The following is a 243,793-nucleotide window of genomic DNA, read 5'->3' on the forward strand; positions in this document are numbered from 1 at the left end:
ATTTGCCATGTTGGCCAGGCTGGTCTCAAACTCCTGACCTCAAGTAATCCATCTGTCTCAGGCTCCCAAAATGCTGTGATTACAGGTGTGAGTCACCACACCAGGCCCTGAACAAACAGCTTTCTAATTGGCCTTCACATATCCATACTAAAGCCCTCCAGCTAATCTTCCATATTGCGGTCATCTGATCTTAGCACTCTCCTGCCTCAAAAGTTTTACTAGCTTTGATTTTTATCTGTGACGGTTCATTTGCAGACAACTTACTTATGACTCTTCCCAGCAAAAAGGAGTTTGATACAGGGAATTAAGTGCTTATGAAACTTTTGGGAGAACTAAGGGGAGTGGGTTCCAGGTCGGGTCCCCAGGAATGACTTTCAGAATACAATAGAACTGGACTATTAAGGGAGCTGTTATCTTCATCCCAAATGGAGAAACTGGGAGCTGCCACTGGAACTGTGGGCTCCATAGCACGCGATCTTATCCAGGGATGAGGGCATTACTACTGCTATACATGTTGGCTCCAGGGTAATGCTGCCTCTCCTAGATCTGCAATGGCCAAATGAATAAATGAATTTAAAAGACCCCCCACATGTTCTTAGAACACTGGATCCCTTGACCCCAGAGCACTTCCTAACTATGCTCTGGACCGTGCTCACCAGCAGAAACTGCAGAAACAGTGAAGCATGGACTTGCCTCATCTCCACCTTCTAGGCCTCATGTGAGTGAATCTGATTGGCTGAATCTAGACACCTCCAGTTCCCTAGTTGCAAGGTGTTTGTGAATGTAGTTTTTAGCTTTCCAGCCCCTGCAGTCACACCAAAGGGTAGAATGGATGGGCACCAATCTGTCGCACTCTTGCTCTTGGGATGGAAACCGTTCTTCATATAGTTTGTAAGGCTTTTTGTGGTCTAGCCTCTATCTCCCTCTTGGCCTTATCTTTCCCGTGCTCCCTTTGTGCTGTTCACTCTCTGCCTGTCAGTCTTTCATATGAGCCATCCTCCCACTACAGGGCTTTGCACATACTGTTTTTCTTCCTGAAGTACTCTTCATCTCCACCTGCTCCTCTTGACCTAGTTAATTCCTATCTCCCCTTTCAACTCAAGTGTCACTTCATTCTGGAAACCTTTGCAGCCTCCCCATCTCCTGGCCACGTACCCCAGCTACAGGCTCTCATGGCACCTAATAGCTTTCCTTGGTAGGCACTTGCTACAATTGCAATGTTGTAATTGTCTGATTATTTCATTAATAATTGGCTCCTCTACAAGGGTATAGGTTCCAAGAGGTTAGGGACCTCATCTGATCCTAATCCCCATATTTTAGAAGTATAGAGAAGAAACTTAAGTTCCTTTAGGGGGAAAAACTGGAGTCGAAGGGGAAGGAAGGCTCTTATGCTTCATTTTATATCTTTCTGAGCTTTTTAATGATTCGTGTACATGTATTTTAACCTTAAAATGTGTAATAGAGGCCGGGCACAGTGGCTCAATGCCTGTAGTCCCAACACTTTGGGAGGCCAAGGTGGGTGGATCACCTGAGGTCAAGAATTCAAGACCAGCCTGGCCAACATGGTGAAACCCCCTCTCCACTAAAAATACAAAAATTAGTGTGGTGTGGTGGCGCATGCCTGTAGTCCCAGCTACTCAGGAGGCTGAGGCATGAGTATCGCTTGAACCAGGGAAGCAGAGGTTGCAGTGAGCTGAGATTGCACCACTGCACTCCAGCCTGGGCACAGAGTGAGACTCTGTCTGAAAAAAACAAAAATTTGTAATAGAATTGGGGTGGAGTATTTTCCCAGAGTGATTCGATTTCAGGGCCAGAATTAGGGACTTTGAAATCTTCAGAAGTTGAATTTCAAAAACCTATTAATTTCTAGTTTACTTACTGGAATTGCCTTTTTAAAAAGCCTAGAATAGTTATAATTTTCATGGAAATCCTCCTCAATAAAACAGAAACTTTTCTAGGGATAAGATCCTTCAAAAAAGAAGGAATCCCAGTTAGAGAAAAATGTTAAAGGATGCCACCCCCAGCCCTGGACCCATGAAACTCAAATTCTGCTAGTATAACAACAAAAACAGCCTTCCACATAAAGTGCTACTGTTATTTTTCTCTTTACTATACTTTCTAATTACTCTGTAATAAACACACTAAAAATCATAAAAGTTAAAGTAAAAAAGAATTAATTTAATTACAACTATTCTAACATTTTTCTCTATTGAACCCTTTGAAAAACAGTTCACATAGATACTAGTACATGAAGGATGGCTCCAAAAGACAATAATGAAACTGCATCATTTACATAATAATCTTGCAAGTAGAAGCATGTGTTTTACTGCATTCTGGTGCTACCAGTCATGTTAAATCACAATTCCAAGGAACAGCGGGGAAGGATTTAGAACTTACACTCAATAATGGGGTTGAAATGTGAACACTTCCTTTCATGAAAAGGAATTATTACTGTTAAAGCACCCCTCTGGCCTAAGACCAGTAGCTTTGGTTAGAGGCAGCAAAATAAAAGGACCTGAGAACACCCCAGCATACCCAGAGCTGTATTCTAAATGCCAAGGGCTATGAGAGAGGAAAGTCCCTAGACTGTTCTAGAACCAAGGATTTTGTTGAATCTTGATGTTAGGAGAAAACTTGGGCGTCATCATTCTAGTCTAAACTCTGTCCCAGTTCAGAAACTTCTTCCTAACATCCTAGCCAGATACTTGTTTAGTACTAGTGTAAACACTTAAAGAAAGCAAGTTAAATGATTAGACATTAGCAATTAACACTTAAACCTTTTAACAAGTTAATACCAAGGGATCATTAAAAATAAGAAGTTGAAGGACCACCTGATTGAAGTTGAAGGAGCATTCAATCGAGAGTAAGGGCCTCCAAGAATCCAGTGAAAGTATTTCTTCTCTTTCTTCTCCTATTGTGCTGAATTTCATCAACATTGCTTGAATATGTGGTCTCTGGAGGAAAAATGAATTTATACTCCTCTTGCTTTTGTTTATATCTTTTCTTCATCAAAATTTCCTCCCAATTAGCCTATCTCACGACCTATCTTTGTTTCTTAAATGTAAAACATTTTATATACTAATTAGTCCTAAATTGCTTTAAGGCTTAAAAATAAAACAACCTTTGGTGGCTCATGCCTGTAATCCCAGCACTTTGGGAGGCCGAGGTGGGGCGGATCACCTGAGGTCAGGAGTTTGAGACCAGCCTGACCAACATGGAGAAACCCCTTCTCTACTAAAAATACAAAATTAGCTGGGCATGGTGGCGCATGCCTGTAATCCCAGCTACTCAGGAGCCTGAGGCAGCAGAATTGCTTGAACCTGGGAGGTGGAGGTTGTGGTGAGCCGAGTTCAGGCCATTGCACTCCAGCCTGGGCTACAAGAGAGAAACTCCGTCTCAAAAAACAAACAAGCAAGAACAAAAAACCCTTAACTTGAATTCAGGAGGTCTCTGAAATGCAAATCAGGTTGGTTAATACACTTTCACAGCTAGCGAACTAAACCATTTGGGCACCATCTTTGATTTCCCAAGTCACACTATTCAGCCTTGCTCCATTAACTTCTTTTCTTTCTTGACAACTCTATACTCTATACCTCCCATTACCCAATTTTGTTCTCTTAATTTAGAAATCGTAGCAGTTGCAGTTTAGGAATTTTGCTAAATTTTGCTTCATTTTGATAAATGAAGAGACGATGACTGTGCTCAAGATCTAGTTTTTTAAAACTGCTATAATAAACCAGTCCTATAAGTAAGGAGAAGGAAATTTGGAGATATGTTAATGAATTAATCATACATGCTGTTGCTACAACTCTTCCCAAGCATCTTGAGAGAGAAAGCCAAAGAAATCAGGTTGTTGTCATCATCACAGACAATTAGGCCAGCAGAAGGATGTTCTCAGGCACAAAACAACTGGTTTTGCTGGTGGCAGCTTCTGTTGAATCATCAGTAAAATTTAAATAACATGTCAGAGTAAATGGCAAGAGTCAAAACAGGAGAAACCCAGAGAAATAAGTTGGTCCTATCTTCTGCTTATCAGCAGAACAGTCCATAGTTATTTTAAAGTAATTTGAAAGTTCAGACAAACAGAATAAGTCCTTTAAAGGAATTGCAGGTGTGGCAGCTTAGGTAGGAAGTCTGGGAAAGCCAGAAGCTTAGGAATAAAACACATGGAGGCAAAGAAAATGCTTTTGTGAGTTAAGGAGAAAAAAATGGACATGAACTCACAAGAACTGTGAAATATTCTCATTTTTTGCCATTTGAGAAGGATCTGTGGCAAGGATGTCTGTTACTAAGGGTGTCACTTAATAATGGAAAACAAAGTCTATGAAAAACACTTAAACATGTGAGGGTGTGACAGCTAATGAGAAGGAGGCCTTCTCTTCCCGCTTCCGAAGCATGACCTCATTTCGCCCTAGGGTGGCTGAAGTGTACCCATCAAAGCAGAGAACCATCTGAACATGGGAGCACACCCACTAACACTGCTGTTAATTAACTCTGGACCTGTGAAAACAAAGCCACATCCTCACTCTGAATATGGAAAAGCTGAAGACAGTGAGTGCTTGCTTAGGTTTCTGGATTCCATCCTTGCAATAGCAAGACATGGTACCATTGGGGGAGGCCCACTATGTGCCAGGCATTGCTAGGCCATCATACTCACTGTGGCACAGCATCCCCTGAACAATTCAGAGAGATTGATATTATCCCCACCCCGTTTTTTACATGAGGGAACTGACTCTCAGAGAGCTCAAATGACTTGCCCAAGACCACAGGGAGTAGAAAGCAGAGTAGAAGACAGCCTTTTCTGACTCAAAATCCCAAGCTCTTTGCTGCTAAGAGATGTCTGGAAAAATGGAGAGTTGTTTGCTGCTTCTCAGAGCTGCAGAAAGATGTCCGTAGCCTGTCCCTTCCCTTCCTTACTACTTAGTAGCATTTCCTTGCTAAGTGTGTGTGTATGTGTGTGTATACACACACACATACACACACACAGCAGTATACAGCAGATCCTCGAATAATAGCAGTTCTTTCTTTCCTTTCTTCTTTCTCTCTCTTCTTTCTTTCTTTCTCTCTTTCGTTCTTTGTTTCTTTCTTTTCTTTCTTTCTCTTTCCCTCCTTCCTTCTTTCCTTCCTTCCCTCCCTTCCTTCCTTCCTTCTTCCCTCCCTTCCCCTCTCCTCTCTTCATTTTTTTTTTTTTTTTTTGAGATGGAGTCTCACTCTGTTACCTAGGCTGGAGTGCAGTGGCAAGATCTTAGCCTCCTGCGTTCAAGCAATTCTCCTGCCTCAGCCTCCCGAATAGCTGGGACTACAGGCGAGTGCCACCACGCCCAGCTCATTTTTGTATTTTTAGTAGAGATAGGGTTTCACCCTGTTGGCCAGGCTGGTCTCAAACTCCTGACCTCAAGTGATCCACCCGCCTCAACCTTCCAGAGTGCTAGGATTACAGGTGTGAGCCAATGTGCCTGGCCCTTTCCTTCTTTCTCCTTCCTTCCTTCCTTCCTTCCTTCCTTCCTTCCTTCCCTCCCTCCCTCCCTCCCTCCCTCCTTCCTTCCTTCCTTCCTCCCTCTTTTCTTTTAACTAGGAATTAAATTATCAGTTTTATTGGTCAAGAATTCACAACATAATGATTAATTGTATGTTGACAATGTTGAACTTTACCAGAGTCTGTGATTCTGGAAAGAAGGGCCCTGACCCCCCGACCTCTGTATTATGGGAAATGGCTTGCTGCAAAGGGATGACCACTCTTTTGATTTTTTTTTTTTTTTTTGAGACGGAGTTTCGCTCTTGCTGCACAGGTTGGAGTGCAATGGTGCGATCTCGGCTCACCGCAACCTCCACCCCCCAGGTTCAAGCAATTCTCCTGCCTCAGCCTCCCGAGTAGCTGGGATTACAGGCATGCACCATCATGCCCGGCTAATTTTGTAGTTTTAGTAGAGACGGGGTTTCTCCATGTTGAGGCTGGTCTCAAACTCCTGACCTCAAGTGATCTGCCCACCTCAGCCTCCCAAAGTGCTGGGATTACAGGCGTGAGCCACCGCGCCCGGCCCATTCTTTTGATTTATAAGACCTGGAGCAGCCCACTTTATTTGATTTGGTAGCGCTGTTTCCTGCATGTAGCTCATCCTAAATTCACCTGGTAATTGAGGTTGTCATTTGTGTTAGCTAATTGCCTTTATCCAGAGGAAAAATTAAACTTCTTATATCTCTTGAATATAGAGATATAGCAGGTAGTTTCGGCTTGGAAGCAAGTGCGTAGGCTGAGACAGGGAGATAGAAGTGTGCTACTGATGCAAGCAAGTGCTATCACTGGGGCTTCACCCAGGAAATAATTCAACTGGTGAGGTTAAACAAGAATCTTTCACTGAGGCCGGGTGCAGTGGTTCATGCCTGTAATCCCAGCACTTTGGGAGGCTGAGGTGGGTGGATTGCCTGAGGTCAGGAGTTTGAGACCAGCCTGGCCAACATGATGAAACCCCGTCTCTATTAAAAATACAAAAAATTATCCAGGCATGGTGGCAGGTGCCTGTAATCCCATCTACTCGGGAGGCTGAGGCAGTAGAATCCCATGAACCTGGGAGCTGGAGGTTCCAGTGAGCCGAGATGGTGCCATTGCACTCCAGTCTGGGCAACAAGAGTGAAACTTTGTCTCAAAAAAAGAAAATAATCTTTCATTGAACCAGAGCTGCTCCTTCCAGAGCAGGGCTAACTCCTAGGTGTGCCCAGAGTCAGCCCCTCCCTCCTTCCCTCCCTTCCTTCCTTTTTTTCTTCCTTCCTTCCTTCCCTCTCTCTCTTCTCAGCCTCCCAAGTAGCTAGAACTACAAGCACAATCTACCACATCCATCTATTAAAACTTTTTTTTTTTTGTAGACACAGGGTCTTGCTATGTTACCCAGGTTGGTCTCAAACTCCTGGCCTCAAGCAATTTTCCTGCCTCAGCCTCCCAAAGTGCTGGGATAACAGGTGGGAGCCACTGCACCCAGCCAATAACGTCGTTTCATTCAACATCATTTCATTATAATGTTGATGAGAAAAAAAATTCATTCCTGGCCAGTGCCACTGTCCGTGTGGAGTTTGCACATTCTTCCTATGTCTGCATGGGTTTCCCCCAGTACTCTGAGTTCCTCCTGAATCCCAAAGATGTGCACATTAGGTGAATTGGTGTGTCTAAATGGTCACAGTCTGGTGAGTGTGCATGGGCATACGAGTGTGCCCTGCAATGGAATGGGTCTTGTCCACCGCTGGTTCCTGCCCTGCCCCTGAACTGCTGGGATAAGCTCCTGCCACTGCAACCCTGTACTTGAATAAGCAGGTTGGAAAATGAATGGATAAATACACATTATTATAAAATAAAAATTTGTAAAGTATCTGATAATCATACAAATGCACCACAATAAACAATGTGGGACAAAAGCACTTTTTGAGCCCTCCCTATGTGTGAGTGTTTATGAGCCCTATGGTCACAGGAGGTGTTCCTTACAATTTTCACTCTGCAAACATTGATTCCTTGATTTATTCCACAGCCACTATAATCACCATCACTCACTGATTCCCCAAAAACTGGGTAAATGATTATTTTACTTATTTTTATTAATTTTTCTTAAGTGTATGAATAACTCATATTTATTTCAATGTTAATATTGTAAGTGTTTATTTAGAAGTTCGCTAATGTTTTTGTGACCAGAAATATGCCATAGAAATTTAAGTCTTGTTTGTATCATCTAGCCTATGGTAGAATTGGTTTTGTTATACATTGTTTCACTTAAAACCTACCGATGACATTAAGTGAGGACTTCCCATGTGTGCGTACATCTGTGTGTGTATATGTTATAAAGGTATGTATCCTATTGGTTCTGTTTCTCTGGAGAACCCTGACTAGTACACGAAATGTGGTTCCCAGACCACCAGCAGCAGTGTTTCCTGAAAGCTTCTCAGACATCCAGAAACTCAGGACCCGCCCCAGACCTACTGGACCAGAATCGATTCTTTCAAGCTTGAGAAACACCAATCACCTTCCTCACTGTTACATTAAATATGAGCCTTTAATAAAGTGCTAATTATCCTGCAGCAGATAGCGACTCTGAGAAATAGTTCCTGTGCCCTTCATTAAATATTTGACTTTCAAAGGAACAGTCATTTCTACCCACCCCTTGCCAGCCCCAGAATCCCCATCAAGGAAGCAGGGGGAAGAAAAACAAGGAAGCATTTTTAAAGGGTTTGCTGATAAGGCTTCAAGCAGCTGCCCTGACTGGCACCTGGGTAGTACAAGGTAATGCTAAATATTAACACCTAAGAAGATTAGCACAGATTGCAGGAGGATTCTAATTGGGTTAAAGGTCGCTTGCTTACACATCCCTTCAGTTTGAGGGAGCCTCGAACCGTGTGGGGGAAGGGGCCTCAGAGTGGACATGGCAAGGCAGGAGGCCAGGAGGAAGAGCCCAGGCAGAATTCTCGTGACCTCCTGTGGGGTGTGAGCTCTGCTTTCTTCCAGCCTCAGTGGGGACCAGTTATGGGGACTCTTCCAGAGAAGAAGGTGGATAAACACGGGAAGGGCTTCTTGAGGCTCCAGGTTTTGAGCTAGAACAAGAGGTTACTTGGCAGACAAAATTATTCAGTAAGAGATAAGAAGAAAAAGAGTAAACTTAAAATAGAGGCAAGACATTGCTAAAGAGAAGAAAAAAGTCAAGATGGAGAAAAAAAGAAAAACTTCTGCACTCCTGCAACCATATAATATTATCTATTTTTTTCACTGGGATCATTTTTTTGTTTGAGATTTAAACGCTGTTGCCTCCAACTTCTGATTCCTTGGAAGTCTGAAGCTCTCCCAAAGATTTTTTTCAGGTTGCGAGGAGCTTGTGTTCTCATGGCCCCATCAGGTTTACAGTCTACATGTCTTTGTAATGCTTGAGTCTCTTCTATGAAATCTCATGCAGCGAAGGTTCCAGGCACAATGCATAATTGAATGCACACAATGATTCTGCCCGGGAGAAATGATGTCCTAATTATTTTACAGATAAGAAAGGAAATGGTGGCTCAGAGAAGTGAAGAAATCAAGCCAAGGCAATGTAGCCCATAAACTGAGGAGACCGGATCTGGATTCCAGTCCATCTGATGCGTGGTAGTCGGATATATTGGTGGCCCCCTGCGTCCCATGCCTCCTGGTGTTTGTACCCTGTGTGCTTCTTTCCTCTGAACTCTGGGCTGGACCTGTGACTTGCTTTAGCCAATGGAATGCCATCACAGTTCAAGGCCTAAGCTCTTGGGAGCCCCAAGCTGCCTTGTAAGAAGGCAGACTGCCCTGCTGGAGAGACCACACCAGCACTTAGATGACAGTGTGAGCAAAGCCCCAGACACATGACCTCAATTTAAGGGGTCCCATTTGCCCTTGGCCTTTCCAGTGATCCTAGTTGAGACTTCAGATGTGTTGGGCGTTAAGCTGCAGCAGACAGCATATGGAATAGATATGATGGAGCTGTGCCTGTTCAAATTCCTGACCCAAAGAATTTTGAAAAATTGTACAATCCTTGTTGTTTTAAACCACTGTGTTTTGGGTAGTTTGTTATGTGGCCATAGCTTAAAAAGACACACACTGCTGTCCTGTGGCTGAGGAGAACGAGATAATGATGGGCTCAAGCAGTCCCTGAACAAGGGGAAGAGAGCAGGGTTAAGAGTGGGTTAAGCAGGATTGTGCGGGTGGACTGCAAGGGTGGAGAGAGGAAAAGAAAAAGGTATAATTATGCGGTCCTCCAGCAGGAGAAACAAGAACTAACAGAATTTTTAACCTTAGGTCAAATATCTTTGTCAGGCAGCATTTCTGGCCCAGTGCAAATCCTCATAACAGAATTAATGAGTATGACTCTTAGCACTAGATCAAAAAGAGAATTAATGAATGGAAAAGGGAAAGGCAAGACACAGAACTGTCTATTTTAATTTTGACAAGAAGATAATAGACCAAACTGTTTACAGTGGCTCTTTCTAGGTGGAAGGATTACAAATAATACTGTATTCCTTTGTATTCTCTTCTAGCTTTTCCACATTTTCTACAATCACCTTTTTAAAAATTTAATCTTTTCAAATTTTCTTTTTTTTCATAGTCACTTCTTTATTTTTGATACAAATGTATATGACACATATCTTGACAATCAGCCCACCCACCACCACACAGGTAGGGTCTGGTCCCCCAGGGAAGAGGTGGGACGGGGAGAGGAGCTGGTGGGTGCCGCCATCTGCTTCTCCAGCCTTCCCAGGCTGCAGCCAGGTTCCCAGGTCTCCAGAGGGTGGGAACGCAGCAGGTGCAGGTAGCAAATTTTCAATATCTAAGAAATATAAGTACATGGATTTTTAAAACTGTCATACAGGCCAGGCATGGTGTTGGGTGTTAAGCTGCATCAGACAGCAGCTTTGGGACTTGGGGAGGCCAAGGTGGGCGGATCACTTTGAGTCCAAGAGTTCAAGACCAGCTGGGGCAACATGGCAAGACCCCATCTCTACAAACGTGGCAAGATCCCATCTCTACAAAAGATAAAAAAAAAATTAGCCACAAGTGGTGGCACGTGCCTGAAGTCCCAGCTACTCAAGGAGGCTGAAGTGGGAGGATCACTTGCTTCAGCCCGGGAGGCAGAAGTTGCAGTGGGCCGAGATTGCGCCACTGCACTCCAGCCTAAGTGACAGAGCGAGACCCTGTCTCAAAAACAAAACAAAACAAATTGTCATACGTACACATGCCACAGAAAGGCACTAACCCTCTGCCCTATCTTTCCTCTTCCCATCTTGTACCCTACAGGCAACTCCTTAAAACTAATTCTGGTTTTAGTTCTTTGGCGGTTAGGTCCACATGTCTAAAAATATTCTTATAGTTCTAGTAATTGGTTTATTGACCAGAGGCATCTACTTGTTCCCTGATACAAAATTCTTACTTTTTTTTTTTTTTTTTTTTTTGAGATGGAGTTTCACTCTTGTTGCCCATGCTGGAGTGCAATGGTATGATCTCGGCTCACTGCAAGCTCCACCTCCCAGGTTCAAGCGGTTCTCTTGCCTCAGCCTCCTGAGTAGCTGGGATTATAGACACCTGCCACTACGCCCAGCTAATTTTTGTATTTTTAGTAGAGACGGGGTTTCGTCATGTTGGCCAGGCAGGTCTCAAACCCCTGACCTCAGATGATCCATCCGCCTTGGCCTCCCAAAGTGCTGGGATTACAGGTGTGAGTCATGGTGCCTGGCTAAAATTCTTACTATTTAATCAACATATTTATTGCCTACTATGTACAAGCACCTTCAAGTACTGGTGAGAGGGTAGAGAATAACAGAGTTTTTGCCATTTCAGAGCATATATTCCAGTAAAGGGAGGTGGTTCACTAAACACAATAAATAAATAAGACAATATCCAATAGGAAAAAGGACAACGGAGAAAAACAGTTGGGTGTGGGACAGAATGGTTGAGTGTATTTTTCCAAAATTGGCTGCAAAATATCTCCCACATGCTCATCTAGCATATTGCCACTCACCTACCAAAAGGTAGATTTTATTTTCCTTACCCTTGAATCTGGGTGTGTTGGTGACTTACTTGTAAAAAAGAGAACACAGCAGAAGCAATGCTGCGTGACTTTCAAGGCTAGGACATGCAGCTGTGGTGAAGTTCCCCTCCCTTGCTGGAATAGTTGTTCTTGAAACTCCCCAATGCTGACCAGGCATGGTGGCTCATGCCTATAATTTCAGCACTTTGGAGTCTGAGGTGGGCAGATCGCTTGAGCTTACGAGTTTGAGACCCGCATGGACAACATGGCAAAACCCAGTTTCTAGACTGGTCATATGATGGAATACCACACTACAATAAAAAGAATAAACTACTGAGGTAGCAGCAATAGAAATAATTTTCGTTATGTTTGGTGAAAAAAGACGAACACAAGAAAATATTCTTTTTGATTTATCTGAAGATCAAGAACAGGCAAAACAGATCAATGGTGATAGAAGTTAGAATAGGGATTATTTCTAGGAAGAGGTGGATTGATGGGGAAGGAGCATGAGGAAATGTTTTGGGGTGCTGGTGACGTTCCATGCCTCCGTCTGAGTGATAGCTGCTCTAGTATACACACATGTAAAGAGTCAGTGAGCTGTTCACTGAAGATCAGTGCACTTCAAGCACTCATTGTATGTGCAGTTGGCCCTCTGTATCCATGGGTTCAACCATCCATGTTATTCCTAAATGCTGAAATTCAAGAAACAGAGTTTACATTATTATGCAAATATTACTCCTGGCTGAGTCAAGTGGGATGACAGAAGTACATTTCCTTCACAACAGGGCCAATCAATGTCATGACCTCTGTAATCACTTGAATATTCTTTTTTTTTTTTTTTTTTTTGAGATGGTGTCTTGCTCTGTAGCCCAGGCTGGAGTGCAGTGGCGCAATCTCGGCTCACTGCAAGCTCCACCTCCCAGGTTCACACCATTCTCCTGCCTTAGCCTCCTGAGTAGCTGGGACTACAGGCGCCTGCCACCATGCCCGGCTAATTTTTTTGTATTTTTAGTACAGACGGGGTTTCACCATGTTAGCCAGGATGGTCTCCATCTCCTGACCTTGTGATCCACCCGCCTTGGCCTCCCAAAGTGCTGGGATTACAGGCGTGAGCCACCACAACGGGCCACTTTTTTTTTTTTTAAGACAGAGTCTTGCTCTGTCATGCAAGCTGGAGTGCAGTGGTGCCATCTCAGCTCACTGCAGCCTCCACCTCCCGGGTTCAAGTGATTCTTCTACTTCAGACTCTCGAGTGGCTGGGATTACAGCATGCACCATGACACCCTGCTAATTTTTTGTATTTTTAAAAGAGACGGGGTTTCACTATGTTGGTCAGGCTGGTCTCTAACTCCTGGGCTCAAGCAATCCTCCCATCTCAGCCTCCCTAGTAGCTGGGACTACACGTGTATGCCACCACACATGGCTAATTTTTGTATTTTTTGTAGAAACGGGGTTTCGTCATGTTGCTCAGGCTGGTCTTGAACTCCTGGCCTCAAGCAATCCTCCCACCGTGGCCTCCCAAAGTGTATTATTTTCTATTGCTCGAAATTTATTCCATGCTTCTTGAAAGCATTCTTGTGGGAGCTCCCTGAGGTTTTGATCGAATGTGAACTGGATGTGTTTAGGCTGCTTAAATAGCTGATATCTTAGAGTCTCTTTTCATAGCTCTCCTCAGGAAGTTCCACTGTTTCTGATATACTACATCTTTCTTCTGCAGAAAGAGGAGACAAAATTTCTAAGACTTCTCATGATGATAATAAATGTGATGCTAGTATAAATCTTATTCCTTTATTGGTGATCTTTTTTTTGTTCCTTTATTGTTTCTTACCCTCCCCTTCAGCTTTGCGCTGTAAAATTTATTTTACATGAGAGAGGAATAATCTCTCTTGTTTAAGCTACTACTAATTTTTCTTCCTGTTTTATGTACCTGACCCTAATTGTAACAATTATAATTTGGCTTCTGCCTGTCAGCCTGGCATCCTGCTCCACCGCAGCCATTGCCTGAATTTTTTCTGAGTTGCTTCCCTTTCTCTGTTTCATCTGGAGAAATTCCACTGGGCTTTTAAAATATCTTCCATGTCTTCTTCACATGGTCAATCTTCCCTCTAGTTTTTCGAACACATGGAAAACAGTTAGAGTAGTGGTTTGAATGTGCTTGTCTGCTGAATCTAACATCTGTAACAATGGTCATCTGCTGCACTAACTGGTTTCTCTTATCAGGGTTTCCTGCAATTACTCTCAAAGGGCTAGATTGTCTTCGGTTGGGTTTCCCAAGAAGCAGACCTTAACACAAGGATGTGAGTTGGGGCTGATGCCAGAATTGGTAGAGGAGAGCCTATGGGCCTGACCAAGACTCCTGAAGTTAGAGAAAGCTCTTAGATAAAACTTCTCAGGTGCGTGCGGTAGAAGCGGTTGATGCTTTTGGAGATATAAGTACGGCTGTGACAATGTCTGCAAAATATATCCTATATCTGAGAGTCCAAGTCCCCATTTAATAAATAAGGAAAGAACTAGCCAATCTCATGAAAGCGCTTTGCCCTTGGCCAGGCGCAGTGGCTCACGCCTGTAATCCCAGCACTTTGGGAGGCCGAGGTGGGCGAATCACCTGGGGTCAGGAGTTCGAGACCAGCCTGACCAACATGGAGAAACCCCATCTCTACTAAAAATGCAAAATTAGCCAGGCGTGGTGGCGCATGCCTGTAATCCCAGCTACTCAGAGGCTGAGGCAGGAGAATCGCTTTAACCCAGGAGGCGGAGGTTGCGGTGAGCTGAGATCGCGCTCTTGCACTCCAGCCTGAGCAAGAAGAGCAAAACTCTGTCTCAGAAAAAAAAAAAAGCACTTTGCCCTTTCCAGTGTGGGTTTTATTGACTCAGTCTGACCCAGTGGACTGTTTCTCCTGAAGGTTTATTTTTGCTCCAAGGCAGTCCACCAAATCTCGTGGTTCTTCCAAATGTAGGAAGAGATAGTTTATCTTATTATGTGTAGTCAGCTGATGAAGGAGGTACCCTTTCAGTCTCCTGAGAACCAGAAGAGCATATCCTCCCTTCTGGCAGGGAAGCCAGCTGTCTAGCCATTTTATCTTCTGTGTCATGATGTAATTTAATATCTAAAAACAACCCAAGTCCAGAGTCTGATGGCCTGGCCAAGTCTGGTCCATTTGTGCTCTCTCAGAGAGGCTTGTCAAGGGCTTACATGTGTGTCCAAAAGAAATGGTAGATAATAGCCAAAAATTGCAAATGACTTAGCCTCTTTGAAATTCAGTTCCTTTATCAGAAAAACAAAGAGGGTGTGGGGGGAGATAATCTCCAGGGTTTCTACAACCTTGAGGTCTCTGATTCTATATGGTGGCAGATCTGGCCTGCGACTCCACAGCCAAGGGGAGGCATCTCTGTATGTCACAGATTTCCACTGAAGACCACTGGTAGGAGATGGTCCCTTACAACTCAGTCCCAGACTTTCGGCCTTCTTACCTTTTGACTCTGTAATCTCACATCTGAGAGTACATCCCAACTAAATACTCAGATGCCAAGTGGTCAGTACAAAAGTGTTCACCACAGTTACTGTAAGTGGAAATTCACAGAAGAATCACCAAATGATTTATGGAACATCCATCTGATTAAATATGATTCGGACAATAGAAATATTTCAAAGAATGTTCGGTGGCATACAGAATTAATTATACAGCCTATTGTATACCATATGAAAAACAGGATACGGGCCAGGCATGCGGTGGTTCGTGCCTGTAATCCCAGCACTTTCAGAGTCTGAGGCAGGCGGGTCACCTGAGGTCAGGAGTTCAAGACCAACCTGGCCAACATGGTGAAACCCCATCTCTACTAAAAATACAAAAATTAGCTGGGCGCAGTGGTGCATGCCTGTAACCCCAGCTCTTCACAGGGGCTGAGGCAGGAGAATCGCTTGAACCCAGGAGATAGAGGTTGCAGTGAGCCAGAAGCCAGGATCATGACACTGCACTCCAGCCCAGGCGACAAGAGCAAAACTCCATGCCAAAAAACAAAAACAAAAACAAAAAAAAACCAGGAAATAACACCACATGCTGTATGTAGAAAGATCCAACTGGTTCCAGTATACAATTATATTATAAAAGAGCTGAAATTTATATATTTAAACTTTTATATATATAAATTTGTTTATCAAAGATCATAAGATGGAATTCTAGTTTTCCCCTTATTTAAACTTTTATATATATAAATTTGTTTATCAAAGATCATAAGATGGAATTCTATTTTCCCCTTTATCTTTTTCTGTATTTTCTACATTTTCTACAAATACCAGAAATATGTATTATTTTTATAAACAGGAAAAAAAAAACAAGTGTTTTTTTCTTTCCAGAAGAATTAAAACAGTACATATTTGGGCCTTCGTATTTGTCTGCAAGAGTCCTAATATGGGCACCAGGCGCTATTCTGGACATCTTTTACTCACTGGATTTAATTGTCATGGCTATCATAGGTAATTAGCATTGCTACTTGCATTGTCTAGATATAATGATGGAGTCTGAGCCCCTATTATTTCCTGTATCTCGCAAATGCTGCTGTCTCAGTTTTTGAGTGTCAGTGGTGTCATCTTCTGCCCAGACTTGTGCTGACACTAAAGAGAGAGGGTGATCTCATTTACTCTTAGTGCCACTGGAGTTGGGGGCTGGGAATTGCAAATGATGAGGCCTTTCATTCCACATTGTGCTTGCTCCACAGCTAGTACATACAGCTGGATTTTCTGCTACTTTATTAAAGGCAAACAGACTTTGCAAGGCAAAAATGGTTTTCCAAATGACCATACTGTATGTCTTAAGTGAGGAATACATGGTTCATTTATGAACCCAACTTTGACCCTTGTAGCAGATGCTGTCAGTGCCCCACCCATATGTTCTTTGCCTACCTGGAGGACTTCCTATGTCTCTCTGTTCTAGCACACTCCCTGTCCTTGGAGTAGGAGTTGTTCAGTCCACTTCAGAGTAGTTCACAAGTGTCAGGTAGTTAATGTTCCAGGAGCAGCTCTCAATCACTGAGGGATGGGCATTGGAATATAAATACCTCAACTCTCTCACCCCACAGTGGGAGAGTTTTGAGGCATGTTCCAGTAGACTCTCAGCAGGATTAAAACCCATTTGCCAGCCAGGCACGTGGCTTATGCCTGTAATCCCAGCACTTTGGAAGGCCAAGGTGGGCGGATCACTTGAGGTGGAGTTCAAGACCAGTCTGACCAACATGGCGAAACACCATCTCTACTAAAAATTCAAAAATTAGCTGGGCATGGTGGCACGTGCCTGTAATCCCAGGTACTCAGGAGACTGAGGCAGGAGAATCGCTTGAACCAGGGAGGGCAGAGGTTGCAGTGAGCCGAGATCGTGCCACTGCACTCCAGCCTGGGCCACAGAGCAAGACTTAGTCTCAAAAAGAACAACAACAGCAACAAGAACAAAATTTGCCTACAACAGAAGTATTCTTATTTTTTTATTATGCAATTATTTTATTAACTATGAGAGAAGGAAATGAATTGAGTATTTTTAAAAAATTGTTTAGTTAGTTAGTTTTTTGAGATGAGGTCTCTCTGTCGCCCAGGCTGGAGTGCAGTGGCACCATCATTATAAACAATGTCTTGTTTATAAGTTTGGGCAAATTATTTCTCTATTAACCAGGACACACTTGAGAAGTATTTTTTTCTGGTAGTAATTTGAAGTGCTACGTTATCCCATTCTTGTCTCTTTTGCATATGTAAACTGCTGCTGATGTCCATGGATACAGCTTGTTGCCCTCCCAGACAGGGCGGCTGGGCAGAGACGCTCCCCACATCGCAGACGGGGCGGCTGGGCAGAGGCGCTCCTCACATCCCAGAGAAGGGGTGGCCAGGCAGAGGCGCACCTCACTCCCTAGATGGGGCGGCCGGGCAGAGGCGCTCCTCACTTCCCAGACGGGGCGGCCCAGCAGAGGCGCTCCTCACTTCCCAGACGATGGGTGGCCGGGCAGAGGCGCTCCTCACATCCCAGACGATGGGCGGCTGGGCAGAGGCGCTCCTCACTTCCCAGACGGGGCAGCCCAGCAGAGGCGCTCCTCACATCCCAGACGATGGGCAGCCGGGCAGAGGCACTCCTCACTTCCCAGACGGGGCGGCCAGGCAGAGGCGCTCCGCACCTCCCAGACGGGGTGGCCAGGCAGAGGCGCTCCTCACATCCCAGAAGATGGGCGGCCAGGCAGAGGCGCACCTCATTCCCCAGATGGGGCGGCCAGGCAGAGGGGCTCCTCACATCCCAGACGATGGGCGGCCAGGCAGAGACGCTCCTCACTTCTTAGACAGGGCGGCAGCCGGGCAGAGGCACTCCTCACCTCCAAGATGGGGCGGCCGGGCAGAGGTGCTCCTCACATCCCAGACGATGGGCGGCCAGGCAGAGATGCTCCCCATCTCCCAGACGGGGTGGCGGCCGGGCAGAGGCTGCAATCCTAGCACCCTGGGAGGCCAAGGCAGGCGGCTGGGAGGCAGAGGCTGCAGCGAGCCGAGACCACGCCACCGCACTCCAGCCCAGGCAACACCGAGCACCGAGTGAGTGAGACTCCGTCTGCGATCCCAGCACCTCGGGAGGCCGAGGCGGGCAGATCACTGGAGGTCAGGAGTTGGAGACCAGCCTGGCCAACGTGGCAAAACCCCGCCTCCACCCAGAATAGAAAAACCAGCCAGGCGTGGTGGTGCACGCCCGCAATCCCAGCCACCCGGCAGGCCAAGGCAGGAGAATCATGGGAGCCCGAGGCAGGGAGGCTGCAGCGAGCCGAGACCATGCCACTACACTCCAGCCTGGGCAACAGAGGGAGAGCATCCCGGAAGGAAGAAAGGAAGGAAGGAAGGAAGGACGGAAGGAAGGAGGGAGGGAGGGAGGGAGGGAGGGAAGGAAGGAAGGAGGGAAGCAGTATTCTTATTAATATATGCTTTATTAGCTTTCCTTCCTTCCTTGTCTCCCTTACACACTGTCTCACTTTGGTCTTGAATAAACTATTTGCCCCCAAATCCTTGCTTCACGGTCTGCTTTGGGGAAATACAAACTAAGAGAACCTCATTCCTTATGTATCTGACAGTACTCAAAGGGTATCACTTTTACTTCCAAAAAATCAAGGTGAAATTAGGGGACATTAAGTTTATTTTGATAAATGAAGACCATGAAGCTGGAAGGTGTCCTAAATTCCAATGGTCTGAAACTTTCTAAGTTGGGTATTTTTAGCACCAGTTTTTGAAACCCTCAGTGCAAGTAAGCAGCGAATCATTTCATGTCACTACAGAGAAAAAACTCTTTCTGGACACTGGCAGGAAAAGAAAAGACAAGAACCCACTTCATTTCTCTAAAGGGTTGAAGATATTTCCCCCTAGGCCAGCAAGAGCTTTTAAATTATTGTGCCCTAAAAATAGTATTCTTACCTGAATGGGTTATAAAAACTGAAATGATGGGTTATTTTCATCCACCTCCAGAGCAGCTGCTCAGGAACTCCGAATGTGAGAGGAGATTATGCAATGACTTGGTACTGTCTTTGCCTTGCCAAAGCAAATCATTGTTCTCCTGTGACTAGCTTTTGAGGTAATGCAATAGGACATTTCAGGACCCAAGCCAGGAGGGAAAGAAATGGGTGAAGAGTGGGAAAGACAAAGAGAGGATTTGAAGGTCTGGAAGGATGTAAGATGAACAAGTCTAGATAGCTAATGTATAATGTGAGGATATAGTTAATAAAATTGTGTTGTGTTAGGAATTTTTGTTAAACAAGTAGATTTTGGCAGCTCTTGTTACAAAACAGAAGTATCTGTGAGATGACAGATATGTTAATCTGCTTCACTGAAGTAACCATTTTGCTATTAATATATGTATCCCATAACATCATGCTGTAAACTTCAAATATGTCCAGTAAAATTAATTCAGGCCGGTTGCAGTGGGATTAAGCCTGTAATCCCAGCACTTTGGGAGGCTGAGGCAGGCAGATCCCTTGAAGCCAGAAGTTTGAGACCAGCCTGGGCAACACAGAGAGATCCCCGTCTCTACAGAAAGAAAAAAAAATTAGCCAGCAGTGGTGGCATGCAACTGTGGCCCCAGCTATTCAAGGAGGCTGAGGTGGGAGAATCGCTTGAACCCGAGAGGCGGAGGTTACCGTGAGCAGAGACTGCACCACTGCACTCCAGCCTGGGCCACAGAGAGAGACTCTGTCTAAAAAACAAAACAAAAACAAACAAGCACACACAAAAACAGATAAACTGATAAAATGGTGACTTTCTTTTTCTAAACACAATAGGTGGCCAGGCAGCTCACTCGGGGGCAGCTGGAAGCAGTGGAGGGGCGACCTAGTGGGGAGGCAGTGGTCCCACAGCCCCAAGCCCCGATGAGAGTGCTTGGGGCTCGTCCCTCAAGGCTGCCTCCGGCGCCAGCGAAGGCCTTGGCGAAGGCTGACCCCGACGAGACATAGACGGGACAGAGAACAGCCATTCTGGCCTGAGCCGGGGAACTGTGTGTGGAGACCATTGCAAAAGATGCCTGCTGCTGTGCTCAACAGGGAAACAGCAAAATCCACCAGAGGAGAGACTGGGATAATGCAATAGAAGCTGTGGATGAATCTGCTTTTCTGGAAGGTACTTCAGGTCAATTGCTCAGCGGTGCAGGTTCCTGGCCTTCATCTGCGTCCTTCAGCTCGCCCCTCTCTGCAGGCTTCAGCGTTGAAGAACAGTCTTGGCACTCGCATACATACTCTTCCTGTTCCACCCTCACTCACACCGGGATAAGCCTCAATCTCAACCGTTGGCTTTTCCCTACAAGATCTTCCACAACGTGTGTCCATCTTCCAGTTAGGCCTGGATGCAGCCGCTGCTGCTTGGAGCAGAGATGAAGAAAGTGTTCTGCTTAAGCGGCTTACTGCATGATGAGGACCAGAATAAAGGTCTTTGATCAGAAAAGGAAGGGAAGGGAAGGGAGGGGAGGGTAGGGGAGGAGAGGGGAGGGGAGGGGAGGAGAGGGGAGGGGAGGGGAGGGGAGGGGAGGGGAGGGGAGGGGAGGGGAGGGGAGGGGAGGGGGAGTTAAATGGTAACATATGAACACAAAGAAGGAAACAACAGACACTGGGGTCTACTTGATGGGGGCGTGGAGGGAGAAAAGATAACTATTGGGTACTGGGCTTAATACCTGAATGACGAAATGATCTGCACAACAAACCCCCATGACACATGTTTACCTATGTAACAAACCTTCACATGTACCCTCAAACAAAAGTTAAAAAAAAAGAAAAAGAAAATCTGGAAGGAACTAGGGCTTTGTGGGGCCCTAAGAATAGGGCCTCCAGGATTGTCCCAGTTTATGCCTGTCATCCTGGTGTAGCTATTAATAACCTCCTCTTTCACTCTCAAAAATGCTTTGGTTTGGAATAAATTATGTGGTCACTCAACCAGTTTAAGGAGGCAATTGACTTGCTTAGCACTGTCTTTATGTCTCCCTATGGGGTGGCTTTTACTGTCCATTGTTTGCCCAACTCTGAGCACATCCAGCTATCACTCAACCTTCTATTCCTGGTGTCTTGCAAATGATGGGTATATAAATGTGTTGGTTGAAGTAATGAAAGAATGGGAAGAGGCATTACTTGATGGTAATAGGGACCTGGAATCATAGAGTTAATTTGGGAAGAGATCTTCAAACTCATCTGTTTGTAGGTGTGGAAACTCAGTCTCAGAAATGTGAAGTAGCTTGCTCAAGGCCATATCGTTAGTGGCAAATCCAGGGCTTAATGTTTCAAAACTATTACTACTCAAAAAGTGGTCCCTGGATGAGTAGTACCAGAAGTACCTGGTGGTTTGTTAGAAAGGTGGAATCTCAGGTCCCACCCCAAGAACTATGTCAGTGTCTATGAAGGATCTGATATTTTATCTTAATTCCAGGTTAATAAGTTAGCCTGTTACTGTTTCATGGATGCTGACAGAGTGCACGAGCCCTGGGTCAGAGATAAAGGATTTTATTACTCACATCACAACTGGCATCATGAGCATAACGTTGTTTTTCATCAGTTCCCCATGTCTCCCAGGTCTCATAGGGGAGATGTGGAGAGGCCCAGATGATGCTGGGTTTGTGCCACAGCTGAGACACACTGAGATTAGGGAATTCACTGTTTTTATATTGAGCAGTAAGCAAGCCTGCTCTTTGTTTTTTGTTTAGGGTTGGGGGTGCTGGGGAGGGAAATTAATTCATTCCACGAAGTTACTGTCTGCAAGAACAACCCTAAGAATTGATCCTGGTAATAAGCAGCCAGAGTCTTGCATTCTCGTCATACAGAGCAAGGACATGTAGGGGCATTCAGGGTCCATGGTGCACTGCCTCTCCCAAGAAACTACGGAATCAAAATCTGCATTTCTCTTTTTCTTTTTTTTTGAGACGGAGTTTCGCTCTTGTTGCCCAGGCTGGAGTGCAGTGGCACGATCTCGGCTCACTGAAACCTCCGCCTCCTGGGTTCAAGCAATTCTCCTGCCTCAGCCTCACAAGTAGCTGGGATTATAGGCATGTGCCACCATGCCCAGCTAATTTTGTATTTTTAGTAGAGATGGGGTTTCTCCATGTTGGTCAGGCTGGTCTCAAACTCCCAACCTCAGGTGATCTGCCTGCCTCGGCCTCCCAAAGTGCTGGGATTACAGGTGTGAGCCACCATGCCTGGCCAAAATCTGCATTTTAAACAAGATCCCTTAGTGATTTGTTTGTACATTAAAGTGTGAGAAGTGCTGTTCTAGACTGCATGTCCAGGGCATCTGCTGTTTACAAATTAAGCCATTCATATATATGGAATCAACCTAGGACTCATATCATTACCACATGATATGGTTTAACTGTATCCCCATCCAAATCTCATCTTGAATTGTAGCTCCCATAATTCCCACATGTTGTGGGAGGGACCTGGTGGGAGGTAATTGAATCATGGGGCTGGTTTCCCCAATACTGTTCTCATGGTAATAAATAAATCTGATGAGATCTGATGGTTTTATAAGGGGTTTCCCCTTTAGCTTGGCTCTCATTCTCTCTTGCCTGCTGCCTTTTGCCTTCTGCCATGATTGTAAGGCCTTCCCAGCCATGTGGAACTGTGAGTCCATTAAAACTTTTTCTTCATAAATTACCCAGTCTTGGATATGTCTTTATCAGCAGTGTGAAAGTGGACTAATACACCAGAATTCGTGTTGTGGGAAATCAGGGACCCCGAATGGAGGGACTGGCTGGAGCCGCGGCAGAGGAACACAAATTGTGAAGATTTCATGGACATATATCAGTCCCCCAAATTAATACTTTTATAATTTCTTATGCCTGTCTTTATTGCAATCTCTGAACATAAATTGTGATGATTTCATGGACATTTATCGCTTCCCTAATATTACTCTTATAATTTCTTATGTCTGTCTTTACTTTAATCTCTTAATCCCATTATCTTCGTAAGCTGAGAATGTACGTCACCTCAGGACCACTACTGTATAAATTGATTGTAAAACATATGTGTTTGAACAATATGAAATCAGTGCAACTTGGAGGGAACAAGGGAAGATAACCATAAGGTCTGACTGCCTGTGGGGTCAGGCAGAATAGAGCCATATTTTTCTTCTTGCAGACAGCCTATAAATAGACGTGCAAGTAGGAGAGATATCACTGAATTCTTTTCCCAGCAAGGAATACCCTGGGGAAGGAATGCATTCCTGGGGGGAGGCCTATAAATAGTCACTCTGGAAGTGTCTGTCTTATGTGGTTGAGATAAGGACTGAAATACGCCCTGGTCTCCTGTAGTACCCTCAGGCTTACTAGGATTGGGAAATTCCAGCCTGGTAAATTTTGGTCAGACCAGTTCTCTGCTCTAGAACCCTGTTTTCTGTTAAGATGTTTATCAAGGCTGGGTGTGGTGGATCACGCCTGTAATCCCAGCACTTTGGGAGGCCGAGGCGGGCAGATCACAAGGTCAGGAGATCGAGACCATCCTGGCTAACACAGTGAAACCCCACCTCTACTAATAATACAAAAAATTAGCCGGGCGTGGCGGCGGGCCCCTGTAGTCCCAGCTACTCGGGAGGCTGAGGCAGGAGAATGGCGTGAACCCAGGAGGCGGAGGTTGCAGTGAGCCAAGATCATGCCACTCCAGCCTGGGTGACAGAGCAAGACTCTGTGTCAAAAAAAAAAAACAAAAAAAAACACAGATGTTTATCAAGACAATGTGTGCACAGCGGGACATAGACTCTCATCAGCAATCCTAATCTTGCCCTTTGCCCTGTGATCTTTATTGCCCTTTGAAGCATGTGGTCTTTGTGACCTACTCCCTGTTCATACACCCCCTCCCCTTTTAAAATCCCTAATAAAAACTTGCTGGTTTTGTGGCTCAAGGGACGTCATGGACCTACTGATATGTGATGTCATCCCTAGTGGCCCAGCTGTAAAATTCCTCTCTTTGTACTCTTTCTCTTTCTCAGACTGGCCAACACTTAGGGAAAATAGAAAGAACCTACGTTGAAATATTGGGGGCGGGTTTCCCCGATAAATTTGCATCTCTTCCTCTCATACCCCTATTCGTTTTCACTGGCCCTGACTTCACAGTATAACAATGCTGGAGAAGGGAGGGGGAAAAGAGCCAAGAGTAGAGAAGAAAAAGAGGAGCTCTTACAGTAAGTTCCAAACAGGGAATTATTTTTCTCATATAACAAATCCAGAGGTAGTAGTTCAAGACTAATATGCTAAATCCACAATGTCATTAGCAATCCATATTGTTTTCATTTTTGTGCTTTTTCATCCTTAGCATTTGGCTTTCATCCTCATGATTACAAAATAACTATTGCACCTCCAGCCATCACGCCTTTATTCAAAGCAGAAAGGCAGAAGAGAAAAATCCATGTCAGATGAGCAGTCCCTTTCTATTATTAAAATAATGATTTTGCTGAAGCCCCATCCAGTGGACTTTTGTCCAAATCCCATTGTCCAGGAATGGGTCACATAGCCCACACCAAGCTATAAGGGAGACTGGGAGACTATATATTTTATGTGGCCCGTTGCCCCTGAAATAAAGTTGCAGTTGGCTTGGAAAGGAAGATAAGAATGGTGGATATTAGATAGACAATTAGTAGCTCATGCCATAGAGCTCACCCAAGCACACTGGGAATGGGGAGGGAGCAAGGGAATGTCTGGTCCCAAAGTTTATCATAAGGAGTAAAAAGGGCCATTGGCCTTGGCCTTGCAGTCACAAAGGGCCTCAGATATAGTCTTTTGGCTTTATATATATTCAATCATTGCATCTTGTATATACATTAAAACTATAAATGTATTTGAAGTAAATACTTATAATATGCAGTGCATTTAAAGTAATTCTCTTTTGGCTTTTTTTTGTTGTTGTTGAGACGAAGTCTCACTCTTGTCTCCCAGGCTGGAGTGCAATGGCTCAATCTCAGCTCACTGCAACTTCCACTTCCCGGGTTCAAGTGATTCTCCTGCCTCAGCCTCCTGAGTAGCTGGGATTACAGATGCCTGCCACCACACTTGGCTAATTTTTGTATTTTTAGTAGAGATAGGGTTTCCCATGTTGGCCAGGCTGGTCTCGAACTCCTGACCTCAGGTGATCCACCCACCTCGGCCTCCCAAAGTGCTGGGATTACAGGTGTGAGCCACCACACCCAGCCTTTTTTTTTTGAGATGGAGTCTCGCTCTGTTACCCAGGCTGGAGGGCAGTGGTGTCATCTTGGCCCACTACCCTCCACCTCCTGTGTTCAAGCAATTCTCCGGAGTAGCTGGGACTACAGGCGTGCACCACCACACCCAACTAAGTTTTGTATTTTTAGTAGAGATGGAGTTTCGCCATTTTGGCCAGGCTGGTCTCAAACGGATCTTACATTGATCTGCCCACCTTGATCTCACATTGATCTGCCTACAGGCATGAGCCACTGTACCCAGCCTCTTTTGGCTTTTCTTTACAAAAAAAAAAACAAAAAAACCATCCAGGAGTTTAAAATATAGTAGTAACCTATGTCTCTCTTATTATGTGACCCTTTTGCAATGGCATAACTAGTAAGAATGGGCAGTTGATGGAGTCCCACATATATCAAAAAGAATTATCTTCTGCAATCTGGAAAAGTCTATTGGGCTAAGTAGGAGCAAAGCAAAGCAAGAGACATTTGGTGTTGTAGTTTTGTCTTTTTCCATGGGTGGTAGATGGTGGATATCTTGGGTCTGGGAGCCATCTCGATGGCCTTACGTCCTACCCAAGGCACTTCTCAAGGCAGGGCAAAAATAAAATTCCTGCCTCAGTGTAACCAAAGTCTGTTCTCTTAAGCAGAACAGTAGACTGAATTCTGAGTCAAGATCATGATGCCCAGAGTGGCTACTTTCCCCTGTTTCTCATTCCTCCCTCTTTCTTAACTCACTCCTTGAAGGAATTTCAGTCAGTATGCATGTAGGGCAGACGCTGTGAAAGGGAAAGTTGCTATAGTAGGTTCAGTTAGAGCAAGTTGTAGCATTGAACTTTAGCTAGTGAGCACTTACTCCAAATCCAGGCACCCAAAGCACCCCTAGCCCATGGTTTCCCATGCAGTACTCTGGCTGCATTACCTGCTTCTCCCTGATTGTTAGAGAAAATACCAATAATGTTGGGAATGATGCCTTAAGTCCTTCTACTCAAAATGTGATCCACAGACCAGCATTATCTGGGAGCTTGTTAGAAATGCAGAATCTCAGTCCCAACCTCTGATATTCTGAACCAGTATCTGCATTTTAACAAGATCCCTGGTGATTCGTGTGCACACTGAAGTTTGAGAAGTTCAGCCTTAGCTGTGTTTGAGCCAAACTGTGTTTGAAGTTTGAGAAGCTCAGCCTAACAATGTGGTCTTTAAATCACATATCTAACTCTTTGCTCATGCAGCCACCTTATGATTGTAATTGGGTAGCTGCAGCAGAAATGCCTACCTCAACATCCTTTCATTCCCTTCTTAATAATAGAACCTCCACTTTATTTGGGGTAACAATGTGCCTGGCTAAAAGACTACATTTCCCAACTGCCCTTGTAGCTAGATGGGGCTATAAGACTAGATCTTTATCAATGAAGTGTAAGTGGAAATATTTATGGGACTAATGGAAAGTCTTTTGAAACTCAGGGGATATATCCTCCTTTCTTCTTTCCTCCTTATTGCTGCCTGGGACATGGACATCATGAGTGACTTCTAGCAGTCATCTTGGACCATGGAGTGACCTTGAGAAAGGAAGTTACAGGTTGAGGATGACAGAGCAGAAGAATAAAAGCTTATATTTCAGATGACACATTGAAATTACTATATCGGTTTGGACTTGCATATGCCCAGAATTCCTTTATGGGAAAGAGAAATGTCTGTCTTGTTTAAACCACCATAATTTGGCTTTTCTGTTTCTATAACTGTTATTTGTGTGTCTAGAACTTACTGGCAAAAATAATGCAGATGTTCAGCTCCTCAGCAAGGTGTCTCCTCGTAAATCAATAAAATATAATTCTAGTTTATACATCAGCCTCTCTGAACTCCACTAATGTGAATCTGTCCCTGAGAGATGACCTGGTGACTAAGTGCTGGGGGGAAGGCAATAAGGGTGCCGGCTGGGGAGGAACACTTGGTGGCCAGCTGGTCCCTCTCAGGCAGCACACCTTCTTGCTTTTCATTTTCTTCTAACCTTAATGTGTACAATTAGCAAGAGATAGAGGGAGAACAAAACGCCTACCTAATTTCAGACTGAATAATCTGAATAATCCATTGTTCAATCTCTAAGAATCAACTTATTTATGAACTATTTCCTGAGTTAGGAAGTTAAGTGGTCTTTGTTGATGGTATGTCTTTGAATGTTCTAAGTAGAACATTCTTCTCTTATGAAGGCTTTTGTTCTATTCTTATTATTAAGCATGCAGAATTTCACTGTAATTCTGACATCTTAAATCACTTCCCACACTACAGGGATGAGTGTTAATAATTAATATTTGTATTATGCTATCTTACGAAGCCCTTTCGAATACTCAGTTTACTTAATCCTCAACAGCCCCGTGAGTAGGTATTCAACCCATTCATCTATAGATGAGGAAACTAAGACCGGAGAGATTAAGTAATGTACCCAAAGATACACAGCTCAGAAGCAGCATTCTTCCAGTCTCCTTGCTACCATGCCACACTGCTCTAATTCTATGCAGAGACTCACATTATGAGGCCAGAGTATACATGGACGGGACATACTGGAGATGTGGCACATAGAAACTTTTTCAATCACACCATGTAGACATTGCATATTTACACATGCAACTGTTTATTTATGGCTGCAATTTACACACTGGCTGCAAGCTGGTTTAGTTTTTCTTTTCTGAAGAGCTAGAAGGCACAAGAGATTATCCACATTACCCCCTCATCCCTCAGACTCCAAAGCCTAGAGAAGTGAAATGATTTATCCAAGATCTTAATTAGGTACAAGTCCTAGACTGTACATCCCAAGTCCCTTAACTCCATGAGAATGAATATTCCTTCTAAAACATCATCATGATTCTCAGTAAATTCTGAGTAGATCATGGATATTGCAGCAATGTTTTGGCCAAAATGAAAAAGTACCCTGGCTTGATAGTTGTATCAAGATACAATCCTGGTCCCTAGTTAAATCTGGCCCTGACTTCCAGTCATTAACACCAAAATGAATCATTGGCTTTTCCGGGACCTGCACATTAGCATAGGAATTAGTTCACTTAGAAGCCACAGCCTGCACAGCAGCTCTTGTCTTAAAACAGCACATAATTATCTTTGAAATACTTTGGATTTTTTGTTTTGTTTCATTTTTGAGACAGTGTCTCACTCTGTCACCCAGGAGTGCAGTGGTACAATCTTGGCTCGTTGCAGCCTCAACCTCCTGGGCTCAAGCCATCCTCCCACCTCAGCCTCCTAAGTAGTTGGGATTACAGGCATGCACCACTGCAGCTGGCTATTTTTTGTACTTTTTGTAGAAATGGGGTTTCACCACATTGCTCAGGCTAATCTCAAACTCCTGGACTCAAGCGATCTGCCTGCCTCAGCCTCCCAAAGTGCTAGGATTACAGGCATAAGCCATCGTGCTTGGACAATACTTTGAATATATATTTGAAAAGAGCCTGAAATCAATCACAAGGTAGCTTAAGACATAAATATTACTCTGTGGAGCTACAGACACGAAATTGGCCTTCTATGTAAGCTCCAAACCGTCAACTTGTCTTCTGATGTAGGAAGAGCTAGCTGTTCTTTTGAGCACCAGATGAAGTAGTTAGACTTCATGTTGTAGTTACAGTTAGACTTCATGTTGTATGAAAAACTCCATATATGTATATACTAAAAGCATATTCAATATGGTCAAGATGTCCCCACCACAAGAGGTAGGTGAGCAGTAATGTGCTGGTAGGCTGACTCCCTGAAATAAAGTATCCTCATTTGCAGCGTTTGCTGATACCCATGGTGTAAATTTCCCCTGTGGCCAGATTGAAGCTCCCAACATAATGTAAGTGAACATAGCATTGAGAAGAGATGCACTCTTTAGCTCCAGCACTTCACTGAGAGTCCAGAACTGAGACTGACTTAGGAGTCTGTAGATTCATATCTCCCACATCTCTCTCATTCCAGGACATATGCTTCTTTTCCAGAATATAAGTCTGAACTACTTCATTTTTTTTGTTCTTTTTTTGTGTTTTGTTTTATGGACCAATGCATTCAATTGAGTCAATCCAAATGAACTGCATATGTGATTCTTCTCTCCCTTATTTGGGAACTGGCAAAATTCGTTGCATCTTAAAGAAGATCCAGCGATATTCACCCAGGTCATTTGGGAACCATCTGTTTTTGTAACATCCAGGTTGAATTTATGAAACACAGAAGAATATGCTCTCCCATTTCCACCTCTGCAATGCTCCCAGTTTCCTTACTGCCTTGGTCTCTCTGGGTAAACAGAATGAAGAGCTAAGTTCATACTGGCTGCAGTTTTAATATCCCCTAGCTGTACAAATGTATGGATGTTAAAGCCTTATTTTTTTGTTACTTAGTATGACATTGATGGATATTATTTATGCAGGCAATAAAAAAATTATATTAGCTGTGTCACACTAAAAATAAAAATTAGAATATCCAGACATTTTAATTCCACTTTTGGCAAGAAGCTTTTTAAAAATATTTTTATTGAAGTTCACATACATGTGTTAAATTATATAATGTACATTAATCTTAAATGCACAGCTTGATAAATTTTTACCTAGGTACACACATATAACAACCATCCAGATCAAGAACTAGAACATTTCCATCCCAGAAGTCTCTTCCTCATGCCCCTCCCCAGTCAATGCATGCCCCTCACCAAGGTATTTTACTATGTTTGTTTGAAGATAGTTCTTAATCATAGACTCATATAATAGTAGAACTGGTCCAAAATGCTTATTGTACTGATGAGGCAATGGAAACTCAGAGGTTAAGTGGCCCATTCGCACTAGTTTGTTGTCTGGGCTAAGTCTAGGATTCAGTATCTAACCCTAGCCCAATGGCTCTTAAAGGGTGCCCCCAGACCAGCAGCATCAGTATCACATGTGAATTCATTAGAAATGAAAAATCTTACCCACCCACCCCAATTTAATGAATTAGAAACTCTGGGGTGGGACTCAACGATCTGTGTTGGAACAAACCCTCCAGTTGTTTCTGATGCTCTTTCAAGTTGAAGAACCACTGGACTACACCAAAGTCTATAGATCAAATATTAGAGTTAGTAGAGTTCTGTTTAATTGTGAGATTTTACTTAATACCAGGCATGAAATAGTTTTAAGGGGGTGCTTAGGAAGCACGGGTGTCCGTCTATATCATTCAGTCAGTTAAAAAGTACCCATTATTAGCATGATGTGGAAAAAGAATATAGTCTTAGTCTGCCATTCATTAGCTGTGTGGCTTGAGCAAGGCACTTAATCTCTTTGAGCTTCAGTTTTTTTCAACTATAAAATAATTACTCTAGTACGAGAGTACCTGGATTGGGTCTAGACTGCACTTGTATTTTGTTTGATCTGCTCAGAGATTTTGCTGGTTTGTCTGTTTGTTTTGAATTAATTGCTATGGTAGTAAAAATTAGTGGTCATCAAATGTCCAACTGCTCCCGTTCATTTCCCTGCATTCTTTGGAATCAAGCAACTCCATCTGACTGATAGACTGTGAATTTAAATGATGTGTGTCATTTCCGGGCCAAAGTACTTAAGAGCTGGTGTGCATCTTCTACCTCTTTCTTCCTGTGGTGATGACCATGGAAACCATGTGTTGAGATCGCAGCATCACATAATAAAGGAATCCTGATTTCCTGAGTTGCCCACTGGAGCAGAGTGTTGTTGACCTGCATCATGCTTTGTATCATGTGCAGAACCAATGATACGTTACACAACAGAGCCTAATTAGTCTGTCCTGACATTTAAATGTTGGTGACATTTAAAAATTAGGAAATTTTACATGAATAAAACCTGGATTCCTGGCTTGTCTTGGGAAAGAGAAGATCTAGCAATGCTGGGCTTGAATTCCTAACTGGCAATAACTGTCTGGAACTGAGTGATGCTTCCCCGTCTAGGGTGGGTATGTATTCTCTACTTCATCATGGTGCCCACTATTCCCAGTATAAACCCCTGACAATATAGCTGAGTGTCAGTTGCCATTTGTCATCACTCCTGTGTAGTTGTTTTCTCATAATCAAGAGGAAAGTGAACTATCTCTGTATGCATATCTCTAACAAAAGTGGGAAATTTAAATACAGAAAAGGAGGGATGTATACCTAAAGAAAATTATGAGACAGCAGTGTTCTTTAAGGACTAGAATATTTCTAAGTGTTTAACTAGCAGAGTGAGTCTATATCAAAAAAGACAATGTAACATGCTATTCTGAAGTGGTCCACAGGAAGAGCTGTGATAGACAAAAGGTGCCTGCTGAAAAATTATTAACTGAAAAATGGGGCTTACATTTCAATGACGATTCCTTTCTATTGTGAATAGTGGTACTGCTGTGAAATGCAGTGATGTATGAAGTGAGAAAATTATATCCCACTCACTCACTCATTTGTCTGCCTAGTTCCTAGATGCATTTGAGTTTATAAGGATTGAAAGAGACTGTGCATGAAGGATGCCTAACATGGTATAAAGAATACCTGGCATGATGCTTGGCATGCAACTAACTCCAGAAATGTTGGTTTCCTTTCACTTCGTTTATTCATCTTGATCCCAGAAAAGGATAATGGAATCTATTTCCAACTTTACCCTGAAGCCCAATAGTTTAATATGGACATATAAGCAAGAAGGTCAACAAAAGGGGTCACATCTAACATGGTAAGGAGACCAGAGAGAAAAGCCAAGCAGGAATGGGAAGAAGAAAGAGACTGGAATTTTTCATTCTAAAAAAGTAAAGGAAACATGATCAAAACTATAAAAGTCATAGACAGAAATTATAGAAAGTGAGCTTTTTGTTCAGTATATATTCTCTCTTTCCTACCTGACCTCCATGGGAAAATAGTACTTCCTTCTCCCACAGATGTTGGGCTTGGCCATGTGGCCTGCTGTGGCCAATGGAAGGTGGATGGAGTTGAAAGTGTGGCAGTTCTGCACCCAGGCCTCTGGGAGCTTCTGACCTCCACCAGGAGAAAAACGTGTCCTAGGCAGTCATTGGCCCTCATCCTGGACCACAGAACAAATCCCATGGAGCAGATCCATAGTCTGGAGTCCATTCCAGCTGACCTGCAGATGCACAGCAATAAATACATGCTCAGTGTTGTATGCCACCAAGTTTTGGGGCACGTTGTTATGCAGCACTATTGCAGCAAGTGCTATGGAAGCTGCATGAAGAGCTTCTCTAACATATGATAAAGAACTTCTTTAATTTCCCAAATGCCAGGACTAGGCATGTAGACGTTGTTCTATGCAAAACTTCAAAAGAGAAAACATTTGCATCTGCCACCTCTTTTTTTTTTCTTCTTTCTTTTGAGACAGAGTCTCACTCCATCACCCAGGCTGGAATGCAGTGGTGCAATCTCGGCTCACTGCAACCTCTGCCTCCCAGGTTCAAGCAATTCTCTTGCCTCAGCCTCCTGTGTAGCTGGAATTATGGGTGTGCGCCACCACATCTAGCTAATTTTTGTATTGTTAGTAGAGATGGGGATTCACCATGTTGGCCAGGCTGGTCTTGAACTCCTGACCTCAAGTGATCCACCTGCCTCAGCCTCCTAAAGTGCTGGGATTACAGGTGTAAGACACCGCACCTGGCCTTCCTCTTTTAAGCCCCCATTCTGATTCTAGATGTGCCTTCCCTCCACTGCCTCCATTGTTTGGTTTCAGTCATACACTGTGTGAAGCTTTTCCCTATCTCATTATTCCCTAAAATAAGCTGTCTTTTGGGCTATTCCTTTAGGATTTTGCCTTCTCTTTAATGTTAATAATAATGAAGGTTAACGGTAAATAACAATTTCTCCAGGCATGGTGGCTCGCACCTATAATCCCAGCTACTTAGGAGGCTGACGCAGGAAGATCACTAGAGCCCAAGAGTTCCAGGCTGCAGTGAGCTATGATCATGCCACTGCATTCTAGCCTGGGTGACAGAGTGAGACCTCATCTCTAAAATAATAAATAAATAACACTTTTTACATGGCGGGCACTGTTCTAAGGGTTTGACAAAGTTTTACTCAATTATCTTCATAGCTTCCCCATGTGGTAAATACCTTACCATTAGTGTCTCCATTTTACGGATAATAAATTGAGGCACACAGAAGTCCAGTCATGGCCTCAAAGCACGTAGAATTGGAAAGTGGTGGAGTGCGGATTTAACCCACGTAGTTTGCCCCTAGACTCCAAGCTGTTCCCCTACTCTCTTCTCCTTGATAGCAGTGGGTTAAAAGGATAAACTAATCTACGTTATCATCTATTTATTATCCGGTACATATATTAATTTATTATTCATTTAGATAACATATGGCTATAATTCATTAAATGTGTAGAGGGCCCACAGGATATGAATCTAGTAACACCATTTTGCCTTTATGACAAACCACAGAGGAGACAATTCGAAGATGATATTTCTTTTCATACTTCTCTGATTACAAACACTACAATTTCACAGAACGCCAAAGAATTAACAAAGTCAAAATTTGAAATAATATATATATTTTTAAATAGTGAAGGGCAGGCACAGTGGCTCACACCTGTAATCCCAACACTTTGGGAGGCCGAGGCAGAAGGAGCACTTGAAGCCAGGAGTTCAAGACCAGCTGGGCAACAAAGCAAGATCCTGTCTCTACCAAAAAAAAAAAAAAAAAATTAGCCAGATGTGGTGGCATGGGCCTGTAATACTGGCTACTTGGGAGGCTGAGGTGGGAGGATTGCTTGGGCCTAGGATTTGGAGGCTACAGGAAGCTATGACTGTGCCACTGCACTCCAGCAGAGTCTCCAGCAAGACTCTGTCTCCAAAAACAAAACAAAACGGAACCTTGTCTTTTTACATTGTATACTCCACATGGGAAGCATACAAATCAGATGGCTGTTGATGGAAATCCAAGTATCATTTGGGAGATTTCCTGCCCTTAAAGTTTAGGAAACTTGGTTTGAATCCCATTTCCCAAGCCTGAGCAGTTCCAGTCCCTCTCCAAGATTTCAGAATCCACTTTCTTAGGCTTGTTTGGATCCTGGCCTTGGTGGTCACAAGGCTATTGCAGTTCTATGGTCCCTGCATCATGTACATTATATACAGAGCCACATCTCCTTATAGTTCCTGAAAAAAGATCATTGAGACCAAGCATGTGACCATCTTCCATTTTTACTAAAAATGTGAAGACACAGAGGAGGGGGTCACATTACAGATTATGCAGCCATCTGCCATCTCATGGGGCCCCCAGCTAGTTCCTCATGTTACTCCATTTCAAAAGCCCTTATGTTCTCTGTACATGAAGGTTTCGGAGAGCAGTTCCCCAGCTCTGGCTGCTTCTTTCAAGAGGAACAGTCCCATCAGCTTCCCTATTACTCTAGCTTTCAAGTCACCCCTTCTCCTAGAATTCTAATAAATCCAAATTTCTCCATCTTATTATAATAAAAGATATTAAGAAAATGGTGAGCTCAGTAAATTGATCACCATTCCCCCATAAGAAAATCTACTGAGAGATAAGCTATTGGAATGAATAAAATACTTCAGCAAAATAAACAGATACAAGATCAATATACAAATATCAATAGCACATTGGTTGCACCAGCAATCAACAATTTTAAGTATGTGGTATTTGCAAAGATGCCATTTAGCCTAGTTGCAAAAAGTCCAGGGTACCTAGTGATAAGTGTAACAGAATTGTCTAAAAGAACAACCTAATTATTCCTATAGAAGGAGAGTAGATGAAATAAACTGCGGGTTATTCATGCTGTAGAATTCTACATAGCAATTACAATGAATGATCTACGATTCACCTATGTATCTATATGGCTCAGTCTTGAAAACATAATATAGAGTGAAAAAGGCAATTTGTAAAATGCACGTACAGTGTATCCTACATGTAAAAATTAAAAACATGCAAAACAATTGAATGTATAAACATACTTCTGCATGAGAATGAAATTCATCTATTTTTAAGGTAAAGACTACCTCTAAGGAAGAAGGGATTGGAAAAGAATGGGAGTAGAATGAGTTTTCTTTAAAAAATTTTAAGAGGTGGCAGATTAGTGTCCTCAATTAAAAAAAAAAATCAAGAGGAAAAGATTTTCTATGGTGATATTATATTTATTTTGTATAATGTGTATTAATATATTAACAGGTGTATATTACCTTATTTTTAGTAGCCGTATATGTGAAATAGTTTATAAATAAAAATTGAGGCGGGACACAGTGGGTTATAACTGTAATCCAAGCACTTTGGGAGGCTGAGGGGTGGATAGCTTGAGCTCAGGAGTTCGAGACCAGCCTGGGCAACATGGTAAAACCCTGTCTCTACTAAAAATACATAAATTGGCTGGGCGTGGTGGTGCGTGCCTGTAGTCCCAGCTACTTGGGAGGCTGAGGTAGGAGGATGGCTTGAGCCCAGGAGGCAGAGGTTGCAGCGAGCCAAGATCACACCACTGCACTCTGGCCTGGGCAACACAGCAAAACCCTGTCTCAATCAGTCAATCAACCAATCAATAAAATAAAAATTGGAATGGAAATTTTATGTGGGTTCAAGAAGGATTTCAGTGAGATAACTCAAGAAAGAATAACCAAATACTGTAAAGTAATAGAAGAAATTCCTTGAAATTTTACCACACAGAAGGGTCAGGTTAGACACATAATAATTTGCCTTTATTTTGAGAGGCTTTTAGGTAATTAAGAGGCAAAGCAAGCTATTTAACACTCTTGCCCCTTGGTTTTTTTCTAGTAGCTTAACTATGAAGTCCCTTCCAGCTCTAGTATTTTATATCCTAGAACTCTAAGCATTTTTGGAGAGCCTGGAATTCAGATCAGCTTGCCAGGGGTGCCCTGCTCCTGGCAAAAAGAGATAATTAAGCTGGGAGGGCTCAGAATGCAGGGGACAATTTTAAAGATGTAATCGAGACCTAGAGCTGGCAGACCAATTAGGAACCAGCTGGAGCAGTAACAGGAGGAATGCCATGAATGTCATTGCTGCTGATAAGACAATGACTGTTCTGCCTTCCTTGATAACAGCAATGTTCAGGGAACAAGTGTATTTACCTTGTAATTAAGTGTTGGGTTATTTTGAATTCTACTTTAATAGTTATCTCATTGCCTAGTAAAATTGGATGACAATTAAAATATATACTATAAATTCAATGTTACTTTTGAATGAATTATTATAACAGTATTATGGTTATGTTTTTTAAAGGAAGAGTCCTTTTTTAAAATTTTATTTATTTACTTACTTATTTTTTGAGACAGAGTCTTACTCTGTCACCCAGGCTGGAGTGCAGTGTTGCAATCTCGGCTCACTGCAACCTCTGCCTCCTGGGTTCTAGTGATTTTCCTGCCTCAGCCTCCTGTGTAGCTGGGATTATAGGCCAGCGCTACCACGCCCAGCTAATTTTTGTATTTTTAGTAGAGACAGGGTTTTACAGTGTTAGTCAGGCTGGTCTCAAACTCCTGACCTCTTGATCCACCCACCTTGGCCTCCTAAAGTGCTGGGATTACAGGCGTGAGCCACTGCACCCGGCCAAGAGTCCTTGTTTTTTTAAAGATATGCATTGCAATATTTATAGATCAAATACTATGTCTTGAATTTGCTTTAAAATAATTCAGAGATGGAGGAAGAGGGAGGAAGGCAAACTAAAGATTGGCCATGTGCTGATAACTACCAAAGCTGAATGATGGGTATGTGGGGTTCATTATATCACCCTCTGTACATTTATGTTTGAAATTTTCCATAATAAAAAGGGTAGAAGAAAATAATAGTAAAATAAAAAGCTTCAGAATTAGCTCCTTTTCTCAGTTATCCATTCCTGCAGAAATCCCTCTGAGTCCAAGTCCCATTGCTTGCCTGCGGCATTTTCCCAGTCTGTTTGCACGCCATCTGGTATGAAATGATTTGCTTGCTATGCAGTGACAAACTTTTAAACCAATGTTGATGTTGATTTCATCAAGTTAGAATTCTAAGAAGTTTTCAAAGGAAACTGGAATTTTCCATTCTTTTAGGAAGGGAAACTATCACAACCCCATACTGGACAGACCAATAAAGCATTTCTTATAGAAAAACTGAACACACACACACGTATATACATATATATATATATATATTTTTTTTTTTTTTTTTTTTTGAGGACTCTCACTCTGTCACCTAGGCTGGAGTGCAGTGATGCGATCTCGGCTCATTACAACCTCCACCTCCTGGGTTCAAGCGATTCTCCTGCCTCCTTCTCCCCAGTAGTTGGGATTACATGTGCCGGCCACCACACCCAGTTAATTTTTTCTGTATTTTTAGTAGAGATGGGGTTTCACCATGTTGGCCAGGCTGGTCTCGAACTCCTGACCTCAGATGATCCACCCGCCTTGGCCTCCCAAAGGGCTGGGATTACAGGTGTGGGCCACCACGCCTGGCCTGAACTTATATTTGTTAAGCACCTACAGTATGCCAGGTACTATTTTGGTATACTATTTTTTATTTGATGAAAATTGATTTACTTAGAAATAGATATTATCATCTCCCTCTTAGAGAGGAGGAAGTTTGACCTTGACAAGGTCACATAGCTCACCAGGATTCCAGTTCATAGAAGGATAAATCCAAAGCTTATGTTCTTTCTATTGTGTAATCGTGTTCTGCATTCAGTGATACGAATGTCCACCTGGAGGCTTGTTAGAGATGAAGAACCTCAGACCCCACCCCAGTCCAACTGAATCAGAATCTGCACTTTTTTTGTTTGTTTGTTTTGTTTTTTTGAGACAGTCTTGCTGTCTTAAAAAACTGGAGTGCAGTGGCAGGATCTTGGCTCACTGCAACCAACCTCCCCCTCCCAGGTTCAAGCAATTCTTGCCTCAGCCTCCTGAGTAGCAAGGACTACAGGTGTCTGCCACTGGGCTGGGCTAATTTTTGTATTTTTAGTAAAGATGGGATTTTGCTGTGTTGGCCAGGCTGGTCTCCAACTCCTGGCCTCAAGTGATCCACCCACCTCAGCCTGCCAAAGTGCTGGGATTACAGGCATGAGCCACCACACCCAGTCCATATCTGCATTTTAACGAGGATCCCAGGGTATCTGTGTGCACATTTAAACCACTTAAAATTGATAAACTGTGCACTAAAAAATAGCCTTATACATTTATCTCAAATAAAAATAACAGTAAACATTTCTGCTAACATCTATTGAGTTCCCGCTATGTGTCAGATTTGTGTGGTTGTTTATTCCTCAGAAGAACTCTATTAGAGTTGAGGAAACATGCTTTAGCATTTAAGCAGCTCCAATGACACAGAGCTAGTAAGTGGCAGGAGTCTAAATTTGAACTCACCTTCATCTGATTCTGGAGCATGGACTGTATAACCCATTACCCTTACCACAAACATTAAATCCAAACATTCTGTATCATCTAAATAATGCAAATTAACTGCCGTGTTCCTCAATTTAACATTAACATAATTTGATTCAAGACTTACCTACAGGCATGGTAGCTCACGCCTGTAATCCCAGCACTTTGCGGGGCTGAGGCTGGCAGATCGCCTGAGGTCAGGAGTTCGAGACCAGCCTGGCCAACATGGTGAAACCCTGTTTCTACTAAAAATACGAAAATTAGCCGGGCGTTGTGGTGGAAGCCTGTAATCCCAGCTACTAGGGAGGCTGAGGCAGGAGAATCACTTGAACCCAGGAGGTGGAGGCTACAGTGAGCCGAGATTACACCACTGCACTCCAGCCTGGACGAGAGCAAAACTCTGTCTCAAAAAAAATCTATCTCTATATATCTATATATAGAGATAGATATTTACATATATTTATATGTATTTCTATATCTATCTATATCTATATATAGATATTTACATATATTTATATGTATTTCAGATATATTTTTATCTATATATTATATTGATATATTTTTACATACATACTATATCTATATTATATTGATATATGTTTTTATATATGTATATCAGGGTGAAAATTTTACATATATATGTATATATCAGACTGAAAATTCCAGTAGTTTATCTGGATAGTCCTCATTTACCAATAGGTGAACTGAATATAGGATGAAGCTGACCCCTCAAAACAATACTGGGATTTACTAAGGAAGGATCATAAAAGACGAAGTGCTTCTGGATTCCACTTTCACATTACTAGGCAACTTTAACTTTTTGTTGCCAGTAGCAGAAAGTTTAGGATCCTTAGAATCTCCTTAAATATCTTCAAATAAACAACTTAGTAACATTGTATGGTGTAAAAGAATGGATTTATTTTGCTTATAAAAAATTCCCACTGGGCAGCTCTTTCATTCTCTTTCCCGTGTGGGAAAAAAGAAACATACATAATGTTTTGGTTGGTGGAGAATATAATAGACTATAATTCTAGGTTTACTTTTAGTAAGAGCACCAAGAAGTCATAATTAGCTCTAAAGTAGACTAAATTGGTATGAATATGAAATCACCTACAGCTACAAAAGATAGCACATTTCTAAAAATACCAGAGAATTACATTTTTTCCCATTTTTGCCTAACACAGAGCCTCCAAAGAAGAAAAACTTAATTACCTTTGTGACCTAGTGTTGGCAGATCTCAATCTATAAAATTAGTTATTAAATATCTTTTCCTTTAGGAAGCAAAGAGGGCAGTAGAGTGTAACACTGGAAATCTGAGAACTAAGCGGCATTAAAATCACTAAATAAAGGTAATGGACTTGAACTTCGGAGTATTTGATTACAAGAAAATTAGATCCTCCAAAAATATGTATAATAAATATACAATTTACATTGGTCAGTGGACCTTTTTCTTTCCTCTTTTCAGTGGCAAAGAATAGATTAAAACAATGATAACTAAGCACCCTAAAATTCCTATCTGTTTAGTATTGAAAAATGTGTAAGTAGATAATTAAAACACTTAGATGAAGAATGCTTCCAGCCTAAAAGACAAGTGTCTTTGTTTTCCCTGTGCATCTCACTTATTGCCCACTCAAGCTGCTGTATGAGTTGATTTTATAGGTTACTATCCTTCCCTTCATCATCCATTTTCCAAGAATGAATATGGATATTGTGGTGAGAAGTTCAGTCTGAAATGAAAGGCAATTCTACTATTACCTTATCCTGGAATTAAAATATATATATTCAGAGAGGGTTATTTCTCAATGATACATATCTAAGCCAATGAGAAACAATTTCTTGGACAGGCACGGTGGCTCACGCCTGTAATCCCAGCACTTTGGGATGCTGAGGTAGGCATATCACCTGAGGTCAGGAGTTCGAGACCAACCTGGCCAACATGGTGAAACCCCGTCTTTACTAAAAATACAAAAAAATTAGCTGGCACGGTGGTGCACTCCTGTAATCCCAGCTATTTGCGAGCTGAAGCAGGAGAATTGCTTGAATTTGGGAAGCGGAGTCTGCAGTCAGCTGAGATCGAGCCGTTGCACTCCAGCCTGGATGACAAGAGTGAAACTCCATCTCAAAAAAACAAACCACAACAAAACAAAAATTTCTTCATAAAATTTTGTCCTGAAGTATACTTGGATGCACACATGCACCACCAGAACTTTTTTTTTTAAGAAAGGAGGGATTTCACATTAGATGTAAAAATAAAAGGGCTTTTTTTTTTTAGAGGTGGAGTCTTGCTTTGTCGCCCAGGCTGGAGTGCACTGGTTTGATCTTCGCTCACTGCAGCCTCCACCTCCCAGGCTCAAGCGATTCTCCTGCCTCAGCCTCCTGAGTAGCTGGGATTACAGGCATGCCCCACTATGTCTGGCTAACTTTTGTATTGTTTGTAGAAATGGGGTTTTGCAGTGTTGGCTAAGCTGGCCTTTAACTCCTGGCCATAAGTGATCTACCCTCTTCTGCTTCCCAAAGTGCTGGAATTACAGGTGACAGCCACTGCACCTGGCACTTTCTGGGGGTTTCTATGAAAAAACAAACACATCAAGAAAGTCTATTTCTACTTTCTCTTAGGTATTTCTCCACCTCTTTGTGCTAATGTGTCCAGAATTGGTGGGTACTTGGTCTCACTGACTTCAGAAATGAAGCTGCGGACCCTCGCAGTGAGCGTTACAGTTCTTTTTTTTTTTTTGAGACAGAGTCTTGCTCTGTCGCCCAGGCTGGAGTGCAGTGGCGCAATCTCGGCTCACTGCAAGCTCCACCTCCTGGGTTCATGCCATTCTCCTGCCTCAGCCTCTCTGAGTAGCTGGGACTACAGGAGCCTGCCAAAATGCCTGGCTAATTTTTTTTGTATTTTTAGTAGAGACGGGGTTTCACCGTGGTCTCGATCTCCTGACCTCGTGATCCGCCCACCTCGGCCTCCCAAAGTGCTGGGATTACAAGCGTGAGCCACCGCGCCCGGCCAGCGTTACAGTTCTTAAAGGTGGCACATCTGAAGTCGTTCGTTCTGATATTCGGATGTGTTCAGAGTTTCTTCCTTCTGGTGGGTTCCAGGTCTGGCTGGCTTCAGGAGTGAAGCTGCAGACCTTCCTGGTGAGCGTTACAGCTCACAAACGCAATGTAGACCCAAACAATGAGCAACAGCAAGATTTGTTGCAAAGAGCAAAAGAACAAAGCTACCACAGTGGGGAAGAGGACCCCCGCAGCTTGCCACGGCTGGCTCAGCAGCCTGCTTTTATTCTCTTATCTGGCCCCACCCACATCCTGCTGATTGGTCCATTTTACAGAGAGCCGATTGGTCTGTTTTACAGCGAGCTGATTGGTCTGTTTTGACAGGTTGCTGATTGGTGCATTTACAATCCCTGAGCTGGATACCAAAGTTCTTCATGTCCCCACTAGATTAGCTAGATACAGAGTGTGAGTTGGTGCATTCACAAACCCTGAGCTAGACACAGGGTGCTGATTGGTGTGTTTACAAACCTTGAGCTAGATACAGAATGCTGATTGGTGTATTTACAATCCCTTAGCTAGACATAAAGGTTCTCCAAGTCCCCACCAGGCTCAGGAGCCCAGCTGGCTGTACCCAGTGGATCCCCCATCAGGGCCGCAGGTGGAGCTGCCTGCCAGTCCTGCCCCGTGCGCCCGCACTCCTCAGCCCTTGGGTGCTTGATGGGACTGGGCGCCGTGGAGCAGGGGGCGGCGCTCGTCGGGGAGGCTCTGGCCGCACAGGAGCCCACGGAGGGAGGGGCAGGCTCAGGCATGGCGGGCTGCAGGTCTCAAGCCCTGCCCCGAGGGAAGGCAGCTAAGGCCCAGCGAGAAATGGAGCACAGTGCCATTTCCCCCATTTCCCCCAGGGCTGGCACTGCTGGGGGACCCAGCACACCCTGTGCAGCTGCTGGCCCAGGTGCTAAGCCCCTCATTTCCTGGGCCGGCAGGGCAGGCCTGCCGCTCGGAGTGCGGGGCCCGCCAAGCCCATGCCCACCCGGAACTCCAACTGGCCCGCAAGCGCTGCGCAGCCCGGGTTCCAGCTCACGCCTCTCCCACCACACCTCCCTGCAAGCTGAGGGAGCCAGCTCTGGCCTTGGCCAGCCCAGAAAGGGGCTCCCGCAGTGCAGCAGTGGGATGAAGGGCTCCTCAAGTGCCGCCAAAGTGAGAGCCCAGGTAGAGGAGGCGCCGAGAGCGAGCGAGGGCTGCCAGCATGCTGTCACCTCTCTCTAAGATATGATGTTCTGTGAGGGTTCACTTGATAAAAATCCCTAGGTGAGAAGCAGGAGGAAGGATAGGTCTGTAATTAGAGGGGCTGGTGACTGTGAAATGAATTAGATACCCATCATTTCATTCATTCTAAGGAGGTACTTAGAATGAGAAAAACATGACTCAAAGGAAAACAAATATAAGCAACCGTGGGTGTTTGCTCTCTCTTTAATGGGATCCCTGGTTGGGTCTGCTGGGAGAGACGGCTAGCAAGGACTCTGAAAATTCTAGCATTACCAGTTTGTCTCAAATGTCAGGAATGTTACCAAAAAAAAAAAAAAGATTCATATATTATGTAGAGGATGGGACTATTTAAACTCTGAAGTCCTTTTCAACGCTATCATTTGAATTGCTCAGAGTGAAACTTTAAGGGTCCACTCGTCTTGCTTACTTCCTTTTTCTTTTGATTTTGGCTTTTCAGCCAGCATTTATATCAACTGCGACTGCCAGCATTTGGCACCACGGGTGAAGCAGGTTTTATTTGAAAATCTGCTGGTGGCAGCCTGTGGAACTGATATAATAGGAAGCAGCCCAAGTTGTAGCTGCCTTGTTTTGGTTCCCAGAGAAGGAGGCATCCCCAAAAGAAAGAGGAAGTGGTTCTACAGTACCCGCCTCCAGACCTACGGAAAGTTCCCCTCCCAGTCAAACTAGTTTTCTGCAGAGCTCTTGTGTCTGTCCAGTGATCACTTTTCTTGAGATAGAGAAATACCCAATGTGACCTTGAGAAAGCTGATGAGTTTGCAGAGGACGCTGGTCGACAGAGAGAGAGGAGAGAAGAGAAGCAAGCAGAGAGGAGAGACGTGTAGCTCTTGGGAGACAGGAAGCTGTAGAGAGGAGGAGCTGTCTCTCTTTTGGCTAGTGTTCCATTTCCCACTTACAGGCCCTGAGGCTCAGCTGAATTAGAAACCAAACTAAAAGGCAGAGCCATCTGGGATACAGCCGGGGAATCCCAGTAGGACCTAAGCACTTCCCAGATTTAACACGGTAGTATTACTGATGAGCCTAAGGAAGTCAAGGGCCTTCAGGAAAACATAAATCTATATTTATATAACTTGTTAAAACAGGAAAGGAGTGGGGTGTGTAATATACTTTTAAGTGATTTATATTTTTAAAATGGTTAAGGCTGGGTGTGATGGCTCATGTCTGTAATCCCAGTGCTTTGAGAGGCTAAGGCAGGAAGATGGCTTGGGTCCAGGAGTTTGAGACCAGCCTGGGTAACATAGTGAGAACTTGTCTCTACCAAAAAAAAAAAAAAAAATCAACCTGGGTAACAAAGCAAAACCCTGTCTCTATAAAAACTTAAAAAATTAGCTGGTTGGCCAGGCGCGGTGGCTCACGCTTGTAATCCCAGCACTTTGGGAGGCCGAGGCGGGCGGATCACGAGGTCAGGAGATCGAGACCACGGTGAAACTCCGTCTCTACTAAAAAATACAAAAAATTAGCCGGGCGTGGTGGCGGGCGCCTGTAGTCCCAGCTACTCGGAGAGGCTGAGGCAGGAGAATGGCGTGAACCCGGGAGGCGGAGTTTGCAGTGAGCCGAGATTGAGCCACTGCACTCCAGCCTGGGCGACAGAGCAATACTCCGTCTCAAAAAAAAAAAAAAAAAAAAATTAGTTGGTCGTGGTGGCATGCACCTGTAGTCCCAGTTACTCAGGAGGCTGAGGTGGGAGGATCACTTGAGTCCAGGAGGTCGAGGTTGCAGTGAGCTGAGATCAGGTCACTGCATTCCAGCCTGGATGATAGTGTGACCTTGTCTAAAAAAAAAAAAAAAGAGCTGGAACATGGTGGCACACAGGTATAGTCCTAGCTACTCAGGAGGCTGAGGCAGGAGATTCACTTAAGCCCCAGGGCTCGAAATTACAGTGAGCCATGATTGTCCCACAGCACTCCAGCCTGAGCAACAGAGAAAGACCCTGTCTCTAAATAAATTAATTTAATGGTTAAAATATCATAAAAGAGAGCTCCTGCTTTCAGGTGTTGGAATGAAGAATTTTTATCTTCTTCTCTTAAACACACACACACAAGCACGTGCACACGCGCCCACACACACACCCCCCATTCTGAAATTTTGGAACATTGGTAACAAGTAGGTTCATTCATTTATTCGTATCTTCAGCAAATTTTTACAGAAGGCCTGCTATGTTCCAGGTACTAAGTGCTTGGGATACATTACTGAAGAAGATAAAGATCCTTGCCCTCACAGAGCTTGAGTTCTACTAAACAAGTAAATCCTATACTATGTTAGACGATAATAAGTGCTATGGAGAACAAAAAGGACAGCAAGGTAAGGAGAACCTGGAATTTCAGAGGTGAAGGGCCAGAGTGCAATGTTAAATGGAGTGGTCAGGATAGACCTCACTGAGAAGTTGAGAACGGAGCACACTCACTGCAGAAGAGGGAGTTGGCCAACTGGCTACCTGGGGGAAGACACTGGGATGGACAGCTCCTCACCTCCTTCAAGACAGAAGGAACAGTTAGAACGACGGCCTCAAAGCAAAGAGACACACAACATATTCAAGAAACAGCAGCTGGGCTGATGCGGCTGAAAGGGGGAAATGTAAGGGAAGAGGAACGGAGAAAGTCAGGCGGTGGGGCCAGATCCTGCATGGCGTTATGGGTCATTGTAACATCTTTGTCTTTTCCTCCGACTGAGATGAGGAGCCACTGTTGGGTTTTGAGCATAGAAGTGACGTGGTCTCACTTACATTCTTAAAGGATCACTCTAGATGTTATGTTGAAGAGCCTTTTACAGTATTTAGGCAAGAAATGATAGCTCAGGTCAAAAAGTATCAGGGGAAGTGCGGTAAGAAGTTGGAGTGTGGGTATATTTTGAAGGTAGAGACAACAGGATTATTCCTCATGGATTCAATGTGTGGTGTGAGAGAAATAGAGAAGTCAAGCATGACTCAGGTTTTGGGCCTAAGCAACAAAGCAACAAGGAGTTGCTACCCAATGGGGAAAGCCATAGGTAGAAGATACTTTGTTCCCATAGGACAGAAGTTCAGTTTGGGGCATGTTGAGTTTGAGATATCTATTAGATATTGAAGTGGAGATGTGGAATAGGCAGTTGGCTATATTAACTTGGAGTTCCAGATGGAGCTTTGGGCTGGAGCAATAAATTTAGAAGTCTTTATCATATAGATGGAATTTAAAGTAGTTAGACTGGATGACATAACCAAGGGAGTGAGTGTAGAGAGAGAAAAGGAACAAAGACTGAGTCCTGGCCGGGCACGGTGGCTCAAGCCTGTAATCCCGGCACTTTGGGAGGCCAAGGCGGGTGGATCACGAGGTCAGGAGATCAAGACCATCCTGGCTAACACAGCGAAACCTCGTCTCTACTAAATATACAAAAAATTGGGCGGGCGTTGTGGCGGGCGCCTGTAGTCCCAGATACTTGGGAGGCTGAGACAGGAAAATGGCGCGAACCCAGGGGGCAGAGCTTGCAGTGAGCGGAGATCGCGCCATTGCACTCTAGCCTGGGGGACAGAGCGAGACTCCGTCTCAAAAAAAAAAAAAAAAGACTGAGTCCTGGGGTCCTTGAACACTAGCAGTCAGAAAAATGAGTAAAGAAAAGCAGAATGGGAAGGAACAGGTACCAAGGGAGGAAAAACACAAAGAGAACATGGTGACCTGGCAGCGACATGAAGGATATCCAGAAGGAACGAGCAACTGTATCCTATGTTGTTGATAGGTCAAGAAAGACAAGGATAAAGAGTGTACCATTGTATTAAGCAACAAGGGGGTCACTGACAAGGGTTAGAGCAGTTTCTGTAGAGTCATAGGCGTAAAAGCCTGATTGAAGTGAGCCATAAGGGCAAGGGGGAAGAGGAATTTAAGATAGCATAAAGAGACAATTCTTTTAAAGAGTTTTGCTGTCAAAGAAAGGAAAGAGGCACGGCGTGGTAGCTCACACTTGCAATCCCAGCACTTTGGGAGGTCGAGGAGGGCAGATCTCTTGTGGTGACGAGTTCAAGACCTGCCTGGCCAACATGGTGAAACTGTCTCTAATACAAAAATTAGCCAGGTGTGGTGGTGTGCACCTGTAATCCCAGCTACCCAGAAGGCTGAGGCAGGAGAATCGCTTGAATCCGGGAGGCAGTGGTTGCAGTGAGCCCAGATTGCACCACTGCACTCCAGCCTGGGAGACAGAGGGAGACCCTGTCTCAAATAAAAGGAAAGATATGTAGTAGTAGCTGGTGAAGGAGTGGGGTTCAGGGAAATTTTTCTTTCTTTTTTTAAAATTAGAGAATCAGGGCCGGGCGCGGTGGCTCACGCTTGTAATCCCACCACTTCGGGAGGCCGAGGCGGGTGGATCACGAGGTCAGGAGATTGAGACCACGGTGAAACCCCGTCTCTACTAAAAATACAAAAAAATTAGCCGGCGTGGCAGCGGGCGCCTGTAGTCCCAGCTACTCGGAGAGGCTGAGGCAGGAGAATGGGGTGAACCCGGGAGGCGGAGCTTGCAGTGAGCCGAGATAGCGCCACTGCACTCCAGCCTGGGTGACAGAGCGCGATTCCGTCTCAAAAAAAAAAAAAAGAGAATCAATAGTATGTTTGTATATTAATGGCAATAATCTAGTGGAAATCAAAAACGATTATGTAGAGAAAGAAAGGGAATAATTTTTGGAACAATGTCCTTGAGTTGAGGGTAGGAGATGGGTTCTAGTGCATAGAGAATGCTTTAGTATAAGACTATGGATTATTCTTTCGATACTTAGCAGGAGGGAAGAGTATGAAAGTGCAAATAATGGAAGGGGGATAGATGTGTTAGTGGGAATTTGTGGAAGTTGCAAAGGATTCCAATAAGGAGAGAAAAGAACACATAACAAAGATTTAGAAATCAGAATGGCTTTGGATTTCTCAATGGCAACACTAGAATCCAACAGATAAGGGGGCCAAGGCTTTAAAAACCTAAGGGAAGATAGCTTGTAACTCAAGAATTCTACACTTAGCCAAACTATTATCAAGTGAGGGTAGATTAAATGCATTTTCAAACACGGGAGGTGTGCTAGATATCGTTTGCCCCTTGAGATCCTTCTCTATTCCCACTTTGTGCTCAGGGAGGTAGACCTGCATGGATTGCTTCACTTGGGTTTCTTGCCCTCTGGCTTCTGGTTGAGTTTGGTCAAAGGGTGACACTGGTGGGAGACCAGGGGGCAGAAAGAAAGAGATGGATACTGTGTTCCTTTACTGAAGACTATAAATCTTGGTGGGCAACTCTTTCCTATAAGCTGCATCTCTCTCTGGATTCTAGTAAACACTCCTTCCTCTACCCCTTTCAGGCCTAAGGCTTCCTGCTGTTGCTAGTCCTATCTCTTCACACTGTTCACACCTTTGTAAACAGTCCCTTCATTAAGCTTTCCTCTAGCACCCCCTTAAGAATGCCATTTTTCCTCTGGTTGACCTTGACTGGATACACTGGTCTCCAAAGACTTGCCAGTGAGCCTTTTTATCAAAAAACTATTGGGGGAACTTCTCCACTAAAACAAGAAGACACAAGATTGAGGCAAAGGGAATCTCCTGAACAATGGTGAAAGATCACAGGATGACAGCTGTGTATTCAGTTTCAGAATAACCAACTCAGATTGGAGCAGGCCAGGTTCTTAAAGGTGTCTTTAAGAGGGTAAAATTGTTAAAATACCTAACAAGGAGTTTTACACAGCTGGGACGGGAATTTGAAACTGAATTAAAGACATGGAAATCTAAGCAAATGAAAAAGAAGATGGTTGGCCGGGCGCGGTGGCTCATGCCTATAATCCCAGCACTTTGGGAGGCCAAGGCGGGTGGATCACCTGAGGTCAGGAGTTCGAGACTAGCCTGACGAACAAGGTGAAACTCCGTTTCTACTAAAAATACAAAAATTAGCCAGGTGTGTTGGCAGGCACCTGTAGTCCCAGCTACTCGGGAAGCTGAGACAGGAGAATTGCTTGAACCCAGGAGGCAGAGGTTGCAGTGAGCCAAGATTGCACCAATGCACTCCAGCCTAGGCAATGGAGCAAGACTCCATTTCAAAAAAAAAAAAAAAAAAGAAAAACAAGTTGGTTATTAATTTTAGATGTAAGAAAACATTGGGCAATAAAGAAAAAGCAATCATAGTATAGAAAACAGGTGAATTATAAAACAGCATTTATGCAACAAAAATTCCAAGGGACTGATGAATTATTTCCTTTTATAGACTTCCTCATAATATATAGCTTCCCTATTTTTGTAATGTAGAGGTTTTCACAGAAGGTATTTACCAGAACAGCATCTAAAATTACCAGGACATTTATTTCAACATGATTTGGCCTAGGTCATTTTACAGACTAGATAGTAAAAAATCTCAGCTTATCTATCAACTTCTGATCTGTGTGACCTGGGGTAGGTTACTTAATTTTGCTGACCCTTACAAAGTATGAGGATTGCAAATACAACACACAGAATGCCTGGCACATAGTAGGCATTCATAAATGACTACTTTTGTCAGCCACCTTAATGGAAGAATGCTGGATAGGGATATTATAAAACCACAAGGAATACAACTTTGACCTCAATTTAGGTGGGTAGTTGAGCATCTGGAAGTCATGAGGTGTTAGAAGCCTGACACTATTATAAAAGTAAACACTTCTCAGACTAAGCAAATATGATATGGAACTGACAACAAAATTGACGGGAAAATGCTCTGAGGAAGATGACTGAAAGAATAAAGTACAGAGTAAATTGGCTTTCAGAGGGGCCAAGAGCAGTATACAGCTCTCCTTTAGAACAGAGACATAAAGACTCAGCTTATCCTGGGGGTCACCATCCTGCTTTGTGCCACAGAAAGTGTAGGACTACTGGGGAGGATTCTGGTTCCTTTCCTAAGTATATAAACAACAAAATCAAAAGTTTTATTTTATTTATTTCTTTATTTATTTAGTGACAGGGTCTTGCTCTGTCATCCAGGCTGGATTGCAATGGCATGATCGCAGTTCACTGCAGCCTCGATCTCCTGGACTCAGGTGATCCTCCCACCTCAGCCTCCTAAATAGCTGGGACTATAGGCACACACCACCACGCTTGGCTAATTTTTTGTAGAGCCGGGGTTTCGCCATGTTGCCCAGGCTGATCAAGAACTCCTGGGCTTAAGCAATCTGCCCGCCTTGGCCTCCCAAAGCGCTGGCATTACGGATGACAAAGAATTTTAGCTCCAAGTGTTCTTTAGGCCCATCACTTCTAGAGGTTGGTCAGATATTAATGGTGTGAAATGTAAAGAAAGTCATTGATAACAATTAATATGTGGTGAGCGCTTAAGATTTGCCAGTCGTTATTCTAAGCCATTTTACATGAATCATCTCATTTAATCTTCACAACAACTCTAGGTCCTTTTATCCTCATTTGACAGATAAGGAAACTGAGACTCACGGAGGTTAAGTAAATTGCCTAAGGTTACACAGCCAGTAAACTCGAAGGGTTAGACCTGAACTCAGATTTGCCAGCCTCCAAAGGCTTTCAGACTCCTAACCGTAACGCTAATATACAGCAAATAGTCTTTAGTTGTGGATTTTCTCACTAGCATAACAGCATTGATCAGGCCATATTCTAGCAAGTGATTTTCAAATATGAAGTGATAGAGATAACATACAAAGGCCAGGCAATTTTAAGCAAATGCTCTTACAGGTGTACTAGGACAGAGCCTTAAAACCATTGACTCCTTCTAAACATGGAGTTCAGACATTCAAATACATTTACCTAGTAAAGTTCTAATAGGAAAGGAGTTATTTTAGGGCTAGTATAAGTCCATCCATGTATTCCCAGTGTCAACTGTGCTCGACGTAGTAAGTGTGGAATCAACGTCTAGTGACCGGTTAGATGACCCGCATAGTGGATCTTTTCAAATCTCACATGGAGGATCTCATACAAAAACATCAAGAACATTACAGCAAGCCCTGACAATAATTTTTTTAAAATAACAGTCTATTTCCAGGGTAAACAATTACTTTGTCACGCCGCTGCTTAGGGGCTCGGAGAACCTGCTTCTGATGTGAGTCCAGGTTGAGGAACACTTCGCCACTTGAGAACCCAAGTCAAGTCCAGAAATCCAGGACCACAGCAATACTCCAGCCCAGGGTTGCAGGGCAGCCTCTTTACCAGCCGGGCGACCCATTTCTATCTTGGCGCCGGCGAAGCGCCGGTTTGGGCGGGCGACCGCTCTCAGCCTGAACAGTGGGTGGGCCGGCAATGACAATGCAGGAATTCCGCGTAGGCTGCAGGGTTTGGGGACCTGTCTGAAGGGTGGGAGGGAGCACTTTTCACCTGACACACCCAACCCCCCTGCTGCAGCCCAGGACCGCGGATGAGCGGAAGGAAAGCGCTTCAGTACTGTCAGATCACTGGACTTCAGCTGCAGCATAGCGGCCCACGCCGCCGCCAGCGTACGCTCAGCCCCTCCGCGCCGGCCAGGCAGCCACGCACGCGCAGTCCGTTCTCGCTAGCTCCTTCAGTCCCGGCCCGGCCCCGGGGCCCCGCCCCCGCAGGCCCCGCCCCGCTCCCGTGCGCTGAACGCCCCATATCCGGGTTCCCGCCGCCTCCACCGCCGCCGCCTCAGCCGCCTCGCACATTTAGTCTTGCCGGGAGTGGTGTGATTCCCGACCAAGATGGCGGCCGTGGGGCGAGTCGGCTCCTTCGGTTCTTCTCCGCCGGGATTATCCTCGACTTACACTGGCGGCCCCCTGGGCAACGAGATAGCGTCGGGCAACGGTGGCGCCGCGGCAGGCGACGACGAGGACGGGCAGAACCTTTGGTAACGACTCCACCCCTCCCTCAGCCCCCGCTGGCTCCCCCGGCCTTGCGCGGACGCCTCGGGATCCCGTGCCCGCTGGAGCTCGGCGCCGGGCCTGGCCACTGCGTTCCCGGCAGCCCCATCCCCGGCGCGCTGAGGCCGGGTCCGTCCCTCCCGCGCTGCGGCTGCGGCCTCCGGCCTCACCGTACGCCTTGCTTCCCGTTAGGTCCTGCATCCTCAGCGAGGTCTCCACCCGCTCGCGCTCCAAGCTCCCTGCGGGGAAGAACGTGCTACTGCTGGGTAAGAGTTCCCTGCCTCGCCCCGCCCCGCCCGGCCCCCAGCGGCCCGGGGTACCTGGTCCGCGGGGCTAGCTCGCTGGCTCTCTTTGTGCGGACAGCCGGCCCAGCCCCGCCCCGCCTCGCCTCCCGACCTGTCGCGGACGGCTGGGAGAGAAGGGGAACACGAGACCCTTGACCCAGGACCTGCGGGGACCCGCCCTCCCTCAGGTTCCTCCTCCTCCTCGGGATATGGGGGTGGCCCTGACAGCCTCCCCTGGGAAGGACAGAATTCGATCGCCCATCTGAGGGATTCTGGTGGCCTGGGGTTTATCTAGAAAATGACAGGTTTTCTTTCATCACAAAAATTGGTAGCAGGAGGCTCTTCGCGAGAGCTCCAGCGCAAATGGCATGCCATTAATATTTAATAGCTGACTCTTTGTATAATTGACAGAAGCTAGAACTAAGACCTGGCGATAAATGTTCTTGATTCAGCGTTCTCTCTGGTACAATGTGCTCGTGTTGCAGCTACCTTAACTGTCACATATAATTCTGAAATTTGTAAAGGGCAGTAGAACACAACTTTCTAGTTAAGTCTCTTCAGGCAAATGGATGTAATAAGGAGAAACGGTCCAGTGTCAGTTCTCCTGATTGTTCTGTTATCTCCTTGGCTCTCTGGAAGTTGTGTATTCTGTTTCTTTAGTGACTCTGGAGGTGGGGATAGAGGACTGAAGGAGAATAGTTCGCAGGTTCGCATTTTTGTAGGCTTAGCTCCTGAATCATTTATAGGAGAAATTTCTCTATATAGTTCTTTACATGCGAGATAACTGAAGTTTGGCTTATACGATGATCCAATTTAAAAACTTAGGTGTTTGGTATCGGCTGAATACCAGAGTGTTTTTTGTTGTTGTTGTTGTTGTTTTGGTTATGTCCATCTAAAAACAGGAAACAAGAAGTCAAGTACTACTTGATAGGCTGCATGGTTAAATACGAATGTTTACATAGAAAAAATTACTTTTTTAATAGACTGCTGCCAAGCAAGAATATATGATTACTGATATTCTTTAAAGCTACATGGAGCTAGTTGAAAAATTAGTTTTTACCCTTGTTTTTAAATGTGATTGAAAGCACCTACTGCAGATTAGCCTGGATTGAGTCACTGCCCTATCACATATAAGCCCTAAGATCTTAAGCAAGTTGCTTGACATCTATAAACCTCCGTTTCTTCATCTTTAAAATGGTTGTTATAGAAATAATAATACCCGCCTGTAGGGTTGTAGGGGGAATCAAATGAGTTAATGTTTGTATAGTGGTAATATTTGCACGTGATACTTTGTCGTGGATTTATCTTAAACTGAATTAGAAAATATTTGTGATCAGAACTTTTAAAAAATTGAATTAGTGCCTACATAAGTGATATTAATAGAGCAAAAATAAATTAGGATCCAAAAGCAAAAAAAATTGTAGAATGTATTTTTAATTTACTAACTTAAACAGATTACTACTCATTACTAAGCTAAAATGAATTTATGTTCATATGACCTCATTGAAATTGATTCTATTTTAATTAAGTAAGACTTACTTGGAAACACTGCCATGGTAAAGGTAAGATTCAGTAGTTTTATTCCTATTTTATACATTTTCTCCAGTTATTTCTGCACATTAGATATTGTATAGATGATTCTGTTTATGGTAAAACAAAAGTGGCAGTTTTGTTCATTTTTTGGTATACCTAATTTGCACTGAGGTTGTGCCATTTTTTTTTTTTTAACCCCGCTTTGACACTGGGTCTGTTCATGGGACTGAGTGTTCTTAGAGGCCCCAGCCTCCTTCACTCCACCATATAAGAATAGATTAAATTTCCTTTTTTATGAACTTAATAGTTCATAAAGTTCCATCTAATATCAGGTAATATGAGCTTGAAATTTAATATTTTTCTTTCAGTACTATTGGGATTTTCATCAGCGAGTCCTTTTCAGCTTTGGAAGGAGCTAATAACTGATTTGTATACTGGTTACAAAAATAGAGTTAAGTTTCTAAAATACCCCTGAAGATTTCTTACAGACATTTCACCATCACGTATGGCAGCATTCACTCTGTGCTGGTGGAGGAAAGAAATATCAAATAGGGATTGTGGTTTTCTTTGTTATGAGTTTGAAGGTGCTAGGCAGGAGGATGCTTGGCCCTAATAAATCTTTCATGAATGCAAGTGGTCTCTGGAGTCTCTTATTTAAAAAAACAAGTCTAAGGCCAGGCACAGTGGCCCACGCCTGTAATCCCAGCATTTTGGGAGGCCGAGGGGTGGATCGTTTGAGCTCAGGAGTTGGAGACCAGCCTGGGTAATATGGTGAAACCCCATCTCTACAAAAAATAAAAAAATTGGCCTGGCACGGCAGCTCCTGCCTGTAATCCCAGACTTTAGGAGGCCGAGGTGGGTGGATCACCTGAAGTCAGGAGTTACAGACCAGCCTGGCCAACATGGTGAAACCCCATCTCTACTACAAATACAAAAATTAGCCGGGCATGGTGGCACACACCTGTAATCCCAGTTACTCGGGAGGCTGAGGCAGGAGAATTGCTTGAGCCCGGGAGGCAGAGGTTGCAGTGAGCCAAGATCGTGCCACTGCACTCCAGCCTGGGTGACAGAGCAGAGCAAGACTCTGTCTCAAAAAAAAGCTGGGTATGATGGTGCATGCCTGTAGTCTCAGCTACTCAGGAGGCTAAGGTGGAGGGACAACTTGAGCCCTGGAGGCAGAGGTTGCAGTGAGCTGAGATCGCGCCATTGCACTCCAGCCTGGTCAACAGAGTGAGACCCTGTCTCATAATAATAATAATAATAATAAATAAATAAAATAAAAAAACAAATCTGAGCCTATGACAAGGCTTTACATTTCAGAAACAACCTAGAATAGGGACAGTGATATAGACCTAAGTACTCCCCTCACAACACACACAAATTGCAGTTTAGCTTGCCACATGCTCTCTCCTACTACCTGATGGGAGTTAAGGGTCATAACTAGTAATGTGTGTATGTGTAAGAGCCATTCTCAAAGGATTTTCATACAAATCTCATTTCACCTCTCTCCTCCCTGATCAGGGCATCAATTTATAGATGGGGTAATGAATTGTAGAGACCTGTTAAGTGGATTTTCCAAGGTCACACAACATAAGGGCCCTGTTCTGTGACTCTGGCATGGATTTCTAACTTGATAGAAGTTCCTGCAAGGGAGAGAGTGCCAGGTACAAAACTCTTTCTACTCAAAGGCTGTCTTTGAACGAAAGTACTGGTAATTATTTTAAAGGAAAATCCAAATATTTATTGGATTCTGGGATGCAGCTGTCGCCATGGCACTTGTGTTTAAGTAATCATTTAATCTGCCTAGGCCTGACTTCTAATGAAATCCAGAATGTCTATGATATTGACTCTTCTTTCTTGAAAGGTTTTGAGAATGGATTTCATTAAGATTTGTTTTTAATAAAGGTAGGACTTCTCGTGCATGTATTTTAAGTAGGTTCTAACCTCTAAATTGTTCTTTTAAGAACTGCGTTTTCATTTTTACCTTTTATATTCAATTACTTTTAATACAATTGATGATATTTGGTTTTTTGTTTGTTTATTTGTTTTTGAGATGGAGTTTCACTCTTGTTGCCCAGGCTGGAGTGCAATGGCAAGATTTTGGCTCACTGCAACCTCCGCCTCCTAGGTTCAAGCGATTCTCCTGCCTCAGCCTCCTGCGTAGCTGGGATTACAGGCATGTGCCACCACACCTGGCTAATTTTGTATTTTTAGTAGAGACAGTTTCTCCATGTTGGTCAGGCTGGTCTTGAACTCCCGACCTCAGGTGATCTGCCCGCCTTGGCCTCCCAAAGTGCCGGGATTGCAGTCATGAGCGACCGCGCTGGGCATATTTGTATTTTAATGGCTGCCTTTAAAGGCAGTTTCTCCATATTGATTACTTTCCCATGTTTTGATAAGAAAAGTCCCTAAGGAAAATAATAATAATAATACCTAACATAGAGCACTTACAGGTACTAGTCATGTAAGGATTGTTTACGTACTCTATCCCCTTAAAGATCAGGAAACAGACACATAATTTTTGTTTTGTTTTTGAGGCAGGGTCTTACTCTGTCACCCTGGCTGGAGCATGGTGGCGTAATCTGGGCTCACTGCAACCTCTGCCTCCTGGGCTCAAACCATCCTCCTACCTTAGCCTCCTAAGTAGCTGGGACTACAGGTGTGTGTCACCACTCCTAGCCAATTTTTGTACTTTTTGGAGAGATGAGGTCTCACGATTTTGCCCAGGCTGGTCTTGAACTCCTGGGCTCAAGCAGTCCTCCTCTCACCTCAGTCTCCCGAAGTATTGGGATTACAGGGATGAGCTACCACACCTGGCCAGAAACAGAAATGTTAAGTAAATTGTCCTAGGGTTACATAGCCAGGAGGCAAAATCAGTATTCAAAATTTTGCAGCCTGAGGCCGGCCCTGTGGCTCCTGTCTGTAATCCCAGCACTTTAGGAGGCCGAGGGGGGTGGATCACCTGAGGTCAACAGTTCGAGACCAGCCTGGCCAATATGGTGAAACCCAGTCTCTACTAAAAATACAAAAATTAGCCAGACATAGTGGTGGGCTCCTGTAGTCCCAGCTACTCAGGAGGCTGAGGCAGGAGACTTGCTTGAACCAGGGAGGCAGAGGTTGCAGTGAGCCAAGATCGCACCATTGCGCTCCAGCCTGGGTGACAAGAGTGAAACTCTGTCTCCAAAAAAAAAAAAAAAAAATTGTGCAGCCCGGCTCCCAGAGCTAGTACACTTATCTATACAGTCTCCCTAAAGGAAAAGAGCTTTCCTTGTAAGAGGATGCTTAGCAGTTATTAAGGAATTTTATCTGATTCTTCTGAGTGTGTATCTTTTAGTGCAAACAGTATCACTTCTTTAGATTAATTGAATTCATTGTCAACACAGGTACATCTGTAATCCTGGTCCTGAGCACAGTGCCTGGTTTTTAGATAGGACTTCAGTGTAACTTTTTGATTTGCCGTCAGTGTGAATTAATGAAAACTAGCTGGTCCTTTGTCAAGTCATGTAAGCCTCATCTTTCTCATCTGTAAATTAGGCTATTTGAATTTAATGATCTCCAAAGCCTTATTTGATCTGACATTTTGTAAATTTTCTTATTTTAATCATGTGAGTTATTGAATATTTTTAAAGAAATGTTTTAAGGCATATTGAAATTGGGTTTTAATTAATTAATATAGATGTAGGCCATTTAATTCCACCCAGGAAAGAAATGTAAAGTCACTATATTGTTCCCTGAAGGTATTAGTCCACGGTAATATGCAGCCAAAAGAGTCCCACAAAATGCTGAACATCATCAATAAGTATATGTGAAAGTCTTTTTTTCCCCCACTTCAGGAATAAAATTATTATGCTTGAGCTATTGTAGGAAACCTTAAGATATACACAGTGGAATTCAGAGATCTGTTCAGAGAAGTAACTTGTAACTGGCAAGGGAGTGTATGGTTTTCTATATGAGGACTGATTATAAAAATAATGAGAGTGTTCAGTCTAAAACTATTGATTTGGTGAGAGCTGGGATTAAAGATCATCAAGGTTCCATGATCATGGAACCTTGCTGTTTTCTGGCATGATTGGTTATGGGAATATGATGCAAGGAATAGACTGTTACCATATATGATATTGAATTTTTTCAAAGAATTAGCATGAAATTATTTATTACATGTTTATTATATGTTACTACTACTAAAAATACACCAAATATAAAGTGTTTTGAGAGTAAGATGGCATATTGGCATCTTATAATAGGGTCAGCAAACTCTTCTGTCAAGGGCCAGATTGTAGATAGTTTAGGCTTTGTAAGTCATACGGTCTCTGTTGCAACAACTCAGTTCTGCTCTTTTAGTTCCAAAACAGCCATGGATAATATGTAAATGAATGGGTACAGCCTTGTTTCAATAAAACTTTATTTACAAAAACAGGCAGCAGGCCAGTTTTGGCTTGTGGCCTGAAGTTTGTGAACCTCTGTGTGTGTTTGTTTGTTTATTTATTTATTTAGAGACGGGGTCTTGCCCTGTCACCTAGGCTGTAGTACACTGGCACGATCATAACTTATTGCAGTCTCAAACTCCTGGGCTCAAGAGATCTTCCTGCCTCAGCCTCTCAAGTAACTGGGAATATAGGCATGTATTCCCACCACGATGGCTAATTTTAAAAATTTGTTATATTTTTCTAGAGACAGGGATTTACTATGTTGCCCAGGCTGGTCCCCAACTCCTGGGCTAAAGTGATCCTTCCACCTCAGTCTCCTGAATCACTGGGGTTGTAGGTCTGACCCACAGCGCATGGCTGTGTTAGGTGATTATTGGCGTCAGTTTTATCAGTAAGCACAAATGCCATTTAATAGAGATTTCTGGTTAATGGGATATGGTGTGTGGCACATAATAGGGGCCTAGTGAATATCTGTTGAACAAATGATGAACAGTCTTTACTTAAAGTATCATTGTTATTCCAGTTAGGTATAGTTTGAGCACAGGTTTAAGAATTGTTAAGAGGACTTCATATAATATTTCCCCCAGTGCTACTGTCAAAAGCAGAAAACAGAACTGGCAAATCACAGATACAGGCTGGTAGAGCAGTAATTCAGCTGGTGTGAAATCCATGTGAGAGAGAATGCCAGTAAAAGCACTTAGAAAATATAAAACAGGAAGGAGTCTTGAAATAGGAAAAGAAAAGTCCAAAATTCAGCATGGGACTCTGTCACTAACAAGTCTAAGTGGCCAGGCTTGGTGGCTCAGGCCTGTAATTCCAGCACTTTGGGAGGCCAAAACAGGCAGATTACTTCAAGTCATGAGTTTGAGACCAGCCTGGCCAACATGATGAAACCCCATTTCTACTAAAAATAGAAAAATTAGCCAGGTGTGGTGGTGGGCGCCTGTAATCCCAGCCACTCGAGAGGTGGAGGCAGGGAGAATTGCTTGAACTCAGGAGATGGAGGTTGCAGTGAGCCGAGATCACGCCACTGCACTCCAGCCTGGGTGACCAAGCAAGAATCCATCTCAAAAAAAAAAAAAAAAAAAAAGTAAGTGACCATGGACTAACCTTTTTGGGCCTTATTTGCTTTATTTGTAAAATCAGGACAGTGGCTATTAGAAAGACCCCACAGATTACCATTTTATTCTTTTTTTTCACCAAACATTTATTAGAGACATGTCATGTATAAAATGCTTTGCTGAATCATCTGGGGTAAACAGGATGACTAAGACTCAGCTCCTGCCCTCCAGGAGCTTATAAACTCCTGTGGGGAAGAGACTCAAAGTAGTAAAGATCAAGTATGTCGGTATGAAATAATTGCTAAATAGGTCACGAAATATTTTGTGGAAAAGGTAGTATCTGAGTACAATTTTGCTAAGAAGGGTGGGGAGGAGAACAACCGGTGAAAAGGGCCTAAAACCCAGAGTAAAGGGGCGAGGCAGTTTAGGTATGGTGGAAGGAGTCCTGACAAAAGCCACAAGATCTTAGAGTCAGCCTCCCTATCCTTTGAAGCGGTGGAGTTGTGGACAAATTAGAACCTCCTGACCTGTAAACTGAGATTATTTCGTACATCATGGGATTAAAAGAACCAAAAGAAATTATGTCTAAAACACTTTCCCCTCAAAATTGGAAATCATTATTTTAAATTATGAAAGTAATGCATGTTTCTTGCCAGAGAAAGAAAAAAAAAGATAAGAAGATAAAGTGAAAATAGCCATGCTCAGTGGCTCCCGCCTGCAATCTCAGCACTTTGGGAGGCCCAGGTGGGGGCATGGCTTGAGACCAGCCTGGGTAATACAGCAAGACTCTGCCTCTACAAAAAAAATTTTTTAAATAGCTGGTGTGGTGGCACATGTCTTTTGTCCCAGCTACTTGGGAGGCTGAGGCAGAAGGTTCATTTGAGCCTGGGAGTCCAAGGTTGTAGTGAGCTGTGATCACACCACTGCACTCCAGCCTGGGTGACAGAGCCGGACCGTGTCCCAAAAGAAGGAAAGAAAGAACATGAAAATAATGCATGATCCTACCACCTAGAGGTAAGTGTTCATTTTTTCTTATTTATTTATTTTTTATTTTTTAGAGAGAAAGTCTTGCTCTGTTCCTCAGGCTGGAGTGTGATAGTGTAATCATAGCTTACCGCATCCTCCAATTGCTGAGCTCAAGTGATTTTCCTGCCTCAGCCTCCTGAGTAACTGGGACTACAGGACACCATATCTGGCTAATTATTTTTTGGAGAGATGGGAGTCTCAGTATGTTGCCCAGTCTGGTCTCAAACTCCTGTGCTCAAATGATCCTCTGGTCTTGGCCTCAAAGTGCTAGGGTTATAGGTACGAGCATCTATTAACACACCAGGTCGTGTTCATTTTCTCTATGTGAATATTTTTTTCTTAAAAATAAACTCATGATTTATATTGTTTGCAATCAGATTTTTTTTTAATGTCGTGTACCATGGTTCACTTCGTGTAACATGGTTTTTTTTTTCATGTTAATAGATACGGCTTTATCTTGTTTATTGACTGAATAGTATATATAGCTATACCATAATTATAATGGATTGGTAGACAGATTATTATTGTTATACTTCACTTTCCACTTGCCCAGTATTTTCTTTGGGATAAGTTCCCAGAAGTGCAATTGTTAGGTCTTTTAAATTTTTCTACGTAAGTATTGTCAGTCTTCTAGGAAAGTTGTACTATTTTACTATTTTACTTTTTTTTTTTTTTTTTGAGATGAAGTCTTGCTCTGTCACACAGGCTGGAGTGCAGTGGTGCCATCTTGGCTCACTGCAGCCTCCACCTCCTGGGTTCAAGCAATTCTCCTGCCTCAGCCTCCCGAATAGCTGGGACTACCGGCGTGTGCCACCACGCCTGGCTAATTTTTTGTATTTTTTAGTAGAGACGGGGTTTCGCCATGTTAGCCAGGATGGTCTCGATCTCCTGACCTCGTGATCCGCCTACCTCAGCCTCCCAAAGTGCTGGGGTTACAGGTGTGAGCCACCATGCCCGGCCACATTTTTACCATCAGTATGTGAGAATACTTGTTTGTTTTGCACCATTGCCAATACTAAATATTATTCATTTTAATCTTTGGCTGTCTAGTAGGTTAAAAATTTGCATCTTAATGTAAAGATGATTTAATTGTAGAATACATACCATATTTGATTAAGAACCATTGCTTTAGTGTGACTTTGACCTCCTAGGGCATGGGAACTATTAATAGCCATTATAATCAACTACTGTGGTTAGCATTTACTGATCTTGGTAGATAGTTATTGGATTAAACTAAATGTTTTCTTTGGTGTTTTTTTTTTTTTTTTTTTTTTTTTTTTTTTTTTTTTTTTTTTTTTTGAGACGGAGTTTTGCTCTTGTTGTCCAGGCTGAAGTGCAGTGGTGCAGTCTTGGCTCACTGCAATCTCCACCTCCTCAGTTCAAGCGATTCTCCTGCCTCAGCCTCCCGAGTAGCTGGGATTATAGGCATGAGCCACGATACCTGGCTAATTTTGTATTTTTAGTAGACGGGGGTTTCTCCGTGTTGGTCAGGCTGGTCTTGAACTCCCGACCTTAGGTGATCTGCCCGCCTTATCCTCCCAAAGTGCTGGGATTACAGGCGTGAGCCACTGTGCCCGGCCAACTAAATGTTATTTTAAATTCATATCTAGACAGCCTGTGGGAGTAAGGAAAATGATTAAGGATAAGTTCTGTTTTTTTTAATGTAATGTGAATTGCTGAATGATCAATCCAAAGGTAGGGCTTTGGCCAGCTGCAGGGATGGGAACTATCATGTATTGTGTCTGTTACTTGTGTTGGGTGTTCTGCTAGGTGCCGCGTTATGTAGCATGTTTACTGTTTTACAGGAAAGGGTTTTAAGCCCCAGGTTACACAACTGAGCTGGAATTCATTTTATTTATTTATTTTTTGAGACGGAGTCTTACTCTGTTGCCCAGGCTGGAGTGCAGTGGCACGATCTCGGCTCACTGCAACTTCTGTCTCCCTAGTTCAAGTGATTCTCCTGCCTCAGCCTCTGGAGCAGCTGGGACTACAGGCATGCCACCATACTTGGCTAATTTTTCTATTTTTAGTAGAGATGGGGTTTCACATTGTTGGCCAGGCTGGTCTTGAACTCCTGACCTCAGTTGATACACCTGCCTCGGCCTCCATAAGTGTTGGGATTACAGCTGTGAGCCACCACGCCTGGCCTTCAGCTGGAATTCAAAATTGGGTTTGTCTTTTTGCTCTACAGGCACCCCTTGACATGTTGGAGGGATGTAGTCATGAATAGGCATGCATAAATGTTTACTTACAGTCACTTTGTGTCCTGCGTTTGGTTAATAGTCTCTCCCTACTCTTACCTACCAATGTGAGGGAGGACGATGCCCTCTAGGAGATGGGGAGCACACCAAAAGTCCCTCACCCTACCTGGGTCCTCCAGATAACCTGTGGAAGGCCATGCAGAAGATATACACCACAGGTAGTTTAGTGAAGACCCCTCATGGCTCTTGTCACCAGAGCTTTCAGATAAAATAGGATAATTTATGTCATATAAGGCTAAATCAAAAATGTCAGCTTTACAATATTGATATCTCAATTGGATAAGGAAGGTATATAGCACATTAGAATTCCCTGTCTCCTGATGTTCATGATGCTGGGGACCATGTCAAACAGTGGCATGCATACTTGGGAAGTGTTCAAGATAGCTATTATCATTAAAGTATTATGTGTTCTTAATTTTTTGCTTTGACTACTCATTTTTCACAATTCTTGTTTTTATTGTTATATTTTTTAAACTGCTGATGTAAGTTACAAAGGAGTTGGGCTGGGCATGGTGGCACACGCCTATAATCTCAGCATTTTGGGAGGCCAGGGTGGGCAGATCGCTTGAACTCAGGACTTTGAAACCATCCTGGGCAGCATGGTGAAATCTTGCTCTACAAAAAATACAAAAATCAACCAGGCATGGTGGATGCACCTGTAGTCTCAGCTACTCAGGAGGCTGAGGTGGGAGGATCACCTGAGCCTAGGAGATCGAGGCTGCAGTGAGCTGAGATCTTGCCACTGCACTCCAGCCTGGGCAACAGAGTTGCCCTATCTCACACACACACACAAAACCTATATATATATATGAGTTTTATTTCTAGTGTATGACTGATCAAGAAGTAATGGATGAAGCTGGGCACAGTGGCACACACCTGTAGTGCAAGTTACTCGGGAAATTCAAATGGGAGGATTGCTGGAGCCCCGAAGTTCAAGACTAGCCTGGGCAACATAGCGAGACCCTGTCTTTAAAAAAAAAAAGAAGTAGTAGTAATGGGTGATAATAGTAAAGCATTTTAAACCCATCACTATAGAGATGGTCTGATCTTACTCTTCTCCATTTAGAAGTTGGGGAACAAATGGAATTATTTAACTGGTTTACACAATCAATAATGACAGTGTTGCAGTTAGAAATCACATTTCTAAGTCTTCATAGTTCTAATCTGTTAATTGTTATTATTATTATTTTTTGAGATGGAGTTTTGCTCTTATTGCCCAGGCTAGAGTGCAGTGGTGTGATCTTGGCTCACCGCAGCCTCTGCCTCCTGGGTTCAAGCAATTCTCCTGCCTCAGCCTTCCTGAGTAGCTGGGACTACAGGCATGCGCCACCACACCCGGCTAATTTTGTATTTTTAGTAGAGACGGGATTTCTCCATGTTGGTCAGGCTGGTCTCGAACTCCCAACCTCAGGTGATCGGCCCGCCTCGGCCTCCCAAAGTGCTGGGATTACAGGCATGAGCCACCGCGCCCGGCCCCCTGTTAATTGTTATTATAAAGTTGATGGAGATTACATTCTATTGTTGAGTTAGAGATCTATCAGGGAGATAAAGCAGTATCACCCTGTACTGTTTTGGTGACCATGTGTGGAATTTGAGATTTTCTTTTTCTTTTCTTTTTTTTTACATTTTTAAAGAGTTGGGGGAATAAAACAAAAATGTGTGACAGAGACCTATGTGGCCTGAGAAGCTTAAAATATTTGCTGTCTAGTCCTTTACAGACAAAGTTTTGTAGCACCTGCATGTAGACATGAAAATTAATAGTATTGCTTTTATGAAATTTTTGTTGTTGTTTGACACAGGGTCTTGCTCTGTTGCCCAGGCTGGAGAGCAGTGGTGCAATCACAGTTCACTACAGCCTCAGCCTCCTGGGCTCAGGTGATCCTCCCACCTCAGCCTCCTGAGTAGCTGGGGCTACAGACGTGTGCCACCATGCCCGCCTAATTTTTATATTTTTTTGTAGAGATGGGGTTTTGCCATGTTGCTCAGGCTGTAATGAAATGATTTTTTTTAAATATGCCCTCTTTAAGAAAATCTAGTATATAAACATGCAAATTTAGATAAAATATTCAGAAAATAATTTTAGCCTCATTACCTAAAGGGTTCTTTATGGAAGGGCTTTCATCCAGTCTGTTTGAACTGGAACTCTCTACTTGTGTAATTATATGTTTACAGATCGTTAACTATTTGGCTGCCAGTCTTAAAGCTGATGTGTCTGTTTCACTGCCAGCTGAAGGCCAAGGAACTGAAGATAGGTAGCTGGATTATTTCAAGCATTGTTTGAAACCCCTTTTCTGTACTTACTTGCCACTTTAAAGGTATATTAATTGTGTAGAATAAAGTAAATTTTTTTGTTTTATTTTACTGGAACTATTAGGTGTGTTGTGTTTTCCAAACAATAACTTATAATTTAGTGACTTAATTTTTTAAATTGTTTGCCATTAAGCATTATTTTTATATTTATTTCTATTATTTATTTATTTTATTTTTATTTATTTACTTTTTTTGAGACAGAGTCTTGCTGTCGTTGCCCAGGCTGGAGTGCAGTGGCGTGATCTCGACTCACTGCAACCTCCGCCTCCTGGATTCAAGTGTTTCTCCTGCCTCAGCCTCCCGAGTAGCTGGGATTACAAAGTGCCTGCCACCATGCCTGGCTAATTTTTTTTTTTTGTATTTTTAGTAGAGATAGGGTTTCGCCATGTTGGCCAGGCTGGTCTCAAACTCTTGACCTCAGGTGATCCACCTGCCTCGGCCTCCCAGAGTGTTGGGATTACAGGCCTAAGCCACCGTGCCCATCCAAGCATGATTTTTAAACGTATCAGTGTCAAAGGACAGGCATCCTGAACTTTAACATTTTTTATCCTTCTAATTGTATAGGTGAATAAAGAGAAGAGGGTTCATGATGGAGTTTTTATTATCTTCAAACATTGTCCAGCTTGGTTGTGGCAAGGCAGCTAAGGACCAACCCTTGGTCCAATGGCTAGAAAAAGTTCTCCTAAGTTTAGTGAAGGAGGAATGTATTATGAGCTTACACTATTAATTGATCTGTTATTGATGAGAGGTGGCCATTCGAGTTTTATATATATGAGTAATGAATGATTTTAATAGATTGTGGTAAATGGCCAGAACAAGCAGTTACAGATGAAGTATATTATGAAAATAGAGATTGTGGTCGGAATCAAGAAATAGGAAAGTTTGGGCCAGATGTCCTGGCTCATGACTGTAATCATAACATTTTAGGAGACTGAAGTGGGAGGATTGCTTGAGTTCAAGACCAGCCTGGTTAACACAGGGAGACCCCATCTCTACAAAAAATTAAAAAATTAGCCAGGCATGGTGGCACACCCCTGTAGTCCCAATTACTCAAGCTGAGGTGGGGGGATTGCTTGAGCCCAGGAGGTTGAGGCTTCAGTGAGCCATAATTGCACACTGTACCCCAGCTTGGGTGACAGAATGAGACCCTGTCTCAAAACAAAACAGAGAAACAAGAAGGAAACCCACAAAGCAACAAAAAGAATATGAAGGTTGGTTAAAGATCTATACATAAGACGTGGTTTCTCTATTTGGTAAGCAAGCAATCTCCTTAAAAGCAAAGACTTTATGTCTAGCTGACTGTTAGGAGAACCTGCCTGAAGAGTATTCGTTGAATGCTGGGGACAGACCTGACACACTTATAGACTGCTGGAAGAAACACACGTGTAAGATGACCTTCTGCAGTACAGTGTGCTATTCAGTCTGCAGTGTGCTATTGAGAGCACAAAGAGGGCACTTAACCAAACATGGGGAGTCAAAGAAAGCTTCCTAGAGACCAGAAGAAGATAGCGTTCTCCCAGGTGAGGGGAAGGGAAGAGTATTCCAGAGAGAAGTGATGGCATATGGGAAGGTGTAGAGTTGGGAGAGAACGAGGCGTCTGACCAGAAGTTCCTGAAAGAAATTATGTGTCTAGAGCCTAGCATGTTGGTGGTGGACATGGTGAGAGATGGGCAGGAAAGGTAAGGGAGCTTTACATTTTGCCCTTTACCTGTAAGAACAGCAGGAAGACCCTGACGGGTTTTTTTCTCACATCTTACGAAAATTCCAAACAAACAGAAAAGTTGAAGGGATTTTACAGTTAATACTCATATCACAACCTAGATTCTACCATTAACATTTAATTACATTTGCTTTATCACATGTGTCCTGCTCTATTACCCATTTTTTAAAAATGCATTTCAGAGTAAGTTGCAGATATCAGTACACTTTCCTCTAAATACTTCAGCAAGTGTTATCATTAACTAGAATGCCCTGATGAAGGATCTTAAGAGAGAGAGTGGCATAATGAGATCGGTTCAGGAAGATCACTCAGCTGCAGGATGGAAATGGATTGGGGGTGGTATATACTTAGTGAATGCTCGCCTTTAAGTGGTGTATTAATAGAGTGAGGAGAAGAGAACTGGGAGGAGGCCACATGTTAAGTTTTGTGCCTAAAGACATAAAAAGAGAAAAATAGTTTAACAAATAATATGATTGGAAGATGTGTATAACCCTAGAACAAGACTGCATCTTTGCAGATACCTCAGATCAGATTCCTGGAAAATAGGAGATAAAAAGTGGGATTTTGTTTACAGAATCTTTGTTTTCATTAGCTTTTTAGACCTTTTATGAAACAGATCTGTTTTCAGATGTTGCATTTGCCATCAAGACACATCATGTCAGACTGCATTTACGTGTAAAGAAAGTGAAAGCTGCATAATCCCCTGAGGGGTCTTAAGAGGATTTTGAATTGAAGCTTAAGATGTATGAAAAGAAGAAATGGGCTCAAAATGTTTATAAAATATGAATGTTCAATTTTCAATTACCAGGGTCTGATGAGGTGGCTCATGCCATAATTCCAGCACTTTGGGAGGCTGAGGCGGGCAGATGACTTGAGGCCAGGAGTTTGAGACTAGCCTGGGCAACATGGTGAAACCCCGTCTCTACTAAAACCACAAAAACTAGCCGGGCATGGTGGCATGCGCCTGTAGTCCCAGCTCTCGAGAGTCTGAGGCAGGAGAATCAGGATGCGGAGATTGCAGTGAGCCAAGATTGCGCCATTGCACTCCATCCTGGGTGACAAAGTGAGAGTCTGTCTCAAAAAAAAAAAAAAAAAAAATTCAAAAATTTCAATTACCAGATGTTATTAAAGTTGATAAATGAGAGAGGAGGAAGAGTGGTTGATAGAAATTTCGCTCCCAGAAAGATTTTGTTTCAATAAATAAAATGCTTCCTGAAACATTTTAAGAACCTTCTTCCTGCCAAAGCAGTGTGTGAGGTGGTCAGAATATTCTTGGGAATAAGTTTTTGTTTTTTCCTTATTCTGTTTACCCTAAGATCTAAAGGGAGTTGTATCCTTGCAGAGGTTGACTTGGATTCTCTTGGGAGGCATGGATTATTCTATGCTACCACCAATCTTCGTGACTGTAGCCTTGGCCTCAGTTTCCCCATTTGTAAGAAGAGGGGATTTATTACAGTTCCTTGTAGCCCCAAAATGCTGTGTTTATAAAATGTTATTTATTCTCAATGTGACCATTTCTAACTTGTTACAAGAAGTGAGAAATTTTGAAATCACAGGGTGGGGAAATAATCTGAAACTACCATGTTTAACATACTACATTTATTTGACCATATGCTCCTTCCTTTTTCAAATTTCATGTTGTAAAGTTTACTTAAAACACATCTACAAAGTACTGAATGTTAAGAGGAATAGCTGTCATCATTTAAAATTCTAGCAGAGAAAAAATTATCAGCATAGTAAAACAAACTTCTGGTACTTCAAGTTAGATTCAGAAGACTAGGAACATACCCACCTGTCACTCAGACGAAGTCCACAGAGAAGAATGCATTAATTCATTTTTCTTTCTCTTCTGAAAATAGGAGTGATTCTTGGAAGTGGAGATAACTTTTTTCTTCAGAGAGTCATAATACAAAAAATAAACAGTCTTTTTGTTGTTGCTGTTACATAGATTAGAGGTTTCTATGTTGCCCAGGCTGGCCTCAGGTGCCTAGCCTCGCCTCCTCATGCACCAGGACAACAGCCCTGAGCCACCACGGCTCCCAAACAGTCTTGCTTTAGTGGTCTCTAAAGACACCAGCACTGTTGAGTATTAGGAAGAGTGTGCCTTGGCATTAAATTCCTATGAATTCAGACCTGGCTCTGTCATTTCCTACCTGTGTGAACTTGGATAAGGTACTTAACTGAGCCTCAGTATCCTACCTGCCAAATGGGAGATAATCACGCCCTTCAGAGTTGTTGTGTTAGTTACAGTTGGCAGGATACTCTTGCAGGCAGGCACTCTGTAAGTGTTCACTGCTGTATGCTGCTTGCTGCTTCCATAGAGAGGGAAGTGGGAACCACTAGTGGCTCCATTTGACTAAGGTATGGGCGAAAGGACATAATTCTAGTCTTTAATTTTTATTGTATGGAAACATGTTGACTTCATCCTTTTTCTGTCCTAGTTTTTTAGGCCTTTGCATTTCAAACTCATTAATATACAATATAGTTTTAAAATACTCTCAAAGTAGGTAAGGGGACAAAATTTGTATCCTGCATTTAGGGATTTGTGAAACTTAGATCAATTTTTGGCTGCAACTGAATTGATAGCACTTTTCTATGGTTTGGTTTGGGTTTTTGGTTTTTGTTTTTGGGATAGTGTCTCACTCTGCTTTCTGGGCTGGAATGCAGTGGCATGATCACAGCTTACTGCAGCCTTGATTCTCCCATGCCTGAGCTGTCCTCCCACCTCAGCTTCCTGAGTAGCTGGGACCACAGGTGTGCACCACCACACCTGGCCAATTTTTCTATTTTTTTTGTAGATAGAGGATCTCCCTGTCTTGACCAGACTGGCCTTCAACTCCTGGGTTCAAGTGATCCTCTTGCCTTGGCCTCCCAAAACGCTGAGGTCCATGCGCAGCCGATAGCACTTTTTGTTGTTTGAGACAAGATGTGTCAGTGGCTGCTCTGTAGGAGGCTTAGAAGTATACATTTTAGGCCGGTTGCGGTGGCTCACGCCTGTAATCCCAACACTTTGGGAGGCCGAGGCGGGCAGATCACGAGGTCAAGAGATCCTGGCCAACATGGTGAAACCCCATCTCTACTAAAAATTAAAAAATTAGCTGGGTGTGGTGGCGTGTGCCTATAGTCCCAGCTATTCGGGAGGCTGAGGCAGGAGAATTACTTGAACCTGGGAGGTGGAGGTTGCAGTGAGCCAAGATCGCACCCTGCACTCCAGCCTGGCGAAAGAGGGAGACTCCGTCTCAAGAACAACAACAACGAAAGTATACATTTTGCTGTGAAAGGAGCAGAGATAATAGGCACATTTGTCACATGTGCTTTTTAGGTACTAGGGATGCCAGCAGTGAACAAAATAGAAATGCCTGTTTTTCTGGAGCTTGCTTTTGAGGTTGGGGGAGACTAAGTAAAATACATAGTATCTTAGTATGTTCACTGGAAAAAAAAAAAAAGAATGTTGGGAGGTTGTAATTCTAAATGAGATGGGGGAAGAAAAGGTGGGGGTCTCAGTGACTCATCCTTGTAATCCCAGTGCTTGGGAGGCTAAGCGGAAGGAATGCTTGAGGCCAGGAGTTTGAGACCAGCCTGGGCAACATAGTAAGACCCTGTTTTAAAAATGAATGAATGAATGAATGAAGAAAGATAACAGAGTGAGACCTGTCTTTAAAGTGAATGAATGAATGAATGAATAGTAAATACTTGTTTGTAAGAAGGAATGAATGAATGAGGTGGTCAGGGAGGCCTACCTGAGGAGGTAATGTTTGAGGGAAGGCAAAAAGGAGGTTAGGCAACATGCAGATATGTGAAGGAACTTTGTTCTAGGTAGAGGGAATAGTGGATATAAAGGCTTTGAGGTTGAAATCTTATATTAATTATGTAAGTCAATGTTTTGGGGGAAGTGGCAAGATGATGATAATGCTTTGTGCATATTGAAATGTGAGGTATTCATGGGACATCCAGTAGTAATGACTAGTAAGTAGTTTGGGAGAAGCTGAGCCTTGAAGGAAGTCTGTGGGTCACCAGATTTTAGGTGGAATTGAAGTCGTGGATTTGCAGTCTCTGGGAATTACATATACAGTGAGAAGAGCAGAGGACTGAGGAAGGAACCCTAGGTAACACATGTTGGGTAGGGATAGAAGAGCAGTCTGCAAAAAGACTTAGGACCAAACACTTCAGAGGCAGCTGGTAAAGAGGTGGTGTTTCTGAACTTATAGCCAGGCAGTCTTCTCTGACTTCTCTGTCTGCCTCTTCTCTCTGCCAACTCCCAACCAAAACAGCCTTTGAGTATAATTGTCCCTGCCTCCATACCTTGGTTCAGAACTACCTCATTTTTTGCTAGGACTCCATTAATAGCCTATTGTCTACTCTCTTTACTCCTAAACTTATTCTTGTCAGTCATTCTTCCACACTTTTCCATAGCACTCTTTCTAAAGTACCTAAACTGTGCTAGTGGTTCCTCATCTTCAGAATAGTCTGACCTTCTCAGCCTGGCATAAGATGCCCTTCATGATCTGGCCTCCTCTGTTTGTTTTCACCTTTTGCTTCCTTTACCCTTCACATCCTAAATTTCATGCATTCAAATTATTTGTCCTTCCTAGAAGGACACCTCTTTGCTTCTGGGTTTCTGTACCTGCTTTTCTCATGTGTTCTTACTTCCTGGAATGACAGACTCTCCATGGTTCATTAACTGTACAAGATTTGGCTAAAGTGTTACCTTTTCTGCAAAGACTTCTGACTTCCAAGTAAATCCAGGCTCTTCTCTCTGGGCTGACTTCCTGATTTGTTGCATATCTCTGGTGTAGTTGTAATGACAATATCTTGAAACTGTTTCCTATTTGTTATCCCCTTCCAATTTATGAGCTCTTAGAGGACAACAATTTTGGTGTAAGGATCTTCATATTCTTAGTGTTTGGCTTAGTTTAATAAATGTCTAATGCAGTGGTTTTCTTTTTTTTTTTTAATTTGCTGTTAAAATTTTTTTTTTAATTTAAAAACTATAAATAGAGATGGGATCTCACTTGATTACCCAGGCCAGTCTTGAACTCCTGGGCTCAAGTGATCCTCCTGCCTCGGCTCCCAAAGTGCTGGGTTTGCAGGCATGAGCCACCACATTCAGCCATGGAGTGGTTTTCAGTGTGGCTTCCGTACCAGAAGTATCAGCATCTCTGGAAACTTGTTAGAAATGCAGATTCTTAGGCCCCACTCAATATTTACTGGATTAGAAACTAAGGGGGTGGGTCCCAGTAATCTGTGTTTTAACAAACTTCTCAGGTGATTCTGATACCTTATAACAAATCCTGCAGGTGATTCTGGTAGTTCTAATAGTTAGAAAATTATTAATTCGTCCATTCAAACGAATGATTGACAACATTCACAGAGAGGAATAAACTCTGATCTCATGGTAAGTGGAGGAGAACCCTGTTCAGTCTTTAGAAAAAGGAAACAACCATGCTCTAGTGATGGCTGCAAAAACTTAAAATAGTGAGCATAAATAGTTAGATTGACAGTTTTGTTTGTTTGTTTGTTTTGAGACGGAGTTTCGCTCTTGTTGCGTAGGCTGGAGTGCAATGGCGCAATCTCAGCTCACTGCAACTTCCGCCTCCCAGGTTCAAGCGATTCTCCTGCCTCAGCCTCCCAAGTAGCTGGGATTACAGTCATGCACCACCACACCTGGCTAATTTTGTATTTTTAGTAGAGACAGGGTTTCTCCATGTTGGTCAGGCTGGTCTCTAACTCCCGACTTAAGGTGATCCACCTGCCTCGGCCTCCCAAAGTGCTGGGATTACAAGCATGAGCCACTGTGCCCAGCCAATAGTATTTTTGATGTCATGAATTCAGGCTCAAAATCTGTTCTGAATCTACTAACTTAAACCTTTAGAGATCAGTTAAACTAAAAGGAAGACACAAGCTTGTTATTGAAAAAATTACCCATAATATTGCCATCAGAGATAACCAAATTATCAATGATTATTTCTAGATAATATGGTTTCTATTCTTTTGCTTATGTGTGAGATTTTCTGCAGCTACGTATTTTTTATTTGGAAGCCTTTATATTTAAGTAATTTCAAATATTAATATTTTAAGAAATAAGTTGAAATAAACTCATCTGAAGTTTTTACCCTTATGAAGGTGTCTTTTCACTTTTTAAAAATTGATAAAAATTGTGTATATTGTGTACAATATGTTTTGAAATGTGTGTACATTGTGGAATGGCTCAATCAAGCTAGTGTCCCTTCCTTCTTTCCTTCCTTCCTTCCTTCCTTCCTTCCTTCCTTCCTTCCTTCCTTGCGTGCGTCCGTCCGTCCTTCCTTCCTTCCTTCCTTCCTTCCTTCCTTCCTTCCTTCCTTCCTTCCTTCCTTCTTTTCTTCCCTCTGTTGCCTGGGCTGCAGTATAGTTGGCACGCTGCAGACTCCCTGCCTCCGGCTCCCGTGATTCTCCTGCCTCGGCCTGCGGGCTGCCTGGGATTGCGGGCACGCGCCACCACCCCTGCCTGGTTTTTGTCCTTTGCCTGGAGGCGCGGTTTCGCCATGTTGGCCAGGCTGGTCTCCAGCTCCTGACCTCGAGGGGTCTGCCCGCCTCGGCCTCCTGAGGTGCTGGGACTGCAGACGGAGTCTTGCTCACTAGGTGCTCGGTGTTGCCTGGGCTGGAGTGCGGTGGCGTGGTCTTGGCTGGCTGCGGCCTCCGCCTCCCAGCCGCCTGCCTTGGCCTCCCAGGGTGCTAGGATTGCAGCCTCTGCCCGGCCGCCCATCGTCTGGGAAGTGAGGAGCGCCTCTGCCCGGCGGCCCCGTCTGGGGTGTGAGGAGCGCCTCTGCCCGGCCGCCCTGTCTGGGGTGTGAGGAGCGCCTCTGCCCGGCTGCCCATCGTCTGGGATGTGAGGAGCACCTCTGCCCGGCCGCCCCGTCTGGGAAGTGAGGAGCGCCTCTGCCCGGCCGCCCATCGTCTGGGAAGTGAGGAGCGCCTCTGCCCGGCGGCCCCGTCTGGGGTGTGAGGAGCGCCTCTGCCCGGCCGCCCTGTCTGGGGTGTGAGGAGCGCCTCTGCCCGGCCGCCCATCGTCTGGGATGTGAGGAGCACCTCTGCCCGGCCGCCCCGTCTGGGAAGTGAGGAGCGCCTTTGCCCGGCCGCCCATCGTCTGGGAAGTGAGGAGCGCCTCTGCCCGGCCGCCCATCGTCTGGGAAGTGAGGAGCGCCTCTGCCCGGCTGCCCCATCTGGGAAGTGAGGAGCGCCTCTGCCCGGCCGCCCATCGTCTGGGGTGTGAGAAGCGCCTCTGCCCGGCCGCCCCGTCTGGGGTGTGAGGAGCGCCTCTGTCCGGCCTCCCCGTCCGGGAAGTGAGGAGCGCCTCTGCCCGGCCGCCCCGTCTGGGGTGTGAGGAGCGCCTCTGTCCGGCCTCCCCGTCCGGGAAGTGAGGAGCGCCTCTGCCCGGCCTCCCCGTCTGGGAAGTGAGGAGCGCCTCTGCCCGGCCGCCCATTGTCTGGGATGTGAGGAGCGCCTCTGCCCGGCCTCCCCATCTGGGAAGTGAGGAGCGCCTCTGCCCGGCCGCCCATTGTCTGGGATGTGAGGAGCGCCTCTGCCCCGCCGCCCCGTCTGGGAAGTGAGGAGCGCCTCTGCCCGGCCGCCCATCGTCTGGGATGTGAGGAGTGCCTCTGCCCCGCCGCCCCGTCTGGGAAGTGAGGAGCGCCTCTGCCCGGCCGCCCATTGTCTGGGGTGTGAGGAGCGCCTCTGCCCGGCCACCCCGTCTGGGAAGTGAGGAGCGCCTCTGCCTGGCCGCCCCATCTGGGAAGTGAGGAGCGCCTCTGCCTGGCCGCCACCCCGTCTAGGAAGTGAGGAGCGTCTCTGCCCGGCCACCCCGTCTGGGAAGTGAGGAGCGCCTCTGTCCGGCCGCCCCGTCTGGGATGTGGGGAGCGCCTCTGCCCGGCCGCCCCGTCTGGGAGATCTACCACAGAGGCCAGACGCAATGTGGGTACTGGACGTGGTGGCTCACGCCTGTAGTCCCAGCACTCTGGGAGGCCGAGGCGGGTTGATCACTTGAGGCTGGGAGTTCGAGACCAGCCTGGCCAACATGGCGAAACATATGAAAAATACAACAGAACAAACCAACCAACCAACCCAGCGACAACAAAACAGGTCTACCCTGGAGTCATGCTCTAATTTTTTCTATTTTCCTCCCTTTCTGATCCTTTATCCCACTTTCTTTTTCTTCCTCTTCCTTCTCCTTCTTCTTTGTCAAATAGAGGATAGAGTTATTATCATTGATCCATACAAAGTCCCTCTCTCATTTATTTTCTTTAATTCCCACCCCCCATTTCTATTCCCCGTCTTCCCATGTGCAACCTTCCTAATATGTTGGATATGCATCTTTTTGTTTGTATGTATTTTTAGAAAATGTTTATTGTTTTGTGTGCAAAAAAAAATTAATAAAAAAGAAAAAAAAATCAAGCTAGTGTCTTTTCATTTTCTAACATTTAAAGTGGGAATTAAAGAAATAAGATAAGTCCTGGGTCATATTGTATGTAGTTTTACTTAACTAATTACTGCTTATTTTTATGGATCTGCGTATGCTTTACAAAATACTTATTGAACATTGTGTTGTTCAATAAGCTTCTGTTATAAGGCTGGGCACTAGGTTTTTACTTACAGTGCAAAACATTGTTTTTGTGGGATAATCCAAATTAAGTTGATATCATTTCAACTTAGAGGATTTCTTTTAGGAAAGTAGCCTGTCATAAGAGTAAAAACCCTAAGAAATCTTGATTCTTTTCCTAGTTCTAGAACAGATTCGGGCTCCTTTTAAAAGAAGATATTCATAGATCTCTTCACATGGTGATTTAAATTATTTTTATTATATAAAGTCTAATGCTTGTGTCTGCTGAGGCAACTAGATATACTTTTTTTCTTTTTGGCTTATAGTTCCCAAATAACTCCAGACCCCAAAATTATAAATTAAATGTACTTATAAATTAAATGCCATAGAAACTATACTGATTTATAAGTACTTATAAATTAAATGCCATAGAAACTATAGAACTTGGTAAAATTCAAATTAGCAACATCAGTGTAACAACTGATGTTTTGCTCAAATTAAATGCCAGTGTTGGGTTTAGTAATAGAAATATTATTATATTTTATTTTTTACTGGTTATTTCCATTTTAAGCATTTTAAACATGATCATTATGGGAATCATTGTCATCATAGATATTACTATTTTTAAACCTAATCTCTTTTTTTGATGAGCCAGTTTAATGGTACATTGTAAAAATAGTACTGAAAAATACAAATTTAATGTCAAATTCTTTTTTTAAATTAGGTAAAATTGTATATATTTACAGTACATGAAGTTTGGGAATATATATATGCGTTATGGAATGGCTAAATCAAGCTAATTAACATGTATTACCTCACATAGTTGTCATTGTTGTGAGAACACTTAAAATCTAATCTCTTGGCATTTTTCAGTACAGTGTATTTTTAATAACTATAGTCATCAAGTTGTACAATAGGTCTCTTGAAGGTATTCCTCCTAACTGAAATTCTGTAACCTTTGACCAACATCTATTTCCCCAACTCCCTCCCCCACCATGGCCCCAGTCCTTGGTAACTACTGTTGTGTTCTCAACTTCTGTAAGATCAACTTTTTAAGGCTGCATGTATGAGTGAGATCATGGAGTGTTTGCTTTTCGGTGCCTGGCTTGTTTCATTTAACACAGCAGTCCCCAGTCTTTTTGCGCACCAGAGACCGACTTCATGGAAGACAGTTTTTCCATGGACCAGGTGGGGACGTTTCAGGATGAAACTCTTTCACCTCAGATCATCAGGCATTACTTAGATTCTCCTAAGGAGCATGCAGCCTTGATCCCCAGGCGTGCGCAGTTCACATTAGGGTTTGGGCTCCTATGAGAATCTAATGCCGGCATTGCTGATCTGACAGGAGGTGGAGCTCAGGGGTAATGCTGTCGGCTCACCTCCTGCTGTGTGGCCTGGTTCCTAACAGGCCATAGACTGGTACCGGTCCACAGCCCGGCGGGTTGGGGACCCCTGATTTAACATAATGATAAACCTTCCAGGTTCATTCATATTGTTGTATATGATGGGAATTCCTTCCTTCTTTGAGGCTAAATAGTATTGCATTGCGGGTATGTGTGTGTATAATATATGTGTGTGTATGTGTATACATATAACATATACACACACATATATGTTATACATACACATACCCGCAATGCAATACTATTATGTACATATGTACATATACACATATACACATACCAGATTTTCCTTATCTATTCATTTGTTGATGGAGTTGATGGACAATTAGGTTGATACCATATCTTGGCTATTGTGAATAATGCCACAATGAACATCGGATGGGAGTACAGATATCTCTTTAATGTATTTACTTCCTTTGGATTTCTTACTGTCACCTTTTTTATTGCCTATTTAAGGTTACACATTGCTATGAAGTATTGGAAAATGTTTCATAAAAAGAACCAGTCTGCCCAGTGCAGTTGAATATGGAATTGACTGCTCTGGGATACTTTGAATTTGGCGTGCCTGTGTGTTGACTCTCTTTTCTGTTCTGTCTGCATCACTTGGCTTCACCTTGGCCCCAGCAGGATTATAAACACCATTGCAGAGGTGGGCACTGCAATCTTGTGGCAGCATTCAGATATAAAGACTTAAGACGTATTTTTTTTTTTAGCTTAACATGAAAATGAAGACAATTTTTAAATTCTCAGAGAACTCATAGATCTCCAGGAATAAGTCCTTAGATTCAAGCAACTCCAGTTTCATATCTATAAATACTATTACTGTGATTCTAATAAGTCCATGAACAGTAACATGTAAGTAGCATTTAAATACTCACAATACTAAAAAGCCCTCACCAAAACGTTGAACAGCTAGTCTAGTTTTGTTTTGTTTTGTTTTGTTTTGAGACAGAGCCTCACTCTGTCGCCCAAGCTGGAGTGCAGTGGCGCGATCTTGACTCACTGCAACCTCTACCTCCCGGATTCAAGCAGTTCTCCTGCCTCAGCCTCCCGAGTAGCTGGGATTACAGATGCGCACCACTGTGCCCAGCTAATTTTTTGTATTTTTGGTAGAGATGGGGTTTCACCATGCTGGCCAGGCTGGTCTCGAACTCCTGACCTTGTGATCTATCTGCCTTGGCCTCCCAAAGTGCTAGGATTACAGGTGTGAGCCACCGTGCCCGGGCTAGTTAGCCTAGTTTTAAACCTTTTTAAAAAATACTTGTGTCAAATTTAAATCACTTGATTTTCTGTCATTAATACTTTTAAGTCTATTTTTAATTTTTGTCTGTTGTACATCCCCCCTACACTTTTTCTTGCCCAACTTGTTATCCCCATTTTCTCACCATCTCTCCTGCTACGTATTTATTATGGCTTCATGGTTCTGGTAAAGGTCACAGTTCCCTGTCTTAATGTACAGGGAACTGATTGATGTGCCATCCATCCCCCTTGATTGGCCCTTAGGTGGACATATAACTCAAACTGGGCCAATTAAGAGTCTTTTACCTGAGGTTCTTCAGACTGAAAGCTAAGAGTAAGAGTCTTTTATTCCTTGTAGATTAAACTGGGATGACATGAGAGTGGAAATTCCTGAAACCTAAGGTGTTTCACTTTACCTTCTCATCTCCTGAAAATTATCCATAGAGGAAGTCATTTGCAATAGGATAGGACAAGATTTAGCAAGACTGGGAGAGAGATTCCTGGTCGTGATGGAGTCTGCATCTTTTCTATCTTTTTTTTTCCTTCAGACGGAGTCTTGCTTTGTTACCCAGACTGGAGTACAGTGGCACAATCTTGGCTCACTGCAACCTCCACCTCACAGGTCCAAGCGATTCTTCTGCCTCAGCCTCCTGAGCAGCTGGGATTACAGGCATGCACCACCACGCCTAATTTTTCTACTTATAGTAGAGACGGGGTTTCACCATGTTGGCCAGGCTGGTCTTGAACTCCTGACCTCAAGTGATCTGCCTGCCTCGGCCTCCCAAAGTGCTGGGATTACACGTGTGAGCCACCACGCCCAGCCAAGTCTTCATCTTTGATACTGTAGCTGCTCTATTATATTTCATCAAATTGCCTTTTTGGTTGAAGCTAGTTCCATTTGGGTTTTTCACTTGGTACTAGAAAGCATCCTTAAATAATCGGTGTTATAATTTATAAGATTTATCCTTTTTTTGTATATCTAGGTGAAGATGGAGCTGGAAAAACAAGCTTAATAAGAAAAATTCAGGGAATAGAGGAGTATAAGAAAGGAAGAGGACTGGAATATTTGTACTTAAATGTGCATGATGAAGACAGGGATGGTGAGTGTCATTTGTAACATAAATTTCTGAAGTCTATTCTGAGGTGCACTGGCATTCACATTAGTCTTGATTTTTTTTTAGTGTGTAATTTTTTACTAGAAGTTCCGTGATGTCATGCTGGTTAAGAAATAGCTATGTTTAGGCATACTTTTATTAATTTGGGATTGGGATTCATATATGATACTTTTAAGCATCTTAAGGTATCCTGGTGTGCAGATACTTCTTTCCTGCCATACTTGAAGAATCTCAGTTTTTCAGCTCATCTTCCCTCAGATAATGATTGTTTTGTTGACTCCCATTTCACCTTCTAATTTTCTGATAAAAATATTATCTACTCAGCTTTTTTTATCTATCAGCTATTTTTTCTTCTATAGATCACTTGCCTCCTCATTTTTGTGTATGATATCTTGAGTATGCATATCTCTATCTGCTGATGGTAAAAACATAAACAAGTTATGCATCCTCTGGTTTTGGATTAAGAAATATGAAGTAGAGGATGCTACAGTTAAATCATTTTAAGCCTTTACATAAATTAGCAGATGGCCCAAACAGTTGAACTTTACTGGCAGTTAAGTCATTTTAAGCCTTTAAATAAATTGGTAGATGGCCTAAATTGTTGAACTTGGTCAAAGCCAATAGCACATCTCCTGTGGAGATGCACTAAAATACCAAGTGGTACTGTTAGTTGGATGATGAAATGACTTAATCTTGTTGCCTTGGTTACTTTGTTTTGTCTGTTGTAGATCAAACAAGATGTAATGTATGGATCTTAGATGGAGACCTATATCACAAAGGCCTCCTTAAATTTTCACTGGATGCCATATCTCTGAAGGATACTCTAGTTATGCTGGTTGTTGACATGTCAAAGCCTTGGACTGCTTTGGATTCTTTACAGAAATGGGCAAGTGTTGTTAGAGAACATGTTGACAAACTGAAAATCCCTCCTGAAGAAATGAAACAAATGGAACAAAAGTGTAAGTAGTCTAGAAATAGCAATGTAGGTTTCAAATACAAAATGTCTTGGCGGACTTTAATCATTAGGAATTTTTGACTATAAAGAAGGTTTAATGAAGTAAGCATATTGTAAGTACTTTTTTTTTCTTTTTTTTTTGGAGACAGTCTTGTTCTGTCACCCAGGCTGGAGTGCAGTGGCGCAATCTTGGCTCACTGCAACCTCTGCCTCCTGGGTTCAAGTAGCTGGTATTACAGGCGCCTGCCACCATGCTCTGCTAATTTTTGTATTTTTAGTAGAGACGGGGTTTCACCATATTGGCCAGGCTGGTCTCGCACTCCTGACGGCATGATCCACCCCACTCGGCCTCCCAGAGTGCTGGGATTACAGGCGTGAGCCACCGGCCCGGCCTATAACTACTGTTTTTAAAATTCTATTTAGATGATGTGCTGGGTTTTAATATAGTTTCAAATTAGAAACATAAGACACAATGGTAAACTGTTTAGTAGAGATGCCTTTTCTCCTTGCCAAAAAGCTGTGTGTGTTCATTTTGGAAAGTAGCTTTGCAGGGTGAAAAGATTGAATCTTTCTTCAGCTGCTCATTTTCAGCAGTTTCATTTTTTGATTAGTAATCTTACTGACCTTGTCAAAATGAAATGTGCCTAGAAAGATGTTGACAGTATACATATAAAGATATTAAAATGGTTTTATGATTTACAAAGTACATATTTTGTACATGCCCATGTGAATTGGAGATTTTTATGGGAATTATGAAAATTGTATGAGTCATTTCTAACAGGTTGTAAGCCAGTAACATTTTTTATTTTTTTATTTTTGTTTTTGAGTCAGGGTCCCACACTGTTGCCCAGGCTGAAGTACAGTGGCACAGTCTTGGCTCACTGCAACCTCTGCCACCCCGGCTCAAGCCATCCTCCCACCTCAGCCTCCTTAGTAGCTGGGACTACAGGCACGTACCACCATGCCTGACTAATTTTTTTATTTTTTGTAGACATAGGGTTTTGCCATGTTGCCCAGGCTGGTCTTGAACTCCTGAGCTCAAGCGATCCACCTTGCTCAGACTCCCAAAGTGCTGGGATTACAGGCATGAGCCACCACGCCCGGCTGCCTGTAACATTTTTTAATGTCACTTAGATTTCTTCATTTGCCAATATTGTGCTTTGCATAAGAAAATACATAGGTAGGCCAGGCGTGGTGGCTCACGCCTGTAATCCCAGCACTTTGGGAGGCTAAAGCAGGTGGATCACGAGGTTAGGAGTTCCAGACCAGCCTGTCCAAGATGGTGAAACCCTGTCTCTACTAAAAATACAAAAAAAAAAAAAAAATTAGCCCAGCATGGTGGTGGGTGCCTGTAATCCCAGCTACTTGGGAGGCTGAGGCAGAGAATTGCTTGAACCCAGGAGGCAGAGATTGTCGTGAGCTGAGATTGCACCACTGCACTCCAGCCTGGGTGACAGAGCAAGACTCTGTCTCAAAAAAAAAAAAAAAGAAAGGAAATACATAGATGAACTCCTTTGTTATTATTCACTGACAGTAACTTTTAAAGAAAAATTGACAGCTTGCTGGAATTTATGTGTAAGAAAACAGTAAAAATTTAAAATGTATGTACCAAATCATTGAAAGAGATGTCTAAATGCTTTTAATTTTTTTTTCTGTTTACTATTGCCTGTGGAGTTTTTGTTGTTATTGTTCTTCCCTAAGTCTAGATTTATCCTAGAGTAGTAGTTGTCAAACTGTGGTTCCCTGGACCAGCAGCACCAGTATGAGTATAGCTGGGAACATATCAAAAGTACACATTTTTCACTCCCCGTCCTGGACCACTGAATTAGAAACTCTTGAGGGTGGAAACAGTAATCTGTGATGTAACAAGCCTTTGAAGTGATTCTGGTGCATCATAAAATTTGAGAGCCACTATTAGATTACAGCCTCTGATCTTATGGGTGGTAGTCACCAGGGCTGCTAAGGGTATATACAGACCCGTGTTTCTGGAGGAACGGTGCCCAGCTGTTCGGGATTCCCTATTCCTTGACCCCATGTAAATTCAGAACAGTGTTCCTCCATATGAGTCAGTCTTCATGATCCAAAGATCTGGCTCATAATTACTTTAAGAGAAAACACACATTTTTTTCTAAGTAAGTAATAATGTACATTCTTTGTTTTTTGAAAATTGAAAATAGGGCTGCACGCAGTGGCTCACGCCTGTAATCTCAACACTTTGGGAGGCCAAGGCAGGTGGATCACAAGGTCAGGAATTCAAGACTAGCCTGGCCGATATGATGAAACCCCATCTTTTCTAAAAATACAAAAATTAGCCAGGCGTGGTGGTGGGCGCCTGTAGTCCCAGCCCCTTGGGAGGCTGAGGCAGGAGAATCACTTGAACGCAGGAGGCGGGGGTTGCAGTGAGTGAGATTGCACCACTGCACTCCAGCCTGGTGACACAGTGAGCCTCCATCTCAAAAAAAAAAAAAAAAAGAAAAATTGAAAATAGCCAGTCACAGTGGCTCATCCCTGTTATCCCAACACTTTGGGATGCTGAGGTGGGAGGATTGCTTGAGCCCAGAGTTCAAGACCAGCCTGGGCAACATAGTGAGACCCCATCTCTACAAAAATAAAATAAAAAGTTATCCAGGTGTGGTGGCACATGCCTGTAGCTACTCACTCGGGAGGTTGAGCCAGAAAATCACTTGGGTCGGGGCTATAATGAGCCATGATTGCACCGCTGCACTCCAGCATGGGTGACAGAGCAAGACCCTGTCTCAGAATAAATAAATAAATAAATAAATAAATAATTCTTTTGTGTATTTTTCCCAGTATTTTTATTTCTAAGCTGGAATCATACGTTGGCCTTCTTTTATTTATGTATCTTTTAATGTTACTATTTCCTACAACGTTAAATATTCTTTGAAAACTTGACATCTTATGGTTGTGTATAATTTTTTCTCATATACTATTTTAATCCTATGCTATAGACAGTTTGTTTCCAAATTTGTTTTGCTTTTATACATGAAGAAAAGAGTTATATGGAAATCCCTATGTATGTGCATCACTGATTGTGCACTTGAGAATTCCTAGGAGAGTAATTACTGAGTCAAAACATATATTTTCAAGTCTCTTGATACATTCACATTTACTTTATATTTTTTAGTGACAGTTTTGACAACCTTGCAAATAACTCCTAAAAACTGATCAGCACTGGTAATATTTAATTAAGTTGTACCAGAGTTAGGTAAAAAAGGAGAGAGCTGAGTAAAGGGTTTAGTGAAAGGAAGTTAGTATTAGAAAATCATCTAGACTATCTTTTAAGTTGTGGGATTTTTTTCTCCCACATTTATTTTTCTTTCATCCATACAGTGCCCTTTGTGAATTAGAGAAGGTAGAGAGACAAAACTAATTGTAACTTGACCAAAATGTTTTGCATAAATTGAGCCAGGTCTAGATAGAACCCTACTTTGTAGAGCCATCCCATGCAGTAGTAGTATTCTGCCTCCTAATTATTAATGTGGGTCCAGTGTTTGTATATTCTCTTTGAAATAGGTTTCTCAAACCCTTTTCGTTTCTTCTCTTACACAAGACTAAGTATAAATTTGAGTAAATTTTATCTTTAGATTATGGCAAGAAAAGTTACCTGCTGAAATAAAGCAATTTCTAAATTGTGTTTACTTTGATTTTCAGTGATTAGAGACTTCCAAGAATATGTAGAGCCAGGAGAAGACTTCCCGGCTTCTCCCCAGAGAAGAAATACTGCGTCACAAGAAGACAAAGATGACAGCGTAGTTTTACCTCTGGGTGCGGATACACTTACACATAACTTGGGCATTCCAGTACTAGTAGTTTGCACAAAGGTTAGTTTGCTTCCTAGGGATTCTGCAACTGATATTCACTGAGGATGAACAACTGTTTTGTTTTCCAGGTTTTTTGGAGTTAACACATTAGTTCTCCTAGATGATTTTTTGTTAACAAACAAATAATAGTTTAAAGTATTTAATGATATTAATATGTTGCTTTTGTGGTCTTAATTATAATTTCTTTGAAAGAAAATGTTATTTCAAATACTTGTAATTGAATTTCATTTTCATAATTCCAGTTGGACTTCATTGTATGATCAATCAGTTTAGTAGAAATAATTACAGGTAAAATGATAGTTTATTGGTTTTTATAAAATTATTTTTCAACATTAATTTTTTTTTTTTTTTTGAGACGGAGTTTTGCTCTTGTTGCCCAGGCTGGAGTACAATGGCACAATCTTGGCTCACTGCAACCTCTGCTTCCCAGGTTAAAGCAATTCTCCTGCCTCAGCCTCCCTAGTAACTGGGATTACAGGTGCCCACCACCACTCCCACCTAATTTTTTGTATTTTTAGTAGAGACGGGCTTTCACCATTTTGGCCAGGCTGGTCTCAAACTCTTGACCTCAGGTGATCCACCCGCCTTGGCCTCCCAAAGTGCTGGGATTGCAGGTGTGAGCCACTGCGCCCAGCCTCAACATTAAGTTTTTATATATTCTCTAATATCAGAGGATTATATACTTAAAATAGACTTTTAAATATGTAGCAGCGCTCATTATATAAAGTTGACATGCAGTCATGAAGGGTTTCTGTTTTTTAAAGAGGTTCTGATAGGATCACTATTATCAAAATTATATTATTGGTTATTTCACTGTATATATTTTGTAATAAAATTAAGTTTCCTTTAAAGATAATTAATAGAAGGCCAGGCGTGGTGGCTTACACCTGTAATCCCAGCACTTTGGGAGGCTGAGGCGGGTGGATCACGAGGTCAGGAGATCGAGACCATCCTGGCTAAAATGGTGAAACCTTTCCTCTACCAAAAAAAATACAAAAAAATTAGCCAGGCATGGTGGCAGGCACCTTTAGTCCCAGCTACTCAGGAGACTGAAGCAGGAGAATGGTGTGAACCCAGGAGGTGGAGCTTGTAGTGAGCTGAGATCACGCCACTGCACCCCAACCTGGGCTACAGAGCGAGACTCCATCTCAAAAATAAATAAATAAATATATAAATAAAAATAATAGATCAGCTGGGCATGGTGGCTCACGCCTGTAATCCCGGCACTTTGGGAGGCTGAGGTGGGTGGATCATGAGGTCAGGAGCTCGAGACCATCCTGGCTAACATGGTGAAACCCCATCTCTACTAAAAATAAAAAAAATTAGCCAGGCATGGTGGCGGGCGCCTGTAGTCCCAGCTACTCGGGAGGCTGAGGCAGGAGAATGGCGTGAACCCGGGAGGCAGAGCTTGCAGTGAGCCGAGATCGCGCCACTGCACTCCAGTCTGGGTGACAGAGTGAGACTCTGTCTCAAAAAAAAAAAAATAATAATAATAATAATAATATATCAAGTTCATGTTCTCCCCACTTGGTCCTAAGTGTGTGTTTTTACTGTTTCTAAGCCATGGAATAGTTAAGAAAATGACAGAACATAAGTCCTTTTGAGACCTGAAATTAATGCTTTTTATTATGTAAAATTTGCGCATATAAAATTAAAGGAGGGTATAGAATTTATTCATTGTTGGAGTAAAATTGATTAAAAAATCTAAAACCTAGCTTAGGTTTTACTTTGGTACAAAAATTATCCATAACAAAGGAATGGAGTGACAGCACTTAAAATAATTAAGTTAAAGTCTGCCATCTGCTTTCAAATGGTGGTTCTGGTATAGTTAATTGTTACATACACCTTTTCTGTAAAACACTATCTTAAAATCTCACACCGAAATCCTTCTGTGTGCTTTGTTTTTTATTTTGTTTTGGTTGGTGAAGAGCTGTTTGTTTATTGGAAGTTGGTTCCATTGGTTCCGTCAGCACTACTTGCCTTATGAAAAGCAGTCTTGTTTTCCAAAAGAAAAATGTTAAGCTTAAAGAGTCTGGAATCAGTATCAAACGAGTCATAGAGTCATAACATTTTCAAACCAGAATAGATCATCTACTATATTTCATAAAATCTAAGACACTATCACATGTATTTCAGTTTATGAACTTTTAAAATGTGTAGGGGTATGGGGAAATGTGCGTTTCCAAAGAGAGAGAAGTATGGTGGTTCAACGCCGTCAGTTTAAAGACTCCAGAAATGGAGATTTCTCTTAGTCTTAGAAACTTAGTCTCTCTAAGTTTCTTGTCTTAAGTCCAGATCCTCTGATTTCAGTTAAAAAAAACATTTTTTTTTTTTTTTTTTTGATATGGAGTATTGCTCTGTCACCCAGGCTAGAGTGCAGTGGCGCAATCTTGGCTCACAGCGAGCTCCACCTCCCAGGTTCACGCCATTCTCCTGCCTCAGCCTCCCGAGTAGGTGGGACTGCAGGCGCTTGCCACCATGGCTGGCTAATTTTTTTGTATTTTTAGTAGAGACGGGGTTTCACCGTGTTAGCCAGGATGGTCTCAAACTCCTGACCTTGTGATCCGCCCGCCTCGGCCTCCCAAAGTGCTGGGATTACAGGTGTGAGCCACCGCACCCGGCCTTAAAATATTTTTATTTAATACTAAACCACCATGCCTTTCCAAAAGTGTCATTAAGTCAAAGTGTAATAATTATTTTTAATCATTTGAAATCACTGTCAGTATTTCATAAAATGGGCAATGAAATGCTCATCATAATTATATAATGAGACTCTGTTCTGTGCTGTATATGATTTTATTTTTGTTTTTGTGGAAAGTTTTGCTGTATTGCCCAGCTAGCCTTGAACTCCTAGGCTCAATCCTCCCACCTCACCCTCCAAAGTAATACAGGCGCATACCACTGCACCCTGTCAGGTTTTTTTTTTTGCATATATATATATATATATATACACACAACAAATATATATATATGCAACATATATATATTTGTTGTATATATATATATATATGCAACATATATATATGTGGTGTGTATATATATATATATATGTAACAAAAAATTACATAGCAGATTTAACCCCAAACTAATATTAGGTGTAATGACCATTATTAAATGTTTATTTTTATATTTTACACCTGCAATTCAGAAGGGTTTTGGTGAAATTATTTGGATGTCGTGATGTTTGAACATGCCATCTTTGTATTTGTCTTAGCATTTTTCTGTAGCAAGCAGAATTCAGAATTGTTTCATTGATTGTACAGGCGACATTTCAAAAATCAGTTGTTTCCTTATTTTGTCATTAGTGAGATTGTAATAAGAGTGAATAAAAGCACCAGAAAAGAAATTAAGGTCACTTGAGAATTATCAGATAAACACAGGAACAAAGAAGAAATGGTGAGAAGTAGAGACTCCCTGGATATGCAGAAGTGTTTTATAAAACTAAAATAGATGTTAGATCTTTTAAAACTTTGTTCCAGGTTATAAGTAGTTGAGTTAGCAAGTATGATTTCTTAGAACAAGCTAGGCTTGTTATTCTTCCTTCCCTTATGTACTAAAACTTTGTCTTTGGTGTTCTGACCAGATTTAACATTAACGTTGAAGTTAATACTTTTTAAAAAGATGAAATTATCCATTAGTCCCTCCAACTAAAGTTCATAGAGTACTTGATATTCTGTGTCCTGCTGTTTATTCACCATATCAGAGTGGTACTTTTATGATGTTCCCCTATCCAGAATTGAACTGTTTAAATTACTGTATTTAGTTTTGATTATTTTAAATGTATTATTTTTAATTATTTTAACTTAACAGTGTGATGCCATTAGTGTATTGGAGAAAGAACATGACTACAGAGATGAACATTTTGATTTTATTCAGTCACATATCCGGAAGTTTTGTTTACAGTGTATCCTTTTAAATACATTTATTGATTCAGTGTACTACTTTACCTGTTTTTGTTTTTTAAAGTTAAAAGAATTAAATTGATGGACTTGAGAAATTCTGTAAACATTTCTCCTTCTGCCTCTGGTTGGAAATTTCATTTTAGTTCCCAAATTATTTATATTTGGATATTTTGAGATAGAAAAGCAAATATTGAAGTATATTACTTTGATTTGCTGTTTAAAGTATGCTTAAGAAAAATAATTATCAATTGTATGTGGAAAAGTCTAGTAAGCTGTATGTAGTTATGAACATATCTGATTTAAAAACTGTATTTATTGGTGAGTGGTAGGGCAAGGTCAATATTGTGTTTTTTGTGTTTTCATTTTTAATTTGTTTAGTGTGTTGTTATCTTCTCCACATATAGCCTAACAGTGGTTTCAAAATCTGGCTCTGCCTATCTAGACATGTTGGATTGGAGTATTCCAAAGTGAGGCTGGAGAATCATCTAAACTTTAGAAACCTTCCTGGAAAATCTACCATGGAAAGTCTTGTTAATCTAGATTGCAAGGATTAGGCGAGCCAGTGAGTAATAATTACAGCTAAAATAGGGAGAAAATGAAGGTTAAAAGTGAATACTGTTTAGAGACTTTACTGTTGAAAACTTAGTTACACCTTGAATGCACTGAAGAGTAAATTCACCAACCGACTTGGATCAGATATTTTGCAGTTGCATTCCCCAGCCAAAGTTTTTGAGTCTGAAACGTAATGAAATGATTATTAGGAATAGATAGTAATGAGTAATACACATGTTTATAGCGTCTACAAATTATAAATCATTTTCATTAGTGGGTGTTTAATTTAAGGACCACTTAAAGAAAGCCTATTAAGATCACTTGACACTGATAGTTTCCCTTTCCCCTTTTCTCTTCAGTTCTTTCTCTTTATGGGCCTTTTTCTTCTCATGTCACCAAATGGCTGAGTTGGTTGAGTTAAAGGGTACTAGTCTACCATAATGTCTTCAGAAATAAAATAAAAAGTGGGAGTAATTGTAGTGTAGGTATCTATAGCCTTTTTTTATGTTATCTTTGGGGATTAGAAAATTTGAGAATAAACAGTCTCTTTAATCATATATTTAATGCTATACTTAAAAATGTAAATACAGAAATGTAATCAGAAAGGAAGCTTTCTACCAAAATAATTAGAGACCGTTAGAGCCAGTTGATTTTAAAAGAATACAGAATGTGGAAGTCATTTCAAGATAATGAGGTATGTATTTATCAGTGACAGACAGTGACAGTTCAAAATCACCTTTATTTTATTAAATTTTTAATTGCAATGTAAGTTTTTCAGTTACAGAAATCTTCCAAATTATCATAATTTGGTTTTCATTGTGGGGAAGAGCATTAATGCAAAGTTAATACGGTTAAACTTTTGCCTAAGATTATGTTTGTCTCTACCATGTTACAGTTTCATATCAAAGTAAGTTTAGTAAGTTGTATTTAGCAATACCGCTTTTAGGTTCATAAGCCTCAGGTCATGTCCCAGAAAATATGAGTATCCCGGTTAAGAAGTTAGACTGTACTCCCAGCATTTCCCCCTTGGCCTAGGTCACCATCTCCCTTGGAGAAACAAGGGCCAGTGCTAGAATGTGGGTGGTCATAGAATTTCTGATAGCCACTCTGAGTCCATCGTCTGTCAGTGGTCACATTGTCCATGGATGTCTTAATATTTACATCCGCTGTGTCTTTTGGATAAAAGGTCAAAGTTAGGCTCTGCTTTAATACATCTTCATGTGAGGTTGTGTTATTTCAAGTTTTGTCATGAAATGTGCTTTTGCCTTGGGTTATTCCTGAAAGCTTCCTAATTGGTACCTGCTGACTCACCTTTCAACATTGGGTTTCTTTTGCCCTCTCCAGTGAGTCTCCTGAGCCTTATCCCTGAAGTCTTTAATTCCTGGGTTTTGTAAAAACTACAAAGAGACACTGTTACACACCATTTTTGTTGAAAAGGCAAACAAAACAGCTGTTGATAAATAATATCCCCTCTATGAAGTTTAGGAAAGTTAAAATCATAAAAATTGTCCTTTAATGTGCTTTAAATATAGAAGTAGTAGTGGTGTCAGTATTTCTAGATTTACCTTTACTTCTTGCCTTAATGAGACTTCTACCTTCCTAAGTTAAATTGATTATGCAAAAATTCTTTTATTAATTGTAGCCCATATGAAGGTAGTATTTTTTACTTTTGAAGTCCTTGATTACCATATAATATACCTTTGGAGTTATTTCTGAAACTAAAATGCATAGAAATAAAAGTTAAGCTGAAAACACAGAATTTTATGGTATTTGCTCATGACATTTGTCCAGAATTTTCTTTAACCATATTATTCAGATGGTGCAGCACTTATTTACACTTCAGTAAAAGAAAACAAAAATATAGACTTAGTATATAAATACATCGTTCAGAAACTGTATGGATTTCCCTATAAGATTCCTGCTGTTGTTGTGGAAAAGGATGCAGTATTTATGTAAGTGGACTCTTAAAGATATAATTTTATCATGTATTATTGCTACTATTTGATGGTGAATCATTATTTTCAGTTTTGAGGTGGGACCAATAGACCTTTCCATGATGAGAAAGTGAGAATCTATCTGTTCCTAGATTGTTTTTTGTTTATAACCTGTCTTGATTTATCTATTATTGCCTTTTAGATTTACTGCTGGCCTGAGCCCTTTTTCAAAGGTTTTTGAGCTAAACTGTCTACTGGGTGCCTATATTAGTGTATTGTATCTGCTTATTCTTTAATTGATTATGATACATAAATGACCAAATATGAGATCTAGATATGCTTTTAAAAAGTTACCTGGCTGAGCATGGTGGCTCACGCTTCTAATCCCAGCACTTTGGGAGGCCAAGAGTGGATCACCTGATGTCAGGAGTTTGAGACAAGCCTGGCCAACATGGCGAAACCCCCTCTCTAATGAAAAATACAAAAATTAGCCCGGGTGTGGTGGTGCACACCTGTAGTCCCAGCTACTTGGGAGGCTGAGGCATGAGAATTACTTGAACCTGGGAGGCGGAAGTTGCAGTGAACCGAAATCGCACCACTTCACTCCAGCTTAGGTGACAGAGCGAGACTCTGTTTCAAAAAAAAAAAAAAAAGTTACCTGAATAGTCCAGGTGCAGTGGCTCATGCCTGAAATCCCAGCACTTTGGGAGGCTGAGGTGGAAGGATTATTTGAGCCCAAGAGCCCAAGACTAGCTTGAGCAACATCATGAGACCCCATCTCTACCAAAAATTTAAAAATCAGCCAGATGTGGTGGTACACACCTGTGGTTCAGCTACTTGGGAGGCTGAGGTGGGAGGATCACTTGAGCCTGGGAGATGGAGGCTGCAGTGAGCCATGGTTGAGCCACTGTACTCCAACCTGGGCAACAAAGCAAGACTCTTGTCTCAAAAAAAAAAAAAGGTACCGTATAAAATTGGGAGGTAATAATTACTGCCCCCTTCCCCCAAGTTAACACTAACGACATTTTTAATGTAGGTAATCTTTTTTGAGACAGAGTCTCACTCCCGTTGCCCATCCTGGAATGCAATGGCGCGATCTTGCCTCACTTCAGCCCCTGCCCCCCAGGCTCAAGCGATTCTCCTGTCTCAACCTCCTAAGTAGCTGGGACTACAGGTGCATGCCATGCATGCCCAGCTAATTTTTTTTCTTTTGTATTTTTTGTAGAGACGGTGTTTTGGCATGTTGCCCAGGCTTTCATTTTAAGTAGAAATTAGTAAAACGTGGACATCATAATAAAAAGCTAATTCGTTTTCCATAATTGTTCAAATTGACTTCATAAAAGTGTTCCTTTTACATGATCTTGGACTGAATGAAAGAATGACTATATAAATGCTTGAGAATTTATCATATGTATTTCTTTCCAGTCCAGCAGGGTGGGATAATGATAAGAAAATAGGAATATTACATGAAAATTTTCAAACATTAAAAGCAGAAGATAATTTTGAAGACATCATAACTAAACCACCTGTTCGAAAGGTAACCATTTTAGTAAATAATCTCAATATTTAGACTTTAGACTAACCTGAGGGGAAGTCCATACTTTAAAATTGAATGTAGAAAGGCAAAAATGTCCTTTTCCATCTGGAGGGTTTCTAAGTATAATTTGGTGTGTTTCTAATGTACAGTTTACATAAGGATTTGTTTTAGCAAAATAGAAATCAGCTATTCAGCTAATTAAATCTTCGCCCTTGGCATGTTTATATTAGCAATTGTTAGTGCAGAATCCACATTCTAATATAGTGCTTTGGAAATCAGAGATTGGCATGAGTGAATATGTGGATCTTACAGAATTTGAATAGGTAGAAGCTGTGAACTTTCCAACCTAGAGCTTGGTCAAGAGTCAAGAAAACATTGCTAGAATAATTCTGTTGGTTCTATCTATTGAGGCAGGTCTTGGATCTTCTCTCCAGTTAGTTACCCACATTAGCTCACAGCTATCCAAGAACTTCCAATTTTCTCTCTCTCTCTCTCTCTCTCTCTCTCTCTCTCTCTCTCTCTATATATATATATATATATATATATATATTTTTTTTTTTTTTTTTGAGATGGAGTCTCGCTCTGTCACCCAGCCTGGAGTAAAATGGCGCGATCTCAGCTCACTGCAACCTCTGCCTCCTGGGTTCAAGCAATTCTCTCGCCTCAGCCTCCCGAGTAGCTGGGATTACAGGCACCCACCATCATGCCTGGCTAATTTTTTTTGTATTTTTGTAGAGATGGGTTTCACCATGTTGGCCTGGCTGGTCTTGAACTCCTGACCTCAAGTGGTCTGCTCACCTCGGCCTCCTAAAGTGCTGGGATTACAGGTGTGAGCCACTGCACCCGGCCCATTTTTAGTCTTGACTCTAATGTATCAATCTATCAAATCACATCCCAGAAGATACACTGCTTTCCCATATCTTGATTTCATGCACTGTATAATGTTCTATAGATAGAGATGTTTCTGAAAGCTCTATAAAAATGAGTATTTGCATAAATAAATTGACTATCCCTAATCTGAAAATCCAAAATGCTCAAAAATCTGAAACACTTTGAGCTCCAACATGACTCTCAAAAGGAAATGCTTATTGAAACATTTTGGATTTTCAGATTATGGATGCTGAACTGATAAGTATTAATGCAAATATTCAGCAATCTGAAACACTTCCACTTCTGGTCGCAAGCATTTCGGATGAAGGAGACTCAACTTGTAGTACTTCTCACTGACTGACTTTAATCTTGACTTATATATGAAGAAAAAATAATTTTGATTTAGCATATAAGAATCTTCAGAATCCAAACACTCATAATATAAAGCATCCATCTTCTGTTTGTGGGTTATTGTTAGTAATAAGAAAAGGTCAAATGAAAAGTCAGTTGGTGTGGTATTTGGTTTGGATGTCTATTAAAAGAAATGCATGCATAAAAATAAAATAGCAAAAATATTTCGCATTCTTTTACCAACAGATTATGCTTTTTTTAAGTTGTCTTTTTCTTTTATTCATTCCACAAATATTTATTAAGCATCACCTCAGGCCCTGTTTAGGTTCTAAGTGCTAAATGGGAAGGAGAGTGATACCTATAGTAAACCAATACATAGACATCTATCAAGTAGTGATAAGTGCTACAGAAATAAAGCAGGATGTAGGGAGAGTGAGCGAGGGGACTGGGCTGTGAGGGATGCTGTTTATGAATGATGGGGGAAGGTCTTTGATAAAGGGGGGAGAATGCTGAAGGCAGAGAGAACTAAAAGTGTACATGCCCTGAGTCAGAAATGTATGAGGAAGACAGAGGCAGGAAAGAGCTGTGGGGAAGGTGAAGCTAGTTGATGAGAGCAGAATTAAGTTACTGTGGGTCTTTATCATTAAGCTACAGTAAGGACTTTAGGTTTCATTCTGAGTTAGATGGAAAGCGATTGAGAGGTTGAGCAGAGGAGTGATGTAATCTGATTTAACCTTTTAAAAGAATCACTGGCTCCTGGGAAGAAAATAGATTGGGTATGTGTTATACAGCAAGAATAGAAGCAGGAGACTTTGCAATTACTTTTCCTAATTATTCAGCTCATAGAAGAGCCATTATATTTTTATTTCAGAGAAACAAGGGAGAAGTTGCATTTCACTTAACTAGGATATTACTGGCCCTTTTAAAACACCCTAACTGCTGTTTAGCAAATTTTATAAGCATGATTAATATGCTTGTGACGCTAGGGTTATGCTGTTCAACACAGTAGCCACTTGCCTCGTATGCCTTTTAAACGTAAAATTAGATAAAAATCAGTTCCTTAGTCACACTAGCCACATTTCAAGTGCTCAATAGCCACTGGTGGCTAGTGACTGCCATATTGAACAGCACAGATATAGAACATTTCCAAAACTGTAGCTAGTTACTGGACACCTCTGCTGGAGGCCTTGGGTAGGGCAGTTCACGCATGTGAATATAAATATAGTATAGGTAATGTTCAAATTCTTGACCTGTTTTTTAATTAGTCTAATCTGGAGAATAAATTATTGTGTTAGCATAATATATTAAATTTGCTCATTTGTGCATTGCTCATTTCAGTTTGTACATGAGAAGGAAATTATGGCAGAAGATGATCAGGTGTTTCTTATGAAGCTACAGGTATGAAATTCTATCAGAAGCAGACTTAGTATGGTTAATGAGTAAACCGTTCTTGTGTGTATTTTCTTTAAAAATACACCAGTATATGCTATGAATGTCTAAACTAGGATTCTTTTGGTTTTTTTTTTTTTTTTTTCAGTCCCTTTTAGCAAAGCAACCACCAACTGCAGCTGGAAGGCCTGTGGTCAGTATTACAAATTTTGACAAAATGATTAAAATGCAGTACATATTATTTTAGTTCTTTTTTCTTAATTATGTACATATTTCATATGGGTGTACTTTGATATAAACTTGAATTCAGAATTCTTCTGTAATTTGTGAGATTTTAAAAGTGTAAAGATCTATTTGTAACGTTTGTTGTGTGTCAATACTCAGTCATTTATATGTCATTTTACAAATTCTCACAACCGCCTTATGAGGCAGGACTGTTATTAGCCCCATTTTGCAGATGAGGAAATGGGAACCTTAGGGAGGACGTTGTGGCTTGCCTGAGATTATAAAGCTAGTAGAATACAAGTCCAGATTGGAAACCAAATCTGACTCCCAAGCTTCTAACTATACATCATCACTCAATATGTTCTTTATTTTCTATGAGAGGAAAAATTAGTATGTTAAAATGTTATGGGCCTCTGTCTGGCATTCTCTAATAATGAGGACAGGATTGCTAACAATTTTGTCAATGGCTTGCAGTGTAAAAGTACCAGTAGAACAGGGGATAGTTGCAAAGTAATTTCTTTTTACAATAATAACTTTTGTGAAAATGAAAGTTTCAGGTTTTTATAATTGTATTTTCCTATTTTTACATAGGATGCCTCACCAAGAGTCCCAGGAGGCTCCCCGCGAACACCAAATAGATCTGTATCATCTAATGTTGCCAGCGTGTCACCCATTCCTGCTGGGTCAAAAAAAATTGATCCAAACATGAAAGGTACATCTCTTTCTAGGAAATAACAAGACAATACATTTTACAAGAGAAATAAATCTATCTAAAATTCCACCTTTTGCCATAACTATTTTCATTCTTGTGTAATACCTTTTAGGCTTTGTCTCTGTGGGTATATAATCTCATAGTTAGCCAGATTGTAAACCATTTTACAGTGTATTTGTGATGTATCATCATTTCCATGATAAAAGTTTTGTTATATTTAATCAATTTCCTGGTAGATCATTGAAGAAATTCACATTTACACTATAATAGGTAATCTGCAATTAACATAAAGAAAAAAACTATTTGCATAATAGTTATTTCTGTAGGAATAATTGCCATAAGTGGGATTACTAGGTCAAAGAGTTTATGTTTTTATGCCTTTGGATAATATTTTTTCAAATGGATTATTCAACTTTGCATATCATCAACATTGAGTGTTGCAATTTTACCACAACCTAATTAACATGCTTTAAATACCACCTAATAAGAGTTTTTCCTCTAGTATTTTCCTTCTGTTTGTGTTTCTCTTCTGTGAATTGTTTATTGCTATCATTTGCCCATTTATCTCTGGGAACTTCTACCGGTTTTCATATAGGATTCTGTAACTTTTCCTAATATTTGAGGCAGTTTCTCAACAGTTCTATTTTTAAAGAATCCTTTTCAAAAGGGAGATATATATTAGTATATAACATCTTTTTGTTTAAAATACCTTTGGCCTTTTAAAACATTCTAATTTTTAAATAATTATTTTACACTTAAAGTTTACTCATTAGAGAAATTACTCAGCATCAAAAGATCAAACGACTTGAATTTGGAATATAAAACTCTTAAATTTTAAGTTTATTCATTTTCTATGTGTGATTAATAATAATTTAAGGAAGAATCTTATGTTTTGGCTAAAGCTTTTTGTTTTTTGATTTTTTTATAGCTGGAGCTACAAGTGAAGGCGTTCTGGCAAATTTCTTCAACAGTTTGTTGAGTAAAAAGACTGGCTCTCCAGGAGGCCCTGGTGTGAGTGGTGGTAGCCCTGCAGGTGGGGCTGGAGGTGGAAGCAGTGGTTTACCACCATCCGCCAAAAAGTCAGGTATGCTTATGGGGAGCAAGTCACTTTTTAAAAATAACAGCTTTTTTGAGATAGAATGAAGTTCACTCATATAAAGTGTATAATTCTGTGGTTTTGGTATCTTTGCTAAGTTGGGCAGGCCATCACCATAATCTGATTTTAGAACATTTTTATCTCCCCAAAAGAAACCTTAAACCTTCTCTCTTTCCTCTGTGGATTTGTCTATCTGGACATTTCATGTAAATGGAGTCATACAATGTATGGCTTTAACAAATGTTTTTGAAGATCATACATGTTGTAATATGTATCAATACTTCATTTCTCTCTTTTTTTTTTTTTTTTTGAGACAGAGTCTCATTCTGTTGCCCAGGCTGGAGTGCAGTGGCACGATACTGCAGACTCCGCCTCCAGGGTTCAAGTGAGTCTCCTGCCCCAGCCTCCCGAGTAGCTGGGATCACAGGCACCTGCCACCATGCCTGGTTAATTTTTGTATTTTTAGTAGAGATGGCGTTTCACCATGTTGGCCAGGCTGGTCTCGAATTCTTGGCCTCAAGTGATCCACCCACCTCAGCCTCCCGAAGTGCTGGGATTACAGGCATGAGCCACCACGCCCAGCCTTCATTCCTTTTTAATTGCTGAATAATATTTCATTATATGGGTATACCACATTTCATTTATCCATTTACTGGGTGATGGACATCTGAGTTTCATCTACTTTTTGACATCTGAGTTTCATCTACTTTTTTGACTATTATCAATATGGTCCTGCTTTGAACATCCATTTTTGTGTGGATATTTGTTTGTAATTCTGTTGGGTAAATACCTAAGTGGAATTATTGGGTTGTGTAGTAACTCGGTTTAAACAAAGGTTTTGAAGAACTGCCAAAATGTTTTCCAAAGTGCTGTATCATTTTAAGTTGTCATCAGCAGGTTAGGAAAGTTCGTTTCTCCATATCCTTGCCAAATTTTTATTGTCATCTGTTGTTACCACTCATTCATCTTCTCTAGATGCTAAATTTTTGTTGCTATTTTCTGTTTTACCGTTCTTATTGTCCTATGCCTTAAAAAGAAAAAAAAACCTTTATGAGATTAAATGATAGGTGCCAGTTATACCTCCATTTGGTAACAGATCCACAATTTAAAATGAGGGAATTTGTTTTTTCTTGAAATTTATATTATTTTTATTTTTATTTTTTAGACAGAGTCTCACTCTGTTGCCTAGGTTGGAGTGCAGTGGTGTGATCTCAGCTCACTGCAACCTCCACCTCCCGGGTTCAAGCAGTTCTCCTGCCTCAGCCTCCCAGGTAGCTGGGATTACTTTCACCATGTTGGCTGGGCTGGTCTCGAACTCCTGATTTAAAGTGATCCTTCCGCCTTGACCTCCCAAAGTGCTGAGATTACAGGCGTGAGCCACTATGCCCAGCTTGAAATTTTTAAATTAAAGGTTGTTTATGTAACTTAGTGTGCTAAAGTTAATGAAAGTGTTAGCACTTTTTAAATGAAGAGATATTGGTGAAAACGATGCTTTCACTTATATCTAAATCTTGTTTTTTTTTCTTTTTCTTCAATGTAGGCCAGAAGCCTGTCTTAGATGTTCATGCGGAACTAGACAGAATTACACGAAAACCAGTTACAGTTTCTCCCACAACACCTACATCTCCTACGGAAGGAGAAGCTTCTTGAAGATACCAAATAAAGCCATTTATTCAGTTTTCTGGGATAATGTAAACATGCCTCTGCCTTTTCCTTCAAAAGTGGAATTAGAAAGCTGGAGTGCTTCTTCAGATGGACTAAATTTATGTCGTGTGTGTGTGTGTGTGTGTGTGTGGTTACCCATTTTTTAGAAGGAGCTATACAGAAGAAAAATTATTCTACATTATGTAGGATTGCTGTTTGCATTGCCATTTTGCATAAGAAAGTAATTTTTGATTTTGAAAATCTCAAAACTTTTAGATCTGAAATACAACCATGTGATCGATCATATTCTAAAGGCTATTTAAAATATGTAAAAGGATTTAGGGGAAGGGCAGAAAACATGCAATTTGGGCATTTGACTGACTTGGAAGTCTAAGCTTATTTTAGTTACAACTATTAAAATCATTTTTCAAAATTTGTTAGTTTTGCTGACAGAGAAAAATCATCAGTTGTCAGATTTTGCACACCAAAATAAATGTACCACCACACACGGAATATGCTAAGAAAACTATCAGATAGCGTTTGATACAGTAGTCATTGTCTCAATCACTGATCCTGTAAGTTGTCATCAAAATATTATTTAGAAATATTGGCCAAGGTGTTTAACTGAGAAGAAAAGAAAGCACACTGCCTAAATGTGTAAAAGAAAAATGCAGAGGTTATTAAAATGTAAAGAGGTAACAATCTTTGGATTTGTCTATACATATATATATATATATGGCTTTGCCTTAATATACCCCCTTTTTTGTTTGTGACTTTCAACTGTAATCAGTTAATAAAGTATTTATTCTCTGCATTCAGGTTCAAATAACTTGTTGCATTCTCTTATGTTTAAATTTACATGTGTCAGCTAATAAATGAGATTCATTAGTACAGTCATCCCTTGGTATCCATGAGGTATTGGTTCCAGGACCTACCTCAGGTACCAAAATCTACAGATGCCCAAGTCCCAGATATAAAATGGTTTAGTATTTGCATATAACATTCACATCCTCCTGTTTACTTTAAATCATCTCTAGATGATAATACCTAATTCACTGTAAATGCTATGTATATACTTATACTGTATTGTTCAGAAGAAAATAACAAAGTGCCTGTTTAGATGCAATTTTTTTTTTCAAATATTTTCCTTCTGCAATTGGTTCAATCCGTGGATATGGAACCCACAGATACAGAGGGCTGACTAATTTAAAATGTTTGACCTAATTAATAATTACTAAGCTTTCTGACCTTCTAAGAGATAAATGAATACACACGTGTATGTATATGAGGATAAAATGGTGTTCATTGGCATACAAAAATTTATGAAAACATTTTGTCTGATAAAATATTTGAGATAAACAATGCCAGTGATAAAATCTTTAGTCCAGAAAGGGTTCTACAAAAGGATGGTGTAGATTCTCTCTAAATCAGTACTTAATGAAGTAAGTGGAACTAATGAAAAAAGGAAAACTGCAGACAGTATTTGGTGTACTTGGATATATCTGCTACCTTGTTTGCATGCATAAACCAACTCATTCTGTGTGTGTGAGGCATTGAACATGTACTAGAAAATCCTTGAAATTAATTGAGTTGTTACTTCAATTTACTGCAATTGTTCACTCTGGGATTTAGTTTAATCTTAAGACCTTGCATAGATCGTGTTTAAATCTGAAAACTTCACGCCTGTAATCCCAGCACTTTGGGAGACCGAGGCGGGTGAATCACGAGGGTCGGTTCAAGACCAGCCTGGCCAACATGGTGAAACCCCGTCTCTCCTAAAAATACAAAAAATTAGCTGGGCGTAGTGGTGGGCGTCTGTAATCCCAGCTACTTGGGAGGCTGAGGCGGGAGAATCCCTTGAAGCTGGGAGGTGGAGGTTGCAGTGAGCCGAGAGCTCACCACTGCACTTCGGCCCCAGTGACAGAGTGAGACTACGTCTCAAAAAAAAAAAAAAAAAATCTGAAACCTATTTTTGTACAATTTTTTGCAAGGAAATTTGTTTTAAAGCTATTTGTTTTTAAGCAAACTTTATTGAAGTATACAATACAGAAAAAATGTACAAGTGTATGGTTTGAAGTATCACAAAGTGACCACATATAACCAGCACCAAAATAAGCAACAGAACATTACTCAGCACTTACAGAAGCTTCCAGTGTACTCCCTGAATCAGTATCCCCACCCACCAAGTAACCACTGCCTAACTTACAAATACGCAGATAAGTTTGGCTTATTTTTAAGCTTTATAAAAATTGAATCTTATAGCGTTAATATTATTTTAGTGCCAGCTATCTTTCAATATCAGGTTTGTGGTTCATCCATTTTGTTGCATGTATCAATAGTTATTGCAGTATGTTATTCCATTGTGCAAATATAGTGTCTATTATGCTATAGATGGGTATGTATTAGTTTCCTGTTACTGCAGGAAATTACCACAAATTTGGTTGCTTAAAACCATACAAATTTATTATTTTACCATGCTGGAGGTTAAAATTCCAAAATAAGCCTCACCTGGTTGAAGTTAAGTGTCAGCAGATCTGGCTTTTTTTTTTTTTTTTTTTTTTTTTTTTTTTTTTTGAGGCTCTAGAAGAGTATCTGTTGTCTTTTTTGTTGTTTTTTTTGAGACGGAGTCTTGCCATGGTGCCCAGGCTCGAGTGCAGTGGCGCTATCTCAGCTCACTGCAAGCTCTGCCTCCCGGGTTCACGCCATTCTCCTGCCTCAACCTCCCAAGTAGCTGGGACTACAGGTGCCTGCCACCACGCCCGGCTAACTTTTTGTATTTTTAGTAGATACAGGGTTTCACCATGTCAGCCAGGATGGTCTTGATCTCCTGACCTCATGATCCGCCCACCTTGGCCTCCCAAAGTGTTGGGATTACAGGCGTGAGCCACTGCACCCTTCCAAGTATCTGTTGTCTTTCTTTCTGGCATCTAGAAGCTGCCTGCATTCTTTGGCTCTTGGCGCCTTCTCCAAAGCCAGCAGCCTAGCATCTTCAACTCTGCATCCATCACATCACTTTCATTCTGACCTCCCTGCCTCCCTCTTGTAAGGACTGAAGTGATTAAATTGGCCCCCCCTGAATAATTCCGTATACTCTCCCTCCACACTTTAAATATTTCACTGCACACTCTTGCTTGCATTGTTTCTGAAAAGGAACCAGATGAAATTCTTATCTTTGCTCCTCTAGAGGATCTTTTTTCCTCTGACTTCTTTCAAGACTTTCTTTAATTTTCTGTAATTTGAATATGATATGCCTAGGTGTAGGGTTTTTTTTTCATTTTTCATTTTATTTTATTATTTTATTAATTTTATTTTATTTTTTGAGATAAGGTCTCACTCTGTCGCTCAGGCTGGAGTGCAGTGACTCAATCAGGGCTCGCCACAACCTTTGCCTCCCAGGCTCAAGCAATCCTCCCAGCTCAGCCTCCCTAGTAGCTGGGGCTACAGGCATGCGCCACCACACCTAGCTAATTTTTATATTGTTTGTGGAGACAGGGTTTCACCATGTTGTCCAGGCTGGTCGCAGACTCCTGGGCTCAAGCAATTCTCTTGCCTCGACCTCCCGAAGTGTTGGGATTACAGGTGTGAGCCACTGCACCCAGCCCATTTATCTTTCTTAATGCTTCCTGAACTTCATGGATCTGTAGTTTGGTGTAACATTAATCTGGAGAAATTCTCAGTCATTGCTTCAAATATTTATTTTGTTCCTTTCTTCTCTTGGTATACCTATTATCTACATGTTACACCGTTTGGAGTTGCCCCACAGTTCTTGCACATTTCGTTCCTTCGTGTGCGTGTGTGTCTGTTTTCTCTTTGCTTTTCAGTTTTGGAAGTTGCTATTGACATGTCCTCCAGCTCAGCAATTCTTTCCTCAGCTCAGCAATTCTTCAATCCAGTCTACTAGTGAGCGCATCAAAGGCATTCTTTGTTAGCTTTTTCTTAATCTCTAGCATTTATTTTTGATACGCTCTTAGACTTCACCTCTCTGCTTACATTACCCATCTGTTATTGCATGTTGTCTACTTTTTCCACTAGAGTCGTTAGCGTATTAGTCATAGTTGTTTTAAATTCATGGTCTGATAATTCCAACATCGCTGCTATATCCCAGGCTGGTTCTGATGCTTGCTCTGTCTTCAAACTGTTTTTTGTATGCTTCGCACTTTTTTTATTAACAGCTGGATATGATGTACAGTAAAAGGAACTCTGGTAAGTAGTCCTTTAGTGGTGTGGGGGGAGAGGAAGCTTTCTATATTCGTATGATAAGGTCTCAGTTTTAGCAAGCCTGTGCCTCTGGGATGTAAACTTCACAAGTGCTTTTCAGTACCCCCACCCCCTTTAGGTGGGGCAGGATGTCTAGAAGGGGCTGGAGTTAGGTGTTTCCCTTCCACCAGGTTGATTTAGCTCTGATAAAACCTCAACAGGTAAGGCTGTGGCAGAATCATTTTTCTTGAGGACAGGCCTTGTTAAGAACAGAATGCTCTGGCATATTTCAAAATGGTTACTTTCCCCCTCCCCTGCCAGAAGCACGAGAGATCTTCGTGGTGAGATCTTCACTCTGATCTTCACAGTGAGAACCTGGGAGAGCTCCTAGAGGTAAAACTTACAAAGTGTGGGGACCCTCTTATGACTGGGTCTTTGTAGAATTATTAACTCACACACTTACCCAAACTGAACCTCTGGGCAATTCATCAATTACAATTCAGATTCCTCTGTCCCAGTACTGGTTCCCATGGAGGTGTATGCCCAGTGATTTCTGCTCCGGTAAGTTGTGATTCTGTGTCACCTGTCTGTCTCCAATTTGGGAGGCAGTGGTTTGCCCTGTGACCATTTTTCCGACAGCTCTACTTCTTTTTCTTTTTCCTTTTTTTTTTCCAGACAAAGTTTTGCTCTTGTTGCCCAGGCTGGAGCGCAATGGCATCATCTTAGCTCACTGCAACCTCCGCCTCCCAGGTTCAAGCGATTCTCCTGCCTCAGCCTCCCGAGTAGCTGGGACTACAGGCGCCCGCCAACATGCCCGGCTAATATTTGTATATTTAGTAGAGATGGGGTTTCACCATGTTGGCCAGGCCGGTCTTGAACTCCTGACCTCAGGTGATCCACCTGCCTTGGCCTCTCAAAGTGCTGGGATTACAGGCGTGAGCCACCGTGCCCTGACAGCTCTACTTAGGACAAAGTGATGACCTCAAAACTCCTTACATGCTGAACTGGAAATCTTATTTACCCCCGTCAAGATCCTCAGTCATATCTGCAAAGTCTCTTTGCCAAGTCAGGTAACATTTGCAGGATCCAGGGATTTGCATGTGGACATTTTTGGGGGCACTGTTACTCAGCCTAACCACAGGATGTCTGGGTGATTTTCAGTCTTTCAATTGTTATTATGAATGATGCTGTTGTAAACACTGTTGAATATGTCTGATGGAAAACATGTTTTCATTTCTGTTGAGTGTTTATGCAGGAGTGGATTATTGGGTCCATAGGTTATATACGTTTTCAGCCTTAACAGATAAAGCCAAAGTTTTTCCAAAGTGGTTTTAAGAATTCCCATTCTTGGGAGGAAATATTTGCAATCATAGATCTGAGAAAGGCCCAGTATCCAGAATACAGAAAGAACTCTTACAATTCAATAACAAGATAGCCCAGTTTAAAGATGGGCAAGGGATTTGAAGAGGCACTTCTCCAAAGAAGATATAAAAATGTAAAATAAGCGTATGAAAAGATACTTAACGTCTTTAGTTATTGGGAATATGCAAATCAAAACCACAATAAGATACCACTTCACAACCACTAGGATGGCTAAAATAGTAAGTGTTGGTGAGGACTTGAAGAAACTGGAACCCCCATCCATTGCTGGTGGGAATGTAAAGTGGTACAACTGCTTTGGGAAACAGTTTAGTGGTTCTTCATAAGGTTAAATGTTACCATACGACCCAGCCATTCCATGTCAAGGTTTATATCAATCACAAATGAGAACAAAGGTCCTCACAGAAACTTGTATATAAATGTGTACAGCAGCATTATTCATAATACCCGAAAGGCAGAAGCAACCCAAGCATCCATCAACAGACAGATGGATAAATGAAATGACATATCCATACAATAAAATATTACTCAGCCATGAAAAGAAATGGAGTGTTGATGTATGCTACAACATGAATGAACCCTGAAAACATGTTAAGTCAAAGAAGCTAGTCACAAAAAGCCATATTGTGTGATTTCATTTATGTGAAATATCTAGAACAGCAAATCTGCTGAGACAGAAAGTAGATTAGTGGGTTGCTAGAAGGTAGAGGAGCGAGGAAATGAGGAGTGGCTGCTAGTGGGGTTTATTTGGAGGATAAGGAAAGTACTCTAGAATTATATAGTGGTGGTAGTCGCACAATCTTGTGAATATACTAAAAACTACTGACTTGTACACTTCAAAAGGGTGAATTTTGGGCCAGGCGCCATGGCTCACGCCTGTAATCCCAGCACTTTGGGAGGCTGAGGCGGGTGAATCACGAGGTCAGGAGATCAAGACCATCCTGGCTAACACAGTAAAACCCCGTCTCTACTAAAAATACAAAAAATTAGCTGGGTGTGGTGGCACGCACCTGTAGTCCCAGCTACTCGGGAGGCTGAAGCAGGAGAATCTCTTGAACCCAGGAGGCGGAGGTTGCAGTGAGCTGAGATCATGCCACTGCACTCCAGCCTCGGCAACAGAGTGAGACTCCATCTCAAAAAAAAAAAGTGAATTTTATGTGAATTATATATAATTTTTTAAAAAAGAATTTCCATGACTTACCAGCAACATGAGAGTTGCAGTTGCTCCACATCCTTGTCTACACAAACTATTGACTGTCTGCAGTTTTAGACATTCTGCAGATGTATGGTAGGATCTTGTGGTTTAAATTGTATTTCCTTGATAACTAATGAAGTAAAGCATATTTCATGTTTACTGGCCTTTGGATATCCTCTTTTGTAAAGTACTTGTTTAAGAGTCTTGTCCTTTTTGGAGGTGGAGGGGGCGGCTGTATGACTTTTTCTTATTTATTTATTTTTTTGAGATGGAGTTTCGCTCTTGTTGCCCAGGCTGGAATGCAATGGCGTGATTTCGGCTCACCACAACCTCTGCCTCCCGGGTTCAAGTGATTCTCCTGCTTCAGCCTCCCAAGTAGCTGGGATTACAGGCATGCACCACCATGTCCGGCTATTTTGTATTTTTAGTAGAGACTGGGTTTCTCCGTGTTGGTCAGGCTGGTCTCGAACTCCTAACCTCAGGTGATCCGCCTGCCTCAGCCTCCCAAAGTGCTGGGATTACAGGTGTGAGCCACTGCGCCTGCCCTGACTTTTTCTTATTGTCTCATTCTCTTTTCTTTTCTTTTTTTTTTCTTTTCTTTCTTGCTTTCCTTCTTTCTTTCTTTCTTTCTTTCTTTCTTTCTTTCTTTCTTTCTTTCTCTCTCTTTCTTTCTTTCTTTCCTTTTTTTTTTTTTTTTTTTTTTTTTTCAGAGTCTCACTTTGTTGCCCAGGCTGGAGTGCAGTGGTGTGGTCTCAGCTCACTGCAACCTCCCCTTCCCAGGTTCAAGCGATTTTTGTGCCTCAGCCTCCTGAGTAGCTGGGATTGCAGGCATGCACCACCACACCTGGCTAATTTTTGTATTATTAGTAGAAATGGGGTTTCGCCATGTTGGCCAGGCTGGTCTCGAACTCCTGACCTCAGGTGATCTGCCCACTTCAGCCTCCCAAAGGGCTGGAATTGCAGGCGTGAGCCACCACACCCAGCCTTGTCTCATTCTTTACATATTCAGTACACTGGTTCCAGTCAGGTATGTATTGCAAATATCTTTTTCTACTCTGTGGTTTCCCTTTTCACTCTTATTGGTGTATTTTGATGAATACAAGCTACCGATTTTAATATAGCTCAATTTATCAGCTTTTCTTTATGGTTATTGCTTTCATAACCTGTTTTTAAGAAGCCTTTGCCAGCTGGGCATGGTGGCTTGCACCATAATCCCAGCACTTTGGGAGGCCAAGGTGGGAGGATCACCTGAGCCAAGGAGTTTGAGACCAGCCTGGGCAATACAGTGAGACCTCATCTCTACCAAAAATTTAAAAATTAACTGGGCATGGTGGCATGATCCTGTAGTCCCAGCTACTCTGGAGGCTACAAGGAGGATCACTTGAGCTCAGGAAGCAGAGGTTGCAGTGAGCCATGTTTACACCACTGCAGTGCAGCCAGGACAACAGAGTGAGATCCTGTCAAAAAAAAAAAAAAAAAAAAAAAGACTTTGCTAGCCCCAAAGTCATAAAGATATTCTATGATTTCATTTTTCTATAAGCTTTATTGTTTCAGATTTCTACAATCCCCCTGGAATTGATTTCTATGCATAGTGTGAAATAGGGGACAACATTCATTTTTAAAATGCAAATGTTCAATTAATCCAATACCACTGTTAGAAAAAAAAAACATCCTTTCTTTACTATTCTGCAGCACTATCTTTGTCACAATTTGACTGTTTATTTATGCAAACATCTATTTCTGGGCTTTTGAACCAATTAGTCAATTGCCACGGAAATTCTGGCATTTTTATTGGGATTGCATTGAGGATAACAATTTGGGGATAAATGTTACTTCTTTTTCTTTTTTTTTGAGATGGAGTCTCGCCCTATCGCCCAGGCCGGAGTACAATGGTGTGATCTCGGCTCGTTGCAACCTCCGCCTCCTGGATTCAAGCAATTCTTCTGTGTCAGCCACATGAGTAGCTGGGATTACAGGTGCCAGCCACCACGCCCAGCTAATTTTTGTATTTTTAGTAGAGACAGGGTTTCACCATGTTGGCCAGGCTGGTCTCAAACTCCTGACCTCGTGATCTGCCCACCTCAGCCTCCCAAAGTGCTGGGATTACAGGTGTGAGCCACTGTGCCCTGCTGATAACTGTTATCTTTACAACATCGCCAAACTATGCGCAGAATAGTCTTCCATTTATTATATATAGGTTTTTTTTAAGTTTCTCTTAGCAATGTTTGTAGTTTTCAGTGTGCACTCTTGTATCTCCTTTTCGTCGCTTTTTGGGAGAGTATTTGCTTTTGATGGTATTATAAAATAAGATCCTTTTAAGATTTTTTTTTTTTTTTTTTGAGACGGAGTTTGCCTGTTGTCACCCAGCCTGGAGTGCAATGGTGCAATCTTGGCTCACTGCAACCTCCGCCTCCTGGGTTCAAGCAATTCTCCTGCCTCAGCCACCCGAGTAGCTGGGATTACAGGTTCCTGCCACCATTCCTGGCTAATTTTTGTATTTTTAGTAGAGACGGGTTTCACCAGGTTGGCCAGGCTGGTCTCGAACTCCTGACCTCAGGTGATCCACACTCCTTGGCCTCCCAAAGTGCTGGGATTACAGGCGTGAGCCACCACACACGGCCTAAGATTTCATTTTACTTTGTTGCTTATATATGTAAATACAGTTTTCATGTTGATTTCATCTAGCAACCTTACCTCCATTTATTTTATTTTATTTTTATTTTTTTGAGATGTAGTCTCCCTGTATTGCCCAGGCTGGAGTGCAATGGTGTGATCTCAGCTCACTGCAACCTCCACTTCCCTGGTTCAAGCGATTCTCCCACCTCGACCTCCCGAGTAGCTGGGATTACAGGTGTCCGCCATCATGCCTGGCTAATTTTTGTATTTTTAGTAGAGACCGGGTTTTGCCATGTTGGTCCGGCTGGTCTTGAACTCCTGACCTCAAGTGATCCACCCGCCTCAGCCTCCCAAATTGCTGGGATTAGCTACTCAGGAAGCTGAGGCAGAAGAATCGCTTGAACCCAGGAGGCGGAGGTTGCAGTGAGCTGAGAGATCACGGCACTGCACTCCAGCCTGGGCAACAGAGTGAGACTCTGTCTCCAAAAACAAACAAAAAAACAAACAAAGTGCTAGGATTACAGGCGTGAGCCACCGCACCCAGCCACCTCTTCATTTATTAATGTAATGGTTCGCCTGTAATTTATTTTGGATTTTTCTACATATAGTTATGTAATCTGCAAATAATGACTTTTATCTCTTCCTTTGTAATGTCTTCTTGTTTATTACACCTATACTTCAATACAGATTATTATAGAACTGGTGAGAGGAAACATCTTTAATCGCTCCCCATCCCAGAGTAAAAACTTTCAATATTTCACCATTAAGTATATTTGCTGCATGCTTTCTGTAAAGACACTATCAAAAAAGGAAGTACTCTCAGATGAGAACATGTCCTGGCAAAAAAAAAAAAAAAAAAGGAAGTGCCCTTTTTCTGTTGTTGTTTGTCTGAGATGGATTTTCACTCTTGTTGCCCAGGCTGGAGTGCAGTGGCGCAATCTCGGCTCACTGCAACCTCTGCCTCCCGGGTTCAAGCAATTCTCCTGCCTCAGCCTCCCGAGTAGCTGGGACTACAGGCATGTGCCACCACGCCAGGCCAATTTTGTATTTTTAGTGGAGATGAGGTTTTTCCATGTTGTTCAGGCTGGTCTCCAACTCCCAACGTCAGGTGATCCGCCCACTTCGGCTTCCCAAAGTGCTGGGATTACAGGCATGAGCCACTGCACCCCACCTGGAGGTGCTTTTTTTCTAGTCAGTTTATGCTATGAGTTTTATCATGAATGGGTGTTTAATTTTATCAAATGCTGTCTTCGTCTGTAGAGATGATTTTCTTTTTTTCTATTAATGGTATGAGTACATTACTTTTTTTTTTTTTTTTTTGAGATGGAGTCTCGCTCTGTCGCCCAGACTGGAGTGCAGTGGCGCTATCTCGGCTCACTGCAAGCTCCGCCTCCCGGGTTCACACCATTCTCCTGCCTCAGCCTCCCAGCAGCTGGGACCACAGGCACCCGCCCCCACGCCCGGCTAATTTTTTGTATTTTTACTAGAGACCAGGTTTCACCGTGTTAGCCAGGATGGTCTCGATCTCCTGACCTCGTGATCCACCTGCCTCGGCCTCCCAAAATGCTGGGATTACAGGCGTGAGCCACCGCTCCCGGCCTACATTACCTTTTAAAATATTAAGCCAGCCAGGCGCGGTGGCTCACGCCTGTAATCCCAGCACTTTGGGAGGTCGAGACAGGCGGATCATGAGGTCAGGAGATCGAGACCATCCTGGCCAACACGGTGAAACCCCATCTCTACTATAAATAGAAAAATTAGCCGGGCATGGTGGCGGATGCCTGTAGTTCCAGCTACTCAGAAGGCTGAGGCAGGGGAATCATTTGAACCTGGGAGACAGAGGTTACAGTGAGCTGAGATGGTGCCACTGCATTCCAGCCTGGGCAACAGAGCGAGACTCCATCTCAAAAAAAAAAAAATTATTCCAACTTTGTATTCCTGGAAAAATCCCTATGCTGATCTTGATATATTAGTTGTATTGTATTCCTGATTTTGATTTGCTAACTTTTTTTAGAATTTTGCATTATGCTCCTGAGAAAGCCTAACCTGTAATTTTCATTTCCTCTAATGTTGTTGTCAGTGTTTTATATCAAGATTATGTTGACCTCATAAAAAATTCTGTTTGTGTTCTTTGTAAAGAGTTCATATAAGATTGCTGTAGTACCTGTCAAATTTGTTTCTGTAGAATGATCAAATGTCACTTTATAAGTCCCCTCACGGAACTGAATAATGAACCAAATGGTAATATCCACTATAGTTTTCTTACTTGGGGGCTTTCATTTAGACAGAAATTACTAGCTGTTTACACTGGCAGAATCCCAGAATATGGGAGTTCTTCCTTCACGTAGCAGTTACTAATGTTTTTACTAAATAGATGTTCCCCATGCTGAAATAAGATTGTAGAAAATGATGCCAGCCAATTCCTGCTGAATGTATAAGACTTATCCTGTGATCATTATCATTTTATAAAATTATAGGAAAAATGAGTGAATATTTCATTATAATAGGTTAAACTTTAATAAACCCTAGGGAGAAATTCAAGCTATGTATAATATAGGATAATTTGCTAGAATTCTCACCTCTTCTTTCTTGAGCCACGTGGCCTAGAAAATGGCTAAGACATATGAATACCTCATTTGGAAACATCCTGAAGTATAATTCTTAACTGATTATAGGGGTTTGGTTTGGTTGAGGAAAATCATGACTATTATGTTAAGAAACTTCATTTATCATAGTTTAAGCCAACAGATAGCAAAATTGGCTTATATGAGGAATTATTTAAAACATTTGGATGACTCATGTCAAATAGGAACAATGTTTAAAAGAAAAATGAAAAAGTGTTTATGTCCATTGCCTAGTAATTTCTTGGGCATCTTATACCAGGAAATGTCAGGAATAGCTGGCATTATATTCTCTTAAGTAACAGGGACATGGCAGGAATGAACACCAGCAACTTTCGGTTTTACTGATTTACCAAATTGTAATCCATACATATAATTAAAAATATGTAGTTATTAATGTGAAGAGGTGCTTGGAATTCAAGGATATTTTAAAAGATATCTCTATTTTACTTGGCTAGACTTAAAAAATTTTTTTAACGTATTTCTCAATCAGCTGAAGATAATTAGAGAGTAGATGGCAGTAGTCATACTTTGAGAAATTGCGGATACACACACACACAAAATACTTTGAGAAATTAGGGATACACACACACAGAGCATGAGAGAGAGAGAGACAGAGAGGGAGAGAATTATAAACACATATACACATTTGGTCGCACTATATCACCACAGTCTTTTCAGAATTAGTTGGTAACAACTCTTTTCCATCTTATCTTGGGTTAGGAATATTTTCTAAAACTTAAATACAGTAATTCTCAAATGTTTTGGTCACAGGATTTCTTTGCACTCCTACTTATTAAGGACCCCAAAGAGCTTTTGAAAATGTTTGTAATATTCATCTATATTTACCATATTGGAATAAAACAAACATTTTAAATATTCATTTATAAATAACAAATTTTTTACGGGTTAACATAAATAACATTTTTAATGGAATATAACTTTCCCCAAACAAAAAAAGTATTGAAAATAGTGTCATTGTTTTATATTTTTGTAAATCTCTTTAATGTCTTGTGTGATAGAAGAACAGCTGAATTCTCATATTTGCTGCATTCAATTTGATGTGTTACATTGTTTTGGTTGAATTCTGTAAAGAAAATCCAGCTTCACAGATATGTAGGTGGAAAAGATAGGAATATTTTAATAGCTTTTCCAAATAACTGTGAATTTTCTTTTTTGAGGCTAAAATTTGACAAGTGTTAGATTTTTAAGGATTAAATGCAGTGTGGAATCCATTGGTCTATCCTACTCTTTCTAAAAATTTTTTTTAATTTTAATTTTTTTTTTTTGAGACAGCTCTGTCACCCAGGCTGGAGTGCAGTGGCTCCATCTCAGCTCACTGCAACCTCCACCTCCTGGGCTCAAGCGATCTTCCCACCCCAGCCTCCAGAGTTGCTGGGACTTCAAGGGTGCATCATCACACCCAGCTATTTTTTTTTTTGTATTTTTTGTAGAGATGGGGTTTCACAATGTTGCCCAGGCTTGCCTTGAACTCCTGGACTCAAGTGATCCACCTGCCTTGGCCTCACAAAGTGTTGGGATTACAGGCGTCAGCCACCGCACCTGGTCCTATCCTACACTTTGAATAGATTGTTACCCCTATGTGAATTTGTAACATCAATTTATTGGTCTTTTAGAAAATATCAGTTTACTGAGTTTCAAGGATCTTCCAAGTATTGATATTTCATCAAAAAAATCACACAAAAAAGGATCTTCCAAGTATTGATATTTCTTAAAAAAATCACACTGTAGCCTGACATGGTGGTGCACACCTGTAGTCCCAGCTACTCAGGAGGCTGAGATGTGAGGACCACTTGAGCCTAGGAGTTTGAGACCAGCCTGGGCAACATAGGGAGACTCTGTCTCAAAAAAAAAAAAAAAAAAAAAAAAAGTCCCATTTGTTAATATTACTACTAATCTCACTAGAAAAGTCTAAGTGTTGGGAAGCTATCAAGCTCACTGGTACATACAAGTGTTCCAAAATGCTAATTTGATTGGAAAGTTCAAATGTTATGAATGGCAACAAATGCTGTCAGTTGTATTCCTTGTATTGACAGGCTTATTTTGTTATTTTTGAGAAAATGTCTGCCAAATACCTAAATCTGGAAACCTGTTCTTTCAAGTAAGGTGGTGAAAAAAGTGGCTAGTTTTGCTTACTTATAACTCAATAGCACGAGTTCTTCTCCTAGAGCTGCCATTGTCACTCAGCGTGCAGCAAAAATGCTATAGGTGTACTTCCTATCTTATCACATAGAATCGTAAAAGGACTGGTACCAAATGACTGCAATGTAACACAATTAATCATTTACTTGTTCATAAAGGGAGTTTTTAAGTGAAACTGGCTTTATTTTTTCCCATGTAGTGGTGAAGAATACAATGACTACAAATAGAGTTTGACACCACTGCCTTGTTTTGTGCTACGGTGCTGGCAGTTTTACTCCACTAGCAGTGCAAACAAATGTCCTCACAGTGAAAAAGGCAAAGTGACCTCTTAGTAGTCGTTTGAAAATAGTCTACCTTACAGAACCCCTGTAAGGAACCCCTGGTGGTCTACAAAAACATACAAAAATTAGCTGGGTGTGCGTGCCTACAGTCCCAGCTACTCAGGAGGCTGAGGCAGGAGGATGGCTTGAGCCCAGGTGTAGGAGGTTGCAGTAAGCTGAGATCAAGCCATTGTACTCCATCCAGCTCTGGGCGACAAAGCAAAACCCTGTCTTGGCTGGGCGCGGTGGCTCATGCCTGTAATCCCAGCACTTTAGGAGGCTGAGGCAGGCAGATCACAAGGTCAGGAGATCGAGACCATCCTGGCCAACATGGTGAAACTCCATCTCTACTAAAATACAAAAAATTAGCCGGGTGTGGTGGCACGTGCCTGTAGTCCCAGCTACTCGGGAGGCTGAGGCAGGAGAATCGCTTGAACCTGGGAGGCAGAGATTGCAGTGAGCCGAGATTGTGTCCCTACACTCCAGCCTGGCAACAGAGCAAGACTCTGTCTCAAAAAAAAAAAAAAAAAAAAGACATGAACAGACAAATCAAAAATAACATAAAAAAGACCCTTGATAGGAAAATATGTTCAACTTTCCTCATGGGAGAAGTACGCATTAAAACTACACTGAGGCCCAGTGCGTTGGCTCACGCCTGTAATCTCAGCACTTTGGGAGGTCAATGCTAGTGGATCAGTTCAGGTCAGGAGTTCCAGACCAGCCTGGCCAACATGGTGAAACCCTGTCTCTACTAAAAATGCAAAAATTAGTCGGGCGTGGTAGTGCATGCCTGTAGTCGCAGCTACTTAGGAGGCTGAGGCAGGAGAGTTGCTTGAGCTGGGAAGGCAGAGGTTGCAGTGAGCCAAGATCATGCCATTGCACTCCAGACTGGGTGACAGAGTGAAACTCTGTCTCAAACAAAGAAAAAAAAACTACATTGAAATATTATTTCTCCCTATCAGAATGAAAAAATTCAAAGGCTTGACCACACTGTTGGAGAGGCAATGGAGAAATACATGCACTCCTTCACTGCTCGTGGGAGTGCCAAATAGTATAACCCCTAGTGAATGAAATTTGCAGTTTAACAAAATTGCATATGCCTACTCAATAATCACATGCCTAGGAACTGACCCTAAAGATACAAAAGTAATACAAAAGTATTATTCACAATACAAAAGTAGTATTCACACATTTATTCACCATTTGTAATTGCAAAATAGTGGGAACAACCTAAATGTGTATGGATAGAAAACTGGCTAAATAAACTGTGACATAGCTATATGATGGAGTAACTACAATTTTTTTCAAATGAAATTGATTTCTATGAACTGACATAGAGTAACTTCTAGGATGTATTGATAAATGAAAATAAAAAGTACTAATATATATGTAACACACATACCCATCTGTATCTGTCCCTTTCCACTAAAGAAACACAGGAAAGATAACCAGAAACTAACAAAATTTGTTACTTACAGTGGAGGGGTGGGTGGGAATCAGGTGGAAGGCATAGAGACTGAGTGACATTTCTCTAAGTGAACCTTTTCGTATGTTTCTACTTTTGAAACCTTTATCAATGTTTCATATTTTCAAAAAATAAAATTTAATCAATAATGAAGACAAAACCTGTAAGATTGATTCTATGGCCTGCAATGGCACTCATTATGAGGTTAGACTTTGTGTTAGGGCTGCCTGGGGATGACAGGGTCTCCCTGCAATCCAAATTCCAAATTGGACCCCACCCTTTCCCTTCCCCAGGCACTCAGAAGCTTCTTCCTTTATCACATCCCTCACTCACGTGGTCAAACTGTCCTGGACTAAAATACCCAAATAATGACGGAAGCAAGGAGGTTAAGTGACACACCATCTTTTCCCCTAATGACACCTAAGAACTAACCCTGTACTAGTGAGTGCAGAAGCCTTAGCATTCCTTTGCCTTTGCGGCCCTCTGCTGGTGTAAAGAAAATGTGGCGGTTGATGATGTTACTTGCTTATTCTCTAGTTTAGTTTTGTTGGGAGAGGAGCTTTGATAAGCTGTCTCTCCTAGGAGATCTCTGATCCAAAGTTCTTGCTTATCTGGCATTCTTGGACACTTTGTGGAATTTGGAAATATTCATACAATTTAAGACTCTTCCTTTGCCTTTCACCTCACTGCTCTTGTCTCCTCCCACTCTTTAACCACTGCTTTATTTCCTTGGCTCTTCTTCACCTTCTTTCCTACTCCTTCCAAAGTTCTGGCCTAAATCCTCTTCTTCCTCTAAGTTCATCCTTTTAGCACTTTTATGGCTGTAACTATTCAGTTCTATGAGTATTTCCCAAATGCTTTATTTCCTCCAATGCTCCAGGTCCTTTTTTTTTTTTTTTTTTTTTTTTTAAACAGATCTGGTGCCTCAGCCTCCCGAGTAGCTGGGATTACAGTCATGCACCACTACGCCTGACTAATTTTTGTATTTTTAGTAGAGACAGGTTTTCACCATGTTGGCCGGGCTGGTCTTGAACTCCTAGCCTCAAGTGGTTGGCCCATATCGGACTCCCAAAGTGCCCACATTACAGGTGTGAGCCACCGCGCCCAGCCTCCAGATCCAAATTTGAAACTATTTACCACAAACTCTGCTTGATGCCCTCTGGCACCTCAATCTCAGTGTGCCCTAATCTGGGTTCTTCATCTTCCCTTTGTTGGAACAAATGACCCAAAACCTGGAAATAAGGATTACCAAGTGCCCTTTCAATGTCATACTAGCACAGTAGTTCTCAAAGTGTGGTCCCTGGACCAGCAGCATCATCATCACCTGGGAACTTGTTAGGAGTGCAAATTTTCAGGTTCCACCCAAGATCTACTGAGTCTGAAACTCTGGAGGTTGGACCCAGCAATCTGTGGTTTAACAAGCCTTTCAGGGGATTCTCATAATCACTTAAGTTTGAGAACTGCTGAACTAGAGCAGGGGCTAGCAAACTATGGTTTGGAGGCCAAATCCAGCCTACTGCCTGCTTTTATTATTTTTTAATTTTAATTTTTAATTTAATTTTATTTTTTTGAGACAGAGTGTCTCCTAGGCTGGAGTGCAGTGGCACGATCTCGGCTCACTGAAACCACCATCTCCTAGGTTCAAGCGATTCTCCCATCTCAGCCTCCTGAGTAGCTGGGATTACAGGCACCTGCCATTATGCCCGGCTAATTTTTGTATTTTAGATGGGGTTTCACCATGTTGGCCAGGCTGCTCTTGAACTCCTGACTTCAGGTGATCCGCCTGCCTTGCCTTCCCAAAGTTCTAGGATTACAGGCGTGAGCCACTGCGCTCAGCCTATTGCCTGCTATTATAAAAGTTGTATTGGAACACAGCCACACCCATTTGTTACTATATCATCCACAGCTGCTTTTATTTTACAACAACAGTTGAGGTGAGTAGTTGCAACAGAGACCACATGGCTCTCATAGCCTAAAATAGTTACTATCCGATTCTTTAAAGAAAAAGTTTGCAGACCCCTAGACTAGAGCACTGTCTACAAAACCCTCCTAAGGGTCATCTGATCGTCTAGGGAAAGACAATTTTCTTTGAGTTAGTATTTGTTACTGAGTTGGGCCCAGATTCCGTAATTAAGGTATTAATTATAGAAAATTGGTAAATTGCAAATTATTTTTGTTAGAGGGAGATAAAAATGATTTCTCTGTGTTAGAGTTCATCACAAAGCTAACAATTTTATTGTCCGGTAAACCATAAACCAGTTTTGGATTTAACCTAGCAATCTTATTCTAGCATTATTTTTTTTCTTTCACTGAATACACACACACACACACACGCACACACACATACGCACACACACACACACACGCACACACCTCTCATATCTTCCTATAAACCAGTTTTACATTCTTCTGATTACTTGACTAATACATTAGGTAATTTTTTTGCAATTTTATAACTTTGATGTATTTGACCATCAGCAGTTAGTTCTCATCCACATTGACTGTCTGTAGATTTTTGAAAGTTACAACAGGTACATAGGTAACCAAAGTATAGAGTTTATTTGGTGAATCTTCATCCTCATTCTGGATAATCGCACACGGATTCGGTATGAGACATTCCTTATTCCTTTGGCCCAGACAGCTTTGTTGAGCCTGGTAGCAATGCACACGTCTGGAGCTACCATCTCCTTCATGGCAAATTTCCGAATCTCTTTGAGTGCCCAAGGGGCACACTTCTTGAAGCACACTCCATGGATGCGCTTGTGAATGTTGATGGTGTATTCTTGGGTCACCACCTTGTTGATGGCAGAACGGCCCTTTTTCTTTTGGCCACCCTTCTTTGCGGGAGGCATTCTGCCGTGTCCAAGCTGGCAAGGCAATTTTTTTTTATTTTTTTATGACAAGGTCTCACTCTGTCACCTGGGCTGAAGTGCAGTGGCACAATGGCACGATCAAGGCTCACTGTAGCCTCAACTTCCTGGGCTCAAGCAATCCTTCTACTTCAACCTCCCAAGTAGCTGGGACTACAGCTATATGCCTCCACACTCAGCTAATTTTTTTTTTTTTTTTTAGAGTTGGGATCCAGTCTGGTCTCGAACTCCTGGACACAAGGAATCCTCTTGCCTGGATTACAGGCATGAGCCCAGCCTATTAATAAGTTAGATAAATCTTTGAAGCATGCTTACTATATGCTTGTATGAAAGTTATCTTTTTAATTTTTTGAAATTTGTACTTTGACACCAATAGGAGTTACTGCCTCCTATATTACCTCTCTGTTATTATTCTCCCTCAATCTCCTCGTTACCCAGACTTGAAGTATTGGCACCTGCTCCAGTGCCTTTCTTACTCTCTAAACAAATCAGTCCTCAAATCTCACTGGTTTTACCTCCAAGGTTCTCTTGGTGCCATCCCCATGATTAACGTCAGAGTTTAAGCTTCTATTCCCTCTCTCCTGAACTTTTACAATAGCCCTTACTTGGATCTCTGTAACCACTGCGCTCAAGGCTGCTAGAAAAATATCCCCAAGGAAAAGCTCCTATCGTTTCACTCTCCTTCCTAAAACTCGTTGGGGGTTCTTCATTACCCAACAATAATGGAAAGGCCCAGTTCCTTAGCTTGATTTTCAAAGCGTTCCAAAATTTGATCTCGAGCTTATATTCCTTAGCTACTCTGTCCTTCCCTGCTCCCTTCATTCACTGTGCCTATGCACACTTTCTTTGCCTTCCTTCATACCGCCCTACTGCCTGAATACTTTCTGCCCTGTATCTGTATGTCCAAACTGAAGTATAGTTTAACCCCAACTTGAAGCTCCACTGTAGTGATCCTTTTAACTGAAAGTTATTTCTCTCTGCTCCGAATCAGCAACATATTTAATTTGTATCTCTTCTATAACACATATCTCTTTCTATTTTGTAACATAGTCCTTTGTGGACATTACTGTGGTATCATTGTAGGATAGTGTCTATAATCTAACTTTGTATCCACATTATTGCCTAACTGTGCTAATACCGGTAAGAGGGCCAGCTGAAAAAATTAAACTCTGAACCGAAAAAGTAGTACTGAGGCAGAATAGGCAGTCAAGGAAGTGCCCATATCCTCAGGATGCAGCAACTGTGGTGACCCCAACAGTCAACACAATAAGCCTCAGCATTTGAATTGTGATTGAACTCAGTCGAGCAAAGCTATCTTCAGTAGGAAATTTCTTCTGCAGAGAGCATAAGCACTTTGATTTTGCCTGTCCTCAAACTGACCTTTTGCTCATTATAATAGCAAAAAACATGCCCCTGGGTGGAGATTTACGATGCCAATGGGACACCTAAGGGATGAACATGCGTGCACAGCTACTGCACATGTGCAGCCAGAGGACCAACCAGAAGATGCTTACTACTAGGTTGGTGCAAAAGTAATTGTGGTTTTTGCATTTAAAGTAATGGCCAAAACCGCGATTACTCTTGCACGAACCTAATGGTAACACTTCTTCCCACCTCCTTATGAATAATCATGCAAATAATACATGATTAGCAATAACCTCCAGCAATAATCAACGTTTTCTCATCCTTATGAGCAGCCTGCCCTGAATTCTCTCTCTCTCAGGGTGTGACATCTATTCTGTTCTTAGCTTTCAAAATTTTTTTTCTTTTGCAAAAAATTATGCTACATCTCTTTTGCTGTGTGTCTTTTATTTAAATTCTTTTAAACTAAGAAGACAAGAACCAAGGTCTCGCAACAGCCTCCAACACTAACACATTATTTTTTGAATGTCTGAAATCCCATCAAATTATGTTTCCCAATCTCTCTCTTCTTGTGAATGTTTTTCTTTCTTTTTTAAAAAATTAAATATCTAATTTTAAAGGAGAACAGTGAATATTCTTTAAAGCCTAAATTTAGTGTATCTTCCTTTCTTCTTTTTGTTGTATTTTTTTCACCATAAGTAAGATTTCTCATTTCAACATAGTGAGTCCCACCATTTGACTATTGCAAGTTGTTTTATTCATTAATGAGGGTGACAGTTTTCTGTGTGAATATGCCCATCAAAAGAATTTCCTATGCAAGTATTTGCTCATGAAGCACTAACATGTTTATTTGGTCTTTCAATTTACAAAGAAAATGGGAGGGATGCCCATTTCTTTACCTGGGTGAAATATTAGTCTGTAAATCCCAGGCACCCCCAAATCAATCAGAGCAAAGAAAATACAGCACCTCTACTGTCTACTACACAATGGCTTTCACTTTTATCACATTATAAAACAGTGTTTCTCTATGTGGATGGATTTCTTCCCAGATTCACATGAAGAGCTTGTTACAAAAGTATATTCCTAAGCCCCATCCACATTCAGAATCTTTGGGGCTAGATCTCCAAGAATCTTCGTTTTTAATTAACCTCACAGATGATTCTTCGCCATGTTTGAGTTTATGAATCACAGGCTAAATTTGTGTCTTCTAAAAATGCAAAGAGAAGCAGAGACCTCTAGAGAATTGCCTAAGTGTGCCCTAAACAAACCAAGAGGGTTGACGAAGTCTGTTTCATCGTCTCTCTTGTCTCAAAGTATTCTTGTTTCTTTGTAACTTCCTCCCAATACTTTACTTTGAAAATGCTCAAAGATACAGAAATGCTGAAATAATTGTACAGTGGACACCCATATACTTCACCTAGATATTACCATTAATATGTTACTGCAGTTTCTTTATTAGAGATCTTTGTTGTTGTTGTTTTTTTTTTCTTTTTCGGGAGAACGGGGTCTCGCTATATTGCCCAGGCAGGTCTCGAACTCCTGGGCTCAAGCTATCCTCCCGCCTCTTGCCTCCCTGAGAGCTGGGATTACAGGCGTGAGCCACCGCGCCCGGCCTGTTGTTGTTTTTTTAACAATGTTTTTTTTTTTTTTTTTTTTTGAGATGGAGTCTCGCTCTGTCACCCAGGCTGGAGTGCAGTGGCGCGATCTCGGCTCACTGCAGGTTCCGCCTCCCAGGTTCACGCCATTCTCCTGCCTCAGCTTCCCGAGTACAGGCGCCCGCCACCATGCCCGGCTAATTTTTTGTATTTTTAGTAGAGACGGAGCTTCACCGTGTTAGCCAGGATGGTCTTGATTTCCTGACCTCGTGATCCGTCCGCCTTGGCTTCCCAGAGTGCTGCGATTACAGGCGTGAGCTACCGCGCCCGGCCTGTTTTTTTTTTTTTTTTTTTTTTTTTTTGAGACGGAGTCTCACTCTGTCGCCCAGACCAGAGTGCCGTGGCTCAATCTCAGCTCACTGCCACCTCCGCCTCCCGGGTTTGAGTGATTCTCCTGCCTCAGCCTCCCAAGTAGCTGGGATTACAGGCACACGCCACCATGCCCGGCTAATTTTTGTATTTTTAGTAGAGACGGGGTTTCACCATGTTGGTCAGTCTGGTTTCGAACCCCTGACTTCAGGTGATCCACCTGCCTCGGCCTCCCAAAGTGCTGGAATTACGGGCGTGAGCCACTGCGCCTGGCCTATCACAAATCTTTTCTCCATCTCTCTAGTCATCAACTCATCTTAATTTTGGATGAATTTCCAAGGAAATTTTAGACATCAGTAGTGTCCAATTTGGGATGATAGTGACTTGAGGAATAATGGGGCAATGAATCCTTGGAGCCCTGGTGAAAATACAGTGGTCTTCTTTGTTGGACAGAATTGGTGGCATCTTGGCCTTGGGAGGACATTCAGAATGTATGTAATCAAAGACAGAAGGGTAGTTCTGGCTGGTTGTAGGTGGACCCTGCAGGGCAGTATCTACTTGTCTCTATTCATTTGAATGGGAGCTTTTGTTTGTTACTGGAAGAAGAAAAGGAGGTTTGGGGCCACGGAGAAGATGTAGCAGCTGATGGCAGTAGAAACCCCTTCTCTCTTCCATGGGTTTTGAGACTCCAATGGAGAGATGAGTTAGAAGCTGACGTTTTCTGGGTTAGTGTTTAGCAGCAAGGTTTCGAGTTAGACTGCTTAGGCCTGCATTCCAGCTGCTCCTGGCTGTTTGACTTTGGATATGATTTCAGTCTCTTGGCCTCAGTTTTCTCATTTGAAAATGAATGTAACCGACTTTATACTGTCGAACCTACTTTATATTGTTGTGAACATCCTGTAACTCAATCAACTTCAGTTGCTAAAACATAATTATATTCCTTGACAAGTTCACACAAAATTAACATATGTGACTGTAGCAGTTGGTGACCAAGAAAGAGACAAAGGAAATGATTTTGAAAAGTGAGACTAAATGGAATTTGGGGAGACGCGGGAGGGAGCGATTCTGAAAGTCCTTACAGACAACTCATTGTACTTAAAATGAAATCCGAATTCTTCCCTTGCTCTGCAAGGCCTCCACATTATCTGGCCTTTGCCTACATCTCCAACATCTCCTTTCCTCCCTACTTATTCCTAACGACACAGGCCTTTGGGCTTCAGATTGAGTCAAACTCATTTGGTCCTCGGGACCATTTGCAAAACTCATTTGCACTTGCATGAAAGGCTCTCCCCAGAACTTTACAAGCCTGGCTTCTCATACTTAGATTCTCATTCAATTCAAAGATCATGGTCCTCAGAGAGTCCTTTCCTGACCACTCAGTTTAGTAGTGGCCACTTAAGTAGAGCACCCCATTCTCCATCCTTTTTTCCTTCTCTTTCCCTCCTCTTTTTTTTTTAAACAAATTTGTCAAGCCCCCAGAAGAGTTGAATCTATTGTTTTTGTATCATATTTTCACGTTACTTATCACTATCTGAAATATGGCGTTCATCTGTTTTCTTACTTATTGTCTGTCTTTGTTATTAGCGATCCTGCGATTTTGAGCGGTACTTGGCTGTCACCCAAGCACCTAGAACCGGGTTCACTGTACACTGAAAGTACGCAAAAATATTAAGTGAATGAATGAATGTCAGGAAGATGAAAGATGGAGGGAGGTGAGAAATCCATCAAAGGCTCACAGAAAGAACTCAATTCTTGGATGAAAGTCGGAGGAATCCCAAGAGCTAACAAGCAAATTTGCTGAGAGAGGGGGCGGGGCGGGCCAAGGGCGGGGGCGGGAAGGGGCGGAGTCGGGCGGAAGCCAGGGAGAAGGCCCAGGAAGTGACGGCCGCTTCCCCGCTACCGGGGACTTCTGGAGTAAGAGAAGTCAGCGGTGCGGTTGCTGCGGCCGCTGCGCTCCCCGGCCCAAGGCGATGGAGAACGGAGCGGTGTACAGCCCCACTACGGAGGAGGACCCGGGCCCCGCCAGAGGCCCCCGGAGCGGCCTCGCTGCCTACTTTTTCCTGGGCCGGCTCCCATTGCTCCGGCGCGTTCTCAAGGGCTTGCAGCTGGTGAGTCCGCGGTCAGGGAGGGCGAGCCCGGGCTGGGGAGCGGGGTCTGGCCCGGGCTTGGGAGGCCGCCGAGCTGGTTCGTTTCAGCTTGGTTGTTCAGTAAGAGGAGGTTTCCACACTTCTAGTTCCTTCCCTCTCGGCCTGGGGAAGGGGGCGTCACCCTCCGCCCTCCCGCCGGGCGGCCCCTCAGTCCCAAGGCTCTCCCCATCGGGATCCCAAGAACTGGGGCCACCCAGCCTGTTAGGCGGGCTCAGGAAATGCGTCGGAGACCCAAGTCAGCCACTTCAACATCTTTCACTCATCCTCTATGGCGACTTTCCTCTCTTCTCCCTGCTGCTACCCTGCATTATCGCCTACAGTGCCTGTATTTAGACTGTGAAGCGCTGTTTATCTTTCTCTGGCTCTTGCGGTTTCCTGCTGCGAGCCCATGGGGGCAGTTAACTTGCTGGACAAAATCCTGCGATACCACGCGTGGCATTGACGTGTGTGTGGGTGTGTGTGTGTCCGGTAAATTGTCTTCTAAAAGTTTTATATTGACTGGAAAAGAATTATTTCAAAATTGAGCAATATGGGTTCTACGTGGAAAGTCAAAAGGACAGTTTTTTGTGAGTATGTGCGGATAGCAGAACTAGGACATGGTATGCATCTTTCCATTTTATTGAGTTTATTTTAAGCAGTTAAAGTACCATAAACCTATTCGTGAAAACATCAAAGCATCTTTGAAATTTAAATTACTCACTTTACAGTCGTATTGAGCTCCTATGTACTGTTTCAACCACTGAGGGTTGAACCAGTTTAGGAAAAATAGAACCAGTTTAGGTTCTATTTCTGCAATAGAACCAGTTTAGGAAAAATCTGAATGCTTATAATGTTTATGAGTTTTGTCTTACTTTGTTTCGTTTTCTAACCATTCTAAGTAAAAATTAGCTCATTGGTTTCCTTGGAAAGAACTTAAATCCTTACAACTCAAATGACCAGAAGTTAAATTCTTAAAACTCAGGTGACCTACTTTTATTGAATAGAAAAACAGAAGTCGGAAAATCGGCACTGCTGTTTAGCGATCAAAATGATCACATCTGCTGATGACTGGGAAATCATTTGAAAGCAAGTGATAATGTGGCCTATGGAACCCAGTAGGATCTGGCCTTATCTTTCTCTCCAGTCTCCCTCTAGGTGGTTCCACACTGGCCACCTTTAATTTATTACGAGGCATCAGGGGCTCCTTCCTGCCACTGTTCCTTTGCATAAGCTGTTCCTTCTACCTTCTTCCTTCTTCCTTCTGCTCTTGTCAGCTGTCACATGATGATTTTTAGGTATTGGCTGTATTTCTCTGCAGTAAAGCTAAAATTTTCTAAGTGAATAGTAGAACTCTTTAGAACAGAAAAGAATATTCATCTGAAGCTTTGTTTTTTTTTTTTTTGAGACCGAGTCTTGCTCGGTCTGAGGGCGGGGCAGTGGCGCAATCCCGGCTCACTGAAACCTCCGCCTCCCAGGTTCAGGCAATTCTCCTGCCGAGTAGTTGGGACTACACGCACGCAGCACCATGCCCGGCTGATTTTTTTTTTTTTTTTTTCATAGAGACGGGGTTTCGCCATGTTGACCAGGCTGGTCTCAAACTCCTGACTTAGGTGATTTTCGCCCTCCAGCTCTCCCAAAGTGCTGGGATTACGGGCGTAAGCCACTGCGCCCAGCCCATCTGAAGCATTCTTGCTGCTCAAAAAAATAATCTGTATTGGTTTGCTGCCCACAAAATCTCCTGTTTTCAGTTGCGTTTATTTTTTTCTTTCTAATAAAAAGTGGCAAAGCTAAAGTAAATTTTCTGATTACCTTCTTATAGTTTAGTAAATTGTATCTTTGGAATAGAACATAACCAGTTTCCTTGCTTATTGCTATTATAGAAGAAAAAAAACATGGAACACAACCAGCAATTTTTGTGGTAAATGTTTTTTTTTTTGTTTTTTTTTTTTGTTTTTTTTTTTGAGACAGTTTCGCTGTTGCCCAGGCTGGAGTGCAATGGCGCGATCTCGACTCACTGCAGGCTCAGCGCCTCCCGTGTTCACGCCATTCTCCTGCCTCAGCCTCTCCGAGTAGCTGGGACTACAGGCACCCGCCACCTCGCCCGGCTAATTTTTTGTATTTTTAGTAGAGACGGGGTTTCACTGTGTTAGCCAGGATGGTCTCGATCTCCTGACCTCGTGATCCGCCCGCCTCGGCCTCCCAAAGTGCTGGGATTACAGGCGTGAGCCACCGCGCCCGGCCTTGTGGTAAATGTTATACTTGGACACAGAGAAGATGAATTTGCCTTAAAAGATCGTTAGACTATTATTTGTTCTCCATCATTCATAAGAAGAAATGGAGAAAAAATAAAAACTAATATCTCTTTATGAAATCCATTTATTTGTTTATGGGGAAATTGTCATGTTACAAGAATGCTTTCTTTAATATGGAGATTTAAAAGTACTTTTTCATTACTGCCTTTCACTTTGATGGTTGTCTTTTTGTTCCTGCTTTGTTTTGATAATGTCTTACCTCTTCACAGTAACAGCATATTACAGGAATTATCCAGCAAGTCCCAAGAAGGTTACATATGAAGTCAGTAAAAGTTGTCCTCCAGCCTGGGGCTATAGGCAAGGTCTTTGCCTTAACTCAAATTCTTCCTTTAGATAGATTGGTTGTTTTACTTTAGATGTTTAATTTTTTTAAAAAACTAAACAGAATTGGGAGCTCCAGTAAGGAAACAACTGTAATGGAGAAACCCATAATCAGAAGAGGAGGTGTTTTAACAAGGGACCTGCAAACCCTGTGAAATTTTATTCAAAATATTGTACACTTACATGTTTGAGTATATTATTCTGGACCCATAAATCTTAACAGAATCTCAAAGATCCTACAAGAGAAAAGAAGCCTGTTCTAAAACTTTGTTTTTTTTTTTTGAGACGGAGTCTTGCTCTGTCACCCAGGCTGGAGTGCAGTGGCGCGACCTTGGCTCACTGCAAGCTCCGCCTCCCGGGTTCACGCCGTTCTCCTGCCTCAGCCTCTAAGAGTAGCTGGGACTACAGGCGCCCGCCACCGCTCCCGGCTAATTTTTTGTATTTTTAGTAGAGACGGGGTTTCACCGTGGTCTCGATCTCCTGACCTCGTGATCCAGCCGCCTCAGCCTCCCAAAGTGCTGGGATTACAGGCGTGAGCCACAGCGCCCGGCTAAAACTTAAAAACCAGACATTGTGTATATACTTAGGAAATTCTTACATTAGAGTCTTCGGAGGTTGAATTGGATTACCTCTGAGGTTCTTTGCACTCTTAAGATTTTTTTTTTTTTCAAACCTCTGATGCTCCATGGGGTTTGCTATTATAGAACTGAATTGAACATTGAAGGGATAGAGAGTGGAGCCTGTACACAGAGATTAGAGATAAAAGAACGTAACTTCTCTATCTCTTGAAGTTAACATAGCTGTGTCTACCATTTAGATATGACCTAAGTTTTGTTAAAACCCTAAGCATCCCCCAACTACCATCCACCCTTTCAGAGCTTAAGAAGAAATAGTTGAGAATTCAGTGTAAGGAGTTACTGGAGTCCTAAGTTTATGCAGTTTTTCAGTTTATACTATCCTTAGATTTGTCCATATGTTCATGTTTTATTTTGTGAATGTTTTTGAGGGTTTTTTTTTTTTTTTTTTTTTTTTTTTTTTTTTTTTTTTTGAGACGGAGTCTCGCTCTTTCACCCAGGCTGGAGTGCAGTGGCGCGATCTCGGCTCACTGAAAGCGCCGCCTCCCGGGTTCACGCCATTCTCCTGCCTCAGCCTCCCTAGTAGCTGGGACTACAGGCACCCGCCACTGCAACCGGCCAATCTTTTTGTAGTTTTAGTAGAGACGGGGTTTCACCGTATGTTAGTCAGGATGGTCTCGATCTCCTGACCTCGTGATCCACCCGCCTCGGCCTCCCAAAGTGCTGGGATTACAAGCGTGAGCCACCGCACCCGGCCTGGGAGTTTTTGTTTTAAGGGGAGAATTGACGTTTGGTAACCTAATTGCTTGCTAATATGCTGGTGCAGTGACCTAAATATGTGTAATTTTCTGTGCAACAAGCTGCACATTGTGTCTGTGCTGTCAGTTGACTGTCCTGATAGCTGCACAGTACTGGGATTCTAGTCGCTCATCTGGCAAGCAGTTTTAGAAATCGCCAGTGATTTTTCAATATATTACATTATAAATAATGTTACCTTATAAGTACCAAGAAACAAATTACTTGGAAGCATTTCTTATATTGATACTCTTTTCATTATTTAAATATGAAAACTGATGTGTAGTAAATTGAAATGTTCTATTTTTACCTTGAGGAAGATCCGTAATATCAGCAAGTTATATCTGAACCTTTGTAAGAGTAAGTATTTGCCTAAGGCAAGGGAGGCCTGGCCTGTTTCTTCAGACTAATGGATTTGTAAATTTGAACTTATAACTACAAAGTTTTTAGTAGTAAAGTTCATTAATTTATAATTCATATCATTTTGTAGATGGAGCTTTATAATTAATGGCAAACATTTAAAAGTTCTTTTTATAAAATATAAGTAGACTTAAATTAATGGAGAATTCGTATTTAATATAGTGACCGTTTTAAGGAACACTTGAAATTTCAGAAAAGGTAGTGAAACAGGCATGAGCCACCGCACCCAGCCTGGCAACAGAGTGAGACTCCATCTCAAAAAAAAAAAAAAAAAAAAAAAAAAAGAAGGGGTAGTGAAACTGAAATGGAGAGATAGATGCAGGATAGTAATTATCCAGTGTTTAAATCACCAGAGCTGTAAGATCATCTTTTAGTCACTGAGACTTCCCAAATCTGTTGATGCTAGCAAATTGTTTTTATTGTATGATTTAATACATTAAAGGAAATATACAGAACTGTGGGATTAACTTCAAAAAGCCAGTCTTACAGGGAAAACCTACACAAACATACATACTCATAAAAGGAATTTAACAAACAGTATTTCATGGGGAGAGGAAGTACAGAGTGGGAGTCAGAGACTTGGGTTCTTGTCTGTGCCAAGCTAACTTGGGGGCTTAACCTGTCAGTAGCTTAATTCCATCTTTGTAAACATGAGGGTGGGAGACTATGTCCTCTAAGGGCCCTCCTGACATTAAAAGCTTGATAATTACCTTAATTATATTTGGGTAAAAATTTATGTCATTAGAAGGAGTTACATTGGGTATACAGTTGTTAGGTACTTAGCTTAATATTCAGTAAGCAATATTTAGTATGATGACTTCATGCTATTGAGAACAAAACTGTTTACCAAAAAATAATAATTGAGCCTTTTTACTTATGGGTTACATTTACCATGAATTTCTTAGCTAATTCAGCGACATTTTTTCTCTCTTCCTATTTTTTTTTCTTTTTTTTAATTAATTTTTTTTTGCACACAAAACAATACACATTTTCTAAAAATACATACAAACAAAAAGATGCATATCAAACATATTAGGAAGGTTGCACATGGGAAGATGGGGAATAGAAATGGGGGGTGGGAATTAAAGAAAATAAATGAGAGAGGGACTTTGTATGGATCAATGATAATAACTCAATCCTCTGTTTGACAAAGAAGAAGGAGAAGGAAGAGGAAGAAAAAGTGAGATAAAGGATCAGAAAGGGAGGAAAATAGAAAAAATTAGAGTATGACTCCAGGGTAGACCTGTTTTGTTGTCGCTGGGTTGGTTGGTTGGTTGGTCTGTTGTATTTTTCATAGGTTTCGCCATGTTGGGCAGGCTGGTGTCAAACTCCCAGCCTCAAGTGATCAACCCGCCTCGGCCTCCCAGAGTGCCGGGACTACAGGCGTGAGCCACCACGTCGAGCCCCCACATTGCTTCTGGCCTCCGTGGTAGACCTCCCAGACGGGGCGGCCGGGCAGAGGCGCTCCCCACATCCCAGACGGGGTGGCCGGGCAGAGGCGCTCCTCACTTCCCAGACGGGGTGGCCGGGCAGAGGCGCTCCCCACTTCCCAGACGGGGCGGCCGGGCAGAGGTGCTCCCGACTTCCCAGACGGGGTGGCCAGGCAGAGGCGCTCCCGACTTCCCAGACGGGGTGGCCGGGCAGAGGCGCCCCCCACTTCCCAGACGATGGGCGGCCGGGCAGAGGCGCCCCCCACTTCCCAGACGATGGGCGGCTGGGCAGAGGCGCTCCTCACTTCTTCCCAGACGGGGCGGCCGGGCAGAGGCGCTCCTCACTTCTTCCCAGACGGGGCGGCCGGGCAGAGGCGCTCCTCACTTCTTCCCAGACGGGGCGGCCGGACAGAGGCGCTCCTCACTTCTTCCCAGACGGGGCGGCCGGGCAGAGGCGCTCCTCACTTCTTCCCAGACAGGGCGGCCGGGCAGAGGCGCTCCTCACTTCCCAGATGGGACTCTCTCTCTCTCTTCCTATTCTTGACCACTTTGGCATTTAATGCTGGTGACTACTCATTTCTCGAAATTCTTCCTTCAACTTTTACACTTTTTTTTGTTTTTTTTGAGACGAAGCCTCACTCTGTCACCCAAGCTGGAGTGCAGTGATGCAGTCTTGGCTCATTGCAACCTCTGCCTCCCAGGTTCAAGGGATTCTCTTGCCTCAGCCTCCTGAGTAGCTGGGACTACAGGCGTGCACCACCATGCCCGGCTAATTTTTATATTTTTGGTAGGGACGGGGTTTCATTACGTTGGCCAGGCTGGTCTCAAATTCCTGACCTCATGATTCACCCGCCTTGGCCTCCCAAAGTGCTGGGATTACAGGCGTGAGCCACCGCGCCTGGCCAACTTTTACACTTTTTTCTTTTTAATACAAGAAAGTGCTTACCAAAAAAAAAAAAATCAACTAAAAATATTAAAATAAAACCACTTTCCCACCCCTCACACTGCCAGGTGTCACAGTATGATTAATAGTTTGGAGTATGTTTACTTGCTGCTTTTTTTTTTTTTTGAGATGGAGTCTTGCTCTGTCGCCCAGGCTGGAATGCAGTGGCACGATCTCGGCTCACTGCAAGCTCTGCCTCTCGGGTTCACGCCATTCTCCTGCCTCAGCCTCCCGAGTGGCTGGGACTACAGGCGCCTGGCACCACGCCTGGCTAATTTTTTTTGTATTTTTTTTAGTAGAGACGGGGTTTCACCGTGTTAGCCAGGATGGTCTCAATCTCCTGACCTCGTGATCCGCCCGCCTCGGCCTCCCAAAGTGCTGGGATTACAGGCTTGAGCCACCGCGCCCGGCCCTTACTTGCTGCTTTTTAAGGAGTTTTCTTTTTTTAAAAACACTTCCTGTGGCTTGCTGGTAAGCAAGTTGCTCTTTTCCCTTCTACACTCGAACTGTAGAATTCCTTTAGGCCCCACCCAATCCTTTGTTGCTCCTGTTTTCTAACCTACTAAACCAGGCAGGTGTTCCCTGCTGCCTTCATCTAGACATCCATATTCCCTTGCATGATCATCACACAACCACACCTAACTCCTAAACCATTTTTTTCTTCATCCCCATCCAGTTAGGTCAGTTGCCTTATTATCATTTTTGGATTTACTATGCAAATTCTTGCCCTTATGAATATGTTCTTTTTCATCCTCCACCTAGAATTAGAATGTCATGTGTCTATCCAGGTTCTGTGTGTGTCTCTACCTGGTTTGAGTCCTGCTTTTCCACTCATCCTTCTCCAGCTCCTTCGAACATTTTCTTGAGATTTTCTAATCTACATATAATGAATGCTCAGTTAATGTGGTATAAAATATATTGTTATTATTGTTTCTTGTACATTGAGCTTATTACTCCATCATTTATATCTTCCTATACGTAGAACAGTGTTGGAGTGTTGCTAGTTCACATACACTTTGAGCTAGCAATTGCATAATGCTGTGGGATCTTACAAAAGAAGGTTAGTAGCCTCAGAGATGGGTAGGCAGAGAATTTTTTTTCTTTATTTTTTTTGGTAGAGATGGGTTTCACCATGTTGCCCAGCCTGGTCTCAAACTCCTGAGTCCAAGCAGTCCTCCTGCCTTGGCTTCCTAAAGTGCTGGGATTACAGATGTGAGCCATCGCACCTGGCTGACAGAATTTCATATTGACTATAGCTTGTAGTGCCAATTTCTTGGCCTTTAACTTGAGATGGGAACTAGTAAATGTCCAAACTTTTTTTTTTTTTTTTGAGATAGTCTCGCTTTGTCACCCAGGCTGGAGTGCAGTAGCTTGGCTCACTGGAACCTCTGCCTCCTGGGTTCAAGCAATTCTCATGCTTCAGCCACTCAAGTAGCTGGGATTACAGGCATGCGCCACCATGCCCAGCTAATTTTTCTATTTTTAGTAGAGATGGGGTTTTGCCAGGCTGGTCTTGAACCAGGTTGGGCAGAAGGCCTCGAGTGATCTGCCCACCTTGGCCTCCCAAAGTGCTGAGATTACAGGTGTGAGCCACTGTGCCCTGCCAGATATCCATACTTAATATTGTTCTCCTTGATTCTCTTAAGATGTCCAGGCAGAACCTGCCTCCTACTATTGCTCTGAGGCAATAGGTCAGTAAGGTCTGTAGGAATGCCACCTGTTAATACATTTGGAATAGGACTTGTAATGACTTGAGACTGACTGCTTCTGGACAAGCTGGATCCTGTCTTTCTTTTTTTACTGAGAATAGACAAGCAGCCTATGTCTGTCCTACAGATAACCTTTTATTGCCATATAGCCTTCACACATGAGTGTGCCTAATAGTCTAGTTGTAACATGAGTGCTTCAGCTATTCCCAGACCCTAATTAGAGTTTTAGGCTGGTATCTTCTCTCAGTTAATTGACTTTTATACAACCTAGGTATATTTTGTAAATTTCTCAGAAACTTTTAAAACTTGGACAAGATTTAACATAGAGGCAAGAAAAAGGCAAGTGAAGTGTTAGATATTTAGTATTTTATTAGACTGTAGTCATGTTAGAACTCATCCTGGGCCGGGCGCGGTGGCTCACGCTTGTAATCCCAGCACTTTGGGAGGCCAGGAGATCGAGACCACGGTGAAACCCCGTCTCTACTAAAAATACAAAAAAATTAGCCAGGCCTGGTGGCGGGCGCCTGTAGTCCCAGCTACTCGGAGAGGCTGAGGCAGGAGAATGGCGTGAACCCGGGAGGCGGAGCTTGCAGTGAGCCGAGATTGTGCCACTGCACTCCAGCCTGGGCGACAGAGCGAGACTCCGTCTCAAAAAAAAAATAAAAAATAAAAAACAAGAACTCATCCTGTAAGTATGATTATAGGAGACTAAGGAAGTATGTTTACACAGTGGCCTTCTGGGATTTGTCTTGGCGTTGTCACTTTATATCCTGTGGTATAATGATTGGGAACACCTTACTACCTAACAGCTGTCTGAAGGAAGTTGTTTGGGACATGCTGGGCTATTTCATGCTTCACTAACTTACAGGAAATCAGAGAATGTAACCATTCATGTTACAATTAGACTATTTTTTTCTTTTATATAAATTATTTTCAGTTGTGGGGATATATACATTTTTGTATAGCCAGTAGGAGGGAGAGGAAATCCCTTAAAGGTTTGGATACCAGTATAGATTTGAATTATTATTTTTTAACTTTTTATTTTGAAATAATTATAGATTCACAGGAAATTGCAAAAAAAAAAAAAAGTACAGGGAGGTCCCATGCACTCATTTGTATGTGCATGTGTGTGTAATTCTGTGTAATTTTACCATGTGGATAGCTTTCTATAATCACCACCACAATCAAGATACACAACTGTGCCATCAGCAGAGGCTTCCCTGTGCTACCCCTTTGTAGCCACACCTTTCCCCTTTCTCTTGGCTGCCACTAATTTGTTAGCCATCATTATTATTTTTATTATTCTAAGAATGGGCTATGAATGGAATCATACAATATGTAAGCTTTTGAGATTGGATTTTTTTTTTTTTTTTTTTACTTTGAGTAATTCTCTGGAGATTCATCTAAGACATTACATATATCAAGTTTGCTCCTTTTTATTGCTAATTTGGGGCTACTATGAATAAAATTGTTATAAACATTCACATACCGGTTTTTGTACAAATGTTTTCATTTCTCTGAGATAGTTGCCCAAGAGTTCTGTTCCTGGGTCATATGGTAGATACATGCTTAGTTTTTAAAGAAACCACTGAACTGTTGTTTGTCTCTTTTTAATGAAAATGTTTTGAAGGATAAGATATTTACTATTACTATGAAATGTATCTGTTGATTTTGGTAGCAATCTTGTTGCCATTAACCTGTCTGGTTGCTTCTTCTGGCCTGACTGGGGTGAGAAGGGAATTCCCTTTAGCCTCTGACTTAGGTCATCAGTCATTTTGATGGTTTTGGCCCTCAGCAGGAAATTCCCTCAGCTTCTACAAAACCCACACAAACTGCCCAAGCAAAATACTCTTCTTCACGCTCATCCCTTCTATTTCTAGAGAAGAGTTAGTCCCAAACCTGAGCCCTGAATCCTGTCTTTAGAGAGCCATTTTTCTATCTATGTCTTTAGACCCACCCATCTTACTGGTTTCTGCCTAAGTATTTAAACATGCTCAGTTCTCTCCCATGTTGAAATTCCCTTCTCTTTGACCTCATCCACTACTGCCCTATCTGGCCATTCTTTCCCAGCCACACTTACTGCCTATGCTGTCTCTCTTTCACTGCCTTACCCTCCCCTTACTTCCCAATACACAGTATTGTAATCAAGCTTCTCTCCCTGACTACCCTGGAACTTTTCTTGGCTAATGTCACTGGCAGTCTTCTTATAGCTCAGTCTAAGGTAGGTGTTTCAGTGTTGTTCTTACTTGACCTCTAAGTAGCATTTAGCACTCTTGTTTACTTGTGTGTTTGTGCATGTGTGTGTAAATACTTTTTTCTTGTTTACTACCCCTTTGATTGCTGCTCCTAGTTGTTCTTTGCTGATTTCTTCCCCTCTGCATATCCCATAAGTCTTCAGATTCCTCAGACTTCCACATAAGGCTATCTTTCCTCATTTGAGTCATCTCACCCTCCCACTTTGCTGCCTGCCACATCTTTATCTGCATCTTAGACCTCTCCTTTGAGCTCCAGACCATATATTCATTTGGTTTCCAACTACATCTTCACCAAACTCTTCCACAGACCTCCTCAATCACAGCACATTTAAAATTGAATTTATTATCTCCCCAGCACCCTTGCCTTTTAAAAAGAAAAAAACCTGACTCTTTTTTCAGTGAGGACCAGTATGTTAGTACCACATATACAGCAGTTGGAAGTAGTTAAAACCCACTTGCGTGTAATTGAGTTGCCAATTTAACCAGAGTTAACATTCTCCACTCACCATACCAAGCATCCTGACCTCACACCGGTCACCCACAGCCTGCCATGGCCAGTAGGCGTCTCATTAGCACTCTGGAACTCTTGCTTCTGTCATCAGTTGAGTTGTGTTGTTCCCATTACTGGTTTATGCTAACTATACTTTTATGGCCAAACAGTTAAATATTACAAAGCTGAAACTGAGTGTTAAAATGAATTGTTTCTTTAAAACTAAATTGAATGCTTTGGAAAGACTGAAAGATAAGTTACTAAAAGATTTATCTGCCACGGAATTAAGGAAGAGCAAGGCAACTGTAAAAGGCTGGTAAAATAGTCTGAATCTAGAAAGATTCTGAACTGTGTTTTTCAAGTGTTTAAGATCTCACTTCACTTCAGATAGCATCAGTCTGGAAGTAGTAGTCCATAGATGATGAAAGTGATTAATGCAGAAAACATGTGGAATTCCAGTCAGTAGACCCATAAAGACTCACTTCAGCAGATTGTTAATAAATGTGCGTTTTTAAGTTAAAATCTTTAAGGTACATATGTGTTATCTTGTGTTCCATATTATTTGTACACATCTTGTCTGATACGAGCTTTTGCATCTTGTCTGATAAGAGCTTCTGCTGCATCTCTCAGTGATTGCCACTCTTCTCGATTGCTGCTCCCTGGTCGCTATTATTTGCCCTGATTTCCTACATCAGCTTCCCAGTTGGATGTCCGCCCCAAGGTTTGCCTTACCTCTGGTCCCTTCTCCATATTTTAGCCAGCGAGAACTACTGAAAGCATAAACCTGATCATTGTCAACCTTTACTTTAAAATCCAGACTCTTTAATTAATGAGGACATTTAGATCTGGCCTCAGCTTACCTCTCTAGCCTCATATAATAATTTTTGTGCTGCCATTCTCTTCCCTTAAACTCTATACTTAAGCCATGTTGATTTGACTCACTTTGACAGTTAAGTTGGAGGTCGGGGTGTGTGTTGTCTGTATGTTGGGTCAGGGGGCAGATGCCATCCTCTCTCATTTCTGGGCCTTTCTATGTACTGCTTCTCTGCTGGGAATTTCTTTCCTTAATCTTTCATCCCCCAAACTGACTCTGTTTTTCAGGTCTCAGCTTTCTCTTTCAGGAAGCCTTTCCTGACCCCGAAGTTGAGCGTCTCTCCTGTCTGCTTTTATAACAATATTATATATTTCCCCTGTTCTGGCATTAGTACACGATAGGTTAATTAATTCTTTATTTACCTGTATTTCCTTCAAGGTGGCCAAACTGTAAGTTCTGTGTAGATGAGGTTTATTCATTAATCTTGTTTGCCATAGTCTCCTCATTGTAAATATTTGAGTAAACGTATTATTCAGAAACAGCTTTCTAAATACTGTAGATTCTCTGAAAAAACACTTAAGTAAAATGTTTTGCTTCATTTGTAGTTGCTGTCTCTGCTGGCCTTCATCTGTGAAGAAGTTGTATCACAATGTACTTTATGTGGAGGACTTTATTTTTTTGAGTTTGTAAGCTGCAGTGCCTTTCTTCTGAGTCTCCTTATACTGATTGTGTATTGCACTCCATTTTATGAGAGAGTTGATACCAGAAAAGTAAAATCATCGGTAAGCATGAGAAAATATCATCCCTATATTAATAGCTATTTTGTAATCTGGCATAGTTTTATTGTTCAAAGCAGTAATGTTTTCAAAACTCAGCAACATGAAAAGACAGTATCCCTTGTTCCAACTCGCTCTGCTTCTAAGCACCTCGTTTTTTCCTACCAAGGGGATGATAGAGAAGGAAAGTGAGATTAGAATGAGAGTGACAGACACTGCCAATAGTTTGCAGTTATTGGTGGTTTAATGTAATTCACATTAGACTTAAAAAAGCCTAGGATTTTGTCACTTCTGGTTTCTCACTTTTGAGTGTCACTCATTGGTTCTACAATTATTAATTGTGTGCCTTTATTATATGCCAGGCATTTATATGCTAGACATTGGAGATAGAGTAATGAACTAATGTGAAATATTTCTGGAGCTTTAAAATAACATTTAAAGCTTAAAGCTTCAGTGATCAGGGAAAATAAAACAACATGTAATTCTTCCTATATTTTGCTTTAATGGCTTTATGAAAAGTTGTCTACAAGTGAATTAAGAATGCATTTGTTCCTGTGTTAGTTTGCTAGGAGCAGAATCCTGTTAGAACCAGTGCCCTACCATCTTGAGGTGCTGTCATGGCTAATGCCATCACTATAGGAATCTCTGTGACAATGACAACAGGACTCATTTGTTTTATGAAATATATATTAAAAGGATACAGATAATCCTTAGAATTTTTTAAATTATATTTGTAGTCTTTGGACATTTTTTTTACAGATGAATATGCCGTAAGATTTGGACAAGGGAAAAGTTCTCAAGTGTCTGAGCTGGTTGATTTATAGTTTGAATGTGTAAAAAAAAATATGTATATATTCCAAATTCTGGCTGGAAAAATTTATATAAAAAAATTAAAGATTGAAATCATTTTGTCATTTCTTAACAGTGAAACAATATCACCATAAAAATATTTTTAGAAATGTTTAATTTTTATTTTAATGCTGCATCTGTAGTGTTTAAAGCACACTGATCATTTTGACAAGAAACGGTATTATAATATTGTCCAGTTTAGTATCATTTTGACAAGAAACAACATTATAATATTGACCAGTATAGTATAATGGTGTAACCTAAAAAAAGTAAAACATTTATTATATCAAACTTGAGCATTTAAAAAGTCATTTTGAGTAAATACTGGTTTAAAAAATACTGAGAAAAAAGAAAAATTAGTCCGTCCTAAAATAGCTTTTGTATTATTTTGCTGTATTCCTTTTAAGTCTTTTTTTTCCATTCATAGTTTTAAAATTTAAAATATTTGTAATCATAGAACATATATTGTACTTTTTACCTAATATCATAAAGATTTCATGTTTGTTTGCATGGTTTAAAAATCACTTTTTACTGTCTGCATATTAATACACTTAGATTTTAAATATTTTTTCATGCAAGAGAGGTTTTCTATTTTAGAGGAATGTGTTTTGAGTGTGTGGTACTGGTGGTGCCTAGAGAAGAATAACTTTTTTTTTTTTTTTTTTTTTTTTTTTTTTTTTTTTTTTGAGAAGAAGTCTTGCTCTGTTACCCAGGCTGGAGTGCAGTGGCGCAATAGCAGCTCACTGCATCCTCCACTCCCGGATTCAAACGATTCTCCCAGCCTCCCAAATAGCTGGGATTACAGGTGTGTGCCACCACACCTGGCTAATTTTTGTACTTTTAGTAGAGACGGGGTTTTGCCATATTGGCCAGGCTGGTCTCAAACTCCTGACCTCAGGTGATCCACCCACCTTGGCCTCCCAAAGGAATAATATTTTTTAAGAGAGAATGTTTTCTATCCCATGTTATTGCAGTCAGAGTCTATTAAGAACAACAGTAGCCAACATTTTTGGGACATTTACATTTACTAGTGGTATAGCTTGGATTTGAACTCAGGTAGACTGACTCTAGAACCCATGTTTATTGAACACTACATTATGGTCTCAAAATGATTGTCTTGTTTCAATTAACTTGAATGTATTCCAAATATTAGTAAATAGAATTTTATATTTATATGTAATAAATTTGAAATAATCAAAGGGATTAAAAAATAAAGTACTACAGGGAAACATGTTCTAGAAGCAGAGAAAACCTCTTTTTTTCTTTTTTTGAGATAGAGTTTCGTTCTTGTCGCCCAGGCTGGAGTTCAATGGCACAATCTCAGCTCACTGCAACCTCTGCCTCCCGGGTTTAAGCGATTCTCCTGCCTCAGCCTTCCAAGTAGCTGGGATTACGGGTGCCCGCCACCACACCCAGCTAATTTTTGTATTTTTAATAGAGATGGGGTTTCACCATGTTGGCCATGGTGTTCTTGAACTCCTGACCTCAGGTGATCCACCCGCCTCGGCCTCCCAAAGTGCTGGGATTACAGGCGTGAACCACCGTGCCCGGCGAAAAAACCTCTTACATTTTATATAAATGTTAAGCGAATGATTGACAATTTAGGAATTCTGTGTTAAATAGTTTTATTGATTTTTTTTTTTTTTTTTTGAGATGGAGTCTTGCTCTGTCGCCCAGGCTGGAGTGCAGTGGTATGACCTCGGCTCACTGCAACCTCTGCCTCCTGGGTTCAAGTGATTCTCCTGCCTCAGCCTCCAGAATAGCTGGGACTACAGGCGCCCACCACCACGCCCAGCTAATTTTTTTGTATTTTTAGTAGAGACAGGGTTTCACCATGTTGGTCAGGCTGGTCTCGAACTCCTGACCTCAGGTGATACGCCCACCTCAGCCTCCCAAAGTGCTGAGATTACAGGCATGAGCCACCGTGCCCAGCCAGTTTTATTGATACTAGGTTTAGTGGAGTTTGCAGTTCAGAAAACTCAAAAAGTATGAGACTTAAAACCCTTTGGAGTGGCTATCATTTTACCAAGTTTCCCTTTCTGAATCAAGTGTATATGTCATTACTGCTTTCAGTTGGCATATGAGAGCCTTGCGAGGTAATGCCTGAGAGAGCACTTGGAAACCCATGAAACGTCTCATGATTGTAAGCTGCATTATGATGAGATATGGAAACTTTTATGTAGTAGATAAGCTCATCATATAAGCTCACTGTGGATTACCCACTTGGAACAGTTGAAGGCAATGTTATTCCAGAAAGCTTACATGTCTAAAAAATACACTATTGGCATATGTCTATTTAATAATGGGTGGTTTTTAAAATTCTTTCTTTTAGAAAGTGCTTTCAAAGCATTGGAGTGCTCTCAGAGATGTCATCCTACGATAAAATACTTTGAAAGGAAAGAAAAATGCTTTTTTGCTGGAAGTAAGATGGAATTGTAATAAATGCTTTGGCTTAGATAATTTTAATATGTCCCAGAGAAAAAGAGGACACACACAAACACTTGCACACATACACACTAGATCTTTTCCGGGACTGTTTTTTGTTTTTTGTTTTTCTTTTTTTTTGAGACTGGATAATAAAAAACGTCCCAATTAGCTGGGACTACAGGCTCATGCCACCTCTCCTGGCACAGGGGATTGTTGTTATTAAAAGATTATCTTGTAATGTGTTCTCTTAATATGCCCAGCCCCGTGTGGGTACTGTTTTTTTACAGGGTATTTATTGAATGCCAGGCTTATTGAAAAGTTAGAAGTTTGGGTATGTAAGTTTGGGTTGTATTAAAAACAAGTAGCCAGAGCTTTGTAAAGTTAAAAATGAAAAAGTTCATTTCCATGAATCTAACTGTATTGTATTCCTTTTGTGTTTTGTATGTATGCATAGGATTTTTATATTACTTTGGGAACAGGATGTGTGTTTTTGTTGGCATCCATCATTTTTGTTTCCACACATGACAGGACTTCAGCTGAAATTGCTGCAATTGTAAGTACCTTGTATTTTTAACATTGCTTATTTTTGTTTCCTTAGAAATACGGAATTTGGAGAGTACTTGACAAGTTATACAGCATGTTAGAGTTGTTTTTCTTTTAGTTTACTTTTTAGTGTAATTTTGAATAGAAGACCTACAAGCAAATCAATATGATAGCCTTTAAAACCTAGAGCCTATAGAATTTGACTGAATTTCGTTTAAAAAAAACCCACTTACTCCACATATCAGTGTGTTATTGCTAATGGAAATGGTAAAATTGATTTTATTATTTTATATTTCTCCACTTTCAGTTCAATAAATGCACACCTACATGCCAGGTGCTATTCTAGATATGGAGAATATATGGGAGAAATGATTCAGAGGCTCAGTCTAGAAAAGGAGACGGAAAAGTAAAATTGTAATGGAGTTTGTTAAATGAACCAATAGAAGTTGTTCTGAGACTGGGTGCCGTGGCTCAGGCTTGTAATCCCAGCACTTTGGGAGGCCAAGGTGAGAGAATCACTTGAAGCCAGGAGTTCAGGACCAGGCTGGGCAAGCAACATAGGGAGACGTCATCTCTACAAGAAGAAAAAAAATAATAGAAAAAAAAGTTGGTCTAGACAGCAGTTTTCAGTGGGTTGTACATATCCTCAAAGTTTCATCAGACTTTTCAAGGAGTACGAGGCAGAGATAGTGTTGAGGAAATTAATTTCCAGCTTTTAAACCTCCATATGTAATCTTTTTTAAAACTAGTATGTCTGAGAATTTATCTCTGGTGAAGGAGTCTCACCAGCTCTTTTCCACCTTCCCATTCACAGTCGCCACCCACCTTGCCCCTCAAAAAGAAAAAAAACTTGCTTGTCCTGAATCTTGCTGCATTAGTTCCTTCTCGCACTGCTATATAGAAATACCTGACACTGGGTAACTTATGAAGAAAAGAGGTTTAATTGCCTCATGGTTCTGACAGCTCTGTAGGAAGCATAGCAGGGGAGGCCTCAGGAAACTTACAGTCATGTCAGAAGGCAAGGCAGAAGCAGGCCCATCTTACATGGCCAGAGCAGGAGGGAGAGAGAGAGTGGGGAGGTGCTACACACTTCTAAACAAGCAGATCTTGCAGTAACTCACTATTACAGAACAGCGCCAAAGCACCATGATCCTGTCACTTCCAACTAGGCTCCACCCCCAACATTGGGGATTACAATTTGACATGAGAATTGGGTGGGGACACAGACCCAAGCCATATCACTTATTATGGTGGATTACCCTGAATTGTAAAACAAACCCTTGAGTACAACAAAGAGACAGTTGAAAATAAAGATGCAATTTTTGGCTGGGCGCGGTGGCTCACACTTGTAATCCCAGCACTTTGGGAGGCCGAGGCGGGCGGATCACGAGGTCAGGAGATCGAGACCACGGTGAAACCCCGTCTCTACTAAAAATACAAAAAAATTAGCCGGGCGTGGTGGCGGGCGCCTGTAGTCCCAGCTACTCGGAGAGGCTGAGGCAGGAGAATGGCGTGAACCCAGGAGGCGGAGCTTGCAGCGAGCCGAGATGGCGCCACTGCACTCCAGCCTGGGCAACAGAGCGAGACTCTGTCTCAAAAAAAAAAAAAAAAAAAAGATCCAATTTTTATCTGAAATTCTTGGGGCCAGAATTTTTTTTGGATTCAGAATATTCTGGATTTTAGAAAGGTAGTGCTGTACATATGTTATATTACACAACACCACTTGAGGTCCTGGGACAGTACCCTGTAATCTAACATTGGTGTATCTGAAGTAAAACATAAGAATATTTATAGTAAAAGGGATAAGAAAAGACTGTAAATAGTCTTACTCCATGTAAACAGTCTTGCTTCGTGTCAATTTTTAGCCAAATGAATCACGAAAACCTGGAGTTAATGTAGTTCTTTGGGTTTCGGAATTGTAAATCAAGGATCATCGCCTTGGACTGGTAGCAGTGCTGTGAACTTGAATGACTGGCAACTGGACAACAAATCGTCGTGCAAGTCAGCTGGTTTCCAATTAATACTTTGTTTTTTTTTTTTTTTTTTTTTTTTTTTTTGAGACGGAGTCTTGCTCTGTCGCCCAGGCTGGAGTGCAGTGGCGCGATCTCGGCTCACTGCAAGCTCTGCCTCCCGGGTTCACGCCATTCTCCTGCCTCAGCCTCTCCAAGTAGCTGGGACTACAGGCGCCCGCCACCACGCCCGGCTAATTTTTTGTATTTTTAGTAGAGACAGGGTTTCACCGTGGTCTCGATCTCCTGACCTCGTGATCCGCCCGCCTCGGCCTCCCAAAGTGCTGGGATTACAAGCGTGAGCCACCGCGCCCGGCCAATACTTTGTTTTTAACAAAATTGAAGTTAGGCCGGGCGTGGGGGGCTCATGCCTGTAATCCCAGCACTTTGGGAGGCCAAGGCGGGTGGATCAGGAGGTCAGAAGTTTGAGACCAGCTTGGCCAACATTGTGAAACCTTGTCTCTACTAAAAATGCAAAACTTAGCCAGGCATGGTGGTGGGCGCCTGTAGTCCCAGCTACTCGAGAGGCTAAGGCAGGAGAATCGCTTGAACCTGGGAGGCGAACCTGGGAGGCAGAGGTTGCAGTGAGCCAAGATTGTGCCACTGCACTCCAGCGTAAGTAACAGAGTGAGACTCCATCTCAAAAAACAAAAAAACAAAACAAAATTGAAGTTGTAATTAATAGAGTTGTCAGCTAATACATCATTAAAACTGCTTTTTATGATAGAAAACTCAAAAAGAGTTCAGAGAATTGCATGGCTATATTTATCTATTCATATGACAACAGTTTCTTAGCACTTACACGTATAAAAACAAAACAGAAATAAAATTAACATTGAATCTTGATTCATTCTAGCAATAAGCAATATTTATTCATGGGTACATAAACCAATAGAAGAGAAAAATCAAAGTTTTAATAGGACTTTATGGTTAATTTCAGTTTAGAAACATTTTTGTTGCAGAGGAGTATGAGATGGTGATCAATAAAATAATGAGTTTTTTAACTCATTTTTAACTTTAAAAGCTCTGGCTACTTATTTGTATAAAAATACATTACTATAAAATTCTATGGGGAAAGTGAAATGAAGTTGAGGAATATTTGAGTTCCAGGGAAAAAATTTACAGCTATAAAAAAAATTTTTGTATTTTAATTAGACTGTCCCAGTATTTATATTTCATTGGATATATTTAATAGTGACAGGTAATTTAAAAAGCCGATATTTATAATATGCTGGAAATTACCTTTTGTAACTATTTAAATTATGAAAAGTTTTATAGACTTAAATGCATGAGGAAGTTTTTTTTTTTTTTTAATTCAGAAGTGTGTGAAAAGAGCTAGAAGATCACTTGTGGTGATCAGAGACAGCTTCAAAAACAAGGGTGACATTTGGTCTGAGTTCGATGTATTTAAGAAGGTTGCCAGGAAAATAAGGGGATAAATGCCATGAAGTCAAAAATAAAGATTCCAGAGGGAAAAAGACTTGGCTTTTGTGGCGGGGGATGGGAGGGTGGGAGGCGTTGATAATTAAATTTAGATTGGATATGTTGGGGATATCTGGGGGACTTAATGAATTTGGAGCTCAGTTTACTTTGTGGTAAAATGAGGTGGAATGCATATTCTTTATAGGGGGGAGGAGAGGTCAGGAGACTGCAACAGACTGTAAGAGAATGTTATTAATAAAAATCGTGGAGATAGGGAGTATTAGATTTGGAAGAGACTTTAGCCGTCACCTACATCAATTTTCTCTTTTTTACAGAGAACTTACCTGGCCCCCCTATCCTTAAGGGTTTTGCTAGTGGAGAAGCTAAATTTGAAGCAGACGCATGGTCTTCTGTCTCTTGATAGAATTCTCAGAACGTTTGATCATATTTTAGAAGAGAACAATTAAGGAAGTGATTTAAGGAAGAGGAAGTAGGTAGTGGCGTCATGTCACTGTGTCATTGCAGTGTGACAACTGGAACATTAATTTAACCTAATAGTATCTTCAAAATGGAATTTCTGTTTTGATATTAATAACTTTTTTCATTCTCACCTAGGCTGAGTTGCCTAGTCACATATTTTCCTTATCACATCTGTGGGTCAATCTAACCATGCACATATTTTTGTTTTGTATCATTTTATAGGATTTAATGTTTATCTGTTAACCCTACTTTCATATATTAGCCCTCCACATATAAACATGCACACATAAGGCAGAACATTAATATTTTGTGAGACTCTGACTAATAGCCATTATTCTGGAAGTTTTTCTTTTATAACTTCTTTCCATTTTTTGATGACTTAAACATTTTTTTACCATTAAAGAGTAGTCGTGTATAAAATTCATGAACATTTTGTTTACATGAAACATTCTGCAAGCCAAGTAGGAAATGTAAGATTATATTCCAAAATTCTCATATAACCTTTCCTCATTTTTTTCCTCAGGTGTTTGGATTTATAGCAAGTTTTATGTTCCTACTTGACTTTGTCACTATGCTGTATGAAAAACGACTGGAGTCCCAGCTGAGAAAACCTGAAAATACCACTAGGGCTGAAGCCCTCACTGAACCACTTAATGCCTAAAGACTCTGGGGAGCAGATGTTACCTAAGGTAGTGACCCTGCATTGTGGTGTCTGAGCCCTGGCAGAAGCTCTTGTAAAATTTGTGTAATTGTTTAAACCACTTCTTTTGGAGAGCAAGGGGAAGGTCAAGAAGGCAGTTTTATCAATATTGTGTCAGTCACCACAAAGTAGGCCAGATACGTTAAAAAAATTTTTTTTAAATAATAGTTGAAACTTATCTCAAATGGAGATTTTGGTGAGAGGAAGAGAAAACAATTGTTTTTTAAATCACACAGCTCAACGATTGATAAATGATTCTGTCATTCTGTTACAGGTCATTCTTTTACTAGGCTTAGCTTCCAAATTATGCTTTATAGCTGTATAAACATCGTGATTATATTCATCTACTTAGAAATTGTTTTATTTTTAAATTAATTTGCTTAGCTGTTTGTTTTGGTGCTTAGATTATATTGTTAATGGGAATTTAACATATTTAAGAAACCAATATTTAAAATGTTGGTCTAGGTTTTTTTCCTTAACATATATTACCAGGCTTTACTGTATTTCAGCCGTAAATGTTATAATATTTTTGGATAACTGTTATTAATTCTTTGAGACCTTCGTATAGCCTATAAAATGTATGGGAGATGTTGGTATTTTATGTGTATAAAAGCAACAATATCAGCAACTTCGTGTTTATACTGCACCTTGTTGTTACTTGTTGATGTCAAGTAAAAAAAAGATTGTTTTGTAACACATAAAAAAATGGAAGAAACTGATACCACACCTAAGGACCAAAGATAAGAAAGACTTTTTGCCCAAGACAGTGAAAGTAATTATAAAAACAAGCTTTGACCACTTACCAAGTATCTGAAGAGATGAGTTCATACTATGATTTAGAAAGTGGTTCAATTCCCCTGTTGGCATGTGATTATTTTTACTAAAATTAATACAGCTCTGTGGGTCTTCCTTAGTGTTTTCTTTGAAGCCAGTCTGTTTTTTTTAGGACCCCAGCCTTTGGTTTTTCATCTGTTCGAGATGCCTCTTTTCTGTCTCCTTATCAGATAGAAATGGAGTCATGTGCTGCTGCTTCATCTAGCAGAGGTTGGCCTCTGGCTCTGACGCTTACTTTTTGTCAGTTGTCTTCAGGTGGTCCTGAATCTTGGGCCCTTTTAATTGTGAATACTGTGTAGCAGGATCTTGAGAGTCCTTGTTCTTACATAGGCATTGTTCTAGTTTGTCTTTGGCAAAAAAAAAAAAAAAAAAAAAAAAAAAGTAAATATCCACGGAACCCTGCCCAGACTAATACTATTGGTGGCATAAGAGAATCAAGCCATTCTCAAGAGAGAACTTCATAACCAGAATTGTCTGTTGGCTAGCAGCTGTCACAGATAGGCAGGGCACTTGGGATACGACCTTTCTGTCCAGGTGGTTCACAGACTAGACCTTTCTTATCCTCATTCTAGAGTTTTGACCTAGGACTCTAGTGTGAAGATGATGAGCCCATACATCAGGTCCTTCTGCACTTTGGTGGAAGTCTCCCAGGGTAGGTTTCCTATTTGAAACAGTGGAATCATGTTTCCAGTGATAAAGTTTAATGACCTCATCTTTTTTTTTTTTTTTTTTTTCTCATCTGCCATTTGTGTGTCGTAGATGGGTTTTAGTTGCATGAATGTGGCTAATGTGGTTCTCAGAAATTGGTCAGTATGGGCCGACATAGCTTCTGCTCTTACTGACTCAATACCTTTAGGATTTGTATCAGAGTTTGGATACTAGTGTTTGTTAGTGGTGATGTCACCACTACTTAACTGGGAGATAATGAAACCAATCATGGATGCTGTTTTTATTGGGCATGTCATCTAAGAGAGGAGAAATAGCTGGGTTTTGGGTCTAATTATTAATAAGGACTGATTCAGAAAATGAGTTTATGGTAGGTAAAGTTTCACATCAAACCGTACCATTGTGATTTTTAATGTCATCTAGACCTATCTATCTAAAATTCAGAGCATATCATCTGGGCTACCTCAGGGTCACCACCCATGCATTGGGCTTAGTCAAGATTGACAGATACATTCTCAGCTGGCCTGTCATATAACACATTGTCATTGAGCCTAAGCTCTGCTTGTTCTGAGGTTTAACCTCCATGTGTTTCATTGGTGCAAAAGTGGATCTCTTAGTTGCTCACTTAATTCTTTTTCAGAAAGATAGTATGTTCACTGGTACATTTGGTCACTCTTAGAACCTTCCTTCACATTGTTTTTTATGGGACCCATGAATGGTTAGCCTTTCTTTTCTATTGTAGAAGGAAATAGGAGTAAAAATACCATTGTAGTAAGTAATTTCAAGGGGAACTTGGAACCAGAAACCACTGTTACGTACAAAAAATGGCAAACTCAATAAACTCAAATTTAAAATAACTTTTAAATTAATGTTATGATTAATTTAATTTTATATTTTATACAAATAGATTGCTTAGAATGGTTCTCAAGAATTATAAGGGAAATGAACTCACAAAAATTTTATAATTACTATACTTAAATTATGTTTTGTTTGGGGGCTGGGAAATGTATTTTTACATTGTTTGTAGCCAATCATTTTTATATTTGTCAATTTAAATCTTATGGGTCTTTTTTATCTCTCGATGTCAAATTTTATAGTCTTTTAAAATAAATCCATTTAATTAAAATGTTCATACCTTTGTGTTTATTACAGAAGTGTGACGTTTAAATGAAAAGCTGTCTCTGTAGTTGTGGGAGTTGGCTGCACAATCTTGTTGAGTGCCTGTGTAGAATACTAGATTTTTGATATATCTAGGATAGAAAAGAAACAAATCCATTTCCCATCCATAAGCTGTCTCTCTTGTTGTAAAGTTAGAATACACATTTAAACGACATTTTTCGGGAACCACAGAGGAAGACTTACAAATGCCTTTAAATACTTCCAAAGAAGCAATTTAGACTCTCTGTCACATTTCTAGATGTGGTTAACAATGCTAAAAACAAAATAGGCACATTCTCTTAGGAACTGTTCAATGATTGGGAAAGTGTGAAGCAAAACTAGAGTGGTGCTGGTAAAACTACAGCTATTTGTGTAGTTTGCGAAATTCCTGCCTCCACCCTGTGTGAGAATAACAGGGTCTTTATAGTCATCAAGAACTCACTGGAATTTGTACATTCTTCAGAGTTTAGAGTTTTGTTTTGATAAAGACCATTGTATCAATATGCAATAAGCTGCAAGAAGCAGAAAATCTAATTAAATGTGTCTTAAACAATAAGAAAAACTTATTTCATAAGACATCTGGGTACATTGGTGAATTCAGTGGCCAAATTTTTCTACAACTACAGTAATGTGTGTCATAGAAATTGATATAACAAAGAGGGAGGCTGGGCACAGTGACTCACGCCTGTAATCCCAGCACTTTGGGAGGCCGAGGCAGGTGGATCACCTAAGGTCAGGAGTTCAAAACCAGCCAGGCCAACATGGTGAAACGCCGTCTCTAGTAAAAATACAAAATTTAGCCGGGTGTGGTGGCACATGACTGTAACCCCAGCTATTTTGGAGGCTGAGGCAGGAGAATCACTCAAACCCCGGAGGTGGAGGTTGCAGTGAGCCGAGGTCATGCCATTGCACTCCAGCCTGGGCAACAAGTGCAAAACTCCATCTCAAAAAAAAAAAAAAAAAAAAAAAGGCGGGGGGGAGAAGTATTGTCTTTTCTGTAACATTTTTATATTTAGCTACTTTTTAAATTTTTTGAATTTGTTTGTTTTGGAGACAGAGTCTTGCTCTATCCTTCAGGCTAGAGTGTAGTGGCACCATCTTGGCTTACTGCAACCTTGGCCTCCCGGGTTCAAGCGATTCTCCTGCTTCAGCCTCCTGAGTAGCTGGGATTACAGGCACACGCCACCACACCCTGCTAATTAGTGTTTTTAGTAGAGACATGGTTTCACCATGTTGGTCAGGCTGGTCTCGAACTCCCGACCTCAGGTGATCCGCCTGCCTTGGCCTCCCAAAGTGCTGGGATTACAGGCATGAGCCACTGAGCCCGGCCTGAAATATTTCAAGCACTGGAAGCACAGAGGATAATACCTGTTATAGACTCCACTCACCTTTAACAGATTATAACATTTTGCCATATTTGCTTCAAGGTTCATTCATGAACTCTGGTTCATTCATTTTAAATGCTGTTTGGTATTTCATTGTATGAATATGTCACAATTTACTTATTCTCCTACTGATAGAAAAATTCTAACAGCATTTTCAGCTTTTGACCATCTTAACATTACAATGAACAAATGTATTTGAACATCTCTTCTTGTGCACATGTGAGAATTTACATGGTGGGTAACTACTTAGAAGTTAAATTGGTAGGTGGGTCAGAAGGTATGTTATGACTTCAGCATGGCCAAATATTTCCAAATGGATCTCCAAAGGGTAGACCCAGTTTATATTTCCCTCAGCAGTGAATGAGGATGCTGGTTTCCCCACTCTTGTCCTGCACTTAATGTTAGTTCAACTTAACATTTTTGCTTGTCTGGTACTGAAATGGTGCCTGTTTTTTTTTTTTTTTTTGTATTCTTCCTGTTTCTGGTGAACCTGATTGTCTTTTCACTTGTTTGTTGACCTTTATTTCTCAGAAATAGAAAAAATAATCTGAAAATTCATATGGAAATGCGAAAGACTCTGGATTGCCAAAGCAATCTTGAGGAAAAAAAACAGACCTGAAATTAGCCAGGCGCAGTGGCCTGCACCTGTGGTCCAATCCACTTAGGAGGCTAAAGTGGGAGGATCGCTAGAGGATCCTAACAGCAGTTTCTCCCAGGAGTGTGAGGCTGAAATGAGCTGTGATTGTGCCACTGCACTCCAGAGTGGGTGACACAGTGAGACCCCATCTTAAAAAAAAAAAGCCAAGCATAAAACAATTTTGAAATCGCACTATCAGAAATTAAGATTTGATCAAGTCTGTGTTATTAACATAGGTATTAAAAAATAGCCCAAGAAAGCCAGCAACAGACCTATACATATATATCCACTTAAACAGAAGCAACATTGTATGTCAGAGAAGGGGCCACCCATTGAAACAATAAACTAGATGGTGTGAGGCATTCACACAATACACCAAAACCAAAGTAGCATCAAGTACTAAATATAAGATGTAAACCTTTAAACATTTTAGAAAGTATAGAATATTCCTTGTTTAAATTATTTATAATTGACAATTATACATATTTCTGGGGTACAGTGTGATGTTTCAATATATGTGTACATTGTATCAAATCAGGGTTTATCATATCCATCACTTTAAACATTTATTATTTCTTAGTAGTGATAACATTCGAAGTCTTCTAGCTATCTCGAAATATACACTACATTGTTGTTGTTTGAGACAGGGTTGTTTTGTCGCCCAGGCTGGAGCACAGTGCAGCCTTGACCGTCTGGGTTCAAGCGTTCCTCCCACCTCAGCGCCCCCAAGTAGCTAATTTTTGTAGTTTTTGTAGAGACGAGTTTTGCCATGTTGCCCCAGCTGGTCTTGAATTGCTGGGCTCAAGCAATCCTCCCAAGTGTTGGAATTACAAGGGTGAGCCACCACTGGCCCGCCTACATTATTCATTTCTCTAGTCACTCTGCTGTATAATAGAACACCAGAATTTATTCTTCCTAACTGTAACTTTGTATCCATTGACCAACCTCTCCCATTCCCCACTCCTGCAAACTCACCACCCTCCCCAGACTCGTAACCATTATTCTACTCTCTAATTCTATGAAGTCAACTTTTTTAGATTCCACAGATGAATGAGATCATGTGGTGTTTGTCTTTCTGTGCCTGGCTTATTTCACTTAACATAATGTCCTCCAGGTTCATCCATGTTGCTGCAAAAAAAAGCAGGATTTCATTGTTCTATGATTGAACAGTATTCTATTGTGTATATATATGCACACATGCCACATTTTCTTTATCCAGTCATCTGTAGATGGACATTTGGGTTGATTTTGTATCTTGGCTATTATGAATAGCACTGCAATAAATATGGGAGTGTAGCTAGCTCTCTGACATACTGATTTCATCACCATTGAATATATTCTCAGTAATTAGACTGCTGGATCATATGGTAGTTCTGTTTCTAATTTTTGAGGAACCTCCATACTGTTTTTCATAATGGCTGTACTAATTTACATTTCCACCCACAGTGCATAAGAGTTTCCCTTTCTCTAAATCCTTGCCAACATTTGATTTTTTTTTTTTTTTTGAGATGGAGTCTCGCTCTGTCACCCAGGCTGGAGTGCAGTGGCGCGATCTTGGCTCACTGCAAGCTCCGCCTCCCGGGTTCACGCCATTCTCCTGCCTCAGCCTCTCCGAGTAGCTGGGACTACAGGCACCCGCCACCATGCCCGGCTAATTTTTTGTATTTTTAGTAGAGACGGGGTTTCACCATGGTCTCGATCTCCTGACCTCGTGATCCGCCCGCCTCAGCCTCCCAAAGTGCTGGGATTACAAGCGTGAGCCACCGCACCCAGCAACATTTGATTTTTTTTTTTTTTTTTTTTTTTTGAGACAGAGTCTTGCACTGTCGCCCAGGCTGGAGTGCAGTGGTGTGATCTCGGCTCACTGCAACCTCCGCCTCCCGGGTTCAAGCGATTCTCCTGCCTCAGTCTCCCGAGTAGCTGGGACTACAGGCACGTGCCACCACGCCCAGCTAATTTTTGTATTTTTAGTAGAGATGGGGTTTCACAGTGTTGGCCAGGATGATCTCGATCTCTTGACCTTGTGATCCACCTGCCTCGGCCTCCCAAAATGCTGGGATTACAGGCGTGAGCCATCGGTGCCTGGCCCTATTTTTTGTCTTTTTAGTAGTCGCCAATGAGATCATAGTTCATTGTGGTTTGATTTGCATTTCTCTGATGATTGGTGATATTGAACATTTTTTTCATGTATCTGTTGGCCATTTGTATGTCTTTTTTTTTGAGAAATGTCTATTTAGGTGTTTTGGGCATTCGTTTTTTTTTGTGGTGGGGGAGGCTATTGAGCTGTTTGTTTCTTGTATATTCTGGATATTAACATCTTTTCAGATGGATAGTTTGCAAATACTTTTCTCCCATTCTATAGATTGTGTCTTTATTGATTGTTTCCTTTGCTGGGCCACAGCCTTTTGGTTTAATGTAATTCCATCTGTCTATTTTTGCTTTCATTGCCTGTGCTTTTGAGGTCTTATTAAAAAAATCCTTGCCCAGTCCAATTTCATGAAGCATTTCCCGTTTTCTTGTAGTTTCAGATCTTTTAAGTCTACAATCCATTTTGAGTTGATTTTCATATATGGTGAGAGAGAGGGGTCCATTTCATTTTTCTGCATATGGATATCTAGTTTTCCCAGCACTATATTCATTTCCCAAGTTACCATTAACCAGCACCATTTATTTAAGAGATTGTCTTTTCCCCAACGTATGTTCTTGGTACCTTTCTCAAATATCAGTTGGCAGTAAATGCATGGATTTATTTCTGGGTTCTCTGTTCTATTTCCTTGGTTTATGTACCAACCTCCAAATTTGTCCTTCCTTCCCTCCTTCCTTCCTCCCTCTCTCCCTCCCTCCCTGTCTCCCTTGCCCCCTCTCTCCCTCCCCTTCCTCTCAACAGGGTATTACTCTGTTGCCCATGCTGGAGTGCAGTGGTGTGCTCTAGCTCACTGCATCACTGCAGCCTTCAACTCCTGGGCTCAAGCGATCCTCCCACCTCAGTCTCCCAAGTAGCTGGGACTACCGGTACACACCACCATACCTGGCTGCCTTTTAAAATTTTTTTGTAGCGATAGACCTCACCTATCTCTTGCTTTTTTCTTGGAATTGCATTGAATTGGAAGATTAATTTTGGGGGAAATGGCATCTTACTGGTTGAACTTCACATTCATGAACATAGAATCTCCATTGATTTAGGTCTTATTATTGTTTTTCAGTAATTTCCTTTTGTTTTCATAAAGGTCTTACATATCTTTAGTCAGATTTATCCTAGATACCTTATTTTTATAGTTACCCAGAATGGGATATTTATAAGAAATTACATATTCTGATTAGCAAGTTACATATTCTGATATACATAGTAGCATATTACTAGTAGAAGTAACAGAATACATCAGCAAGTTTGCTGAATATAAGATCAATAATCAAAAATCAATTGCATTCCTAATACTCTACACACCTCTACTAGTTTGTCTATGGATTTCTGTCAGATATCTCACATTCTGGAATTATTAATTTCTGTTATGTTATTTAACTTATTCCTTTATTTCCAGTATTTCCTGTAAACTGAAAGCCCTAAAGACATGCTTAAATTCAGATTAAACTTTTTTTTTTTTGTAGGTGGTGCTGTATTCTCTGGTAATACCACATTCAGTGCACACTTAGTGGGTTCAGGTGCTGACCATGTGTTCCCCACTCACGGTGAAGTTTCCCATCAACTTTTTAGCTAAAAGGTTTCATCCATTGATCTTTACCTAAATCAGTTACTTTGTTAGCAGTTGCAAAATAGCAGCTTTATAATTCTGTCATTCCCGCCACTTTGCTAGAATTCCTCAGAATCTAGGAATATGCATCAAATTTTTAGCATGCATATTTGATTTTATAAAGATTTGTAATATTAATCAGAACTCCTACTCATCTCCTGAATGATACTAAGAGACATTAGAATTAATGGCCATCCAGGAGAATGGCGTGAACCTGGGAGGCAGAGCTTGCAGTGAGCTGAGATAGTGCCACTGCACTCCAGCCTGGGCGATAGAGCAAGACTCCGTCTCAAGAAAAAAAAAAAAAAAAAAAGAATTAATGGCCATCAATTCTTCTCATGTGCTATGTTGTTATTGCCTAGTATTTTACATTTATCTTAACAACTTCCTAAATTAACTATTAATGTTGTTTTATGCAGTCATTGCTTATTTAGATTTACCAACATATTTTAGTCTTTGAGTCCCACCTTATTTTTGGTTACTATTTTCTGACTCTAGAGTTGGGTGTCCTTTCTGCAAGAGTGAAATTTTATTTTACCCTTACTCTTAAAAATAGCTAAGATGGGTATAGAATTCTAGATTGATATTTTTTCTCATTACTTCAAAGATACTATTTTATTCCATTGTCATGTGGCCCCTGATGTTGCAAAAAACATGATGTCAGTCTGCATTCATACTAGGTAATCTTTGGTTCTTTTAAGATTGTATCTTTGAATTTGGTATTGAGTTTCACTAGAGATGTCTGTGGATTTATTTTTATTTAACTTGCTGGGGATGTGTTGTGCTTCTTTAATTTGAGGAATGAAATTGAATTTCTGGAAAATTCTGATCTATTTTCACTTTGAAATTACTTTTCTTATTTTCTCTCTTGTTCTAGATTCCTTATGAGATGTATGTGGGACTTTCTCATTCAGTCCTCTAATATTTAACCTTCCTATAATTTTTTCTACTTTTTTTATCTCTTTGTGCTACAGATGTTTGAGGCTGGATGGTAGCCTCAAACGCTAATTCTTTTCTTAAGCTGTTTTTAACTTATTCATTGAATTTTAGCTAATTTGCTATTTAGCAAGTCCATTGAGCTTTTGACTTCATATACTACATTTTCTTTGAAACCATTCTGTTAAGATCTTAAGTTCTTTTGGTGCTAATTCTCCTGTTTGTTGGATTTATGGAGTCTTCCTCCTCATATTGGTTCCATTTTATCATTTGGGAGTGTGACTCTAGGTTTCCAGTGGCTCAGCCCTTTTTATTTGATCCTCAGGTACTTAATCACCTCTGCACTTGGTATAGCCTCTGGATACCTTGCCTAGCCATCTGTTGCCCTCTTTCTCTCATCTGAAGTCAGAGCATTTAATGCCCAGAAAGATTGTTCCACTAGAAGCAGAATGGGACCTGCTGTTGGCACTGGACAAACCCATGTCAACCCATTGCTTTCCCCTTGGAATCCTCTAAAGTCAAGTTAAATCTCAGGTTTATGTGGGCAACAGAGAAAGAAACCAGCTGTTAATAAAACCAGCCTCTGTGGGTAGGTGGCATGGATGGAGACCCTGAAGTTTTAAATCACCCTTGGGTCCAGGCACAGTGACTCACGCCTGTAATCCCAGCACTTTGGGAGGCCAAGGCAGGCAGAGCACTTGAACTCAGGAGTTTGAGACCAGCGTGGGCAACATGGCGAAACCCCATCTCTATCAAAGATACAAAAAACTAGCTGGATGTGGCGGTGCACACCTGTAGTCCCAGCTGCTTGGGAGGTGGAGGTTGCAGTGAACCAAGATTGTGCCACTGCACTCCAGCCTGGGTGACAGTGAGACACCATCTCAAAAACAAACAAACAAAAAAACAACAAAAAAAACACCCTTGGCACCTCCTGTATCTGTCACCACAAAAAATGATGAATACTGTCACCCCAAAACTCAATGGCTTAAAACAAAAACTAGTTCATGGGTCTATGGTCATGGTTTAGGCCACAGGGCTCTTTTGGTCTTGGAAGGTCTCGCTTACATATCTGGGTGCAGGCTTACTGGTGAGGGGAAGCTCACGCTTCTGGGTCAGCTTATTGTCAGCTGGGGAAACTGGCCCCTCCATGTGTCTCTCATATCCCTTCAGCAGGCGAGCCTGGGAATATTCACATGGCAGTGGCACAGGGGCAACAGGGACAAGCCCCCAAAGGTAAGTGGTTTTCAGGCCACTTTTATCACATTCATTAGCATTCCCAAGCCCAGGGTCAGACGGAGGAGGTACTACAGAGTGAGGGGGCGAAGGGCATGGTAAAGGGAGGGATGGAGGATGGGGCCATTCTTCAGCAGGCACTTATTCCTTATATCCTACCCATCTGTCTATTTCCTTGAACTTGTGCCCTCAAAATCAAGAGCAGTCGCTCCTGCCATCAATGAGCATTCTCTGATTAAAGAATATTTTTACTGAACAAGGGAATACATTCACACCGTGAAATACAGAAATTCTCTACTGACAGGGGTCTAGCTTAATATGACACTGTGCTTCGTGGTACAGATAAAATTAACATGCTGGGGGAAATGAGCAGAGTAGAAGTTGAGTATGCAGCCTAGGCAGCATGGCAAAACCCTGTCTCTACAAAAAATATTTAAAAATTAGCCAGGTATGGTGGCATGCGCCTGTAGACCTCGCTACTTGGGAGACTGAGGTGGGAGGATCACCTGAGCCTGGGAGTTTGAGGCTGCAATGAGCCGAGATCACGCCACTGCACACCAGCCTGGGTGACAGTGTGAGACCTTATCTCAAAAAAAAAAAAAAAATGTTGAGTACACACGGTTCCCCAAGCTTTCATTATCCCACAGTTTATGCTGGACATAAAGAGACTACATGCAGAGAGGGACCTGCCCCATGGTGTTCCACATGTTTATAGGGAAGTTGGAGGGGGCAACAGTGATTATGCAATTTTATAAGAATGAAAGTCCCTGGTATAGTAAGTGGCTTTATTCAAAAAGGGGCTCTTCAAAGGTTCAGGGGCTAGACTCAGTATGTTAGTCCACTGTGCTGATTTGGACCTTTTGAGCCATCTCTCCAATAAGCTACTAAAATGAGGGAGGAAACAAACCTTCATGCCATCCAAATTTGTCTTAACCCCTGACCCTTGGGGTTCTACAGCTGGGCTGGGCCAGGGGTGACATAGTTAACAACATGAGAACTAGAAGGGTAGTAGAAGGACATTTGGGACTGTTGTTTATGCCTGTAATAGAAAAAGAGAGAGTGATACACAGACTGGCAAATTGGATAGAGTCAAGACCCATCAGTGTGCTGTATTCAGGAAACCCATCTCACGTGCAGAGACACACATAGACTCAAAATAAAAGGATGGAGGAAGATCTACCAAGCAAATGGAAAGCAAAAAAAGGCAGGGGTTGCAATCCTAGTCTCTGATAAAACAGACTTTAAACCAACAAAGATCAAAAGAGACAAAGAAGGCCATTACATAATGGTAAAGGCATCAATTCAACAAGAAGAGCTAACTATCCTAAATATATATGTACCCAATACAGGAGCACCCAGATTCATAAAGCAAGTCCTGAGTGACCTACAAAGAGACTTAGACTCCCACACAGTAATAATGGGAGACTTCAACACCCCACTGTCAACATTAGACAGATCAACGAGACAGAAAGTTAACAAGGATACCCAGGAATTGAACTCAGCTCTGCACCAAGTGGACCCAATAGACATCTACAGAACTTTCCACCCCAAATCAACAGAATATACATTTTTTTCAGCACCACACTACACCTATTCCAAAATTGACCACATAGTTGGAAGTAAAGCTCTCCTCAGCAAATGTAAAAGAACAGAAATTATAACAAACTGTCTCTCAGACCACAGTGCAATCAAACTAGAACTCAGGATTAAGAAACTCACTCAAAACCGCTCAACTACATGGAAACTGAACAACCTGCTCCTGAATGACTACTGGGTACATAACAAAATGAAGACAGAAATAAAGATGATCTTTGAAACCAACGAGAACAAAGACACAACATACCAGAATCTCTGGGACACATTCAAAGCAGTGTGTAGAGGGAAATTTATAGCACTAAATGCCCACAAGAGAAAGCAGGAAAGATCCAAAATTGACACCCTAACATCACAATTAAAAGAACTAGAAAAGCAAGAGCAAACACATTCAAAAGCTAGCAGAAGGCAAGAAATAACTAAAATCAGAGCAGAACTGAAGGAAATAGAGACACAACCCTTCAAAAAATTAATGAATCCAGGAGCTGGTTTTTTGAAAAGATCAACAAAATTGATAGACTGCTAGCAAGACTAATAAAGAAGAAAAGAGAGAAGAATCAAATAGACGCAATAAAAAATGATAAAGGGGATATCACCACCTATCCCACAGAAATACAAACTACCATCAGAAAATGCTACAAACACCTCTATGCAAATAAACTAGAAAATCTAGAAGAAATGGATAAATTCCTCGACACATACACCCTCCCAAGACTAAACCAGGAAGAAGTTGAATCTCTGAATAGACCAATAACAGGCTCTGAAATTGTGGCAATAATCAATAGCTTACCAACCAAAAAGAGACCAGGCCAGATGGATTCACAGCCAAATTCTACCAGAGGTACAAGGAGGAACTGGTACCATTCCTTCTGAAACTATTCCAATCAATAGAAAAAGAGGGAATCCTCCCTAACTCATTTTATGAGGCCACCATCATCCTGATACCAAAGCCGGGCAGAGACACAACGAAAAAAGAGAATTTCAGATCAATATCCTTGATGAACATTGATGCAAAAATCCTCAATACAATACTGGCAAACCGAATCCAGCAGCACATCAAAAAGCTTATCCACCATGATCAAGTGGGCTTCATCCCTAGGATGCAAGGCTGGTTGAACATATGCAAATCAATAAATGTAATCCAGCATATAAACAGAACCAAAGACAAAAACCACAGGATTATCTCAATAGATGCAGAAAAGGCCTTTGACAAAATTCAACAACCCTTCATGCTAAAAACTGTCAATAAATTAGGTACTAACGGGACGTGTCTCAAAATAATAAGAGTTATCTATGACAAACCCACAGTCAATATCAAACTGAATGGGCAAAAACTGGAGGCATTCCCTTTGAAAACTGGCACAAGACAGGGTGCCCTCTCTCACCACTCCTATTCAACATAGTGTTGGAAGTTCTGGCCAGGGCAATTAGGCAGGAGAAGGAAATAAAGGGTATTGAATTAGGAAAAGAATAAGTCAAATTGTCCCTGTCTGCAGATGACATGATTGTATATCTAGAAAACCCCATTGTCTCGCCCAAAATCTCCTTATGCTGATAAGCAACTTCAGCAAAGTCTCAGGATACAAAATCAATTTACAAAAATCACAAGCATTCTTATACACCAATAAGAGACAAACAGACAGCCAAATCATGAGTGAACTCCCATTCATAATTGCTTCAAGGAGAATAAAATACCTAGGAATCCAACTCACAAGTTGGAGGACCTCTTCAAGGAGAAATACAAACCACTGTACAATGAAATAAAAGAGGATACAAACAAATGGAAGAACATTCCATGCTCATGGATAGGAAGAATCAATATCGTGAAAATGGCCATACTGCCCAAGGTAATTTATAGATTCAATGCCATCCCCATCAAGCTACCAATGACTTTCTTCACAGAATTGAAAAAAACTACTTTAAAGTTCATATGGAACCAAAAAAGACCTTGCATTGCCAAGTCATTCCTAAACCAAAAGAACAAAGCTGGAGGCATCACGCTACCTAACTTCAAACTATACTACAAGGCTACAGTAACCAAAAGAGCATGGTACTGGTACCAAAACAGAGACATAGATCAATGGAACAGAACAGAGCCCTCAGAAATAATGCCGAATATCTACAACTATCTCATCTTTGACAAACCTGACAAAAACAAGCAATGGGGAAAGGATTCCCTATTAATAAATGGTGCTGGGAAAACTGGCTAGCCATATGTAGAAAGCTGAAACTGGATCCCTTCCTTACACCTTATACAAAAATTAATTCCAGATGGATTAAAGACTTACATGTTAGACCTAAAACCATAAAAACCCTAGAAGAAAACCTAGGCATTACCATTCAGGACATAGGCGTGGGCAAGGACTTCATGTCTAAAACACCAAAAGCAATGGCAACAAAAGCCAAAATTGACAAATGGGATCTAATTAAACTAAAGAGCTTCTGCACAGCAAAAGAAACTACCATCAGAGTGAACAGGCAACCTACAGAATGGGAGAAAATTTTTGCAACCTACTCATCTGACAAAGGGCTGATATCCAGAATCTACAATGAACTCAAACAAATTTACAAGAGACAAACAAACAACCCCATCAAAAAGTGGGCGAAGGACATGAACAGACACTTCTCAAAGGAAGACATTTATGCAGCCAAAAAACACTTGAAAAAATGCTCATCCTCACTGGCCATCAGAGAAATGCAAATCAAAACCACAACGAGATACCATCTCACACCAGTTAGAATGGCCATCATTAAAAAGTCAGGAAAAAACAGGTGCTGGAGAGGATGTGGAGAAATAGGAACACTTTTACACTGTTGGTGGGACTGTAAACTAGTTCAAGCATTGTGGAAGTCAGTGTGGCAATTCCTCAGGGATCTAGAACTAGAAATACCATTTGACCCAGCCATCCCATTACTGGGTATATACCTAAAGGACTATAAATCATGCTGCTATAAAGACACATGCACACGTATGTTTATTGCGGCACTATTCACAATAGCAAAGACTTGGAACCAACCCAAATATCCAACAACGATAGACTGGATTAAGAAAATGTGGCACATATACACTATGGAATACTATGCAGCCATAAAAAATGATGAGTTCATGTCCTTTGTAGGGACATGGATGAAACTGGAAAACATCATTCTCAGTAAACTGTCGCAAGGGCAAAAAACCAAACACCGCATGTTCTCACTCATAGGTGGTAATTGAACAATGAGAACTCATGGACACAGGAAGGGGAACATCACACTCCGGGGACTGTTGTGGGGTGCGGGGAGGGGGAAGGGACAGCATTAGGAGATATACCTAATGCTAAATGACGAGTTAATGGGTGCAGGAAATCAACATGGCACATGGATACATATGTAACACACCTGCACGTTGTGCACATGTACCCTAAAACCTAAAGTAGAATAATAAGATAAAAGAAAAAAAAGAAAATATTCAGGAAAAAAATGCAACACAAAATAATACAAATAGTAAACAATGCAGTATAACAACTATTTAAATAGTATTTACGTTGCATTGTAAGTAGTCTAGAGGAGTTTTAGAGTACATAGGAGGATATGTGTAGGTTATATGCGAATACTGCACCATTTTACATAATGGACTTGTGTATTCAAAGATTTTGGTATCTGCGTGAGTCCTGGAACCAATCTGCCAGAGATACTGATGGGTGACTATACTCTAATAGGGCTTATCTGACCACAAATTCCACACCCCAGTAAGTAACCTTTTTAGATTTTCAATGAACATCACTAAATATCCATTCGATGTAACCCATGTATAGGGCATTGTAAGGCTACAGTATACTCTTGGACCTCAGTTAAGAAAGGCAAAGATAGAAACTATACATGATAATTTAAAAAATAGGAGGCACCACAAGATGTGTCAAATAAGATATACTTTTTAACTGAAGGGATTAGGAAGGAGTTTAAAAAAAAAATCACAAGCATTCTTATACACCAATAAGAGACAGAGAGCCAAATCATGAGTGAACTCCCATTGATAATTGCTTCAAAGAGAATAAAATACCTAGGAATCCAACTTACAAGGGACGTGAAGGACCTCTTCAAGGAGAACTACAAACCACTGCTCAATGAAATAAAAGGGGATACAAACAAATGGAAGAACATTCCATGCTCATGGGTTGGAATAATCAATATCGTGAAAATGGCCACACTGCCCAAGGTAATTTATAGATTCAATGCCATCCCCATCAAGCTACCAATGACTTTCTTCACAGAATTGGCAAAAACTACTTTAAAGTTCATATGGAACCAAAAAAGAGCTTGCATCGCCAGGTCAATCCTAAGCCAAAAGAACAAAGCTGGAGGCATCACGCTACCAGACTTCAAACTATACTACAAGGCTACAGTAACCAAAAGAGCATGGTACTGGTACCAAAACAGAGATAGAGATCAATGGAACAGAACAGAGCCCTCAGAAATAATGCCGAATATCTACAACTATCTCATCTTTGACAAACCTGACAAAAACAAGCAATGGGGAAAGGATTCCCTATTTAATAAATGGTGCTGGGAAAACTGGCTAGCCATATGCAGAAAGCTGAAACTGGATCCCTTCCTTACACCTTATACAAAAATTAATTCCAGATGGATTAAAGACTTACATGTTAGACCTAAAACCATAAGAACCCTAGAAGAAAACCTAGGCAATACCATTCAGGACATAGGCGTGGGCAAGGACTTCATGTCTAAAACACCAAAAGCAATGGCAACAAAAGCCAAAATTGACAAATGGGATCTAATTAAACTAAAGAGCTTCTGCACAGCAAAAGAAACTACCATCAGAGTGAACAGGCAACCTACAGAATGGGAGAAAATTTTTGCAACCTACTCATCTGACAAAGGGCTGATATCCAGAATCTACAATGAACTCAAACAAATTTACAAGAGACAAACAAACAACCCCATCAAAAACTGGGCAAAGGACATGAACAGACACTTCTCAAAAGAAGACATTTATGCAGCCAAAAAACACTTGAAAAAATGCTCATCCTCACTGGCCATCAGAGAAATGCAAATCAAAACCACAATGAGATACCATCTCACACCAGTTAGAATGGCCATCATTAAAAAGTCAGGAAAAAACAGGTGCTGGAGAGGATGTGGAGAAATAGGAACACTTTTTCACTGTTGGTGGGACTGTAAACTAGTTCAAGCATTGTGGAAGTCAGTGTGGCGATTCCTCAGGGATCTAGAACTAGAAATACCATTTGACCAGCCATCCCATTACTGGGTATATACCCAAAGGACTATAAATCATGCTGCTATAAAGACACATGCACACGTATGTTTATTGCGGCACTATTCACAATAGCAAAGACTTGGAACCAACCCAAATGTCCAACAACGATAGACTGGATTAAGAAAATGTGGCACATATACACCATGGAATACTATGCAGCCATAAAAAATGATGAGTTCATGTCCTTTGTAGGGACATGGATGAAACTGGAAATCATCATTCTCAGTAAACTATCACAAGGACAAAAAACCAAACATCGCATGTTCTCACTTATAGGTGGGAATTGAACAATGAGAACACGTGGACACAGGAAAGGGAACATCACACTCCGAGAACTGTTGTGGGGTGGGGGGAGGGCGGAGGGATAGCATTAGGAGATATACCTAGTGCTAAATGACGAGTTAATGGGTACAGCACACCAACATGGCACATAGATATATATGTAACAAACCTGCACATTGTGCACATGTACCCTAAAACCTAAAGTATAATAATAATAAAATTAAATTAAAAAAAGAAAAAAAGAAAAAGAAAAAGAGAGAGTGATTCACTTCCACTTGGCCTCCATGCACTTCTAGGGTCAAGACATTTACACCAGATCATTTGGGATCTGTCATCCTGTCTTAGGGATGACCCAAGTTGTCCTTTTTCTGGACCCACGAGTTGCCATTTTGTTGTCATAAGTACATAGCAGGCAGAGGAAGGTGGTCATAGAACACCTGATACAGAGTATCCAAGTTTTAGTCTATCCACAGAGATCTGAACAAAATGAACCATTCATCTATTTATCCATTGAAGGGAGCTCATGTAAGCAGAGAGGATTATCAGCTTGTGCAACTTGTAAATAGATGAATGTAGACCAGCTGTCCCTGTAGAAGTCAGCATTGAAGGGTCCGGTATAGTCGGCAAATAATACAGTCTTTGCAGTTAAACGTGGCCCCCGGCCAAGCACGGTGGCTCACGCCTGTAATCCCAGCACTTTGGGAGGCCAAGGTGCACGGATCATGAGGTCAGGGGATCAAGACCATCCTGGCTAACACGGTGAAACCCCATCTCTACTAAAAAAAAAAAATACAAAAAATTAGCCGGGTGTGGTGGTGGGCACCTGTAGTCCAGTTACTCAGGAGGCTGAAGCAGGAGAATGGCATGAACCCGGGAGGCAGAAGTTGCAGTGAGCTGAGGTTGCACCACTGCACTCCAGCCTGGGTGACAAAGCGAGACTGTCTTAAAAAAAAACATGGCCTCCATAATTGATCACTGGGCATCAATCCTTTATGGTAGTTCCGTGCATATGGTGGATTTGAGCACAGGTTGATTGGTCTGTAGTGGAGGTGATGGCCACATGTGTTTGACTTTTTCCACTCTAAATGCTTTTCACTAGATGTGGTTGATTCATACAACCATATAGATAAATACCGAGTTTGTAATTAAATAGTTACATGTCCTCAAGGTAGGGGCCACCCAATATACGGTATGTCTTTTCTGGTCCAGTGCTGGTTGGCCCAAAGATCTGACCTTACAAATAGGCCATTAGTGACAGCCCATGTGGCATGTTTAATCTTAGGGCAGTACTCTCTGTGGCCAGAAGTCCCATCTGGAGTTCAGCCCATTGCACAGAGTGCCCACAGCTGTGGGCCATCACCCTTGCGCCATCACTAGATAGCTGTAGCATTCCAAAAGCCCTGCTCACTCAGAGGTGGGTGGGCTCTTTCTTCAGTGATGCTTTCTGGTCAGTGGCCTATTTCATAGGTGGCACCTTCATTAAACCAGCAGTTTTGGTAAAACAGTAGGAAAGACACTATTTCTGTTTCCTGGGTGGGCCACCACCTGTATGGCCTACCCTGAAGATGGCTAAAGGCTGTGGAGCTGGATTTGGCCCTTAATTGGAAGATCCATTTTCTTCTCATGATGGGATGTTCTGGAGCTTGTCCCACCCATTTATGAAACTTACTTCAGAATTGCAGGATGAGAATGTCAAGTTGAAGACTGTTTTAGGTAGGTAGGGCTCAGTGATGCTGGCAGTTGTTTCTCAGCAGCAAGAAGAAGTCCTCAAGTTCAAAAGGTCAAAGTCTAGAAGAAGAACCAGAGAAGTCTGGTTTGCCAAAGGCTCTAATCAACTGTGCAGTTAGTCCCAGACCCCTGTAGTTCCTTGACCCAAAGGAAATAGATGCTCTAGGGCAAGGCTTCTTTTACTGCTGTCTGGGCTGATTCTTAGACTCTTTGTTGTTCAGGCTCTCATGCAAATGTGGCCACATGTCTGATGACTTGGGGGATGGAAGCTGTAGGAATATTCCTAGGTTTGGGATGTACTGTCCAGCGGCCAATTTTGCTGTAGGGCCACTTTTCTTCTTTCTTCTTTTCTTACCTTTCCTCCTCCTCCCCCTCCCCCTCCTCGTTCTTCTTCTTTTGTAGTTGGTGGCTACTACAAAGTTTTCCTTATTTAATTGTGAAATATCTATTTGAGCTGTGACACAGCCCCCAAGATGGCCACTTGAAAGGCAGAGTGCTTGGGTTTTGTCCTTGCTCAGGGCCCACCTGTCTTTCGTCAGTGGTGCTTGGCTGGCATGTAACACCCTGAAAGCAGTTTTCTTTTTGCAGACATGATGGAAATGCCTGCCCATACACCAACAGTTCACACTGTACTGGGTTTGTCCAACCCACTGATGCCATATCACTGGGAAATTCAGGGCAATAAAAGTGTGCCATATGCTGTGCTCGTGAAAGCAAACTGACATTCCCCACAGGGGGATCTAAAATAATGCATTAGCAATACCCTAGGTTGCAAACCAAGTACCAGGTAGGATGGCAGCAAAACATTCATTCACTTTGATTATGTCAGCACAATTGAAACAAAAGGTGGCCACACTCTTTTTGAAGCTTCCCTAATCCACAGTAGAGTTCCCAGCATCCATTCGACAGACAGGGATGTTCAGCTTAAAGAAAGCTCTATATAGGCCGGGTGCGGTGGCTCCTTTGGGAGGCTGAAGCGGGTGGATCACCTGAGGTCGGGAGTTCAAGACCAGCCTGACCAACATGAAGAAACCCTGTCTCTAGTAAAAATACAAAAAATTAGCCAGATGTGGTGGCTCATGCCTGTAATCCCAGCTACTCAGGAAGCTGAGGCAGGAGAATCGCTTGAACCTGGGAGGCAGAGGCTGTGGTGAGCTGAGATCATGCCATTGCACTCCAGCCTGGGCAATAAAAGCGGAACTCCATCTCAAAAAAGGAAAGCTCTGTATAGCACCTCTGTTGGTATAAAACCTGTGTGAGAAGACCAAATACTTTTTCTTCTCCCAGAAAGAGGCACTGTTTCAAATGTTACGCGTGGCAAGCTTTATGAGTAAACACCATCCTTGGGTATGCATCTGACTGCTCCTGATATGAGTCACCAACAGGGGTCACAATAAATGTGTCCAGTCAACAGGTTCTTGCAAAAGAGAAGCACAATCCAGGCACACACACACACACACACACACACAACACCACCTCACAAAACCACAGCAAGTATGTAGTAAGTTTAGGAATATTTGAGACTTCCTCCTGGGTGGGAATGAATCAGGGGACGCAACCCCATATCTAATTCTTGTCCCTCTGCTGTCGTTTGCCCCAGACTGAGTTCTATCAGCTCAGACTGAGATCTTTGCTCCACAGGAACTGTGACATCTGCTCCAGGTTTTGTATCAGGTCATCTGCTGTTCTGAGCACCCTTACAGGCCCCTAGCTAGTCCAGCTCTGCCTGTCTCTTTCATTCCATCCATACCTGGCTTTCAGTCATAACATGTGTTATGCAGGTTTTTTTCTGGGCTTTTTTTCTGACATGCAGTGGCCTCATTACTCAGGGTTTGCATTTTGTAAGAAATCCACCTCTTGTTCAAATGACTTGCTTGTTTGAGAAGTTTAGTGGCTGAAGACTTATTTTGTCTCACCCATCCCTCTGGGGCCTTGCGGTCTTTCTCTTTCCAGTCCCCTGGCCAATCAGCCAAGCCGTTCACCATTCCCTGAGTCTGTATATTTTCTTTCCAACAGATGATCAGATGCACTGCCCAGAGCTTTGCCCATTGGGAGTGTTTCCTTTCACTGCTGTCTTTCAAGGCTACCCCTGAAATAAGGCTATTAGTGCAGCCAGCACACGTTTTCAGCTTGTATCCACGTGGCCCGCTGAGCCATCATCATGAGTGAACCAGGGAAACAGTGAGCCAATATGAGGATATTACTGAGTTAGCCACCACTGTGTGATTGGTTGCTCGATCCCACAGGACTGTCCTCTGAGAAGCTGTGTAAAATGTGCCTCAGGGTGGTCTGGTCCAGGAGAGAAGGAGGAAGAATGCACGCACTGGTTCCTGGGTCCCATTGGTCAGTGTTACCTCACAGGGAGTGAATTCCCCTGCACTTGCAAGTTGCACTGTGTGGCCGCTGAGCAGATCCCATGGCAGTGTCCACAGGAAAGCGCCAAGGTGACAGTTGAAGGCCCAAATCACAGATATCAGGTTATGCTGGCATGACATGGTCGTAGGCCTTGCAGGGCTGGCACTGCAGTGGTGGCTGGATCAAGGGATAGGTGAGGCCAAGAGGATGTAACATGTTGCATAATGGTAAGTGAATAAAGTCCTGAAAGATTACATACAGTGTGGTATCTTTTCCATTTAATTATAAACTACCAAGATTATAAGAAATGCAAACCCGTGATCAATGGGGGATTTGGGAGGTTACCTTGGGAGGGGAAAGATGGGAGGGTGATGAGCTGAAGAAGCATATTGTTACAGTTGAATGTAGGTTGTCACGACTAGCTTCAGTGCTGACTATAAACAAAACATAGGGAAGGAGGGAGGAAGGAGGCCATGCATGGACCATGATTACAGTGTAAGAGTGTTATGAACTCAGGATGATGATTAATCTGTGTACCTGAGGTTCAAATAAAACGTGCAGGCTGGGCGCGGTGGCTCACGCCTGTAATCTTAGCACTTTGGGAGGCCGAGGCGGGCGGATCATGAGGTCAGGAGTTTGAGACCAGACTGACCAACATGGTGAAAGCCCGACTCTACTAAAATAGAAAAATTAGCCGGGCGTGGCGGTGGGCGCCTGTAATCCCAGCTACTCGGTAGGCTGAGGCAAGAGAATTGCTTGAACCTGGGAGGTGGAGGTTGCCGTGAGCCGAGATCGTGCCGCCACTGGACTCCAGCCTGGGTGTCAGAGTGAGACTCTGTCTCAAAAAGAAAAAAAAAAACACAAAACAACAACAACAACAACAAAACCCCCCAAAAAACAGCAACCAAAAAACCGTGCAAGTGGATGCTTCTAATGTGAACAGTTCTTAGCTTTCCCAGAGGTGTGGCTCTCCCCAAGGAACGCGGCGGCGATGCTTCCCGATGGCCACCAGGGGGCGTGCGCGGCCAGGAGCGGGCGCGTCGCGCGCGGGCTCCTGCAGCCACCTGCGCGGTGGATTTTGTTTTCGCTACGGGAGAGCTGTGTCAGGCTGGGAGGAGTGGCAGCAGGCACAGCTGTTGGCCGGGGACCCCGGGGGCTCCCCAGGGAGGGCCTCCGCCCAGCGCGCTGCCCCTGGGTTCGCTAGGAAGCATCTGCCACTGGTGGGGCTCCGACTTCCCGGAGAACTGCCAAGACCCTGGGGCAAGCGCTTGAGGGCCCTCCCCGGCAGGATCGCAAACTGGGGCCGGCTGCTTCAGCTAGCCCCCAGCAGGTGTGTTTGGCCTGAAGTGTATCTTTGAAAAGATACTTGGTAGCATTTAAAAATCGGGAAATGTTTAGCGTGGAAATCCAGATGACCATTTCTCTGGGTCACTTGGGGCATCTGGCAGCACTTGGCCAGCGGCTCGCTCCACACGCACCCCCGCCCGGCTGATGAGGTTTGTCACAGTTTCGGTCAAATCAGTATTCCGCGTGACCATTATTCTGGCTGTTATCACTATTCATAACTGAGCCAGGCGGCACACTTCATGTTGTGGTAACATTTCCTTTTTTGCACAACTCTACGTGGAGTATTTTTTTTTTTTTTTTTTTTTTTTTTTTGAGAAGGAGTTTCACTCTTGTTGCCCAGGCTAGAGTGTAATGGCGTGATCTCACCTCACTGCAACCTCTCCCCCTCCCGGGTTCAAGCGATTCTCCTGCCTCAGCCTCCCCAGTAGCTGGGATTACAGGCATGTGCTACCACGCCCGGCTAATTTTGTATTTTTAGCAGAGACAGGGTTTCACCATGTTGGTCAGGCTGGTCTTGAACTCCCGACCTCAGGTGATCCCCCCGCTTTAGCCTCCCAAAGTGCTGAGATTACAGGCATGAGCCACCGCACCCGGCCTATGTTGTTTTTCATGTACATAGAATATGGCAATAAAACCCAAACAGTCCACCGGTTGTCTCCCCAGCCCTCCTCCAACCTGGGCCCTTTGCACCCACCTGGTGCCCAGTGGTTCCTGGCATCTCCCTTTATGTCAGTGGTTTGTCAGGCCTCTGAGCCCAGGCTAAGCCATCATATCCCCTGTGACCTGCACGTACACATCCAGATGGCCAGTTCCTGCCTTAATTGATGACATTCCACCACAAAAGTGAAAATAGCCTGTTCCTGCCTTAACTGATGACATTATCTTGAGAAATTCCTTCTCCTGGCTCATCCTGGCTCAAAAGCTCCCCTACTGAGCACCTTGTGACCCCCACTCCTGCCCGCCAGAGAACCCCCCTTTGACTGTAATTTTCCTTTACCTACCCAAATCTTATAAAACGGCCCCACCCCATCTCCCTTCGCTGGCTCTCTTTTTGGACTCAGCCTGCCTGCACCCAGGTGATTTAAAGCTTTATTGCTCACACAAAGCCTGTTTGGTGGTCTCTTCACATGTACATGCATGAAATTTGGCGCCGTGACTCAGATCCGGGGACCTCCCTTGGAAGATCAGTCCCCTGTCCTCCTGCTCTTTGCTCTGTAAAAAAGATCCACCTACGACCTCAGGTCCTCAGACCCACCAGCCCAAGGAACATCTCACCAATTTTAAATCAGGTAAGCGGCCTCTTTTTACTCTCTTCTCCAACCTCCCTCACTATCCCTCAAGCTCTTTCTCCTTTCAGTCTTGATGCCACACTTCAATCTCTCCCTTCTCTTAATTGCAATTCCTTTCATTTTCTGGTAGAGACAAAGGAGACACGTTTTATCTGTGGACCTAAAACTCCGGCACCGGTCACGGACTGGGAAGGCAGCCTTCCCTTGGTGTTTAATCATTCCAGGGACGCCTCTCTGATTATTCACCCACGTTTCAGTGGTGTCAGACCACGCAGGGACACCTTCCTTGGTCCTTCACCCTTAGCAGCAAGTCCCACTTTTCTGGAGGAGAGGCAAGAACCCCCACCTCTTATCTCTGTGCCCCATCCCTTACTTCTGTGCCCTGACCTCTTATCTCTGTGCCCCAACCCCTTATTTCCACGACCCAACCCCTTTCCTGCTTTTCTGGAGGGTAAGAACTCCCCACCCCTTTCTCCGTGTCTGTACTCTCTTTTCTCTGAGCTTGCCTCCTTCACTATGGGCAAGCTTCCACCTTCCATTCCTCCTTCTTCTCCCTTAGCCCGTGTTCTTAAGAACTTAAAACCTCTTCAACTCACACCTGACCTAAAACCTAAATGCCTTATTTTCTTCTGCAATGCCGCTTGACCCAAATACAAACTCGACAGTAGTTCCAAATAGCCGGAAAACGGCACTTTCAATTTTTCCATCCTACAAGATCTAAATAATTCTTGTCGTAAAATAGGCAAACGGTCTGAGGTGCCTGACGTCCAGGCATTCTTTTACACATCCGTCCCTCCCTAGTCTGTTCCCAATGTGACTTGTCCCAAATCTTCCTTCTTTCCCTCCCACCTGTCCCCTCAGTCCCAACCCCAAGCATCGCTGAGTCTGTCTAATCTTCCTTTTCTACACAGACCCATCTGACCTCTCCCCTCCTCACCAGGCCGAGCTAGGTCTTAATTCTTCCTCAGCCTCTGCTCCTCCACCCTATATAATCCTTTTATCACCTCCCCTCCTCACACCCGGTCCGGCTTACAGTTTCGTTCCGTGACTAGACCTCCCCAACCTGCCCAGCAATTTATTCTTAAAAAAGTGGCTGGAGCTAAAGGCATAGTCAAGGTTAATGCTCCTTTTTCTTTATCCCAAATCAGAGAGTGTTTAGGCTCTTTTTCATCAAATATAAAAATCCAGCCCAGTTCATGGCTCATTTGGCAGCAACCCTGAGAGGCTTTACAGCCCTAGACCCTAAAAGGTCAAAAGGCCGTCTTATTCTCAATATACATTTTATTACCCAGTCTGCTCCCGACATTAAATAAAACTCCAAAAATTAAATTCCAGCCCTCAAACCCCACAACAGGACTTAATTAACCTTGCCTTCAAGGTGTACAATAATAGAGTAGAGGCAGCCAAGTAGCAATGTATTTCTGAGTTGCAATTCCTTGCCTCCACTGTGAGACAAACCCCAGCCACATCTCCAGCACAAAAGAACTTCCAAACGCCTAAACCGCAGTGGCCAGGCGTTCCTCCAGAACCACCTCCCCCAGGAGCTTGCTACAAGTGTCAGAAATCTGGCCACTGGGCCAAGGAATGCCCACAGCCCAAGATTCCTCCTAAGCCGTGTCCCATCTGTGCAGGACCCCACTGAAAATTGGACTGTTCAACTCACCTGGCAGCCACTCCCAGAGCCCCTGGAACTCTGGCTCAAGGCTGTCTGACTGACTCCTTCCCAGATCTTCTCAGTTTCGCAGCTGAAGACTGACACCGCCCGATTGCCTCAGAAGCTTACAGGACCATCACAGATGCTCTAAGTAACTCTCACAGTGGAGAGTAAGTCCGTCCCCTTCTTAATCAATATGGAGGCTACTCACTCCACATTACCTTCTTTTCAAGGGCCTGTCTCCCTTGCCTCCATAACTGTTGTGGGTATTGACAGCCAAGCTTCTAAACCCCTTAAAACTCCCCAACTCTGGTGCTAACTTAGACAATACTCTTTTAAGCACTCCTCTTTAGTTATCCCCACCTGCCCAGTGCCCTTATTAGGCCGAGACACTTTAACTAAATTATCTGCTTCCCTGACTATTCCTGGACTACAGTTACATCTCATTGCCACACTTCTTCCCAATCCAAAGCCTCCTTTGCGTCCTCCTCTTGTATCCCCCAACCTTAACCCACAAGTATAAGATACCTCTAACTCCCTCCTTGGCGACCGATCATGCACCCCTTACCATCTCATTAAAACCTAATCACCCTTACCCCGTTCAATGCCAATATCCCATCCCACAGCATGCTTTAAAAGGATTAAAGCCTGTTATCACTCGCCTGCTACAGCATGGCCTTTTAAAGCCTATAAACTCTCCTTACAATTCCCCCGTTTTACCTGTCCTAGAACCAGACAAGCCTTACAGGTTAGTTCAGGATCTGAGCCTTATCAACACAATTGTTTTGCCTATCCACCCTGTGGTGCCAAACCCATATACTCTTCTATCCTCAATACCTCCCTCCACAACCCATTATTCTGTTCTAGATCTCAAACATGCTTTCTTTACTATCCCTTTGCACCCTTCATCCCAGCCTCTCTTTGCTTTCACTTAGACTGACCCTGACACTCATTAGGCTCAGCAAATTACCTGGGCTGTACTACTGCAAGGCTTCACAGACAGACCCCATTACTTCAGTCAAGCCCAAATTTCATCCTCATCTGTTACGTATCTCAGCGTAATTCTCATAAAAACACACGTGCTCTCCCTGCTGATCGTGTCTGGCTAATCTCCCAAACCTCAATCCCTTACAAAACAACAACTCCTTTCCTTCCTAGGCATGGTTAGTGTGGTCAGAATTCTTACGCGAGGACCAGGACCGCACTCTGTAGCTTTGTTATCCGAACAACTTGACCTTACTGTTTGACCTAGCCCTCAAGTCTGCCTGTGGCGGCTGCTACTGCCCTAATACTTTTAGAGGCCCTTAAAATCACAAACTATGCTCAACTCACTCTCTACAGTTCGCATAACTTCCAAAATCTATTTTCTTCCTCACACCTGACACATATACTTTCTGCTTCCCGGCTCCTTCAGCTGTACTCACTCTTTGTTGAGTCTCCCACATTATTTCAGATACCACACCTGACTCTCATGACTGCATCTCTCTGATCCACCTGACGTTCACCCCATTTCCCCACATTTCCTTCTTTCATGTTCCTCGCCCTGAACACACTTAGTTTATTGATGGCAGTTCCACCAGGCCTAATTGCCACTCACCAGCAAAGGCAAGCTATGCTATGATATCTTCCACATCTATCATTGAGGCTACTGTTCTGCCCCCCCCCCCCACTACCTCTCAGCAAGCCGAACTCATTGCCTTAAGTCAAGCCCTCACTCTTGCAAAAGGACTAAACATCAATATTTATAATGACTGTAAATATGCCTTCCATATACTGCACCACCATGCAAGAGGTTTCCTCACTACACAAAGGTCCTCTATCATTAATGCCTCTTTAATAAAAACGCTTCTCAAAGCTGCTTTACTTCCAAAGGAAGCTAGAGTCATTCACTGCAAAGGCCATCAAAGGGCATCAGATCCCATCGCTCAGGGCAATGCTTATGCTGATAAGATAGCTAAAAAAGCAGCTAGCATTCCAACTTATATCCCTCACTTTCAGTTTTTCTCCTTCATCAGTCACTCCCACCTACTCCCCCGCTGAAACTTCCACCTATCAATCTCTTCCCACACAAGGCAAATAGTTCTTAGACCAAGGAAAATATCTCCTTACAGCCTCACAGGCCCGTTCTGTTCTGTCGTCATTTCATAACGTCTTCCATGTAGGTTACAAGCCGCTAGCCCATCTCTTGGAACCTCTCATTTCCTTTCCATCATGGAAATCTATCCTCAAGGAGCTCACTTCTCAGTGTTCCATCTGCTATTCTACTACCCCTCAGGGATTGTCCAGGCCTCCTCCCTTTCCTACACATCAAGCTCAAGGATTTGCCCCTGCCCAGGACTGGCAAATTGACTTTACTCACATGCCCCGAGTCAGAAAACTAAAATATCTCTTAGTCTAGGTAGACACTTTCACTGGATAGGTAGAGGCCTTTCCTACAAGGTCTGAGAAGGCCACTGAGGTCATTTCTTCCCTTCTGTCAGACATAATTCCTCAGTTTAGCCTTCCCACCTCTATACAGTCCGATAGCAGACCGGCCTTTATTAGTCAAATCTGCCAAGCATTTTTTCAGGCTCTTAGTATTCAGTGAAACCTTTATATCCCTTACAGTCCTCAGTCTTCAGGAAAGGTAGAACGGACTAATGGTCTTTTAAAAATACACCTCACCAAGCTCAGCTACCAACTTAAAAAAGACTAGACAATACTTTTACCACTTTCCCTTCTCAGAATTCAGGCCTGTCCTCAGAATGCTACAAAGTACAGCCCATTTAAGCTCCTGTTTAGACGCTCCTTTTTATTAGGCCCTAGTCTCATTCCAGACACCAGACCAACTTAGACTGTGCCCCAAAAAACTTGTCATCTCTCCTATCTTCTGTCTAGTCATACTCCTATTCACCATTCTCAACTACTCATACATGCCCTGCTCTTGTTTACATTGCCGGTTTACACTGTTTCTCCAAGCCATCACAGCTGGTATCTCCTCGTGCTATCCCCAAACCACCACTCTTAACTCTTAAAGTAAATAAATAATCTTTGCTGGCAGGACTATGCTGAATCTCTTTAGGCACTCTCTAATTAAATGTCCTAGGTCCTCCCAATTCTTAGACCTTTAATACCTGTTTTTCTCCTTCTCTTATTCTGTTTAGTTTTTCAATTAATACAAAACCGTATCCAGGCCATCACCAGTAATTCTAAATGACAAATGTTTCTTCTAACAACCCCACAATATCACCCCTTACCACAAAATCTTCCTTCAGCTTAATCTCTCCCACTCTAGGTTCCCATGCCGCCCCTAATCCCGCTCGAAGCAGCCCATTATCTCTCCATACCATCCCCCAAAATTTTCGCCGTCCCAACACTTTACCACTATTTTGTTTTATTTTTCTTATTAATATAAGAAGACAGGAATGTCAGGCCTCTGAGCCCAAGCTAAGCCATCATATCCCCTGTGACCTGCACGTACACATCCAGATGGCCGGTTCCTGCCTTAACCGATGACATTCCACCACAAAAGAAGTGAAAATGGCTTGTTCCTGCCTTAACTGATGACATTATCTTGAGAAATTCCTTCTCCTGGCTCATCCTGGCTCAAAAGCTCCCCTACTGAGCACCTTGTGACCCCCGCTCCTGCCCGCCAGAGAACCCCCCTTTGACTGCAATATTTCTTTACCTACCCAAATCTTATAAAACGGCCCCATCCCATCTCCCTTCGCTGACTCTTTTCGGACTCAGCCTGCCTGCACCCAGGTGATTAAAAGCTTTATTGCTCACACAAAGCCTGTTTGGTGGTCTCTTCACACGGACGCTCATGAAAGTTTCCACACTTTTTTTTTTAGCAGAGAAATCCCCCTTTTCAATCTAAATTATGCATGAAACTCCACTATGTCAAATGGGAAATATGGTATGAATATCAATGACTAATTTATATTGATAACATTTACTTATTATCAGTGCATAGGAACAATGGGATTAATTTGGAAAGCCCACAATTTGGATAAGTAAGGAGATAACTGCAACTGCAGCTTCACGGTCAGATTCATTCCACTGCTGCGTCTGGGTTGCGCAGGATGGAGGAGCCCAGGCTTGCCCAGTGAGGTGGTGGTGGGGTTTTTAGCAGCTTGCTTCACACTCTGGGTGGCCTTGCACTGATGGCAGCTGCACGAGGTGAGTTACCCTGGGCAGACGGCATGGAGGCCGAGGGGCTCCCAGTGTCCATGTTTGCTATTGAAGGCTGGAGAGTGTTTTAAGTGTTTGCATATATTTTACTCATAAAATCGGGTATCTGTGAGTCTGAAGCACCTCTGAGAGTTCACAGGATGCAGTTCAGAAACTGCCACAAAGGAGGGAAGTGGTGGTTGCTGAGGGGGGCCCTAAAGACCTGCTGTGTTTCCATGGCAACAGAAGTTTGCTTTTCATGCTAGTGAAGACGCCTGCAGGTGGGTGGCCCAGAGAATGGGCCAGCTCTGGGTCTGTCTTCCCCTACCTGGGGCCTCTTCAGTGGCCTGGCTGGAAGCCAGGCTGAGATCAGCACAGGGCTGTGGCACAGGGGGCACCTCAGGCCGGGGTTAAGGGGGTTAAGGGGGCCCCCTTCAGGAACACACTTGTTCCTCCTCTGGGTCTGTCTGCATACATCCAGCTCTGGCCCTGCCCTGTCATCCCAGCAGCCCGCAGTGGGGTGGTCCCAGGCCACGCCCAGAAGACAGCCAGGCCTGGGTTCACACCGGGCTTCATCACTAACCTCCCTTCCACTTGGCTTTCTCCTTGGGTCTCCCCGCTACACTGTCCTCAAAGATTGGGGGTTCTATTGCCACAGGCTTCCCTATTACAGAAAACCCCACAGATGCCGTAGTCTTCCAGAGCCTCGCTGAGCAACAGTTTTCTGCCACTCTTGTGGGTAATGAGAAAACTGGCAGAGGTGTGCCCAAGGGATGGTACCCCCATCAGCCTTCCTCCCTCCCTCCCCAAGAGTAAGGCCAGGGAACTGGCTGCTTGTGGTGGGGGATGTGAGGAGACGGCTGTCAGCCTCATCTCCCAGGCCGACAGCCGTCTGCTCACATCCCCCAGTGCCCCTTGTGGCCACGGGTGCCAACACCCTTTCCTGGGGCCTCAGGTTGCCATGATGGCTCCTCAGGCTCCCTGCCCCTCCCCCATGGGTGCATCCTTCCCTCCTCTCACATCTTTGCTTGGACCCGCCTGGCTGTAACTGCTCTGAGAGCAGGGGTGGTGGGTACACAGTTTGGGTTCCACAAGGCCCCTGGGTTGAACAGCTCCCAAAGAGCCTGGATTAGAGAAGACAAATGCACCCTACAGCTGTGTTCTCCAAGACCCGTAATGCTTAGCTGTTAGAACATGGGGTGGCCACTGTTGGGCTGTGGGTTGCCATTTTTGGTTGGTGTAATTTTTGCTCTTTCAGCTACTGAGGTGCCTAGACATAGGTCCTGAATTGGCTTTTTCTTTCTTTTTTCTTTTTTAGACAGAATCTTGCCCTGTTGCCCAGGCTGGAGTGTGGTGGTGTGATCTTGTCTTACTGCAACCTCCACCTCCCAGGGTCAAGGAATTCTCGTGCCTCAGCCTCCTGAGTAGCTGGGACTACAGGTGTGTGCCACCATGCCCAGCCAATTTTTGTGTTTTTAGTACAGATGGGGTTTCACCATGTTGGCCATGCTGGTCTTGAACTCCTGACCTCAGGTAATCTGCCTGCCTCAGCCCACCAAAGTGCTGAGATTATAGGCATGAGCTGCTGAACCTGGCCCTGAATTGCTTTTTAAAAAATTATGGTGGCCGGGCGTGGTGGCTCATGTCTGTAATCCCGGCACTTTGGGAGGCTGAGGCGAGTGGATCATGAGGTCAGGAGATCGAGACCATCCTGGCTAACACGGTGAAACCCCATCTCTACTAAAAATACAAAAAAAATTTGTTGGGCGTGGTGGCGGGTGCCTGTAGTCCCAGCTACTCAGGAGGCTGAGGCAGGAGAATGGCTCGAACCTGGGAGGCGGAGGTTGCAGTGAGCCTAGATCGCGCCACTGCACTCCAGGCTGGGCGACAGAGCAAGACTCCGTCTCAAGAAAAAACAAATTATGAGGCCGGGCGCGGTGGCTCATGCTTGTAATCCCAGCACTTTGGGAGGCTGAGGCAGGCGGATCACGAGGTCAGGAGATCGAGACCACGGTGAAACCCCGTCTCTACTAAAAATACAAAAAATTAGCTGGGCGTGGTGGCGGGCGCCTGTAGTCCCAGCTACTCGGAGAGGCTGAGGCAGGAGATTGGCGTGAACCCGGGAGGCAGAGCTTGCAGTGAGCCAAGATCGTGCCACTGCACTCCAGTCTGGGTGACAGGGTGACAGAGCGAGACTCCGTCTCAAAAAAAAAAAAAAAAAATTATGGTAAAATAAATAAAATTGACCATCTTAATCATTTTTAGATGTACAGTTCAGTAGCATTAAGTGCATTCATTCATACTGTTGTGGAACCACCATGACCATCCATCTCCAGAATTTTTCATCTTCCCAAACTGAAACTGTACCCATTAAATAATAACTCCCATTCCCCCTTCCCCTGGCCCCTGGCAACCACCCTTCTAGATTTTGTCTCCATGATTTTCACGACCCTAGGTACCTCCTATAAGTGGAATCATGCAGTATCTGTCTGTCCATGTCTGGCTTATTTCACTTGGCATAATGTCCTTGGGTTTCATCTGTATCGTAGCATGTGACAGAACTTCCTTCCTCTTTAAGGCTGTCTGTATTGCTTTTGAGTAGTGCTTTATGTATTGTACAAACAGTACAAAATACGGAAATCTTGAGATCAGTATCTTCTTCAAACTCTACTCTTCTTACCTCCAGCGGGGCACAGAAACTCAGGGGTTCCCCCAGGTAGCATGAAGCGGCCCCTTCATTTCCGCAGCTGCTCCTCCCTGGGGCAGCAGGGGTACAGTCACCCTCCTTCCAGTGAGCTCCCCCTTCCTAGTTCACAAAGCTCTGCGATATCTGGCCTCAGTGGGAGGGGAGTGGAGCACGTTATTTTCTCACCTGTCCCCTGGGGCTAGAGTGTGGCTGTATGTGCCTCACCCCAGGCCCCAGAGCTCTGGCCAGTCTTCCTTGAAAGCTCCCAGGATCCAGGGACTATGCTGCCCCCCACACCCTCTGCTCTGTCTCTGGGTCCCCACAGTGCCCAGAGGGGCAAGGGTCTCTGAGGGCTGAAGCCAGAATATATGAAGGGTCAGGAATTCAAAAATGCCAAGACAGGAGGCAGTGGAGGTGCTTTTTTAATTTTTTTAATCAACTTTTATTTTAAGTTTCAGGGTACATGTGAAGGATGTACATAGGTAAACGTGTTACCTAGGTAAACGTGTGCCATGGTGGTTTGCTGCACAGATCAACTCATCACCTAGGTATTAAGCCCAGCATCCATTAGCTACTTCTTTTTTCTTTCCTGAGACGGAGTTTTGCTCTTGTTGCCCAGGCTGGAGTGCAATGGCGCTGCAATCTTGGCTCACTGCAACCTTTGCCTCCCAGGTTCAAGTGATTCTTCTGCCTCAGCCTCCCAAGCAGCTGAGATTACAGGCATACGCCACCATGCCCAGCTAATTTTTTGTATTTAGTAGAGACGAGGTTTCACCATGTTGGCCAGGCTGGTCTGGAACTCCTGACCTCAGGTGATCCACCCACCTAGGCCTCGCAAAGTGCTAGGATTACGGGCATGAGCCACCGCGCCCGGCCCATTAACTACTTCTTAAAAGGAATCTTTCTCCCAATGCAGCTGTGGATCCAGTGCGAAGTAGGGTTTACTTCAGACACCCGCCAACTGACACCATTTCTCATCTCCTTCTCCCTTTGGTGAAATCAGCCTCAGAGTTGCACCCACCCTAGAGCATCTTTGATTCCAACAGTGTCTCACAAATATTGCAATGCACACACACCACTGGGACTCGGTTATGATGCAGATGATTCTATTTTAGTTGGTCTTTGTGGGGCCTGGGATCCTGCAATTCTAACCAGCTGCCAGGTGATATCCACTTTGTGGACAAGGCTTAGGAATTCCTGGCTCCCATTTCAGACCTATTGCATCTCAATTTCTTAGAGGAAGGCTGGTCGGCTTCCCCAGGCCATGCTGCACTGTGATGAGTTAATGCCTGGGTTTAGAGGCTGGTCCTCCATGGGACAGCTGAATGGCACTGCCCCCCTGGCTTAGATATTCACTCCCTAGGGTTGAAGCCGTGTCCAGGAGGAGTGAGTCAGCATAGGGAAACCAGAGGGTCTCCTTCTCCCTACTGTCAACAGCATCCTCAACTGCCAATGGACAGCCAGCTGTGTGCAGAGGTTGCCAAGAGGACAGGGGCTCAAAGGTGCTGGCCCTGCTTCTAGAACATCCCTGAGTGGCTAGGGCGTCAACCGGGGCTAAAAGAGCTGGAGGAGCAGAGGATCTGAAGGTCATTGTCATACTTCAAAAGTGAAAAGCCAGTGTCCCCTTCGCCAGGTTAGACGAGGTTAGTGGGCCTCTGGCAGGGAGGACCCCCACGACTCAGCTCAGAGCCGGCTGCCGGGGACGTGTTCACCCACCCAGTTCCCTACAGGTGTCTCATCATGCCCTCTGTCCACCACGGCTCCCAGTGCCCGGCTGAAAACTGCCCTCAGCTTCCAATCTTGACTTTAACAAAATTTAAGGTCCAGGAAACTAAAAGTAAATTATGTTCTCCAGCTCCCTTGCACCCAGGTGAGTCAATCACTTTTGCAACATTAACCTGCTCATTTCCTGTCATTCTAGTACCTCTCTGGGGATTAAGATTAGAAAGATAACGATAAGGTAAGCACGCTGCTATGTTACTGAATTCCAAGAAGGTCACAGACAGGCCAGGATGGGCTTATTCTCTCCGTTATACAAAGGGGGAGCTAAGGTTCAGCAAGATGACCTGTGCCAAGTCGGGGGTTAGTCAATGGCAGAGCTGGGCTCAACCCCATGTCTGCGGCTCCCAGCCTGACTTTCTTTCCACCACCCTTAGCTCTTTGCTTAAACATTTACTCCCTGGTGCTGGAGATGTGGCCATTTAGAAGGGATGGTTTTACCAGACAGTTTTTGGGAGGTCACGGAAACCCCAGTTTCTAAAAAGGCCCTGTGGTCTCAGACAGCCACCCCTCAGCCAAGCCACTGGCTGCATGGTCCGCTGCTCACTGTCTGTGGAGGCCTCACTTGGCTCTGCGTTTTGCTTTCCTTCCTCACTGAGCAGACTCTGGCTCCTGCTACTATTCCTCCAACTGTCCTCCACCCACCTTTGCCCTCCTAGGGGGAGGCTCAAATGGTCAAACCCGGATCCTCGTTGCTTGGCGAGGCCTGCGTTGTCACTACACAGGCGGGGGCTCCCAGACCCACTGCCTCACCTGGACCGCGCCCTCCTCAGCTGAGCCTCCTCCACCCCGTTGCCCTGGAGGAGCCGACTGTGCCAGGGTCAGCTCAGCTGCGTTCCCGCTCCGGCCCAGCTGGTACACAGGATCCCCTCCCATCAGCAGCACTAGGCTCCAGACACACCACGGGTGCAGCTTCCTTAGATCATCCCAGACGGAACCCGTTGCCCCGAGCTGGCCGGCAGCCACAAAAGTAGCCCCAGAGCTCCAGCTCAAAGCCCACAGGGGCTGCTTCCATTTCCGGCAACACTCAGCAGAGGCAAGGATGGGGCTGGGAGTCAGGCAGACCTAGATCCTGAGCCCAGCTCCTCACTGGCTTGCCCTGTGCCTTGGGATGGAGCCCCAATTTCATTTCTAAAAATGTGGTCCTATAACCTGCCCCCTTGCAGTCACTACCATCACTATTAGGTGTGGTTGTGAATGTAGGTCCTTGCACACAGGGTTGCTCAAACATTGTTCCATCCCTCCTTTTTCTAGCCAAATGAGCAGCTCAAGATCAGGGAAACAGCGCATTTAGGCCAAGATCATTAATCATCATAGTGTAAACTCAACCCTTAGCTTGCTCTAAAGCTCTTTCCAAAACGAGAAGATTGGTGTTGCAGGAGGAGGACGTGAATATAAATGAGAACCTGCACATGTTTACCTAAAACTCTGCCCTGCTATACTATCCCCCAAGATGGAGAGAAAACCTGAAGTCCAGCAGTTCAGCAAGGGGCACACACAGAGCACGGGTGGAGGGCCACGGGCCAGACACAAGCTCGAATGGAAACTGTTTCAGGCCAGGTTTTACAGCCTTCATCTGGTTCAATAAGAAATCCTTGTGCAACTGGCCGAGTCAATATTTTATTAAAAAACACACAAACACATGCACAATGGTAACAAAGGCAGAGATGGAGAGGAGATGCGAGATCTCCTTGGGGACAGGCTGACCACATAGTGTTTCTACAGGCACGCCTCACTTCAGGAAAGAGGTTATCTCTAAGACCGGACTGACAAGCTAGATAAATTAGGAGGGGGCTTTGTTTCTTAAGGCGCTTCACTCCCCTGAGGAGTGAAGTAGAAGGGATTTAGGCAAGAGTATTCACAAACCCCTTCAGCTGTGCTAAGTGGGGTTCATCAGTACCTGAGGTGATTCTAGAAGCAGGAAGGCAGAAAACAGATTTCCCTGGAGGCTGCTTTCCTTTCCCAGAAGGGGAGGAATGTTCTCCCCGGAAGGCTGGAGGAAGAGTTTCCGGCTGGCTCAGGAGCTCAGGGAGAGCAGGAAGAGGGTGCAGGCCTTTCCTGGTACCCACCAGGCCGACAGGACTTTGGCACAGGAACACAGGTCCAGAGGCCCCGCCTGGAGTACACGTCCTCCTCTCTGCAAAGCTCCTGAGGGGCCTAGGGGTTGTGGCCTCATCAGACGGCTGCATCTTGGGAAGGAAATGGCAGTCAGGACAGCTTGCCAGGGATGTGGCCCACCCACAAGCCACACTCCACAGGTTTGACTCCAAGTTCTGCTCGGGGGGGCACCTGGGTCCTCCACCTTCCACCCAGTGCCGATGCCGACTTTCACTGAGATTATTCCATTTTTTAAAAATACATTTCCAAACAAGAAAAAAACTTCGGTAGTGTAGAGGTGACTCCCATCTGCACTCCCCCCACCTCAGTCTTACTCCTCAGCAGCAACCTCCCTAAGCCCTTTAGCTGTTTCTTTTGGTGATTCTTCCATAATTTAAACAACCAATTTATACCAATATTTATAGATTTATCCTGTTAGACATCACCTATTAACTTCTCTTTCCCCCTATGTTCTCTACTTTAAAAAATCATTCTTTTTTCTCTTAAACAGCTTTACTGGGATATTTTAATAATTCACATACCATACAATTCTCCCATCTAAAGTGTTTTTCAGTATATTCACAGGACTGTGCAACCACAATTTTAGAGCCTTTTCATCACCTCAGAAAGAAGCCTCATCCTCATTAGCAGTCACACCTGAGTCCTCTCCCCGCCCCCAGCCCCAGGCCGCCATGGGTCTACCTTGTGTCTCTATGAATCTGCCTGTTCTAGACGATTCGTATTAGTGGAATCCTCCACTACATGGGCTCAGTGTAGGATTCCATGAGTAATGCCCTCAAATAGGAGGCAAGTTAAATAAACCGCACAGTCATGCGATGGACTTAATGCTGCAACCCACGGAGTCGCTAAGAATTCCTAATGATGTTGGGAAAATATTTGATCGGTGGCTAAGTAGGAGAAAAAACAGATTATGAAACAGCACATGAAGTTTGATCCTTTTAATAAAAGCAACAGATATATATATTTTCAGAGAGAAATTATCGAAAGGATAGATATTCAGTGCTACTTCTGGGTAGTGTGATGACAGATGGCTTTTTCTTAATTTTTTTTTGTTTTTAAGAGACGAAGTCTGACTATGTTGCTCAGGTTGGTCTCAAACTCCTGGGCTCAGGTGATCCTCTTGCCTCAGCCACCTGAGTAGCTGGTACTATGGGTACACACCACTGTCCCTGGCTCAGACGGTTTCTATTAAACATTTTTTTATTTGTATTTTCTAAAAACCTACATTATATTTTTGTCATTAGGAAACTTAAGAAAAAGCTGGCTGGGTGCGGTGGTTCATGTCTATAATCCCAGCACTTTCAGAGGCTGAGGTGGGAGGACTGCTTGAGTCCAGGAGTTTGAGACCAGCCTCGGCAACATGGTGAGACTCCATCTCTAAAAAAAAAAAACTGAAATTAGGCATGGTGGTGCACACCTGTAGTCCCAGGTACTCAGGAGGCTGAGGTTGGAGGATCACTTGAGCCCGGGAGGTGGAGGCTGCAGTGAGCTCTGATCATACCACTGCACCAGCCTGGACAACAGGGCAAAACCCAATCTCAAAAAAAAAAAAAAAAAGAAAAGAAAAGTAAAGAAAAAGAAAGAAAGAAAGAAAAAAGCTTGGCCACCCGAGGCTGAAATGTTAGGGCATCTGTGGATGTGTGGAGATGGGAATGTGAGGGGAGATTCTGGGGTCACATCTTCCCCTTCGCTGGCCCCTGTACTCTAATACTACTTCTAAAGTCCCCTTGGGACACAGCCTTCTCAACAGCAGGGTTCGTCCCTATGGCTGAAGTCAAGAACAAGCCGTCCCCCTGTTCCTGAGAGATCCTCTGTGCACAGATAACCAGAACTCACCTGTGGACTGGGTTACACACGAGATCTTATAGGACAGCCATATGCTTGCCATGCAGAGGAAGGTAGCCATGAAACCAAAGATCTGCAGTGGAGAGAGGGGAGAGGAAGTTCACGGGCCATAGGGCCAATTACTTGGGCAATCCTGTCTGCTTCTCATCTCTGTGCTTGTTTCCTTTGTGTCTCTGGCCAGAAAGGAGCTTGGAGAGTCATCTAACCCAACCACCTTGTCCTGGATCAGGTGCAGAGAGGAAGCCGTGAGAGGCCCAGCCACTGGCCCCAGTCCCCCAGGTTGGGCCAGGTCAGGGCTGGCAGCCAGGCCTCTCGGTCTTCACTCTTCGCAGCTTCAGTGCCTGGTCTGGGTTTACATTTACAAGCAAGCTGGGGCTAAGCCAATGGACTTTGATTATCCTGGACCAATAGAGAAGAAAAGGATGAAATTTTAATTTGGGTTAAAAAAATCTGAACGTTCCCATGATTTGTGGTGTAGTGGCGTTGTTTGCATTTCATTTGTAATGACTTTCTGTTCCATTCTGGCTTTTTTTTCTCGAGACGGAGTCTTTCTCTGTCCCCCAGGCTGGAGTGCAGTGGCGCGATCTCGGCTCACTGCAAGCTCTGCCTCCCGGGTTCACGCCATTCTCCTGCCTCAGCCTCCCGAGTAGCTGGGACTACAGGTGCCCGCCAACACGCCCGGCTAATTTTTTTGTATTTTTAGTAGAGACGGGGTTTCACCGTGTTAGCCAAGATGGTCTCGATCTCCTGACCTCGTGATCCATCCACCTCGGCCTCCCAAAGTGCTGGGATTACAGGCTTGAGCCACCGCGCCCGGCCCCATTCTGGATTTATAGCCGTATAAGAGCCAGAAGCCGAGGCCTTTACATCTAGGTTTACGTTTGTACATATTAAACAATATTAGACTAAACTAAGTCAAGGCAGCACTCTTTCCCTTTCTCAGGGTCAGCCGGCGCTCAAGTGTGAGGAAGGCTGACCTACCCCAGCCCCCTCACTTGTAGATGAGATTCAGGTGCTGGGAGAGGAAGAGCGCCTGTGGGAGGCTCATCAAATGGTCGAGGGAGAGGCAGTAGCTTCTTCTGGAATCTCTGGGCTTTGAAGCCTGCAGCCATTTTCCGTGCTTGTGAACAACACTGGCAGCTGCAGTGGTGAAAACGTAGTGACCACTTTACTACATCCCTACCAGGGTGCAAGGCCCTGTGGGTGTATTGATTCCTTTAACCCTCACAACTCTGCTGGGTGGGCACTAGGATTACCCACTCCTGCTCCTCCATTTCACAGCTAAAGAAACAGAGGTACAGGCGGTCAACTGTTTTGCCAAAGGCCACAGAGCCAGCAAGGGCCAGATATGGGATGGGAGCCCAGGGAGCCTGGCTCCAGAGTCTGCACTCTGCAGTACCGGGTGCCTAGGTGTTCTCAGACCCACACAAAGGCCTCCACTTCACTACACCGCCACTGGTGTCCGGTGAGAATGGCGCAGGGGCAGCTAAAGGGTAGGATTTCCAACAAGGTTTGGTTTTCTTTTCAAGCCCAGATGCTGCTTTACATAAACAGCTGCCCCCACCAGCCCACACCCACTTCTTCCCCGGGTTTCTTTTCCTGGGCTCCTTTTGTACCAATTGTCTGCAGCACATAATTAGCGTATTAGAGCCTGTCCTGGCCTCTCATTGTCTGTTCTGCACAATTAGCACGTTATATACCATCCCGGTCCCCAACTGTCTGCACTGCATAATTGAACAGTTTATTATATCACTACAGAATGCTATTCTAGACTACAATGCCTTGTTTGCTAATTGTTTCATGTGTCTTGTCTCCTAAGCTAGAATGACCACTTTCTTATAAGCAGGGACCATATTTTAAAAATTTCTTCTAACTTCCTCATAGCCCAGGTTTGGTCCTAGGCACACAGACAGCATATGATGAATGTTAGCTATAGAGATTCCAGGGCTAAACAGTTATGTGCAACCTGAATTACCAAACACAGTGGGAATCTCCTCAAGTGGGCCCGGAAACACAGTGGGCACAGGTCTCCTGTGTGCCTCTTCCAGCACCCTGCACTGTAGCTGGGCAGGTGTTAAGCTTCAGGGGCGCAACCATCCCTCTCTTCAGAGACAGCAGAGAGAGGGGGCAGAGGGGTGTGATGGTGGGCTGTGGGAGGGCCATGTGGAGCATCAGTGTTGGGATGTTTGGCCACCCTCTACAGTGACCTTCTGCCCCCATGCTGACCTTCAGAGGAGAGACTCCATCCCTCAGTGGAATTCCAGGAGCCAACCCACTCCCAGGCCAAAGTCTGGAAAATTTTGCTAATATGTGTAAGTGAAAGACAATGAATGTCATATACAGAGAGAGCTTTTCTTTTTCTCTTTTTCTTTTATTTTTTTGAGACGGAGTCTCGCTCTGTCACCCAGGCTGGAGTTCAGTGGCGTGATCTCGGCTCACTGCAAGCTCTGCCTCCTGGGTTCATGCCATTCTCCTGCCTCAACCTCCCGAGTAGCTGGGACTACAGGTGCCCGCCACCACGCCCGGCTAATTTTTTGTATTTTTAGTAGAGACGGGGTTTCGCTGTGTTAGCCAGGATGTTCTCGATCTCCTGACCTCGTGATCTGCCCGTCTTGGCCTCCCAAAGTGCTGGGATTACAGGCGTGAGCCACCGCGCCTGGCCCTCTTTTTCTTTTTTTAAGACACAGCGTCTCAGTATGTTGCCCAGCCCAGACCGAACTCCTGGGCACAAGCATTCCTGCCAAGTGCCTGGGACTACAGATGCGTGCTAGCTACCACATCTGGCTTGAGAGAGCTTTTCTTAAAACTCATTTTTAAAATCTTGTCTGCTCATCACTGAAGCAAATCAGTGTTGTCCCACAGGCCACTGAACTACAAATAGTTAGCTAAATCAGACATCAGATGACAGGAATCTATGAATCTTTAAAAAATAGTATATACATCTGTAAGTATATACATATATATATGTATATATCTCACAGGACTATATTTTTGTATATTTCCATCTACTTCTACTTATGGCTATCAGATGGATCAATTTTTGCCTCTGAAAGATACAGGAGTATTATTTCCTGGCCTGAATACTGTTAAAAATCAGGAATGGCAAAGCTCAGGCTCATGGCATAGATCTCTAATTGATCACAGTACATTTCCCACTGGGCCCAAAAGAGGCCCCAGAATCTGTCTCTGCATAGTGCTGAGGCAGCCAACGAGCAAACGATGACAGTGGGTGTGTGAATTAAAACCCGCCTGGCCCCCTGATTTCAGTAGTGGCTGTAAGAGAGGCCTGGGCTGCTGGGGCTCTGTGAATTTGCTGGCAGCCCTGACAATCCACCTTCTGGGACTGTACGCCTCCGCTTAAGGCTCTTTGGAGAGAGCTGATGGCTGGATCAAGGTAGGTATTGATTTTATGAAAGGAATGCCCCAGAAACCAAACCCTTCTCTTCCCCCATCAGGAAGAAAATGAGCATTTTAAATAAGAATTCATTCCTAAAGGCTCCCCAAAACATCCTCACCGCTCCGGCTACCAGTCCGCTCTGGTTGTAACTCTTGGAAGCTGCCACAATGGAGGCGATGAGGAGGAGCAGGGTACCAATTAAATAGTGCAGAAGTTCCTGGGGGCAGAAACAAAGCAAATAAGTGGGTAGGTCGGTCCATTTCTGGTCCGGGAAGAGCAACTGGGCATCAGAAGAGATGAAAAGAAAGGGAGAGAGTGACGCTTCCTCTTCTCCCTTGCAACACGCAGATGGGATGAGCAGTGCCGCTCGCAGGCAGCCAACATGGGGGCTGACCAGGAAGCGGCCAAGCAAGACAGAAGTGATGCCGGGCAGGCAGGAAGGGAAGAGGACAGAGGGAAAGGAAGCTTCTGGTGTGAGCAGAGATAGCCACTAAGGACTCCTCTACGCCTGAGAGCAATCTGTGGACAGTGCCTTAACCTCTGGCTAAAGCTACTAAAAAGCAAACGAGCTTCTTGCAACTTCCCGGTTGGAGAGTTTAAACAAAGCTCCAGCTTGGAGACGCAAAGTGATAGCAAAGTTAAAGAGTTACTTGCCTTTCTCTTCTGCTTCGGAGAAAGTTCTGGGCTAACAATGTGCTGGTCTTGTGTGACTGACTGGAGTGTCTGCCCACTCTGTGAATGGCCCCAAATGTGGACTTGAGAGGTATTCATTCCCAGGGGCCCATCAGACTCAGACTCTAGAATGAGGTCAGTGGCACTTCTGTGAAGTGCCTGAGGATGTGTGGTGGCAGCTGGCTTTTTCACTCCTGAGCTTCCTGCCTTTTTTTTTTTTCCCTGTCATTCCCTCTTCTCTTTTCTCCAGAAGAGTGCCCTCCTGGCCAAGCTCTGCCAATGAATCCACTGGCAGGACTGGTTCCACCTTTGCTTCTCGCCTTGGCCCATGGGCCGTGCATTTCCACCCCACTCACTCATCATGATTAATCAGCAACCTTGCAGGCCCTGGATGAGACGGGCCTTTCAGTGGCGAGGGAAAGCTTCCATCTCACCCTTTCTCTTCCCCATTAAACATCAGATCAGAGAAGAACTGAGGCTGGGGGCCACTTCCAGTGCTTGCTCTGAATCCAGGGTGCATCCATTTTCAGTTGTCTTCAATGAGAATTTAGCAATCATTCCTTGATGAAGTTCTGTCCCTTAGGGCAGGCAGCTATTAAATTTTGGAAAAGCATTCCAATTTAAAGCTGTAGCTCCTCTCAAAGCTATGTAAAATCAAAGACCCTGGTTTCTCCCTTAGTGGCTAGAAAGGAATATCACAAGATAGATCACAGAGATTTTAACTAAAGAACAGATGAGTAACTGCAAGTTCCCCACATCCACCATTCTCAACTATTAAGACAGAGGAGGATGACCTGGGGCAGAGAAGAACAACTTGAGAGAATCCTAACCAGAAGTACCTAAACAGTATCTCAGCCAAAAATGTGTGACTGAGTCTGGCCTTCCAACTTTCACTCCCCATGCAGCCCACTCTTGTGCTTGTCCCTGAGCTTTTGTTCTCTCCTTTGCTTGTTCAGTATCTGCATCAGGTAAGCCCCAGAGGAATTTGTTCTCAAAAGAAGCAGAAAAAATGCCATAACTTTGAAAGGGGCCTTAGAACTTAGAAACACAAAAGAAATTTCTCTCAAAATAACAGTGGGTAATAATGTTAAGTGTGAACAATTAAACAATCTAATCAAGACGCAGAGGTGGTCAGATTGGATTAAAAAACCAAAGCAAAACAAGAAATAGCTACAGTATGTGCTGTCTATGGGAGAGAGACTTCATATTCAAAGATAAGGATATGGCATGCAAACAACAACCAAAAGAAAGCCAGGGTGTCTACACTGCATCAGACAAAATAGAATCGAACACAAAAAAAAGTTACTAGAAATAAAGAGGGACATTTTATAACAATGAAAAGCTGAATCCATAAGATATAACAATTATAAACGTATATGCACCTAATAAGAGACCCAAAACGCATGAAGTGAAAAATGAAAAAAATGAAGGAGAAAAACAGACAATTCAAAAATAATAGTTGGATAATTCAATATCCCTACTTTCAGCAATGTATAGAACAACCAGGTAGAAGGTCAACAAGGAAATAGAAGATTCAAACAACACCATAAAATGACTAGACCTAAAAATCCTCTATAAGAACTCTATCCAACAAAAGTATAATATACAAATATACAATGTATAAAAGTACATTCTTCTCAGATGTACACAGAACATTGTCCAGGATAGGCCATATATCAGACAATAAAACAAACTTCAATAAAGGCAGAAGGACTACAAAGTATGTTCTCTGAACACAATGGAATCAAATTAGAAATCAAGCAGAGGGAAATCAGGGAAATATATAGAGATTAAACAACATATTCCTAAATAATGAATGGATCAAAGAAAAAAAATCATAAGATAAATTAGAAAATACCTGGAGATGAATGAAAATGAAGACACAATATACCAAAATTATGGAATACAAGTAAAACAGTTATCGGGGGAGATTTATAGCTGTAAATGCCAATATTAAAGGAGAAGGAAGGTCTCAAATTAGATGATGGCCTTCCACATCATCTTAGTCTGTTTTGCATTGTTTTAATAAAGGAATACTCAAGGCTGGGCAATAAATAAAGAAAAGAGGTTTATTTGCCTCATAGTTCTGTAGGCTGTACAAGAAACATGGCACCTGTATCTGCTTCTGGTGAGGGCTTCAGGGAGCTTCTACTTCCTAAAGCAAAGGTGAAGGTGAGCAGGCATCACACAGCAAGAGGAAGGAAGCAAGAGAGAGCAGGGGAAGGTGCCAGCCTCTCTTTAATAATCAGTTTTCATGGGAACTGACAGAGTAAGAACTCACTTATTACCACTAGAACAGCACCAAGTCATTCATAAGAGATCTGCCCCCATGATCCAAACACCTCTCACTAGGCCCCACCTCCAACACTGGGAATCAAATTTTAACATGAGATTTGGAGAGGACAGATATCCAAACTATATTATACATTAAGACACTAGGAAAAGAAGATCAAACTAAACCTAAGGCAAGCAGAGGAAAGAAAATAATAAAGATTAAAGCAAAATTTATTAAGATAATAGGAAAACAATAAAAAAATCAATGAAACCAAAAACTGGCTCTTGAAAAGATCAGTAAGATTGACAAATCTTCAGCTAGATTGATCAAAGAGAGAGAGAGAGAGAGAGAGAGAAGATACAAATGAAAGAGGAAACATTACTACTGCACTTACAGAAATAAAAAGGATGTAAGAAATAGAATAAACAATTGCATGCCAATAAATTCAATGACTTAGATGAAATGGACAAATTCCTAGACATATATACTAATAAAATTGACTCCAGAATAAATGACACAATCTGAAAAGATGGTAAAATTAGTTTGAATTAACAATAAAAAAAATTACCCACAAGAAAAGCCCAGACCCAGATGGCGTCACTGCTAAATTCTACTAAATAGTTAAGGAATAATTAATACCAATTCTGCACAAACTCTGTCAAAAGATAAAAAAGGAGGGAATATTTCCTAAATTATTCTGTGAGGCCAGTATTACCTTGATACCAGCACTAGATGGACATCGGAAAAAAAGAGAACTACAGACCAATATCTCTTTTAAATACAGATGCAAAAAGTCCTCAACAAAATATTAGCAAACTGAATATACCAGCATATAAAATGGGTTATACATTATGGCCAAATGGAATTTACCCCAGGAATGCAAGGTTGGTCCAACATATACAAACAAACCAGGCCAGGTGTGGGGGCTCATGCCTGTAATCGCCACACTTTCGGAGGCCGAGGAAGGAGGATATCTTGAGCCCAAGAGTTCAAGGCCAGCCTAAGCAACATAGGGAGACCTTATCTCTACCAAAAACAAACAAAAAAAATTAGCCAGGCATGGTGGTGCACACTTGTGGTCCCAGCTACTCAGGAGGCTGAGGTGGGAGGATCGCTTCAGCCTGAGAAATAAAGGCTGCAGTGAGCCATAATTATACCACTGCACTCCAGCCTGGATGACAGACCAAGATCCTGTCTAAAAAAACAAAACAAAAAATAATGTAAGACACCATACTAATAATGGGAGAAAAACTCATCACCTTAGTAGATATGGAAAAAGCATTTGACAAAATCTAATACTCTTTTATGATAAAAACACTCAACAAAGTAGTGCTAGAAGGGAACTTCTTCAACTTGATAAAGGGCTTCTACAAAACACTTACCCAATGTTATATTTAATGATGAAAGAAGGAATGCTTTCCTCCTAACATCAGGAAAAAGATAATGATGGCTGCTCTGCCATTTCTATTCAATATTTGTCTAATTTAGTCAACTAATTTCTTGCAATAAGGCAAGACAATGAAATAAATGGCATCCAGATTATAAAGAAAGAAGTAAAAATATCTCTATTTGTAGATCTTGTTTATAGAATATCCTATGGAATCTACTAAAAATATTATTAGAAAAATATATTAGAACTACTAAGTAGTTCAGCACAGTTGAGGACACAAATCAATATGCAAAAAGTAACTGGATTCCTATGTACTTGCAATGAACAATCTGGAAATAAAATTAAGAAAAAAATCGATTTAAAATAGCATCAAAAAGAATAAAATGCTCAGACACAAATTTAATTTAAAAAGTTCAGGCCAGGCACAGTGGCTCATGCCTGTAGTCCCAGCATTTTGGGAGGCTGAGGCAAGAGGATTGCTTGAGCCCAGGAGTTTGAGGATGCAGGGAGCTATGATCTTGCCACTGCACTCCAGCCTGGGTAACAGAGCAAGAACCTGTTTCAAACAAAACAACAAACAAAACACACTTTTACTCTGAAAACTACAAAACATTGAAAGAAATAAAAGATTATCTAAAAAAATGGAAAAACTTCCCATGTTCATGGAGCATAAGACTTAATATTATTAGGATAGAAATATTCTCCAAATTGATCTATGGATTCAACATAATTCCTATTGTAATCCCAGCTGATTTTTGTAGAAATTGAAAACTCGATTCTAAAATTCATATGGAATTGTAACGATCCAAATCAATCCTAAAAAAGAAGAATAATTGGGAGGCTGCATATTTGCTAGTTTTACAACTTACTACAAGGCTACAGTAATCAAAATAGTGTGATAATGACATAAAGATAGACATATAGATCAATGGAATAGAATTGAGAGTCCAGAACTAAATCCATGCATTTAATGGTCAACTGATTTCAACAAAGGTGCCAATACCATTCAATGGGGGAAAGAATAGTCTTTTCAACATATGATGCTGGGATAATTGGATATCTACATGCAATAGAATGAAATTGAACCCTTACCTCACACCCTATGCAAAAAACATTAACTCAAAATGGATCAAATACCTAAATGTATGAACTAAAACTATAAAACTCTTGGAAGAAAACATAGAAGTAAATTTTCACAATCTGAATTTGGCAATGGCTTCTTATATATAAGAAAAACGTGAGCTAAAAAAGAAAAAAAATAAACTAAATTTATCAAAATTAAAAACTTGTGCTTTAAAGGACACCATCAAAAAAGTGAAAAACAACAGAATGGGAGAAAATATTTTCAAGTCATATAGCTGATAAGGGACTTTTATCTATAGAAAGAATTCTCACAACTCAATAATGAAAAGACAAATAACCTAATTAAAAAATAGGCAAAGGACTCGAATAGACATTTCTTCAAAGAAAATATACAAATGGCCAAAAGCACATGAAAAGATGATTAACATCATTAGTCACTGGAGAAATGAAAATCAAAACCACAGGAAATAACACTTTACACTCACTAGAATGGCTGGAATCAGAAAGTCAGATAGTAAGTGTTGGCAAAGATGTTGTGAAACTGGAACTTCATACACTCCTGGTGGGAATGTAAAATAGTGAGCCACTTTGGCATACAGTCTGGCAGTTCCTCAAACAATTAAACACAAAGTGACCATATGACTCAGTAATTCCCCTCCTAGATATATACCAGAGAAAAATGAAAATATGTCCACACAAAAAACTTGTATATGAATGCTCATAGCAGCGTTATTCATAATAGCCAAAAGTTAAAAACAACCCAAAGGTCCACTGAAGATGAATGAAAAACAAAATGCAGTCTGGTTTATCCATACAATGGAATAATATTTGGTTATAAAAAGGCTGGCATGGTAGGCCAGGCGCGGTGGCTCACGCTTGTAATACCAGCACTTTCGGAGGCCGAGGTGGGCGGATCACGAGTTCAGGAGATTGAGATCACGGTGAAACCCCGTCTCTACTAAAAATACAAAAAAAAAAAAAAAAAAAAAATTAGCCGGGCATAGTGGCGGGCGCCTGTAGTCCCAGCTACTCGGAGAGGCTGAGGCAGGAGAATGGCGTGAACCCGGGAGGCGGAGCTTGCAGTGAGCCGAGATTGCGCCACTGCACTCCAGCCTGGGCGACAGAGCAAGACTCCGTCTCAAAAAAAAAAAAAAAAAAAAAAAAGGCTGGCATGTTGGCTAATGCCTGTAATCCCAGCACTTTGGGAGGCCAAGGTGGGAGGATTGCTTAAGGCCAGGAGTTTGAGACCAGCCTGGGCAACACAGTGAAACCTCATCTCTGTAAAAAAACACAAAAATTAGCCAGGTGTGGTGGCATGCACCTGTAGTCCCAGCTACTCGGGAGGCTGAGGTGGGAAGATCACCTGAACCTGGGAGGTTGAGGCCGTGTGAGTCACGATCACGTCACTGCACTCTAGCCTGGGTGACAGAGTGAGACCCTGTCTCTAAAAAGAAAAAAAGGAATGAAATACTGATACATGCTACAACATGGATGAACCATGAAAACATTCAGCTAAGTAAAAGATGCCAGTTACAAAAGACCACATATACAATTCCATTTACATGAAATGTTCAGAGTAGAAAAATTTTAAGAGACAGAAGATTAGTGATTGCTTAGGACTGGAGGGATGAGTGGTAGGGAGGTGACAGCTAAAAGGTATGGAATTTCTTTCTGAAATGATGAAAATGTTCTCAAGTTGACTGTAGTAATGGTTGGACAACTCTAGAAATACACTAAACTCCATTGAATTGTACCCTTGAAATGAGTGAACGATACGGCATATGAACTGCATCTCAATGAAGCTTTAAAAAATAATACAGTGGGAAGAAAAAGTCTGACAACTTCTGACTGTCTCCTCAGCCCCCACTAGTCCCTTTCAGCCAGAAAATCCTGTCATTCAATCCTCACAACAGTATCAATACCCATCATCTTCACCTACAATTTTCTTCCAAGTTCCTTTTCCCAACTCATACACACACAGCCATTCTCTGTTGCTTGAGAAAATAAGCATGAGGCAATAGCCACAGCCTTCTTGTAGCTGGAAAGTGAGTTTTAAAAACCAGCAGGACATCAAGCAGAGATGTCCACCAAACAATAGGAAATTCAGGGCAGAGGCAGCAAAGAATGGTTAAAGAGGTGAGATGGGCAGACGGGAAAAACTCTGTCAGGTCTCAGTACTCCAGCTAACATCCTGACTTGTGCATGCGGAGGACAGGGCCAGGCCACTCTCTTACCGATAGGGGCCAGCTGATACAGGTGAGCACGCGGTAGAAGCGGAAGAGGTGGACCAGGTAAAAGGCGAGGATCATTATCAAGTCGCAAATGGTGACCACTTCAAAGTAGCTGTAGGCGCTGTAGTCAGTCCACAGGGAGCTCCGCACGCAGATGAAGGCAATCAGCAGGGTAACCTGCCACATAAACAGAGACATCAGAGAAATGCTTGCCCAAGACAGGCACCCAGGGAACAAACAACGGAAAACAACCAAGCATCCCCCAGCAGGCCCACATTGAAGAACTGCTATTAATGCAATTCAGGTTATTTCCATACACACTGGCTGGAAGGTTGGAAGACTGCAACTTCATGTGGTACACACTTTGAAACTACTGTCTGTGAACACTGATGACGGCAGAGACTGACTTTGTCCTCTCTGAAGTTTGTTAGATTATGCCAGCAGGAAGCCCCCTCAGAAGAAGCAGGAAAACAAGAAAATAACAAAGCAGAACCATCCCTTTCATCTGCTGGATATCCACAGAGCAAAGAAGACAGAGTGATGGTGACCTGGGGTTTATATATTAGGCCCAATTGTATGAAGTTGCCAATATTTGATGGTTTTTGACCTACAAAGATGGCAATTCATACCTTACAGCTATCAACTGACAGATAACAAGTTACCATTTACTGATGTCTGACATACGTGATCTCGCTAAGGCCAGGCAGAACCCTGCCAAGTAGACAAAATCATCCCCATGTTCATAAGGGGAAACTGAGGCATGCAGGTTCAATCATCAGCCCAAGGCTATCTGGCTTGTAAGTAGGAGAAGTGGGATTTGAATCCAGGTCTGTCTGACTCTAAGGACCATGTTCCTCCATGTTAGATGCAGTTCTACCTCCCGAAAGTGTAAGCTCTGATCATAACAAGCCAAGAAAGGTGGATGGGTTCTCAACTGTGCGGGAATCCTGTTTAAGAGGTGAGGCTGCTCACCATCAGGGCATGTGGTGAGAACTCACTAAGAAATATCACAGCACGGCCGGGCGCGGTGGCTCACGCTTGTAATCCCAGCACTTTGGGAGGACGAGGCAGGCGGATCACGAGGTCAGGAGATCGAGACTACGGTGAAACCCCGTCTCTACTAAAAATACAAAAAAAATTAGCCCGGCGTGGTGGCGGGCGCCTGTAGTCCCAGCTACTCGGAGAGGCTGAGGCAGGAGAATGGCGTGAACCCAGGGGGCGGAGCTTGCAGTGAGCCGAGATTGCGCCACTGCACTCCAGCCTGGGGACAGAGCGAGACTCCGTCTCAAAAAAAAAAAAAGAAATATCACAGCACGAGTGAACATGCTTAACGGCCTGCTACTGAATTAATAACCAGATGAATATTATTAGCAATGCATGAGTACAAGAGAGTAGAATGAGTAACAGTCTGAGCTTCTGTGAAGGCCACTCAAAGAGAAAACCTGTCTACTCCATGTAGGGAACAAACCAGTAACACACGGGGTTCAAAGTGTGTAAAATCTTAGAATCTATTTATTTAGTTATTTAGTTTTTGTTTTTTGAGATACAGTCTGGCTCTGTCCCCCAGGCTGGAGTGCAATGAACCAATCTCAGCTCACTGCCACCTCTGCCTCCTGGGCTCAAGCCATCCTTCCACCTTAGCTTCTCAAGTAGCTAGGATTACAGGTGTGTGCCATCATGCCTGGCTAATTTTCGTATTTGTAGTAGAGACGGGGTTCTGCCATGTGGCCCAGGCTGGTCTCAAACTCCTGAGCTCAAGCAATCCCCCCGCCTTGGCCTCCCAAAGTGCTGGGATTATGGACGTAAGCCATTGTTTCCAGCCAGGGATCTATTTAAAATGCACAACCAATTTAGGAAAAAGATTATTTTATACACTGCCTCTTTCCTATGGAGGAGTGATTCCTTTTTTTTTTTTTTTTTTTTTTTTTTTTTTTGAGATGCAGTCTCGCTCTGTTGCCCAGGCTGGAGTGCAGTAGCATGATCTTGGCTCACTGCAACCTCTGCCTACGAGGTTCAAGGGATTCTCTTGCCTCAGCCTCCAGCTGGGACTACAGGTATACACCACCATGCCCAGCTAATTTTTGCATTTTTAGTAGAGACGGGGTTCCACCATGTTGGCAAGACTGGTCTTAAACTCCTGAACTCAAGTGATCTGCCTGCCCCAGCTCCCCAAAGTGCTGTGATTACAGGTGTGAGCCACCGTGCCTGGCTAGAGCAGTGATTCTTAAAGTGTGTGTGTGTGTGTGGGGGGGGGGGGGGGGGTGTTAGTGTCTGGATGTGCGATTTTGTGTCCCATGGGACATTTGGCAATGTGTGGATGTATTTTTGGTTTACACAATTTGTGGGGATGGGGGTTGCTACTGGCATTTAGTGGGTAGAGGCCCAGGGTGCTGCTAAACACCCTGCAATAAATAGGAGAGCTCCCATAGTAAAGAATTACCCATCTCCAGCCCCAAATGTGGCCCCTCAACTACAGTACTACTGTTGAAAAATTCTGCTATAGAAAGTGTCAGTCTACAATGAGGATTAAATCACAAAATGGGGCCTGGTGCACGCCTGCAATCCCAGCACTTTGGGAGGCCGAGGCAGGTGGATCACCTGAAGCCAGGAGTTTGAGACCAGCCTGGGCAACAAGCAAGACTCTGTCTCTACAAAAGATACAAAAACTAGCTGGGCGTGGTGGCATACACCTGTGGTCTCAGCTACTTGGGAGGCTGAGGTGGGAGGATCAATTGAGTCTAGGAGGTCGAGGTGAGCTATTATCACGTCACTGCACTCCAGCCTGCAAGACAGAGTGAGAGTCTGTCTCTAAAAAAATAAAAATCAAATCAAATCACAAAATGGATCTAACTCCAGTTAAAACAGTTGATGCTGAAATGCTCTTATTTTCTAAAGCCCCTTGTTGCTAGCCCACTATCAAGATCCTCAGCAATAGGTACAACAGCTAAAAGAGAACTCTCAGCTGGAAGCTTGAAGCGGGTATGGAGAGAGCTCTGCTTACCAGATCGAAACAGAAGAGTGTGGCTGTGACACGAAGAGTCCCTCAACATTTGTGTATTTCCTTTTGCTAATGAGCAACGCAAGTGTTTTCATTTTTTTGGTTCCTCTGAAGCTAGCCAGCCATGGTGATATAATGATTCACACCCTCTGCCTTACTCAGGAGTGTGCATGATTGCCAGGGCTTTGCTGCTACATTAGTCTTACTTCCAGGCCACATCTACACGGGGAAGTCTAGGGGTCTTCCCAGCCCCACACTGACCTCCTCATGAACTCAAGTATCATTATTCAAGGCATGACTGAAAATGCAGATAATGTGGGATTATGCAGCGTGATTCCTAGGTAGAGAGGCAATTTTGCATCTAGTTTAATGCAGAGATTAAAATAATTTTCCAACTCTTCGTTGAAGACAAAGTTAGCTCTTTTTCATGGTGACACAGGGATGTGGAAGTTTCCCAGCCAATAAAAGGGGCCAGTGCAGGTCTTCCTGCTCTGAGCTTCCAGGGCTGAGTACTGTGTAGTAGGAAGTGCATTCCTGCTCTGTCAGAAACATCTCAAACCTTTCTGGGAAACTTGCTCATGAAATAACACTTTCTGAATTCGGTTCACTTGGCCTATGGCCGTCTACCATATGACTTTCTTTAGGAAAGCCCAATTTTAGAAAATCTAATTTAGACAGAGTATGGTGTGTGCTTATGCGTGCTCCTAAAAGCTTCCTTTTTGCCCAGGGATTCATTCATTCCAACTTTAAATAGCCAGCATCTTAGCCAGCACATTAAGTTAAAAAAAAAAAAAGATTTGACTGACATCAAACTATTCAGAAATTCTTCTAAAGCCAGTAGGTAACTTCTGCAAATGCTGGGGCCCCCTGAATTATTTAGAAGCTTAATTCCTGGGTGACAAAATAATCTGTGCAACACCCCCCTCCCATGACACGAGTTTACCATATAAGAAACCTACACATGTACCCCTGAACTTAATATACAAGTTAAAAAAAAAAGCAAAGGTGAAGTAGAAGAAAGAACAAGACAATAGTGGGGAAAAGGCGCTGGGGTGTTTATCCCTGCCCTCCTCCCGCCAGCTCCAACCCTCTCAGGTGTCTTCATGTTCCCAGTTAGAAAAGCAAATGAACAAACACGCCTCAATTCAGAGAGGACTGGAGGTAGGGGTTCTGACTTCAGGACGGAATGAAGCAGCTGGGAGGTTCCTGGAAGACAGATGTTTCTGTGTAGAGTAACTTCAAAGTGATGCTGTCCAAAGGGTTCACTTGCCTCTTAAGGTGCCTTCTAGCTCCTCTCATAACGGTTTGTTCTTTTATATTGAACTGTCATAAAAATAAAATATCTAACATAAACGTCCAGGGGTTTATTTTATTTATTTTTTTGAGATGGAGTCTCACTCTGTCGCTAGGCAGGAGTGCAGTGGTAACATCTCGGCTCACTGCAACCTCCAACTCCCTGGTTCAAGGGATTCTCCTACCTCAGCCTCACGAGTAGCTGGGATTACATGCATGCGCCACCATGCCCAGCTAATTTTTGTATTTTTAGTAGAGACAGGGTTTCACCGTGTTGGCCAGGAGGGTCTCGATCTCCTGACCTTGTGATCTGCATGCCTTGGCCTCCCAAAGTGTCGAGAGTACAGGTGTAAGCCACCGTGCCCGGCCTATTTTTTTCTTTTGAGACAGAGTCTCGCTCTATCACCCAGGCTGGAGTGCAGTGGCGCTATCTCCACTTACTGCAACCTCTGCCTCCCGGGTTCAAGCGATTCTCCTGCCTCAGCTTCCTGAGTAGCTGGGACTACAGGTGTTCACCACCACGGCCGGCTAATTTTTGTATTTTTAGTAGAGACAGGGTTTCACCATATTGGTCAGGCTGGTCTTGAACTCCTGACCTCAAGTGATCCACCGGCCTCAGCCTCCCAAAGTGCTGGGATTACAGGTGTGAGCCATGGTGCCCACCCATGTCCAGGGGTTTAAAAGTAACACTGCAAGAGCCCTCAACTCAAAGCAAGGGTCCCACAGACCAGCCATGATACCACAGAGTCACTGGAATTAGAATTCCAAATAAGAAACATCATTCCCTGGAACGTGTGTCCTTTCTGACTCCCTTCTGTCAGAATTCTTACTAGAAAGAAGACATGATTTTTTGGAAGGAGCAGAGGGTTTAAATTTCACAAGAGATGAAGGAAGCTGACATGATCTGAGAAAAGTGACGGTCCCCTGAGGACTCTGGAACCAAACTAGTCTGGTTGCAGCTTGAGTGTACACCCGCAGCCAGCCAGGTGCCAGAAAGTTTGCCCAGGTTCTCAGCCTGGCTGAGCATCCTTCCAGAAAGAAATAAGATTTTGAGGTCTACGATGAAAAATCTCTAGAGAAAACTCAAGAGGCAGTTTTCAAGGGACGCCTGCTTCTGAGTTGGGCTGGGGAGGTGTCTGGTGGTCTCAGGACCCTATCTCCTGCCACCCATGCTTGGGAACATTTCCTCAGCAGACCTGAGCCCTCGTGCCTCTGCCAAGTCTGGTCCACTGAGTGTGCCTGTGTCTGGCTAAAGATGGCACCAGACACCTTTCATTTTGGAAGCCCTGGGCTGGATGCTGGTAGGTCACCCAACCCCACTGTCCCTGCATCTGACCTTGGAATGATACTTCAGTGAGAGGAGGCAGGAGGAGGAGAAGTAACTGATGAAAGCTAACATCAAAAGTCTCAGACCCAACTCTAAGAGGCTTTCCAGGAAATCCCCAGGAGATGAAAGCCAGGCTTGTTCAGAAAGTCAGAAATGCGGATGAGGATGCAGTGCCTGGAACCTGCATTTGTAAATGCTAGTGGGCCCATAAATGACTGCTTGGCAGCGGCAGACAGGAAGAGGAATGTGGTATGCTCCCAACTTTGGCTGAATTTGGCACTGAGTGTAAGGAGATTCACCCGTGCCTCCCTGTTAAAGTCATCATCATCTAATAGCCTTTGTGCAATCTCATTGACACCCACTGGCTGAGAAACCTGCCCCGCGGATTCCTCTAGGTCGTGTCTCACTCACCAACATCAGAATCTTGCTCCAGAGTCCTGCCTGTGCTCCTATTCCCCCCAGCACATAGTTTTGTTTTGTATCTACAAATGAAAATGCCATAGAAACCCAAGGGAGGGAGAATAATCTAGGAAATATGCCCGGGGTCCTGAGCTCCAGGCCTTGGGCAGCTCAATGATGCACCACTGGTTTCTGAACGTAACTGCACAGCAGAGTCACCTGTTTGCAGCATACCGAAAACCAGATTCTATGTTTGTCCATGTTGGAGGTAATTCTGGAAGGACACATAAGAAGCTGGTAACAGCACTTGCCTCTGGGGAGGGGAAGTGATATTTAGTAGTTTTAAAATCCACTTGTTTTGTTTTCTTACATTGTAAGAATCACATATTAAGTTTCAAAAAAGCAGTTTTAAAATGATACATCTTAGAGATCTTTAATGTCATACAAATACAATTTTACCTTTTTTTTTCATTGGCTATATAGTATTCCCCAGTAAGGCAGTGGCTTTATTTAACCCAGGGTTCCTCAACCTTGGCATTACTGACATTCAGGGCTGGATAATTCTTTGTTGTAGGTGGCTGTCCTATAGGTGGTCTTATCACAGCATCCTGGCCTTTACCTATGAGATGCCAGCCTTTACCCACTGCCCACTTGCAACAACCAAAAATGTCTCCAGTCATTGCTGTAGGTCCCCGGGGGGCAAAATTGCCTCTGGTTGAGAATGACCTACTTAATCTTTTATTGGTGGGCATTTAGCATATCTCCAGTTTTTCACTAATACAAACAACCCTGCAAAGAATTAGACGTACTTCTTTGTATCTGTATGAATATTTCTTTCTTTTTTTCTTTTTTCTTTTGAGATGGAGTCTCTCTCAGTCGCCCAGGCTGGAATGCAGTGTCACAAGCTCCGCTCACTGCAAGCTCTGCCTGCCGGGTTCACACCATTCTCCTGCCTCAGCCTCCCATGTAGCTGGGCCTACAGGCATGCACCACCACGCCCGGCTAATTTTTTTGTATTTGTAGTAGAGATGGGGTTTCACCGTGTTGGCCAGGATGGTCTCATCTCCTGACCTCGTGATCCGCCCGCCTCGGCCACCCAAAGTGTTGGGATTACAGGCGTGAGCCACCGTGTCTGGTCTCTGTATGGATATTTCGGATAGATTCCTAGAAGTGAAATTACTGAGTGAAAGCATATGCACATTTAAGATTTTGTTGTTTGTTATCAAAATGTTATCCAAAAGAGATACCTGTCTCCCTCCACAGGGAATCTTGCCAACACAGATTAACAGTATTTAAAAAGAATGGAAATAATATCTTATTGTTTGAATTTTCATTTCCTTAATTACTAGTGGATTGGATATCTTTTCATGTGTTTATTGGCCACTGTCTTTTCACATTCTTGGCCTAATTTTCTATTGCTTCTATTTTTATTATGGATTCAAAGAACTCTTTATATTCTAAATACTAACTTACTTAGTCTCTTATAGATATTGCAAATATATTCTCTCCATCTCTCATTTGCCTTTATTTTTAGTCTTTTGTTTGACTAAAGTTAAAAGTTTTTATACAGTCAAATCTATGCATCATTTTTTATAGTTTCTGGATTTTGTGTCTTGTTCTCTATCTCAAAATTATTTTTTAAAAAAGAAAAGAGGCTTGCTGCAATAGGTGTAATCTCAGTGCTTTGGGAGGCCAAGACAGGCAGGAGGATTACTTGAAGCCAAGAGTTCGAGACCAGCCTGGGCAACATAGTGAGACCCGCATCTCTACAAAAAAAATTTTAAAAATTGGCCGGGCGTGGTGATATGCACCTGTAGTCCCAGCTACTCAGGAGGCCGAGGCAGGAGGATCACTTGAGCCTAGGAGTTAGGGGCTGCAGTAAGCTATGATTGGGCCACTGCACTCCAGCCTGGGTGACAAAGTGAGAACCTAACTCATAAATCAGTAAAATAGTCTCCTACATTAAAAATAAATATTTGCTTCCTTTAAAAATATACATAAAATTTTTAGCTCTTTAGTCATCTGGGATTTTATTATTATTATTATTATTATTATTGTTATTATTATTATTATTTGAGACGGAGCATCACTCTTGCTGCCCAGGCTGGAGTTGAATGGTGTGATCTCGGTTCGCTGCAACATCCGCCTCCCGGGTTCAAGCAATTCTCCCACCTCAGCCTCCCAAGTAGGTCGGATTACAGGCACCCACCACCAGGCCCAGCTATTTTTTTTGTATTTTAGTAGAGACAGGATTTCACCATGTTGGCCAGGCTGATCTCAAACTCCTGACCTCAGATGATTCACCCGCCTCGGCCTCCCAAAGTGCTGGAATTACAGGTGTGAGCCACTGCGCCCAGCCTGGGATTTATTTTTCTAGATGGCATGAACTAGGGCATACAGTAGGGTTCTGATTGTATCCAATCAGTCAATCGATTGTATTAACCTATCTTCTGGACAGCTCACTCTTTCCCCATTGGTTGAAATGCCACCTTTAATAAAAACTTCTATCAGCTCACTTCCAATCCACTGTCCACACGGCAATCATCATCAACTTTAAAACACCTTGAAGTCTTAACGTAAAACCCTTCGATAGTCCTATACTCTTGAGTCAGTTCAGCATCCTCTAACGAGGCCCAATGGAGCTGCAGGTTCCGATCCCAGCTATCTCTGCTTCTCTAAACACATGGGTTCCTAGAGTTCCTCACGCCCTGCCCCTCAGGAAGGTCCCGAATATTCTCTTAGGGTACCTTTGCAACCTGTACTATATCTATGTTTGTTGGTTAACTTGTTTACTGCTAACCTCCCCACCTAGAATGCAAGCTCCACGAGTGCAGGGACCCTGTTGGTTTCACTTGTATCCTTTATGTGCCCTACACATAGTAGGTGCTCAATTCAACACTAGGTGAATGAATAGTTCCTGGGCTCATCCTGCCATCCTCTGTGACAGCTCCATGACACTCTCTTGCATTTAAAAAACCCATCTCCCTCCTTCACTGGTCTGTAGGCCTTTAGGAGAGAACTGTGCTGTGTTTTTGCCAAACATCAATTAGGGACCCAGCACAAGGTCCCTTGTGACTAGGAGAAGAGGTGACTTTTGGAGGCTGCCCTCAGAACATCTTTACACTTGGTAGAATGTATTCATCAAATGCCCCCGGAGGGTGCCATTCAGGCTCTCCAGGCAGACTACCAGGCTACAGCTGTGATGTTGGGATTCAGGTTCCAGATTCTTGGCTCCTGATGGGGCCAGAACATTCTCTGCTTGTTATTCAAGCCAGGCCATGTTCTCTTTGTCCCTAACCGATTTCTCACAACAGGTGCAGCCCAGACAGATGGTCTGTACCACAATCACATCACTGAGTCACCACAGTACTTCACTGGCAAAGATCATCAGGATCACATTTAGAAAGATCAGGCTAGAAAGCTCAACTTGTCAAAAACGTCACTGCATCCAAAAGGGCAAGAAGCACCATTGACACTTATTGTGTAGCAAACCTGGTGGTTTGGTGCTTGTGTTGAACTGAACTGAAATCACAAATTTTGGTTTGCAACAAGCAACGGTTTTTCTCTAGCTTGTTTCTCTTTCAGTGTCTGACACAATTTCCTAGTTTCTTTTGGGGCTGACTAAATTTCAAGACAGCAAAAACAGCATTTTCTGCTGCTCAGTCTTGTCATCACTACAGGAGGACATACTTCTTTAGATAGGCATGGGAGTGAAAGGACGAGGCTGTGGACAGTCACCTCCACAAGAAAATCCCTGGAGGAGGAGGTCATCAGAGGGGACCAAGGGCAGCTGACACAATGTGGGGATGGCACAGGGCATTGAGGGTTGAACCCCAAAGAGAAGGGCATCTGCTGTGGCTATCAGCATGAATCCTAGGATGACAAGAAGAGCAAAGTAATCACTAACCCTGATGGTACGCTCACCATGCACCAAGCTCTATGTGCCTTACATCTGTGTGCCCATCTTATCCTCACAAGCCTACAAGGTAGGCACTATTACTCTCCTCACTGTACAAAAAGGAAGGTGAGACACAGAGACATTGAGTAATTTGAGCTGATCATACAACTAGTGCATCTGGAGCCAGAGCTGGGACGCCGGCAGCCCAGCTCAGCAGGCACCCTCTTCAGGGCTGCGGCCTCTTGTTGCCATAGCAATGATGTCCCTCGCCATAGAGGCTGTGGCTCCAAAGGGTACCCCAGCCTCACCACTGGTTATTGACATGTGGTCACCAAAAGTGAACAGCATAGAGAGGAATGGGCGGGGAAGATGTGTGGGGGTCAGGGCCATGGGAACCCCCAGGGGCGAAGGAAGCGCTAGCTGAGGCAGGGCAGAAGGTATGGAAGACCAGGGAGTGATTTGGGAAGCCTGTGGTGGGAGGAGGCAAGTGGAGCGGCAACCATCTACTGAATACCTGCTAGGTACCAGGCAGTGCAATGCTGGTACATTTAATCCTCACAACTGTGGCCAGGTGGCACTCTGCCCAATTCACAGATCTAAAGAAAGTGAGGACCAAGGGCAGGTCACTTGCCCAAGGAAGATCACCTAGATGGCAAATGGTGGAACCAAGAAGCAAATCCAGGTCTATCTGAATCCAAGGCTCAGAATAGGGAGCATATCCCAGAGGGAGGCCTCAAGAAGCGAGCTTGGGCTGAAACAACTCAGTGGTTTGAGCTTGTACCCACCCCCAGGGTAGGAGGTGTCTCCTCTGAAGTCAGCAATGTTGACCGGGCTGGTCTTGAACTCCTGGCCTCAAGTTATCTGCTCACCTCAGCCTCCCAAAGTGTTGGGATTACAAGCATGAGCCACTGTGCCCGGCCTGAAATTTTTAACTAAGTTCATCACAACAGTCCTAGGAGGTAAGTACTACTATCATCTTTTTATGTGGAAAGTGAGGCACAGAAGGTCAAGTAACTTGCTCAAAGTCACACAGCCAGGTTAAGGAGCCAGGCCTGGGACCCTGGCCTGCAGCTGCAGAGTCCTTGTTCCTAACCACTATGCTGCTCCATTGCAGGCTGCACTTGCTTGTATACAGAGCCCCCTGTCCCAGCTTCTGGCCTCTGTTTTCAGTCGAGGGCCTAAATTCTGTCTGGTCCCACCTGGGAGTGAGCACTGAGAGCTGGGTGACAGAAAGCAAGTCCATAGTTTAACACTACCTCAGATTCCCTCACACTGTCCAGCAGGGCTCTGGGACTCCAACTCACAAGACTCAGCCCATTAGATATGTTGCTCATGTCAAGTCTCTTGCTTAAAAAAAAAAAAAGTGTTACTCTAATTATAGAATCAATACTTGCTCATTATAGAAATTAATTCAGGCAGGTGTCTATTTAAGAAAACAAAAATTGGCCGGGCGCGGTGGCTCACGCTTGTAATCCCAGCACTTTGGGAGGCCGAGGCGGGTGGATCACGAGGTCAGGAGATCGAGACCACGGTGAAACCCCATCTCTACTAAAATTACAAAAAATTAGCTGGGCGTGGTGGCGGGCGCCTGTAGTCCCAGCTACTCGGAGAGGCTGAGGCAGGAGAATGGCTTGAACCCAGGAGGCAGAGCTTGCAGTGAGCCGAGATCACACCACTGCACTCCAGCCTGGGTGACAGAGCGAGATTCCGTCTCAAAAACAAACAAACAAACAAACAAACAAAAAAACACACTGCTCCCGCCAGCCATGGTGGCTCACGCCTGTAATGACAGCACTTTGGGAGGCCAAGGCAGGTGGATCACTTGAGGTCAAGAGTTTGAGACCAGCCTAGTCAACATGGTGAAACCCCATCTCTACCAAAACATAAAAATTAGCTAGGTATGGTGACGCACGCCTGTAGTCCCAGCTACTTGGGAGGCTGAGGTGGGAGATCACTTGAACCCAGGAGGTGGAGGTTTCAGTGAGCCGAGATCGTGCCACTGACTCCAACCTGGGTGACACAGTGAAACCCTATCTCAAAAAAACAAAAAAAATACACTGCTCAATAAGCTTAGAGAAAGAATTAACAGTCATTAAGACAAAAGAGGGAAGAGGGAAAAAAGGATTCAGATCTGCAGTCATCACTCTTCCCATAAAGGTGTGAGAGGAAGCTGTGAAATTATTCTTTTTATTTTTAAAACTATAAAATAATAATTCTGTTTAATAAGCAATTCGAGCAGTGTGATACACAATGGGGCTTCACCCAAGAGTAGACAACGATTTTTGGTTCCTTTCGATAAACTGAATGAAAGTGCAATAGTTCACATTCTGACCACAGCCAGACCAAACAATGAGGCTCTACATTCACAAAAGTCACCAGTGCAAATACCAGCGCAGAGCCTCGGTGGGAGCAGGTCTGGTGCAGTCAAGCAAACCTTGGCTGGTGTCTGAGTGAGGCCAGGTGGGCCACAGGTGGGCAGCTGTTGTCTGCGGCTTTCCACGACCCTCAGGTGCAAGGTGGGCTGAACACAGCTCATCTAAGTCTCTGTGAAGAATAGAAGAAACCTTCTGGAGCAATGACGACCAGAATTGGCTGGAAAAACAACCAAGTTGCTTGGATCAACTTGGCAGAGGAAAGAGCCTGAGGTGTCTGGAAACATGTCTGGCATGGTATAATTTTACAAGCCAAACAAAGATGTTATGTGAGCAGAAAAAGGAGCAAAAGGGCTCACACTAAGATGAGACTGACTCCTTACAGCCAAAGCCCAGGCCGGCTTAGCCCCCGGCAGGGAAGCCGCCCCACAACACCTCAGCTTCACTCGTTTCTAAACCTCTCACCTGCCTGAATCTCACAGACACCCTTGACTTCCTGCTCTCTAGAGGCTCAGCAGACACTTAAACCCCTTCCTAATTGACAGTTCATTGAAACTCCTGTTTATTTTACATTTCTCCTCCGTGAGGTATCCCGATCTGGTTAGTATTGAGATGAGGAAATGAAGGGAAAATTCAAGGTCAGGCAGGTGGCTCCAGGAGTCGGACTCTGAGGCTGCAGGGAGGACTGAGGCTGCACTCTGGCCACCTCTGGCAACGGGGTTTGTTGCAAAGGGCCTGGGGAGCCATCTCAGCACCTCTCAGGCAGGCTTTGGAGAGAGCTGGTGGGCCTTCCCCACTGCTCAGGGTATAGCCACAAGTGGGCATCCTTCTCTCCTGCTCCTGTGTGTCCCTGCCACGTATTCTGGGACCAAGCCCCTCTCACAGCACACTCTCCACAGGAAGGACCGTATTTACCTGTCACTTCATGGTCCTCAGACCTTCCTTGTGTCCAGACTACGGATAATGCAGTCTCTGCCCTAGCCAGTTTGGCCCAGGGTTACATGATGCCACATACTGGCATAGCTTCCTCAGAAGAGGCTATGGGCATGATAGACACTTAAGAGTTTGATCTAATGAGACTTCCTGTTCTAAACACTACAGAGGTCTAATACAAAGTCCACACAAAATGAAGCTCACAGATCATGCCAAGGAATAGCCCCAAACTCCCTTTCCAACGTCTGCTTCTACTTTCCCATGCGTGACCACTGTCCAAATTAAAGTAGACTACAGGTCATTCTCCACCCTTTAACCTGCCCCTGCCAAACTCCTGCTTCTAGATCAGATTTCCAACAGAACTTTCTGTGATGATGGAAATGTTCTCTACCTGTGCTGTCCAATATGGCTGCCCATGGCCTCCTGGGACTACTAAGCCTTTATAATGGGCTAGTGTGACCAAAGAACTGAATTCTTAATTTGATTTTCATTAATCTAAATCTAAATAGCCCTCATGTAGCTAGTGGCTATGGTATTATACAGTCCTAGACTGTCTACGAAGCACTCTCTGCCCTCCTGGTCCCCATACCAAGGGCACCTCTCCCGCCCACCCTTTCTCTAGCATCTGCCACAGCTCCTTCCAGTCTCATTCTCATGCCCTTCATGAGAAGAAACTTCCTTCAGATCCAGGCAGGGTTTGGGTTTCTTTGGATCTCACAAGGCAGCCACTCAATAAAAGAACTCATTACGTGTTTGTCCTACTCAGTGGGACCAGACCTTTGTCCCTCCTTAGATTAAGTATTGGGCTTCTAGGAATGGCTACTCAGCTAGTCTGGAGAAGTCAGTAACCTTTCATAGATAGCAGCCAGCGAGTGGTCCCTCCAGCCATGCCTGAGTTCATTTCTATGTAAACCCAGTTGTATTTCCACTCAGTTCAATGGCTGGTGCCATTTTCTAGTGGTGTGGCCTTAACTTTATCATGTCTCAATTTCTTCACCTATATAATAGAAGTGATCATACACTCTATTTGGAAGTTATGAGGGTAAAATCAGTCAATACATATAAAGCACTGTGCTTGACACAAATATAGCACATTATAAAGTATATAATAAGTAGTAAAATAACTACTAACGTTTAAGGGTTGATGGTTGAGCTTGGGTCTAAAGGCACCTCTGGACTTAGCATTAAATTATCAAATAATCTTAAAAAAATGCATATCCTTTGACCCAATAACTTCACCTCTAATAATTTTAAAACACTCATGCATATCGGCCAAGATTTATTTACAAGAATAGTCATGACAGTGTTATAAAAGTGGAAAAATTACAAAACCTGTAGATATCAAATGGTACTTGTTAATTAGATAAATTATAGTTTAGCCTTATGACAAAATACTATGTAGCCATTAACAAAAATGTTCACCTAGCAAAGAAAAAAAAAAAACCAGGCATAGAAGTTGTAACTCCACCCCTTCCACCACCCTAATAAAACCACAGATAATATATCTAAAGAAAAATACTACAGACAAAATGTCAACTGTGACTCTTTGGGGGTCATGGCATTATGGGTGATTATTTCCCCTTCACACTTTTTCTGTTTTTTAAACTTCTGTATTAAAAATATTACTACTTTTGTAATTATGAAAAATGTAGCTTTAAATAATCTTGCTTTCATAACATGGGAAATATTCATGACATAACATGGGAAAATATTCATGACATAACATAGGAAACATGGAAAATATTCATGACATAAATATTAAAAAGGTTAAGAAAGGCTCATGGTGTGAAAATATAACCACTGAGAGAAGAAAATGGAAGGCGAGTGCCTGGTGTGTTAACTGTGGTTAGCTCTAGTTTTAACTCAGGGTTTTAGGTTAGCAGAGCAGATATTCCAGTTTGCTCAGGCAAATCCCAGTTTTTATTTTGTTTTGTTTTGTTTTGTTTTTTGAGACAGAGTTTCACTCTTGTTGCCCAGGCTGGAGTGCAATGGTGCGATCTTGGCTCACCGCAAACTCTGCCTCCCAGGTTCAAGCGATTCTCCTGCCTCAGCCTCCCGAGTAGCTGGGATTATAGGCGTGCGCCACCATGCCTGGCTAATTTCATATTTTTAGTAGAGACGGGGTTTCTCCATGTTGGTCAGGCTGGTCTCAAACTCCCAACTTCAGGTGATCCGCCCACCTCGGCCTCCCAAACTGCTAGGATTACAGGCATGAGCCACCGCACCCAGCCAAATCCCAGTTTTATGCTAGTGACCAGGTGCTGACCGCTGTCCTTTCCTGCTCAAAAATATCCTGCTGAAATTACACATCCAACCTAATTATAAGGAGTTCTAAGGTGTTTTTCTAGACTTCTAAATTCTAGTGAACTCAATATGTTTCCTTAATTCCAATTTGTAACTTTCTACATTTTAATGTTGAGATTGGAATGTACTATACAACAGATTGGCACTCTTCCCCCACCAGCCTAACAAGTTATAAAAATCAATGGTCTTAAGATTGGTGGGAGCTTAGAATTGAGGAAACAGAGCATGTTAATTTACAAATGGGAAAAATTTAGAAAATACATTAGATGCTCTTTTTTTTTTCCTGGAAAGTCAAGATTCTAAGACCTGGGTAACTAGATAAAATCAGACAGATGAAATCCCTATATACAGCTAGGGTCTTACTGGGATGAGGAGCCCATGTTTCCCACAGGCTCCCTGATGAGGTCAATAACAAAATAAAAGGGTGTGACTGCCAAGAAATCTTCTCCAGGACTGGCAGGAGTGGGGCAGGATCTACAGCCCTTGCTGAGACATAAGCTTTTTTTATAAGGAGCCGAAATAATACCAATAATGATAATTATTTTCATAAATGGCTAATACTCATTAGGCACTTATGTGCCAGGCATAGGGCTGTCAAATTATTATGACAACCCTATTATGCCCCTCATTCTACAGATGAGGACACCAAGGCACAGAGAGGCACCTGCTCTAGGCCACAGAGCTGTCTGCACAGAGCTGGGATTCAGTCCTTTCCATCTGGCTCCAAGGTCTGCTTCTTAACCAGTGACACTGCTTCCTGCCTCTTCTATGTTTTTTCTACGTTTTTTTGCCTCTGGCCTCTGTTTTCGGCAAAGCTCTAACCATAAAGGTTTCCCAGGACAGTGGCTCATGCCTATAATCCCCGCACTTTGGGAGGCCAAGTTGGGCAGATCTTTTGAGCTCAGGAGTTCGAGACCAGCCTGGGCAACACGGCAAAACCCTGTCTCTACAAAAAATTGAAAAGTTAGCTGGGTGCAGTGGCACACACCTGTGGTCCAGCTACTTGGAAGGCTGAAGCTGGGAGGATTGCTGGAGGCCTGGGAGGTTGAGACTGCAGTGAGCCATGATCATGCCACTGCACTCCAGCCTGGGCGACAGAGTGAGACCATGTATCCCCCCTACGCAAAAACAAAAACAAAAACAAAAACAAACAACGTATCTTCAAGGGCTCAGCGGTCTGGGAGAGGGGGCAAGAGGCTTAAACAAGCTCCCTGCAACCAGGTATTCTGAATCCTTCAGCCTTGGTAATGGGGTATAAAAGAACACCCAACACTGCGTTCATGTACTGTGGCTGTGTTTTCCAAAAATGGCCACAGCGATACTTTCAGTCTCATATGCTCTTGCAGAACCTTGCCACTCCCCATCAAGAAGTAGAATCTGTTTCCTCTCCCCTTGAAGCTGGGCAGGGCTTGGTGGCCGCCTGTAATGTGATGGAAGTGACACGATGTGATCTGCAAGGCAAGGTCGCAGCCTACGATACCAGTTCTTCCTGGTCCGCACTCTCAGGCTGCTCGCCCTAGGAACCCTGGCACCATGTTAGGAGAGGCTTAGAGCACTGGAGAGGCCATGTGTAGGTGTTACGGCCTATAAGGCCCCCAGCCAGCATCAACTGCAATGTGAGACAGTAAGCCTTCAGATGACTCTGGCCCCAGCTTTCAAGTCTTCCCAGCCAAGGCCTCATGCATTGTGGAGTAGAGATAAGCCTTCTCCACTGTGCCCTGTCTGGATTCCCGACCTGCAGAATTTGTAAGAATAAGTGGTTGTTTTACACCATTAAATTTTTGAGTAATCCATTATGGAACAAGCACTTAAAGAGAAAAAGGTCCTATCTGGCCTCTATTGAAAGTAACATATGCACTGTTCTGGGTTTCATGTTTTGATTCTTTGCACAGGGAAGCTGAAATCTATCCAGAGGTCAGTGACGGGCACAGGTGAGAGAGACACCATCTGTGACCTGCACCTGGGGGTCTGGCTTAAAAATGCATCCTCAGCAGATACTCTTAGGATGGCTCAGCTAAAAGGCAGCTGTCACCTCTGAGAAGCTTGTTACTGAATATTATAGAATGAAACCACTCTGGTGGCCAAACCTTGAGAATAGCTTGATAAACCCCCACCTCCATACTACATCACTGCAGTTCTGCTCATTCTGAATCCTCTGCAGGCTAGAGGCTCTGACGGGCTAACTGCTGGGCCTGGGGGCTCCACGCTCTGCTTCAGGTCAATGAAGAATGTCAGTGACAGAGACACTTTTGACAGCTCTTGGTTTTGGTTTCCCAGTAGCCACAGAAACCGAGAAGGGGCAGTAGGAAGACACAGAACTTCTGCCTCCACCCTCCTCTCAGCCCCTACCCCTAAGCAGCTTATAAGAATCATTTACTCATGTTCTCTGTAAGATTCCATTTGAAAAGAGAGTTCTACCAGCAAATACATTCTACATACTGATTTTTCAGTGCCAAAGCAGAGGTAGGTCCTTTTGAGTTTGGTATGCTCATACCACCCAATGTGTGCTTTGTAACAATGCAATTATCTGACCACTTTTCTCTACTCGACCTACTAGCCTGCTGGCCTCAGAAGGATGAGAGGCACGTGGACAGTGCTGTCACTGCAGTTACCCCAGCTGAAGCCAGCCCAGATCAGATGACAGCAGCCAACCCCCAGCCACAGAAGCAAGCCTAATTTATAATGAGCAGAGCCAATCCCCAGCTGATCTCAGTCATATGAGCAATGAACTTTTATTGGTGTACGCCACTGAGTTTTGTGCCTACAGTTATGATGGCTGGACTTACGATAGTTCAACTTATGATTTTTCAACTTTACAATGGTATGGAAGTAATATACATTCAGTAGAACATCAATAAATTCCTTGGGTTATTCAACACTTTATTACCAAATAGGCTTTGTATTAAATGATTTTGCCCAACTGTAGGCTACTGTAAGTGTTCTGGGCATATTTCAGGTGGGCCAGGCTAAGCTATAATGTTTGGTAGGTTGAGGGTATTAAATGCATTTTTGACTTAACAGTACTTTCAACTTGCAATGGATTTCTCAGGAGTAACCTCACCATAAGTTGAGAAGCGTCTGTATTTGTTATCCAGCAAAAGCTAACTGATACATCTGTTTTCAGAATTTTTCTGGTTTCCCAGTCAGGCAACCCTAGCTTTTAAAAAGGAAAGGAGAATGAAGTTATTCATTCGAGGATTATTTATTGACGGCCAAACACATGTCCAGCTCTGTGCTTGGCATTAGGGCTACGAGACTACACTGGTTGCCATTTTGCCAAAGATAATCCTAAGGAACCTTGACACCGAAGAAATAGTTCTGCTCCTGAGTACTTTGGCCACTATCCTGGGGAAATAAATATTTGGAGAAGCTGTGGGGCCAGTCCCAGCAGGAGGCCTGGCACCCAGCCCTGGGCTCGTGCCAGAAGTGAGTGCCTGTTGAGTTTCACAATGTGGGTGTAGGCCGCCTTGATTAAAACCCCAGGCAGCACAATGCCAAATAAGTGCCAGCCTGGGGAAGAAGAAATTAGTCTGGGATAAAAAACGACAAAGCAAGAATACAAAAGCCATTAAGGGATTTGTAAGCACGTGTCACGGATGAAAAATCACTATTGTTGAGAACGCGTGATCATCGCGTCGTGCCCTGTGGGGCCTGGGGAAGGAGGTCTGAGTGTTAGCCAAAGGCTGGCCTTCCATCAGAGGAAGGAAGGCCGAACAGGAGCAATAAAGCATGTCTAGGAACCCCCACAGGTCAAACAGTCATTCAACACAGCCAGTAGGGGCTAGTTCACCCCGTTGGGCCTCAGTTTCCTGCAGGGATAATAATCAAATATACTACAAAGAGTTAATGAGTTAATACAAGGATTAAATGAACTAATTCAGGCAAAATATTTAGAACAGCCTGGTACTGCTCCAGTAAATGCTCAACAAATGTTAGGTATTAAAACTCCTTTCAGAAGTTTCTTGGGAGGAACAAATGGGATAATGTTTGAGGTCTTGGCACAAAGTAGCACAAAAATGATGATTCCTCTAAGTGCAGTGTGTTGTCACCAGGAGATGAGCAAGATATGAGGACAGCTTAGACACGGACCCTGTCCTAAAGGATAAGGAGCTTAAGATCCAGACACAAGTAACGGCAACAAAACACGGTATAAATACCACCAGAGAGCTACAATTTGTGAGGAATAGAGGAAGGAGAAGGTCAGGCACATCTCCTATGAAGAGCAGACGTGGCCCTGATGTGGACTCCACCAAAGCATTCCGACACACAGAGAAGGGGAATCAGAGGCTTCTGGCAGTGGGAACACAGCCACAGAAGGCACAGGGGTGGGAAAGCACTAGAGTATATTTGGGAACAAGAGGGTTGTTGTCCATGTTAGGCAAACTGCACAGGTATGTGAAGAGGTGTGATGGGAAGCAAAGCCGGCGGGATGGGGTGGGGATCAGATTCCAGGCTGAGGAAGTAGACATGCTAGGTGGGCAATGGGGAGCCAGTGAAGGTTGTTGAGCAGAGAAGAGCCACAGCAGAATTGTTCTTCAGGAAAATGAATTTAGTAGCAGGTGGACTGGAAATGAGAGAGAAAAGACACAGAAGTCAGTTTGTAGGAGGCTGTGTCAGTTCTAGCAAGGTAATGGGGACTGAAATCAGAATAGTGGCCAGAAGAAAAGGGAGAGGAGCTGGGTGGGAGAGGAGGGCAGCAGGTGGCAGAAATGTCCCAGGGAGCCTCCAGGGACCCAGGCTGCATGGTGAGGCGGGGAGCAGGGTCGCCTCCAGTGGGAGGGTCCAGACAGCTGGTGAGACCAACAAAAAAACCTTCCCTGGCTGGCTTGGCTGCCTCAGATTGTTGACAATATGCTCAAGCGATTCCGTCTGTGCAAACTCTTCCACAAACTAAACTGCTGAGTCAAGCAAGCAGGCAGCAGGCCTTGCTACTTCTGCAGGCCTTTAGCTGGCCCCCTCTCCTGCCCCCAGACCCAGTTCTGAGGAACAACTCCCCAGAGAGGGCCTCTCCCACCTGCTCTCTGGCCGCTGCATTTTTTAGGGAACAAAAAGCCAGCTGTGGTAAACCGCCCTTCAGTCAGGCAGCCAGTGGGACTATGGCGTGGACACCTTGCCCCTTTCTTCCTCTTCCAGCCTTTTCAACCGTGTCCCCAGTTCAAAGGCATGACCACTGTGACCTGCAGGCCCAGGTACAGCTGAAGTCATTTCATAAGGCTGGCATAGAGTCAGCCCTCCCCTGCTGCCTGCATTCTCCTTTGCTCTCTCACTTTTGAGTCATCTGAGTGCCAAGTGAAAACAAAGACCTCCCTTCAGAAAGTTCCCCACCTCATTGGGCTTCACTTTTTAAAAATAACCTGTTAGGCTGGAACCTGGCCACTCCCTACATTTCCCCTCGCCCGGCCTGCAGGGTCATTCTCAGGCCTCCTTGCCACTGCAAAAGCCTCCTGGTGGAAAGACAAAGAAGGCCTTTCAGTCCCCATGAAGCAGGCTCTGCCTCTGTCCTGATCTGGATGCCTCTGGAGGAAACAGGGAGGCCACAAAGAGACATGGACAAAAGGTTCATCCTCAACAATACCTCCTCTCATGTGCCTGCTAATGGAGAACTAGACTGCTCAGATAAACACAAATAAACTGTTCTTCTAAGGTGACAACAGGGACCCAGCACTTGGTAGGACCTCAATAATGTGAGGCAAATCAATTTGAATCTAGCTACTGGACTCAAATACTTCTTCCTACATTCTGTTCCTGAATTGAGTTGCATTACTTCATGTTTTTCTAACATGTAGGCAAAAAGGAGAAACAGATAAACCCAAAAGAACACCAACCACACAGAGAGGAAAGAGAGACCAGGATTCAGAATAACCCACACTAGACTATGAATACATGAATATCTCAAAAGGAAGGATGCAAAGTGGGTTGAGTCATTAACAAGCTTACAGAGAAATTCCAGGCTATCAAAAACCCTCCATAAAATATTAGCATATCATATCCAACATATATAAGAAATATAAATGTACCACAGCTAAGGTTTGTCACAGGAGTGCATGAGTGGTTCAGTACTTCCAAATGTTTCAAATGTATATGCCTTATGAACAGACAAAACAAGAAAAGTCATGTATTCATATCGACTGAGACAGAAAAAGCGGCATTTGACAAAATTCAATATCCAGTCATGATTAAACAAAACAAAACTTTCAGCAAGCAAGGACAGGAGGGAACTTCCTTAACTGAGAAAGGGCATCTACAAACCAACCCACAGCTAACATGATACTTGGTGAGATACTGCATGCTTTCCCCCAACACAGGGAACAAGGAAAAGATGTCTTTTCTCACATTCTTATACTGCTGGAAGTTGCAATAAGGTAAGAAAAAGAAGTAGAGGCGTATGGATTGAAAAGGAAGAAACAAAACTACTTCACTGGTAGACAACATAATGATCTATGTAGAAAATCCCAAAGAATCTACTAAAAACCTCCTTAGAACTAATAAATAACTTTAGTAATGTCATGAGATACAAAATCAATTTACAAAAATCAACTGCATTTCAATATCTTAGCAATGAACAACTGAAGTTAAAAATTAAAAACAAAGGAGAGGATTATTTACAATAGCAGCAAAAAGGGAAATATTTATTAGGTATAAATCTAACTTCACAATATGGTGAAAACGATAGAACACTGGTGAAAGAAATCAAAGACCTAAATAATTGGAAGGGCTCACCGTGTTCATAGATTGAACAACATGATATTGTTAATGAGCCAATTCTCCCCAAAGGGATATGCAGGTTCAACACAATTTCAATCAAATTCCAGTGATAGGCTTTATTATTGTTATTTTTGTAATATTGGAAAACTGATTCTAAAATTCATATGAAAAGGGCAAGGAATGAGAATAACCAAAAACAATTTTGCAAAAGAGCATTATCCAATTTCAAGATTTACTATTAAGTTACAGTAATCAAGACAGTGTGGCTGGTGAAAGCTTAGACAACTAGACCAATGCAGCAAAACAGAGTCCAGAAATAGACCCATTATATGAATATAATCAGCTGGTCTTTTGAGAGAAGTGTAAAGTAATTCAGTGGAGAAAGGATATCCTTGTCAACAAGTAGTGCTAGAAAAACTCGATATCCATATATAAAACAACGACCCTTGGCCCATACTTAACTCCTTATGCAAAAATTAATTCAAAACGGGTCACAGACCTAAAATATAAAACTGTAAAACCCCTGGAAGAAAACAAAGGAGAAAATCTTTGTGACTTGGATTAGGAAAAGAGTTTTTAGATAAGATACTGAAAACACAATCCATAAGGAAAAAAAACTGATAAATTAGACTTTACCAAAGTTTACTTTTGCCCTGCTCTTTCGAGAGACTAAGAGAAAGAAAAGGCAAGATATAGAGCAGTGGAAACATTTTGTAAATCACATTTCTGACAAAGAACTCTATCCAGAATATACAAAGAATACTCAAAACCTAAAAATAAAAAACCAACAAGCCTATTTTTAAAAATGGGCAAAAAATGTGAATAGATACTTCACCAAAGAGGCTATGTGGATGGCAAACAAGCACATGAAAAGATGTTCAACATTATAGTCTTTAGGGAAATGGAAATTAAAACCACAATCAGGACAGGCGCGGTGGCTCACAACTGTAATCCCAGCACTTTGGGAGGCTGAGGCAGGTGGATGTCTTAAGCCCAGGAGTTCGAGACCAGCCTTAGTAACATAGGGAAACCTGGTCTCTACAAAAAAATACAAAAATTAGCTAGGTGTGGTGTTACACGCCTATAGTCCCAACTACTCAGGAGGCTGAGATGGGAAGATTGCATGAACCCAGAAGGTGGAGGTTGCAGTGAGCTGAGATCGTGCCACTGCACTTCAGCCTGGGCAACAGAGTGAGAACCTGTCTAAAATAAATAAACAAATAAAAAACCAAAAACAAACCATAGTAAGATATCATTACATACCTATTTGGATAGCTAAAATTAAACAAAACCCAAACTAGAAAATACTGATAATATCGAATGCTGGCAAGTGTGGTAAACAACTAGAACTCTCATACATTGCTGTGGGAATGCAAAATGGTACAGCCACTGTAAAAAACAACTTTGCAGTTTCTTATACATTTGAATATATACTTAACATATGACCCAACAAAACTACAGATAGGTATTTACTGAAGATAAATGGAAACTTACATTTATACATGCAAGAAAAACCTGTAAGTGAATGTTTATAGCAACTTTATTCATAATTGCCAAAATCTGGAAACAGATGTCCTTCAACTGGTGAACAGACACATATCCATATAATGGAACACTACTCAGTAATAGAAAGAATATTTTTATTATCCATGTGATAACACGGATTAATTTAAACCCCTTTTCCTAAGTGAAAGAAGCCAGTCCCAAAGCTACATATTATAGGATTCCATTTATACGACATTCTGGAAACAGCAAAACTATAGGGATGGAAAATGGATCAATGGTTGCCAGGAGTTACAAGGTGGGGAAAGGGTTGACTACGAAGGGGCAGCATGAGGGAACTTTAGGGTGATGGAACTGTTCTGTACACACTGTGGTGATGGATCTATAATTCTATGCATTTGTCAAAACCCACACAACTGTTCTAAGTGTTCTGAAATTGATTGTGGTGATGACGGTACACACTCTGTGAATAGACTAAAAACTTCTGAATTGTCACTTTGAATAGATGATTTCTATAGTATGTGAATTCTATCTCAATAAAGCTCTTATTTAAAAAACTTAAAAGAAAAAGACATCTGCTGAGAAATGGCACAATGACACTGCTGTGGAATGACAGATTGTGAAGAAGAGATGAAATTCAGAGGTTCCGGCCCTTAGTACACTTTGTAAAAAGTTCACTTCATTTCCATAGAGGTTTTTCAGAACTCTGACTTTCTCTGCCCTGGAATTTCTTAATACCAAAAGAAAAACCTTCCAGCAATGCCACAGCCCCCAACACTCACAGTTCATCTACACCACAGCCCAGATTTTTTTGAGCTTGCCCAGCAATTCATTCCTAACAAGTACATGTGGTTGGGCGTGGTGGCTCACGCCTGTAATCCCAGCACTTTGGGAGGCCGAGGCAGGCGGATCATGAGGTCAGGAGTTTGAGACCAGCCTGGCCAACATGGTGAAACCCCGTCTCTACTAAAAGTACAAAAAAATTAGCCCGGATGGTGGCGCACGTCTGTAATCCCAGCTACTCGGGAGGCTGAGACAGAATTGCTTGAACCTGGGAAGTGGAGGCTGCAGTGAGTCAAGATCGCACCATTGCACTCCACTCTGGGTTACAAGAGCAAGACTCTGTCTCAAAAACAAAACAAAACAAAACATAAAAAAGTACTTATGTGCACATATATATCATAATTAGAACAATGCTAATCTCAAAAACTTTCCCCCTACTTCACAAGAGAAAGCTGAGACCAAGAGAAGGGATGTGATTTACCCAGGATTACCTACCCATGTAGTGGGCAGCAGAGCCAAGAGCCAACCCAATACTCTTTCTTCATCAGCTTGATGTCTATGCTAAGTCAAAAACACAAGCCTGGCATGTATGACATGCTCTACAGATGACAGCTAAATGCAAAATGAAACATCTGAAATACCTTGAACAAAGACCGAGTGGGCTCTCTCCTCATGCAGACACAGACCTGTGCTAATCTAATATTCTTATCAAAGGGACTAGCATAGATTTGCAGAGGCTAGTTGGAGATGTGCAAAGGGAAAAAGGAAATGAAGACCTTGTAGAAAATATTATGAATATGGAATAGCAAGAACAGACCCAGCTAATTTCTGGAGAAAAGATTAAAGATCTCACTAGACTACTGAAAGGAGGTAATAAAAAAAATAACTAACATTCACTCAGAGCTTAAATACTTCAGAGAAGATCTCCACAGTAACCCTGAGCAGATAATATTATCACCCCCATCTCACGGAAGAGGGAACTGAGGCATAGAGAAGGCAAGTTATGTACCCAAGATTTCACTGAGGAGTAGGAATCCAGCAGTTCCACTGCCTCAGTTTCCCTCCCTTATCAGGAGATGAAGAGTAGCATGAAAGAAAGTACTTAATCCCAACAGGAGGGCCTACTGAAAAGGCAGCATGACACTGGAAGATGACCTGCAGGTGTCACAAAGGTGCTGATGGTCTCAGGTCCTTGCTGGTTTGCTTGACACAAGGCAAGGGAAGTTATGAAGGTGGCCTGTGATCTGTATGGCAGTGAGAAAGTCACTACCTGACATTCTCATCCTTCAGAGAGTGTATCCACAAGGGGATGTGTTAAAATGCAGGTCCCTGGGCCCCTCAGAGTTATTATTATTATTGTTATTATTTTGAGACAGAGTCTTGCTCTGCCACCCAGGCTGGAGTGCAGTGGCGTGATCTCGTCAGCCAGAGTAGTTTTTAATCCAGTGGGTCTGAGCTGGGGCCCAGGAATCTGCATTTTGAACAGGTTTACTTCCTTCCCCAGCTAAAGTACTTTGGCTGGTCCCTGGGCTAGACTGTGGACAACCTTGGCCTCTACAGAAGAGAGGCAAGACAATACAGATTAAGAGCTTGGCTTTGGAGTCAAACAGTTCTGGGGTCAAATTCCCATTACCTCTTAGCTATGTAAACTGGAAAGGCTATGTAACCTCCCAGGGCCCGTTTTCCACCTGGGAAGTGGGGGTGACAAATAGTACCCCACTTAGAGAGTTAGCTCTTCTAATACCTGAAAAGCACTATGCACAGTTCCTGGCATGCATCACATGCTCTGCCCACAAGAGCTAAATGCAAACGTAAAACTCTCACTGGGTCCCTGCAGCACTTCTGTTGTCGTAAACAATTGGCAGGCTCCATATCATAACTTCTTGGGTTATCATTTCCTCTTCCTTAGCTGAACTTTCTGGAAGGAATCTCTTCCTGTGTATGAATCAGAAACTCAAGAGAAGCCACACTTCCCCAGCATCCCTTTTCCTCCCATGAAGCTTCAATGGTAAAGTTTCTTCACCTCTCCCCTTGCCCCAGGGATGGAGATTGACATTGACTTAGACTGGACATCTGTTCAGGGGCAGATGGTCTGTGCAATTTGAATATTTATTATCTTGGTAATTTGTACTTCACCTCTTCCTAAAGTAATGAGGCAATAAAAGGAGTCTTAGTAAGAAATGTCAAAGATGAGGGGAAGAGCAGAGACTTGCACCAAACAGAAGCTGTGAACGCAGTGCTGAAATACAGCGGCAAAGAAGGTGCACTTTCAAAGTCAATGGAAAGTGAAGAATGAAAACTGAACCAAGAAAATGTAGCTTGGTCATTTGGGCATGGCGTGGTGGAATTCCCTGGAAATAGACTCTGAGAAAGAGATTTGCATGCAAAAAGTTAACTGGGGAGTGCTCTCCAGGAGATAACAGTGGGAGAGTAAGCAAGACAGGACCAGGTGGAGGGAGGATTTGAGCAGTCATAACAAAGGCCTTGGCTGATACTCCAAGGAGCGCTGAAGCTAGGACCGCTCTTCAGAGTTTTCTCTGTTGAAGCAAGGAGACCAGGCCTTCCTGCCTGACTCTCCAATGACCACTGGATACAGGCTGCCCCCAGGGAGAAGTTAGGCATCATCTTGGGTGAGGCGAGTCCCTTTGGTGGACATCAATTTGTGGGGAGGGACTCAGCAGGCCACCTTCTTGGAACTTGCGGGGGATGAATGCCTCAGCAATAAAGGGGATATTTGGGCACACACCAGTATGTCCACTGCAACTGTTAAAGTGGGCTCTTTCCCCAAAAAAGTAGTTTAAAAAGAATAGAAAAATCTTGGCCCAAACTTGAATAGCCATATAGGAAAAAAGCTGCCCACTGACCAGGAACCCACATGCTGGGGTTCCTAAATGGGGGAGGGAGAAAGCTATTGTGTCAAACCAGTAACATTTGAGAGTTATTTGTTACAGCAGCTAGTGTTGCACTAATAAAAAAATTTAAAACTATGAGAAACACTGTGAATGAAAAGAACTGGGTGCTATTAGAGGAGTCATAATGGAGATGAAGATTAGTTACCTTGAGTACAAATGAAATGGATCAAAGGTGTGTTAATAATATCTTCTAGGCCGGGCGCGGTGGCTCATGCTTGTAATCCCAGCACTTTGGGAGGCCGAGGCGGGCGGATCACGAGGTCAGGAGATCGAGACCACGGTGAAACCCGTCTCTACTAAAAATACAAAAAATTAGCCGGGCGTGGTGGCGGGCGCCTGTAGTCCCAGCTACTTGGAGAGGCTGAGGCAGGAGAATGGCGTGAACCCGGGAGGCGGAGCTTGCAGTGAGCCAAGATTGTGCCACTGTACTCCAGCCTGGGTGAAAAAGCGAGACTCCGTCTCAAAAAAAAAAAAAAAAAAAATCTTCTAATCACTCTAATCTTATAACAGTTAATAAATGAACGTATCAATGAATCAGCTAATTCATTTGTTCTGATATGTCACTGTCTTTAAGGTCATAATCATGTTACAAATAGAGGCTATTTTGAAATCAACAAACTAAGTTATATATCCTGTGAATAAATATCCATCTCTCAGAATTTATCTTAAGGAAAATAATCTAAGTCAAAAGAAAACTCTACTGCATACCGTAAAACAGGGATTGGCCATTTCTTTTTGGTAAATGACCAAATAGGACCTGTTTTAGGCTTTGTGGGCCACACAATCTTTATTGCAACTCCACTCTGCAGTGCTAGTGTGAAAGTGACCATATGTAATACATGAATGAATGGGTTCGGCTGTGTTCCAATACAACTTTATTTACAAAAACAGGTGGCAGGCCAGATTTGGTCTGCGGGCTGTAGTTTGCCAACCCCTGAAAATGTTCAATATAATATCATTTATAGTAGCTAAAAGCTCAAAAGCAAACCTACATGTTTAAAAGTGAGTGGTCACATAAATTTAAAAATATCCACTTAGATGATTGTATATATTATGTGCAATTATGAAGCTTTTATAGCAACAGGGACATTACCAAATATTAAATTTTGTAATAGAAAAATAAGCAACAAAACAGAATCTATTATTGTCAGTAGAGTAAGAGCCCTGAAAACTTCACACATATTCTTAAACAAGGGCCAAAATATAACACTGTAGAAACTGTGGAATGGTGGGCCCATGGGTAAATTTAGTTGTTTCAAATAACTTTCAGATTTAATTATATTAATATTTCCCTATTCATATTTGTGTAGTAACATAAACATCTCAGAAACTTAAAAAAAAACGCTAGGTCTATAAAATCCCTTCAACTTAAGACCCAGATGAAAAGAAAAACTGCTGGAGGAATTAATGATGCAGTGTGTGTGTGTGTGTGTGTGTGTGTGTGGGTGTATGTGTGTCAGTCTCAATCTGTTGCCCAGGCTGGAGCGCAGTGGCATGATCTCAGCTCGCTGCAACCTCCGCCTCCTGGGTTCAAGCAATTCTCCTGCCTCAGCCTCCTGAGTAGCTGGGACTAGAGGCGCGTGCCACCATACTTGGCTAATATTTTTGCATTTTTGGTAGAGATGGGGTTTCACCATGTTGGCCGGGATGGTCTCAAACTCCTGACCTCAGGTGATCCGTCTGCCTCGGCCTCCCAAAGTGCTGGGATTATAGGTGTGAGCCACCACACCCAGGCTGCAATGAATATTTTAATTTAGGTATATTAACATTGCCACTGCATCATTAATTCCTCCAGCAGCTTCTACGAGACAGTTAGCTATGGTGGGGATGTTGGCAAAGCCCAATGGAACCACTAACATTTTTGTGGCTAACAGATCTTCCATACTTCACCACTAGCAAAAAGCCTACTTTATGAACTGACCAAGAAGATTGCAAACCCTGTACTTTCTCTCCCAACTCTGGGACTTTGCAGAGACTGTTCTCTTCTCCAGGACGCCCTTCTACCTTCTCCTCCTGCCTTGCCCCTTCCCGTGCATTAGGTCTCAGCCTGGAGCTTCGTTGGAACTCCTGACCTCAAATGATCCGCCTGCCTCGGCCTCCCAAAGTGTTGGGATTACAGGCGTAAGCCACTGCACCTGGCCAAGTTGGGGTGTTTCGATGGCCACTGGAAAAACAGTTGTGTAGTTATCACTGCCTATGCATGTGGCAAGGTCAGACACACCAGCATCAAAACGTGTGGCATAGGTGCCAGCAGGAGGAAGAAAATCTCAGAGACAAGAGTACAGCACCTTGACCCCTAGGGTGTGGGACTGATGGTGGGGACAGTGACTCAGGGGTCACTTAGTATCATTCCCAAAGTGGGAGTCAAAAGCCAGTGCACAAACCCAGCACTGATGGCTTTTAGTTTTTGTATGGATTCTTCTGAGAAACGCTGCATGGCTCACACTCTTGATAGCACAGAGGACAATAGCTTGTGTAGAAATATTCTAAAAATAAAAAGATTTAGAAGAGGAAGGCTCTGACTGTAAAAAAAGTTTTAGGGATATCTTAACCAATTTATTTTTCTTCACCTGTTTTCCTTTTTATATATTCACAAAAATATATAAAATCTATATTTAATTAAATCTAAAAGAGTTTTTTCAATAAGCATAAGACAAAAATCCTAAATGATAAGAGAGATTTGTGTTACCACATAATTAATATTTTTCTTTGTTTCTTAGGGAGTGCCTAAAACAATGGTGCCTTCGATGTGATGAAATACCATCCTTGTTTAGGGTCTTGATTTTCAGCGACAGGGAAGCCGGCTGTGCCTCATTCGCAGCTGTATCCCCTGTGGCTGACACAGAGCTGGGACAGAGCAGCCATTCAGTAAACATCTGATGAAGTGACTTAAGGTAGCGCCTCTGCCAGGCAAAGGGCCACACCAAATGGCTAACACTCGAGTGAGGAATGGTATCACAAACTGAGCTTGCCACTTCTGGCATTTGATTCTTTTAGCCTTTAATCCAATATAGTAATGCCACTATTCAGTGTTTCCTGGTGTTGCTTTAAATTAGAAACCCTGCCCTGAGAGCTTGATGAGCTGACAGACACTTCTGTCATTCTTCTGCTTGTCTCTGTTTGCTTCTGTTGTTTTGATTGTGAGTCTGCCGAAACCTGTCAACTCAACTAAAGAAAAAAGAAAGGTGCTATCACAACAGGCTAACAGCTGCTATGGAAACTGCATCTCTATCGCAAACTGTGGGGGGTGGGGGTGGGCTGCTCCAGGACAGGCATCCTAGCCTCTCTTTGCTGGGGTACCCACCCGTGCCTTCTCCCAGCTTCTTGGCCCACAGGCTTGAAGATATGTGCCCCAGGCCCCATGGCCTGTTCTAGGCCTGGCAGAAGGGCTCTTTCCACTGCTGGGCCCACACCCCAGCCCCTCCCTCAGCAGGTGTCTGACACAGCATTATTTCCTCTTCTGGAGAAGACCCAAGTCTCTCAAGCACTTCATCCATGCTGACTCTTTGGAAAGGAGTGCTATTACCAAAGGCTCTGTCAAAGAACATATGCATGTGTTCATTTGAAAAAAGATTGAGTATTTCCTGTGTTCCAGGCACCACCTTAGGAACTGGACACCCCGTGGTGACCTGAACAGAAAGGTGGCTGCCCCTCTGCAGCTCAGGTCTTGGTAGAGAAGATCCACCATAAACAGGTAATTAAGTGAACAAAGGGATTCTGGCTGGCAAAGTGCTGTAATGAAATCAGAACCGGGAAACAGGATAGAGTGATGGTAGCAGGGTGGTGCAGGGGACTACTTTAGCTAAGGGGCTGAAGAAGGCCCTCCTGAGGCAGAAGAGGGGGCAGTCCAGAGGGGAAGCAGAGCACCCTAGACCTGGGTTTGTTTTTGTTTCCTCGCTACAAAATATGCAAAATAAGAGTACCTAAATGATAGGGCTATTGTGAGGATTAAATGAGGTGATTAACATCAAATTCATACAATAAGACTTGGTAGTTAGCCACTGTCCCAAGGAGGTGACATCTGAGCTAAGGCTTTTTAAAAGAACAGGACATCCAGCAAAGCTCAACTTGAACTATTAACTATTAACTTCAGAAAAGACATTTGCAAAAGGGACTTTTGTGAAAACAAAAGCATTCAAATCGAGACAAGCTATGCCAAACATGATTTCTTTTCTTTCTTTGTCTTCTGCCTCCAGTGTAGCTACAAAATGCTGAGAATCAGGGTCCCACCAAACCGACTTTAATATCCAATGAAGGGACTGCTCTGTCCTGGACTCTCCACAAATGTTGAGGTCATGAAGAACAAGAAAGACTGAAATTTCCAGATTGAAGGAAATTAGAGATGTGACAACTGAATACACCTTATGATCTGGGATGGGATCCTAGACCCAAGGACATTAGTGGGTCAATGGCAAAATCTGAGTAAGGCCTGTAGATAAGTTAATAGCATTTGTGTCATTAATTTCTTGACTTAAGTAACTGTACTGCAGTTATGTAAGAAAGGGTCTTTCTTCTTACAAAATGCATGCTGAAGTACTCATGGACAAAAGAGCATGATGTCTGCAACTCACTCTCAAATGGTTCTGAGAAAAAAATAATAGCATGCATACAAATGGAAAACGATCAAACAAATGTAAAATGGTAACAAATGGAGAACCTGGGGGAAGGGGATATGGGGAGTTCTTTGTCCTGTTCTTCAAAAGTTTTTGTAAACCTGGGATTATTTATAAATAAAAAGTTACGGCCCGGGCGCAGTGGCTCATGCCTGTAATCCCAGCACTTTGGGAGGCCCAGGCGGGCGTATCACGAGGGCAAGAGATGGAGACCATCCTGGCCAACATGGAGAAACCCTGACTCTACTAAAAATACAAAAAATTAGCTGGGCATGGTGGCGCGTGCCTGTAGTCCCAGCTACTTGGGAGGTGAGGCAAGAGAATTGCTTGAACCCGGGAGGTGGAAGTTGCAGCGAGCCGAGATTGCACCACTGCACGCCAGCCTGGCGACACAGGGAGACTCTTGTCTCAAAAAAAAGAAAAAAGTTACAAAAATATATAAGAGACTTAAATCATCTGATACTTCTACAAACACTAAAAAGACAGCAACCAATTCACAAGTAGTAGATTAAGCAATGCTAATTTGAACACTTTAATACATATGTTTTTGGGCTGCAGTAGCTCATCTTTAAAGATTCTACTAGGATGCAGTAAGATTTATTTGGCATTCTGATGGTTTGGGGGAATCTGGGGATACTTTATTCATCATCTGTGGAAGGCTAGAAGCAGTGCTTCTTTGGAATGTCCTTTCCATCTTTTGCCCCCACCCTGCCATCTGAGAACAACTCTCTGATGTTTTCTTCTGTCTTTATTGTTCCGTTTGTCTCAGCAGAAATTCAAGGACTGCTTCTCTCATTAAATAAGCTATCAAGGGAAAAGATGTACTCAAAGTGGATGAGAAGTCATTGCCATTCCGAGAGGCAGACAGTGTGGCCATCACCTCTCCGAAAGTTAATTCCTAGAAGTGAGCAAAGCACCTCTAAAAGGAGAAAATATTAAACGTCCAGAGTCTACAATGTTGAAGATTTTTAGAATCTGATTGTAGTGGAAAATATTTAATTGGTTGTATTCATTTCTTGTGGCTACTGTAGCAAGCTCACAGATTTGGTGGCTTAGAACAACAGAAATCTATTCTCTCACAGTTCTCAAGACCAGAAGTCTGAAATCGCTATCATTGGGCTGAAGTCAACGCATCAGCAGGACAGTGCTCCCTTCGGAGACTCTAGGAGAGACTTCCTTGCCGCGTCGCCACTCTCTGCCTGGCCTTCACATCACCATCACCTTCTCTGTGTGTCTCTTACAAGGGCACTTGTCATTGGATTTAGGGTCCACCCATATAATCCAGGGTGATCCCCTTATTTCAAGATCCTTAACTTAATTACATGTGAGAAGACCGTTTTTCCAAGTAAGGGAACATTCTCAGGTTCTGAGGAAGTAAGATACATATTTTGAGGGGCCATCACTCAACCCACTACATCTGGAAAATAATCTTTTATCCTTAAACTACAGTAAGGCAACTATAAGTTACAGTAGTGATCACATCCATAAATTCAGGATATACATCATCACAAACCTAGTAGACTTCCCGTCAGCATGCAGACCCCCATCAGGCCCAGGGGATGCATGTTATGCTACAGAGTTCTTTCCTCTGCTCAACATGGTAGCCAGAAAACAAGACGCACTGCTTGATAATGGGGACACTGAGCAACCCTTGAAAAACCAATGTCACATTATCAACACAAGGGTCTGTATTGCCTCTTTCACCTTTCCCAGGTGAAAACAGTATGTGTCACAAAGGCCCCCACTCCAGAAATCAAATATCTGATCTGCAGGAAACTTTTTCTGTGGTTGTGGCCTTAGGGCTTTCCAAGGAGTTACAAAAGATGTGGTCGAGTTATTTGTGTTACTGTGATATTTCTTGTAACTCTCTTGTAAAAGGCTGCAGAAATAATTTTGCTTCCTATTAACTTTTATTTTCTGTTCAGTAAACATTTTTTTCCCTTCCCTTGTTTCAAATGAGAGTTGAAAAATACAACACAACTCTTTCAGTGGACAGGAAAAAGTAACATCAAAAATCTTGTGAGATCTGTAAGGCATCTGCCTGGCATGGCAGATCCAGGGGCATGCCTGGGCAAGAAAACAAATAAGCCAGGTTTGCAAGCGGAACGAAGGTGCAGTCAGATTTGTATGTCCCCAAAGTACATCAGCTTAAAGCCTTGGCAGACATCAGATAGATGGGAGGCAATTCTACAATTCAAATGGCTCCTATGGAAGACCAGCAGGGACTCCCTTGGTGCCCTGTTCAGATTCCCAGGTTCCCTTTCGCCAGGTCTGTGCATCCATCCCCCAGCTACTGCGGGTGCTGCTGCTAACTCGTTATGCCTGCACCCTTCTGCTAGTGATTTCCCTTGGATAACCAGAGCTGTCTGATTCAGAGATCCCTGGGAGTTTATGTACCCTCCTTTCTGGTCTGTTGGCAACGAAAAGTGTACAAAAGCCCAGCTCCCTTGCCTCAAAACAGGGCAATCTTTGTGGTGCAGTTCACTCTCCAGTGCTCCCCATAGAATCAGGCTGAGGCTGGGCTTCTGAAACTCATCTTTGTCCTGCTCTTTCTACCCTTGCTTACTTTCCTCGCTCAATAAACCAGTTGCACAAGAATCCCCATATTTACTAGTTCTGCTTTTAGGGAAGCTGACTTGAACACTCCCTGTAACGAACCTTGGGAAACACATAAGAAAAACGCTAGTCAAGCAGGTCTTCTTGTTCCCTACTTAGACTCCGCTGGTTCCTAATATGCTAAAGAAATTTGAGTGGGATATGAGAGCAGTGGAACTCTGACCACTGTCTCAACACTAAGTAGAGTCCTTCTCCATGACAGCAGACATGGAAGACTCCAAAAGCCCGCTAGGAGAAGATCACAAGTTGATGCTTGAGAAGCTGAGTTTCAGAACACATGAAAAAATGTTCAAAAGCATGCAACATTTGGTGCAGGTCCTCTACTTCCAGGAGTTGCTCCTTGTCATATTCTTGTACATACACAAGACTATGATCTGTATAAGAGTAACCATTACAGCACAGCTAGATAACAAAAGGGAGAAATACCCTAAATGGCTGTCAGTAGGGGACTAGTTAAATAAATATAGTAAATCCATTCTCTGGAATACAATGCAGCTATAAAAAAGGAGGAGAATGAGGACACTTTCTGAATGGATATGGAATTACCTCCAAGTCAGAAAGTTAGGTAATAAAAGTACAGAGCAGTGGGCGTAGGTATACTCTTATCTGGCACAGGAGGAGAGGTACACACAGAAGTGTGAGATAACTCCTAAAGGTTACACAAGAAACTGTGTATCATACAGTAGCCTCCTGTATATTTCCAGAGAGGAAAATTGGGGACTTTTGGTACATTCTGAATCTTGATGGTGTAAACGTTATCTATTCAAAAAAGTAAATACAACTTAACAATGTACAACCATAGTTACTGTTTGCATCAGGATTTTGCTTTGGACTTGCTCCAAGAAAACACCATGGAGAAGAGGCTGACAGCTTGGAGATGGAGTCAGTTTGTATAACTTACAAGATATTTATTTGTTTATTTAATTTTTCAAGAAATGGGTTCTTGCTCTGTCACCCAGGCTGAAGTGCAGTGGCATAGATCATAGGTCACTGCAGCCTTGAACTCCTGGGCTCAAGCAATCTTCATGCCTCAGCCTCTTGAGTAGATAGGCCCACAGGCGCGCCACCACCACACTTGGCTCAGACAAGATATTTAAACTCCCTGCCTCAGTTTCCTCATCTGTAAAGTAGGAATACTAACATCTCATAGGGATATTGTAATGATGAATGAGCTCTTGCATCTAAAACAGGCCACAGGATGCCAAGCGCAATAACTTAACACATGGGTTTACTCCACAGGAATCTAATGATATGTGACCACAGCCCAGGGATAAACATGGCCACTGCGCCTGCTGCCCCCTGCACTGCTATTGCTCCATCTTCCCTTGCTGAGGAGCAGCCATCAGAGCTCCAGCTTTGATGCAGGATAAAAAGGCTTTTGTGAGTACATTAGCTATCTACTGCTGCACAACCAATTACCACAAACTTGGCACCTTAACACAACATTCATTTATCATCTCACAGTTTCCACGGAGCAGGAGTCTGGGCAGAAGTCCGCTGTTCAGGGTCTCACAAGACTGCAATAAGAGGTTGGTCAGGCTTGGGGTCCTCTTCTGAGCTCACACGGCTGTTAGTGGCTTTCAGTTTCTTGTAACCATAGGTCTGAAGGCCCGTTTTCTTGCTGGCTGTCAGCTGAGGGCTGCTCTGGCTTCTAGGCATGACCCTTGGATGCTTGTGACGTGGCCCCTCACAGGCCCTCTCTCAACAATGCAGTTTACTTCTTCGGAGCCAGCAGGAGACTCTCTCCCTTTGGGAAGGACCCAGTACTTCTTTTAAGGCTTTTACCTGATGAGGGCAGGCCCACCTGGGGAAAATCTTTTAACTCAGAATCAACTCCTTTGGGACTCTAACTGCATCTGCAACATCCTTTCACCTTGGCATATGACATCCTGCCACCTGTGCCATATTCCATTTGTTAGAAGCAAGTCAGAGATTCCACTCACACTCAAGAGGACGGACTTACACAGGATGTGACTGACTGGGAATCACCCTCAGGTGTGCGTACTATGGTGGGCTAGTGTGAGAGACTGCTTTCCATACATGGAGACACAGCACACCACGGTGGAAAAAGAAGACTTGCTGGACCTGGGTTCAAATGCTGGCTCCACAACTTAACAGATGTATTCAACTTTGGACAGCTATGTATTTAACTTTTAACCTCTCAGCTTCTGTTCAATCAAAAGGAGGAAAAACTGAATACTCCACAGAGTCATTAGAAGAGTTAAACAGGCTGGGCGCAGTGGCTCACACCTGTAATCCCAGCACTTTGGGAGGCCAAGGAGGGGGGATTACTTGAGGTCAGGAGTTTGAGCCCAGCCTGGCCAACAAGGTGAAACCCCGTATCTACAAAATTACAAAAATTAGCAGGGCATGGTGGCGTGCAACTGTAATCCCAGCTACTCAGGAGGCTGAAGCAAGATAATTGCTTGAACCTGGGAGGTGGAGGTTGCAGTGGGCCGAGATCGAACCACTGCACTCCAGTCTAGGCAACAGAGTGAGACTGTCTCCAAAAAAAAAAAAAAAAAAAAAAAAAAAAAAAAGAGAAAAAAAGAAAATGTTAAACAAAGGGAAATTGCATGTAAAATCAGCAGACATAATAGAGCAGGAATTGAAACTTTAGATCCCCTCTCTCTTCCCAGTCCTTCCTGGAGGAACTTAGAACTTAAAAATGAAGATAATAATAATGTTGGGTAATGTGAAAATGCTTCCTAAAATATGGCATATACTTAGTCCGTTCAATACCCCAGTGAGGAGTTTTCCCCACTCCAGCTGAATTTATCTCTGGCAAAGGATGAAGTCATCACTAGCACCTGCTGTTATGTCTCATAGCACCTCCTTCTAGATCTGCCACAGCCTGCCCATCAATGAAGAGCCAAATGAACAAATTATATAGTATGACCAAATAATGGACTGAATGCAGTGATCACAACACCATTTTCAGACAGTGTTTAATGGCACAGGAAAATATACACAACATAATGATCATGAAAAAAAGACTCCAAATTGTCCTTTTAAGAGCTCAAGTGGTGGACCTGGACCACCTGGCCCCAAATCCACCTTCAGTATTTATGACTCTGTGCCTCAGTTTCCTCGGTGAGTTGGGGATAATGATACGACCCACCTCATAATATTGTTGTGAGGATTAAACAAGGTAACACATATAAAAAACACCTGGCCCGGCCGGCACCATGGCTCATGCCTGTAATCCCAGCACTTTGGGAGGCTGAGGTGAGCTGATTGCTTGAGCCTAGGAGTTCAAGACTAGCCTTAGCAACACGGCAAAACCCTGTCTCTACAAAAAATTAGACAGGCGTGGTGGCCTGCACCTGTAGCCCCAATTGTTAATACTTGGGAGGCTGAGCCGGGAAGATCGCTTGAGCCCAGGAAGTCAAAGCTGCAGTGAGCAGAGATAGCACCACTGCACTCCAGCCTGGGTGGCAAAGTGAGACCTGTCTCAAAAAAAAAAACCAAAAAGAACAACAAAAAGCAAAACAAAACAAAACAAAACAAAAACCATCTAGCCCAGTGGCTGTCACCTAAGGCGGTCAAAGTGCTATTATTTAGTTAAGTACCACTCTCATAACTTAAGAGGAAACGTTTAAAGAGTAGATTTTTTCACAAACAATGTTGAGAGCTGACGCTGGCTTCTCAGGGAATAAGGAAATCTGAAGAGGAAGAAGAGACTGAAAGTATTCAGAAGTCACAATACAGTAATTCTCTCTGTTTTCCAGAAGGCTCCACTTCACTCTGTACCCAAAAGCATTTAATTAACTTCTCCTTTTCCCCTTCCCATTTATTTCAGAAGGATCTTCATTTTTCTCTTTAAAAAAATGAGTGGCCGGGCGTAGTGGCTCACGCCTGTAATCCCAACACTTTGGGAGGCCAAAGTGGGCAAAACACAAGGTCAGGAGTTCGATACCAGCCTGGCCACATGGTAAAACCTGTCTCTAGTAAAAATACAAAAGTTAGCCGGGCACAGTGGCGGGAGCCTGTAATCCCAGCTACCTGGGACACTGAGGCAGGAGAATTAATTGCTTGAACCCAGGAGGCGAAGGTTACAGTGAGCCGAGATCATGCCACTGCACTCCAGCCTGGGCGACAAAGCGAGGCTCTGTCTCGAAAAATAAAATAAATAAAATAAAATAAATGAGCATGACACACCTTTTTTCTGAAACTTCAGGGCAACCCTTTGGGAGTAGTAAGTGGAAACTGTGGGTTACCGCCTCTCTGGTTATCAATCGGTCTTTCTAACTACCTAAAGTAAACTGGCCGGGCGCGGTGGCTCGTGCCTGTAATCCCAGCACTTTGGGAGGCCAAGGCGGGTGGATCGCTTGAGGTCAGGAGTTCGAGATCACCTTGGCCAACATGGAGAAACCCCGTCTCTACTAAAAATACAAAAATTAGCTGGGCGTGGTGGCGTGCACCTGTAGCCCCAGCTACGTGGGAGGCTGAGGCAGGAGAATCATTTTAACCTGGGAGGAGGAGGCTGCAGTGAGCTAAGATTGCACCACTGCACTCCAGTCTGGGCCACAGACTGAAGACTTTTTAGACTCCGTCTCAAAAAAACCAAAACCAAACAAACAAATAAACAAACAAAACCGTTGCTTAAAGTAAACTAAAGAGAGCGGGCTCAGCAGAGGGAGGAGAGTGACTGCCCCAGGAAAAGGAAGAGCCGCTGTCACTGCCCTTGCTGATTTAAACACAAGCCAGGTGAGGCGCGTTTTCTGCAGGAGGCTGAGAAGGGCTCTGCTCGCGATTTCCGCCCAGGAGCGCGGGGTGGCTGGAGCAGTGACCGCGTCCCAGCCGCCTTTCCCCTCTGCAGCCCCCGGGCTGCTGCCGGCGCTGGGCTCGAAGCCAGGCCCCTGCCGATCCCAGGAGTCGCCGCGGACGCCGCGAGCCTTGCCAGGGAATGAGCAGCGAGCCCAGGAAACCACTGAGCCAAAGTAGTAACAAAGAAGGCCAGCGTGCGCGGGCGGCGGCCGAGCCAAGCTTCCAGGGCCGCACGCTGGGCCGGGCGCGAGGCAGATGGCAGAGGGGAGGAAACAGATGGCTGTCCAGTGGCGCTGCACAGGAAGCGCCAGGGCTGGCAGGAAGACAGAAGGGCGGCCTTCGCTGCAACGGGAATTTAAATAAATACACCGGCCCACATAGGGAATCCCCTAGGATTCCAGGGTCCTGGCGTGCTGGCGGGGGCGGGGGTCTCTAGGGCCCCTGCAGTGCTAGAAAACCTATGGGGCTCACACCGACCCCGAACCCCTCCTCTATCCGCTTACGCCCTGGCTGCCTGCAGCCTGGAGGACTTTGGGCTGGTGTTGCCATCCCTATCGCCTCACTCCGACCAGTGATTCCCAGTTGGGCTGTATGGTTATTTGAGGTGTCCTGGATGGGAATTCTTGCCGGTGATTACAAAAGCCTTAAGCTCTGCAGCCTGAATAGATAAGGTCTTCCACAAGAGTGGAACTTCCATTCTTCAAATATATGCAGATACTGTGGCCAATACTTAAATACAAGAGCATTTAAAAGCATTTTTGAATTTTCTAGTCTGTCACTGTTCCTTTTCTAAATCATCATACACCAAAAATATGATTACAGCTTAAATACTATTACTATCACACTTGACTCCTTGAAACTCTTGGATGATAAAGGGGCACTCATTAATTTCTAGATGTTAAAAAGTCTAGAGAATTGTTTTATGCCAGCCACCTGAGAAGGGCAAGAGGCACTTCATTTCTCTCTCTGCAAAAGGTCAGTGCCATTTATCCTGAAGAAGTATTTACAGATTTGTACACCAGGATTCTCTACAAGGAGGTTCATCACAGCCTCCTTTATATGCAGGTAGAACTGGAAGCTCCCTGAGCCACAGTGTACCATGGTATACACAACCACGGTGCCTCCATGACTGGCTACGACAGCACTGTTAGAAACCAAACTGCAGAGGAACAAAATGCACCACATATTAAACAAACAGCAAGAAAAGCATTTACAACCAGGCGTGGTGGGTCACGCCTGAAATCCCAGCACTTTGGGAGGCCGAGGCAGGCGGAACACGAAGTCAGGAGATTGAGACCATCCTGGCTAACACGGTGAAACCCCGTCTCTACTAAAAATACAATAATTAGCTGGGAATGGTGGCGCGTTATCTGCAGTCCCAGCTACTCGGGAGGCTGAGGCAGGAAAATCGCTTGAACCCGGGAGGTGGAGGTTGCAGTGAGCCTGCGCCATTGCACTCCAGCCTGGGCAACAGAGCGAGATTCCATCTCAAAAAAAAAAAAAAAAAGAAAAGAAAAAAAAGAAAAGCATTTACAAAATATGTATAGAATCATCCTAGTTTTGTTTAAAGAAAAACACCACCAGCTGGGCACGGTGGCTCACGCCTGTAATCCTAGCACTTTGGGAGGCCAAGGCGGGTGGATCACCTGAGGTCAGGGGTTCAAGACCAGCCTGGCCAACATGGAGAAACCCCATCTCTACTAAAAATACAAAAATTAGCCAGGTGTGGTGGCACATGCCTGTAATCCCAGCTACTTGGGAGGCTAAGGCAGGAAAATTGCTTGATCCTGGGAGGCGGAGGTTGCAGTGAGCTGAAACCGCACCATTGCACTCCAACCTGGGCAAAAGAGTGAGACTCTGTCTCAATTAAAAAAGAAAAAAAAAACACCACCAAAATTATGTGTATCTACTATAAAATACTTTAGTTTTACTTTTTAATCTTGGAGAAGAGGGAGTCGGTGAGTCTATTTTCTTCTTGTGCTCCCCAAAGTTTCCACAATGAACAAGTAAAGCCAATAACTTATTTTATTATATTTTATTTTTGCATTTGTTTGGTCACTGACGGAAAGTAGTTTCTTGTTAGGAATGGGCTGAGGTCAAATAATCTTGGCACAGAGGTTCTTTGCTGCTTTTTACTCTCCAACTTCCAGGAAGCAGAACAGGGGTGTGCAGACTGCACTTGGGAACCAAACTAGACCCCCTCCTCACCCCCCGCCATACAGGTCTAAAGCAGAACATAAAGGGGTGGGCCCTTCTGGATGATGCTGGGCTATTCTGTGCTAACAGGTCTATTCACAGCTAGACCAGAGGCTGACATCCCCCATAGCTGAATTCCACTTGGCATCTAAGCTGTGAATTCCCAAAGTGAAGCCTGGAATTGCCCAGGTCTCTTAGAGGGTCTCTAGGACCCACTCTCCTGCCAAGAAACCTTAGTGTACTCCCCCTAGCACCCAGTCTGAGAAGGCTCCTTCAATCTTATTTCAGACAAAACATCCTTTTAGGATATAAAGTATTTTGCACTGTCAAGATTACACTGTCAAAATTCCAGTTTGCATTACTATTCTGAAATGAATAAGATGTATATGTAATATAACCCTAATCCCTGTGACAACCAAAAAAAAAGGTTCCATAAAATTCCAAAATAACCCCCTAGGGGGCGGTACAGCCCCTAGTTAAGAGTCACCTCATGAATGGTGAGTTGATATGATGCTTTGCTGATTTTTCTTAGACTAAGGACTATATATATTCACCAAGATTTGGCAGACCCTGGGGTCTGGTCCCTGCATACCTCCAGTCTCATCCCCAATACTCCCACCCTGTTCTCTCCCCTCCAGCCCTAGAGATACTCCTCCCTCCACTAAGAGCCAGGGTCCATGCTCTTTCTTTTCTTTTTTGGGGGGATGGGAGGACAGGGTCTCGTTCTGTCACCTAGGCTGTATGGAGTGCCGTGGCGATCACCACTCACTGCAGCCTAGACCTCCGAAGCGATCCTCCCATCTCAACCTCCCGAGTAGCTGGGACTACAGGCATGTGCTACCACACCCATCTAATTTTTGTATTTTTTTTGTAGAGACCAGGTTTCACCATGTTGCCCAGGATGGTCTCAAACTCCTGGGCTCAAGCCATCCGCCTGCCTCGGCCTCCCAAAGTGCTGGGATTACAGGCATGAGCCACTGCGCCGGCCAATGCTCTTTTTTCTGCTTGTGATGCAATTTCCTCATGCTCACATCAGATGTCCCTTCCTCAGAAACGCCCTTCCTAATCCCCAAAAGGTCACACCCCCTAGTATATGCTCTATACCACTGAGTACTTCTCCTTCATAATTTCGAACCGGTTTGTAATTACATATTCATAATCATTTTGATTAATGTTTATTTTCTTATTTGAGTATAAAGAGGCAGGGGCTCATCTGTCTTCTTTCCACAGTTCCCTAGCACACAGTTGTGATCACCTACTAGTTAGCTGATCACAGTAGGTGATCAACAAATATTTGCCAAATAAATAAATGAACCTCCCAGAAGACATTTAGATTTCCATCATTGCCGCTTGGGAAATACATTCTGATTCTCTGTCCATGTTATGGTTATGTAAATGTCACAGTCTGTTTTTCTGCACAGGCAGAAAGAGTCTATCTTGTTAATAGCTGTGTTTCACATAGCGTAAGATTAACAGCATAGCAGATGCTCAGTGGATAAGATGGCACCCATTTCTAAATGTCTGGGTGGGAAGATTAAGATAATTACCCCAATTCTGGCTCATTTCTTGCTACATCTTTTTCCTTCCCAACCCTAACATATCACTTGTCTCTAACTTAAACATATACTGAATAAAGGCACTAAAGGGGTAAATGAGCCACTCCCAATCTGAAAACTTACACTCATCTGTCAAGATGCAATTTAAATATCACCTTTGCCCTCTGATCCTCTTCCATAAGGTGGGCAACTATCAGAACTTTTACCTTCCTGAGCAGCCAATTTTGGTACTTGTTTATCCCCTCAGCTTGTCAGAGGCATCCTAACCAGAGTGACTCCATCTTGAATAAAGGCCGAGAGAAAGCCAAATCTGCTGGGTTACATTCCCAGGGGGTTGGGCACTCTTGGTCACAAGATGTTTATGGTTGAGGGAATGAGTTAATAATTTTTTTTTTTTTTTTGAGACAAGTCTCACTTTGTTGCCAGGCTGCAGTGCAATGCCGCGATCTCGGCTCACCGCAACCTCTGCCTCCCTGGTTCAAGTGATTCCCCCGCCTCAGCCTCCCGAGTAGCTGGGACTACAGGCGTGTGCCATCACGCCTGGCTAATATTTTGTATTTTTAGTAGAGACGGGGTTTCACCATGTTAGCCAGGATGGTCTCGATCTCCTGACCTCGTGATCCGCCCACCTCGGCCTCCCAAAGTGCTGGGATTACAGGCGTGAGCCACCACACCCGGCCCGAGTTAATAATATTAACTAACAAACTAAAGACCCAGAACTTATGGAAATGTCCCAGTTCTTCAAGAAGAAAAAGTATTCTTAGTTTAAGAATAGGTTCTGCTTTTAAAATAATGGTACACTCATAAGTTCTTGCTAAAATCAATAATCACATAAGAAAGTAACAATATTAATAGCCTGTCACAAGCTGACCACAAGCTTTTGTAATAAAGTACACTATTTTTAATAACCTATATAAGCAAGCATTGTATTTGCAATGGGTGCGTTCCTCCTCTTGCTTTCTGAAGACTCTCTACTCTGTAATTGAGTAGTGTCTAGTAAACTACCTTGACTTCACTATACTCTACAACTTGCCCTGAAGTTTTTCCTGCATGAGATCCAAGAACTGGCTCTTGGGGTCTGGGACAAGACCCTCTTCCCATGACAAGCTGAACCACAGATTACTTGAGGGCAAGAACTTTGTCACAGTTTGTCACAAATGGAGATGAATGTGGCAGTTATAAATGTCTGCTGAATGAACAAATAGATAGGAAGTGTTGGTAGGGCCACAAGCCCCATCCTGGGGTCTCCTTAATCCCACAGCAAGGATATCTAGACCCCCTCAGACCCCAGGGCATCCCTTTCAGCTCAGACCCTTCAGGCACTCAGGGGATGCCCTTCAGCCCAGCTTTTGTGACTCCTGCAGGGGACATTCCTTCTTCTAGGAGTGGATGTGGTGGGAACACCACAGGGATTTCCTGAAGTGTAGCTGTGGCCTCTCCACACCCAGTGGCTGCATGCACAGCACCTTGCCCCCTCACACTCATCCACAGGTCTATTTACATAATTACATACCATCCAGTTACTTATTTAAAGTGTAAATCTCAGTGGTTTTTAATATATTCACAGAGTTGTGCAACTATCACCATCACCAATTTTTGTTGTTGTTGTTTTTGAGACGGAGTCTCGCTGTGTCACCCAGGTTAGAGTACAGTCACGCAATCTCAGCTCACTGCAACCTCTGCCTCTCGGATTCAAGCAATTCTCCTGCCTCAGCTTCCCCAGTAGCTGGGATTACAGGCGCCTGCCACCACATCCAGCTAATTTTTGTATTTTTTAGTACAGACAGGGCTTCACCATACTGGCCAGGCTGGTCTCGAACTCCTGACCTCAGGTGATCCACCCACCTCAGCCTCCCAAAGTGCTGGGATTACAGGCGTGACCCACCGCACCCGGCACCATCACCAATTTTTTGAACATTTTCATCACCCCCAAAAGAAACCCCATACCCATTATAGCAGTCACGTCCCATTTCCTTTCGACCCCTGCTCCCTGAGCTAGTCAACCACTGATCTATTTTTTGTGTCTATGCATTTGCCTATTCTGGACATTTCATATAAATGGAATCATATAATATGTGGTCTTTTGTGGTTGGCTTTTTTTCACAGCTTAGTGTTTTCATGGTTATCTATATGGTTACATGCATCAGTACTTCATTCTCCCTTTTTATGACTGAATAATATTCAATTGTATGAATGTACTACTTAGTTTTAGTTGCTGTTTATACATTCATCATTTGATGGGCAACTGTGTTGTTTTCATTTTCTGGTTATAATGAATAATGCTATTATGAACACATATGAACATGTAAGTCTTCATATGGACATCTGTTTTCATTTTTCTTGGGTAGAGCTGGGAGTAGAATTGTTGGGTCACATGGTAACTTTTGAGAAACTGCACAGTTTCCCAAAGTGGCTGTACCATTTTGCATTCTCATCAGCACTGTATCAGAGTTCCAATTTCTTCACATCCTCCACATCTTCATCACTTGTTATTTTCTATTGTTGTCATCTCCGTGGGTGTGAAGTGTTATCTCACTGTGGCTTTTATATTCCTAGAACTATTAACAAGCAACAACTCTGCCAGAGTTATGAGTTTTGGAGATCAGGCCATTAGGCCTGGATCGGTTCTACCACCACTGCTAAGAGCTGTGTGACTTTAGCGTCTCTTTAACTCTTTAGCCCGTTTCCTTACCTATCAAACATGTTACTTCACTGGATTCTTAGAAACATTTAATGAGATTATACACACATGGTATATAGTATGTAACTACTAGAACATAATCAAGAACAATACTAGGGCTAAAAAATATAGCTATTAAAAAAAAGAGTCTCATGCAGGCACAGCGGCTCACGCCTGTAATCCCAGCACTTGGGGAGGCCGAGGTGGACCGATCCCTTGAACCCCCAAGTTCAAGACCAGTCTGGAAAACATAGCAAAACCCCGTCTGTATCAAAAAATACAAAATTTAGCTGGGCATCGTGGTGGGTGCCTATAGTCCCAGCTACTCGGGAGGCTGAGGTGGGACAATCGCTGAGCCCAGGAGGTCAAGGCTGCAGTGAGCCATGATAACACCACTGCCCTCCAGCCTGGGCGACAGAGCAAGACCCACTCTCTCTCTCAAAAAAAAAAAAAAAAAAAAAAAAAAAAAGAGTCATTTAGCCAGGCGCGGCAGCTCACACCTGTAATCCCAGCGCTTTGGGAGGCAGAGGTGGGGGCGGATCATGAGGTCAAGAGATCGAGACCATCCTGGCCAACATGGTGAAATCCCATCTCTACTAAAAATACAAAAATTAGCTGGCTGTGGTGGCACGCGCCTGTAGTCCCAGCTACTCGTGAGGCTGAGACAGGAGATTTGATTGAACTCGGGAGGTGGAGGTTGCAGTGAGCCGAGATCGCGCCACTGCACTCCAGCCTGGTGACAGAGCAAGACTCCCTCTCAAGAAAGAAAGAAAAAAGAAAGTGCTTTAAAGTCAAAAGTCAAAACCTGTGACTGTGTCTTTACTCTAAAAAGGAAGACCAAAGAAACTGAATTATCATGGCCAGAGGATTATAAAAATTACACATGTATAAATGACATGTCAAGTACACACATTCACTGAGAAACTCATTTTCTAGTAATGGTGGACCCAGAAGAAGCCAAGACAAGGGAAGTCATTCTCCAGTGGAACAGCCTTTGCAATCATTTCTTAAGACAACGTGTTGGCAGATCTATTGATCAGATCATAATGAAAACATTTCATGAGAAGCTGAGGACAAAAGGGTCAACCTGTTCAGTATGCAACTGAGAAATTGATGGTCAAAATGAGACCCACAGAAAGAAAGCCCAATGGGTGGCATTAATTTAGCTGCTTCTGCCCTTCCCCAATGTTAAAACTTTGCTAAACAAGCATTTTCCAGCAAAGAAGACAAATGAACCTCAAATGCCCAAGCAGAGTCTTAGAAAAGAGGAGAAGTGGGAAAATAGGGAGGAGTTAGATAAGAGGCCCAAGTAGATAGCCCTAACTAGGACTAATATGGCCATCCTGCAAGGGCAACTTTGCTCCCGGAGGGTCTGATCAAACAAGCCTGCAGCAGTGATGGGGAATCCTCCAGGGCAGGTGTAAGACTCCTCAGCATGGTTTTAAGAGGAGCACATAGAGAATAAGCAGCCAGATAAAGAAATTCTTCAAGTCTTTGTTTTCTTTTTTGGAAAAACAGGCCCCACTCTTGCCACAGGCTAGAGGCTGGCTGAGGAGCTTAAAATGAGATGGAGATTTCTCATCTCCCAGTATCTTTATTCATCAAAATCATGGACCACATGAAGGCTTCTCATCTCCATTACCTTTTCTTTGTACCTCTTTTTTTTTTTTTTTTTTTTTTTTTTTTTTTTTTTTTTTTGAGACAGGCCTCCCTCTGTCATGCAGACTAGTGCAGTGGCACAGTTCACTGACCTTCTGGGATCAATCCATCCTCTCACCTCAGCCTCCCAAGTAACTGGGACTAGAGGCCCATGCCAACCACACCAGGTTTTAACATTTTTTTTGTAGAGATGGGGTCTCGCTATGTTGCCCAGGTTTCATTTCCATTATGTTTGTGTACCAAACTCATAGACCAACAAGGAGACTTTTCATCCCACAATATCTTTGTCCAGCAAACTCATGGGCCAAGGTGGAGGCTTCTGATCCCATTCTCTGTCTACCAAACTCACCCCTTCCAATGCTCAGGTAGGGTATGTCTCACCCCAGCCCATCTTTTAAGTAGGGTGAGATGGGCTGGTCTCTTCCATTTGGCTGATCAAATCTCTTAGCCTGGGCCAAAAAACGCCCTGCTCATATCCAACAATGCTCAGCACTAGATTTTTTTGTACGTTGCTGAAATGCCTCTATTCCTAATTTTTGGTCTATCTAGACACCGTTCTTAGGGAGGCAGGAACTCAGCGCCCCTTCTCTTTAGGTTTGGCCCAAGCAAGACATGAGGGCCACCTTATGCACACTCAGTGTCTGGAATGGCAGTGCTATAGATGCACAGACGTCCTGTGCCCAACCCCCTGGGGCCAGTCCACCTTAGCAGGCCCCAGCTTCTGGGTCTGTGACCTTGTCCCAGCCCCACACTCCTTTCCCCACACCTCTTTTTGAAACTTACCGCTCCCCTCCCCACCATTCTTGGTGCAAACATTACAATGGTGGAGAGTCACAAACAGCCCAACCCAGTTTCAAAACACATCATACAAACGGAAAAGGTGTTTCAGATTACAAACTTTTAAAGAAGAAAAAAACGGGAGGGGAGAAAAGAGAAGAGCGAGGAACAAGAGAATCAGCCAGGCAACGTCTGCCCTGGTAGAAGGCCCTTATGCTGAGTTGGTCACAATCCAAGGGAGACACTCATCCTGCCTGGCTCCACGGGTGACTCCCATTCAACAGTCTGGCTCCCCCACGTGAGTACCAGCCCCTGAGAACAGGCCTTTCCCAACTGACCACCTGCCCTCCAGAGCCCCCTGAGACCCGGGGCCTTCCCTCGGAACTTGAGGGCGCAGGGGACCAGGACGGCCGTCTCAACGGTCCCAGTTCTTTTTCCCCCACTATGGAACGCGAGACCCTCTGACCTCCTCCTTCGAGCGAAACTGCATACAGAGCAGGGAAGCCCTGCCGCGCTGGGTTCGGAGGAAAGAGGAGGCCGTGGACGGGGAGGAGGTCGGGTTTCGCTGCCTCAGCGCCGCCGCCTGGGCGACTCTTCCACGCCCGACTCGGGTTCGAAGCGGCGCGGCCCAGAGAAGAGGAAGAAAGACGAAAAGGAACTTTGCCCGTGGTTTCAGTCAGTAGGCGGGTCAGGCTCCTCAGGGGGGTGGCCGGAGAAACTTGCGACCCTGGCGACCTGGGTCCGCGGGAGCAAGGGCCGGGGCGGCTCTGCGGGGCACTGAGCTCCAGTGCGGGGGCTGCGGCAGCAACTTTCCCGGAGGAAGCCTGCCGCGAACTTTAGCGACGCGGTCCCCCGCCCGCTGCGCGATGCTCCCCGGGCTCCGGCCGGGTCCAGCCACCCGGCGCGTCCGCTCCCGGACCCCTGCTTTCTCGGGACGCCCTGTAGGACCTCGGCCTCGCGCCCCGAGCTCACTTACCATCTGCGCCACTTTCAGCAGGGCCGCGTGGGTGCGGGGGTAGCTGGGGTCCAGCAGCCCCTCCAAGGGGCTCGTGCTGGGCTGGGCCGCGCCGGCCCCGGGTCCGAGCGCGCTGCCGCTGCTGCACGTGGTGCGGACGAGCCCTGCTCCGTGCGACATTGCGCGGCCCCAGCTCGCTGGCCGCCTCCCGGGGCAGCTGCCCAGGGGCCAGATACGGAGGGCGGGCCGGGGGCGGGAGGGGGCGGGCGGGGGCGGGCGCTGGCGAGGGCGGGGCGCCCGGGTCCGCTGCTGGAGACGCGGAGCCGCCTCTGGCGGGATCCAGCCGGGGACTGGCCGGCCGGCGCCTTCCAGAAAGGTAGCGGCAGTCCCGGCCCTCGTAGATGCGCGGAAGTTGGACTGGAGCTAGAGGAAACCGGATGCCTTGGGTCATGGCCTCTTCGAAGCGGGCAAGGCCCGGACCACAGCTGGTACTGAGCCTCCTGGGATTTTGTGTGGGTGCGGCTGCAGATGTGTGCTGAGAGCACTTTACTGAAGTTTAACTTACATACAGTGTGATACCCAGACCTTACGTGTTCAGCTCCACTAATTTTTATATATGTGTACACCTGTGTAACCGTCGCCCAGATCAACAAATAGAACGTGCCCATCACCCCAGAAAGTTCCGTGGTGGGCCTTCCTGACCAACCTTCCTTCCCTGTCCCCATCCTTAAGACCCCTCCCTATCCAGCCTCAGGCAACCACTACAGTGTATTCTGCTTTCTGTCACTGCAGGTTCATTTTGCCTGTTCTTGGACTTCATAAACTTGAAGTAATACAGAATATTCTCCTTCAACATAACAAATTAGAAGATCCATCCTGTTGGGAATATAAGTAGTTCATATCAGTTCCTTCCTTTTCATTTCTGAGTAGTACTCCACTGTGCAAAGATATTGTATTTTTTAAAAGTTTACCCAGTTGATGGACACCTAGCTTGCTTCCTTCCTACCTGCTTGCCTGCCTCCTTCCCTCCCTCCGTCCTTTCCCCCCGTCCCTCATTTCTTTTCTGGCTATAGTGACTATTCTGGTACACGTTTTTTTGGTGGATACAAACTCTCATTTCTCTGGGATAAATATCTGCAAGTGAACGTACCGGTTACAAGGGGAGCATATGTTTGCTTCCGTTAGAAGCTGTCAGCCTGGGCAACATGGCCAGACCCCATTTCTACAAAAAACAAAAAATAAAAATAAATTAGCTGGGCCGGGCGCGATGGCTCACGCCTGTAATTCCAGCACTTTGGAAGGCCGAGGCTGGCGGATCACGAGGTCAGGAGATCGAGACCATTCTGGCTAACACGGTGAAACCCCATCTCTACTAAAAATACAAAAAATTAGCTAGGCGTGGTGGCGGGCACCTGCAGTCACAGCTACTCGGGATGCTGAGAATGGCGTGAACCCGGGAGGCGGAGCTTGCAGTGAGCAGAGCTTGCTCCACTGCATTCCAGCCTGGGCAACAGAGCAAGACTCTGTCTCAAAAAAATAAAAAAATAAAAATAAATAAATTAGCTGGGTGCAGTGGCATATGCCTGTTCAGGAGGCTGAGGCAGGAGGAGACTTGGAGCCCGGGAGGTTGAGGCTGCAGTGAGCCATGACAGCGGCATTGCACTCCAGCCTGGGCCACAGAGCAAGACCTTGTCTCAGTTAAAAAAAAAAAAAAAGAAAAGAAAAGAAAAGAAAAAGAAAAAGCT

The 243,793-nt window shown here is 43.1% G+C and overlaps 3 protein-coding genes and 1 pseudogene across 7 annotated transcripts; 2 read left to right on the top strand and 2 right to left on the bottom strand.

The window, feature by feature from the left end:
• The first annotated feature begins 49,820 nt into the window (after window positions 1–49,820).
• DYNC1LI1 (dynein cytoplasmic 1 light intermediate chain 1) lies at window positions 49,821–98,327 on the top strand. Its single transcript, XM_003256812.4, has 13 exons — window positions 49,821–51,528; window positions 51,734–51,807; window positions 78,361–78,477; window positions 79,221–79,451; window positions 83,120–83,289; window positions 87,100–87,193; window positions 89,560–89,695; window positions 91,103–91,214; window positions 93,774–93,833; window positions 93,973–94,017; window positions 94,641–94,761; window positions 95,690–95,845; window positions 97,398–98,327. Exons 1-13 carry the CDS (start codon window positions 51,383–51,385, stop codon window positions 97,505–97,507), a joined length of 1,572 nt encoding a protein of 523 aa, XP_003256860.1. The 5' UTR covers window positions 49,821–51,382; the 3' UTR covers window positions 97,508–98,327.
• A 17,612-nt stretch (window positions 98,328–115,939) lies between these two features.
• Window positions 115,940–116,319, bottom strand: LOC100581869 (annotated as a pseudogene).
• Window positions 116,320–121,505: 5,186 nt separating this feature from the next.
• CMTM6 (CKLF like MARVEL transmembrane domain containing 6) lies at window positions 121,506–144,236 on the top strand. Its single transcript, XM_003256811.4, has 4 exons — window positions 121,506–121,762; window positions 134,450–134,626; window positions 138,351–138,449; window positions 142,874–144,236. The coding sequence occupies exons 1-4, from the start codon at window positions 121,625–121,627 to the stop codon at window positions 143,009–143,011; spliced, it is 552 nt and encodes a 183-aa protein (XP_003256859.1). The 5' UTR covers window positions 121,506–121,624; the 3' UTR covers window positions 143,012–144,236.
• On the bottom strand, window positions 141,746–242,461 carry CMTM7 (CKLF like MARVEL transmembrane domain containing 7). 5 transcript variants are annotated; one of them, XR_004029800.1, is made up of 7 exons: window positions 242,070–242,450; window positions 192,803–192,976; window positions 185,267–185,365; window positions 181,743–181,824; window positions 179,689–179,977; window positions 162,468–162,586; window positions 141,746–144,231 (listed from the first exon to the last, which is right to left on the bottom strand). XR_004029800.1 is itself a non-coding variant. In XM_003256809.2 (5 exons), the coding sequence occupies exons 1-5, from the start codon at window positions 242,226–242,228 to the stop codon at window positions 179,964–179,966; spliced, it is 528 nt and encodes a 175-aa protein (XP_003256857.1). In that variant the 5' UTR covers window positions 242,229–242,461; the 3' UTR covers window positions 179,390–179,963. The 5 variants fall into 5 exon arrangements, 3 of the variants coding, with proteins under 3 accessions (XP_003256857.1, XP_030668085.1, XP_003256858.1); XR_004029801.1 differs by lacking the exon at window positions 162,468–162,586; XM_003256809.2 differs by lacking the exons at window positions 141,746–144,231; window positions 162,468–162,586 and having other exon boundaries at window positions 179,390–179,977; window positions 242,070–242,461.
• Window positions 242,462–243,793: the final 1,332 nt, after the last annotated feature.

This window comes from Nomascus leucogenys, chromosome 4 (assembly GCF_006542625.1).
Source record: "Nomascus leucogenys isolate Asia chromosome 4, Asia_NLE_v1, whole genome shotgun sequence".
NCBI lineage: Eukaryota > Metazoa > Chordata > Mammalia > Primates > Hylobatidae > Nomascus > Nomascus leucogenys.

Coding starts and splice junctions, on each gene's coding strand:
- DYNC1LI1 (XM_003256812.4), top strand. CDS start 51,383: ATGGCGGCCGTGGGGCGAGTCGGCTCCTTCGGTTCTTCTCCGCCGGGA. Junction 87,194..89,559: donor CCGGAAGTTTTGTTTACAGT/GTATCCTTTTAA, acceptor CATATTATTCAG/ATGGTGCAGCACTTATTTAC. Junction 94,762..95,689: donor AATTGATCCAAACATGAAAG/GTACATCTCTTT, acceptor ATTTTTTTATAG/CTGGAGCTACAAGTGAAGGC.
- CMTM6 (XM_003256811.4), top strand. CDS start 121,625: ATGGAGAACGGAGCGGTGTACAGCCCCACTACGGAGGAGGACCCGGGC. Junction 121,763..134,449: donor TTCTCAAGGGCTTGCAGCTG/GTGAGTCCGCGG, acceptor CTTCATTTGTAG/TTGCTGTCTCTGCTGGCCTT. Junction 138,450..142,873: donor CAGCTGAAATTGCTGCAATT/GTAAGTACCTTG, acceptor TTTTTTCCTCAG/GTGTTTGGATTTATAGCAAG.
- CMTM7 (XM_003256809.2), bottom strand. CDS start 242,228: ATGTCGCACGGAGCAGGGCTCGTCCGCACCACGTGCAGCAGCGGCAGC. Junction 192,977..242,069: donor TGCTGAAAGTGGCGCAGATG/GTAAGTGAGCTC, acceptor TTTATGTGGCAG/GTTACCCTGCTGATTGCCTT. Junction 185,366..192,802: donor GTATCAGCTGGCCCCTATCG/GTAAGAGAGTGG, acceptor TTCTGCCCCCAG/GAACTTCTGCACTATTTAAT.